The sequence below is a fragment of the Pelecanus crispus genome, chromosome 11 (assembly GCF_030463565.1).
Source record: "Pelecanus crispus isolate bPelCri1 chromosome 11, bPelCri1.pri, whole genome shotgun sequence".
Lineage (NCBI taxonomy): Eukaryota > Metazoa > Chordata > Aves > Pelecaniformes > Pelecanidae > Pelecanus > Pelecanus crispus.
Genome location: NC_134653.1, coordinates 26364161 through 26607953, shown reverse-complemented (window position 1 = coordinate 26607953; position 243793 = coordinate 26364161). Strand labels below are relative to the sequence as shown.

Here is a 243793-nt window from a genome sequence, read left to right as displayed (position 1 = left end):
TTCAATTGCATCCAGAAGAGCAAATGTTTTTATCTCCAGAGACAACGTGTTAAGCTTTGGGAGTCTCAGTTAAACTGAGGCTAAGGTGTACCAACCATTAAGAACTGGCCTGGATGCAGAGCTAGAAGGCATGGTGTGGTAATGCCATAGGGCGTAATGGGTTTAAATTATAGGCTGTCTCTCTCTTTACATTCCTCTTCCTGTATGGGAAAACAGGACTGCATCCTTCTTCCCAGTCACCCTTCTGTTCCCCGTTCACTTACTGTTTCTGCCATCAGGGTGAGGGTGAGATTGGAGCACAGGAGCAGCTCTGGAGTTCAGGTTAATGATTTTCTCTGCACTACCACCTAGTGGGAAACTCCTTCATGTCACACATACTGGTCAGTGCACATTTTAATTATTTTTATCGAGGGGAATCCCACAAGGATCTTACAAGCAGAATAGCCTACTGTAGCTCTGAGCTATACTGTCAAAACTGGATCTCGATTTTTTTTTTTTTTTGGGGGGGGTGTCTTCCCTTTCTGCTCATTTCCATGCTATTTGTTCCTCCCAGAACCAAGCAGGGTTGACAACTATACCTGTCGTGTCCTTTCCTGAAAGGGGAAGTGTCTACATGAAGCTACTCTGGTTCTCCTTCCACCTCCATTATAGCAGAATCAAGATGTGGTTAGCTAAATGTCATCTAGTGACATTTAAGCAATTCGGAGGTGAGGACTCTATGTAGCCAGTACTTTCATCTGATTTTTCTCCACCATGCTTTTTTTCTCCACCCTTCCAAACATAAAAAGAAAAAAAAACCCCACACCTAATTTTTGTTTGCTGCTAGTTTTGAAATACTTTGACAGCTTCAAGTAATGCATCGCTCTTTATCAAAGGTTCCAGACAGAACAGGTATTTTGGAAAGACTTTGTAATGTCAGAGTAAACTGTCACTGAAATTCAGAGTAAAGCTCTCTTGTAGGTCCAAAGAAAGACTGTACAAAAGATATGCTGAGAAAATTATCTGGGGAATGCAAACAGTGCTCCAGTTTGTAGTAAGAGCAGATGCTGGGTCTGCAAGGAGGAATAAATTTCTCCTGTGAATTCATCCCATCGCTATTCTGTAAAGATAGAGCAAGCTTGTGAAATCATTTAGTAGTCTAGTCACAAAGCCTGAGATGCTGAAAAAAATTATACTTTAATTGCTCATGAACTATAAATCATTTGAACGAAATTAATGTGCTGAAAATTTTGCAAGACTGATAAATTGGAAGCTATTTCAATAAGGACACAAAGCAGGGATATTGTTTCATAGATACCAATATCAGTTTTACATCCTATTCTGAGGGAATAAAAATGAAGAAAGGGTCTTTAGTACCAAGACAAGGCTGAAGCACTGATTTATCTTTCTCTGCATTGATTCAGAAGGATGGAGAGGTTCTTTTTTCCTCTTGCATTTACTCTATCATATTCAGTGAAAAGGGTAGCATAAACAGGCATCCAGAGACACTGGGGTTGCACTACGGCAGTGAGGATTCCAAATTATTTGTCTGCTTTCTAATTGTTACTGTACAATTTTCTGCTGTGCTGAGGGAGAATAAAGGCAGGGAACTTCTCCATTGTGTAAGTCCTACCCAGAGCCTGAGCATTTTTTTAACAGGGGATGTATGTATGTGGGAACACCAGAATTTCTACCAAAATTGATCAATTAGGCTGTGTACCCCACAGCTCAAGATATTGAGCATGACTCACTCCTCTCTCCTTGTATTATATCCACCAAAGCTTTCTGTACCTATTGAGATGGGCACAAGCACTGTGTATGGGTTCATGCAGTTATTCATACAGTTACCTGTAACTTGGAGGGCAAAGAGCTGTATGGTCAGATAGGGGAGAAGGTTTTACAAGGTAGCCCAGCCTGAGCTGGATGAGAGGAAATGTTAGCATTACTCACCATCTAATCCTTCCAGGGCACCTAGCTGCCATGACTGACCCCAGCAGGGATCCCAGTAAGCTAGTCAGTCACAGTGCTTTGCATATTTCCACCTCGTAGCTGATAAATCCAATTCTCAAGCAGTTTTTAGTAAGCGGGTAGAGTGCCGATTATGTCAGAAGCTTTAACGTCATTTCTGTCCACAAGGCCAAAGGGCTGTGAAAAGCACAGAGGATTTGGATGCTGAGGTGTGACAACAAGGCTGTGGACGTCATTTACCTGGACTTTAGCAAAGCCTTTGACACGGTCTTCCATAGCATTCTCCTTGGGAAGCTGGCAGCTCATGGCTTGGACTGGTGTACTCTTCGCTGGGTAAAAAACTGGTTGGGTGGCCGAGCCCAGAGAGTAGTGGTGAATGGAGTTAAGTCCAGTTGGCGGCCAGTCACGAGCCGTGTTCCCCAGGGCTCTGTTTTGGGGCCAGCCTTGTTTAATATCTTTATCAATGATCTGGATGAGGGGATTGAGTGTGCCCTCAGTAAGCTTGCAGATGACACCAAACTGGGTGGGAGTGTCGATCTGCTGGAGGGTAGGATGGCCCTGCAGAGGGACCTGGACAGGCTGGACTGATGGGCTGAGGCCAACTGTATGAGGTTGATTTGGATTACTATCAGGATTTTTACTTCAGTGAAGGTCCTGCACTTCGGTCACAACAACCCCATGCAACGCTACAGGCTTGGGGAAGAGTGGCTGGAAAGCTGCCTGGCTGAAAAGGACCTGGGGGTGCTGGTCGACAGCCAGCTGAACATGAGCCATCAGTGTGCCCAGGTGGCCAAGAAGGCCAACAGCATCCTGGCTTGTATCAGGAACAGTGTGGCCAGCAGGAGCAGGGAGGTGATTGTCCCCCTGTACTCAGCACTGGTGAGGCCGCACCTCAAATACTGTGTCCAGTTTTGGGCCCCTCAATACAAGAAGGACATTGAGGTGCTGGAGCATGTTCAGAGACGGGCAACAAGGCTGGTGAAGGGTCTGGAGCACAGGCCTTATGAGGAGCGGCTGAGGGAACTGGGGTTGTTTAGCCTGGAGAAGAGGAGGCTGAGGGGAGACCTCATCACTCTCTACAACTACCTGAAAGGAGGTTGTAGTGAGGTGGGTGTTGGTCTTCTCTCCCAAGTAGTTAGTGATAGAACAAGAGGAAATGGGCTCAAGCTGTGCCAGGGGAGGTTTAGATTGGATATTAGGAAAAATTTCTTCATGGAAAGGGTAGTCAAGCATTGGACCAGGCTGCCCAGAGAGGTGGTGGAGTCACCATCCCTGGAAGTGTTCAAGAAACGGGTAGATGTGGCACTTTGGGACATGGTTTAGTCTAGTCTACCCTTGATTGGTTTAGTGTGGACTTGGTAGTGTAGGTTAATGGTTGGACTGGATGATCTTAAAGGTCTTTTCCAACCTAAATGATTCTATGATTCTATGAACAACCCAAATCACCTGTTTTCAATGCATAAAGATATACGGGGAGAAGCCTTGAAAGTCCAGCACCATCTTACTAAAAGCACTGTTTAACTGAAGCACAAGAATCCCAGGCATTCCCTCCACCGAGACCAAGTAAGTCTGCGTTGCATATGCAACATCCTCCTTCTGCAGTGCCCCAAAACTTAAGGTGGCTGGAACATGTTGTAGTTTCCTCTTTATTGTTGAAGGAACTGAGCTAGCAGAGATGAAGTGAGCCAGCTGCCCAAGATTACACAGACAGCTGGTAACAGAACTGAGAAAAACAAGCCATTCCTTACTTATAATCCTGTGTCATGACTACACACCAGCCTAAGTTTTTTTTCCATTTAAGAGCATAAACAAGATGGACAAAATGGAAATCATTTATTCAATCCACTAACAGAAATAAACTGGAGTGGGCTCCAAATGCCATTTCAGAGGCATCTGACATCTCTGTAGATACAATGAGAATGTCCCAATGTCCCATTAATTTTTTGAAGATTTTAGCAAAATTATGTTAAGGCATAATTTTTTTTTTTTTCTTTTTTAAACACACACCTATTTTTACCAGACCTGGGCATTGTTCTTCTATTTATATTTAATGCAGTTACATCACCTCCAACTGTAAGTTAAAACTGGCTCTTCTCCCTCCCACACTAAAAGGAACAATGAATGAGACCGCACAGCTGGACTGGAACAATTACTCTGAACTCCACAAAGCCCCACTTGCACAAATTGCTGCAAGTGAGGTAACAGGAGGTAAAGATTACTCAAGCAGGCAAACCTAAGACAAGACGCTAGTTCTGCATTTGGCAGAAACATAATCAAGGACTGAAGATTTGGCAGCAGCACCAAAAAAAAACCAGGGAGGAGACAGACAAGACCGGGATCAACGGCTGCCAGTTCCTCCGCCTGGGACTTGCAGAGTTTTAATACAGGGCTGGTGATAGCATCAAGCATATGATTTTTATTTGGTCAAAGGATCTCGAATGTTATTTTTGTTCCTTAAAAAAAAATACTTTGAGCATTTGATCCTGTTTCACTTGCTTTGCTTAAAAGGTAACGAATTCAAAGAGATAGCAATCTCCAGAAACGCACTGTCAATTTAAATGAAACACTCGAATTTATGAATTATCTTACCTGAACTCTGCATTTACCACCTAACCCTCCTTCAGAGGCAAACCCCGCCACAACAGCCGTTCTGGGGAAGTCCCGCACCCCTGCCCTGCGAGGCGGCAGACGGCAGGGGCCGAGCCGGAGCCGCGGGCAGAGCAGCCGCTCCCCGGCCTAGCAGGGGCACCGGCGCCCAGCCCGCACCCACGCCGGAGCGACCCCCCGGCGCCGGAGCCCGCCCCGCTCGCCCCGCCGCGGCACCCCACGCGCCCGGGGCAGCCTGCGCTCGCAGCGCTCTGCCCCAGCTGCGCTGGCCCAGCGGGCGACCTGCAGGGCTGCTAAACAAAAGCCCGCGCCCCGGCCCCGGCCCCGCGGGCGGCAGCGGGCCAAGGCGCGGCCGTGCCCGCCGCGCTGCCGCCCCGCGGGGCGCTGCCGAGGCAGGCGGGACGCACCGCGGGGAGCTCGGCGCTGCCCCGGAGCGGGCGGGGTGTGGGGCGCGGCTTCCCCGGCCGCTCGCTGCGGGAAAGGAGCCGCGGGCTCGGGAGCCGCGCTTCCCCGCCTGCAGCTCGGAGGGGCCCCCAGCCTCCAAGGCCCCCCGCAGCTCGCGCTCGGCTTTTCTGGCGGAGCAAGCTCCGGCTCTGCCGACCGCTCCCTCCGCCGGGCGCCCCGGCCGCAGCCGCGGGAGGCCGCAGCGAGCCCGCGGGACCCAGCAGCGGCGGGAGGCGCGGCCGGGCCCGGCAACCGACACCCCGCCGCTGCCGCCCCCCTCGCCCGCAGCGCCTGCGCGCGGCCGGCGCCGGCGGCACGTGAGCGTGTTGTGGGCACGTGACCCCCGCGCGCCGCCCGGCCCCGCCCCCGGCCCGGCCCCGCCCCCGCCGTGCGCGAGCGCGGGGACGCGGCGCGGCCTGCCCTGGCCGCCCGGTGCCCGCCGCCTCCCCGCCCCCGCCCCGCCCCTCGCCGCCGCCGCCGCCGCCGCCTCGCCGGCCATGAGGCCCAGCCGCCGCCGGCGCCCCAGCGCGGCCCCGCGTCGCGGCTGCTGAGCCTCCGCCCTCCCCGCCACCACCATCGCCCTCTCCGCCATCCCCTCCCCGCCCGGGCGGGGACCCCCCCTTCGCTCCCCTCCCTCCTCACAGCCGCCGCCATGTTGGGCCGGGAGCCGCAGCGGGGCCGCCACTGAGCCCCAGAGCCTGCGAGGCGGAGGAGGAGGCGGAGGAGGAGGCGGAGGAGGAGCCCGGGGCCTGGCCGCCTCGCACAGCCCAGCCGGCCGGCCGCCCAGCCGCAGCCATGGCGGAGCAGACCTACTCCTGGTGAGCCGCGGGGCTGAGGCCGGGCGCCGGCGCTGCGGGCCGCGGGGGTGGGGGGGGAGCGGCCCCGGCGAGGGCCGGGCCGGGCCGGGTCGGCCGCAGGGGGTGTTCCGGCCCGGCCTCCTTCCGGCCGGCCCGGGGACGAGCGGGTCCCCGCCGCGGGGCTGGGGTGCCGAGCGGGGAGGGGGCCGCAGGTGGGGGGGGGTGCGGGGAGCCGGCGCCGCGCCCCTCGCCGCGGGACTGCCGGTTGCGGGCTGCGGTGGGGGCTGGGGCATAAAGGGAGCTGCCGGCCCAGGGGCTGTGGGGGCTGTGGCCGGAGGTTTAAGCGCGGCTGAGTAGGAGGGATTAGGGGGAAGGGAGGAGGGACGTCCTGCGGGCGAGGGGCTGGGGCGGCTGGGCTCTGAGGATCCCCCCCGCTGACAGCCGGGGAGTGGGAGAGGATCGCTGTGAGCCTTAGTGTGGCTGTCATCCTTCTCTGTCCCGGAGGTCTCCTTAGGTGAGCTGGATCTCTGCACGGCTGGAGCTGGTACACAGCGATCCTCCGGGCCTGGAGTAGGGACAGTACCTGCTCTCACGCTTGTGAGGCTGCAGGTAATCTCTCTGCCTAAAGGGAGATTTATGTCAGTATAGGCTGGCTGGTAAGTCAGTGGCATGTGTGTGTGTTTTCACCTAGTGACAATAGGCTTGTTCTGTATACAGGAAATAGAATGAGGAGGAAGAGACCAGTTCCTGTGGGAAGACATGAAGTGTAGCAAATGAAAGTAGAGGGCATTTTTTTCTGTGTCCTGATACTGTCTCGGGCCTAGCTGGCAGTGGATCAAAGAGACAGAGTTCGGTTTCTTCATATAATTCTGTTTTTTTTATATTGTCGTGGATCACAACCAAAGTATCTCAAATAATTTACCTGTGCATTAGCTCTATTGACCTGACCACTGCAGCAATGTAATTGTGATACTCTCACTGCATTTTAAATGCATTCCAGTGATATAATCCAGAGTTGTTTCTTAGATTTTTTTTTAAAAAAAGTTCTGATACCCTTATTAAAAAAGGAGTTAAATCTCAGCTTTTGACCTTGGTGTGTGCTGAATGTGGAGAAGGGATTGAATATGCAAGGACTATTGCTATTCTGAATGGTTCTGGAAATCTTTCCCATTACTTTTCCAAAACTTGGAACCCAGTAGGGATTTCTGTTCTGCCATATGTTGAGATGTTGTCAGCCCCTTCTCCCATCTTCTGTCACTTCTCTGTCAAGAACCAATATATGCATTGGTCTCTTGCTTTTTAGGTGTTCCTGTTTTGTTTCACGAGCTCAGGCAGTGGTCTGCTCTGCTTTAAAACAGCAAAAGACAACTTCTTTGACTTAAAGGATTAACTGTGTATTGTTACAGTAAGTGAATGTTGGTACAGATTTAGGCAGTTTAATGTAGTTCAATTAGATGTGCCTAGTGAACTATTGTCTTAATGTGTTTTAATTGCAGAATGAAATTACAAATTCCTAAGCTACTCTGGGATTTGTCAGCTTTCTTTAAAATACTAAATGAAACAAAATGTCAATTGTACATTATTTTGATCTTTAACTCCCTTGCTTTTTTGAATGAGTGCCTTTGCTGTAGTAGTATTCTAAAGGAAAGGTTTTTCACAGAGGCTGGGAGGAGGATTAGCTCTTCTTTAGGTTGCATATTTTAGGGGAGTGAAGTTGGGATTTAAGTTGCTCTTCACTGCTTGCTAGGTGGATCACAAGACCGGTAGTTCTTTCTTACAGTATTGAGGTTGTAACAGAACAAGGATATGAGGCTTATGTCTCAAAACACTGTAATTTTGTGTCTATATTCACTAATGTGTCCTCATGTTTTTGAGGTTTCTGTCACTTCGCACTTTGACCTATAAGCAGCATTGTCTGGGAGCTATGGAAAGAACAAAAATCCAGTTTCAGACTAAGGAGTCCTGTTCTGTAGCTTGTGCACTCTTCTCTGTGGATGCATGTTTAATTACTTACACTTCTAGCAACGATCTTGTGTTGTTTATTTTTAATTATGGTAATGTGGCTCAGCATAAAATTGGCTAGTGCTTTTAGGAAAAATGCACATGTCAACTGAGGAAACCCTTACTTCTGTAAAAGAATTGTACAGAATTGTGTCCAATAATTAGTGCTGTTGTACAGTTTTGAAGTTGGTAGATCGCATCCTGTCTGTTTGCTGGACTTGGTCCTTTTTCTGAGTTGCAAAGGCTTTCTCAGAACGTGTGCTTTCCATGTTCCTTGGTGTAGTGTCTAGCTGCTGTGCAGATACCTTATTTCACATCTGAAAATACATAATTTGACATTAAGAAAAGTCCTTTCACGAACCTATCTTTGTGTAGATGTAAATTGGTTCCTGGCCCTAGTAGTTCTTCCCTTTTGTCCAGGAGTGTAAGGCTTGATTATGCCTCTTTTTGTGCATAACTATTAACATGCATCATAGAATCACTGTAGCTTCATAAGATATGATAAAGGTTTATTTCAGGTTTGATTTTTTTTTTTTAATTGTCTCAAATGTGTTAGAAATACCTTGTAAAAAATGTACTTGCAAGCTATGATTACTGGACATTAGCTTTGTCAAACACGCAAAATAGGGCTTTTTTCAGTGATTGATGTCTCTTAATGATGTTATTTTGAAGAGATGAGAACTAATTCTTATTTTGCTCTATTTATTGTTTTGAAAATATAAATATAAACGTGGGTTTATAGTTTTCTTTTACCTACCAAAAGAAATTGTTTGTAATTACTTTCTTTTATTAAGATATTATAAGAAGGCAGTACTTGCGCTTTTTCCCCATCCCTTTCATAATTTTAAATACATAAGTTGTCTTTTTAAATACAGAAGTTGTCTTTTGCCACTATTCTTGTGAGTTATTTTTTGCCACAACCTCTTCTCCTTTTCTTCTTCAGTAATGCCCACACCTATAACCATCTGTACTTTTATTTAGCTCTTTTTTAATGTCTTAAATAGTCTTGCTGACCCAGTATTTTAGATATGTGTGTTATCCCTGAAAGGAGGATCTACTGAGAATTTTGCTGGTAAAACTGAATACTGTCATCCCGCAAAAAATAATTTTAATATGAAATGTGGGATAAGTGCCAGATGGAAATACTCTTTCAAAGGATATGCACTTTTTTTTTTTTTTAAAAAAAAAAGGGTGTTTGAATAAAATGCTTGTCAGTAGTGAGTAGAGAAACTTTCTTTGTCAAGTATCTGCAATAATAGAAGGAAGTTGTGAGCGCTATATATTACACTGCTGTTACTCAAATCTGCAAGCCACAGAGGATCGTGACTGCTGCATCGCAAGGTTGCTCGTGATTTTCTAGATTAAATGAGAGCTGAAATTAATTTTCTGCAAGTGGAATGGATTGGGAGAGGAAAGAGGTTGTGGAATACCCATTTTCCCTTTGCTTCCCATCTGTACTCCAGCAAGGAAATGGGACTGGGTAGTGACAAAAGTTCCTGCTACAACAGAGGAGGGCATAAATATGGGAAGAGCTGTTTGCCCATCACTAATGTATACGTGTGTGAGTAAGAGCTTAGTAAACGCCAAGGATTTTATCTTGAGGCACCAAGCTGTTGGAAGTATTACAACAGATGAATGTGGGAGTAGCAGGACCTAGATCATGACTTTGTGAAATACTTGGTCTTAATTTCTAGGACCTTGTGGTGAGATTTTTGCGCTGGATCCTATTTAGAGGGCATAGCAGCATGCATATGTTGTTTATCTTCAGTTAGTAGGTGTTTAGTGCTTTTCAAGGCCTGATGCAACACCCCCTCCCTTTTTACTATTGCCCAGTCTGGCAATAGAGATTGCTTTGTTCTTTTTTTGCCCTTTGAATGCACAAAAGATTTTCACAGCTTCCTTCATATGTGAAGAGAGAAGAAGGAGATTTCTACACCAAAACCAAATCTATTTTTAATTTCCCCTTTTCCAGGGTGTTGTATAAGAGTAATATGGATTGTAATGCGTGCATGTCCTGTCAGGGTGATGATTAGGAGGCAGACTGGGAGAGTAAGCTAAGTAAGCTGTATTGAGTCCCTAATCTTAAAAAGAACTGAACTCCCTCTTAAATGTTTTAATCGGTGGAATGATTGTTGTGTTAGCCATCAAATGTTTGATGAGTGAAATGGTGATATATTTAGAAACTTCTCTACGTAATGCAAAGGGTGTGGAAATTAAGTCTAATGATGTGTCAGAGTAATAAAGCTACTGGGTTCTGGAATAAGTGTAAATGTACAATGCCGTCTCTGCTCCTGGGAGAATTCAAATCAGTTGGTGTTAAAAGTCTTTCTAGATTCAGAGGTCTGAGAATTTGCTTTCGTTGCATTTAAGCATTTAACATGCTACTGCCATGAATTAAAATACAATCTCTTCCAGAAGACTGAGGTAGTACTTTTAAGTCTTAGTTGGCTGGATTACATGTATATGTGGGAGGACAGGGAGTAAGAGAAGCTACAGCTTGTTGACAGAACTTGTCAAGTACTAGTAAAATCATTTTTTGCATTCAAGAATTTTTACTTGGTTTGCTCAGTTTAGGTTGAGAGACCTTAACTGACTAATTAAGGTGTTTTGAGGATGGGAGGCAGTTTACAACAGAAACAAAACAAATCATTTGCCTGAATTTTTAAAGTATTGCACTTTTTAGGTGACAGATTGCAAAGCCTATAGATGAAACTGTTGTGTGTACTGTCTAAAATCTTTCGTGAAAGCTTGGCATACAAACATGGAGTTTGGCCTTTAATCTTACATTTTTCAGGAACTGAAATTACCAGCCACATTCCATTTTAACGATTGTTAGAAGCCTCCTGAGGACAAGGATTTCATTGTATGAATGTGCGTGAGTATCTGGCATTAGAAAAGTGACTTAAACCTCAGTAAATCTGAGAATATCGGGTTTATAGTTAATATGTTTGTCTTTCAGTACCAGTCTCACTTCACTTGTTTGTTACCCTCCCTCTAGCTTTTGCTATCTCAGACTGTATGTCATGTAAGCAGGGACTCTGCAGCACTGGACTGAAAGACAAATAAGGCAAAGAGCATGGGATTAGCTGAAGTTTACAGTTACTGGAATATACCTATATATAATGACTCTGATTAGTAAAAGGAAAAAAAATTTCCCACTTCAATGCGAAGGCTGTATTTACTAATACATTAATAATTCTTCAACAAAAATTTAAAAGTGAAGAATATAAATCAATGTTTTCTTGGTGCTGGTGTGCAGTACCTATTTTAATTAAGATTTATGCCAGTTCTGCCTTTAGCCTTTTCAGGACATTGTGGCAGTGGAAGTCAACGGTTCCTTGCTTTTTGCCCAGTGATTACAGAACTCGTCCAGGATATAGGAGATCAGTTCCATCCCCAAGGGTTTCTGGCCTTGCATCTCTCTCTCCTTCCAGGGGAGTGCTCTTATCACCAAACTATGTGTTATTCAGTGGTTGAGCTTCGTGTGTCCTTTTCAATCTCTTTCACTTCATATGAAACACTGTAAATATTTGCTGGGCCAGGAAGCAGGCATGTCTTTCTGTCTTAATGATCAAAATACTAATTTGGGATTGGTGGGGACCTGGGTTCCACTTCCTGCCTTGATAAAAATGTAGCTTGGGAGACTGAAAGGGCTGTAGGCTGTGGCGATAGTTCAGGATGCTTTTCTAGAGATGAAAGTTTGGATTCCCACAAAGAGAAGAAAACCTGAATGTGATTTCCTGTGTTATAGGTAAGTGAGCTGTTAGGTATGTGGATCTACCATTATCACTACCTTTTCTTGTGTTTTGTGTCAGGTTCGTTGAACCTGAGAGCATCTCTTTCTTTTATTGAAGGATGTGATCCAATAAAGTAATTGCTTATTTTGTGCACGTTGGGATTTTGGTATGTTAAGCAACCTGATGCTGCTGGAATTTGAGGAATTGTGTGGGGACAACCAGGCAGGCCAAATTAATTGAGGATATTAAGTTCTTCTGAGATGAGATGTCTTTTGATGAATACCACAGTTTTAAGTACTGGATTCAGGTGCTGAAACCTCTGTCATTAATCATTTGTCACTGAAACACAATGCCAAAAAATGCGTACTTAGAAACCTTCCTACAAGAAGTACTTTGAAATACGTGTTGTGCTTTTTAAAATGCAGTGATTTCGATTTCCTAAAATTTGGAAGAAGAGCAAAACAGATTCAGGTCTTTTTTAGTATCTCAACTATTTTATTTAATTATTTTGGTAATGTGATGTATCAACATCTCTGGCATAAGTGCCACCATCTTTATTGCCCTTTGACATTTTATGATGACTCTAAGCATTATAATATACTCTAAAAGCAAATAATTGACACAAGCCATTTAGTCAAACAGTCTAATTTAATTCTGGTGACATTTGAGTAAAGTTTCCAGGAAGAACCAAGGCTGAAATTGGTAGAAAAAAATCATTGTGCACATTTTCTTTTTGGTGCTACATTGCTTTAGTGTAACTGATTAAGATTAAAATTTGAAACGATTTAGCCAATTATGTGGGTTGATTGGAGTGAAACACAAGCTAGTGTGCTAGCTGAACTGGATCCAGGCAATCAAACTGACTTTGAAAGGTGATGATTTAATAAGATTAATGGAGCATATGTGTCATTGCAACACTTCCTGGTCCCCTTTCTCTTTCTTTAATTCTTCCAAGGATGCTAACGCTGATGATCTTTTCTCCTACATCTTTTACAAGTGGTGTCTGTGCTTGAAATACTCTGATCTGCCAGACCAGGGTTCTCCTCTCATGGGCCATCCCTACAGAAACTCAGCTCTCGTGATACATCAAGTGTCTCTCTCTCCACCAGAACCACCATGATGAGATTATCCTGGAACTGATTAATTGTGTAGCTGTTGTGCTGTCATCTTCATTATTAGACTCTGTTGAGCATTTCTTTTTAGGGCCAGATCTAAGCCCCAGGTCCCAAATTCCCTTGGATAGCCTTCATAGCTGTATGTCACATTAAGTGGCATGGTATAGACAGGGGGGTCGGAACAGGCAGGTCAGAAAGTAAGAATGTTCTGCTGACTTTTTGGAAAGGTAATCTGTAACTGATAACTAATCAATTGAACCAGAACATTTTTATATCCTAGAACAACAACTATTCAAAATAATAAATAAATATATTTAATGAGACTATACTTACACTTTGCTTGTGTGGTGACAGGGTTTAAGGATAGAGTGACTTTTTTTTTCAGGATGTCAGAACAGAGTTTCTTTAAAATCATCACAGCCAATGTCCTGAAGTAGAAGAGAACTCACTAAGAAAATTATTCTCTATTGCACAATCTTGTGCTTAAGATGCCTCCCTTATTACTGAAGTTGCCCACGTAGAAGTTGGAGAGTTATAATCATATCTTACGGTTTATATATGGTAGCATTTTCCCTAGCCAGTGGAATCTGAAAGGAAAATGATGGTGTTTGACTCTCATTTCTTCTCTCCTTCTGTCTGAAAACAGTATTTTCTTCTGCGTTTGTCAGGTTTGGATGTTCTTCCTTCCTGTAGCTAGTTCATAGGGGTTTGACCCAAGAAAGTATTTTCCCATGCAGCACAGGTATGTAGCTGAAGACTGTGAAATTATTTTCTTCCATTTTTACAGCTTAGCTGCATTTCTGCAGGCATCTCTACGACAGAGGTGGTTTGGGGGAAAGAGGAGGAGATCCAGGGGGTTCCACCCCTGTTCACACACACAGTTTTAACTTCAGGTGTGAGTTGGCAAGCTTACCTGCAGCAGTAGGCTTGAATCTAGATTATTCTTCAGTCCAGCTGCTAAAAGAAAAAAAAAATGTGCTGTGCAGTGTGAACTACTGGCTTTTAAAGCCAAGCTCCCTCCAGTCCTCTGGTGTTACCGATTAGTTCTACCCAGTCACTGCTTTTCTGCTTGCCACTTTTTGTCTCAAAAGCCCAAATTTAATCCTTCATTCCTGTGGATGCTGCTGGTTTTGGGCAGAAGTATCTTTAAAAAGTCCTTTTGTTCATCTGATAACTAGCCAGAGGATAACTTCTAGTAAATTTGGAACAATACATAATTTTAAATAGGTTTAAAAGTTTGGCAGAAGTTTACAGAGATCAATAGAAATGTTACGAGTTGATAGTGTTCCATTGAATCACAAGTTTGGGAACTCTGCTTGCACCATTTTCTTATGTCAGTAGTGCCACAAATAGCAACTTCATGCTAGAATAGCAAAAGCACTGTACAGATGGATTCATGGTGCAGCCTAGTTTCAGGTGGTACAAAAAATCAAGTGGTCTCAGCATGTAAATTTGGTGCACCTGTCTCTAGCAGTGATGCACAGATAGTTTTGCATGGGGGTTCTCCGCACAGGTTAAGCTAGTAGCAAGTGTATATCCTCAGGGTTTATTTTTGTTTCAGTAGTTACTTGGATTTAATAAGTTCAGTTTACTCCACTTGAGATAGTGTAGCTTGGGCAAGAGTGAGCATTACAAAATGTTTGAGCTCTGTGGTAGTGCGATTAGCAGGACAGAGGTGAACACAGCAGCTGAGTTATGCCTCTCTCTGCTGCCCGTCAGTTCTGGTGTCTGTGGCACTTAGCAATCTGCCATCCCTTCCTCTGTTGGATAGCTAGCTCCAATTTAAAACTTCATTTAAATTTATTTGGAAACTTTTGTAGTGGGTAGAAATTCAACAATGAATTCTAAATAAGCAGTATAATTAGGATCAACCAGCTGTTGGTACAGATATGTTGGATACGTGAGACCAAAGCTGAATGGTGTGTTGTTACACGAAAGACTGTTTTTACTAGTATAAATTTACCACTTTCAAGGCTACAGTTGTGATTTATCTCGCCATCATCTGTGTCAGAACCATTTGGCAAGATAAAATAGGTGTAGCATAACTTTGACTTAGTCAACGGGAAGTCCATTTTCCAGGTGACTGTTAGCTAAAGGTGAGGTTGGTGAAATAGTAGGAGGGAAACAGAGCTGGATTATATGGATTTCTGTAGCATGTATTGCAGGCTGGTAAGGTGAGGTACATCTGTGTCTTGCTTTCTAGGTTTGATGGCACAGGATCATTCTGGTCTTTTTTAGAAGTTCAGATTGATTGTTTGCTGGAGGAAGGATTGTCTGCTCTGTGAACTCTTTCTTGAGGTGGCTGATCCTATACCTTCACTTGAATAGTTGCTCTGAGAGTTATCGCAAAGGGTTAAAAGCTCTAGTGGGGAATACTATGATCTCTGTAGGGTTTTGAAGATGAAGAGTAGAATCTAATTAAGCTTTATGTTGAAAATAGTTTAAAGAGCTTTTTTTCCCCTCTTGAAAAAGGAAAGTTTAAAGCTAAGTAGTGAAGAGGTGGACTTTTTTTACATTTTCTGCTAACTTGACTGCTTCTAAAGCAGATGCAGCTGTAAGCAGTTACAGATGGTACAGAACAGAAAGAACCTCTTTATCATACTTAAGTGCCTTACAAGAACCCCAATGTTAGTTTTTCAGCTAGTTATCTTTCTCTTTATTTTTTTACTTTTTTGCAGATGGAACATAAAAAAGAGTTACCTTAAAGCTAAATCAAAAGATTAAAAAAGTCTGCCATAAACCAGAAATACTACTCTGCAGGGTGCTTTACTGGAAGAAGTTTCATAAGAATCCCAAAGCACCCTCTCTAAAGAATGTTCCTACTTTTTGTTGCTGTCACAAACAAAGGTTTTTAGATATTTGGGCTAGAATTTGTTGAAAGCAGCCTCCATCTGTTCTTCTGCTGCCTGTTTTTTGCACCTGGAACTGAAACTGCTACCTTAAGCCTGACACTCAAGTTATTAATGTACTGTGCTTCTCTTGCACTCAGGTTGTAAGGCAGAGATCAGGCACTGTCCAGTCTATCACAGGACAGCGTCTCTTGTGTATGCGCTGTGTTTATCTGTAAAGTGGCCACACTTACTACTGTCAAGACCTTCTGTTGTGTTTGCCTCTCTCTTAATTCAAGATGGCAAAACCAGGGTGCCTGTTTTGATGGGCTATATTTTGTACTTTCATGCCGGCTTGAATCATCTCCCTTCGCTTTGTGCAGTTGTGAATAGCGATGTTTGCTTCAGAATCTCACCAGCCATCGTCTGACAACGTTATTTTACCTTGATACAGACCTGGCATGATGAAAGCTGCTTAACTCTGGCGAGACAGGCTGGCTACTCTATAGCTTTGACTCATACAGGAATGTACATTCAACATTGTCACTGAAGAGTCATATTTTGGTGCTAAGGGTGTTAACTCATTCTTTTATGGAATTTTTATGAAAATAGTGTTTAATTCTACCCAGGCATGTCATGATAAAGTATGTATCATAATGCTATACTGTGCAGGTAAGTCAACTCATCAGTAGCACTCAGAACTGCTCTTTCTGTATGACAAGGTCATATTGATCATCTTGACTTTGGTTTTGGCTTGTGGATTGCAAGGCCTGGTTGTTAAATGCTTTGATTAAACTATTAATCGTTAGTTTTATTTTTTGATCTGACTTCTGAATACATTGCTAAAAAGAGTTTGTATTTCCAAGCATGTAATCAATAAAATACTGGCCTAAGTGTCAAAGGTATGAGATGGGGTTTTGTTTTGTTTTTTTAAGTCAGCAGTAGAGTCATTATAGATGAGATAACATCCTCTTTTCTGACTTTAGTGATAAAACCAACCTTTTTTCTGATTAGAGAGCCTGCTACATTTTGATATCTTAAAAAAATTAGAATCAAGGTATTCTGCATATTTGTAACTTAAGTACAGGAATCGCTGTGGAAGTTAAACCTAGAAATGAGAAAAAATATTTTTCATATCGGTATGGAAAGATGCATTTTGTCTGGGAAGCAATGCAGCATTCAGAACAATATCCTCCAAATCTGAGAGGTCTTCATAGTGTCTTCGTACATTAGGTCTTAGATGAGTGTTCTTCCATCAGTTTGTCCAGCTGCATTTTTTAATCTATGTAAACTACAAAGTGATGATACTTAGTTGTTGGAAAAGATGAGATCCTGGGGTCTCTTCTAGGGTATGTTCCTGGGACCTGTTCTAGGATTTAATTTAATTAATTCTTCCCAGTAATGCCTGCATATGTACATGTTAAGCTTTTCTGTAGCGCTTGTTACAAAACCACCTGTATCTCACAGATAAACCAGTTGTATGGCTCTAGTACAAGTATTCTTGCACTTTCTCGGTCTCTGAACCACTGTGAAGCTTCAATTGTTGCATTTCCTTTACGAGGAGGCAGTGACTTAACAAAGAGGTGGGATTTGCAGCGTGTTCTGCCATCAGAGTTCTGCTCTGCTTGGTTAGCTCTATCATTTACAGAAAGAAACTTTATGAATGTGAATAAACACCTCTTTTATTAGGCCTTGGGTCTAGTGAGTATTATACTCCAGATAGTTAAAACAAGGTTAGCAGTAGAGTATCTGTACTGCTGGATCTAGATATGTTGACAAAGTCCAGAACTGGGCACAGACTTTATTGTGGTCTAGGGCAGTTTTCTCTCCTGGAGTGAAGCTTTGATTACAACCTCAGGATGCCCGTGCAAGATGAGGAGCAGGGCTGGAGTGAGAGCCCGATGGTAAAGGATGGAGCTGATCACGAGGAAAATAAGTTAAACAAGTATATGCACAGAATGTTTTTAGGCAATAGTTTGAGAGCGAATTAGGCCACTCAAGATGGACTCTCCAATATAATGTATGTGTCTTGAGTGAAGCTGTACACATAGAAGAGGACCAACTTCATCTTCTGGTTTTGGCTTCTGGATGAGATCAGATACAGCATTGAGTAGTGGTATTCCCTTGTGTGCTTGTTAGGAAACCTGCTACTAGTTTTTGTGTGTGTGTGTGTGTTCTTCTCTGTATTGCTTCAGATGGAGATACTTCTCTTACTCTGGTCTGAACTTTTTTGTTTTAGTCAGTTACCTGACTCTGCATCCCATAAGAAGTCAGATTACAGATTTGTTAAGATTTAATTGTCTTAAATATTTAGGTATTCTTTTTGCTCATTGGGTTGTTTCCTGTCCAAGCAAAGCTGCCAGAATGATTACATATTTATCTTACTGTGCTTTACAATAAGATTTACAAGGTGAAGTCGGTTATTAGGTCTGCAGAGGCAAGACAGTTTGTCCTGTCTCTAGTGCTGGATTATTTGTACTTTTCAGCTGAGGGCTGCCTGGTTAGTTCTTGGTGTAGCAAACTGAGCAGTCACTTCACACAATTAAGACACCTTGGCATGCGTTTGACCACAGTGGCTGTGCAAAATCTGCACTTGCCTGAATGGGCTGAAGGACAGTCTCAGCACAGCAGTGTTGGTGTGGGGCTCTCTCCTTCGTGCTGAGATTTCTCTTGCAGAATATTGCAGGCTAACAGATGTACAGAAATTTTCCTGCATATCCTGAGAGTCCTCTCTTTCTGCCACATAATTAATCCGTTTTCTTTTGTCATTGCCCTTTTTTAGCTGCTTGCTGGCACCATGACAACCATAATATTCTGCATATGATTGAATGTTGATAAATATGGCCAGGATAATGTGCATTGGCTCAGTTGCACGCTAGAACTTAGCCCTGGATCTTCAGAGGATGTTGAATACTCAGGTGATATCGCTGTGAGAGGCGGAAGGTGAGGTTGAGCTGTTAGTTTTATAGACTATTTATCTTGAACAACCTTATTCGGAAGAATGCCGTAAGAATGCCATGTCTGGACTTGGATGACTGACAGTGTCTGGGATGAGGCTGAACTGCATTACTAGAGGACAGGCTGTGTTTTCTTATGTTAAAGACTCAGTTTTCTGGAACCTTGTTCAAATAACTTATTGCTTCAGTTCTGGAAAACTCGAATATAGTTACCTTTCATTATGATAAAATGTGAAAAATTGTTATCCCTTGTTACTAATAGCCTTGAATTTACTGTTTATAGTTTAACTATTGAAGTTTTTTGTAATGGAATTTTTCCATGGCATTAGGAAACTTGCTGTTGAATATCCTGTATCTTGGTACTGCATAGGAAATGGATAGCTTTGGATGAACAGGGTTCCAGAACCCCATGGCAATTTATTAATAGGAGCTATATGACTAATTTGGAAAGGCTGCAGTGCCATAGTCTTTCAAAATTTAGACCTGTTTGTTGAAGTAAGATAACAGAATCTCCTGACCCCTCCGGACACTGAATAATGCCCACAGTCATCTGAAGAGATCCAACTTATCGTCCATTTCTCTGGCTTATTAATTCTTTTGCTGGCAATTTGTGCAAGAGAGAGGAACAAAGGAAGTAATTTAAAAATAGTTGTAGGAATTATATGAATTCATGATTCTTAGGAAGTATGGTGCCTTATCAGGGGAGTGACGTCCCATATTTTTTCCATGCAAGCTCTCCAACATTGTAAAATTAAGCAAGTATTTAGATTATCTTAAGGTTCTGGACACCTGAGGACAGTGACTCCACAAAATGCGTGTCGTGATTTAGCCCCAGCCAGTGACTAAGCACCACGCAGCCGCTCACTCACTCCCCCTACCCCAATGGGGTGGGGGAGAGAATTGGAATAGTAAGAGTGAGAAAAGCTCCTGGGTTGAGATAAGAACAGTTTAATAATTGAAATAAAGTAAAATAGTAGTAGTAGTAATAATAACACTATAATAATAATAGTAATAATGATATACAAAGCAAGTGATGCACAATGCAATTGCTCACCACCCACCAACCAATACCCAGCCAGTGATCGCTGCTCCCCGGCCAACCCCCCCAGTTTCTATACTGAGCATGACATCATATGGTATGGAATAGCTCTTTGGTCAGCGTGGATCAACTAGTCTGGCTGTGCCCCCTCCCAGTTTCTTGTGCACCTGGCAGAGCATGGGAAGCTGAAAAGTCCTTGACTAGCATAAGCAGTACTTAGCAACAACAAAAACATCAGTGTGTTATCAACATTCTTCTCATCCTAAATCCAAAACACAGCACTGTGCCTGCTACTAGGAAGAAAATTAACTCTATCCCAGCCGAAACCAGGACAATGCCCAAGTAATAGGACTTCATAGTGCTCTTATTTTGGAAACAAAGTTTGCTTTGTCTAGTAGATGTTTTGTAACTAAAAGTGTCTTGGGTATATAATATGTTGAGATGTTTTTTAGAAGTCAATGCTAAGTGGACATTTTCTGGATGATGGAGTGGTTCTCAGTTAAATTTTCAGCATGTTTGTAACTGAGCTTTTTTCCCCCCTTTTTTTTCTTTTTTTTTTTTTTTTCTTTTTTCTTTTTTCTTTTTTTTTCTTTTTTCCCTTTTTTCCCTTTTTTTCCTTTTTTCCCCTCCCTTTCCCTCCCTTTCCCTCCCTTTCCCTCCCTTTCCCTCCCTTTCCCTCCCTTTCCCTCCCTTTCCCCTCCCTTTCCCTCTCCTCTCTCTCCTCCTCCTCTTTTTCCTCTTTTCCCTTTTTTCTTTTTTCCCTTTTTTCTTTTTTCCCCTTTTTTCTTTTTTCCCTTTTTTCTTTTTTTCCCTTTTTTCTTTTTTTCCCTTTTTTCTTTTTTTCCCTTTTTTTCTTTTTTTTCCCTTTTTGTTTCCCTTGTTTTCTTTTTTTTTATTTAAATTCTTGTGTTACTAAACTTAAAGATACCCCTCCCCCCATTTCTGATACATGGCAAGTGGGGAACATAAGGCCAAATGGTAATAAAAATCCTGCATAACACTGTAGTAACATTTTCAATTTTCGTAACAAAAGTAATTTTTTCAAATCTTTTTATTATGGTATAAATGTACCCGAGGTGTACCAGAACTTGCTTTTCATTTTGCAATTAGGAAAGTGACTTATCTTTGTCCAGTTGGGGCCCTCTCTCCCCAAGAAGAAAGATCACATGAAAGTGAAGGTGTGCTGGGTAAGGTTCAAGAAACGTGTTGTATTTCTGCTGCCATGTTCCTAATTCCTCTTAAGGTGTTGCTCTGGTTTAGATCAGCTACAAAACCCACTTGCTGCCTAGCCAAGCTATGCTTTCCCTGCTGGAAAGTTACAAAAACTCTCTTAAGTAGAAAAGGTGAAGAGAGCGGCTGAGAAACCCTTTATGTAACTGTGTTGGTCAGATTTAAGGTTTGTGTTGTTATTTTGTTTCTGACATTAAGAGAGAATTGGAAGTCCATGATCTCAGCAGAGTTTAATGGCAAGATAATCAGTTACCTGCTTTGTTTATTAACAGGCCATTGTGTTCTGTACCAAGTGTAATTTTCATGCTAAGACATATTCCATCCCTATAGCCAAAATGGGAGTTATGAGGTGCTACGTGCTCCTGAATTTAGGTCTTCTGTTCAATCTGGGATCTAGCCTTTAGTCTGGCATTTTGTCTAAATAGCAGCTTTGCACTGCGTATGCTGGAGTTGAAAATACTTCTGTTACATCACTTCTTGGACTCATTGTAGAGTGCTTGTCTCTTAGAAAGTACAAGCAGTGTTACAGATCGTTAGTATTAGCAAAAAAAAAATACAGTATTAACTGTTGAAGAACTCTCCTTAAAAAGAAATTCCATGTAACTAGTTATTAAACTTGTCTGTATGGACAGTTAGCTCTGGGCAATTCTGTGATGCTTTTTCTGGCTTATTGGTTTATTCTGACACTTCAGATTGTTTGGTTTATTTGCTAATTATAAAGAGAAATATTTCTGCTGTTCTAGGACATCCTCTGTTTTAAGATGCCAGAAACTTGAGCTGTCTTTTGTAGTGTCACTTGACTATTCCAAACTGTTCTGCAGAAAGAGTGATTGACTCTGGAAGCACTAAACTGAAGTTTATTTTAAATTAAATAACCTGTATACACAAACTGTAGGAAGAGCTTCTATACTTTGGGGCATTCACTTGGACTGGTTTTTTTTGTTTGTTGTAGGAATTCATAACTGTTTAACTTCTTGAAAGAAAATAATTTCTATTGAATGGCTTATCCTATGGCATCAGAAGTCTGTAATCAAATGCTATAGACACTACTGTTTTGCTACAACTTACCTGTGACAATTGTCTGAACATTAAGTTAGGTAACTGTCACAGATGTGCCTAGGACATTTCCAGGCTCACTTGCTTACATTTCTCATAGCTCACCATAAGGAGCATCATAGTATTCAGATAGCTGTATTGTGTTTTGTAAAGGAATTTTTCACTTGTGCAATAGTCTGGGCTTGGACGTCGTAGAGATACTTATATTTTTGTTTGTCTTTTGCTAATAATGTCTCAAGTGGTGTACCTCTAGCCAATGTCTTCCGTTTGAACTTTCAGGGAAATCATCATTCTGTGCTTTGATTATTTCCCTATTACCATGGCAAATAATTCATGCTGCTAGTTAAGACACTGTTATAATTGCACAGAAAGATGGGCAGGGAAAGAATACAGCCTACTTATGCTCACAGTTTATCTGTCTTATAAATTTATAGAAGAGTTATTGCAAAGGTAGCTCACAGTTAACAAATGAAAATATATAACCCTCTGATTCATGGTATCTATCTACTGAAGGTAGAAGGGAAGAGCCACATATTTCAAAGAGCGTTTTTTCTGGTGTGTGTGGAGGGATGTGGTTAGGAGAAACATTGTGCCCCGAACTAGATCTGTGTTCCACTAGAGAAAAACACATTCAGAGAGACCTGTCTGTTTAGTACTGAGGGCCTGAAACTGGGAAGGCCATGAGTTCCCTAAATAACTGATGACTGGCAGTTTCATGCTTAGCAGAGTTTCTCACGCACGTCTCAGAAACCAGAAGGCAACATCTTCGTAACTTTGAAATGAATGGGAAGCTATTGCAGAGTCTGGGAAGTAGGTAATAAATCCAGAAGGCTATTTTAGTGTTGGTTGGAGTTCAAAGAGAAATTAGGAGGCCTAATTAAGGTATGTGTTAAACATCTGGGAGATACCAACACTGAAGAGAACTGATGGTAGTGTCTTCGTTGTTCACATCTAATACTGGAGACTCCAAAACTAATGATAATTCTGTGGTACGTTGTGACTGCATATCGCAAGCCAGATATGCTGCTTCTGCCTCTTTTCTTTTCCTCCTGTTACAAGTAACATGAATTCAATTCTGTCTTGTCTGAATTGTGGTAGATAATTTGTATACTCTTTTCTGTCTTCAGAAAAAGTTATTAGTAATTCTTGTTTAATACAAAAAGATGAAAATCATCAGCATAACAGATGACATTAGAATGAAAGATGCGTCTCCATTGTGGTAGTTCATACTGCACTGTGTCTGTAACTGGGTAGTGCTGCCCTTGCACACCTACTGCAGGAGAAAACGAGGTCCCTAATGTTAAAAGAGAAAGTGCTTTTCTAGTCTTTTAAAAAAAGATACTGTTTTCCTTTGTCAAGGACCTGTGTGATTAGATACTTATCCTCCTTCATTCCCAGGAGAGCAGACATCGTGGTTCATACTTTCTGTTTTGTCATACAAGATTTCATATAGATGATTACATCTTTACATCTCTGGAATCTGTGTCATTCTCCCGTAAAAGGAATTGGTAAGCAAATTTGCTTTCTAAAACATGAAAGAAGCCTAGAGCAAACTCTTTGTCATCACATTCCTGATCAGATCCAGCATTTGCCTTCCACAGAGTTCCTAATATTTAGTAATGTCTGTGGTTTCTCATGGGGTTGCTTAGGTGAACACAGTAAGTGAGAGCTGTTGAAAGAGGAAAGAATGAAGACTGGCTTCATCATGAGCTAAATGGGGTGAAAACTATTTTGGATTGTATATGTGTTTTGTATGTTGTTTTCCAAAATCGTACTAGTGTCAATCCATATGTTTCTTACCTTCACAGTAAGTTATTCATCAGAGAAAGAAAATACCAACTGTTCAACAAAGTTTATGTAGATTATTGAATTCTTACTCATATCTGCTTCAGAAATTATGGGGTGATTATTTGCATCATCTTAATTTTAAACTCCAAATTTAGGACTGCATAAATACCTGAACTGAATGGAGAGACCAGAGGATAATTGCAAACCCTTGGTAGAAGCGTGCCTCTCTCCACTGGCTGCTTAGGACGCGTGGTGTTGTAAATGAAGTGCCTCAGATGCCCTAGGTAGGAGGACTTGAATAACCTCTGTATCCATTTGCTAAAACACCATTTGACTGAACACCTCAAACAAATTTATAGAGAGCACGACAGCTGAAAAAAAGGTGAGCATTCCCATTCATCTACTGAGGCGTGAGCAAGTCCTAATTGCTGTCTGAAAACCTCGCCCTGACTTGCACAAACGCAATCTTGTAAGCATCTCCTGCAGTATCACAAACAAATGTGAGCCCTTGCCATAAGATGTCTTCCGTGAGCGTGGCTCTGTATGTGTTTAGCATTTTTAGAACTAGTTTGGGGTTGAAAGTGTGCTTTCCAAGAGTTGTACTGTTATAGTAATTTCTGGAGAGATTAGAGGAAAACATTTGAACAAACCAATGTTAAGTCCTGAATAAAGAAAAGTTCTCTTCAGTTTTTCATCCAGAAATCACACCTGTCACTTTTTTGTCACTCTCTTACATTAAGATGTTGCCCAGCTTTATTCCTTTTACATAATTATTTGCTTTTTCTTGCATTTCAGATACCTTGGTTTAGAAATCCCTTAAAATAAAGGAAATGAAACAGGCAGGAAAAATGTCTTAAACTTTGTGCTGTTTTGATCTTAAACTGCTTAATCCTGTGCTTTGATTCCTGTGAAGTGTTAGAGCAGCTTATGCCGTGTCATCAGCCTCTGCTCATTTCCAAAGTGGTAGACAGAGAAGCCTAAAGGGAAAGTCTTTTGCCTATGTGTGTGCGTGCTTCTTTCCAGATGCAGCAACATGGGACTTTAGCTGTGGTTTGTGCCTGCACTTGGGGAAGTTTCTCTAGCCACAGTAGTCCATCCCTGGAACCGCATCGTTCTAGCCTTCATTTGCTGGGCTTGACAAAAATCTGGTCTGGATGATCTGGGATCTCTGATGTAAGTCTCAAGCAGTCACTTGGACCTTCACTGTTGGAATCTGGGGAAGAATAATATTTAATAGAGAGAAATTCCTGTTTCTCAACCAGAGACTTGATATTTTCACACACTAGCAGCTATGCAAAAGTGACAGTTAAATGGCTGTATAGTAGGTATTAGTACTTGTATGTAGACTGAAATCACACTTTTCAGAGTGTTGTGGGGGGTTTTTTTGGTAGCTTGGGATGAATTTGAGCAAAGCTGATTCCCCCCCTTAATAATTTAACACACTGAGCATGAGTTTGTTCCGGCTAGATGTTACTTATAAACTTCAAATATTAAAATTACTTTTTGAACGTGCAGAAGCAGCAGCACATTTCTTCTTCTGCATTCTGTGTCTTTGTTTCTGTAAACTTTTGGAATTGATGTCTTTGAATGAAATGTATTTAATTTACTTTTCTGTCTCCGATTGTAGTATTTGATTTGCAACTTTATGCATGGCTGATGAAAGTTAATCACTTACACATTGGTTAAGATAATTTTCTCTTTTTGTATTTCAAAAATAGAAGATGCAGTTGCTTATGCATAAAATTTTAACCTAAAAGTCCCCCAAACACCAAGCAGTAATGAAATAGTATTTTAAAAGCAGCTTAAAATTTATGGTAGCTGCATCCCCGCTGTGCTTTACTTGTTATGCAAAAGTAGTTTTCAAATAAAATATTAACAATGATTAAGCGATATTTTAAAATTATTTGGTTTACTTTTTTCATCACTCTGTAGATTCAAATCTGAATAATGCTGTGAAAGTGAAATAGTATTTTAATATTATTATGGACTCAAAATAGTGTATAGTTTTTAGTAACAGGAATCAAGGCAAAGTGACAAATGAATGTGAGTTATGTCTAAATTTAGTAGGTGGCTTATGTATAATACTTAAACTAACAATCAACAAAAAATGCTAATATGTTTGAGTCAGTTTTGTCATCTTGCTACTACGTTTTTCTGAGTTTAACTTTTGTTGGAGTTGTGTTTATCTTCTAGTTCTGATGTGAATGCTTTTGTCTGTAGGATGCTCTGGGATTAAAAGAGTGTTCCAAGGGTGAACTCGGTTATTTTTAGGAAGGTTAAACATCTGGATGTTCACTACAAAACATTTTCCAGGAAAGCATTTTGTTCCTGAGCAAGAAATATCAGCAGAAATATAAATGCAGTACAACAGCATGTAATCTCTGGCTTCCCAGACGAGACTGGTATTTTCAGACTGGTCTGTTGCTTAAAGTACCTCTGAGGATGGCTGAAGGATATTGGGAGGATTTACCTCTGTAGTATTTTTGTAGGTGGCTTTGAGACATGGGAATCCAGAACAAGGATGAAACTGAGCAGGGGTGCCAAATTAGAAAGGAAGAAATGGTGATGGGGGACATAAGAAATACATTTGTAATGTTTCTAAGACTCCGCGTGTTTGCATTCTGGGTGAAAAAAAAGCAGATTTTTGATTGATAGGTTGATTAGTAGAAAACTGTCCTCTGTCAGTGTTAAACAGTTTTCTGCATTCAAAAATACAAGAATGTTACAGGTACAATATGGGATTTGGGGAAGAAAACTTAGGTTGTACGTAATGGTTTTAAGGCATTCTCATATACATTGTATGCGTATGGGGAAAAAACTCCAGAAAGTTCTGAAAGTTAAATGAATTAAATGTGTTTAACTGAAATAACTTTGTAGAGAGCTAGACTCCTGTTTTATATGAGCTGTCTTAACATCCTTGAATATACAGAATACTGCTTTAAAAATGTATCCTGGCCGCCTAGCTTGAAATATAAATGGCTAGAACAAGAGTCTTATGCAAATATGCTAATGTGTTTTGAAATTCCAAATTTGAGCAATATTGATTGCTAAAAAATCGCATTTGCATCTAAGGGGTATTTTTTCCCGCCTTATCAGTTTCCAGGTGCTGCTTAGAGAACTGTGACATTCCCTTTTAATTTTCTTAATACATTCTGAGTATCTTTAGCTTTACACGTCTCTTTTCTCTCAAGTAGGAAAACTTAAGATTTTTAAATTTTAGTTAGCAACTATACCAATTTTCTAATATTGTTGATATGATGGTAAATATATTTGTGGTGGGAGGCAATTTTTTTAACTAACTGATATGTAGGTGGTTTACATACCCCTTGAGGATTTCAAAACCTCTCATGTTTATGTATTGAAAAGCTTATGTCTCTCCAGTTGTATATCAGCTGGTCTAATAAGAGATCACTCCTCTCCACAAGTACTGTTTGATTTTCATTGTATGCATTATGATAGCATGACACTGTTGCTGGGTTGAAAAGACTATTTTGTTTATTTGAAATGCTTAAATCTGGTCACTCACTTTAATTTTTACTTTGTTGTTTACTACATATATTACATGAAAATGTGAATCGCAGTAGATGCTGAAGGATCACCATTTAGGCTTCCAACATGTGAAATTTCCTGGAAAGCTGAGTCCTCTACTATAGCATCAGCAGCATGTCTTCAAACCACATAGTGTTTGCTTTATGGTAGCTCCTAGATGCCAGGCGTATATTAAGTAATTTTCAGCCTGCTGGTACATGGACATCCCTATCAAGCCCAATGGTTCTATATTTTTCCTAAAAATATCGAGCTATTAATTCCCTAATCCTTAGGGAAGTTATTTTAAGTTAATGTAAAAATTAGAGACTGTTGTTTCAGTGGGCTTCAGGATTCATACAAAAGTGTCAGTTTGCACTTTTCAAAGCAATTCTGTTAAAGATGGGGAAAATAGAAGTTAATCTGATTTGTATTTATGAGTTTTCCTTTCTACCCGTGTGGCTGAAAGTGTCATGATTTTTAATAACACCTGAAAAATCTGATGTGGCTACTCCTAGCAGTGCTGGATTGGACTTCTCTCTGGGTTAGAGTTCTGTTGTTGAAAATTTGACCTGACTCTGCTGTAACATTTAATGAATACCTAAGTAAAAACATTTTTTTAGAAGTGGATCACTGCTCTGATGTGTTCCAGTTTGTCTAGCATACAACACCCATTAAATGAGTACAACTTGAATTACTGAAATAAAATTGTTACACTAAGAGGGAGATGTGAACAGACATTATCATCTTGGGTCCTTTTGCTACGGAGTGTTGGTTGAATATTTAGGATGACCATTGCAAGTTAATGAATGACCTGTAAATAGGAGAGAACTTACTTTCTTGTGTAATGTTATCTTGATGCCTTTACATGGAAGTTTGCTTTTTAAAAGGCAAACATTTTGTCCAGTAAATATAATCTTTGTGGTTTCATTTGGGATTTCTAGTAGCTTTTCAGCCTAGTTACCCTTAGGCTTGCAGATATATCACAGACTCACCCTCTGTGTTGTCTGACACTGGATTTGGTGCGTACATTTTGATTCTGTGTTTGTAGAAGAAGGATGGTACATGAGGAAATGATAGTACCTCTCTGATAAAACTAGTTAAATTTTCAAGTGGGCATAATTTGACACTGGTCAAATACAAATTTCACTTGGTCCTGCACATGGAGCCTCACATACTTCCATTTGTCCGAAAGGTTTGTGTGGTGCAATATTGAAGACATGACAGCTGCTGTTATGACAGTTTGCTGTTAATAAACCTGGCAACATTTAGAGGCTCAGTGTGTGAGATGCCTCTAATAATCTGTCTGAACGTTATCGTTTCATTAAACCTCTGCTGTTTAGAATGAGGACAGAAGAGCAGTAGGACTTGTTCTCCTTTTTTTGTTTCTCAGGACTGAAAAGAACATACTGAATAATATGTTTGGAACAGATCCGTTCGTTTTTTGTGTTGGTTGGGTTTTGGTTTCCCCCCCCTGAAAGCACAATGCATGGAAGTGGAAGAACTGCCATCTCTTGTGTTGTCACTAGTGTTCATGTGACTATGGAGTTGTTAATCTGAAAATGAACTTGGATTTGAGGGGGAAAAAATTGTTCCACTGGATCAGTTTGCCATTTGGTGTTGGGAAAGAATGTGAATTCCTATAATGCTAGTAGCACAGTTTGAGGTTATTGTAATCTCGTAATTCCCCCATTTGGTGTTTCCTTTTGCCTGTGTGCCTGCTTTTCCCCTTGCTGTGTATTTTTCTAGGCTAAACAAACTCAAGTCTTATCTCTCCTGGTCATCTTCAGAACTCTTTTCTGCACTCATTCCAGTGACAGGCTGATAATTCTGCTCACATTAAAGCTAAATTCACACTTAAATACCAGTGCCTGGCTTTTCCCTTAGTAGTCCTCTCTCCTTCCTGTGCTGTATTTATTGTTTGCTCTTAGAAAGTAGGATTAAAAAGAATAGAAATTAAGAGGAGAGAACATCTCAGGAAAAAGTGTGACTATAGAAGTGTCTATCCAAAATACTAGTATTAGTAGGCTCAGTAGTATGGGAAAATCATAATGCTCATAATGTAAAACCTTAATTGACTTCTGTACTAAATCATATGCAGTTTTAACAAGTTAATTGCATTAGACTCTGTTTATATGCATTGAGTGCCATACTAACAATTTAAGCTGAAGTTCTCTTTCCTAGCTTCATGGTACCCTGAGCCTTTGGCACAGGTGTCTTGGAAACATGCTGCACTGATTGTCTGTATTTCTTTGTAGTGTATCATTTTGGTGCTTTATACTCAGAAATATTCTTCCTGTAATAAATACATCTAGGTTTCCAATTAACTTGTTTCTGTTTTCTTTCTGTACTAAGTAAAATAGCCGTTCTTTCCCTTTGATTAAGAGACTCTGTGGAGTGTGTCACGTGCTTGTGGGTGTGAGAATTTTAACTCGAGTTAATAGAACACCAATGACTTGCATCAGAGCAGGAGCAAAATCCCAGTTTTAAGCTCAATTTCCCCCCTCCACCGCCTCAGTTGTAACTGAACTAATCGTGGGAATTGCTGTGTGTTCAAATACGGCTTTGTGCATTCTCTCTGGGTGGGATCCATTCAGCAGCAAAAAGCTGCTGTTTGACATACTGGTGATGTAAATCCTAATGATATTTGATGCTTGAATTTTTTTGCCTGTTTAAAGGAGTTTATTCTTTGTAAAGAAGTTGCCTTGCATTTGCTTTTTAAAAGCAAAATATGTTACTGTTTGATTTTTTTTTTTTAAATTCTGGTTTTGTGAACAGCAGTGCATTATTCCTCTCCAAATGAAGTACTGGAACCATGATATATTATCATTACCATATTACAGAAAACCTGGTGTGAGATTTTACTTAAGGCTTTTCATTCTAGCTACATGTAAGGTTTGGGTTTTTGTTTGGGTTTTTTTATGTTTTAAACTCCTTTTCACTTATATTGGAAAGTAGAACGGGTGTTATTTTCAGTCAGTGCTTCTGCTTCAATGAAGAAATTAAACATACCTTAAATTTTTCTGGGTTCAACTGCTGGTAGTTCCTTGACCCACCTGAAGCTCATTTTTCCCCCACTAGCACTTTTTTCTTGTATTATCAGGAATAACGATGATACTTTGTGCTTATATCAGTATGCCTTTTGGTAATATTTGTATGTTTGGAGAGTAGATTGATTTATCTTAGGTGTTTGACTTCTGTCTGTGTATCTGCCAAAGTAATCAGATACTATTGTAGAGGTTTCAGTCTGCTACAGACCGGAGAAGCTTTTTGTTGTTTTGTTGTTCTTAGAATCATAGAACTGTTTAGGTTGGAAAAGACCTTTAAGATCATCCAGTCCAACCATTAACCTAACACTACCAAGTCCACCACTAAACCAGGTAAGGGTAGAGTAATAATTAATTTCATGTTTCCTGGCTCGGTGACTGGATTATTTTTTAATGAAAGTAAAACTAGAAATCATTAAGGTTGGAAAGGACCTCTAAGATCATCAGTCCAACCATGAACCCAACACCACCATGCCCACTAAACCATGTCCCAAAGTGCCATGTCTACGTATTTTTTGAACACTTCAAGGGATGGTGACTCCACCACCTCTCTGGGCAGCCTGGTCCAATGCTTGACTGCTCTTTCCATGAAGAAATTTTTCCTAATATCCAATCTAAACCTCCCCTGGCACAGCTTGAGCCCATTTCCTCTTGTTCTATCGCTAACTACCTGGGAGAGAAGACCAACACCCACCTCACTACAACCTCCTTTCAGGTAGTTGTAGAGAGCGATAAGGTCTCCCCTCAGCCTCCTCTTCTCCAGGCTAAACAACCCCAGTTCCCTCAGCCGCTCCTCATAAGGCCTGTGCTCCAGACCCTTCACCAGCTTCGTTGCCCTTCTCTGGACATGCTCCAGCACCTCAATGTCCTTCTTGTATTGAGGGGCCCAAAACTGGACACAGTATTTGAGGTGCGGCCTCACCAGCGCCGAGTACAGGGGGACAATCACTTCCCTGCTCTGCTGGCCACACTGTTCCTGATACAAGCCAGGATGCTGTTGGCCTTCTTGGCCACCTGGGCACACTGCTGGCTCATGTTCAGCTGGCTGTCAACCAACACCCCCAGGTCCTTTTCAGCCAGGCAGCTTTCCAGCCACTCTTCCCCAAGCCTGTAGCGTTGCATGGGGTTGTTGTGACCGAAGTGCAGGACCCGGCACTTGGCCTTGTTAAACCTCATACAGTTGGCCTCGGCCCATGGGTCCAGCCTGTCCAGGTCCCTCTGCAGGGCCATCCTACCCTCCAGCAGATCGACACTCCCACCCAGTTTGGTGTCATCTGCAAACTTACTGAGGGCACGCCCAATCCCCTCATCCAGATCGTTGATAAAGATATTAAACAAGACTAGCCCCAAAACTGAGCCCTGGGGCTCAGTTCATCTTGAGATGAACAAGTGTAGAGCTGAAGTCTTACTATCACCCGCTTTTCTAAATTTAGAAAACCTTAAAGTCGGAGTGGCACAGTTTTAAAGTACTTAAAGGTAAGGCTAGCCCAATGTGACCGATTATGTGAGCTTATTTTGGTGCTCTGGGAATATGTGGGAGAGAAGGTTGGGTTTGCAGGTTTGGGTTTGGTTTTTTTTCTTTTTTTCTTTTAGTCAAATCATAATGTGTGTGTGTGTGTAAGACACTTTTACGGGACATGTTATTGTCAGAGGTGGTGCATTAATTGTTTGGCAATAGCTTGCAGAGTAAATATGAATCTCTTAATTGTGAGACACAGATGAGATATTTGTTTACCAGTGTCTTCCTGGTGTAGATGGAGCAGCAGTGAAGATTGGGACAAATATTTAATTCCAAATAATGAAAACTCCCATGTTTTATCAGCTCAGACAACTTTTTGTTACAGCTTAGGGTCCTCTGAGATGCTGTTGGCTGAAAGTAATAACTTGTGCTGTAGTAGCTGTGTTAACAATTTTGAGTCATGATACAAATTGCTTGTCAGCATTTTCACTGCAGTGGCTTCTAACCCTGCTCGGAACAGGTCTTCCTGCTCCTGTAAGAGCAAAATACCCACACTGAGCCCACATCAAGTCTGTTCTGACTGTACTGTGGCTGGCAGCGGTAACTGTTAGGTTGTAGACATCTCATTAGATAGCTTGGACAGGGCTTTGTTATTGAAGGGGAGACTCTTGTGCAGAAGAGACGTGTACTTGTTTTGCAAGCAGTAAATATATTTCATTGTAAACTGGAAGTAGTGAACATCCTCGTGTTTTAGGTGATTATAGTCATTGTTAATGAGCTTTTCTGTTAAGTAGAAAAAGGCTTACAGAGATCAAAACGTAGCTAGGACCCTAAGGTGAAGACTTTGGGGAAGTTTTTATCTCTTCTGTAACTAGAGTAAGTGCCATAAAATGAAATCTAACACTGAGCAGTCTTCTGTCTAATGCAGAACTGTACTGCCAAGTGATTGAAAACCCTGGGTTGCATATATGACTGGGATATAAATGGATACCTTTATAACCCCAAAAGGTTTTAGCTGTCAAAATTGCAGAAAACTCTCCTGCGCCAGGGATAACCACTGACCTTTCCAAATGGCCCTTCCTGAAAGCACAATATTGTTTGGATCATGGTGAGGCTGTCTAGCGTAAAACTGTAGACAGCTTGCACAGTGGTACTCTGTAAACTTAAATTACAGTAACCGCTCCCTTGATTTGCCTTTTTTCTGATGTAAAAAGGGCTATTTTTGGAAAATTCATACATTTGAAAGTGGTAATTTAGATAGAAGAGCTGTTTCAGCAAAGCTTTGGGGTAGGCTAAATATTGGGCTGACCTTTGCAGAGTTCACTGGTCTGTTGGAATCTGAAAATTTACATAAAGAAATATGCTTGTGGCTCTGGCAAGAAAGGACTGTGCATTACAGATCTTGATTTGACCTCCTCTCTTCTCCCTCCTTCCAGTCCTCCTTTTGATTTGTGGAAGGTGGAAACAGTTTTCCACATGAGGAAAGTCTTCCTATGTGGTCAGTTTGTTCTTGCGGCTAAGCTACAACCGTCTTGCTTTGTCAGATGTCTCATACATATATTTATGTATATTTTCATAATTATATATTTACATCTTGTTCTGATACTTGCTGATCTTAATTGTTCCACAAAAGCATTCTATTCATATTTTTGTTTGGCAATTTATATGGTACTACAGCAAAACTTGAATCTGTCCTCTGCAATACACTGAAGTCTTCTATAAATTGATAAACTATGAAGACAATTACAGACAAGGTAATTGCTTTACTTAGTTCAGCAAATGAGTCTTATCTCTTTTTCTCATTCTCATGAAACGTGGTTTTTAACATGCTAATAGTTTGGCCCTTGCAAATGCAGTATGACTACTTCTTGTACCTCACTGAATACCCTTACAGGTTAATGATGCTGGGGTTTACTTGACAGACTCATTAATGGATGGCCAGTGCCTCAAGATGTTATACTGTGGTAGGACCATGCAGCTGTAGCAAAGGTATCTGGAGAGCTGGGGGTTATAAAAGTGTATGGGCGTTCAAAGGGCTTGTGGGAACAGATAACTTTATTATAGTTTTCAAGAGATGGATACTACTGCGTGCTGCAACTGTAGAGTTTACTACTGAAAACAAATCTGGAAGGACTGAAATAGCACCAAATATTATAAAATGTTGTCATAGATTGCAGCAACTACAGTACCTGTGGCCTGTTTTGAAAACTAACTTAATTAAACCAGTGCTAACTCCTGCATAGGTTAGTTAGAGGGAAGTAGGAAGGTTAGTTTTGTTTAATTTACATTAGCTCCAGTAAACTTGGATTACAGGTGTCTGTATTACAGACCTAACTGTAAGCTGCTCCTGGAAGGGTTTTGGTCCCACCTTCTCCCTGGCCACATGTTGACTGCTTTCATCTTTGCGTCATACCTAGTAATTGTGCAACTGCTGGCCTGAGTGAAAACTCACTTCACAAAAAATTTGCTAGGTGAGGTTGCTGGTTTGCTGCAATAATTTTTCCACCTCCTTCTTTTCCTGCCCATGAATAAAATAAGTTTTACTAGCAAAACCCAAGCTAATTGTAATGGCAAATGTTGGAAAAAGGAGGTTTTGTTGGCAGAGCTCTATTAATGTTGCTGAAGTCAGAGGTGAGCTAACTTAAGGTGGCTAAAATTTACAGTGTAGGGCTGGCCTGTTAGTCTCTTTTGCCTCAGACTTCTGGTTTTCAAACCAAAATGGGCAAATCCTATCTTAAGCTTGAGTCCTTTAGATTTAACTGTCAAGAAGGGGTGAAAATAATAATTGTTTTAAAAAGTAAAACCAGGGCTGTGCCTCAGCTCAGCAGTTTGCTGGGGCTGGTCTGTAGTAGGATGCCAGTGTTCTGAGACAAGTTAGCTGATCTGAAACAGCTCAATTAAAATAAACATGACACAATTAAAATACAAAATTGAGTAAAACAGGACTAACAGGCTCTGTGTTTTGATATCAGGTGTGTTTTTCCATATATTGTTGTTCAGTTTAACTCATTGAAATGATACCTACTAACTTTTCTTCCATGGGGATCATTATTGCAGACATCATTGTATGGATGTTTTGTTCACATTTTCAAAAAATGTTTTCAGTCATGTATACTTGTGGTACAGTTTCAAAATCTACTTCTGGAGAGGATTCTTTGACTGATGGTGACATATATTTGGCAGTAAAAGCATGCCCTGTTTTTCATGACATCTTGTTTTTTCTTTCTTTGAGAAAGAAAGAAAGGGAGGTTCCCAGGTCTTTTTTTGTTTGTCTGTTTTAGAGTAAAAACCCCAACCCAAAGTGAATCAGCCAACCAACCCTCCTCAGTAAAACAATGAACCTCAAAAAGGTAAATTTATTTTTCTGTGTAGGTAAGAGGTGAAAATTATGTGCCCAGGCTCCCATTCAGTCTACAAATGGATAGTATGAAATAAAAAAGCCTGTGTTTTCTGTTGCAGCAATGTCAAAGACATTCAACATGGTTTTGGATATTTATTTTGGTTCTGGCTACTTAATACTCAAAGAGATACGTGTGTCCAGTACAACTTACTTGAGGATGTAATTTTTTTCTGTTAACCACTGGTTGCAAATTTTGCTTCCAAGTATCCTTTTTAGTGTGGTTCCACCAGAGTGGTCAGGAGCTGAGGGTGCTTTTGAGGTGCAGGGACGCTGTTCTGAGTTGGTTGGAAATAATGCTCCTTTGAATGAGTAAGGTATTCTTACGCTTCCATGCAGGGACTGGAAGTTGTGCTCCCATTCCTGGGGGGAAGTGAGTGCTCCAAGCTGAATGTGAAATCTGGAAATCTTCCAGTTACTGTAATTCTTAAACACTGTGAAACATGTAATTCTTTGTTCTATTGGCAAACAGTCAGGTGAACTAAAAGGGTAGCTCAGATAATGTTTTTAACAGAAAATGTTTTTTTGCAAGATCGTCTCTCCTGATGCCTTACTGGCTGTATACTTCAGTTTCTTCTCAAAGTGAGCTCAGAGGAGTGTTTTCTCTTAGCAATTTAGTTGGGAGCTTGGTGTTTGGTTTTGGGGGGAGAGTTTTAGGAAAGAAGCTTTCTGGAAAGGCTTGAAGAGGCAATTGGGTTTTTTAGTTGGACGTGTAAAAATATATATACATTTGGTATTTAATGGTGTGAAAATGTTGAGCTGAGCCCTGTGTCTGATAAACAGCAGAATTATTCTCTGGTTACAACTTTGAAATGCCTGCCTGAGCCCTAACCAAGTCTGCATAGGAAAATCTGGTTTTAGTGGGACATCTCAAATTACTCTTTTTTTCACTTCAGACTTGCTTTAAGTTTTTTTCTGATATGATCCATGTTTCCATAAATCACTCAGACTTAGCAGACCTTATCTGCACGTAGCAATGAGTTGAAATTGTAAAGTTACTTTAGAAAAGAAGCTATTCCTTTAACATAAGTGAAGCCCTAGCACTTTGCTTGTTTTTCCTATGAATCACACTAAAGAATGGAATAGTGTTGAGATATGTTTACAGCTGCATGTGCCATGACTTCATGCTTAAAATTATACCTTTAACTGTTACACTCAGATTTAACTTTGGTTTGGCAGCAAGCCTAATGGAAGCTCTTAAATATGTATATATCTTGCACATATAAGGCAGTTGAAAGAGGCTTTTTAGTTATACCCTTGACCTGGAATCCAGTAAAGGAAAAAAGTAGTATTGGTGTTACTTACAGAGTGAGTCCACCCCCCAAACAAAATTAATATTTGCACAATTAACTGTAATTGATCTTCATGTACGTGATGGCACTCTTCTTTCATGTGCCCTAGGGCTGTGCTCTGCAGTCCTTGCATTTGACTTGCTCATCTTAGTAAGTGATGCTACAGTGATAGCTCACCAATACCTTGCACTGTAGCATCAACTATGAACCGGTCTTACCAATAAATTGTCCTGATCGCTGTATTCTCTCATACTTCTTTTAAGGAATAAAATAGTTAGTAGAATGTTTGGAAAATATCAGAAACAAGTAGATCCAAGAAAACATTCTCCTCATGAGTGGCGTACTCTTGCGTGATCAAAAGAAATAGATGTATAGGGTCATTGCAGCAGTGTGGAGCTGAACGTTGATTTCTGCCTACAGCTGGTAGCTCCAAAAACTAGGGGTGGGGCAGGGGAAGTGAGTTGCAAAATGTTCCTCAGCTTGTCTTGAATTTACCAACTAGTATTTCTTGACTTTCTGTTTTTCTAGTGCTATAGCAATCACTGATGTAATAAACACATTAAAAAGCTTTTGAAATATAAAGTGGGGTTTTTATAAGAAATTCCTAAGCAGTCAGATGGCAGAGACCCTGTAGGGCGAAGGTTCCCAGTCAAAGACAGGTGCGCTTGGACCTGTGGCCACAGGGGCAAAGAGAGCTTGACCTGCAGCTACTGATACAGAGGAAAGAGAGCTTGCAAGTGTCTCTCATATAACGCTATTACTGTTGTTGTTGCAGCTTTTATTAGCTGGTTACCATCTTCTCTAGCTGGGAGTGAAGCGGGTCTCTGTTCCCTTGGGAATACAGAAGTTATTCATTTTTTCCCAGAAGAAGGGAGAGTGCTGCTTGGAACGCCAGCTGTAACTGGTGTGGCGTTTTTTGCATGGTTACTGTTCGGGATGGGTGGAAGTGGTGGTGTGCCGCAATGGCTGGGCATCCCTGGAATTGTTCTGTAGGTAAAGGTCTATGGAGCAGTCTGTGCCAGGCTGGAGAGCTCGCTGCTTAGATTGTAGTCTGGACAATACTTTCACTGTATAGCTGTAGGGCTGACACACAGAATATGTTATAGAACAGTGCTTGCTGTGTCTCTGTCTTGGCATGCCTTAGCAGACTCTGTGTTGTAAGCACTTGTCCATGAAGCTGCCAGAAATAGATGCCTAATGGCAGAGAATTTGCTAAAATTGATCTCAGCCGTGGAAAGATGCAGGTTCAGAGTGAGATCTCGAGTTGTAGAGAAGGCATTTGGGAAGTTACCTCTCACTAGCTGGCTGAGAAAAGGAGCTTACAGAAAAGTAAGCCATCGGTGTGTTTGGTTTTATAAAGTACTTGGGTCTAATGTATGGGTCTAATATTATAGTCTAATACTATAGTCTAATAACTATAAATAGTTACTTGTTACTCAACTGAGTTAGCAAGTATCTGTCCGATAGCCTGATTAAATAACTTAACTTACTTCTAAAACAGTTTCCTTACATGGATGTTGAATTTCAGGTGCAGTAGTGTAAGAATCTTAAAAAATGTACTTCCCTGGGAAAACAAATGGGGTCTTTGTATTTTGAGCATATATACTAGAGTTTAGAAATGGGTTGGTAGTTGTTCTTGTAATGTGGCATGCAGGTGAACTGCACTAAAGTATCTCATTCAAAAGACAGCAGTCTGTAGCATGGCCTTATCCGGTATTAATTTTCAGAATGAGGATGAAGATCAACGATCTTTTCTTTGTGGATTGTCGTATAGTAAGTACTAAGAATTGCTTCTAAAATCAGTATTTAAGTCAAAGGACAGTCATGCACGGGCTTGTTACAGGTATTTGCTGTGCATAAGTTTCCCCTACTTGTTCTGAGAGTAAATACTTAATTTTACAAAAGTACCTTGTAGAAGGAAGATGGTTTCGTTTTTATATGTGCAGCAGAAGGCTGGTTAAATGTGACTGCACAAAGTCTGCTCCAACTTCTGAAAAATTTGGTAAGTGTGGGTTTTTGGTTTGGTTTTGGCTGATCCCATTTGAGAAGAACGTAGCACTGATGCTATGTTTGGCTGTGGGAGTATGCGAACTTGCATACTTGAAATATGCTTATAGGAGAATCCATTTATATGCATATGGACTCTGTTGGACTTGTAGAAGATCTTCTAAATTTCAGTTAAAAATACAAATGGGTTTGCAGATCACTGTCTGGCATTTTGAATAATATTCAAAACTTTGAAGTAATCTTACTTCTCGATTCTTTCATGTGATGCTGTCATTTGCTCATTATCTCCAGTCTAGATTAATGCGTTAGAAAGTGTTTATTTGGGATTAAGGGTGTTTAGTCTCTTAATGAACTGTCTAATGGTTAGGATTTTAGGAATCAGTTCTGCTTTCAGGTTTTGTGCAATACCTTATATAATGTAGGGAAATTAGATGTTAAAAAGATGCAGAGTTTTATTCCGATGAGATTCACTTCAGCATTATAAAACTATTCTTGAAGTTTGCTTGTGGGCTACTTGTGTTGGAAACTTTGGGTGGAATCTGGACATGCCCGAGCTGCTCGCCTGACTCCCACCGTGCAGTTACTCCTAGACTTGACATACTGTCTCTGTTTTGTGTTGCTCTTTGCCCAGCTGCCTCAGGAAGAAGGAAAGTGTGAATATAATATACCTCCCTGGCCCTGTTTGCTGGGGTATCAGTGAACATGAGTTTTCCCAGACTATAATCGTGGTACCAACATTGAGTTTTTAGGATGTCCTGCTGTAAGATCTCTGTGCAGAGAAGTCAGGAAACATCGCTGGTCTGCGATGAGTTTATAATTACACTATTGGACTTTCCTTGTGCAGGATGGAAGGACTTTAATTCTCATTTCTCCCTTGCGTAGAATCAGCAGATAGCTGTCCTAATCATCACTTGCAGCCAGTAGGGTTATGGTATATTAGTTCATTGAATACCTGCAAACCCATTCTAAACAGTTTCTTTCATTGTACCAAAGGGCCCTCAGTTTTTAATACAAAACTTAATAGATTATGCACAGGGCTGATACATGATCCGTGTATTATCCTTATTTTATCCGTTTTATAAATCTTTCTAACATTTACAGCCTTGTTTTGACTAATGCTTAGTAATTATGATGAAATGGCATTTTAATTATCATAGCTTCCAAAGTTGCCACCGAATGATAAATTATATAGAAAACATTGTTCATCTCAAAAGTATCTGCCAATTTATGAAGATGTAGTTTTATGAACATCAGTTAATAACGTTTAGTGCATAACCCTGGATGTGTTTAATCCCAGTTGAAATTCCATTCGATCATTTTGCTTTTCTTATAAATTTGGAGTTCCTGAAGATTCTTTTAATAGATGAATTCCACTATTTATTCTCAAATCAGGATACGAAGTTTCCCTTTCCCTTCACTCAAGGTTGGGTGAAGGAATGCTTCTCCCTGAAATTGAAGCTAGTAACAGGACATAAAACTAGGGTGCTCATCCTTAAGCCATTTCTTCTCAGTGTCTGCTTAGCTGTAATCATTGGCTAAAAATAATATGTAATGAACTATATTGTATGTAACCTGAACAACATTTATATATACACTGATTGGAAGTGCTTAGTTACATATTGCATGTATTTGCAATTCAGTATATTGATCTTCATGGATGCTTTTAAGACCTCTGTTCCACAGCCTGAAAACTAATGGTCAAACATGACTGAAATAAAAAAAAAAAAAAAAAAAGCTCAGGATTGTCTTTATGTGTTGGCCAACTTTATGAGCAAATAAGACATCTGTTTTTCACTCTTAGTGTGGGGTAATTTTGACATTATTTATGGTAATTAACAAAAGTAGTGTCTAATCTCTTAAAAGCTTATTCGACAAGTATCTAATTTCATCTAAAAGAGGCAGTCTGTTTTTCAGTGATGTTTAATATTGAATTTCTATAGTAGAAGGTTCACATTTGTGTTTATATGTTAAAAAAGTATTTTAAAGTGTGCGTCTAGTGGTTTGGTAATTTTCTCTAAATTGCTTTTAAATTGGGAATGGGATGAGTGATTCTTTAACTGTCTTGTAGCTTTAGTTTTTATTTGTTTAGCGATATTTAATGTGGAACTATCATGTAGTTCAATTATCTTTGTTCCATATCCATAGTCTTGCTGGAATTAGGCTTTTCGCTTGGTTTTCAGAAATGTTTAGTTATCTTTTTTGTAGGATAAGACTAATGCAATTAACATTGGGCATTAATCTTTTCCTTTTCCATTACTTTGGCACAAGTTGTTGAAAAACTGTTGGGAGTTGTAGTGCAGCTCCTGGAGCCTCTCCTGGTATGTTGTATCCCCGCCAACATGATGGCCCTCTGCTCGGCTTAGGCCAGTGTGCCAGTGTTTTTCTCTTTTGGGGCCCCCAAAACTGTAGGCAATACTCAAGATACAGCTTCACGAGTGCTAAGTTGAGAGAGAGATCATTTCGCTTGACTTGCGTGCTGTCGTCTTCTTGTTGGTCCACTCCTCAAGGTCCCTCCTAAAGGATTTTCTGTCCTCTAGTGTATCAACCCCACTCTCCCCAGCTGGCTGTCAGCTGGGAACTTGCTGAGGCTGCCTCTGTCGCAATGTCCAGATCAAAAGAAGTTTCAGTGTAACCTGCAGAGTAGGGTTTGGTCTGTCAAGGATAGCAAAAAAAAAATCAGTGAATATTAATACTTATATTTCTGTCCTTTAAACACAAAGGAATCAGGAAATCTATCTAAATAACGCTGAGTTTTAAGTCTCTGAAATTTCTATGGGGAATTCCATATCAAGTGATCTGCAAGATGTAATAGGGAGGTAACTGTGTGAGGTTTAATAAATGCATGTTGCATTTATTAATACCCCTTGCTGTGGGGTTTGGGTTTTGGTTTTGTTTTTCCTGGACTAAGTGAACCTTGACTGCTATATTGCAATTTAACTATTATCAGTTAAGACATAAGAAGGCTTACAGAAAACAGGCTAGTGTTATTTACCTGCAAGTTTGCATTAGTTGCAGTTGAAGCGATTTTAATGTGTTTGAGAAAAAGAATCTGAGTGTGGTGAGTTCAGAACAAATTACCACAAGGACTTTGAATTGTCCTCTGGTGGTTGTACAGATTTTGCATGCTGCAGTGTTGACTATAAAAAGTTAATTTACAAGCTACAGGTTTTATATTCCTAGATGATATGAGAACTTTATAAAGAGCTGCCATAAAGATTTGTCATCCAATTCTCCATTTGTATGATAAAAAGAAAAAGAATTAGCAAATGGTGGTGGAGAAATGGACACTCGTGATGACACACCTGCCTTCTTTTTCCCAATTCCAGGGCATATTCCCTTGTGGATTCCAGTCAAGTTTCTACTTTCCTGATTTCTATTCTCCTCATAGTCTACGGCAGTTTCAGGTAAGATTTTTCTTTAAGGTTCTGCAGAATTTTTCTTTTTCAAATAAAAATATGGCAAGTACTGAATACAGTTTATGTTTATGCCTTTTGTTTCATTGTGTCTTTGTAAGACTGATGGCTAATATAAATGAAATATTTCTTGCTTCTGAAAAGGAAATGGAAAAGAAAGAAAAAGTAGCCAGTTGGGGTTTGTGAAAGACATAATTGTATGTCAAGTTACAAGCACATATAAGATAACTTAGAAGTTAGTCCTTGAAGACAACTCTGTAAAATTGTATTTTGGAGGGTATAAAAGGATTGTCGAGAGAGATAGGAATGTAATGTTATCGATAGTAGAATTTTATATATAATGTTTCAATGTTGGTTGATTCAGCATGTCCTTGTTATGATTGCAAACAAGTCTTGTAAAACAGAGATTCCCGAGTCCCAGTGCTATTTACTTGAGTGTGAGTAACAGCTTAATAGAGAAGTGGAAAGCACCGTCAGTGTTGAATTCCAGCAAAGTGTCTGAGAACTGTGGCAGGATAAATTTGAATCTTCAAAAATCAAATTTGTCCCACTCTAGGAGACTTGAGTACAGTCCCTTTAGACTTGCAGCTTGTATTATACAGTTTGTTTTAATGTAGTGGCACCTAAGGAATGAGGTTCATACTGACATATTAAAAAAAAAATAATCAGAGCATGGAATTACTCTTTTTTCATGTACAGCATGTTTTTCTTCCTGTTTCTTGAAGAACATTGCTTCATTTAACAAGTCTATGGTAAAAGACCATACATTCACTCTGAAGTCTCTGAACTGCTATGAGTATTCCTGAAATAGATGATAGCTGTGGTCATACATACGATATAAGTTGCAGCTGTTAGGATAAGAGGTTTTAAGTTGCCTTCATAATAAGTTAGTAAAATCATATAATGAAAGAGCCAGTTTTTGTAAGAGCTGTTGTTGCTAGCGAGTATTAGGTAACACCACTGTTGATGGAATTAAAATAGAAGGCATTAGGAAGACAAAATCTAGAGATGATGAAAATAAATTAAAAAAAAGAAATAAAAGGTTGTCTTTGTTTAGTTTTTTCTTCAGGTTTTGAGTCAGTCTAGCATATAGTTGAGGGACTAATTCAATTTTTAACTATTTGAATTTATGCAGTTATGTAAAAAAGAACTATGCATCTGGCTGCAAGAAGCCATAGCATTTATTAAAATTCAATTGTGAAAACATGATGCAATATAAAACAGCAGGAGTGCTTGAACTTAAATTGCCTGCCCTTCTCAGAGCTCCTTGCTCTTAAAAATTTTCCCCTGCTGTTTGCCATCCTATTCCTATACACACATGCTCTTTTACTATCTTGTCCTATGATTTACATTTAAAACTGCTCACATAACAAGGACTGCAAACTTCAGAACAATCTAACTTATTGGAGGAAGTAGTGGAATGGTGATGGATACAAATCAATTGAGGAAGTGCCCTGTTCTAGTCCACTTTCTTTGCATGTATCCTGAAGACCCCAAGATGCAAGCTATTACAGACCAAGATTGGGTCCAATAGTTTTAGAATTAATTTCCTAATTAATTTCCTATATGTAGTTTCTTTAGCAGATGTCTGAGCTGAAACCCGCAGTTACGAAGTTGACTTGGACAAATTCCCATTCTGTTTGGTCAGCAAGTAGGTCAAAAGCAGTTTTTTATAGAAAATTGTACAGTGGTGTTAACAAAGATTTTTGTTAACACCTAAGATACAGTTAAGTTATTTAAGACACAGTCTTAAGATACAGTTAAGTATCTAAGTCTAAGATACAGTTAAGTTATTTAAGAAATTCAAGTGTGGTAGTAAGTTGCGAAATTGTATTCATCTGGAAATTCCTGAAGTAGTTAAATAAAAACTTCTGGTAAAGTGTGTGGATTTTCTTAAAAAGTGACTTGCCAGAAAGACAAAGGTTATGGCTCAGGGTGCTCATCTGCAAATGACAACAATGTTGTTTTCATCTAGATTTGAGTGCTTCGTCTCAAATGGAGCTGTCGTAAGACAAAAAGCAAATAGCACTCCTTAGTTAACCTTGGTGTTGCAGGAAGTGGGTTTGGTTTCTGATTTTCAGTCTGAAAAGAAACAAATAGAGTTATTGTGGTATTGCTGGCAGGTGACTTAAACAGAAGTGCAGTAATAGGATCAGAAAGAATTGGGTGGGTGAGTCATTAGGATAAAATCCATGTGTGTGGTGGATCTAATCTGATGCAAGAGGTTTCAGGGGAACAAAGGAAAGTCTTGGTCCACTGTCCTGTCCTTATTCGTACAAGCAGCGTTTGTCCAAAAACCAGCCAACCAACCAAACACAAAACCAAAACCTCCCAAGATATTCAGAAGAATGTCTAATAGATCATGGGTAAAGTCTGCATCCAGAGCAAAGTCAGTTTATAGAGTTGAGTTCCTGCTTCTCCTACTGTGGATGAACAAGCATTTCCTTCCTATGTGTGTGCCGGCTCAGGAGTTTTAGCTTCAAGCCCTTCTGAACATCTCTCCCATATACGTTCTGACTGTCTCTCAGTCCTTGAACTTGATATACTTTATTATTGACAGCCAAAGGGGCAAGTGTAATCTTTTGAACTGTTACAAGCTGTAAACTGGAGCATGCAAGTGTATGTGTTAGTTATGTTTTTTTAAAGAGGTGAGCTTAGCTTGAAACAGATCGTTTCCTATGGGTTCTTGCAAGACAGCCACCTGTTCTTGTTCAAGTGCTTCTCTGCGATTTAAATGTTGAAGTTACTTTCCAGGCAGGTAACAGCTAAATCTTTTTCTATCCTATCACATACCCAATCATGGTCTCTCAGCTTATGTAAAGCCTGATTTAACCCAGAATCTACCTGTTCAAGTTTCTGCTTTTAAACCAAACTAAGCAGCATGGGATGAAACTGATGTCTTCTGTCTCTATGCTTTGGGTACCTAAAATATATGTGTAAATAGAAAATAGTTCAAGCAGTGTCCTTATGGTTGGCTTTATGACTTGACATTTACAGAAATCAGGATATATATTTCACAATAAAACTTAAAGGGAAAGGCTGTGGAGTTCATAAGCATCTACAGCCACAGCACTGGCAGGGTGGAATTGGGGATTTGGACGGACCTTCTCACCAGCTGCTACAAAAGTTGTCTGCACATGTGCACGCACAAGTGGGTGCACATAAAATAGCTGCTGAAGGTGGGATGTTGTTATCAGAGATGTGGGACTCGGGCATTCTTACCCCATCTAGGCAGTGAAAACATTTTTACATGCATTTTCTGCTGTTGTTTCCCCTATTCTTATTCCCACTCCAGATCTTGCATTGGAACTTGTCCTTTCATCTTACAGCAATGTTTTATCAGCGACTGTAGCAATGTTAGAGCACACAACATATTTTAGGCTCTATAATATACATTGAGATTTGATTGAATTAAACTGTCTCAGGTCAATGACTGATTCTGATAGTAATTTTTATTTAGATCGATTGAAATCTGACAACTCTGTGGCAACCCGCAATTCTCATAGTCCCAGAGCTGTTAAGATGGGCGACTGTCCTCACTAAGTAGAGCAAGAATATATTACATCTGCAAGCAACTCTATACATACATACTTGCTTTCATATTTCCTCCATTGTTTCATAAGAATATTCTCCTGCAGGGTTTCCCTGAAGCATTACTGCAGCGGAAGTGATCCATAGTTGAAGCTGAACTTTCGTGATAATAATGTGCCAGCAGCTTACTCATTCCTTTGGCCTTAGTGTAACCCTGCTGAGTGGTTCCCTGTGGGAGGCTGAGCCGTGCTTGCTTTGAAACACTGTGCTAGAAATCCTACCAACTTGAACTGTGAGGACCCACAGAAGAACCAACTGTGTAGTTTATTGCCCGATGGGAGGTGCTGGCTGAATGTTGCCTTTGGAAGCCCAGCAGAAACTTGAACAAAAAAGCAAATGTGTCTCAGCTTGCAATTTCTTTACAGTCCAGTAGTTTTCAGTATATCTTGTTTTACAATATAATTTTTAACTTTCTTGAAGGATGTTTTAGTGATCATTTCTCAATTTTTTTTTATTATGTTAGTGATAATTTGTGGCAGAGGGAACAGCCAAATCATAAAATGGTTGGAGATTATTCAGAAGTTGTCTTGGATCTTGGAGCAGCTGTGTTGCTAAGTGAAAGTAATTTCCTAATTTATGCTTACTTTTGAGGTAGGGATGTTTATAGGTAATAATGTAATAATTGCTGACACTATTGCAATGAAAGAAAAAGGGCTGAAGTTGTTTATGAGCAGCAGATCTAATAGTTTCTTTCCAGTTTTCCTTGCTGATAGCAATCCCTGAAATTACGAGTTGCCCGATGCCACTGGGAGAATGGTGGTGTGAAGTTCTTGCTAAACTGTGCTAATTCAGAGGGGAATGAAACGCTGCTCTGAGAAAAGAATTATCTTGTTTGGCTGAATCTTGGATCGAGTCCTGGAGGGTTGTCAGCCTCCTCCTGGATTTTGGTAGCTTGAGAGGAAAATTATGAGGCTACAATGCATTAATGGGGAAAAAGGAAGCGTGAATGAAGGATAAAGGCACTGTAAACAAGATGCAAAGCAGAGGGATCTTTAGAAGACCAAGCTAAGAAGAACAGGTTAATTTGTTAGAATTTTAGTGTTCTCCATTGCCTCTTCATATTTTTGATGTTGATGTTCCACAATCTGTGTACAAGTACTGTATGTCTGAGGTTGAAGCTTCCTCATACTTTGCCTGAGCCCAAAAGCTGCTTTAATTTCAGACCACTGTTTGGGAGCACTTGCATAATAGAAACAGAAGAAACAAACCCGGTTTAGACTGGAAGAGCCTTTTTTTTTGTTTTTGTTTTATACAGTGAAACTGCTCAACCTCTCTCTGTTTAGCACACCATGCCTATCTTGATACTATAGACCTATATGCGCTTGATTTCAGGTTGTGTGGCTGCAGCACAAAATTGCTCACCTGTGCGTTGCAGCAGGTAACCGATACACTAAAATGAAATAATTTTGATGCCTACAGAATTGTATAGGAGATTGTGGTGTATTTTTTACTTGTCTGACAAATTAATGAAATTTGTTTACTTTGCGTAATGTGGTTACTTACAGCTCAACTTGAAAAGGAGTTTAATGCCTGTCAACCTGGAAGTTTTATTGAAATACTTGGTATTTGATGCTGTTGCAGACATAAGACAGGAGCCGTACAGTGCTTCTCAACAGCTTATTTGAATAAATAAATCTGCAGCTTAAGTCATGGATAACATGCATGTATCAGAATGATAAACTATCATGGTAAACTTGATTGCTGGTATTTTTGTATAAAACAACATAGAATTTAAAGATAGAAATTACTGCTGGCCAAAACAGACCTTAAATGAAATGCCCCCATTTCAGAAAGTTATGCCAAAATTTGTAGAATATAATTTAGAAGTTGCATCAAAATCAAAGACTGTGGCAAAAGGGGTAGAATACTGTGTTATTTTTTAATTTTTCTAAAGTGTGTATATCGAAATGAAAAGATAAATCCATTAGAGCTGAGCTGGGGACATAGGGGAATGTTGTCAGCTCCTATGGATGAATTAAGTTGTATCAATTTGTACTATTTATTAAGAGGTTCCTCTAGTCATCTGTACTGCTTGTATCTAAAATATGTATCTGGTTACTTTCTAGGCTTTGCTGAAATTTTTCAGTTAAGACCTTACATTCAACAGACAAGAACTTATAAGCTAGTTTTGGTCATCATTCATAAGAAGGAAATAATATTGTGTTAAAAATTAAACCCGATAGTTAATTTGAATGAAAAGTATCTAAATGAGAACTTGGAAAGAGTTCATATACATCAGAGCATTGAAACATTTGTTGCATTTCCATCATGTTCGACACTTGCCAGTAACGCAGATAAATATCTTTGTTGCGGTTTGTTGTTAACACTTACCAAGTCAGGCACTATGGAGACTAGTCTCACTATTACAACCTGTGTGATTTGGTGCCACATCTGTAACTATAAGCTTTTTTTTTTGCTTTTTTTTTTTTTTTTTAATTTTCCAGTGTGTATGGTGTTTTTTCTAACAACCAGCATTAAAGGGCTTTTTCAGGGAGAGGGTGCTGTGGTAGAACTGTAACGAGACATAGCTGATGAGCTTAAATAGAAGTTTGAAACTTGCCTGTTAAGTTTGCTTTGTTTCCTGCAGGTCTCTTAACATGGACTTTGAGAATCAAGACAAAGAGAAAGACAATAGCAGCGCAGCTGGGTCTTTTAATGGCAACAGCACCAATAACAGTAAGGGTTAGCTTTACTCCTAATCTTTCTTTCATCACTTCAGCCTGTTGCATCTTCTTTTGCTTCATCTGTGTGTTTCAGCTATGTGGGTTGTAGATTCACCTGATCTAAGGGAACTGTTTTGTCTCAGCACTTACCGTCTTGCTATGCACTAATACTGCTATCTAGTTCATGCCCATGGAAGCTAAATTTAAAACATCAATGTAACATTTCAATAATTGCGTGCTGCGCTATTCGTCAGGTTTTACTGGAAATGGAAACTGCTTCACTTTTTTAAAAAAAAACCACTACACAGTTATGAGAAGGGAATGTAATTTCTTTTTGCCTGGAGTTTATCACTATGATGTATTAGCCAGTCTGTAAGCAATGAGAGATCTCATGGTGTGCTAACAAGTCCATAAGGATGATTCAGCTTTATCAATAGAGAAATTGAAGTACAGAGTTCACATGGCTTTGGGCAACTCATTTATAATGGACGACAAAGTATGTGTCTATACACAGTATATTCGGAGTGGGGATTAACGTGTCAGCTCCTACGTGGTGATTTTCCCCTCTGTAATCTATAAATAGATTCCAGGCAGCTTGGCCATTTGAGATGCACTGTTTTGCAGGTAAAAATATGTATGTGAACAGTTAGAGTGGAATGCGTTGTACACAATGTGCTGTAAATTCACACCTGAGTTTAATTTACAGCTGTTTATATGGGTGTATTCTGAGAACAGACTCTAAAATGAATAGTTTCAGCAAGTTTAGAAGACAGGAGTGAGATATGTGAGCAGCCCTGTGCACAAAACCCTGAATGCTAAGGTTGCTTTGTTTGAAGTAAGAAATATAGCTTAAAAATTATAAAATTAATAACATATATTGTGTTGTATGTGTCTCTTGCTTTTCTTGGAGCTTTTTTTTTTAATATAGACTCTTGGAATTTACATGGTTGTCAGAGCACTTCTGACACAGAGCAAAGAGGTTGCTGTGCTTGGTGATTCAGCAATGAACAGTTGAGGCTTTTGGCATCTGGGAAGTAAGAGAAGACAGTCTGGGGCTGGGGAATAAGCACATTAAGGGGATTAGCTGTCAAAATGATCAGAAATGAAATTAAGAACTTTAACATTTAACACTGTAGGCACTAATTTCCATATGCCAAGGTGGTTTGTAGTATGTCATTTCTGGGTTTTGTTTTGTTTGTTTCTTCCCTTGGGAAGTTGAAGGGCATGTGAATAAATGCTCAAAGCAGAAAGCACTAGATCTAAGTCACAGATTAGAACGCAGGAACTTCTGTGTCTTCGCACTGTCGTAACTGGGCTGTCTACATTGTACCAGACTTCAGTAACATAGAAATCCCAAGTGACTGATTTCTTCTGCTTTTTGTTTTTAAAATTTATTGTGCTACATATGTTTAAGAATAATAGATCCATGACCAGAACTAATAAATGACCATACAGTACAAGTGCCATGGCTTCCATGCTCATTGTTTAGCTTTTCTTGGTTAAATGGTTAAATGCTTATGACAGATACTAAGTTGTAGTGAGTGTATTTCACGTGTGTTTGAGGTTTTTTGACATACTCAGATACACTGGGAACTATGAGTTGTGTAGGTAACCCATTATTTAGACAACTTGCTACTTTTCTACAGAAAAAAATAAAATAGACACACTCTCACATACACGCACAAACAATGTGTGTGTATATATACTTGTATATCTGTGTATACTTGTATATATATACTTTCCTGTGTTCCTGTGTTTCCTGTGTGTCTCCATACAAGATATACTATGTGTATCTTGTATGTCTGTGTATACGTGCATACATACATATGCTGAGATACTCTGCTTGATAACCTAAAAGCTTATCCTTAAAATCCTGGGACTGGTAAAACCCTGCTTCATATATCAGCATCTAAGTATTTTGGGATAACACTGTGATGTTAATCTGGTTTTAGATCTCATCTCAGTCCAAGTCTTGTAGTAATTTTTCATTAGAGACATTTTGGATGCTTCTTATCAAGTGACTACTTCAGATGTTACCTGTTATTTTAATGCTCTACAAGTATAACTATGTCTTGTACTTTTAATTGGGTTACTACTTATGGCTTCTTCCCCCCCTCCTCATGACCAAATGTAAATACAGGTACAGAGACTGGTTAAGTATTAGAATTTGCGGGGATAGGTGGGCTTTTAAAAGCCTGATCTTCTCAATTTTATTAGTAATTCTAAAAACTCATGGTAAAATGTAGTAAAAAATGTCCTGTCCCATTATTAATATCCCTAGTAGTCACACTGCATGGTTGAGGTGGGGGAAATAATCAGAAGAAAATGCTTCAGTACCTCTCCACTGTTTCAAATTGCTTCCAGCTATAAATGCGAGCATGAATTTTTGTTGGTTTTTAGCATAAAAGGCAATTATAGTGCACACCGAACTGGGTTGGTAGTTTCATAAACAGGTAAATTACTTGGGTGGTTTTTGAAAACTGCCCTTTGTTGTTAGGCTTGATATTATCTGGTGATTGCAATCAGTGATACCTTTCAAGTGCATGGTGGCCTTCACCCAAGAGGAATTTGAAGCTGTGGCACCCTTTGCATGAGCTTGGTCAGCCTAACACTGTGTGCAGCTCTGCTGTTAGTCAGGCTCTACCTCGTGCTGAGAGGTTGCATAAAACTTTTATAGGCTCTGTTCAACATGTTTATGTTTCTCAGTGTAAAATGAAGCAAATATATAATTGCTATATGATTCCTAATCCCTAAATAATGTTAATTTTTGTAACTTGTCATTCATTCTATCTATGGCACAAGAAAAAAAATCATACATTTTCTTTCAACTTTCAGTTCTTGGATTCTGCAAAGCAGGACTGTTGCTGTACACACCCAGCCACTGCAATCGTGCAGTTTAGCTGGAGTGTTTTTGCACTGACTGCTGTGCTTGGTTATGATAGTGCACAAGGATCTCAGAGTAAACATCTGTTGCACCAGCATTGAAATGGAATATATTGTCAGAGTCCTCAATTGTGTTGGTGAGGACAGGCTGTCAATATGTGTGTGGTAAGAAATAGCCCAAGTTAAATGTCACGTTCTTTCTTTCTGCAGGTATTCAAACCATTGATTCTACCCAGGCGTTGTTCCTGCCAATTGGAGCGTCTGTCTCTCTCCTAGTTATGTTCTTCTTCTTTGATTCAGTTCAAGTTGTCTTTACAATATGCACAGCAGGTGACTAAGTTTTCATCTCTTTATAGGAATTGGAATAGAACAGAAAACATTGATATCATTAAATATTGTTGATAAGAATTGTAATACATGTCATAGTACATTTAAAAAAAACCTCATCATGTTTCACAGTTGTATTTTCATGTCTCTGTAGCTATTAATAAAGTGACAGGTATTATTTGAGAAGTGTTTTCCACTTACAGATTTGCAGCACCTACTGAACTATAAATTGCCAGAGTTTTGAAAGATGCTGGATGTATTATTTTACGTAAAGTTCACTTGTTTATATATCGGTGGTCAGAGCTCTAAATGGTATTTCATAATTCAGGTACTTTATAGGAACATAGCATAACTCTGGAGATCCTATCCAGAGACTTCTTTTCCTAGTTTAATTTTAGTTTTTGCTGTTACGAAGTTTTTCTTTGTTTCAAGGGTACTTCTGATGTCACTAGCATTTAGAGTATTATTCTTTTGTACTGCTTGAATTTAGAACAAAAATGTCATTGTGTCATTTAAGTAAATACCAGGGTTTTGATTTTTGGAAAATTTTGGCCTTTTGATCTTTTTGCAGTTCTTCAAGAGACCAGCTGTGGTTCAGGGTAGCAAGATTCTTCCTAGTGCTCCAAATTTGCGACAGCTTTTAAAAATTGTACTCTTCAGTCCATGTACTGAGTCTGTGAAGATTTTTAAACCCCTAAATACCTCTCATCCTCTCCTATTTCATGTATATGCAATGCAGGCTTTTCCCTCATGATTTAACTCCTGAGCCACGCGTCCTCTCCAGCCTCTTAAACAAGGCTGATGTTGATGGGTAAAATCTAAATCTCTGCTCTTGACACAAGTCTTGAGACTCCTATCTCTAATTCTGTAGGCACAGTCCTGTAGAGTTCTGTTAAATACTTCTTTTATAACTTTGACCTATGTCACGTATATTCTTTCCTATTAAAAGTAAATTATTACTTCATATAAATTCTACTATATGCTAGATATTAGGGGAGTATATATATACACATACACATATATATATAATATGTTGTAAGGGAGAATTTATGACAAAAGACAAATTTTAATTTGTCAAGCTTATTGGTCCATTTATTTCCAGAATGACCTTGACATTTGTAACTTTATTTGTAACATTTGTGGTGTGTAATTAGACGATATTGTCGGTTGGGGCTTGCTGCAGGTTTAAGAGGATTGATTCTGGATTAGTGCACTTGGGTATCTTTATTCTTGAACCTGGTTTTATGATACTTTTGTGCTTTTCCTTGGTGTTGCATGCGGAGGTGACATTAAGCACAGGGGACTTTGGCCTCAGAACCTGTAAAGTGCAAAGCTTCCTTAGAGGCTGTATGGCAGGATGCGGACCCTGCTGGACTTGGAAACTGTGGGACTTGGTCCCTCTGTCCCCTGAAGCTCAAGCAGTGCTATTTTACATCCTCATTTTTTAGATTTTAGAGGCTAATGTGGGGGGACTTCTAAATTATAGCTGATGTCTGATTTCTGAAACCCCTCTTAAATCTTCCTCCCACAAAGATCTGCCTTTCAGGGAAGAGTCAGGAGCAAGGGTAGGTACAGCAAGCAGCCCAAGGCCAGGACCAGCTGCTAAGCAGAGGGCAGGACGGAAGAGTTGGTGTGTTCCCTGCAGACCGGAGTTAAGCCAAGGGATTGCCAATTGCATAATAGATACTGAGGCTAGAGGGAAGAGAAAACTTATGACTGGAAGCCTGGACAGTCAAGAACGAGATTGAGAGTGGGTACTTGCGGGCCCTGTGTATTAGTGTGATTACATTTTCATTCTTACACTCTCTATGAGCCCAGCTTTGGGGTAGCAGCAGTCAGGGATACCAGGACAGGAGGCACACGGTTCCCTGCTGAGAAGAGCTGGAGGGAGGAAGGGGAAGGAGAGATCCGAAGGTCTGGGTGAGGAAGGGTCGGTCCCACTGTCGTGGAGGCGGACTAGGGAGCCAGGCAGTCAGGCAATGAGGCCTGCAGGACTTGGGGCAACAGGGGCACGGGTTTTGCTGTGTAGCGTTCTTTGCCAAGCACCTCTGAAAAGGTTCCGAGTTCAACATGTGCAGTTACCACACTCTTCATTCATTCCCTACCCATCCTGCTTTTTTTCCTCCTCTCTGAAATATTGATAGAACCATGAGTTTCCATGGTGCTGTTTGCACACAGACAGGCAGAATTGAGGGGCGGAAAGATGTGGTTTGACAAAACCAGTTTCTTTTCTCCAGTTGCCTTAAGCTGTGTACTAAAGAGAGTATTTGTTTCTTTCCCATCATCTTCATTTGAGAAGAGGAAAAAAAAAATCCCTTTTAAAAAGGGAAAACAGCAGCAACCACCCCTATTTTTAAAGGAATGAGTAGAGGACAGCACAAAGATTTGATTTGCAGCATGCAGAAAATGGCAAGCGACTCTTCTATTTTCATTTCAGTCTGTTCTTGGCACAGCAGTTTTGGATGCATGCTGCTGACATGTCTGTGTCTCCACACTGTCACTCTTCAGCCTTTTAAACAGTCCTTAGTACAAATTCAGTGCTATTTGCTTTTTAAAAAAAGGAGGGAAAAGTGATTATAATTACCAGCAGTTACTAAATGTTTTTAAAAATGCGTGGGTGGGATAAGTATGCTTCTTAAAAAAGAAAATGTTTATGGAAATAGTCTATTTGATGATTTATGTATTTTTATCATCCTGTTTTCAAAAACTTAAACCACTTCATATTTTAAAAAATTTAAGTTGCCAGCTACTAGATATAACTTATTTTAAGTTGTACTGTGTTTCAGTAATGAATAAAGGGTTTTGAGTGAGTCACTATCTTAGTTAACTAAGTGGAAAAAAACTCTTTATTATGCTGACTTAGTCTGTGTCATATGTTGAAGATTTTAAAAGAATCTCAACCACTTTCTAGTAAGTTCTTTCAGTTTTTTTGACTCAATATTTGAAAACTGGTTTTCTTGCTGACATGATCATGAATAGCTTTAAGACTTTTTTCTTTTTTTAAGGTTTGGGAATGGGGTGTTGCATTCCTTTGAGAGCTTTTATTTTGACTGAAGTTTGAAAGCATACTAACAACAGAAGTTCTGCAGAAAACCTTGGAGCCTTTAGCTGCTCTTGCTTTAATAATACTGCAGCATAGGATAGTAGGACATTGTTGCAAGAGCTTTTTCAAATTGGAGAAGCTTGTTTGTGTGCTGTAGGAATTAGGTCTGAATGTACTAATATTACCTTTTCTTCTTTTTCTAGTCCTTGCAACAATAGCTTTCGCTTTCCTTCTGCTCCCGATGTGCCAGTACTTAACACGGCCTTGTTCACCTCAAAACAAGTAAGGACTTGAGAAATCTTTTGCTGCTCTTCTTGTATGTTGGTCTTTTACTGAGAATTCTTTAACAGAGTCTTTGGTTATGAGCATTAACCTCAGGGCTGATGTTTGTGCATATTTTTTGTGCCAACACCACGTTTCCACTTGGAAACTAGGAAGCACAATTTCTGCAAGTCACGCACGCTTGCCAGCCTGGGAAATGCAGTACTATTGCAGGGGACTTGATTTCCCAACAGTGTTTTTTAAAAAGTTTGGCTTATTTTGGCTGAGATTTCAGAATTTGGGATTTGGTATTGGATTTTAATGTTTGTTAACGTTGGACTATGGATTTTAATGCTGGCTCTGTCAGAGACTGTAGTTACACTGGTGAAAATTACAGTTGTTAGTGTCATGTTTTGAAACTAATTTTTTTTCTTTTACCTTGTGACTGGAGTTCATGTTGCAAAAAGAAATATGTTAGATGGTACTAGGAAATAGCATTCATGGTAACAATGTCAAGAGAGGTGCCAGGATTTACAAGGGTTTTTCCATCTCTGTAGTTCAGGCTTTGCACACGTTATTTGAATGTGAAGACAGCTTTTATTTTGTTGCTGTTTTGGTACCTATTTGTGGTAAAGGAACTTCCCTTCAGTTTTTCTTGGCATCTTTCATCAGCAGTTGAGCCTTGTTCCAACAGCATCCATTTTCTGTTCTTTAAATGGAAACATGAAGTCTTCTAGATAATGTTTATATGTTGTTCCTAGGATTTCCTTTGGCTGCTGCGGGCGTTTCACTGCTGCTGAGTTGCTCTCATTTTCTCTGTCTGTGATGCTTGTCCTTATCTGGGTCCTAACTGGCCACTGGCTCCTTATGGACGGTGAGTATGTGAATTAAGGGATTTTACTACTGGTTTGTGCCTGTTCTGACACATCCAGTCACGTGGTGATGATTGGTGAAATTTGCTAATATTAATGGTTTGCTGAGTTGTAATATTGCAAGGTAGACTCCTGAAAACAACTGCTCTCAGGAACATGCCAGGGTAATGTTTGGGACACCTGTTTTTCTGGTTTGTAAAAGCTTCCAAGGAAGTGCCAGAACACTCATGAAAGATATTCTGCACCTGTGTGGTGTAGGGTGGATTGCCAGTTTTAGTTAAAGATGTGTGGAGACAGTGGTTGTTTATGAATCATAACTTGATCTTAACAATCTGGTTAATTTTTGCTGTGCATCTTGTTTTTTGGTTCAGATGATCAAATAATTTTTTGTGAGACAGTTCACAGTAGCTGGCTCTCTTTGATCTCTTTGATGTTTGCCAGTTAGGATGGTGAGATGGGTGAAGCTGGCAGGCATCCAGCTGGCTTGAAGGTGTGATTTTCTCTCCCCCCACTCCCCCATGCTGGTTGAACTGAATTCACAGCTTACTGTTCCAAAAAGGAGCTTTCCTCTTCCCCTCCTGCCTTCCAAATCTCTTATGCTAGCTCTGGCACTTATTTAATCACATGGTAAACTGATTCAGCTCACTAGAATGGCAGCGTACTCTTTTTTTGCCAGGCTATTTTGCTGCTGCTGCAGTGAGATGAATTGGATTATTGTGCAGTCAGGTATGTGCTAAATTTGGCAAAAGGTAAGTGGCGGCATGATGGGATCTGAGAGGATGGAGTGGATATGATAGCAAAGGGATGAAGAGGTAGCCTGGAGCAGGACCTCTGATTCTCAGCAGTGTCAGGCAGCTGAATTGGCTTAGGACATCTCGTGAAATGGCACCCTGAGGTGGTGATTGCTTGAGGAAAAATAGCAGGGACAACATTAGACTCATAGAATCATAGAATGCTTTGGGTTGGAAGGGACCTTTAGAGATCATCCAGCCCAACTCCCCTGCAGCGAGCAGGGACAGCTTTAACTAGATCAGGTTGCTCAGAGCCCCGTCCAACCTGACTTTGAATGTTTCCAGGGATGGGGCCTCCACTACCTCTCTGGGCAACCTGTTCCAGTGCTTCACCACCCTCATTGTAAAAAATTTCTTCCTTATGTCCAGTCTAAATCTACCCTCCTTTAGTTTAAAACCATTACTCCTTGTCCTGTCACAACAGGCCTTGCTAAAAAGATTGCCCCCATCCTTCCTATAGGCCCCCTTTAAGGACTGAAAGGCCACAATAAGGTCTCCCCGCAGCCTTCTCTTCTCCAGGCTGAACAACCCCAACTCTCTCAGCCTGTCCTCGTAGGAGAGGTGCTCCAGCCCTCAGATCATTTTGGTGGCCCTCTTCTGGACCTGCTCCAACAGGTCCATGTCCTTCCTGTGCTGAGGGCTCCAGAGCTGGACACAGTGCTCCAGGTGGGGTCTCACCAGAGCAGAGCAGAGGGGCAGAATCCCCTCCCTCGACCTGCTGGCCATGCTTCTTTGGATGCAGCCCAGGATACGTTTGGCCTTCTGGGCTGCAAGCGCACATTGTTGGCTCATGTCCAGCTTTTCATCCACCAGCACCCCCAAGTCCTTCTCCACAGGGCTGCTCTCAATCCCTTCATCTCCCAGCCTGTATTAATATCGGGGGTTGCCCCGTCCCAGGTGCAGGACATTGCATTTGGCCTTGTTGAACCCCATGAGGTTCACACAGGCCCACCTCTCCAGTTGTCCAGGTCCCTTTGGATGACATCTCGTCCTTCTGGCATGTCAACTGCACCACTCAGCTTGGTGTCGTCTGCAAACTTGCTGAGGGTGCATTCAAACCTGCCCCTGAGATTGTTTGTTGCAATAGAAAACATACATCCCATCAGCTTTCCAGCTCCTCCTAAATGAGACAGCAGCAGCAGAAAGTCCTTAGCACTAGAACCTCTCGTGGCACCTTGATTATTTCTTTTGTATGTAGGCATTAAGTTTCATTCATGCTTTTTGCTGCTTTAGGAGTTCCACCTGTTGTATGTTAGGGAATGCCTTTTAAAGTACACAGATACTAAATGAAAAAAATGCAGAACATTTTTGTTTTATGTTAAGCAGAGTAGCCCACCATGAAATCAAGGGTGATTTTTGATCTGCAGTAGCTACAAAGCTAAATCGAGTGTCAAGTGTGGATTTTGGCAAAATCTGAAGAGGCTTGTCCACACTGAGCTATCAACAGATGCATTTGCTTAAAAATAGCTATTTCTGTGAGCACTTCCATCTGAAATAGTGGGCTTTGAGGTAATTAATCTGCAGAGTACTGAACTACTGGTGCAGAGTGGTTTCTGGGTTTTACTTCTCTTGGTGGTTGTTTATGATTTACCGAACTGTGTTGACACTGTCTAGCTTTGAAGTATTTTACGTAGTTTATATTAAGAGAGCTTGTACTATATAGGTAAGCCTCCTGCCCTTTGTTCAAATCCAATTAAATCAACATTTGTCAGTGACATTGAACAGGGAACAGCATTTATTGGCTTTTGTCAGGGAAACAGACTCTGCAGTTTTATTCCTCATACTATACTGCTGCAAGTGGAATCACATTGTCTCTGCCTTTACCCTTTGCTGTAACTGAATACTTGAGACCCCACTTAATCTTATTTGGAGGGAAATATGGGCAATAAGTACTGCTTGGTAATATATGCAAGATGAGCACTTGCTCGTCCTCAAGCCAGTGCCTGCCAGCTGCTGGGCGTGCTGTGATCTAACTCCTCCTCCCCGCTTGCATGGGAATGATCTTCTGTTTCACTGCAGGCAGAAAATGTAACAGATGTCGTGAATGTGCTTCACATCGCCTGGGCCGGCGGCTGGAGGGAGAAGTGGGGCAGGCATTTCTTCTTAACAGTACACCTCGATTTTTGTGTGTATGGTTTGTTGTTGTGCAGTTGATTCTCTCTTTACAAGAGTTTTTCTACTTTAGAGCTGAGGAAAAAGGAGGGGAAATACAAAATTAAGGTACAGCAGTTCCTGCCAGAACAGTCTTCATTGCTCAAATACTACAATTCCCCCGTCTGCACAGTAGTTGGTTGAATTGTTTCTAAAGCCAGGGACATTTTACAGGATAGAATGAGCAGATACTGTCTCCAGGGGGTTGTTCTGGCATGTGATGATGTACATTTATAGGTCTTGAAATGCTTATTTCTCAGAGCAGATTGTTTAATGACAGAATCATCAAGGATGGTCACTGTCCCCTGGTAAAGCCTGGTTAAAAGCTTTCCTGAATAGTGGACGTAGCTGGAGATGTACAATGGGAATGCTATAGATGTATGCAGTGTCTGTCTATAGCAACAGAGTGAACTGAATGGTCATGGATACCCCGGGAGCTGCTGCAGACCTTAACTGCTGCGGCAGTCAGGCAGAGGCTACTTCGTGTGTTCTTATTCCCACTCTTTAAAATACACTTTGAGAGTTTTATAGGAATATGATTAGATCAGAACTTCAGTACCTGTTTCTTTCAAAGGTGAACTGGTGGCCTGTGGGGGAAGTTTAAGCCTTGCCAGCTTGCATGCTGCTTTGTAAACCAGACACCACACCACCAGCATCTTGGTGGTTTCATCTGTCTGGTAGTACTACTGCAGTAGTGCAGTAAAGCTGAAAAATAGGCTGTATCCGGAGAGTCTAATCACATATGCAAGAGTATTCTTAATCCTCAGAATATCCTTATTCCGTAAGGAGTGTGCTTGCAGGGACTGTGAAGTTAATCAGCTCTGTTAATTGAAGGTTACTTCTTTCAGTTAGTTCTTTCTTAATCAGCTCCATAAACCCGCTGCCCAGCACTTCCAACCCAGAGCTATTGTTTGTGTGGCTATTTTACCTTTTTTTCTTTCTTTCTCTCTCTCTTATCTTTTTTTTTTTTTTTTTTTTTAAATGATTTGGAGTATATTTCAATGGAGATCTGCTGTACATAGTTTGTGACCACCATCCAGGAGCCTGAATATGGATGAGTTTGTTTCTCATATGATTTCTGGACTTTTTCACTGGAAAAGGAAGCTGGCTTCCATTTAGAGAAGCCTGTTGGTGGTTTGACTGCACTTGAGCCTATATTACTCATACTTGCTCTCGGGCATTCTCACTTCCCTTCTGGTTTTTAAATTTACCAATATTTTTTAAAACAGTTGCAAAACTGCATAATTATTAGTATGTGTATTTCACTGTCATCTAAAGGACTTTTTTCCATCTCCTCTCCTACCCGGTATTTGCTTAGTTTGATGAAAGTGTCTTGCGCATGTGCCTGCATTTCATTTCAGCGATAAGAGAAATAGAGTGTGTGAACAGTAGATAAAACTTCATGCTGGTTAAAATATTTCCACTTCTAGTTAATTATAACCTGGAAATCCTCTCCTAAATATAGGCTTGCTTGAGCTATTATTAACATTGGCTTTAGAGAAACCTCTCTAAGACACTGTGCCCTTGTATTTGCTCTTCTGCCAGAGGAAGTCTATAACTGACGGCTATATTGAATTACTGAATGCAGTTCTTTTTCTCGCTGCTTTGCTGTGTCAAATTCTTTAAACCTCAATAATTTGCTTACATTTTATAGCTAGTTACAGTTATGCAGCACGATTTAGGGTACATTTTTATGTGAGTAATCCCATTACTTCGTTAAAACTGGCAGCCATGACACTTAGTGTTGTGCTAAGCTTGTCAATTCTCAAAAGATAAGGTGGGTTTGGCAAAGTCATTGCCGGGATGCAACCCCTGGGCACTGCAAGCAGCCACACTGGCAGGTGTTCGATGACCCTTTTTTCCCTTGAATCTGTATGGAAATGTTTCCATAGTCTTCTGATGGAAGAACTCCACATCTTTCAGGTGAAATGCAAGCATAAGGTAGTTTTACAGTTGCATAATTATAGTGTGAGAATCCGAAGGTTAACTTGTAAATTTTGGCTTAGTCAAGTTGTCACGCTGGTGGGCATATATGTAATGAATAAATTTGCCCTGCAGTTTCAGTTGGTCAAAATAGGATTACAGCTTTTTACAAATCTTGTGTCATGTTAGACAAATACATTTTGTTTACAAATGTCTGCATACTTATGTAATCTGGTCCCAACAGGGCTCCGTTATTCCTTGTAAATATACTGATATCATAGATGAAAGTTGACTTACTTTTTAAAAATTTTTAGTTTAAGTATCTCTTTAGGGATTTGCTTGTAACGAGTTGAAATATATTTGATTGTCAGTTGGCTATATTTGGTAGCTAAGGCTAGGCTTAAAGAAGCAGGAAATCACACAAATGTGAAGACTGGGATTTTTTTTTTAGTGTAACACCTTAGTTTTCTACCCTGACAAAATTCCCCTCGGAACAGAACTAACATCTGAGCTGCGGCATGTCATTCAGCTTGTTGATCTGGCTGAAAACTCACCTTTGGGAGAGAGGTTAGGAAAAGACTTGCCCATATTTTTTTTCCCCATTGGTAAGTATGCTTTCACATAGATTTTTGTTACTGGGGAAATCCCTGTACATCTAAACAATAATATTTCATAGTTCAAGCAGTCTTAAACAGTCTTGCCCAAGCAGAAGATTGGTTTGAGTGGGTTTTTGTCATATCATGTTCTAACATGTCACGTAACCATGCTATTTCTGAATGAAGAGTTTATTTATTTTATGCATTTACTAGAAAACCTCCTAATAGTGTAAAAGTAGAGGTTTCTGTTTGGGGCACAAAGAGCTCCAAGTTGTTTTGTTGCTTCTGTTTTTACCTCAGTAGTTGGTGTTTTATAGGGGACATAGAGTCTCTAGGACACAAGACATGAAAACTTTTTTTTGTGGTGGGTAGTGGAAGTTGAGTGGAATGGGCAGTTGTGCCTGCAGAGGGATTTCTGCTTCCACAGGAGCATGTTCACAGTTGGCCACTGAATGTATTTTGACTTTTCTTAACTCTGGTAAGAAGAATTTCACTATCTGGAAGTAGTACACAGTCATCTAGTGGCATGCAGTGCTGCACAGGTGCAAACAGAGGCTTCTTTGGGGTGTTTTTTGTGGGGGAGGTATGGGCTTGGGTTTTTTTTTCTTTTCGTTTTGCTATTTTTAATGAACTAATTATTTGCTTGCATCTTGTAGCTCTGGCTATGGGCCTCTGTGTTGCAATGATAGCCTTTGTTCGGCTGCCGAGCCTGAAGGTTTCCTGCTTGCTGCTCTCTGGGTTACTAATTTATGATGTCTTTTGGGTAAGTGTTTTGTTTGGTTTTGCTAAAACTTGTTTTTATCCTTTGGATTTGTAATTGGCCTTGGGCCATTTTTACATGAATTGTACTAGTATGAAGTTGATGAAATCTGGCAAAGCCAGAAGACCAGCTTCCTTGCTTCGTTCTGAGACGTTAAAGTCTGCAGCAGTATACAGAATTATTTCCTCGCTAATTAGTTGACAAAAGCAGAAACATGACTGGAATATTTCAACTTTGGCATAGTATTTAAAAAAAGAAATTGGACCTCAAATTTTGAAAGCCTGGCTGAAGATCAGAACAAGCATTTCCAAGTAAACACAAAGCCTTATCCACGCTTGCACAGTACGCACATGCCAACTTCTGATTAGCAGTGAAATCCGCAAAACAGGAATGTAAACTGATTTATAGCCAGTAAGGTTGGCATAAAATCTTACCGCACTTTTACAAGAAACCTGACAGAATCTATTTCGTAATACTGAAAGGATTTTCTTTTACCTTCACATAACATGGAGCACTGATCCGAGGAAGCACTTGTTGACAGCTCTGGCAGCCAGTCAGTTTCCCAGCGTGATGAGCTGTAGCGTAAGACTGTGTTTGAAACAAGTGTTGCATCATTCCGTTTATGAGTGAGCACCGCACTTACCTCTTTGCTGCTTTCAAGCTTTCTCGTATTTTCAGTATCCTGTTACCTGCCTTTGTAGTCCTGGACTACCTACTTTGCCAAAGGATCTCAAGATAGTGATCAATATCTTGATGTCAGAAAGTATATTCCAGTTATTCTTGAGGATTAATAGTGTAAAAAACTTTATCTGAATTTTTGAAATACATTTTGCCTTTTATCATCATATATACAACGTATGTGTAGGGAAATTTGGACAATATCCTTTCTTTTTTTGAATAAGCAAAGCAAAAACACACACAGCTTTGAGGTGCTATATAATTGCAGATTGTAATTTCTGATGATTTCCTTGCTCTGTAGGTGTTTTTTTCTGCCTACATCTTTAACAGCAATGTTATGGTGAAGGTGGCCACACAACCAGCTGATAACCCCCTTGATGTTTTATCCCGGAAACTTCACCTGGGACCAAATGTGGGTAGAGATGTTCCCCGTCTGTCGCTGCCTGGTAAACTTGTATTTCCAAGGTAAAATCAGCAGTTCTTTTACTGTATTATAGAAGAAAAATTTTCCCTCCCTGTACTTTTTAGTAGCACTGATTGTATTGGAAAATATCATCTTAGTGTTCCCTGTTTAGTCACTCTTCATGATAAAAAGGTATACAATGAGTAGTGAGGATCGGACACTTTGCATTTGCTGACTCATAGCATGCAGAAATGATCCTAATTAGGTTAAAAGCTGGCCTGTTCAGAACAGGATATGCTTTTCAACATACGTGTGAGTTCTACAGTTTAATGACTGCTATTGTAGGATTTGTGACCTAATGCTTAAAAGCAAAAGACCTGAGGCTTATTAAAACATCAGAATAGTCTTGATTACTGCATAATTGCAAGTGATTGGGAAGGGAGTTAGAAACTGATCTAAGCAAGGGTGGCTTACCGGGTAAGTGCTGTGTTGGAGGGAGATTATTCCACATCCCTCTGCTGCAGGGGTTCCTTGATGCCTCAGGTTTTGAACCAAATATCCGTAGGCCTCATTGGGCAGTAAGCTCCAATGCGCCAGCAGTTATGCAGTAGGTTATGTTGGCATATTTATTCTATTCTTGTTTCTTTAGATGTTGGGATGCTGAAATTACAGAGATTAGGAGTTGGTTGTCTGCAATGATAAAAACAAAATTGTTCATTTTGTCACTTTGTAATAACTTAATTTGGCTTCGTTTTCATGAAAAAGATCTTGGATTTAAGATAATGGGCAACTTTCATTCTTAATCTACTTAGCAATTTGATCTTTTCTGGGAGTCTGGTGAGACTGTAGTTTTCTACATGTTTTGTCTGAATGAGGCCAAAGATCTGAAAAGTCCATAAATTGACATACTGCCTTGTATTAGAGGTGATCTATGCATACGGGAATGAAGGTGCAGTGCCTATCAATGTTAATCAAACCGTTTGATAAAAGGGTCAGCCGGTACCTCCCATCAATGCTTAGAAGAACGACGATTGAAATACTGAGTTGATGGATCCGTTTCACTGAGTGACTTAAGACCAAAAGCAGCTTAAACACTACTGGTAGAAATAAAATGGTTTGGAGCAACATGTCATTACTGTCAAAATCGGTATGTTTAAAACTGAGCTGGTGAAATCGCTGAGGAAAAAATCTTCATTAGCCAGCATTTAGCTTCTACTACATAAAAGTTTGCTGGTAGAAAGAAGGGATGTGCAAAACGAAGCTCAAAACCGAAGTGGAGGAGTCAGGAGCTTGTCACCCTTTGTCTTGGGCACGAACCCAATTTCAGTTGCTCTCTAGTTCCACAGGCAGCCACTTCTCTATGCTGGGGATCGGAGATATTGTGATGCCGGGTCTTCTGCTCTGCTTTGTCTTGCGTTACGATAACTACAAAAAGCAAGCCAACAGTGATTCCTGTGGTGCCCCAGGACCAGGGAACATCTCTGGACGTATGCAGAAGGTCTCTTACTTTCACTGCACACTTATTGGATATTTTGTAGGTGAGTAATTAGTTTAATATGGATAGCTGCTTAGTGAGCAGAAGTGGGATTATTGTAGTAGGTTCAAAAGATGATGAAACCAAGTGTAAAGAGGCTTGGAGAGAACGCTTGGTTATGTTCTTTTTTTAATCCACCCTTTGGGTTTCATTGGCATGGTCTAGGGAGAAAAACCCTTCTACAGTCTTCTTTTTAAGATTTTGTTGTATTTTATTTAGAGGATCACAGGTTCAATCCCTGCTTACTGCGGGGGGGTTGGGCTCAATGATCTCTCAAGGTCCCTTCCAACCCAAAAGCATTCTATGATTCTATGATTTTATGATGGAAAAGATTATCAGTGTATTATTGTTAGCAACTTTTCATACTTTGCTTAACTAGCATAGAAAATGTCGTAGCTCATACCTGCATTATGGGGAAGAATACGGGAGTTTCTACGTGGATTATACTGTGCAAGAGTACGTCTCAGTAATTCATCTAGATAGTTCCTGCATTTTTGTATTCTACTGTTAATGCTTATGATCCTGTGACATTTTAGTACATATGGAAAATCGTAAGTAGTCACACCTGGAATGCTGCTTATGATATGATGTAGCCATCCCTCACTCCCTAACACAAAATAGAATTTTCCCCAAGGTCAGGACGTGTGTGTGCATATCCTGATGTCGTGCAGTCCTTCTGAGGATGAAAAGGAAAGATCATTTCCTACCAGTAGCCTTCCTCCTCCCCCTTCCCGTCTTTCCCCCTACATTCCCTTTTGGCAAGTATCCGGAAAACGATTCCAGGTGTGTACAATCCTTCCTCTCAGCCCCCGTTTCTCAGGCTAGGGCCCTCAGACAGACAGTCTCAAGCAGTACCAGCACTGGAGTAGCACTTCAGTGTGGTGCATTCAACTTCCTCCCCTTCGCCTTTTGTTGTGTTTTGTTTGCAGTATGCTTACCTTAGTCTTTGAGATTCAAAACGGGAGCATGTGGCTCAACACAGCCTAGTATTAATATAGAGTAATTTTTCACCTTTTTGTTTGTTTTAAATCTGTTCAGGGAAAGCGAAGCACAGGTAAGTAACTTTTCCACAGCCTGTCTCTTAAAACGGTGGGGAAGGGAGCCACGTGTGGATGAAATGATGAGAACATCCATATGCAACCTAAAGATATAGTAACTTTTTTCTTTTACAGGTCTATTAACTGCAACAGTAGCTTCTCGTATTCACCGGGCAGCCCAGCCAGCCCTACTCTATTTGGTACCATTTACTTTATTGCCGCTCCTCACCATGGCCTATTTAAAGGTAAGAAAGGATTATGTATTCTCAGCAGGAAGCTCTGGGGGTCAGCTGGAGGCGGGTTCAGTGTTCTTGCACTGGGCAGCAGTTCTCGTGAGGGTGACGCGTGTCCTTAACAGCCCTGGCCCAGAACTAAGGTACCGCTGCTGTTGGGGTGAATCTTCATTTTGGAGGACTGAGTAACTGAGAGATGAGTTCCTGAAATAGAAGATAATTTATGTACATAAAGTACCAGTAATAATAAACTAACCAAATTCTGAAGTATTAAATGCTGTTTTAATTAAATAAGTGAATTTGTCCTCACCCAGCTGGTCATGAAAGAATGTGTGCACAGAGGTCGAACAGAGATTGGAGAGGCAGATCCTTGTTTATCTCTTTCCAGCCACATGTTCTGAACTGAAATTTTAAAATGTAACCTTTCCTGTTACAGGGCTGTTGTTGAAACACATATCTAGCACTCTGCAGAGTGGAGCATAAGAAAGGGCAGGATTTTCCACCTGCATAAATATTTCCTTTCCATCAGAAACCCATTTTAGGTAGATCTGCTGCCAAAATAAGATGTTCTGGCCTGACAGGGAAAGGATTTATTTTTTACTGTCTTTATTGTAATTTGCAAAACAGGTGAAGAATAGATTGGCTTTAAGACATGCTTGCAATTATATATGCATTTTAAAATCTGAATTCTAAGTGGACTTTAAAGTTTCTGAGCGCAGAGTCCTTCTGCTGTTTTCCTGCCTAGGGCGATCTACGTCGCATGTGGTCTGAGCCTTTCCACTCCAAGTCCAGCAGCTCCCGTTTCCTGGAAGTATGATGGAACAGATAGAAAGTGAACTGAACTTCTGCCTTGGTCCTTTTCACTTTAACTTGTGGCTTTGTCATCTCCTAAAGCTGGACTGGCTGGTACTTGGGAAGGTACCAATTACGGGACTTGTATGAAAGGACTTTGTATTAAAAGGAGGAAAAGGAAAAAAAGCTAAGATCCTGGAGCTCCGTGTGACTCCGTGTCTCCCTGCAGATGTGGAATTGGGGACCCTTTGTGCAACTGCAGCCACTTTCCTCTTTTCCTCACTCGGATGGATTAGTACCGGGCTATTACCTTTGTGAGAGAGGAAGAGACAGACTTGAAACTGAAAACGGCTTGGAGTCGTTCAAAAACTTGTGAACACTAAACATTTAAGCAAACTGAAGCTTCTTCAGAGAACCCCTCGTGGACACTGGGACCAGTTTCCTGCTGGACTTCGGTTTTGAAAAGAACTGAGACAGAAGGTCTTCTGTCACAATATTGGGTTTTTTTGATTTATTAAATATTTCCTGTGGTGTGAGGTTACTTATTAAATCCACAGACATTGAGTGACTTCTTGCAGTATACATATAAAAATTTGTTGTAACAAGTTACATTTCCACCCAGATGTCATGTTGCAGTGAAAAAGGGCACGATTTTTATACATATATATATATATACACACATATAGATATATATATGAATAAATAAAAAGGAAAACCTGCTAAGATCATGCTATGTAGCAGACAGGGGCTTGCTGTAATTTTTAGCATGTAGAGCGGTTTACTATGGCTTTCTTGTATATGGATCTACAATGAGCTGCTGTTTTTTTCCCCCCCCTCCTACAACTGAACCTGCAGTTTAAAAACAAGCATAGTATTTGTACTGATTGTACTCATGGACTTTAGGGGGATATTCGACTTTGATCAATGTAGCAAACTAGGGAAGAAAAAAGTTCAAACCCAACCCTGTTCGTTTGAGGGGGGAGGGGGTGGGGGAGTGTCTTTTTTCTTTTTTTTTCTTTTTTTTTTTTTAAATTTTGTTTTTTTACAAACAGCTCCCTTGCAGGTCTTTAGTAGTTCCTTCTTGACCCAGTTGCATGTATGATAGCGGCAATTGTCTTTGTGCTTTCTGATCATAGTAATGTATCACTTGTAAATACATTTTTTTCTATTTTCTATTTTTTTGTATTTTTTGCATTTTGTTTCATTAGTGTGCTGTATTTTTTCCATGCCCCTGCCCCTTAAAGGAAAAAAAAAAAAAAAAGGAAAAAAGAAAAAAGAAAACTGTCCTTTACTGTTGTGACTGGTTGGAGTTTGTGTGTTGACTGCTTTGTACCTGTAGCCTGTTAAAATGTGGATTTTCTTTTTTTTTTTTTAAACCAGCAGTTCCTGTTATGTTGTTTTATTGACTGAAAGGCTTCACTGAGGTAACTAGAACTTCTGTCCTTTAAAATACTCTGCCAAATTGGGTTTGGGGAACTCTCCTGAAAGGTCATAGCTCTTGTTAGTTGGATAGATGCTGGTAACTGTGAGTTGACTGGAGAAAAACAGGAATGTTTAAGAATGAACCTGACTGAACAGTAACATTACTTTGGGGTACAGTTTCGTTGCAACAGGTAAGGAAGCTTCAGTGAAACATCTGATCCTTTCTGCTCTGTCAGATGTTACCAGAAGAGCATATTTAGCGCAGTAGAAAATGTTGTCTAGCCACGTGTGTGTACTGTCGTTAATTAACATCTTTCTCTGTTCTTAGGCAGGTCTGCCACTGCTCGCAGGCAGAGGGGCTGACGGGGCTGACGGCCTCTGAGCTGGCTGTAACAGATCTCTGAGACAGGTAAAACATCTGAAGAAACAGTAAGCAGCAGCACAGGGGGCTCTAAGATTTAGCAAGTGTGGGTGGGCGAGTGTGGCAAGGGGGATGTGACTTCATTAATCCACCTGCCCCCAAGTTCGTATCTTTCACTTAGTTGAAGGCATTTCCTCTAACATGTGCCTGCAGTGCTCATCATCAGGCAACTGTCACATTTTAATGAAGTAAATAGTTTTTAATTAAAAATCTGCTTTTACTGTTCGTAGCAGGTGTTAGGTCCCAGACTTGCAGTCAGCTTGGGATAACAGAAAGGCATCAGTTTTCAACTACACACCTCAAACTTAAGGTGAATAAAATATTGGCAAGCATTTTTGGAGAGAGAAAAAAGAATTTTGGGGTTTTTTTTGTGCCCAGAGGTTCCAAGCAGTGGAGTAATGTCTTTAGATCCAGTTTGCTACTACTTTATCTCCCCAGCCCTTCCACCCACCTGACAGCAATGCACATCTCAGGTGCTTTCAGCTTCTTGGCAGTTCCCTCCTGTCTTTGGAATAAAATAAAAGGCCTTTCTCTGTTTTGCAGTGGCATTTTTTAGTCCCCGCCAGGAAAGCGTGACTATGAATGATCTTCTGCACTTAAAAAGGATTCTGGAAAAAGTTCCAGGAGTGATAATTGACAAATGCTTAATAAGAATTAATTTAGCTTTCTAGAAAAAATTTGGCCTTCCTTTTTAAGCTGTATTGCCCTCCTGCACACTGTGCCACCTTCTGATTTGCACTGAGGTAAGAGACAGAGCTGTAATTGCAACACTTTGTTTCTGAACCCACAGGTAGTGCCTGCTGCACTGAGCTGACTGCCCCGCTTCCCCGGCGGAAGCTTGCACCTGCCAGGTGAGCAAAACTGGACTGAAAAGTGTTTGCTGCCCCTTCAGGGTGGAACAGCAGCTGCCACTGGCAGGGAAAGGATTTTGGTGCTTTGCAGAGGTTAACTGAAGCATAACTGTTCTAAATACGAAGCTATTACACTTGCAGAAGGAAAAGCATTCTCCTAAGTTTTTTAAGTTAAAGCTGTGAAGCTTTGTCCCACAGCTCTCCTGTCTAGAGCAACCTCAGCATTTGGGGGGCTTAGAAATAGATTCCTACCTCAGTACTCAGCTGCTGGGCCCTCTCTGCACAGACGCACCTTTTGTCCTTGTTTCTTCAGCCTGGCCGACTACGCATCTTCTCAGCTTGAGGATGAAACTGTACAAGCTGCTTTGGGTCCTTTGGACTTCCAGAGGCCATCGAGGGCCTAGGGTTCCCTGGCCCCGCGGGGTCTGGCACGGTTGTTTATGCCGCCTCAGTTTAACATTTTGCTGAACTCCTTCATAAACTACTTCACACAAAGTTCTGCAGTGAGATTGCCAAGCCCTTTCTTCTGAAAAGGTGTAAAAAAAAAATTTTTAATAATTATTTGACTAACATAAGCCCTCTTGTAGGAAGGTAAAAGGCTACTGGCAAAAAAGTGGTAACTAGAGCATGTTTATAGCAAAGTTGTCAGGACACGGACCAGAATTCTAATGTACAAACCTGTTAACAGTTCTGGAGTCGGTTTTCTGCTGTGTCTTTGGGAGTAGTCAGCCTAGAAAATTTACTGTTTGTATTTTGAAATTTCCCCAAGGTCACACTTAATCTTGCAAACATTATGAATTCAGAAATGACCTGGTGTTGTCTAGCCAGGCAGTATGGGTAAAGTGTATCGAAAATGCAAGCTGGTCGTTCTGTGTCTGTATTGGCCTGTTGGGAGCAACCCAGGAAGTCGTCAAATCCGTGCCCAGCCCAGCTGTGCGGCCGTACTGCGCTGCCTGCAGAGGCTCTGGAGCACACCGGTGTGGCCAGCGCTGCAGTTTCAGTCGTGTGACATTCAGAAGCCTTTTGCCGAGATGAACGTTTCCCGTCTTGAGTGTGGAAGCACAGTATGTTCTGTGAGAGAAGGGGAAGAAGTCATTGAGGCAATTAGGAAACATACGTTGATGGTTGGGTGGCTTCCCCAGCTCAGTAGTGACCTCCTTGGAGGGGGAAGTGGAAGGAAGGCTCCCAAGTATTTTTCTTTTTATACAAGCAGTGAGTGGAATTTGCAATTAATTTTTAGCTAAACAGTAGTAAACTGCATTTTTCATTCAAGTTACAACACTGTCATTTTTCTTATCTCTATTCCTTTTCTTCTTCCTGTTATTCTTATGGGTACTTTGCTTTTTTACTTCAGGATGCCTTTAAAATTTGGTATTTCTCACGCTTTCCAAGATCTCCAACATAACCCGAATGTGTGGCTGTTGCCAGGTCTGTGTGTATAATGCGGGCTCTCAACTTAGGTAAAACAGAATTTTAATTTAAAAATATTTCATTTGTCCCATTTTTCTCATAGATAACATTATCAGAAAAGACTAGTAGAGGAGACTATTCTGATGTGAAAGCAATACTACAGCAATTTCAGCTGAGTCCTGTAGAACATATGTAGAACACGTAGTCCTGTATAACACTGCTTAAACTTGGAAGGCTGAGATAGCGCTTCAGTTTTTTTCGAAATTGTATGAAATTGAGAGGTGAGCCCTGTCCCGCTGTGCTCCGAGGAAGGTCGATGCTTCGGAAGGGGATCCAGACTCCGGGCAGCTCCTCATTTGTGGTGGGGGATGGGCCGAGAAGGATGTGGCTCCTGTCTGTGCTCTCCAGGGAGAGTTAAATATTTCTCACCTGCGTGTATTTTATTGTGACAGCCCAGAACAGCTCGTCTCTTCTCATCTGTTGGGAACTCCCATGAAGAGACTGTGAGCTTTATATATGATACAAAATATATCAAATCTAAGGCAGGGGGGGTGGGAAGTAACTCCTCATTTCTTTACGTAACTGCGTTTCCTAAGAAAGGATTCCAGTTAGGGCTCCCCTGCTTCATTCCCAGTAGTCTGCCTCATAACCAGGTTCACAAATGCTTAAGAGCAGTGTGGGGCAAAAAACATGATGTCCTTGAAAAGTGTCCCTGTGGCTTATCTCCTTCCCCACCTCTTTCTAATTTATGTATGATCTGAGTTTCCCATCTCAGTGCCCCAACTTTGCAACGTTGGCTGAGTTTGTAAACTGATAAAAACTTTTGGCTTCACCTGTAAATAGATCCTTTTCTCAGAGGAAAGCCTGGCCCTGCCCACGCCTTGCCAGGTTAGTGCTGTCTGAGGGCGGCTCTCAGTAAGAGCTCCCTATTTAATGCTGCAAAACTTGTTTGTGTTCTGCACTTTCAGCAGTTCTCTTCTGTGCCAGCCCTGAGGAGCAGCCGCACGTGCATTACAGCCAAAATTCTCTCAGCCAGCAGCGGCGAGGCGTAAGCTCTCAGTATCTTGCTCTGAGAAAAGCCAGCTCTTTGCTCTCGGAGCTCTGGGGCAGGCTTTGTGGATCAGCGTGCCATCTACCCCAAAGCGCTGCTTTGAACACAGATCCCTCTCTGGACCTGTGGCAGCAAGGAAGGTATTGGAAAGCTTTTGTTGAGAGACTTTGCACCCTTAAAGCATGGTTTGGTGGGTTTTTTGTGGGGTGTTTTTTTTTTTTTTTTTTTAGGTAATAGCAAAAGGGAACTCTAATAGAATATCTTAAGATGTTGCTAGGCTCAGGAACCTGAGTGGTGTGCTCTACTTAGACCAGTGATTTTTGACCAGCTCCGCCCTTTCTGTAATTTGATGATGTGCCGTGTAATTTGGTACAGACGATGGCAGAGGTGCAGCGCTCAGCAAGTTAGCATCAAGTTTGCAGTTGTAAGGCAGGTCAGCTGTTGCACTGATGTCAGAGCTAGCAAGAAGCTTGTTAATGAGGCACGCAGTGCATGATCCAGGCATTCCCAAAAGGAGGCTCTGGTCACAGGCACAGCAGCCGGCCTCCCCCAAGAACAGGCAATTACTTGATGCTGCCCCCCCCCACCTTCTGTCAGCTGAGGTGTTCATCGCTATATTCTCCCCTTTAGCTCAGCCATGGTGCATGTACAGGGGAAATTTCACTCTGCTCTGGAGAAGAGAAGCTACAGTCATTTGGAGTTGGTAAATGAAGGAGGTGTAATGTTGAAGAGGAGCAGTCTGAACGTGCTGATGGTACAGTAGAGCAGATCTAAGAAGCAGCTAGATGAGAGCGGTAAACGGTGCAGCAGGTATGGCCTAAGTGTGATTGACTGCTCTGGGTCACTGGGGGTTCAGCTGGACCTCAGCAGACAAGGTCCATGAAGATGAGCACAGAGCAGTAACTCTGCATTCCTGAAGTCCTCACTTTCTTGCAGGGAGCAGCCCTGCAGCTCCTGTTCTAGGTCAGTGGCTGCAAGGAGAAGTAAGTGTAAAATAGTATCACTTTCTCCTAACACAATCATAGATGTGAGCCTTCAGCAATCATCAAAGCAATGATAAGGGCTGAAATCAAGCTAGAAAAGTGTCTGTCACTCCTAGAAGCCCTCCATAATTTACAAAACATTCACAGTCATTACAGTGATTTTCCAGTAGAAATACACCTGTTGAATTCACTGCCTGGCTCCATTTGTGTTAAGCCTTAGGTTTGTGAGAGCAGCAAGGAGAAATTCAAGACTTTGCCCTCCGGCGCCCTGCAAGGGGTTATCTGTGTTGCGGGGACAGCTGCACTAGCGAGCACCCGCTGCACCGCAGGGCGGTGGCTGAACTGGTGCGTGCAGGCCCTGGTGGTTTATGCTCCTGTGTCTTGTGACTGGAAGAAAATATGCTAAATGAATGCACGTTTGCATTAAAAAAAAAAGAAAGTGGGGACTAGTGGTCCTTTAAAAATCAGGTTTTATTTGTCTCCTCGTGCTTTCTTATGTGTAATAGAATCCTCCTATTTGTCTCTCCACACAATTCTAAATAAATGGCACCACAAGAAAATAACCATTTACCTCTAGTGTACTCATCGTTTGGACAAGGGATGGACCATACAGACTTTAGCTGTAATCCTCTCCATCTTTTCCTGAGTTTAGAGCTTTTCTTTTGGCTGTTGAATCTTCTAAAAGTTCACTTCTTGCCAAAGATAACTGATTGAGGATATGTGCTACTGCTAAAGCTTCCTGGTAAGATCTTCTATGTCATGTGTTCATTTCCTTGTTGCTGCCCAAAAAATGTGTAGAGATTAAAGGCTGTTACTGCCACTTCATGCGCTTTCTTTCCTGTTGGGTAGCTGTTGGTATAGTAAAAGCAGCTTTTGGAGCAGAGGGTTTTTTTGGTGGGTTGTTTTTTAGAAAAATCAATCCCAGGCATTGCAGCTTTTCTGTCCTTTGCTTTTACACCTACAGGTGTAAGTGGCTGAAGTGAGCGTGCTGCTGGGCTCTGCTGGGTAAGATTGGGAGGGGGGTGGGGTCTGACCTTTGTTTTTACATCTTCATAGGTAGCCCCGGTGCCCTCCGATCTGGCTCCTCTCCTGCTGAAAGTAGGGAAAAGTGCACTGCTGCAAGGATTCCCTCGGCACAGCCTGTATCCAGTTAGGAGCTCACACGTAGCTGTGTGCCATACCTGAAATTCATCAGTCTGATCAGAAGAGGCCATGTAACCCGCAGCCTGGGACGGGGCACAGGGGTCATGTCTCTCCGTGCCTCTAACTCTGGCACTGGTTATCGAGTACCACATAGTGACAAATCCTTGTAAAACAGGCAGCGGCTGGGAAGCGCACAAGAAGAGCTGCTGACTTTACTGAACAGCAAAGTCATTTTGCTGCTACCAAACCAAAACAATGCTCTGGTTTAGGAAAAGGACAGGTTGCCTCCTCCCTCCTGCACTCATAGCCATCACTTAGAAACCTAGATGCCGCCTTCCATCCACCATGCTTTGTCCAAAGAAGAATCAGCACATTTTAACAAGAGGATCAGTTATTCATTGGTGAGGAAAACTTCTATCATTAGCCCTGGTCAAGAGGACCAAGACTCGATCACTGTTGCACACCATTACGAGGCACTTTGGGGTGGTGTCTTGCTCTAGTCGGCTTCTTCAGCTACGGTAGGCCTTCAGCAATTGACCTGCTATCACCAGTCTTTGGATCTCACTGGTTCCCTCATAGATTTCGGTGATACGAGCATCGCGGTAATGGCGTTCTGCTGGCATCTCTGTCACGTAGCCCATCCCACCCAAGATCTGGATGGCCTGAAACAAAGATGGCAGGTTAGAAAGGAAGCAGGGGCAAGGAATTTTTTTTTTTCTACAGAACACAACCACCTTAAAAGCAGCTAAGCCTACTGCAAGCATAGCTGGGGAGGGAGGGAGGACGGACACACATGGGGATGACTGCAGCCCATTTACAATCAGAGGAATACAGAGATTTGAGCCAGGTAGGAGTAATACTGATGTCCCAGAGAGAGAATGAAGAGCTTCAGAGGTATCTGTTAGTGATCCATACTCAGCTAAGACACTTTTATTAAGGACAGAGGAAAATAAATGCAGACACCAGAGGTCCTGCTCCATTTGCTCACTATGTTGCAAACTTACTGCTAGTCCTGACTGGTGCACCCAGTGCGTCCTCCCACATCGCTGATGCCGCTCAAAACTTTAACACTGCCCTGGGCAGCAGCAGGCACAAGACGACTTTAATAATACAGCTCCACAGGCCAGCATAAATCCCTGCACACCCCTCTCCCCCCGCAAAATCTAGCAAGATGGCTGTGCTAACCAGCTTCAGCCATGCAGGTGGGTTGGTTTGGTTTTTTAAAAAAAAAAAAAAAAAAATTAGTACATTCCAGCCCACCATCCCCAAGCACCTGTACAACAATGCAATCTCCCTTTCAGCATGCTGTGTATCAGCGACGACAATTGAAGTGATTACCTGATGCGCGATGGCTGTTGCAGCTTCTGATGCAGCCAGCTTGGCCATCGCTGCTTCCTTTAGGGAAGGAAAACATCACTGAGGGTGCAGCTATCACAAAAAGGAACACCTCACTCGCACCAGGAGCTGGAGCACTCACAGACCAGCTGTGCAGAGAGACAGGACTGTGCTAGCTGACAGTGGCCACCCCTCTCCCCTTGGCTAAAACCAGGAGTCGGCTCAGCAGGCTGCCTGAGGTTAGACAGCAGAGTCCAGTACCTGCTGGTGGGTTAAGCACCAACAGTGCTGGCTGGGCAGGAGCTGAACGCAGCGATGCTGTGCGTAGCACAGTTTTCTTGCCTTGAGCCTGTGCCCAGCACTGTCACCACTAGACAAATGCAGGGGTGGCAATACCTTTGTGAAGGGCTTCCCATTGTCTTTCAGCATAGCTGCTCTCCAGGTCAGCAAGCGCGCACCCTCCAAGGCCACAGCCATATCTGCCAGCTTAAACTGCAACGACAAACACTGCCTTTGTTGCAGGTGGCAGCCTCTGCCCGCACAAGAACAGACAGCTGGCGTCTCCCACGGCTGAGGCCAGTACTGCTAGAAAAGGAGTGCCTCCATCCCAACAATCAGTTTTAACGGTGTTTGAAAACAGAGATTATTACCTTGTTTATCCCAGACACTGCAAAGCTTGCCTGAAGCCACGCCTGAGAGCCCACGTGAACCTTGCACCAGCAATGTCTGGAACTGCCCCATCCGCCTAGCTCGTACCTGCACTGCCTGTAGCTTTGTGATGGGCGACCCGAAGGCCATTCTCTTTTCAGCATAATCCACAGCACAGTCCAGAGCTGCCTGTGCTATTCCAAGAGCCTGCGAGGCGATACCAATCCTTCCTGCATCCAGAGTTTGCTGTGAAAGACACAAAATATATGTGTTAAGTCGTCCTTGATCAAAAACAGTACACTCACATTTTTTCTCTTGCTGGGAAGCTGCTGTAGCCTTAGTATCCTCTGGTCAGACCTCCTTGATTCAGAATATTCCCGGTTATGCAGGAATAAAGAGCTATAAAATCCACTGGGCACTGCAGAGAGAAGCCAGGGGTACAAGAAGGAAAGCAGAAAGGAGAGCTATTGCTTCTTATTAGCTGGAGGGAAAAAAAGAGGGGGTGCAAAATAAGGGAAATGGCACGAGGAGCATCTGCTCTGGAAGGGGCTGAAAAGAACCCCCCAGCTAGACCCCTGGCTCACTGTGCGACTGATTTTACTTTAACTAAAAAAAAGAAAAAAAAAGGAAATCTGGTCAGTTTTCCTCTTTACCCTTGTCATTAGTACACACCCTGAAGCAAACATTTTTCAAAATGACTAGTGAATTGAGTCAATAACCTGACTTACCTCAAACACCTGCCCATTAGGCTTTTAACTGCTTCCCTGCCTCACTGTGCACAGGAAGGATTCACAGCACAGTGAGAAAAGGTTTCATCTTCTCAGTCCTAGGCTGAGTGCCTTAAAAAAGTGGTTGGTGACCGATGCATTCTTTTAGTTGTGGACATAATGGAAGGGGCTGGTCTCCAGGGAGCTCAGCCCTTTTCAAAAAGTCAGGCCAACAAATGGTGTTTTGCCCCTACAGGGAGAGCAATGAACACTTCCAAGGGGGAGCGCGTCACTGCAGGGAACGCGCTGTTCCACGGCTGCCTGGCTCCTCCTCAGAAGTCACACACGTGCCATAACTCAGGTTTCATCCACCTTTAGACACTATCCAGAGGTTGGGCTATGCCTCCAGGACAGCTTTTCTCTGCCAAAGTATTGAGGGAAAATGCCATGTTTTCCCTTCCTCTATGGATACAAACTGGAAGAAGAGAGGGTTGGGAGAGGAGAAAAATTAAAATACACCAACCCTGCTCACACAGCGCCTCAGCAACATTGGCATTCCTTCATCTGAGAACTGCCACACTGAGTCTATAATAAAAATGCTGTCAAGGATCTACGGTAATTAATGATTCATCAAGCTCTATGAATGATTTCTCCCATGTTGGCAAGAAGGGTCAAGAGCTTAATGTTACACAGAACAGCAGCTTATGCTAGCAGGTCTCACCAAAGCGATCCCAAGTCTGAAAATGGTTTTGAAAATGGTAACCTTGGGAACTACGGCTTTACACAACCACAGCTGCACCTCAATCCATCTCTTACCATGGCGATTTTGAAGCCCATTCCCAGCTGCCCCAGTAGGTTGGCCTTGGGTATCCGACAGTCCTCAAATATCAGGTTGGCAGTGGAAGAGGCTCGGATTCCCAGCTTGTCTTCTTTCTTCCCCAGTGACAGCCCAGGAGTTGGCATGGGAACCAGGAACGCGCTAATGCCCTACAACAAGACCCAAACTCTTAGGAACGGCGCCAACTTCCCATTTTCCTGGGTGTCAAAAGGCTTCCTCCAAACATTTTTCACAGGAGCTACATGTCCAGGTAACCAGAAGGGAGGGGAGAGCCGAGACAGAACAAAGCCAGCGCACATCAGCCCCTCCTCTGCTCAATGCCTGCATGGCTCTAAAAACAGAGTCCCCAGAGCCTTTTCAAAGTGCTTCTCCTGCACAGCTCCTTTACTCCTGGCCCTTCTTCCTGACTGACCCACTGAACGCACCTTGTGCTTCAGGGATTTATCCGTAGTAGCAAACACCACGGTGGCTGAGGCGTCCCAGGCATTGGTGATCCAGGCCTTGGTGCCATTCAGAACCCACTCGTCACCATCCAGGCGTGCCATCGTGGATGCCGCGCCTGCGTCGCTGCCGTTTCCTGAGCAAGGCACCAGCAAACAAAACTCAGGCAATCAGTGGCAGCCTGGGGCGCAGCCCACGCCCTGCCCACACCCCCACCGTCAGCTTACGGCACCTCTTGTAACTGCGGTAGTGCCAGCACCGTCCCTCCCAGAGGACCCAAACAGGAAGGGGAAAGGCCCATGTGTCTAAGATGTGTCCATCTCCAGAGCTCTGCTCACACAGAGGGGATGAAAATTTTCAGCGTGGACTACGGGGACGGCAGTTAATACCTTGGGCACTGAGACTTCATTTACACAGAATTGCTATAAACCACCTTTCTAGAAACTTAAAATTTCACAGACCTAAAGTCCATCCCAAACCCAACTAAGAGAAGAAGCTACCCTATGTTCTTTGCAACAGGAACAGTAACAGTCACATCACCTGGTTCACTAAGGGCAAAACATCCGATTTTCTCTCCGCTGGTGAAGGGAGCAATCCACTTGTGCTTCTGTTCTTCAGAGCCAAACTTGAGTATTGGCCCTAAATACAGAGACTTTAAGAATTGAGAGCTGAGTTAGTGCCTCTCAAAGGTCCAAGCCGTCCAGTAACTCCCTAATGTCTAAGTGCTCTCCAACACACCAGAACCCACCACAGGAACAGATCCCATTTCTCCCATACACTCCCCTCCAGTAACCCCCTCGGTTCCACGCCTGTCCCTCACACACAACCTGAGACACTTACATTATTGACACTGACAATGACGCCCGTGGATGCGCAGCCCCTGCTGATCTCCTCCACGGCAATGGAATAGGCCAGGTAGTCGAGGCCTGCTCCTTTGTACTCCTCTGGCACATCCATAGCCAGCAGCCCTAAGCCACCCATCTTCTTCACCTGCGTGTAGGGAACAGAGAAGTAAGATCCTCTGCACCACCAGTGTCCCAGCACATAGACGCAGGTACACAGAGATAAAGACAGGTCATAGCAGGGCTACACATGGAAGAAAAGATGTGCACAACTCCTGGTGAAATGGGAATCTGACTGTACAAAGTGATAAGTGTCCCCAGGTCCCGATGACTTCAACAAGAGCTGTACACAGTCACTGATGCCTAAGACAAGGCTCTTGATTATTTAAAGAGCTCTCTTCAGTACCAGGAAGGAAGAAGCCTTCTGAAGGTGAAACAGGGAGATACAACCCCACCAGCATTTCCTCAGCCTCCCGCCAAAGCTCTTCCCCCTTGTGCGTCTCCTGTCACTAGGAAGCTCCCAATGGGAAATCTAGCTGATAAAAATCATTAGAACTTTACCTTTGCATCTGCTGAGCTTCAGCCTAGGACTGCACAAGGAAAGAATTTTACAGAATGAATGACCCACAGAACAGTTTGCAAGAAGGTGATTTTTTCATTCCCATTAAAGCCAGGCCTTGCTTCCCAGAGAATTTAATTGTTGGTTACATTCAAAATTATTCTACCCCAAGTTCCTCAGCTGGACCCCTGGCTTCTTAACCATAAGCTCTTCAGAGCACCAACTCTAGGTCTCACTCTAGGTCTCCTGTTAACATTTGGCAACATACAAGAGAAAAACCAAGCTTTCGTCCGTTTTTATATTTAAGATGTCAAGCTTTTAGCGTTTCAGAAATAAGCGTATTACCAGCCTCTGCTTGCTTTAATAGGACTGAGAAGGAATTCTTAAACAAATATCTTCCCTCTTGTATGGGCACCCAAAACACTAGTCCTTCACATCAAATCCAGAGGATGAACAAAAAACACTAACTAGTTCTGTGTATGTTGCTTATATTAATAAACACTGTTTGCATTTTGAATTTTCCCCTACATATTCAAGTGAAAAGACTCAAAATCAAATGTAAAATTCTCAGGTAAGAACAGTGAAGTAGAGGGGAAAGTATTTTCTTCCTTAGAGCATGACTTTCCTGGTTATCTTCCTTATTCCTTAATAGAAAGAGTATGACAAAACTGGCATGCCTCTGACTGTGCTTGCTTGGAGCCTTTTGGCTAACATAACAGTACATGTTTTTCCCGGAGCTTAGTATTTCATTGCAGTGAAACAGGTGTTGTTTCTCTAACAGGTGAGTTAGTCTGCTCAACGCAGCACAGAATGCACTGCTGTGTCTGTACTGCTTTCCACAAGAGAAGTCACAGGTTTGACTGGAATCTCAATTTCTTCACAGCCCTAGAGGATGACCAACATGAATCTCCTATCTCCTGATCACTTCTTTTCACCATCTGAAATGCACTCAGGCTATCTATGCTTCCTCGCTACAAACCATTTTTACGTTTATGTGCAGTCTATAAAAGTATTTCATTGATTTTTTAAGTCAGTTGCATTATAGCCCACAGTAAAGTCAGTAAGAGAACTGAAAATGCAATGGTAGATCGCCAGATACAGAGAAACACAAGCCAAGGTAAAGAGCTCAAAATGTCCTGTAAGCATTAGAACCTCCACACTTGAAGAACTCTCCCTAAGTTGGTCTAAACTTCAATTTTCTGCTAAACCAGAGCTTAATGTACATTTTGCTTCAGGCCCCAGCGGTCCTGCTGCAGCAGCAGAGGGAAGTCAGGAGATCAGGGCACCTACATTTCCTTCTTTGTTTCCCTGTTAGGATATCACGCTTTGCGTAAGCATAAGCAATGCATTTTCCCTCCCCGGAGGAAAGGGTAAGGTTTAAGTAATTAGGCTTGCACTTAAAGCAAGGTTTATGGTTTACAGTTGGACTTGATGATCTTAAGGGTGTTTTCCAACCTCAATGATTCCACGGTTCTAAGTCAGGCTCTGAACGAGCCAGCCCGCCTCTCCCGTGCCCACCTCCCGGCGGGGGCAGCACGCACCTGCTCGGCGGGGAAGCGGTGCTCCTTATCCAGCTGAGCTGCGAGAGGCATCAGCTCCTTTTCCGCGAAGTCCCGGCACGTCTGACGCAGCATCTGGTGGGTTTCTGGCAGCTCCGCGGTCTGGTACACCGTGTGCAGTCGGCGGAGGCACCCAAAGGCCAGTGCTGAAAGGCGGGAAAGGAACGGAGCGCCGTTGTTTCCCTCACGCCCGGGGGAAAGGGGTCGAAACCGGCCCAGAAAGACCCGGCCGGAGGCGGGACTCATGCAGCGCGGCTTGGGGCCTCCCTGGAGGGACACTTTTCCCCCAGCCCCGGTGCCGCGGGATCCGGGACCGCAGCCGGGGCACAGCGGGCCAGAGTCTCAGCGGGAGGGCGGCACCGCGCCCGCCGCGGCTGAGGGAACCCGCCTCAGGCCCTGAAGGGCATCGGGGCGCCGCCCTCCGCGCGGGCCGCGGCCCCCGCCCACCCCCTGGCGCGCCCCGCAGCCCCCCCGAGCAGCCGCGGCGAAGCGGGGCCGAGCCCGGCGCCCTCACCCCTGGACGCCCCGCCGCCGCGGGCCCGCAGCGCCGCCGCCGCCGCCGCCATGGCCGCCTGCCGCCGCCTCAGGGAGCGCGAGGAGCGGGGACGCCGCGCACGCGCGAGCCGCGAGGGAAGCGCCCCGGACGGCACGGCCACGGCCCCGCCCCCCTCCGGCCCCGCCCCCAAGCCTGGGCAGCGCCTGTGCGAAAACGGGAGGTTTCTTTATTACTGTTGCTGGTGACAAAATAACGTTTATACAAATACATCGTCACCCGGGCACCGCGCGGCGGAGGGCAGGGAGGCTGCCGGCACCGTGCTGGCACCCAGAGCAGGAGCCGGCGACCCCGGCACCCCGGGACTGCAGGGGCACGGCCAGCACGGCTGCTCCCGGGAAGGACCACGGGAGGAGCGCATGGAGGCGGGGGACGCGCCAGCAGCCCAAAGGCCACACTGTGAGAGATACAAATACGTGTCCTGTAACAGCACTGGGATCCAGGCAGAGAGAGATGGCATTTGCTGGTGTTCGTTTTTTCCTTTGCTGCAGAGGAAGAGGTGATGACTCCGGCAGGCAGCCGTCCCTCAGCCTTGTCCTCATCATAAAGCTACAGGGAGACAGCAGCCGTTGAGTCCCAGGACTACACCCGATGCTGGGCCACGCTCTGGCGTAGCACAAGGCTTGGTAGCTCGATGTGACAGGACAGCAGGGCAGAAGGCAAACACTGGGAAACAGCTGAAGAGGATGTAATGAAACACAGAGCTGAGAAGTGGAGTTACCACGTTTGGACCTTACTGCTTCACCATCACCACCTTCCTCATTCATTTCTACCTTCTAAACACTTATTATATCCTTCCTGAACCCTCAGACAAGCGGAATAAACATCCTCAAGCACCAGACAGGAGGCTGCTGCTGCTTCTCCGCAGAAAGAGACATTGAAAATCCTAAGGAAAGCACACAAAGGAAGACACTTCCTAGCAAAAACTGAGGACGGGGGCAGTGGTACCCAGCCCATACGACAAGAGATGACCTTCGTTCACAAGGTGCAATATGTATTCCTCAGTCAATCATGAAAACAGCTGTCCAGGAAGCTTGCTTGCATGGATCCAAAGCACTCGCCTCAAAAATATGAAAAAGAAGTCCTGGTCCTAAGAGGACAAATACTGGAAAGATTTAACATGAGTTTGTGGGTTTGGTCCCTTTTTTTGTTATAGCAGAACACAGTATGATCCCAACTCTTTTCTCTTTCCAACTCAGCACACAACCTGAGAGAAGCTGTCTGCACAGATACCTCTTCCCTTGCTCAAACTTTAAGCGACACTGAAAGCATCTCCCTTGCATTCAGCACCTGGCTAGGATGGACCATGCACCTGACAAGGATGAGATCCCACTGGAATATCTTCCTAGCTCACTGGCATGAGTAGCTTTGACCCATCATTAAAAGCATCAGAGCACACAATCCAGAAGGAAGATGCTCTGTTAAACCATGTTTATCAAAGACATCATCCCTGCCACAGAAAGAAGACACTTTATAGAAGGCATCTAAGAGAAAAGGAACCTTAGGGAAGTGGCCAAAGTGGGGACAGGAGTTTAGAAATCCCTGACTTTCTGGATTACAATCAACTTTTTCAGTGCTGGGTTGCCCTCTTGTAGGGACCTTTTTTTCTGCAGCATACTTTTTAGGCAAAGACCTTCTAATCTGGCAAAGCAAACAAATTCAGCTAGAAACTGAGGGGTGCTAGTGCTACCTGCAAGTCTTCCGATTTTCCTCCAGTTTTCCTTTTTTTATTGCTGAAGAGCTGACACATTCACCAGTGGGAAAGCAACTGCTTCAATGCTTTTTTCTCATCGCTACTGGCAGAGGTAATGACTAAAGACAGGAATCTACTTTCCTATAAGCATCAAATGCCTCATTTACATTTGGCAGAGCGCTCTCCTGCTCTCAGTCACATTCTGCAAAGCAGCGGCTAGATGGCACCCACACCCCTACAAATACCCCGACCGTGCAGAGCTGCACACTGACCGCTACAAACAGCTCTCAGTCATTTCTGCTGCTCAGTCTGGCAACAGTCTGTCTTCCTTTTAAGAACCTTTACGCAGTGACACAGAAAACAGATGGGAATCGTCAGACTCGTAAGAAAGGCAAGAGGTTGCTTCATATAGAAAATGAGATAAAAGTAACATTTAAAGGCACCTGAATTTATACTACATACAAATTCAGCTCAATATGCTAAAATTTCCCAGGGAGTAACTAGAAGGCTCTTCAGACACTATCCTGAGCACCTCAGAACACTTCAGGGTGACAAAACCCATGCTTCCAGGCAGTTCTGCCTTGTCGCGAGTAACTACCTGTTCTTCCATCAACACAAATGTTTCCCACCTCACCAGCACGGCACGAGGCCTTCTGAAGACAACCACTCAAGAGGCATCTCAAACTCCAACTTACAATCAGCTTTAACTAAATTCTGAAATAACTAAACAAGATTGCCTAAGTGCCTTTGGAGATGCTGGAGGGGATCACCAGTTGCAGAACTGTTCTTCATCTTTCAACCATGCAGACCCTGCCCCTCCGCATTCCCAAGACATTTGTTGTGGTTGCTCATGATTAATGCTCCACCCAGAACAGGTCATTTGTTGTGGTTAATCATAATTAAGTATCTTCCCAAGAGCTGGAGATTCTTTCATGGCTGCCACCCCACATACTCTCACTGCTTTCCCTGATGCCAGCTGATCTTCTACACCAAAGTTAACATCATTAATCTGCGAGGCAAAGGCAGTGGTTTCCTGTTGCTGTCTACACACTAACAGGCTCTGGGCTGTGATGCCCACCCCACTTAATCCTGCTAAAACATAAACTACGCTGAATCTTACTTAACACAACAGGTAACCAACTGTATCCACCAAGGAGTTAGATTTCAACTGTCTCAAGGAACAAGTAGAACTAATACTACCAAATGCCTCTCATCTAGATGCAACCTAACTCCCATGTACAAGAGACACGACTGACCAGGCCAGCCGGGGGCAGGAAAAATGCCGGTCTTGAGAGCCAGCAAAATAGGCAGAAAAGCGTTTTGTTAGCTGAGATTTTGCATGGTCAAGAGCTGGGCTCCAGCATGGCTGCTGAGAAGACATGGGTCTCCTCTTCCCACTGCATGATGCTATTTCCTATCGCCAGATCCCAAACGCAGCTGTGAAAGACACCCTCTGGTCTGGCAGTTACTAACTCAGCAGAACTTCCTAAACCATAAATAAATAAGCAGCTAAGTAGGCAAAGCAGTAATGGTGACTCAATCAATTAAAAAGAGAATCATATAAATTCTCACTTCGTAAGAATCCCACTCTGTAACACTGAGTGATCTGACCCGAAAAGCTTTAGCTACTAATACCTCAACTGAAACAAAGCAAATGACCTGGTAACACCACTGTCTCTCCTTCCAGCACCTCTGACAGATCGTTCAGGTTTAAAAGTATAGAGAGATTGAAGCCTAGGAAGCTCTGCTTCCTACACATTTTTCAAGTGATTTTCCACATTCTCCCTTTTTCCTCTGAGCCCCATGAGGTTGACACATCCCCTTCACCCCAGCTAGACTGACAATGTGCTGCCAATCTAAAAAGCAATACATTCTGTAGCAAGAGCCAAAATTCCTAGACAAAGGGAAGCAGGAGAAATGGTAAATATAGTGAGATTAACTTCAGCTCTAAGGTTGACCCCCGAGCTCCAAAATTCAACAATTTGCTCACAAGAGCGCAAACAGAAATGCCATCAGACTAACTCAATGACTGACTCAACCTGGATAAAGCCCCTTTTTCCCTATCTTGTGTCTCTAGTGAAATCTCTGGCAAGATACAGATTAAGCTGTTCTCAGGGGCAGCTCAGGCCCCTGGAGGCAGAGGGAAGATTCCTACACTGCTTAGAAACTGAATTAGTCTCTTACTTTATTTTTCTCACTGGAGAATATTAGGATGCACCCTAAAAAGCAATCTCAGCCACTACAAACTAAACCACTGTGCATTAAAGACACGATCTATCCAACTGAAGAAGAGATCTGCTCTTTAGGCATCACTGACTACTTGAAGGGGGAAAATTTTCCTGCTAAGAAATAGCTTACCCAAACAATCTGACCTCTTGAAAGAGGGTAGTCACCCAACAGGTGAAACATCAGAAGCACTAAAAGTGCAACCTAACTATAAAGACTGTAACAGCAATCATTTTCTAATGGTGCCTCCGATCCATGACCTAGCCAAGGTACCAGAAGGTAACCAGAAATAGAGAATAAGAGGCAGGATATCGAGTGTCGGATAGAGAAGTGTTGCAGGGAGATTTCCTTTACTTTCATGAGCTGTCGTCTTTGCTTCATGCTTTGAGCCTCATGCAAGGAGAAAAGGTTTGGCAAGAAGCCTTGTTGCACAAGACATCAACTCCAGTCCATTCCTGGACATCTGGAACAGTTAACGGCAGCACAGCATCCAGTGGACATAGAATGATTACTGTCCTCCGTTGTAAGCATAGTCAGCCTTGTTGTGCATAATCAACTTGTTGTCCACAAAGTAAAAGCTGTCTGAGCGGGTCTCATATGGATTTTCAACCATCAGACGGACTGTGAAAGAGAAAGCTCAGTTACATTCAAAAGCCTGCCACACTCCACTGGACAGCACAAAGTCAGAGTAAAAAGGACTCGGCCACTCTGCTGGATTTACCAGGCTGATGCTCTGCCCCACCCAAGTAAGAGAAGCAAACTGCTCTGCTGAACATGCCCCAAAAGCTCTAGCCTGCCCCTTCCTATTCTTCCTATTCACAGGACAATTGCTGTCAAAAGCAAACAAAGGGGGATGGAGCAATCTCACACAAGACGACCTTAGAAACTGTCAGAGCCACCACTAGAGCAGAGCAGCAATCACATCTGTAAGCAGAGGTTGCAATCCGCAAATGAAAAAGCGGTGGCACTCCCCACATGTACACAGGCGGGTTACAAACTCTGTGCCTCCTCCTGCACCTAGGCAGCCACAGAAGGGCCCACGTGCTCCTACTCTATCCACCCCCTGAGGTCAAACATACCCTGTACAATGTATATTTGCAGAGATCTTGATAGGCTCAAAAACACACCTCTCGGAGAAGAGCCAGTTCTGTTCCTAAGCAGAAGGCTCAAGCCCTAACAAGCAAGTGCCGAAAACAGATGCGTGGCTACCAAAAGAACCCTTTTTCAGGGTTTTGTTATCTTCTGGGCTATGCTGTTAGGCATCAGGCATGCCAGCCCTGTGACTCTGATCAGTTCTTGCAGCCTGTGACTTGACAACGCAGGTTGTCTCAGGCTTTCATTTTCAGAGGAGGAGAATTTGCAGAACAAATCTGTAATTCAGTCAAGATTACATGCAGCTTAAACCAGGAACCTGTATCTATTTATTCCGGCCCACCACCCATCCCAGTCACAACTTCTTTCACAAGTAGAGAGAGGAAGAAAATGAGCATATGCACACACACAAACAAAACACAACTCAGTCTGGGAAAGGAGATACTTACTAAGGTCTTCTGAGAGCTGAGGGAATTCATAAATGTGTTCACATGTGTTCCTGCTACTGGGGATGCAGAAGCCAAAATCAAAGTCAAAGTTCTTCAGCAAGCGATCTCGGAAGTAATGCCTCTCAATCATTCTAAAGTTTGACACTGGCTTTTCTCCCACTGTGAATTCCACTCTGTATGCAAGAAGTAGGAAAAAACAGCTAAGACGACATACCTCTCTTCCTACTGGGAAGGACAGAGCCTCGCACCCAAGGCTACACAAAAATCCAACAAATCATTCCAGAAGGAGAGACTTTGATATTTGTAGTGCAAGACAGTTGTCTCCAGTCTTTGACCCAGTTTTGTTATAAACTGTCAAGCGACACTTTGTAAACATCTGATTCTCCCTTCTTTCTATGAACTCATACTCACGTTGCACCAACAGTCCGAAGGCGGAGAAATGCTGGGGTGAACTGATAACGAACAAAGCGGCCTGCGCTAGCGTCCAGTTCACTGTTGTCATCTTCATCCTCTTCATCTTGCTCTAGAAAACGCAGCAGCTCAAGAGTTATTCTGCTAATAGCATACTCATAAAGTAACACTGGCTAGTGGGTGTATCAGGACAAGCTGGCTATTACTTAGGCACTGAACGTAAGGGTTTTTAATAATTGGTCTGAGACTCATACTGGCACTAAGTAATAAAGAAAAGATCTGCTATGACAGTTGGCACAGCCTTGGTGGCTCCAGAGCTGAAACCGCCCTCAGTCTCACAGGATATCCCCCCTCGCAGTTGCCAAAGCACACAAAAGAAACTCTGTACCATAACCAGCCAACAAGGGCAGATTTGCAGCTGATAGTACTCCCCCATCTCACAACAATCACCTCACATTTTTATGACAACAAGTTTCTCAGAAGAGGTAAACTCTATCCTGTGCTTAAAGGAGAGGAATTTAGTCACTAGGACATATCGAAGGACCTTTCTGCTTGGTTTGCGTGGGTCCTGCATTGCAATTGCTCAGCTCTCCGAGACTCTCTAGCCTCCCTGCAATGTTAGCACGACATACCTGAAGCAGATGGCTTTGCAATTTCAAACAGCACTGTTCCGGTTTCAAGGTCCCGGATCTTAAACCTGGTGAAGTCAATGTTGTAAATGTTGTCCTCAGGTTTGCATAAATAATCTAGAAGAGAAAGAAAACATATAGGAGCATTTCAAAATATCTCTGAGCAATTACCAAAGGAGTTTCTTTTTTTGTTAGCCCCAGTCCGTTCATATGCATACTGCAAGTCGTTTTGCAGAAGCTTCACAAAAGCAGGACAAAAGTGAGGCTAGAAGAAACAAAGGCATGCTAGGTGCCAGGTAGCAGAGCAAGAAAGGGAAGGGAGCGGGACAGAAAAATAGAGATCAGCAGCCCAGAGGAAAAACAAACAAGCCAAAAAAAAAAAAAAAAAAAAAAACCCAAACCCCCAAACTTTCTGGAAGTTGTAACAAAGCTGAAGGCAGGAGCCGGCCAGGGCGCGCACTCCTCAGCCGCTCCCGGCGGCAGCGCCGAGCCGGGTCGCGCAAGCTCCGCCGCTCCCGCCGCCCTCTCCCCCGCCCCAGGGGCGCGGAGCAGCCCGGCTCCGCGACCCCGGCCGCGCAGCCCCCTCCGCCGCGGCTGAAGGGGGACTGAGGGAGCAGCGCGGAGGGGTGTCCGCCCGGGACCGCGGGGCCAGCCGGACCCCTGCCGAGCGCTGCCGGCCCGAGACGCCCCCTCCCCGGCCCGCACTCACTCTCCGTCACCCGGCACAGCCCCAGGACGTGCTCGGGCCGGACGGTCTCCAGCGCCAGCAGCTCGGACTCGGTCCACGGCGGCCGCGGCGCCGCGTCGGCCGAGCCGCGCCGCCCCCGCAGGCGGCTGAGCGCCCCCCCGGTCCCCGGCGGCGGCTTCTTCTCCGGCCCCGGTCCTGGCCCCGCCGCCGCCGCCGCCCTCGCCTTCGAGCCGCTCATCGCCCCGCCGCCGCCAAGATGGCCGCCGCCTCCCTCGGTAGCTATGGGAGCGAGGGGCGGGGCCGCGGCGGGTCAGAGGGCGCGGGCGCTGCCTAGCAACGCGGGGGGGGGGGGGGGGGGGCCGAAGCTAAGCAGGGCCCGCCGCGTGCGCGGCCGGAGCGGGGACCCGGCATCCGCGTCGCGCCCCGCCGCTCGCGGAGCCCCGGCACCGCGCACCCACCTCGCGGGCGCCCTCGGCCCTCCCGGGGCTGCGCACAGCAGGCGGATGGCGGCGGGCAGGCCGGGTAGGAAAGCTGGGAGATACCTGAGCGAGAGAAACACAAAAACCGAACAAGCCGCACGCCCCCACCCGCGCAGCACCCCTCCCGCGGCCGGCAGCGCCCTGAGCCGCCAGCCCGGGCCCCGCTCCCGCTGCAGCTCCCAGAAGCCGGGAGATTCACGGTGGCGGCACCCGGGTCTCCCGTTAATTAAATCACGGTGTGAATCCCAGCGCGCAGCCGGTAATTCATAGAATCGTTTAGGTTGGAACCATCCAACCATTAACCTACGCTACCAAGTCTACTCTAAGCCAGTCAAGGGTAGACTGGACTAAACCATGTCCCCAAGTGCCACATCTACCCATTTTTTGAACACAAAAATTGCGGAGAGCGGGTGTCCCCCCGAGAGCCGTGGTGTTTTTAGGGAGCGGTGGCAAGCACTTGGGAGGAAGCAGCTGCCAGCTGGCACGGTGTCGGCTCGGGGGTGCCCCGGAGCGCCCACCCCACTGCTGCCCTGGCCTGGGGACACCCCAGCTGCTGTCCCTGGGGAGCTGGCACCCGGATCCGGGCAAGGACGGTGACGGCACCGTGTGCCCCAAGGAGGGTCGCCCAGGGAGCACCTGTACCCCCGCCACGCTCTTCCTGGGCCAGCCAGCCTCCCAGCCATGCCACTGTCACCCCCACCCCGGGCCCCTGTGAGCACACGTTGGAGGGGCAGCGGCAGACATCTGACGAGCCTGGCCGGAGGGGCTGGGGAGGACCCACGGGAACATCACACCCAGGATGTGCTGCTTCCCAAAAGAGGGGCTGCCCGCCAGCCTGCAGTAGGCACTTAAGAGCTACTAAGAGTCACCTCCAGCCCTTCACGGAACTGGGGCAAGGACAAGAAACATCTGCATCCTCTTTTCAGACTCCAGCCGACACTCAACACACTCAAGATGACCGGAAACAGATTCAGAGCAGTGGTTAGTGACGTTGGCTGCTGCCACAGGCGCCTGCTACTGCCAACCAAATGCAATTTCAAACAAGCCTGCCCATGCCAGCGCTCCCAAATCCTCCTCGCTGCATCGGGTTTGGTCCCTCCATCCTGTGCCCCAGGAAGAACAGACCAAAGGCCCAGGCTGTCCAGAAGAGTGGCTGCTCTGCACGGGGCCAAGGTCCCTTGCCCCCCAAGAGCAGGCCCCTAGACGAGGAAGGTGCCACTTTCTCTCTGCTCCAGCTACAGCCCCTTCTGACCGCCTGTGATGCGGTTTGAAGCTGAAATCAGGGCAGCTTGCAAAACCCCAGGAGGTAGATTACATCTCTAGTGTTCCTGATCTGAGCAGGAAGCAACAAGGTCCACATCAGCACTTTAAGAGGATGTTGTACTGTTCAACTTGCACTTAATTGCCCAAAACAACTGGCAAGAGAATACTGGAGGCAGACAGCGTCGGGGAGAGGCTCTGGGCTGCAGCAGTGGTGGGATGTTAAACTGCATCTCGGCAGCAGCCTGCAGTCCCTTCTGCAGTGCAGTCAGTCTCAGCCTCCCACACCATGAGCCGTAAAGTAGAAGGGGTTCCCCCATCCCCACCGCTAGAAAAGAGGGACCACCTCATCCAAGTGACAATATAATTTTGTTTATTTTCCTTTAACACACTGCTGGTTAAAACTGCCAGACAGTAGATTTCAGAACATTCCCTCAACCAAACATCCTGGGGAAATTAAAAAATAAAACCACTACCATGTACCAAAAATAAAATAACCCACCCCCACACCCGTCTTTTTCCCCAAACTAGTCCTTGCAAAGCCAATGCAATCAGAAATAGACATCTGTGCTTTTCACCCAGGGCCCAAGCTTGCTGCAAAACAAACTAAAATGTCACTGCAAGTTGTTATAACACAAAGCAATGGACAGTAAAATAAAAAAATCCTCCTTAAAAACCCTTTGTACTGGTGACAAGTACAGATGGAGATCTCTCCCCACACTGTTTAGCCTTTACAGACAACTTAGACCTGCAGCTTCAAGTAGTGTGTGACATGTCCTTAATGGCAACAGCACGGGTCGCTTCCACATGTCCCAGCGTACGCAGCCAGGCGCTATGGAGCAGTGCCAATGCTAAAAGCTGCTACACCAGTGGGACCCAGGCATCACTGTCACCTGCCTGGCATCTCGCAGTCTTGAGTGGGAAAGCCCTGAACACACGAAGGCCCTGTAGAAACCATGAAAAATTCAAGCCCCTACTTGCCAGCAAGTTTCCAGACACTGCTTCACCCCAGCGCCCTAGCTCAGGAGCTGTTACAGCGTGACAGAACAGCCATGGTAGCACAGGCAAGCACATCCCCACTACACGTCACTGGGAACAACTCCAGGGCAGAGATCCTGCGTTTCCTAGATTCACATTCTCCCCGGTTAAACTGGTTCAAGCTGTACTTTGCCCCTTGCCTTGAAATCTCCATCACACAAACTCTTTAGCAGAGACCTCTGATGTTTGCAAAAGATTATTCACATTTTCTAATCAGCCAGCACTGTTGTTAGGAGGGAGGAAAGCACTTCTGTTTTGTTGATTATTTTTTCCTTTTTTTTTTTTCTTTTTTAAATAAAGCACTTTTGGGGGAAAAAAAAAATCAAAACCTATCAATAACCTGCAGCAGTGTCCCACTGATCAGCCTGGGGACAGCGCTGCCACATCCCTCCCCCTCCCACATCTTCCCCCCAATCTCCAAAAATATTATTTAATATACAGCAATAAACTCTGAGCAAGCCAGAGTCCTGGAAGACATGGACCTGCTTTCACCTTTCCTGTCCAGCCCAGCACCATTTCAAAGCAGTTGCTACTATACTCCTGGGACAAAACTGTTTGGATCCAAGGTGAAACGCACGTGCCCCAGCCCCGCTGGGCAGCGCACGAAGCAGGGGTGCAGCGCAGGAGGCCTATTCATGTAATCACGTCTCAGCCTTCACAGCTCCAGCCTGGTGGTGTGTTTGTGCCATTGAAATACTTGCCTGAGCCTATTTGGGACTAGCCAGTGAAGACAGACTGGTGGAACCAGGCTCACGTTAAAAAAAAAGCATCCTTGAATTGTATTAGACTTTGGCATTTGTTGTGGAGATGCAGAAGCGCCAGTAGGTAAATTAGCTCAGCACTGGCCCAACTCCCATTTCCCTTGGGTTCTCAGCAAGGATATTTCCCTCCCTGCCACATAAGTGCAAGAAGCAGACGGATCTCTCCCACATTTGAGCACCAAGCAGAGCCTGAAACACTTGGTACTTCGCAGCTGCTCAGAATCTGTCTCATATCAAGGGCTGAAGCTGCTCTGCTGGTCCTCTCCCTCCTCCTGCTGTTTTCCATCAGACAGGCCTGTTCAGCCCAGACTTCCCATATCAAGACTTTTCCCTGGCTGTTGCAATCCTATTTCAACTTAAAAGAAGGCCAAGGGACAAAGCACGGGTCTCTGCTCCCTGTTCAGACCCAAACAGTGCAGGGTAAGCCCTTGGCAAGTGAGTTTGGGGGGCAGGACCCCCCCAAGCCACACTCTGCACCCAGAAGCTGTAAGCACCATACAACTACCAGGACCCAGCTGTGACTCACTCGGCTCCAAACTGCACAGACACGCAGGCACCAGACTGTCTGGAAGTTCTTCATCCCGCCTTCGGGAGATTTCTGGGGGAGACCAGACCTGAAGGAGCTCTTCCAGTTCTTCTGTCCCTTGCTAGGCTTTTTTTCCATTGACCTCAAGGGCTGGAACCAAAGATACTCACTCACTCGCAGTTCTGCTTCAGCTGCGACCTCCGGAGCTGGCATCCAGGGACAGTGAGACAGTCCCTAGCTGATCACAAGGGCAGGGAATGCCTGTCCCTTGGGAAATAGAAAAACCACTCAGAAGCTCCTTAAAAAAAAGAAGCTTCATCAAATAGACTTTTATTCAAGGCCTGAGACAAAGGCACCAAAAAGAGACAGGAATTAATTTGGTTTTCTGCTCACTTCCACCTGGGACACCCAAAAGGATCAGAGCCGTTATTTTAGTCACACACACAGAAGGGGAAAATGACCTGACTTAAAGGTACGAAAGTAGGGGCTGATGAGGGGGTAACTAAAATAAGCTTTGGAACCACTACCCTGAGGCTGGATCCAGGCCCAAAACACGATCGACGGTGTTGTCTCCCCTTTAAGTGGAAGCTTTATTAAAATTGCCTTATCTGCCCCTCTCTACACAACTGCTCCACAAATCAAGCCAGGGTCTGTTCTGACCCAGCTCCCCACACTGCTGCACAGGGACACGCACCTCATCTGCCTGCTGCTGGCTGGAGGCAACACAGCACAAACAGGCTTGTCTCTAACCGGTCTCAGTTAAACAATGTCTTGGATATTCCCTGAAACACGTCTGCTGGAAAGCTACAGCCAACCCAAACTTTTTCTTTCCCTGGGTAGGACCAGATGCCTCATTGTACCCATCTGGCTGGCTTGCAGGTGCCAGGGATGACAAGGGGAACCAGCCTGAGTATGGCATTCACAGCAAGGTGCTGGCTGGTTATCCCCTACCATCCTCCTGTGTTCCCACACACTTTGTTTGAAGGCTCCTTCTGAGGCAGCCCTGTCAGGAAGGGATGGACCAACAAGGAAAATTGCTCATAGCACCATAATGGGGTCAGAAACCCTCCAATCAGTCAGACACCAGCTTCATAGTGACAAACATGGATAAAAACAGAGCCAAAACAACTAAATTGAAGCCATGAAGGATGAACCATTCCTCCTCCCTATTCTTATTCAAGTAAGACAAATTCATTTGAACTGAGCAACTGGAACACAACAGATCACACCCTGCACAGCCTTACCTTAGGGTGGCTGATGGCCAAATGCACTGGCTGCCAGGAGAGGCAGGGATAAACCATCCTAGAAGACTTGTCTCTGACTTTCGCAGACCTAAATGCACACCCCTTTTCTCATGCTTGGCAAGGTGCAGAGATTACTGGGTGAGCCACAAGAAGCTGAATGATTCCTTGCTTCAAGGATGCTCAAATAAAATACAAGCTAAAAGGCCTGGAGGAGAACAGCTCCTTACAGAGCAGCTTGCTTTCAAGCCCAGGTTCTTTGCTTAACAAATCAGCACAGTTCATGCTTCTCAGAACTGATAAAGATCTAAATGTCTCTGTGCTCCAGTTAGAGCAATCCCAAAAATGCTGGAGAATCTCTGCAGACACCGTCACCAAACAAAACAGAACTCATATTTTATAAGAGTTTTATAAGTACTAGGATTTTAGCAGCAGCTAGAAGACAAAGCAAACAACTTCAAGTTTACCACCTTTTTATCCTAAGGTTTGTTCTTAAGATCTGCTCTCTCTAAAGCCTGTCTTCTCCTTCCAGTGTAGCAGAGACCCTCCTGCTTCTCCCAAACTGTTACCACTTGTGCCATTGGAGAGAAGGTAATTAAGGTCCTACTGCTTGCTTTTTAGCTCAGACACAGAATTAGGGTCAGACCTATAGCAGTGATGTATGCAATCAGAAAAGCAAGGTTCAGTGCCACTGCTGTGCAGAGCAGCGCTTTGACACCTCCTCCACCTCCCGTTGTGGAGCCCGTGAGCTGACAGCTCATATCACAGCTTGAGGGTTAGGACGAAGAGAAGGCTTCAGCTCCTTGGGCCCAGCAGAGCAGAAAGGTTTCCTTTCCAGAAACTAGGGAATTCTGCTGACCCTTCTCAGCTCAAAGAAAGGCTGAGCCACCGCAGGGGATCAGACCCAAGAACAACTGCTAGGAAAACTCAGGCCCAGGAAGGAGCAGCAGCAAGAAGGACACCGCTCAGCACAGCTGCTCTGGATAAAGAGAGAGGACTTCTGAGAACAGAGGTAGCATGAGGTAAAGTGTTCTGTGAGCCCAGAGCTCACCAGGATTGATGAAGCTGACCCACAAGGACCCAGCCACGCCTGGGCCAGATCCTGCTCCGGCACACAGAACATCTCCCTCCCGCCAGCCAGAAGTGCTCAACATGTCAGAGGCCAAGACCATGGGAAGGCAGGTCCTCAGGGCCTCCAGTAGACACAGCGAGGGCTTTTGCTCTGCTCGGCCTCTGTCAGGCAGGCACAGGCTCTGCATGTGGAAACAGAAGCCTCTTGCAGAAATATCCCCAGGGAAAGCGGGTGACCTTGTCTCCAGTGTTCTGCTCACTTCCAGATCGCTGGAGGGCAACAAACCACCTTGCTCTGTGGTACTGAAATGTTGGACATCTGCCCCTTCACCCCAGTGCCTCGAAATGCAAAAGGCCAAGCTAACTGAAGACACTAACCAACTCCACTGCACTTCTCACTGCTTGTAGGGGCAGGCCTGGCCCCTGCGACAGGGAATGAGAGCTCACAGGGAACAACTGTGAGGTTGCTCCACTCTGTCCTGCGGCACAGGTTGTTCACAGTCACGGGGCAGGGAGGGGAGCTAACGGTTAAGGCCAAGGAACAAGTCCAGAACCTCCTCTCTAGGTCATCTGATTCTCAGCTTCTTCCAAAGGAGAGGTCACTTGCTAGGAAGGGCAAAACAAGGAGCCAGGCTTAAAATTAAACCTTTGAAAAGAAAAGGATATTAAAGGAAACAAAAGCCATAATCAATACAGAAAATAAGTGCATCTGATCAGATGCTAACAATGTCAGCCTCTCACAGGCTACAGCAGATTCCCTCTGCAATGGATCTAACATTACAATTGTCAAGCTAGGAAAGTCTCTCCCAACTGGTGCAGCAAATCAGGCCAGATAAATCCCTCTGCTCCTGGCACAGCTTGCACTCCTAGGAGGGGAACGTCTCCAGAGAGGCTGAGAGGCTAGCTGGAGTCTTGGTATCTTTATGCAGGTGAGTACCATACATCGTGTTGCACACATTCAGGGAGATGCTGAGCCAGGCTCCATCCTCCATAGTCGTTAGTCACCCAACGGCACCACAACACTTCCACGCTCCCAGACAAAACGTATACCCAGGCCTGGTTTTAGGAGCTGCTTCCCTGCTTAAGGAACCATATTGCACCCAGCAAAGGCAGAGATCTTGCAGCACATGGCTTTCTCTCAGTGTGGGACATGGCCCAGGACCTCTAGCATCAGCTTCCAACAGCCCAATACACAGACAGCCAGGACTCGGTTTACTCTTGGATGCCCCAGGGAGGATCAGAGGCTGCACATGGTGCGAAGGGGAAGGCAAGGGCCTCGCTGCTTGCTGGCAGGGGGAAGGTAAGCTCCCTCTTACCTGGACCTGCTATTCATTCCAAATGAATCATCTTTTTTTTTTTTTTCTTTTTTTGTTTTCCTTAAATTATGAACAATATGGAGAAATTGAAAGCAACCATGTTTGGTCCAACTCCTTCCCTCCCAGCCCCTTGGCTGATGCTCTGTGGGGCTTGCTCTCACAATCGGCAGAGGCAGAAGAGGGTAGGAATGAAGACACCAAAGGCCACCAATATAGGAAACATGAGGCTGCTGTTGTCCGAGGCATAAGGGTTTGGTGTGCGTGGGCCTGATTGAACCCGGTTCTTATTTGCCTGTTTTTTAACACTGGAGCCATCATCATATTCATCTTCATCATCATCTTCCTCTTTTTTCTCCAGACCTGGGTGCGGCTGCAGCTTTGGAACATCTGTTGGATGAGACAAAAGTTTGCAAGGAGGCAGGATGTAACCTGGGAAAGCACCCAAGTCACTCCATTCCTCTCTCCCCCATCCAGCATACACACCAGCAACAGGGCACCTGACACCATATCAACACCATGGCCAGAGCACCCCAGGAAATAGGAGCACCCTCCCTCACAGAGGCTCACACCACGATGTCTTTCCTCCATGATGCAAGAGCATCGAAAGACCCAGTCTGCAAAGAAAATTACAACCACCCACCCCATCTACCTGTCACGCAGGAGAAGTTACAGCACAAAAGCACACTTAGAGCCTACACAGTCAGATACCGCAGCTGCTCGGTGTGATGTAGTCAAGAACAAGCACCTGCTGCCTGCAGGACCAGCAGATACAGGTGCAAACAGGAACGGGAACAACCCTTTCCACAAATGATCCTACCTCACATCAGTGCACCCCTCAACGCCAGACCTAACAGAGCAGCATGGCCCAACCCCTCTCAAATCCAGTCTTCTGAGCCTGGAGCCTGAATTGCAAGTCACCACACAGCAAGGTGCCACCCAGCCACAAGGTTATGCACCAAACCTTCAGCAACACTTGACAATCCCTGACCAATAGTAAAGCAAACTGATGCTTTGGTCAGAGAAGGTTCCTAAACCTCCCTTGTTCAGGAGCTAAGGGGGCTCCAACTCCAGCACAGACTTACAAGAGGGTGATGAAAGAGCAAAGACTTTACTAGCACTCCCCACTGCTATCCAGACGAACTGGTACCTGGGAAAAAACACAGCCTTGTCCTTGAGCTGAGAAGGCAAAACAAAGCTCCAGGTAAGAATCACTTAACTACTAGCTAAAAGATCTCTGTAAATTACTTGTCTGCAAGGCTGCTGCTGACATCCAAGACCAGAGGGAGTTTATCTACAGCTTATAGCTGTATCTATAAGCTAAGACTGACCAGACATGTTCCCTTCTCCTCTACACCATATGCAGGAAGTCCTGAAGCAAACGGGTTTTTTTATTCCAAAAACGATGCAGCTTTGTGCACTTGGAGGAGTAGGAGGACACTACACACCTATTTCATTCTGCAACTACACTCTGTGGGAACTTGCTGAGAGAGAAGCAGTTTTGGCAGAGGTGGGTCAGCAAGAGCTATGATCTCATGGTCTGAGAAGCAACAGGCTGCTCTCCAACCGGGAAGAGCCTTCTGGCTCAAAAACTGTACTCTGCTTACCTTCCACTGTTCCTTGCAGGATGTATAGGGCACAGATTTTCGGATTGTCATAATAGCCCTAGAGAAAGTAAAGAAGGAAGTCAGTGCTGCAGCTTTGAGGCAAGAAATATTCCCCCCACCTACCATCGCATCTCCTCCCCCAGCACACAGCTCCATCACATGGGGAAGAAGAGGAAAAGGAAGATCAGGGCTCTGCTCAGCAAAGCTTATTACCTTTACAAACTCAATGTGGAGCTTCCCCGTGAATGTGGAAACCTCCCCCTGAACACTCAGTTTCCCCTTTTTGATACTCATGGGAATGATCTCATCATGAGCTGTGCTGTGTCCAACTCTGTCAAAAATGTCCAAGTCCTTCACCACCACATGGCCATTCAAGCGAACATCAAATACCTTCAGGGCAGAAGAAATGACAGAGTGTCAGAACAGATTCAGGCACGTGACAGTTGAAAGGGGAACAAAACAAGAAAGGTCTCTGCTTGTTATGCACCCAGGACCAGAAAGCATTGCAGCATGCACTGTCCCACCATGCATGCTCCACTCCCTTGAGAAGGATTCAGAGCCCAAAAGCAGCCAGGTAAAGACACTGGAACATTAACATTGCTTTCAAATACCTGGCAATCTGCCATCAACTTTTAAAATAACCCCTATCTCTGCTGTTCAGAACTGAGGACAGCACAATTTTATTCTGGTTTATTCATACCTTTACAACTTTCTTCCACCTACCGGCTGAGGGCCTGCTCCTACCACCCCAGGGTGGCTGCGGCACACCACACCCTAGGGTGTTAAGCCATTTCTAACTAACAGCCTGCAGCAGAGCAGAGAAGAGGAAACAAGCTGGTGAAGTACACAGGGTTTGAAGGAGGTAAAATGTTGGACTGCTAACCACATCTGTGGATTCAGAGTGAAAGTCCTCCTCAGAGCCATAATGACTCAAACTTTGCTCAGCACCTGGGGAATCCCAGCAGAACCACATGAAGGAAGAGGAACCAAAGATGCCTCAGCCCTTCGGTTTAATCTGAGGCTGCTTTTTGCATCCATTCTGTAAGCCAGCCCCACCAGTTCTGTTCCCTGAAATACTTCTCTGGCAGGAAGGCAGCACAGTGCTTAAGAAGCAGGGCTCTAAAGAAGCTGATGGAGTCAGGGGAAAGCCAGACTAAAACGCACACCACTTCTCTCCCAATTTATCACAGGGCTTTGAGTTCTTTGTGCTTCTGCTTCCACGTTTGTACATGAGGGATTTCAAAAGTGGGCAAGGATTATTCTTCTCTAAAGAGCAATAAAGAGGGTTGAATTTAACTCTGTGCTTTCGGGATCAGTTTGAACCAGTATCAAGTCTTATCACATCCATAAAAATTTTTTTTTTGAGTAGGTCATTTAACCCAGATCACTTCCTTGATTCAATCTGTGCAATACTTCCTTTGGCACAAGCATGCCGTCAGGTCCAGAACCAGTGTTCAGGAAAAAGGCAAAACCACTTCTCAAAGCCAGCACAGCCTAAACAGATCATAAAACTCTAGTGCTAGTTAAGTTTAGTTGCACATGTTTGTTTGAATACTTGGTAATGTAATTTTCCAGGCCAACCGTGTATCTGGAATGTGGAAGAGAGCCTGAAGTTTCAGAGCCCATGAGAGCTCTAGGAATGAAGTTAACCGTTAGAGCCTTACTTCACTCCTTTCTCCAGCACGCAAAGCAGCAGAGGCAACCTGGACACACACAGTCTTAGCCAGGAACTTGCAAAGAGACAAGCAAGCATCTGTTGCTTACCTTCTGTTGAGACTGTGCAAAATAGACCTCTGCAAACTTCAACACCAGCACATAGTCACCCTCCTCTTTGATGGGAACTTCATAGCCAAAGGTTTCCTCATTGTAACGCTCAGTCTGGTACAGAATCTGATCTTCCGCATTGGACCGCAAGATTGGCAGCTTCATACCGTAGTCAGAAGCTGGGTTTCAAGCACAAAACAGTGAGAGGAAGGGTTAATTTCTGGGGCACATGGAAGAGACACTTTATATAGTCTTGAAGTGCCTAACTCCCTAAGCAGCGTTAGCACTTATACCCTCGTCAGACCTGTCTCCCCTCCTTGCTCTGACCAGGAGGAGGCACTACTGGAGCAGAAGCAGAGGCAGCCAAAGCCCCAGAACCTGGGTCCTGTGGCAAAACAGGTCTGGACCTGCTGCGGTCTAAGACACAGTAAACTCACTCACACCGTTTCAGAAAGAAGAGTCTGTTTCACAAATAGGGCACAGAGCCAAAGGACTTGGCCATTGACTCCTGCTTCAATGAGGAAAAACACCTAGAATATTTTTACAACATTTTCAAATTACAAACTCTGAGTACAAAAACAAAACAGTCATAGTAGGACTGACTCGACTCATTCAACAGATTTGAAGTTAGCAGTCGATGGTATCAGGTTTTAGAGACTTACCCTCCTCAAGTGAAAACCTGGGGAACGGCAGATGGGTGAAAAACATTAGACCATCTTACAAAACCCTTTCTTTTCACCACAGCCACGCAATACCTGCCAACTTGAAGACAGGAAGAAGGAGGCAAGAACGATACTCAAGGGTTTCAAGAGCACCAGCAGCTCCATCAGCTGCTGTTCTCACAGCCACCCAGCTGAAATGGGTGCTGTCTGCAGGCATCTGAACAGCCCCCTGAGAAGGGCCCAAACAACCCAAATGGGTTTCCTACTTCCCCTGAAACTGCTCTGGCTGTGTGAATTTTGCCAGTTTCTGATAATTGGTGCACTAAAGCTTAGTTGACTCACAAATATATTGAAAAGTTAGATGTGCTGAGCTGCTCCCGCTGTCAGTTACAGGTGAGTGGTGGAGCGCAGAGAAGATGAAGTACTTTTAAGCCTAACCTTCACTGTTTCCTGGTAGGATGGTGAGGATTGTCCTGTGCTATACAGCTAGGATTGCCATTGCTCATCCTGCATGAGTGCCATCCCAAATGGCAAGCCATTTGGGCACAATGGATACAGGGGAGGTTATTTTCCCAAATGGGAAAATAACTGTGAAAATAACAGAAATCATAAAACCTGCCTCTTCTCAGTCATTATTTCACCACCTCTAGAGCAGCCCTCAAAAGACCTCAACCCAACTTGACATTTTATTGTGTCAGGGTTACTATATAAATGCAAACTGATGCATGCCTCAAGAGCTCCAAACCAAATAATTCCCCAGCGAAGCAAGGGCAGGAGGGAAGACTGTGGACAACATCTGCCCACTGGCACTTCGGCAGAAGTTGATCCAGACAAAGTTCTCTGCTGACACTTGCCACTTCCACCCACATTTCCATGGGAACAGACACTGCATTGGCCAAGACAAAGCAAGAACTACTAACCCGGCACGCGCTGCCAAAGATGGAGCCAATGCAAACGAGCGAGAGGAAATTAATGCCAGTCCTTAGCCTCCTGTTTCACACAGGGCTACTCATGCAATCTTCTGTTTCTCTTTACCACTTGAATCCAGGCACAAAGGCTGAAGACTCTAATCACCAGAAATACAGAGGGTGAAAAGTTTAACCTGCCCTCCCACATAGATATTTCTGGCCAGCTACAGATTACAGTGACAGTGAATCAAGGACTCCACAGAAGTCAGCTCCTATTAGAGGAAAGTCTGCAGAGGAAGAAAGTCCTTTAATATCCAAGAAGGTAACTGGAGAGGAAGACCTGTCATCTGCGTATCAGAGGTCTGTTGGCATAGCTGTGGAAGCGAGCTTGATTTCACAGCACATTGGGTGTGCTGAGAGGTAGCTCACCGCGGGACAAGCAGTATGCATTAAGCTGCGACTCACCTATGTTTGGCACCTGGCTATTCTGTAATTGCCATCAGCACATTTTGTCCTTTAGGGCACAGCATCTGAACTGAGGCTTAGAAAAAAAGGTTTTAATTCGCCCAGAGGCAGTACGGCCCAGAAACACAGTTGCCTCCCAGGCAGCCACATATTTCTGCTGTAGCCATTACATGCCTATCAACACAGAGAGGAGCCCAGAGTAAACCGAACAATGGTGCAATAAAAAGCCATTGAGGGAAAAGCAGCTGAGAGCTCAAAGGGGTAAATTTTCTTCCACTGTGCCTGGCACCGCTGGCTGAAGCGGGATTACTGGAACAGCCTGCTGTTCAGAGGAGACACCACAGGTTTTTCCCAAAGGAAGAGCATGTCACAGTCTGCTTGAAAAAGACCCTTTTTTCTCCTCAACTCAAAAATAAATTGTTCAAGTCCACAAGGACGCTCTCCTTCAAGTCACACATGTGAGAGGTCTGTGAAGGGAAGCTGACCTACAGCGATCAGGGCACCTTGTGTGACTAGGGCACTAGCTTCCACAGGGGTGAAAAAGAAAAACTCCTAACAAACCGTATTAGTATTTAAATGTCACCTCCCCTGTATCCATTGTGCCCAAATGGCTTGCCATTTGGGATGGCACTCATGCAGGATGAGCAATGGCAGTCCTAGCTGTATAGCACAGGACAATCCTCACCATCCTACCAGGAAACAGTGAAGGTTAGGCTTAAAAGTAGTTCATCTTCTCTGCGCTCCACCACTCACCTGTAACTGACAGCGGGAGCAGCTCAGCACATCTAACTTTTCAATATATTTGTGAGTCAACCAAGCTTTAATGCACCAATTATCAGAAACAGGCAAAATTCACACAGCCAGAGCAGTTTCAGGGGAAGTAGGAAAAGGTAACCCAAGTGCAATATTAGTTCTCCATCCTGTCCTTACAGGCAGATAGAAGATTTTACTGATTCAGTACTTAGAGCAGCTGATCATATCCCATCCGCCTCTACTCCCGCTTCTGTCCCTGCCCTGCTCTTGAACACCCTGCCAGGGCTGGAGCTCGGCTCCTCAGCGGAGCAGACCAGCCTGCTGCACCTTCCTCTGCCCGGCCCCAGCACCGGGGCTCCCAGCAAGCGCTCCCCCGTGTCAGGACCGGGCTGCCGGTGGCAGGCATCACCCTGCACCGTAAGCGGTTCAGCTGCGCAGAGCGGCAAAGCACGTTCTCACTTTACTGACAGCACCGCAGGCTGGGCTTCAAACTGGCAGATCTTGCTGTGGAAACTGAGGTCTTTCATCGGAAAATGGGAAAAAAAAAAAAAAAAAGGGAACCAGGCGGCTGCATGCGGCCGCTTTGGCAGTTTGACTGCTCCTGTCACCTTTCCAGCCGAAATTCCTACGCTAGCCCACGAGGAGCGACTTCCCCTCCGGCATTACACAACCCCGCAGCCCGAGGCCGGGAAAACCCGCCCGAAGCCCGCAGGGCTCATCCCGCCGACACGGCGGCCCGGGGCCCGCTCCGCCGCGGGATGGGGGGTGCAGCCCCCAGCCGGGCCCGGCGGGAGGACGGCGGTGGCCGCGGTCCCGGTGGGTGACGAGTGTGGCGCGGGGGCCGGGCCGGCGCTCCCCGCGGACCCTCGCTGTCCCCCGGCCGCCCCCTCCCGCGACGCCGGGCCCGGGCGGCGGAGGGAGAGGAGCCCCCGGCTGCGGGCCTGCCCGGGCCACCGCAGCCCTGCGGGGAGACCCACCGACCCTCCGCGGCGGGGCCGGGGGAGGCGGGACGGCGCCGGGGGGCGGGGGGGGGGGGGGGGGGCGCGAGTCCCGGACCCCCGCCGACACAGGCGGGCCTCGCCGCCCCCGGCGGAGCGGAGCGGGCCCCGAGGGCAGCCCCACCGACACCCCCCCGCGCGGCACCGGCGTACCCCCGCCCTCACCTCGGCCCACGCGGCCCTCGAGCGGGTCCTTGCGGAAGTGGATGCCGTTCACGTCCACATGGGCATCGCCGCCCGCATTGACGGCCCAGACGACGCTGTCGGCGAGGCCGCCCGCCGCGCCCCGCAGCAGCGGCAGCAGCAGCAGCAAGGGCGGCAGCAGCAGCAGCAGTAGCGGCGGCGGCGCCCCGCGCGCCCCGGCGCCCACCATCTCGGGCTCCCGGCGCCGCGCCCGCCCCTTCCTGCCACCGCCAGGGGGCAGCCTACCCGGCTGCCGGGGCGGAGCGCGCGCCGGCCAGTCCACGCGCCGCAACGCGAATATTAATTTTCCGCCCGTCTGCCATTGGGCGGCCGCGCGCCGCCATCTGCATATTCATAAGGCGCCGGGCCAATGGACGGCGGGAGCGGGCGAGCAGGTTTCGTTGAGAGGCGAGGGGACGGCGGCGCGCTGCGGCGGGAGGCGTGTCCAGCGGGAGCGGAGCGGGGAGTCGGTCCCTGCGAGCCGGGAGGGCCCGGGGCCGGTACCGCCCGCCCGCTCGGGGAGGGGAGCGACGGTAGAACCGGCTCCCGCAGGAAGGAGCGGCGGGGAGGGACGAGGTTTCCCAGCGGCGTCTCCGGAGCGGGGACGCAGCCCGAAGAGCTCCCCTCCACGCCGGACGCCGGAGGGAAGAGCCCCGCCCCCTCCGCCCCCCAATCAGGGAGCTCCAGCGCGGCCGGAACGCAAAGCACTGTGGGACGGTGGCGGGAAGCGGGGCGGCCGGCGGGTTGCCGAGGCAACGGGCGGCGCCGCGGCGGGCCGGGCCGGAGCGGCCCCGGGAGCGGCCTGGGCCCCGCGGGAGGCAGCGGCGCGGTGCGGGCCGGCCCTGGCACGGCCGCGGTGCTGGGGGAAGCGGCTGGGAGCGGAGCTGGGGGGAGTGGGAGCTCCGCTGCCGTCCGGGGCGGCTCCTCATTACATGCCAATAGTTTCGTGCCCGCTGCGCTCTGAACAGCAGCTCCCAATACCGATTCTCTGCCTCAGCAAAACACGCTGGGTCCCCCTCTCGCCCCTGCCATGGAGCACGGGAAAGGGCAGCTACCGGCCCGCCCGGTAAGGAGTCAGACAGCTGGGTGGCGTGCAGCCACTTTGGACCACGATAATCTGCTTGAAAAGTCAAACAGCCAATGAAAGAGGAAGGTGGGGGAGCTAACCGTTACATTGCCAGCGATTTTTCTCCCTGTGTTGCATTTTACAGGAGAACGTAAGATCCTGGGGGTTTTTTTTGTGGAGGTCCTTGGCGAGGTCTTGGGAGGGCTGGAGTGAGACATCACAGATGGAGACTGGATGAAACTCACTCAGTATACGGTGCGGGGGGAGCAAATAACTTAATGTTTGCCTCCGTATTTGCCCTTCTGTCTGATCTTAGTGTTCCTCAAAGCTTCAGAAGACAGCCAAGCCTCGCGTCCGCACTGCGGTCACCAGCTGCATTAGCAGCAGCTGCTCCTAAGTCCCAATGACATTTTATTAATTTGGGTCTTCCACAATGCATTTGCCTTGAGAAATAAAGACTGAGAGCTGCAGATTGTGAATTAAATGCACTTGTTGCTTTTGTAATGTACCTTGGAGGCCTCTTAACAGGACACAGCCTTGGAGAAGGGAAGTCAGTTTGGTGAGAGGAGAGTAACCACCCGCCCCCTGCTCCCTAACCTGTTCTCCCCAGGTCGGAGTGGGCCCCGGAGCACATCCTTGCTGCTGTCACATTGGCTCTTGGGATCATGGTATAACTGGGCTGGGGCAGACATGGCACTGCTGTGTTCCCACACAGGCACTGCTGCCAGGAAGGGGTTCCTGAAACTGCAAGGTGGCTTAGGAAACCGCATCCAGAACAGTAATGTAAAACGCACACACTTAGCACCTCTCCAGATTAAGCCACCTCACACTGGTTCCTGGCAAATCATCTCAGCATACAGACCCCAGCCCTGGCAGCATCTGATCAAATCCAGACTAATCTCCTGTATCCCTGCTGTGTTTGTGACCTGTTAGGTGTTCCCAAGTTCTGTTAGCAAAGCAGCTGTGGACAGAAGAATGCTGTCCAGTTGGCGAGGCCGAGGGAGGCCTCGTTAGAGCTCATTTGTACTGATTACAGACGATCCTCCCTAATCTCTCGAGATTTCTCAGCTTAAACTGTGATGCGCTTGGGTCAGGAGCACAACTTCAAAGCACGTAAGCACTTCGTGTGTCACCAGGTCACCGTCACGAGCTGCAAAAGTGAAGTGACAAGAGGGACGGTGTGAATCATAGCAGGCCAAGGGGACAGCAGGGTTGAGGTTACAAACAGCACTGTCCATGGGTGCGAATCCTTGTATTTCCAGTCCTGAGACCCAGCAGGGCAGCAAAGGTGCCGCCGAGGGCCACACAGAGCTCCTTGCATGACCCAAGGGGGCTGAGGCAACTGGGCCCGTTGGGCCCTGGGTCAGCAGGGCCCTCGCAAGGTCTCACATATGCACACAAAATGGCAGCAGGGGCCCAAGGATTGGCTGCACAGAGCCTGGCTGAAACCCTGTTGTGCCTCTCAGTGAGCCGTGGAGTGCAAGGCTCGTGGCAGGATCTTCACTGCTTCAGTGGGCGCAGGGGCCATGCAGCCAGTGACTGGGGCTTCGTTACAAACTGAGCATCAAACTGCTCAGCCCAGACCAAATGTGCCCATGAGCAGGAATTCAGACATGAAAGGATTTACTAGCTAACATTTAGGTATGATCAAGACAGGTCCCTCAGCTGAAGGGGCCTCTTTGGCCCCAGACATGTACAAGGGCAGCTGGGAGGTAACCCAGCTCATCCCCTGCCTTGGGAGTGTCACCGGGGGCTTTCATGGCTGTGCCAAGACTGGGGTCCCTGTCGAGGGCTCCTGGGGCTCCTGCACATCTCACAGCAAAATATCAGCAACTCTTCCTTGAAAAAAGAAGAGTTTCCTTCAAAAGGAAGAGTTCCCCTCCTTGAACAGAAGGAAAACCCCCTCTCTTTCCCCTCCATCTGCAGACTCAGCCTTTTTAGAGGGCAAGGCACTGAGCATTGCAATACCTCTTCTGCCTCCCAGTCAGAGCATCTTCTAATAACTAGCCTGGATGATTATTTCCCAAGACTCAGCAGCCCTTCATGAAGCAAGAGGGATTAACTGAGCAGCAGCGAGTGAGTAGGGATAGTGGCTGTGCTCATCTGGGTGCAGGAGGAGCACTCGCCCCGGCTCATGGTCTGGCCATGGCCGCTGGCACAGAATGGCAGACGTGCTGCGACAGCCTGCGTCTGCGATGTCCTACACTGCTGCCCCTGCATCATTACTTGCGGTCACCAACAACTTGATGCCAGCTTGTGCCCCAGATGTTAAACGCTCTATATCGTGTTACTAATCCACTGAGCCACCAGTCCCTTGGTGCAGGCTGGATTTACACCAGTAACCTACAAGTGAAAGGCTCAGGGTTGTCTTCTCAATCCCTTGATCTCTCCTTGTCCCCTGGCAGCTGTGCCAAAATGACTCTTAGTCTTGAATCAATCCTGCCTGGTCTACAGCCCTGATCATTCACAAACAGTGTGGGGCTTGTGTTTTGGGCATTAGCCATTTCCTGCAGGAAAAAGGGATCAGGACTTGGGATGTCCAAAAAGAGCAACAGAGATGTCTGGGTCAGAAGCAGACCTCATGGCTAAAGAGCAACAGAGATGTGTGGGTCAGAAGCAGACCTCATGGCTAAGGAGACATCTAAGAAGTCAATGTGAGCGAGCCCCACTGCCTGGGCCAGCTCCTGAACCACAGAGGGCTATGGGGCTCAGGTGCCCAGAGGGGACCGGCTCTGCTCTGCCATGTGGAGCTATTTCGAAGCCTCCCTGGTACCAGATTGGAGATGAGAGCAAAAGGATCATCTCTGGAATTAGATTATTTAGATTGGAGCTTTAATCTCTGACCCTGTCTGCACAAGAAAATAATAAAACTCCCTGTGATTATTTGGGGTTTGTTGTGCAAGTAAAACCAGGCTTGCAGCAAGAGCAAGGAAGGAAAAAAAAATAATGCTTTAGAGACCTGCCCTGTCTGACCTGTTCACTGTATCATGGTGAGACCTGGCAAAAAAGAGCTGCAGATCATTTGGCAGAGACCCAGCTTTCCTTGGAAGTAGCTGTGGCTCCAGGACTGCCTCTGCAATGACACAAAGGTGTCCTGCAGCCATCCTTCCCCTGTGTCCCTGCATTCCTTGGGAAGACAAACACAGCTCTGCCATGGTACAAACGCAGGGACCTGCCTAAGTGAAAATGGCCATAGTTCACAGAGAACATCCCCAGCCACCATGATGCTGCACTACGGATCAGTGCAGCCTCTAGAAATGGGTTTACAATTTTAAATAAATTAAGACCATGTCCTGCCATCTGCCGCTGTGGGCAAAAGGTGCGGCTGCTCGGTGCAGGACCCAGGAAGGAGCAGGCAGAGGCAGCCACCGTGCCTATTGCCACTGACTGTCCTCGGGCTTGTAAATGCTGGTTATGGCACAAGACATGTGCCCTGAGTTGTCACCAGTCCCTGTGAGCAGGCACAGTCACTCTGCTGCATGCAGGCAAGCAGTGCAGCTGTCCTCTTGCTCTGCATACTCATGCATGCTGCTTCTTCAACCAGCTCCACATAACTGAAGCATGTTTATGTACAAACACTCCCTATGGCATACACAAGCCTGCACAGGTCTCTCCCTCCCCAATATTATCCTAAGTACATATATAACTTACCAGGACTCTGGACTCTGTTCAGCTTATCACCCTCATCTCCTAAGCACAATACAGCTGCTGTACCCGTAAATATGGAGATCTGTAAATATCCATTTTCCAATTTCTTGGCTCACACCCACATTTCTAAGACTGCACTAGCTCCATAGATACACACACATAGTTTGCATACACCCACTTGCAAACAAACTCTTCTACTGCTGCACTCTCAGGTACCTATCGGCACTCCCTGCTTTTACATGTGCACACACAAACCTTTCCCAGTGCACACACTTGTGCAAACACGAGTACACACACACACAAATATAAGAGGAAACATAGTTTTTCCATTGCTGGGATATCAGCCATTGCTGCAGCTATGTTGGTTGGCACAGCAACAGGAAAGCAGAAGAGAAAATCCTCCTTTGGGACATGGATTTGTGGACCCTGAGAATCTGAAAGGGAACCTGGGAAGTGAAAGATTTGAGATGGAGAAAGCAGGAGGATATTGGTCCCTAATCTCCCAGTTGGAGTAAGGGGGCAACTGAAAGGAAAACAGCTCCCAGTCACACTGAGAAACACACAGCAATAACGATGCCCTTTGAAGCTAAGCAGAAATTAGTCCTGGCAACTTGTGACTGAGCCTCTGCATAGAAAAAGGGGGCAACTGTAGGTCTGGCAGAGTAAGGGAGGGGAGCAGGAGGTTGGGAGAATCTTAGGGAAAGGAAGGAGGATGAGCATCTGATGTGTCTGGAAGCAGCTGGTAGGGCCTGGAGGCTGCTGCTGTCACCGCTGCAGACACGTGCAGCATTTTTGACTGTGAACAAGCTGGAGAGCAGGGCACTGCCACACAAGGAGGCTCCCGGCCAATCCCCGGCACCAATGGCGTTACAGCTCAGCTCCCACAGCACAGCTCCCACTGTGCATATGCTCACAGTTGCGTTTGAAATGGTCTGAAAAGGCGAGGGTTGGCTATTGCTGCCTATCCCACTCCCACCCGGCTTCCCTCTGTGTCCTTTCTCCCATTCTCCTTGCCACAATGCCACAGGGGCTCTCACCGGCCCCCTTGGAAGCCAGGGGGATGCAGAGGTGGGAACCCCTCCACACTGCCCTCACCGAGAGGCACCTCCAGGCCCCTTCACCATGCAGACAGCAGGAGGGAGGGCAAAGCCCTGCCACAGGCTTAGCGGCCAGCAGTGGCTCCCCTTTCTGCAGCAAGGACTTGCCTCTGGGCCCCGGTGCAGACACCACAGTGTGCATCTGCAGTGTGCAGCCCTTCTCCCCAAGCCCAGCCACCACCTCTCACAGGGACGTCCAGGCTCCACATCATTTCAGCGTGCATATTTATCACTTTCCCCCCGCAAGACATGTATTTGAATTTACTCTTGGTAAACATAACCACAGGAGATGCGAATATGTGCCGGGGAAGCATAAATAACTCCACACAGATAGACACACACAGAGACAGCAAACACAGACACGGTTCACCAAGGGAAACCAAGAAGTGCAGAGCACGCCCTGAGGCTGCCACCAGTCCCAATGGCTTTGCTCTCATCCACCAAGCCAAGAGGATTTCTCCTGCTCTTGCTTTGCAGCAGCTGGTGGGAGAATAAAGCTTGGGAGGAGGAGTCTAAAGTTGCAAATATCCCATGAAAGCATCATGGCAAGTCCTGGCTCTGCAGTTCCCTGCAATCATCTCCAAGGAATGGTTCCAGTTGTAGGAATTTGCAAGTCTTTCACAGTGTGAAAGGGTGGAGGGGCATGGGGACCACCATGAGGGAGGAGCAGCAGGTCATCTTGCAATGTCCCAATTGCAGCCAGCCGATAACCTTCATGTGGGAACATCGGGGCTAGATGCTCCATCTAGGTCCTCTTCTGCCCTCTCTAAGGTGCTGATTCTTCTTTAGGTGAGAATAATCTTCAACGGGACATCATGCGAACAAACTCTGCAACCAACAAGAAAAGACAGCCCTGAAGCAGAAGGCATCCATGGTCCCCAGCCCAGCTCTCATTCCCTGGAGATAGCATGCAGCCAGGGTGAAACCGAGAGTCCACACACTGCCAGCAGGTCTGTGCCGCTCCATGACTGGCCCTGGAGAGCTCACACAAAATGGGCTTTAATCTTGCATTAGGTATGGTGATACAATCCCACTAGCAGGTCCATTCATTGCCTCGGACTCCTTCCCAGCCAGTGTACAGTCTTGTTTGCACAAGCAACTCCTTATGAGACACTACGGCAAGTGTTGTCTCCCTTCACTGTAACTTCAGGGAACCTTGATTTATAGTCTTTGGAACACAGTATGGTTTGTTAGTAAGCTTGCCACTTCACAGAGACACCAGTGTGGGAAAGCACGAGTGTTTTGGGTAGGTACCAGCATTTTTGTAGAGAAAAGTTTACTTTGATGGACTACTTGTTTTTAAAGATACAGGTTAACTGTAAGGATACCCTGGATCTATTTCTTCACCACCCTGCAGCTTGTGAAGTCAATTACAATTGTTCAAATTGAGTGTAAATGTCATCAAATATAAATGTGTTTTCATTCTGCACTTGAACTGCTGAGGAACTAATAACTCTGCAAAGAGGAGGGCAGTGGAAATTACCCCCTTGACTTCTCCTTTTCCATTGATGGAGCTGTCCTTTGACAACTAAAGCAGTAACTCACAGAGAAAATGATACTGGGATAGTATTTCATGTATTTTAGCTGTCTAACATAATTTAGCTGTGGGAAACAACGAGAGCTACTGTCATGTAATCAGCCAGTGCATTAGAACAACTGCAGCTACCAGATACTTTCTAGGGAGACACTTCTAGTTTTTTAACATTTTCAAAGCCCTCAGAAGCTTCAGCAATCCTGAGGACTGAGACTCCTTGTTATGTAGAAGACCCAGGAGTGCCTCTGAGCCAAAAAATTACGTCAATTTTACTTTAATTCTGTAGTCCCTGTGCTTCGCCCTTATTGCAAAGGGATGTCTGGATTTGCACTAGGAAAACAAGCAGCCTGCCATGCTCTCACACCTTCCAGCTCTTCTGCTTAGCTGTCTGATTTCAACTGCTTGCCTTGCCAGAAACCCTGAGCTCTATTAATATTGCTCCTGCCATGGCTAATGGCTAGGATAGTAGCCTAACCACTCTTATTTTTCCAAGTCTTTCTGGCATGAAAAGTGAGAGAAGAAATGAATTATCTCTAGGATTTAACATGACACCTCTAGGTCAGATATCTGCAGTCCTAGTGAGCACATCTGGCACGTGACTATCTTCTGGCATAAAGGCACAGAAACAAATTCTCTGTAAACCCAGATAACAAGGTGAGCCAGAGGAAATGGAATTTGCAATGCATTCTCCAAACCAACCCAGCCTCCTCCCAGCTCTTGCAATAGATTTAACAGAAAGGAAAATGCCCCATAGAAAGAAGGCTGGCACAGCGTGTATGCACCAGAATCTGCTTCTCTGTGACAGGACATATCTCTTACCATGCTAGAGTTATGGAGACCCAATTGAAACTGAGATGCAGCAAGAGATGATACACAAATGAACACTCCAGCTGAGGAATTGCCTGTGTGGGCCAATGTTCTCCATTTTCCTCAGCTGACTAGGAAAAAAAATCTTGTTTGATTTTTTCTCCATACTTCAGATACCTGGGCCCTGAGCATGCAAACCTGCCCTTCCGCTTCCGCCTCTGAGCTCAAACTCTGACTCACACCAGAGCAGATGGACAGGGAGCGTTCATCCCTTCTCACCTTCAAAATCAACACGCCCATCTCCATTCAGATCTACGTCCCGGATGATCTCTTCAATGTCCCGATGGCCCACCTGCTGCCCTAGAAGCTTCTTCATGGCTTCTCGCAGCTCACTGGTGCTGATCTCCCCATCACCATTGGTGTCAAACTGCAAGTATGTGAAAAATACCCGCAGGGGAAATACAGTTAATGGAAATGGACTGCTCTGGGTTAGAGTTTGTATTGTCCTGCTCCTGAGTGCCCTATTTTTCCTACATTCCTTTCGTGTCCCTCCTTTTCCTCCTTTGGGTGCCTTTTGGATCCAGTCTGCCTTTTCTCCTCAGAAACCCCTCACAACTGCTGTGTCTGCACCAGCTTTCCCCTTCCTTGCCTCAAAGGTTCCCTTATCTTAGTGACTTTCTCTGGTCCTCCCTTGTTTCATGCCTGGCTTGGCTCTTTCTCTGTTTTCCACTGTTCTGCTCTCTCCTCCTCCTCCTCTTCTCTTCCCCAGTGGGTCTTCTCTCATTCCTGTCTTCTGCTGCTCACCTCTCTGGGGGGCATGTGGTAGGAAGCACTCACCTCTCTGAAGGCATCGCGGAGCTCTTTTACACCAATCATGTCTGCAGTTTCTGCTAGCAGCTTTGGTCCCATCAGCTCAACAAAATCTTCAAAATCCACATGGCCACCCACTTGGGACAAGATGAAAGATTGTGTGTAAGAAATCCACATATTAGCCAAGCCCAGCACTCACTTTGCACTTTGTGTGCCCCAGAGAGGGCTTGGTTCTCCAGGAAGTAAAGCACAGAAGGTACAGGACAGTGGAAGGAAAAGCAGAGGTAGTTTTACACTGTCTTTGTATTTTCTGGATTGTGGGCTAGGCGGAATGAGCCCAAGCTATTCCATCCTAGGCTGCCATGGACTGTCACATCCATATGGCATCATGTACTAGGTATTAGAGGCTTGATCATTCTAGTGCTTATAGCAACCCTCTGCTGCGCCTGTGCCAAAGGATACGGCAAGGGCACAGCATGGTGTTCCTGCATGGCCTGGGCAGCGCCCTGCAGCATAGTGGAGTCTTGCTCCATTAGCAGTGGCTAATGTACATCCAACTGTTTATTCATCATATTAGTTCTTTTTCTTGTTTGTTCCCCATCTGAAAGCTGGCAGTAGCCCTCTCAAATTCCTAAGCACTTGTGTGCCAGGGTTATCAGCTGCTTTTGTGTGTGACTGGTTACATATGTCACAACTGTTTTCCTTCCCTTGACCAAGTAACTTGTCCTTTTTACATCATCATGTGTCAGAAATAACATGCACTAAATATCCTTTTTCCAGCCTGGCTGAGGGTAATACCTTGTACTGCCACAGACAAGAGGCGACAAAAAAAGATGGTGAAAGACAAGGGGCGCAAACACAGTTACAGTGAATCGGACGCGTTTGTCACATTTTTCCATGACTCCAGCAGATGCCCTCATCTGACAATGCTAGCACAGCTTGCTCACAGCCCATCCCCAGGCACACAGCAGATCCACAAACAACCACCACAGAGTGAACAGCCCATCCATCATCCATCTGACCAAAGCATCTCCATCTTCCCAGGCTCCTTCTTCAGTCTGACACCATGTGACAACAGCTTTAATATGACAACACCCACAACCTGTGCACTGATGTCTAACTGCCCACATCAAGGGCAGTTTTACACCTGACAGCATAAGCACAAAGGACAACCCTTCCACTCACTGTTCTCATACAGCACAGTCCACACGGTCCCTTTGATAAACAAGAAACAAAGGCATCAACTTCTAGGGACCACAAACAAACAGGAAAGATGATAGGGAATGAAAATGAGAACCAGAAGAAGAGAGAGGGAAAATCCAAAGGAAAAGAGACAGCAGGAGACTGAGAGAGGCCGAGGCGATGATGCAGGGCACAGCAGCAACAGGGAGGTACAGCTAGGTGGATGTTACTCACAGTTCATGTTGATCTGCTGGGAGAGCTCTATTAGCTCCATCTCAGTAGGCATGTAGCCCATGGTTCGCATGCAGTTCCCCAGGTCTCTGCAGTTAATAAACCCATCCTTGTCTTTATCAAACTCCTTAAAGGCTTCTCTTAATTCTGTGGGAGTGGATCCAAAAAGAACAATATTGTCAGTGACAGCTTGAAATACCTTTTCCAAGAAACCTCCCCACAATCAGCAGCATTTTGTGAGGCCAGACTCCCTCAGATACTCCGTATTTTCCCAGCAGATCTCCCTGCAAAGAGGCAATGCCTGGAGCAATGTTAAGCTCTTCTATCAGCAGTGCTGCTGACCCATTCCTTACAGGAAAGCTTGCTTGGACTGTAAGTGTCCCAAACTGATCATTGCTAAACTGCACTCCCTAAAGAAACTGAAACTAATAAGTTTTCCCAACTTCTACCCCTGCACTATATTATATAGCCCTCACTGTAGGGATTAGCAGGTAAAACAGCTTCCCTGGAGCCATACTATTGTATCATGCTCTGCGACACTTTCTGTGGGAGCTGGGGTGGATAGCAGTACCCTGACAGCCATATCCCATTACTTTACTTATCCTCCCACACTGAAGAAGCTGGAATGGGTGCAAATTCCTTCACAGTCAGCACTCTTGCAGTTTTACGTATTTCTTTGGTTGGGGTTTCCAGGAATTATTCCAGTAATCATCTCCCTTGATTTGCCCCAAATTATTTTACCCTATGGGGGCCAACCTGGAAGGACCAGCCAGTAGGTTTTCACTGGACAGGGAGAAAGGTGACACAGAAGAAGTGACAAATTTTACCTTCAATTTCTTCTGGACGCAGTTCTCTGTCCTGCAAAAAGAGAACATACTATGTTAAAGCCGTTTGCTTGCCACAAACATAGTTTCAGAATAGCACTTGTTGGTGCAAACTGTTCTGGGACAAGCCAGAAAGTGAGAGAAGAAACAAGAAGGTGATGACATGTTTAATACCATCTACCTAGCAAGGCTTCCCAGCTCTCCTCCCCAATGGGAGGAGTGTTAGCCTGCACACTTTTCTGTGGAAGCCCCTCTCCCTCTCATCTGCTGGACAGAGGCATGATGGGTGCTCCCCCAAAATAGAAGAGACCTGGGCCAGCACAGCAATACATGTGGCCTCCCCACCTGATGGTACTACAAGCACCTTCGTGAAGCTCCTACATCATTCCCCAGCACCAAGTCCTGGAGCAGAGACTGTGCCTGCAGCAGTTATGAACTCCTCTAGAGCTCTAATTGTATCTCCTACCGCAGCTCCCACTGACGCAGCCAGATCAGAACAGCTGGAAGCAGTCCCTGTAACCAGCAGGTCTATACCATCATCTGCTTGGATCACTGCTTGATCCCTGTCCTTCTGGCAGGACAGCGACAGCCACAAGCTCTCTTACAGCTAACGTGCCAGTGCCATCTCCTACAGTCAGCCCCCACTCCATATACAAGCATTTTGAAACCAAGCATGAAGGCAGACACACAACATATACATCATCAAGGTCATCTACAAACAAAACAGGACAAGGATTCACCATGTTCAGGAAACACTGCAACTTCAAACATCCAATTTGAATTTCTTGGAAGAAGGGGGAGGATATAAGAGTATAGGAAAATCCCAACACTGCACCAGGAAGAAGAGATGAGCATGGAAATGCACTGCTTTCTGGTTTAAATGCCCTTTCTAATTCCTCTCATGGCTCCCAGGCAAATCCAAAACATCTGAGAATTTGGAAGCACAGAAACGTGATCTCTTTTGTCGTCTCACTCTCGGCTTTTCCCCTCAACCGTGGGGAGTTTCTCCTTGCCTTCCAGGTGGCCTCCAGCCTCACCACACATCCCTGGAGACAGTGTCCTTGATCAGTTTGAGAAGGATGATCCTTTGCTATTTAACCACAGGCTCCTCTGGAAGCTCTAATGGCAGCTGCTCAGAGTGCATAGCAAACTAGGACACACACTGGTTTACGTCTGTGCAAAAGTGGGCTGTGCCAGAGAAATGACCAGCTTGCCACTCATAACCTTCCCAGAGGCATCTCTGTGCTGGATGGAACTGTCGGAGCGCGCTGGCTCTGCCGTTTCATCCTTCACAGACCTGGTATTTTCAAACATGTCATCCCATTTGTTCTGCTTTCATCAACACCAAGTAATAAAACAATTCAAACTCCTTAGACCAGATGCAGGAGGCATTATTGCCTTCCTGCCTTAGATAAAATAGCAGATGAAAACGACCCATGATCAGTACCAACACCTTGTGCACCTCATTGCAGAGTTCGCAAACATTAATCCCTGGAGATACTGCTGTGTGTCAACAGCCAGCTCGGCGCGGCAGCAGATGCAGGGGTATGATTACCGCCGCCACGGTGCAAAGGGTGCCGTGACTCACCCGTGGTAACTGCTGTCTTGTGAGAGCGGCTGGGTAGGACCCAGGCCTTCCTCCAGTGCAGTCATCACAAGACCATCCTCCTTGCTCACTGAAGATCATGTTGCAACCGACATGACTGACACATGTCAGCAATGGGGGCTTCAGCACTGGCTTTAATTTTCCATACCAAGGCATTTGCGTTTGCAGGGCTCTGAGCATATCTTTGCACATGCAGATTCTACTATCAGAGAGCCACAGACTGCAAATGCAAAAGGAGGGGGAGGGTTTACGTCCCTCCAAAAATCTGACTCAAGTGATAACTAACGTCATGAAGAGGTTTTCTGTTTTAAATTTGAAAGAAGATCCCCTAAAATGATAAAGGAGGAAAATTGCTTGGGAAGAAATGGGCTGAATCACTCTAAAGCTTTTGGAAAGAGGAATAAAACTGTTCAGAGAGTTTAGATCCTAGATATGCGCAGAGGTGACCCTCAGAAGTCCATTATACGTAATGGCCTTACCCTCATTTATTTCAGTTCTATGCACAATAAATCCTGTTGGTCTAGAGAGTCAGTAAAAGTAAAGCTGTTTATCAGATGCACTTATTCTACATCAGGGTAGTTAGAGGCATAACTAATCCTATTTTGGAAACTTTCTATGGTACTGTGAGTTTCCAGGGCCTAAACAGGATAGATACCTGTCCAACTGTGAGCCTTCCACTAGGGAGCTGGACCTATCTCCTATGTTGGGTAGCTCTGTACATGTGTGATTGTGTGAGAATATTACGTTTTGTGTTTTAGTGAACTGGCCCAAGGACTACGTGATCACTTAGTGGCTGAAGGTTAGGAAGAACAAAAGCTATTTGGTCAATGATGACAAATAATGACTCTTTTTTGGGTTGTTGGTTGAAGAAGAGGTTTCAGAGATGAAGATCTAGGTGTCTCTTACAGCTGTAGATAACCATACTAATGCATGAGTAAGACAGAGGTTTCTTACAGAGGCAAGAAAGCTCTGACTCTCAGGTAATCAGGGTGAGCTTTGTTTTGCCAGAAGAACATGAAATGCACTGGGTGAATATCTGACAATGCACATATTCACTTATGTGTATCCATAAAAAGCGTGTTAATAATATGTTTGCATATGTCCTTAAATTCATGTTATTTTAGGAATCAAATGTTTATGTCTTACTTCTTGTAAAGATACAATACTGGGGTATGTATTTCTGTATATTTAGCATGTCCAGGTGTATACATTTGAGTTTACATACAAACACATATTTTTATTTTTTGTATATAAATGCATACATTAGATGCATATGAACACACAGTTACAAATAGGTGTGACTGGGGATGTATGCATGTAGTTTTGCTATTTATCTGTGTGTGTATGAGTAATAGCATTTGGTAGTCTGGCACTATTTGCAAATATGAGGACAGACTGATGTTCTTCGGTTTATTTGGCTGGGATTGCTGCAGTGTCGGGCTGTGTATGATAGTGTATAAGAGACTGCATTTGAGTATCTGTGAGGAGGCAGATGCATGCTTATTTCTGCTGGTACTAGTGTGCTCGCTGTGAGCTGATAGGAACAGTATCAAATATGGGCATCTCTGTGGGACAGCTTGTTCCCAATATGGATGCCCTGATTTGCATTTGAGTGGCTATTTAGACCTTAAATGCTAATCTGAGCCTCTGGGAATGAGCTGTGGATGTCTTGCTGGAATAACAGCTTCAAACACTGGACTCCTCCTGAGTCCATATGATTATGTAAGTCCTGAAGTCCTAAGTCCTTCTCCTGAGTCCATATGATTATGCTTACTTGAGTGTAGCCTTGGATCTATCTTCCATAGCTGCATTTTTAGAATCCTCCTTTCTTGGTGTTTATGCATGGGGATATCTCTGCACATCCTTCAGGTTAGACATTTGCCTGTGATTGTATTTGCACTTGGAGCTGGAGCCGGGATGTTCGAGACCCAGGGCTGGGGGTTACAGAGCTCCACGCAGACGGAGCACGCGGGCAGCTCCGCATCCCTGTCTCGCATCCACATGGCTTTGTGCGTGTCTCGCCCGGCTGGGTGTAACTTACGTACAGGCTGCCTGTTTTCTGCGAAGCCCTTCCTCAGGAAGATGCATGCTGGCCCCAGCAGGTTGTGCATGACGGCGCAGTTCTGGGCCAGCACCATGAGCGGACCCTGGTACTCGCAAGCCGACGGCCCCTCTTCGCTCGTCTGGACAGCTTTATAGCACGTCTTCTCCTCATGGCGGATCTTCCCAGCCAACCAGCAGCAAGCAAACAACACAACAGAGGATGTTACCTCCCTGTCTTGCCCAGCCGTTCCTCTGAAGTTTTACTGAACCACCTCACAGAGACATTATTGCTAAATTTCCTTCATCTGGTCCACGCTGTGTCCCCCCCAATGGTCTATTAGGATTTGTACAGAAGCAGTAAGTCCAGGAGTTCACTTTCAAAAGCTGATAGAAGTACAACCAACCAGGAGAATTTTGCTTTGAAGTGACATCAAACTCTCAGCACTGTTCACATCTACCCAGACACAGCCCAAAGGGCCATGCTCCCACTACCAGCCCCAGAGTTAACGATCCCTTGAATGAGCTGCAAAGGACGAGCACGCCCCAAACGAACAGTACGTGTGCCAGCCTGTGCCCAGGGTGAAGCTGCTGGCAGAGCTGCTTCGGCCAGGGCATCCCCAGGAGACCAGGCAGAGCCTGCACAAAGACCCTGCGTTAGGCTCCGCATTACATTTCAGCAACACAGCATCACATGCTTTATAATATTATTAGAAGGCCGTTTACAGCATGAGGTGGCTCTGCCAACTGCAGACTCACACTCCCCTTGCCACTTCTAATCAGTTACATCCTCAGGGTCTCAGGCAGTTACTGCACTGGCCTTTTCTAATCACTGACAGTCCCAAAGTGGAGATCAGGCACGGGCATAACATTTTTGTCTGTTTGCCTTTGCACATTTTCTTAAGTGCACACATACTGCTAAGCTAGGGCTCCAGAACAGAATCCAGCACTGGATTTTATAAGGAGGCACTGCTTTCCTTTTATAGAAATGCATTTCCCTGGCTCTGCAAGAAAACTCTTATCCTGATATTCCCATGCAGCTATAAAAAGCCAGCACAACCCACAGGACCCTTGGTTTTATAGAATAAACATTAATCATACATCAGATTCCTCTTCAGGAATTATTCTACTTTTACAGCCAATGTTCCCAAGGGTGATCAGAGAAGCTCTGTCAATTGTCGTCTCTATTAACCCTTTCCTTAAAGCCTGAGGTGCTTTTTCAGGCTAAAAGACCAGATACACACACATGCCCCATTCACACTTGTCTGAGTCTATTGTATCTGCTTGCTGTGTCTGCCATGTGCTATTATATTGCACACATGGTTTGTAGTTCGCATTTTTGTACACAGTCTTACACCAATCTGCTCATGTATAATGTCATGTGAATATCAAGCATCAAAACAAAAACAACTCAAAAAGCAAGCCATGGAGAAAGAAAATGATGAAGCAGAAAAGCATTTTCGTTGCAGTCATGGATGAGGAAGAAATCTGTCTCTGATTAAATCTGACACATAGGACACTTGTCCTTAAAAACCTGGAAGATGAGCATCCGTCCACAAATGGCATATTACTAGCTTAGCTAAATGTCAAGGCATCTGTGTTGAACTGCACAGCTTCGTGATATCAGTGCAATGTATTTTCAAAATTATCAGCTTTATTTTCTAGCACATTTTTCAGTTTAATATACCAAATAATATGAATCACTTAAAATAGCCCACATGGGTTTCGTGTTTAATTCTAGTGAAGCCATGTGAAAGACTGAAGGCCCCACAGCCCCTAATCCTTGTTTGCTGACCCGTCTAGTCAATACAGTTTATTACCAAGCCACAGAGCAGTACCACAGAACGGTCATCCCATTATTTTCCTGTGTGGATAGAGATTGCCAGTTTGATGAAACAGTTGCCAAGGATCCTGACCAGACAACCCAACGCAGTGCCAGAACGATGAGGTGCATGTCTTAGCAAGACCCCGACAGGGGATGCCTGCCCTGCTCTGCTGCTGCAGGCAGGATTTATGGCACTCAGTGTTCCCTATGCCAGCAGCTGCCCAGGCTTCCTCTGCAAGTATCCCCACAAGTTCCCTCCACCATGTTCCTCCTACATCCTGGCAGAGCCAGAAAGGGAGCTGTGGTATGGGTATGGGGCAAAGCAACGTCAGCCACCTGTTACAGGGGAAACAGCAGCGTACACGACAAGGAAAATGCAAGGACAGGACTGGGGAGCTCAGGCTTTCCGTGTCCCTTCCCCGAGCAAAGGACCACTACCCTTCCTGGCTGAGTTCAGCCCCTGGCTGTGTCAGACCAGCAGATTGTGGAGAGGGACAAGACCAGGCTGATTTAGAGATGGCTGTAGTGATGGTGAAGGGTGGCAAAGCAAGAGACCTGGATGCCAAAGCCTTCCCTTTCTGCACAGCAGAAGCACAACAGGATTCACCTCATTTTCCTGCTTGTGTGTCAGAGAGACTTTGCGGAGCAGCAAGCCCGGAGAGGCCTCTCCATCCTCACTACAGTGCCTCTCAGAGGGAAGGGCAGCCAGGCCAGCTGCTGGGATCACCGGGGGGACACTGTGACAGTGGGAAAGTGAAGCTGCCAACAACAGACTGAGGAGACAAAGCCTGAGCATTGCCACCTATCAGGCAAGGTACCCCCGTGTCCACCAGTCCCAGACCAAGCCAGCCAGTGCCAGGGAGTGACTCCCAAATTTTGGGTTGAAATCATGTATTCCACAGATCAGTCTGTCACCCAAGAGCAGCTTTCAGACACATCTAGAGTCCCTCCTCTTTACCACTTCAGCAAAATGAGTTTGCCCCAAGTAAAATCTGAGAAAAAAGACCGGGATCATAAAACAGCCAAGTGAAGTTGTGCAACGTTGACTGATCTGCAAAGTTTCCCCTATAATATGTGTGTCATGATCAAAATAACGGCAGAGCCCCAGGACCTGTCAGGATGAGCGCCTGAGGCCTTATTTCATGGCTAGCTGGAGCGACAGCTGAGCAATTCTCTAATTCAGCTTTGCAACTTTCTCTCTTTAGTCCTGCCATCCCAGGCCTTCTAACTAGGCACAAAGTGCATTATTCGAAGCAGCTTTTAGGAATGAAAGCATAAATGACCTAAAAGACTGACGACACAGAGCTTTTAAGTTCTTGAATCCATTTTGATTCAAGCAGCCTGGCCACATGTCAGACTTTAATTGCAATCGCTTTGATCATGTTGAGCACAGCTGCAGCCAACTCCTTTTATTGCAAGTTGGAGGCAACCTACAAGCAACCAAGTTGGTTTTTTATATGTGCAACATTTGGGTAAACCTCAACTACTTTTGCCTCTCCCTGAAGGTCACCCTGACCTAAGGACTGGTCTCAGCACTGCCTAACTGCCTGGTGATGAATTCCCTCCCCGTGTATCCCAGCTCCCCCGCAGCAGCCCTGTGCCATTGCTGGCTTTGTTTACAGCAGCTGAGATAACAAGCAGACCATGTTTCTACACAGAAGAGTCAAACCTCCAGCCAGAAGAAACTCCCTGCTAGGGAGGTCCTCTCCCCAGCAGCTCCCTCCCAGAGGAGCATTCCTGGGTGGCAAGGTCTCCTGTGTGGAGCATCCTGAGGGCAGTGGCATTTCACTGTCAGCAAGGTCTCCACAGAGGTAGATCCTCATTGCGATACTTGGGATGCTTAGCATAACTTTTTCATTTATGAGGAGTGAATTGCATAGCTTTTTGCTGAGTTACTAGATTTGCAGCAACGCTAAGTGAGAACCGTTCAGCTGACAGGTACACAGTACTGCAAGACCTTCCTCAGTCAAACAAGAAATATTTCTGGGGCACATCATTCCCATTTCAGTCTAGTCCCTAACAGCAGAATCATCCCTGAATCTAAGTCACCCTGGGATCACTGTAAAACCTCAGCACAGAGCAGACCACGGGTTGAAGCCTAACAGATACACACGGTGGCTCACAGATGAAGTCCAGCTGGGCCCAAGCATGTAGACACATGGGCCGTGCTGATGTGCGACATGATGCATGAACACACAGCCAGGGCCCAGTGTCCCCACTCACAAACAGAGGCATGGACAAACAGATCACAGAGAAAAACGTGCTTCTGTACCCAAACACATACCAACAAAACCATATGTGTGCATACACAAGGATGGATATACATAAAAACACATGCATGTCTACGTACAGACTTCTGTGAGGACATCCACTAGCAGGTATACACACACAGAGCGCCATACAAGCAGGGATACGTGTGTGATGCACACAAATTCCTGCCCTATACACTCACAACAAACATCGCACGCATGCTCACGCACCTCAGGATGCGTACATAGGGACATAAAGAGCTAAGGACACACACAGGCTTCAGATGGGCTCATTAGGTGTGCGTATTCTTACACACTAACAGGAATACATACAGATACACCCCCATTCACATGTACGTGAATATATGTCCCTGCAGAAATGACACACATGACTAGACTCATGCAGACACCTCTCAACTGAAGTACATGCACATACACACACACACACACACACACACACAAACTCACATGTATGCACATACATTAAGATGCCTATACAGAAGATGTGTGCCAGCATACTGTGCACATCGACAAGCACAGCCTTGCACGTACCCAGAGGACAGCTATAGACACACACGGAGCAGGACACAAGCCTACTCATGTGCATGCACACACACACGTTTATTTACACACATGCTGTGGCACCCAGCATTCCGGGCTCTAACGGCTGCACTTGCGTGAGCAGCTCTTACAAAAAAAGACTGGTGAAGAGAGCTGAACCCTTCGTACACATCTCTGCATTTCTCCCACCTCCCGCTCCCATCTGCCCACGACGTCACCCATCCCAAGAAGCAGGGCTGGAAACGCACAATGCACTTTGATTCAGGGAACATACCTTTTTTGAGAGGTTTCTCAGTGGAGACTTCACACAGTTGCCCATAATATGTTGAGTCTGCCTTTCCGGTGGACTTGGTTATAAAGGAACTGAAGCAATTGATCCCATTAAAGGTATTCCTTGGGAGCAAAGCAAGAAAGGCAGCGCCAGGCAAATCCAAACAGCTACTGGCTGCTGGGGCTTCCCTCTTCAGGGAGCTTTTTCTCTCTCTGCCTCTCTCTCTCCGTGTTTTTACTTTATGTTCACTTTCTTGAAGAGATGAAGCAGGAAGGAGAGGGAGGGGAGAGAAACAGACAGAAAGAGAGGGAGAGAGAGGGAGAGAGAGAGTGTGAGAAGGGGAGAGAGAGGGAGGCGGATGTATAATCTACATCAGATTAATGTTCAAATCCCTCCCACCCCCCTCAATCTGCAGGCAAGATTGTTTCACTCATGGGAGAGGGCTGATTCAGAAAGAATTAAAACAGAGAGGCACCGCAAGAAGTGATTTCAGTGATGAGTTCAGTGAATCCAGCTAGTTTGGGTCCACACAGCCTCTGAACATTGCATCTCTATCCTCCCCCCCTTCTAACTCCTCTCAGCTTTTCAATCACTAGAGAGCTAGGCTGGCCAGAAGGCAATCCACTTAGGGGCTTGAAGCAGAGTCCAGAGCTTGTTTTGGAGCAGAAATGGACCATTTATCTGGGTGGGACCTGTTTCAGCTTGTAAATACCAGCAGACCTAGAAGTCCCTCATTCTTTTCCTGCCACGGTAGAAGCAAGCCTGGCTGGAGGCAGCGGTCCAGGGACCTTACAACACTCTCAGCCCCAGGATAGTAATTTTTAACCACAAGGGAGAGACCTTGAGCCAGTCTTGTGGTAAAGTTTTTCCAGCTTTCTGTAAGTAGAAATCAACTGGCGGTTTACCTGCACAAGTCTGCCAAAGATGGGTTCACACCTCAGTCCTAAATCTGAACAGCCCCAGACTAGATAATGTGAAGAAAAGAATTTGGATGTCAGATTTATCCATTCCATTTCCAAACACCCAAGTCCTGGAATAAATAAGAGGCTCCTAAACCTAAAGCCAGCTCTGAACTCTGGACTTTAGGCCTGTTATGGTAACAGAATAATCTCTGAAAGAAAAGGGATGAGTCCCCAGTACATTTTCCTCTGATCTCAAGCTGAGCATAAGAGCATTCAGTCTGAAAAGATATTTAAATTGCATAAAAAGCTCACCATCATACACAGGCAACAGGATCTGAACAGGTTAGTGAATGCACCCTTAGCTATGAAGCCACCACAGCTGCAGCTCCACAGTGATAAGAAATCATGGCATGAAGAGCTGCCTCCTTCAAGAACTGTGAAGACCAAGATGACACTGATCCCACACCCTGTCTATGCAGCAGGCTGGTTGGACACTCAGGTGTTCAGCTGAAAGATTTCACAACTTTCTTTGCGAGTTTGGTTCCAAACAAAAGGCTCTACAAAGACCTAACCCATGGCTGAGAGCTTGCACCACGTGATTTTTTGTGCAGGAACCAAAGACTCACTCTCCTGGCAGCTCTAGGGCTGTAAGACACAGCAAGCTGAACTATCAATGTCACAACAAAGCAGGGATTTCTCTGCTTCCACCCTGATGGTGCTGTGGCAAATTAAGTATGATTGTGAGGTGAATCAACAGTTGCTTTAGAGCTTAGAGGCTTCTTCCACCTGAGGAGATGAGTTTAGGAGTCCAACCATGACAAGAGTCAACAGCTTCTCCAGTTCCAGTCACAGCCAGAAGTGCATGGCCACATGGGATGGCGTTTCTTGCTCTTCCTTGTACCAACCACCTCCCAAGAGTGAAGGCAGTGGAACAGCCTCCTCTCAGATACCCTCAATGCCTTCTTCACTGCGTGGCCTGGGAAGAAGCTGTGCAAAGGTCCACAGGCCCTCCAAAGCACAAACTGCAGTAGCAGATACTCGAAGACACCCCTTGAACCCAGGGCAGACCAAGAGAGGGACAGAGGGGATGGGGAAGCTCTGGTCTGGAAGACCTCCATAGCAGAGCCCACCTATAGTGGGCTGGGAATCAAAACTGTTCCTGAGCTGGGCCTGTCTCCTGCTGTCACAGTTTGAAGACCCCTGACACTGGGGAAATATACAGTCACTCCCTGGGGGCTGTGCCAGCCCTGGGCCTCACAGCAGAGGACTTTGCAGGAGGATGGCAAAACTCCCAGCTCCTCTCAAGGATGCAATCTTTAGGTCTATTTCCCCTCTTAAGGTAGCTAATGGGAGGCTGATCTACTCTCGGACAAAGTGCCGGTCATTAATAATGTCCTCTGTCAGCTGGAGCCATTCCCCAGGCTCCTTGTTTATTGACGAAGTGCTTGTCTCCCTTGAGCAGAAGCTGCCACAGCGCAACCCAGGCGCCTGGGTTCTTTCCTGAGACAAACGACTCCAATTCCAGAGCAGAGAGGAGAGCAAATCGCCTCCCTGCTGCTAATGAATCTCCCCTTGACAGGCAGTGCAGGGGCCAGGAACACCTTGCAATTGAGAAGTGCCTGTCTCCTGCATCCTCCCGCAGGGAGGGAGCGGAGCAAGGGAGTCAGACATCTCCTGCCAGAAGAATCCATCACACCCCCAGACTGCTATGGGACAGCTTTGGAAGACAGCCCAACAGCTGTGAGAGTGTGTCTTAGAGAGCTCTAAAAGCCTTTCAACAGAAGTTGAGATGGTCACCCTCTAAATATTAGCTTGTACCAGAGCATTCAGAGCCAGCCACCACGGCACACTGCCGTGTTTGCCTGCTCCCCTGCTTTTCTTCCCTGCGCTTGCAGGCAGCTGTAGGAAACATGCAGGGCAGAGTGAGAGGGCTGAGACCTGCTGCCAGGCTTGACAGGGAGTTCACAATCCAGGAAGGGAAGAGGTGATGGGAACCCACTTGCACCAGGTTTGCAGCACAGTCACAATCCTTTGACTCTGCAAGAACTCTGGCAGAGCTGCAAGGGGCCCAAGAGACACGATTGTAAACAATTTTCTTATCTCCTTATTTACCCTGAATCTCTCACGAGCAATTGGGAGCACATCACAATCTAGCAGACAGACCCTGCTGACCTCTGAGGAGGAAAATCACTCTCTACATTGGGATCTTGTTCCCATCACCACCACAGGCAGCTTAGAGATAGGCAGGAAAGTGGAGTTGGCAGAAAGGTCATTAGAAGATTAGGTTAGAAGGAACATATTTTCTCCCTTCCTCCAACTGAGGCTGCTGTAAGAGAACAGGATGCTGAGAATAAGTGTGTCAAAAACATTTGTGTGTAGGTGCTGATCTGTGGGTATGCCTATATCTGGGGTAGTCAGTATGCGAGTGGGAGGGCTGCACATGCATGTATACTGGTTTTCCCACACTGTTCTTTGTGGCAATCACACTGTTCTTTTAAGGTCTGGGGCTCTGTTATAAACTTTCTAAAAATCAGTAGGAACTTTGTGAAACGCGAGTCTTGCCTGTGTGCCCGCATGCCTTCCTCTCCCCTGAGGTCCAAGGTGGAGAGCAGAGACCTCAGAGGATGTGGTGTGGCACAGAGCGAGGTCCCAGTTCTCAGGAAAGAAGCATGTGGCACACTGACTGACCTCAGCACAGAGCAGGGAGGAGGCTGGGCGACTTGGCATTGAACAGGGAGTGATTTAGGTGGCTTAATACGTCTGGATTGTTTAAAAAGCAGCAGTGCTGTGCTTTGGGCTGGCACCTTTGGCAGAAATGCTCATTCCATAGGAAAATGTTGGATCCCATCATAGCTAATCACTTGGTAGCTGCCAGAAACTTTATCCAGTGGCAGCAAATATCCAACAGCCACAACAGAAAGAACAAAAGTCAATCCAAAACTTGGGATTGCTTATCAGACTGTAGCTTTGCTTGGCAAAAAATTCCAGTGGAAGTATGGATTTGTACAGGGAGACTGTTCAGATGCCAGGCCCATTGCAGTGCATGGTCTTTCACTTGCTGGAACTTTATATCAGATGGTTGTTCTCAACACAAACACTGCAACAGGGCAATGTCAGTAGGTAGTGGGGTTAATCTCTCAGGAAAGTATATAGTAAAGCAGGGAAAACTCATTTCTAGCATCTTTTCACTGAAGTCCGCAGTTTTACCTAAGAGCCCATTGCATGCTTTGAAGATTTAGTAATTTAAAAGATGCCACCTTATTTAATTTATCCTAACAGGGCAAGAATTTTTGGTCTATTTTTTTCTATCACAGAGCGGAGAATGCACATATTGATTAGTAGCTTTCAAATCTGCTCCCAGCCACCCTTTAGCTGGTGGCTATAGTTCTGTATTTTACAAGAAACAACCCAGTCTTGTTTACTGGATGACGTCAGATGAGCCTACGCACTTAGAATTGTTATCCTCCTGTTGCCAGTGCTGTCGAGGGCCTCATTTCAAAGCTCCTGACCGCTGAAACATGCACTGGCACTCCAAACTTCTGGGACTGGCTTCCCTCTCTTCTTCTGCACCAGGCTCCCGAGTGCTTTTGCTGCACATCAAGTTGTGTCTTCTAACCTTGAATAAACCTTGGATGGTTCCATATTCCAGTCAGAGAAGTACAGTACCTCTCAAGGGGAGGTACCAGCAGGTATTGGTGGGTGCAGTCCAGATCCTCCTCAGGGGGGGAGGAATATTTCTGCAGAGAGTTTGGGAACTTTCTTTGCTGTCAGCTGTTCCAGGAAGAAAGTGTTGCTGACTCATGCTGTGCATAATATTCTCCTCCATTAGAGCAATTGGATCATATTCAATCACAAACAACAAAAAGGTTATTAAAAAGACCAAGGATATTTTCCATCCCTCTCAAGGTAACAAAGCCTGGACTGTCAACTTTTGTTTAGAACAGCTTTGTCTGTAATTAGATAGCTTTATTCTGTGTTAGATGAAAAGAGGTGGGAATGTGCCATCTCCTGACACCTTCCATGCAGATTTGGTCCATGTATTTTGCACTAGCCCAACTTCCAAGTCCCTGCACAGGAGATACATTGGCCAGAGCACAATGTGTTGTGGATATTTTCTGCTTTCAAGATCATCAATGGGCTACAAAAAGACAAGTACAAGCTTGACAGCCCAGAACCTGCTGTGACAACTTGCCATATATGCGCAGTACAAAGATTGTTTAAAACAAACCTTACGCTGTCCCTTCCCTTTGCTCAGGAATATGAGAGTTGTGAATCACTCTCTGTCCGTCTGCGACTACTGCAAAATCGGGACAGGGGGGGGTCAGTATTTGGCTGGCACACCGAGGTGCTACAGAGAGCACGGCTGATTTTTAGGTGAGCAGAGGCCCGGGAACCAATGCTAACCAAATACTCCAAACCAACCCTGTAGCATTACATGAGATACGCCACCATAAAACTGAGGGTTGCTTCACTTCTATTTTGAGTAAGGATCTGACAGCACCTTCAGAAGGATCAAAGTGCATATCCCAGTATGAGATCTCTGGCTATATCTCAACACAGCTGGTCACAAACTACCTAAACCCTTTTCGCATTATTTCAGCAGAACACAGGGGACTTGCTGGTGGTTTTCTACTTTCTGCCTTCAACCATCATGACATGATGCCTCACAATGTTACACAGTTGCCTGTTTCCTTCCCAGAGCAGAGAATGTATTTCATCTGTGTGGGATGAAGCAATGCTATATATTCTTTCCAAAGATGGCTGCAAGGTGCAAAGTACTCTAGGGCAGGAACGGGTGGAAGAAATATTAGAACATTGCTAATGAGTTCGTTCATAGATAGTATTGAGTTCATGGTCTTATGCTCATGCAGAAAGCTACTAAAAAGCTAAATATGACCTTACAAGCTATGACAGCTGTTTGTCTTTATTTCCAAGCGGGGCATTTGACTGAAATTGGAGGATTACTCAAGTTCATGGGCACTGCTGTTGCTCTCTAAGGTCACAGGAATGTGAGAGGATTATTGAAAGGGAGCCCAAAGTTAGCTAGGCGTCTTTTACTGGATGCACACCATATAGCTGCTTGTTATTGGAAATCAATACCACTCATGGACTCATCAGGGAAAAACGGTTACTGAAGCTGCGATGCTACAAAGAACCACAGCTAATTCAGCTGACAAACCTGCAGCCCAGCCACTACATCTAAAGCTAAACTCTTCCCTCACACTTTGTTCAAACCCAATGTTGCATGAAACAAAAATCAAGGTGGTATAGGTTGATGGAATGCACAGTGGACTAATTTAAATGATGATTAATTTATTATTGAAAGAATTTCTTCTCTCAAAGGATAAGCTGAATCTAACCAGAAGGTTTGTGTATTTCAGTGCATTAGATCATGCTGCTGTATATTTCATGAACGGAATATTTAATGAATGTTCTTTTAGCTTGGTTTTATTTTGATGTCTTTCCATATCCTTTTAAAACAGATTTGTTTAAAAAGTAAATCACTGACAAAGATTAACGTTTGCTGGCAGACCCACTGCAGGCAAGAAGCTTATCCATTGCCCCTCAGTGATTCTGTATGTCTGGCTCCCATCACGCAAGCTCTTTACAAGCAATAAATGTGATAAATTTTTCTCCAAGCTGAGCAAGGGGGGAGCTGAGTGGATGTGCTCAAGTGGAACAATGTTTTTCTGTGTCTGTGTCCGTCACATATAGAAAACACGATACGTACCTTGGAAGGCACGGCGGGTGTCGGCAGGCAGGGTCGCACGCGTGCGCCAGTGGGTTTTAAGCACAGGAATGCGTATGCATGTACAGAGATGGTTGCGTAGCCACAGAGAAGACTTAGCAGAGGTTGCACACGTACGGGCCGTGTGTACACAGACAAGACATGTACGCGAAGGCTTCTTATGTCAGTCTACGTGCATGGACATGGGCTGTGCCAACACACGCAAGGATGGAAGCACGGAGGCCGTACGAGCCCCACGCAGGTACCCGGAGCCCTGTGAATACGTGCCCGGCGATCAGCGGGACGCCGGGACCGGCTCTCGCCTACATTACCGGAACCAGGGGGCTCTCCCCGGGTCTGACACACTCACCGGGCGGCCCCGGGACCGGGCAGAGGCCGAGCCCCGGCGGCCACGGGCAGGCCGTGCTGAGCCGGGCCCGCCGGACCGGGAAGGGGCCCCAGGCGAGGAGCCGGCCGGGCCGCGCAGCGCCGCCCGCAGCAGGGGGCGCCCTGGGGCCGCCGAGCGCGGCGGGACGGGACGGGACGGGACGGGACGGGACGGGACGGGACGGGACGGGACGGGAGGCCCAGCCGCTGCTGCCCCGCTCGCCCGGGGGAGCCCCGCGGGAGGGTCCCCCGCGCCCCGCGGCGGAGAGAAGGGCTGTGAACTGCCGGCCGCAGCGGCGCTTCCCGGGGAGTCCCGCCGGGCCTGGCCGCCTCAGCACCCGGCCGGGCCCGGCCGCAGCTCGGGGCGTCCCGCCGGCTGCAGGAGCGGCCCCTGCGGCCCCGGGGGCACCCTTCCCTCTCCGCGCCCTTCGAGGACCCTTTTGGGGCCGGAACAAGCCTTCAGAGGCGCTGTAAAAAGAGGAGAAAAACTCGGGGGAGGATACGGTGTTTCTTCTGGTTTTTCCCCTCCCAACGTGTGCACCCACGCGCCGTACCAGCGAGCTAAGACTGCGTAATGGGATCGGCATCGCTACGGCAGTTGGTCATTTTGAGCCAGAAGAAGTCTGTTCACGCCAAACTACTGTGCCGATTTAACGCGGTAAATGAGTAGCTGTTCGAGGCTGTCCTCGGTTTGCCCCGAGCCCTGACACGCTGCTGCTTCACCTGCCGTACCGCACGGTACAACAGCACCTGAGCACCTGCAAACCCAGACCCTTCACCTTCACCTTTGCCATCCCACAGCACGACACCCGAAAGCTTCCGTTGCTGGCGTCACCGCTCCAGCACAGCCCAAGGCCCTGCAGCCTCCCTCGCTAAAACACGGGGCAACTGAAAACTTCCATTACTGAGCCATTAACCACCCTCCCTCAGCTGGGCTGGCCGGGGCTCCCTGGCTCTCCACTGCAGAGCTCCAAGCGTGGTCCTGATGCAGCAACTGCTCTTGGGCAAAACTCACGTTAGAATCAGCTGAAGCTATTGGAAGGAACAAGGTCATCCTGCAGATGAGGAAGCCAGAAGTGTGAGAGGCTGGACAAGGCACTTTTTCCCTACCCGCTCCCGGTGGGTTTAGAGGAGAATGTTCTTGATGCCTGCTTCCCGCACAGGCAGCCCAGGGACACATCCTGCCCCAAAACGTGGGCCGCTTCTGCCATCCCAGTTTGCTGTACGGTCCATTAAGACCTGTTAAGAAGACCTAAAGCCCATGAGTAAAGGAATATGGAGCAGGACAAGAAAAGGAAAATTATACAGGAAATGCAGAAAAATTCCTTCCCTGTTTTAATGGTAATGTGGATGCTGACATTAAAGCAGGAACGGGAGCTGGTGCAGATAGGAGAGGCTTTTAACTCCCTGTACAAATAGAAATACAAAGGCCCCTTTGGCCACAGTGCTAACAGCAGAAGCCTGTAAATATTTAATGATTCCCTTTGGCATTGTTTGACCCCTCTGATCCCCAAGCTACCAGAGGCAATTGACAGAAAACTGTTGGGGAATCACTTCACTGAAAAATTTAACAGTCAGGCAGGGTGTGAAAGCTAAACGGCTCTGAAAACGGTCAGGTCTCACATGGCAGGATCGCTTGCAAATTAATACTGCATAGCAAAGGCCCAGAAAAAGCTCTTCTTAAAGGTGCCAGCTGTGGCACAGGAGGAATGAAGCAAGGAGAACTGGCGGGTGTCTGTGCTGCAGTACCTGTACGGTGCTGTGCCGCAAGCCCGGTGCCAAGCTGCCGCATCCCCGCTGCCCCAGGAGTCCTGCTGCCACAAAACTGTTGCATCGCGGTCCCTGCTGCCCCCACACTGCTGCCCCAGTCTCTGTGCTGCTGTTGCTACTGTTGTCACATTAATAAACTCTGTCCTGCTGCCAGGCTGCCACCTCACCGCCATCCCGGCTGCCAAGGGAATCATTGCTCCTCTGCTGTTATGGATGCGCAACTGCTCGATACTGCACTGTTGCTCAACTGTGTCCTGTAGTCGCACTATAGGCGCTATAAGACCATCATGCTATACTGCTCTGCAGGGGTGACAGCATGCTCCTTTTTGCTCCACAACACTCTTTTACCACTTGGGCACTCCAACACTATCCTGCTACCAGGCCAAAATTTTATGAAACGCCCTCCCCACACTCCCTTTCCTTGCCACTTTCCCACTTTGCTGCATTATCACACGTGCATCTCTTGCCAACTACACCCGTGAGTCACTGCACTGCTCTCAAACTGCACTAAGCTACCGCTGCTGCAGGGCAACTTTAAAACACTGCTGCCCCACTATCACATGCATAGTACAACCAGCCCATACTCACACTGCAATTATGTCACCATGTCAATCTGTGTCGTTGGCCTCGTGCTAACTCACAGCCATGCTTCCAAAACTGCGGCACAGTGGTAACATCTCACTCGCTGCCTTCTGGTACAGCGGGATGGTGCTGTCAGATCAGCACAGCCCTTTGCTAATACCACACCAGAAGTAATCACTGCTGTACAGAATAGCTCCCGTCTGGAATATTGTATTACTACATCATTAGACTGCTAAACTCTTCTGGCAGGCTACAACACTACATAATTATCACACCCGTGCACTGCCAAACTCCTACCTCATGGCACCAGTGTCACATCTCTGTTCTGCCACAGGATTGCGTTACCACACCACCGCGTTGTCAGTGCTGTGTTCTCCAGGCACTCAGTGCTGTGCGGCACTGCAAGCTAACCCGGTGTAAACTCCACAGCAGAGCGCTTTTCTGCAGCTGCCTTGCCGATCCAGTGTGCAAACATGTCATTAGGCTAAGATGACATCCTGGCTTATACATCATTACACTACCCTACATTTGTTAATTCATGTACCACTCAATTACAAAATGGTAAAATGCCCTAAAAGAGTATTATTGCTTTATTATATTAGAACATCACTGCACCAATATAGCATGAGCCTAATTAATAAAATATCACTGCATCCTGTATCCTGGCAGTATCTTAGCATTCTCCTGGAGTACACACCCACAGTGCACTATATTGCTGTGCTGGTTATATAAACACGGCACTTCTGCCTTCACTCTGTCTTTTTTTCTGCACAGCTACAAATCTGTCTCCCTTAGACACAACCCTGTAGTCCTGGGCTGCTCCTTTTTGCTGTTACTGCAATAATGACATCCTCCGTGGAGTCATCCCTGCATTCTTTTCTGCGTATCTGATTGTACCACTGTAGTGTCTGCATCTGCGACCACATCACTGCACCACTGTGCAACAACAGGGTGATGTTCCACATCTGTGGAGCTGGGACAAGATATCCTTGTGCCGCTGGACCACAGTGCTCTGCTGCTGCAGATATGTATCGCTGTGCTCCTCTCCTCCTATGTACTGCAAAATTACTGTTTTAACTGTTTCACAGTGGGCTGGAGAGAAGTTCTTATATTAAATAAATCGTCTGCTGAGCTGTTGCTCTCTTCTAATTACAATGTGGAGCGGGCTGGTGTTACAGCACCTGCAGCCTTATACTGCAATTATGGCCACTTCTGTACCTGTGACCCTGCCTCAGGCCAGGCTGCAACTTGGGGTCCTGCAGGTTTAAGTCCTTGTCTGTCTCAAAACATTACTCACATTTTTACACAACACTTAGCATTTGTTTCTTCACTTGCAGAAAGAAAATTTCCATCATTCAGTTCCATGACAGAATTTCCATGACAGTTCTTATCCTTGGGCCTTTATTCATCCCAGCACTTTGATATCGCTACAAAAAAAATTCTCACATCTCTCTTCCTGTAACCAGCTCTTTGTGTATCCCACATTATAGTTCCCCTTCTCATATCCACAAATCCCCTGTACAGCCCACTCCTAAAAGCCAGTCCTAAAATCTCCACTAGATGGTTGTTCTCTTAGTTACTTCCAACAAAGCAAGTGAGAGATGAATACAGAGAGAAATGGGAATAAATAATGTTATGCTCTAAAAGAAAGATGTTGGTGTTTTTTTATAAGCACTGGTGCAATGTACCCAGTGAAAGGATGAAAACTAGAATTGCATCTGTCTCTCTTCTGTAAGGGGCATTGTTCAACACTGTAATTAAATTTTGCTAAGTTTACGGCTTTCAGAAGTGTCTTATGACTCTGGAATGCAAGCAGCAAAGCAGGTAAAATAAAGATGCCGTTCAGGTAAGGATTGAGTTCAAAACAGAGAGCTTTCTGTGAGTGGGAGCCCTGGCACGGATTTGTTTGTATTTCTGACACTTTTGGGACATACAGCTCCATAAACTTAAAATCTGTGCTCACATACATCTTCACTTTCCTCAAAACTACAGGGACAGCACAAAGTCAGAGCTGAGCCCACAGATTTCAAATCCTGGTGGTGGAATATTGCTTTTTGTAACCTGGTTGAGCACCAAGCCGCTCACCAGGCCCTTCCTTATTGCTACTACAAAATTTTAATCTAGACTTCTGGTACTCTGTTGGCACAGGGAGGGTAATACTCGTTCTGAGTTAAACACAACCATAACATTCACAAATAACAGACTGTCAGCGAGGATGCAGAATTGTTGAGGAGAACAGATGCGGTTTGATTTTTCTCTGGAGAAGTCAAGATGAACAGAAGTAGACAACGCTTCCTGACACCAGATTAAACAGATACGGGCGTATCACCTCCTTCCACCCAATTACAAAAATTCTTCTCATTTTCTCCCTACAAAAATTCTTCTCATTTTCTCCCAAAATTCTTCTCATTTCTCCCTAATCTTAATTTGAATGGGTACCCTGCAAAGCCTCCCAAACCCGCTTTAAAAAAAAAAAAAAAAAAAAAAGGAAAAAAGAAAAAAAAGGACTCAACGACAACAAACCCCATAAATCATAATTCTGGTTTAATCGATCACTTCCAGGGCTGGAACTTAGCTGCCCAGGCTACTGGCTTGTTACCTATAATCGTGCTTCTGGGAGATTGCAGTTACATTAATCTTCCCGGAGATTACACCTCCCAGTAACATCCCTAAATGGCTCTAAAAGAAAATTTTGAGCCAGTCTCCCTCAGCCTTTTCATTTTCAGAGGGTAGCCCTGTTGGGTAATTTCACTACCAGAAGCAGCTAAAAGCAACAGCTTTGTACCGAAAGAGCTTGCAAACACCAAAAGCATCTGTTCCATCCTAACATAGTGACTGGGAAGGCTTCGGAATTGGGTCAGGATTTTTTTTCGTCGTCCTCCCCACTACCTTCTTCTGACAGCTTCTGCCATCAGAAATGATTCATACGCTGATTGTACAGAAATGTACCATAAGGAGATGTAAACAAATACAGCAAAGCAAGGCAGGGAGCCAGAGAGATGGAATCTAATAAGTAAATACGTTTTAAAAATCCGCTTCTCTGACTCTCACCCTCAGCAGCCAGAGCCACAACTTCCCCCGGCGGCAGGGAAAGCACCGGCCCTTCCCCCGCCGGCACCGGCACCGGCGGGAGCCCCCTCCGCAGCGCCCGGCGGGGCGGGCGGCTCCGACCCGCGCCCCCTCCCCGGCGCGGAGCCCTCCTCGGTGCCGGCCCCGCAGCGCCCCGGCGGTGCCGCAGACCGGCAGAAGTTCGGCAGGGGCGGCCAGGAAGCAGTGCATTTACAGCTGCGGGCTGCGCCCGGGGGCGCGGGGGGCTCCGGGACGGGGAGCCGAAGGTCCGCGGGCGGGCGGGAGGAGGGGGCGCGGAGGGCGGGCAGGCAGGGAGGGAGGGGGCGAGAGGCGCCTTGCCCCTTACCTGGCCGAAGACCGAGCTGAGCATGGGGTGCAGCTGGTGGAAAAGGGGGTCCGCTTCCACCGACCGATCGCTGCCGCTGGACTTGGTGGAGTACTTGCTGCTGGATTTGGACAGAGGTGAAGCGCCCTCCGGGAGCTTTAGGGACTCTCTGCTGGACCTCTGCCTGTGACTGAAGAAAAAGTCCTCCTCTGCCTCCTCCCCATCCCTGTCTGAGAGCTGATGCTGGTCCGGGGGGTGACCGTGGCTGGCGTGCGGCGGGAGGTGGTGGCGGTGCCTGGATGTCCGCACCGGTTCCTTGCCGCCGCCTCTCCTTGGACCTCCTTCCGCCGGCTCCGGCTGGCTCTCCCCCCGTCCATGTGACAGCTTCCCCGCGCCCCTCGCTCCGTCCTCCCGGGCGCCCGGGTGGCAGAGCGGCCTGCGGGCGCTGGGCTCCCCGGGGAGCGGCTCCCGGCTCGGCTCCCTCCCCGCCTGCCCGCCTTGTCCTCTGCCGTCCCGGGCGCGGCTGCCGCGGGGCTGGGCGCCCGCCGCCCTCCGGCTCCCCGCCGCCTTCAGCAGCGAAGTGCGGGACTCGCTCTTCGCCATGGAGGAGCCGCTCATCGCGGGGCCGCTAGAGCCGCATCCCCGGCCGGGCGGAGCGCTGCCGCTGCGGGCAGGGCTGCGGCGCGCCGCTCACGGCATGTCCTGCGGAGACCCGCTTAAATCCCGCACCGCGGCCCATGTGACAGCGCAGACAAAGGCCGCGGAAGGGGCGCTCCGGCGGGGGGCTGGCGGGCACCGTGCCCCCGCCGGGGCTCCCCCCGCGCCGCCGCCTCTCCAGGTGAGCCGGGGCCTCCCCCCGCCGGGGACCGGCTCAGGCCGGGGCGCGCCGGCAGGCGAAGCGGCGCCGCTGAGGGGGTGCGGGCGGCGGCGGGCGGCGCTCCCGCAGCGCGGCGGGGCGGGCAGGGCCCGGCGGCCCCGGGCACGGCGGGGAGGGGGACCGCAGGGCCGCAGCCCTCCGGCGCGGCGGCGGGCCGGAGCCGCGGGAGCATCGCCCCCGGCGGCGGCGGCGGCGCGGACGGGGAGGGCGGGGGCGGCGGGGAGGCCTGACCCCCGAGGCTGCCGCGTCTCCCCGGGAAGGAGCTTGGTGCCTCCGAGGGCAGAGCCGGGGAGGCGAGCACCCCTGCCCCGCGGGGTGAACCGCCTGCCCCCAGGCGTGCCCCCCGGAGGGCCCCTCCGCCCCGGCACCGGGAGCCTGCACGCTGCGGGGCCGGGGCCCACCGGAGCGCTCCGCCTGGGTGCTCAGCCTACCGAAACGGGACCGCGGTGGATACCGGCTCTATAGGGCAGCACCTATAGGTCTTATCGTTATAACGGAGAGGATTCAAAACCTTGATGCAAATCCCAGATTTCCCAAAGTTCGCGAGAGGAGGCTGGGCGCTCAGCCTCCGCCTGTCTGACAGAGCCCACGGGGGAAGTTTTGATCCGGCCTTTGAAATGGACACAGAGGCTTTGTTAGGGCACGTCATAAAAGGATATAAAAATGAAGGAGTTTGTGCCTAAAAAGCCAATTACTTAGCGTCTTTGTAATCAAACACAGGTAATTAAGTGGCAACAGGTGGTTCAATAATGATGTTCTGTTTAAAAACAGTAAAAGATAATGGTGTCAAATCAGACATATGTTCCCAATGAGGAAAGGACCCGGTTCCTTCTTGCTCATCTTCAGACAGTGATTGTGCCTCACTGCCAGACTTGGATACCTCAGCAGTTTATGTACCCAGAAAGATGAAGGTGTGATTATCGCATAATAAGCTTACTCATGCTAGCTCTGCTCTTGCTGGCACATGCACAGCAGTTACTATGTGATGACACAGTCTTCTCTGCAACGACCCAAGTGCAACTTCTCCCTGCAGCCTGGGGTCCCGTTGCAGCCTGTGCTGCTGTGCCCCCACCGCTACAGTCACGTGTGCTGGTCAGGGCAAAGCTGCCACGGCAAGAGAATTACGCTGCGGCCCTGGCTCGGTGTGCTCTGTCCCCTCAACTGCACTATCAGCACCAGATGCAGAGCAGCTGCCTGCAACTCCTGCACAAGGTGCCCTCTGTCCATCCTCAGGATGTCAGAGAGGAGAGGCTGGTCCCTCTGCCTCTTTCCTGCTTTGGACGCTTAGCAGCAGCTGTCACAGTGGCTAAATGGGCTGTTGAAGGGGTTTGCGGTGGGGACGTTTGTTGAGCAACAATTTCCCATTCATACCTGCAGTGTCATTTCAGCTCCTCGTTACAGCCGAAGTACCTTTTTGGTTTGTTTTGGGGTTTTGTTGTTTGGGTTTTGGGTTTTTTTTCAGAACTCCTGTTTGATATCAGCAGTGCAGAACCACTACTCATGGCTGGATGAACACAAGCCTTGGCTTTCTCTACTGCAGCTGCATTGCTGGAGCCATAGCTGCTGAGGGGTCCTTCTGCCAGGAAGCTCAGAGGTAGCAGGAGGCTGAAATAAACATTTCTCAATACCTCTCTGTCCTGGGGAAGTTAATTCCCTCAGGATGTAACATTGCTTCTAGAGAAGCTGCCATTTCTGGAGTTGCAGCTGGTGCTGACGAGGCATTGCTGTGAGGATGTTCACACAGATAAGATTCCTGTCTAGCATGACTAACACTGTCCTCACCCTCCTTGGGGTCTTTTGTGCTATTCCTGAGGACTGTAGTGACACTGCTGTCTACAGGTGGATTGTAGCTCCTTGCCTCAATCAACTGAGCACTGCAGAATTTGGAGCAGATGCCTCATTAGTGAGAAGGTACTCACTAGTGCAGGTGTGATTCATCACTTTGGAGAGGACTTCAGGGATCAGGGCAAGAAATGGCTTGACTAACAGAGGTAATAACAATGCAGGCAGGGGCCATGTTACAGAACCAAGCAACAAAACAGCAGCAGCAGCAGCAGCTGAAAAAACTATGAAATGGGACAGAGTGAGAGCACAAACCAGAAACCTGGCTGTCCATGACACCTGTGTTTGCATTTCAGTTGGGAACAAACCCCGGCTGTTCAGAGAAGCTGGAGTGCATCCTCCTCACAAATTCATTTTGGAGGTTCTTCATGTATATCCTTTTCTAGACAAATTAATCTTGGGATCACAGTGGCTGCGTAGCATTCACTGCATATTAAAAAGCTAGCTATTCTGGAGCCAAATGCCAGGGAGCAACAGTGCCCGGCTGCAGAGGGAAGCACATAATTCCAGCACGGCTGAGCGGCGAGATGCGCAGGGACATCTCTCTGGAGAGAGTGTGGCTCCTCTTCCATCTGGCAGCACAAAAGAGGACAGGCCTGAATCCTCAAGACACAAAGACTGTATTATGTAATGTGCATGCTCGCTGCTTCTGGAGACAGAGCTAAGTCAAAACTACCCGTGTGATTCAGTCAGAGGCCAAGCCAGAGGGGAGCTGGGCTTTCCTCCCCAAACCCTGGGGAGATTCTGAAGCAAGTGAGGAGCCTGGGGCCAGCAAGGGAAGGTGGATCCAATTTCAGCTTGCAATGACAAATACAGCACTGCCTGCAAGTGTAAAATCCTGTCTTTCCTTAAAAGCACTATCAAAAAGCATGCACGTGAGCAAATGCACAAGCGTTTTGGGGGGAAGGGTTTGTTTGATTCTTTTTTGTCTTCACTTGTGTAGAGAAAATTTTTTGAAAAAATGGAGAAAACTCCTCAAACAAACAGGGGCTGCATTGCCTGCCCTGACCTTGGAAGAATGTATTTCATTTTCAGTTAAAGACAACAGCCCAGAAAAGGACTTTGAGAGTGAAACAAGAAAGAAGTGCTCATGAAAAAGAGTCTCCAGCAAGCTGTTGATAGGAAGGCACAAAGAGTCTGTGATGTTTTGGAGCAGTTTTACTGGTGCTAGTTTCTTAGTCTTTATTATTTCTCTCACCTGTATTTGCAAGAACATCATCATCTAGGGTAAGTATGATACCATATGAACAATCTGCCAAAGCACAGTAAAATCTAAGCTGGACTGGGCTGAGAATCAGGCTACTAATCAGGAATCTATCCCATAACAGCAGATGAGCAGTCTAGCCCTCATTTATGGCCTTATCTTTCCCTTCACTATCTTTCATCGCTTTTAAAGGCTTTCAGAAACATGGCATGTTTCAATAGTCACAAAGATGCCAAGTACTGGTCTTCCGGCATATTGTATTTGGACAGGCATGCGTCTGCCTCCAGAGGAAGCAAAAGCACTAACAGCTGGAGATTCTGTTTGCTTGAAGACTTGGTATTGCTCTTCAGGTTTTACTCCACGGGAGAGGAATAATCCCAACAGCATTACAAAGGCATTATTGTTCTGGCCGTAATCCCCGTGCTCAAATCCACCCTGGTTACTTGCATCCTGATTGCAAACAGAGAACTTCCCTTTGTATTTGTCAGGACAAGACTGGCAGATGGATTGGAAGTCACTGTTTTCTACAGTCAAATAGCATCAAAGCGGGGAAAGGCCACAGTGTGATCCTGTAATAAGCCTACAGGAATGGGAAAGGAGGGTGAAGAGCAATGAAACAAAAATAACAGTCCACAAGAGGAACAGATGAACTACAGGAAAAACACAGCCAGAGGAAAGCAAGAGAGGGAAGGGGAGAAGAAAATGTGTAGGGACAAAGGTGAAGCCCTCTATACATTATAATGTAAATACACAGGGCTTGCCAGAGGGCCAGGCTGTGCTCACAGAGCTGGCAGTGGGAAAAACAGGTAAGAGCAATCATCAGTGTGGAAGAGGGGATGGTTTCCAAAGGGAAGTAACAAACCTTTTCACAATGATGCTCTATGAGGGCACAGACCTCAGCTTGACCCTACAGCTCCATGTTGTTGGCACGTGAGAGGCCGGTCAGAGGCAGGAGACCACACTTCACACAGAGATGATGCCCCAACCCTTTCTTTGCTTGTTAAACCAAATAACATGAAAGAAGATGCAACAGAAACTCTGTTGTTCAATGGGACAGATATGGCTGAGCTCTCTGAGCTAGCACATGTGGCCTAACTTTAGCCAGACTCCAGAGAAGAGACCCAACCGTCCCTACTCCAGGTGTGTAAAAAACCAAATAATTTTCCTGGAATTACTCCTCACCCTACCTCCTTCTCACACACCCTTTTTGAGACTCATAGTCTTCCAGTTCACACAGCTAGGAATGCAATTAATTAAGCTGATATAGCTGGCTCAGCTTTGCAGTTTTAGAGCCCATGGCTGGCAAATGTCACCTCTTTTGTAACAGACATCTCTGTTGCCAAACTACAATCAACTTCACAGTCACATCTATGTAGAAGGCACTGCTGTGCAAGTGGAGGTGAACCACAAGGCAGGCGGGAAGCACATTAAAGTGGAGCTCTGAGTACAGGTTTTAGGAAAAAAAGTACTTCGAAAATCACTGAAGCAAGACTGACATGGTTTAACAGTGACAGTGGTGCCTCTCTCCATTTGACACAGTCTCAAGGCACAAAATGGTAGCGTGCCAAAGAGTAAATAACAAAGGAATGCTCAATTGGTTGGCTCGTCTTTGGCTTACCTTGAGAGCAGCAGTTAATACAGGAAGGCAAAAATTAAATCACTTCATAATTTTACACTTTCAGATGACCTCTCCTAGATAAGAGTAAAGCTTTTCATGAGCCTATGCAGATGTTTTACAGTCACAATAAATTACGTATGTGATGGAGTGATCTCTTTCTGAAATACGATCTGGACCACAGGATTATGGCTGCTTTTCAGAGAGACAGGTGGACTCTTCAGCTGCATTAAAAAAGATCCCTGATTATCAGGTAAAAAGCATGCATATTTTTTCCAAATAGGAACATTTAATCTTTGCCAGTTTAAAAAAAAAAAAAATTATTTATCCACTGCCTAAAGAATTAGTTCAGGGAATGGGAGGGAAAGAGAGCAGCACTGTGAAGGCCAGATACTAGAGGTCTGGGTTGGAAGCAGTTTGGGGACAAGGCTGAATAAATTGCTATTGTTTGCTCATTGCCTGGCAGCCTGATCTCTGGCTAGTCTCCTGGCAAAGAAAACCTCTTGTGTTTATTGTGGAGAGGGTTACTTTCCAATGGGAAGGGTATTATGGTGTATCGAGATTATGATAGATCAGTCCTCATATTTTATTCTGCCACTACTGATGCACCTGGGAAATCAGAATAAAAGTTGCTGCTTTTCATCCTTTGACCCTTTCACTACTGCCAACTAAAATATGAACTACTATCATGAGACAACTCAGTTATATAACATAAACTGGGTTATACAACAAACAGGGAAGAGTATGAAATAACTACAGTGAGTTCAAATTCATTTGGGATCGGTTGGAGAGAATCCCTCATTATCTCCAGGGCAGCTGTTCTCTCTCCATAGAGCTGCTCTCTCTCAAATATTTTATTTAATGAATACAGATACTGGTACATAACCAGCACCGTTCTGGTAGAAGATAGCTCCAGGGAGAGACAGGGTTTGGCACATCTGGCTTCTAAGCAGAAAGGAAGCTATATGAGTTGCAGAATATGGTCAGGTTAGTCCCTTTCAGATGAAAAATTATACCCCTAGTACTGACACAAGGGAGTCAGGAATATGTGGCCAGTGGAGGAAGGACACCTTGCCTCAGTAGCAGAGCTGCTCAAAACTCCTGTGCAAGCATCCCCACCTGCCTGCTGAGTCAGCAGGCTAGCAGAGGGAGAGGGGGCAAGATGCTGCTACCAGTGTCATTGGCACAAGAAACTAAACAAAGGCACTGAGGATTCATAATCTTGGAGGTCTAAAATTTCCCCCCCCCCCCCCCCAAGAATTTAATAAAAGACCTGATGTCCTGAACAAATTACAGCTTAGGTAGTTACATTCTGCCTAAATTACCCCTCAATTTCAGATAAAGTCATTTGTCACTTTTACAAATAAGTTAGTTGGAAAATGCTTTTTATGCCTCATTTCAGAGGGGTGCTACGTTTTGGTAGTTGATCTAACAACATCTCATTAGTACAATTATCAAGTTATATTGAATAATGTAGGTTTTTAGTAATTTCCAACAAATCCTGTTAAACATCTAGAGAAGCATTTCTATTTCATAGTTATTAAAGGAACAAATGAACTCATACAGAATGAGTAGTTTTATCTTGTGCAGTAGCAAAAATCAGCTTTGCAGTTTTCAGGCAGGCAGCATACACTAGTGTATAAGCAGGGAGCTGGTTGTCAAAATGAGAGCTAATGACCACTCTGCCTGCCTGTGATTTTGTTTGAATTGCTGAATGCTAAATTCTGACATCTTCCCCCACAGTGAAGAGTACCTACAGGGATTTGAGCTTTTTGCACTATGCCTTAGTTTCTTTCCATGTGAAGCGCAGACAGTAATGCCGTAACACCTGCTTTCCAAAGGTGTTCTCAGCTCTTTGGATTTAAGAATTTCTGTTCAGTATACAAAGTAGAAAGTGTTGTGGGCTTCTAAAAATCATTTAACGCAGCATGTACAGAAGCTGGAGAAAACAGAAATCTTCTGCTTCTGGATGTGACTTCTAAAAGCAAACTGCAGACACGTTCTGGTATGTTTGTTATCTTTTGAAGTGGGATTTAAGGAGAGGTTCATATTTGCTGTCTGAAGCTCAAGTTCACATCTCTCCTTTATCTGCTTATTAATAACATCAAAGTCTATTAAAACTGTTTGTTTCCTGCATTAGTTTACCAGGAAGGCACTCTGTTTATTCTTTGGGCCTTGTTCAGTCTGAATAATAGGTGCCTGAGCTGAATCAATCTCCTGAAGAAAATATCTATAAAACAAGTAAACATGAAGTTTCATATACTAAACATGCCAGTTTGTTAGTTTTAAGGCTCACTCCTAGTCTTTACTTAAAATGTATAAACATTGGGAAAAGCTGGCAATTGCCTGAAATAGCTGAAGCACTGTAAGAGGAAAAGGAATGATAGTCTGCAGTGAATTAAAATCTTAAGAACCATACTTCATAAAGGCTTGTTATTGATTAGCAAAAACACCTCTCATTCCTTTTCAGTGACTTTCTGGGACACCCACAGTGAGGAAACAAGTAGTTCCCAGTTTCCAAGTGCTCTCATCTATTTACTCACCTCAAAAAAAGCTAATGCGTAGTAGGATCTTATCAGCACTGGCACTTCATGAAATATCTTAGTTTTCTCCATTTCCTACAGCTTCTTTCACTTTCCAGATGATTTAGAGCTGCAAACAAGGCTCCTAGAAGACTTTATAGAGACTTTGCTAACTGCATCACTTAAATCTGTACATGACAGCAAGTCATACTCTTTCTAATAATATCAAATATTTAAAAATATACATTGACTGAGCTTAGGCATTTGAAACACATTGTTAATTTCTAATGGGTTTGTGCATTAAAGGCATGAGGACTAATGACAGACTAGGCAGATCAAACAGAGGTTTTTCCTGACACTCCAGCTCTGAAGGACTCAAGTGTGGATAAGGCTGTTATGTAAGACAGGCTTTTGGATATCACTGAAGTGCTTTACAATTAAGATGGAATATTAATAAAAGACTTAAACTGAAAACCTCCAGCTATTAGAAGGATTAGGACTTTGCAGTGGGCTAGGGGAATACATACAATGTCAAAGCCATCTTCTTGGCTGTGATCAAAGGCAGAAAAGGCTCTAGCAGAAACAGCATCTTGGAGGGAGGGGAACAGATCTGCAGCATCACATAATAATAATAATAATAATAAAAAATTATAATCATCACCATAGTAATAGCCACACCAACAACTCGTGCAGCAATTGCAATCCATAGCAGCAAAAGACAACAAACTAGGGGTGCAGCCTAGAGCTTCTTTTGCTCAGCCATGTGCCCTCCGACAGCAGGTGTCCCCACAAATGGGGAAAAGCATCTGCTCATTTATACGCATGCAGCTGTACTGGCTTTCCTGGGAAGAGCATGTGAGAACAGAATTCGCACTCGGTGCGTTTGTCATTCAGCAGTGATGTCAGCTCCTTACACCTGTGCACTGGCCAAGAGGAATTAGTACCAAAGCTCACAGGGCTCAATGCTACGTAAACAAACTGGGGTTTCTTAGATTTATTTTCTGGAGATTGATTCTTTTTTTTCAAAAACAATCTCTTCAAGAAAGTGTCCTAAAGAAGGGTATCTCCTTTAAGAGCCCAGGCCATTTCCCTGTGATTCTCGTGAGAATAATTACTTTGATAGTTTCATTCTATCCTTCTACAGAAATATCGTTTTGTAACATACTATCATCAGGCAAATAGCATTGACTGCATTCTGAATAATTCTTACGAGGTATCCTCCTTTTGGATGACCCACTCTGCAAATATACCATTCCCACACTGTACCTTCTACTGCAGGGACTGTGCCGGGAGCACATTCCCTCCCAAGCCATAGCCCTGGCAACTCTAAGTGGTTTAGTTGCCTGGACTCGGGAACAGGGACATGGCAAAAGCTTTCATTCTAAGTAGAGACAGCTGGAAATGTGTCATTAATAAGGAATAACTTTTAAAGCAGTTTGGGTCCAGAGGGATTAAGGAATGCCATACAGCATCAGGAGTAAAAAGACGCCAAAGAGTGTAACTTGAATGGAAAAGAAGAAGCTACCAAGATGCCCAGAAGAGCTGAAAGTCTGGAAATACAGAAGGCAATTGGGAAAATACTAAATTGCATGTGTATGTGCTAGAAATCCTTGTTTGTCTAAAATCCATATATGTCAGTAAAAAGCAAGAAATCAAAAGCTTTATTTTTCTTAGTACTCTATTTTGATGCACTTGAAATGTTTAAGAGGTTCCAGTCAATTCTGGCAGTGAAAATCCCTCAGAAATCCGTATACATTATGAGATATTGCACTTCATGTAAAAATGAAGTGTAAAAGATGTTTTTTTAGGCAAATATAAAACAGGAAAGTGAAACTGAAGGGGTGCCTGCGCCTGGCTGATTCTTACCTTTTCAAAGACTCCTAAGGGGTGTCTCTCCTGAGATTTTTGCTGAAAATTCAAATTATGGTTCTGGCCTCTTATTAGGGAATTGGTTTTCCCTCAAAAGCTTCAAGACTGATAGAAGGTCAAAAAACAAATCTATGGCAACCATCCAGTCCAGAAGTAAGTGCAAGTCAGATTTAAACACAATGAAAACACAAAATACACCAAGCAAGAGATCTGAGAGAGAAAAGCATATTAAGCTCAAAGATAAAATCATGTAGAATCACATACACTTTACGACAACCAGGATGGATCAAGAAAATATTTGGCATATGGCAGAAGATGCAAGCAATGTCGTGGATCAGACAGCTTCGCAAATTTTGCAAGCAGCAGCAGAGCATTGCTACCTCAGGTAAACTGTTCATAAGAGGAAAGTTCAGTGTTGCGGTGATAAATGAATATGCTATCAGCTTGAAAGGAAATGAAACATTTATTAAATTGGACAATGGCACACAAGTATGATGCTAAAAGCAGTCTTGCGTCCAATTAAAAAAAAAAAACCAAACACCAGAGCAAGCAAGGGATATCCAGGTAAAATTCAGAGATTACACTGATAAGCCTGTCACCATTAAAGGATTATAGAGCCTACACAGATGAGTAAATAGGAGACTGAAAAACATTTAAGGGTAGCGGCTAAGAGTATTCTTTACTATGCCAAATGCACAGCAAGCCCTAGGCTTGAGCAACTGGCAGCATACATGGGACAGTTAGTACAACATGGAATGTGAAGAAAAGCTTGATAATCATTTTCCACCTGAAAGACACCAGCCATATCTCTAAGCCTTTCCAATGCAGGAAAGGCTTATTAGTCTCAGAGTTGCCAACTAAGTAAAAGAGATACTAAGTGAAACAAAAAACCCGACACAATGCTTTCCCCAGTGGTACTGATGCTGCATTCTGTCACTATAGATAACTTCTAGTCTCCATTATCCTCACTCTAACAATGTGGTGGAAACGACTATTAAAATAAGTTATCAGTTATTGGCAAATGCTGTTGAAAAAACTAGTGCAGTCAGATGCTAATATGTATTTAATATTAGGTAATTTGATCTGCAGCAAGTAAATCCAACGGGTATCCAGCTGGATGCAAAACTCATGCCTTTGGCAAAAGGAACACTGGTGACCTAGGAAAATGTTCAACCAAAGTATTAATAAACATTATTAATAGCACACAAGCAATACAGAACACTGGCTGAAACAAGAGACTATTTAAAAAACACATTTTCCAAATATTTCTACTTCTTTTCTGTGGTGACAAAGCACAAGTTTAATGAATCAGTTATTTCTGATCTCCACATTTTCCAGCAGAAGGACAAGACAGAAATTTAAGAACTCCCTTTTTACTCACATTTAATTCAATTTCTTATTGATCCTTCAGAAAAATGTCAATTATATATAATTTTTTACAATTTGACGGTATGTGAAGAGACTTGCCTATGCTGTTGCTATAATAAGTAGCTGAAGCTTTCAGGCTAGACAGTATCTACTGGCTTACAAATTAGTGTCCTCTTCTACCTAACAGACTTAGCATGATCTTATTAATGAAGTTCCAAAGTTCATTAACGCTTCAATTTACTGTGTCTGGCTCAAAAGCCTGTGGATTATTGACAATGTTGAAAGAGACATACAAGTACAAGCACGAATATATTACCTAGATAAAGTAAATAATTCCTGAAATGCTATTACTCTATTTACAACTAAAACTTAAACATATGCCTTATGTATAATTCTGAGTATTTATAATGCAAGCTAACGGTCTCTGATGCAACATATTAGAAAACCACATTAATACAATAGGGCTTCTCACCTGTAGACTATGCATTTAACAAAACAAAAAGTGAGAATTAGAATACTTACACTGAAAAAAGCTGAAGTTAAGAGGAACTGAGATTTTGCAATAATATAGAGAGATAAAACGGGACAACCTCGCAAGCTACACCTTGTAGTCCTCGGATCCACCAGCTTTATAAGCATGATGCAGTACACATTTAGGATGAAAATCAATGGCTCTAAACAAGTATTCACAGGAGACTGTGGGCATAGGAGGTTGTCCTAGAAGACAGGCATATGCTGAAGAGGAACACACAATACATTTCCAACTCCAGGAACAAGATTTTTTTATTGCCTGAGCAAGTGACAGCTTAGTAGCAGTTATAATAAATTGAAACAACTTAATCTAGATATGGTATCATCAAGTGGGCTTACCACACCCGAACAACAGTAGTTTTAGACATTGAGAGACATCGCCAACTTCATGCAACACTCTAAGTCCTTCAGAGAATAATGAGGATCTTTAACATGCTGGGTTTAAGTATTCATTAGAGCCACGTATCATTGAACGATTGCTTTGTTAATTTGTATTATGATGAAGGTTTGGCTTGGATACAAGGGTGAGATATCGAGCATTTAAATAGTTTAGCCTCCCAGACACAGGAACTCTGTGGAAGAAGCCCAGCAGAAACACATGGTGGCTGAGCAGTGGAAATTCTGACTGATTACTGAATATTATGCAAGCAGAGCCCTTGCACAGTTCCCTACAGTGATTTCTGCTGGCATAAGAGGCTAGAAATTGTAATAAAAAGCAATACTTGTCCATTACAATAGCTGTATGGTGAATTGCACACATGTTCAAATAAGATGTCTATGGTAAAGATTGCTGATTACCCAGACAACACTTCAGTCACCAACCCCATCTTTCAGCCTGTGGTGTTGTCTCACTCCCAGCTAGAGCTGGGGAATATGAAAGTTTTCCCACAGTTATTCACCCCAACCCAGTGCTATTCCTGGAAGCACAGTCTGGTCCTATGATTTGAATCCCCACTTTAAGCAGAAACATTGATCTGGAATATTGCATCCTGTACCCCTCGGAACAGCAAATCTTTCATGGGTCCTCCTGTGACCCAAGAGCCAGCAGCAAGAAAGCCCTAAATGAAGAAATGAAATACATTTCCCTTGGAGAGGAGGCTTACTGGAGCGTAACGAAAACAAGCCCCATCCCTCCTCCCCTGCGCGCGTGCACACACACACCCTAGAGGCTTTTGCAAAGCCACAGGAACGGAAATAATTTCGTTTGAATCCATCAAGCATTAAAATCCGTTCGCTGAGAGATTGAAGTGAAAAATGAGCCGGAGACAGGAATTAGAAGCTCACCGCCTGGGCTGTCAAAAGGGATTTTCCCCAGATAGAAAACAAGCAATTGGAAATGCAGGGAGGTAAATCCTTTCAGTCTCTGACATGTATGCACACTCTTGGTTTCCCCTCCTAGCCCTCTCGGTTCCAGGTTCGTGGAGCCAAACCTGGACACACCTCCTTGTGCGCTCTCTGGCCATAGTGCCCATCTTTGGCATCCCCTTCCAGGGATCTGCTCAAGAATGTTGCAAGCCTCTGGCAAAGGGGAAGTGGTGAGACATGCAGGGGATCTGGCTGCACTATGTACAGTGTACTCATGGGTGCCTAAGGTGCCAAAGGGAAGACAAGGCAGCTGCTGGAAGGATAAACCAACAGCTCTAAGAACCATTTTATCTACTGTGTAAAATTTGCTGAAGAAAGACAAAGGAACGAAGCTGACATAATTATAACCACTGCACATCTTAGTTTACCACTCAAAAAAAAAAAAAAACCCACAACACTCCATGCCCCTGAAATATGGTCTTTTTCTCTCAAGGCCAATACAAATATCTCTGCACCAGCTACATATCGTTGATGTTTCAGGGGCTTATTTGCAACCCTAAGAGCCAGAGGTCTACTTTTTCCAAAACAAAACTGAGATTCAGGAAAATAATGTGGCAGCTTGGGAGACTTGGGGCTACTGTGCAGAGACCACCTCCAGTCCAGATTATGAGCTGAAGCATATAAGATACATCTCACATTCACAAATCTCTACAGTCTTGTAACTGGGCTTTGAGAAAACAATGTTCATCACAGGACTGTTTGGTTTATGCAGGGTAGAATTCCCCTTTAGTTGGTTGCCAAAACTGAAGGCAAGAATTATTTATAGTACAGTTTCTGTATGAAAATAATAAACGCTGTAAAAAAGGCCAGTATACCTCTGGGTCCATAGCACAGTGACGCAGGACAGCCAAAAGAGAGAACACCAAAAAAACCTATGGATCTACCAAATGGCCTTAACAATGCGCTGAGACTTCATACTTATCTAACCGTACGCTGGTTGTATATTGCAGAGCCAGTTGTCTATTTACTGAAGAAGAGACAGGAAGAGAGAAGTAGAGGGAAGAAAAAGAGATGATGAATGGCCAAATATGAAGCATTTAAGCTATGGGAAGAAGCCTATGGAATGACAGGAGCCAAAGAGCCATCTAACCACAGCCCAGTTCCAGACGTGCAAATTGGTTTAAGAACAGGGCAGAGGTAGAACAAGAACAAGGTAAGTATTCACGCAACGGGATCCCTGGTGCCGTGTGGCTTTGAATTCAAAAGCCAGTTAAGAGAACAGACAACTTTAAGAAGTTTAGTTTAACATAAAATTAAATAATTTTAATGTATGCTAATATGCTTCAAGATAAAGGCCACAGTTACCTAGATACAAAGACGTATGTGTTCATAGTAAATATTTTCTTTAACACATGCTGTCCTCTACTGTTGCGTAATATGCTTTCCTATTGTTCTGTGACTCCCTCTGGTAATAATACTACCACTTAGGTGGTGTTTCACAGCTATAGATCACACTGTGCTTAACTCAGGGGGGTATCATTATCTCTGTTTCACATATGGAGTCATGGAAGCACCTAAAGATGAAATGAGTCCACAGCAAGATTGGAAAAACAACTACAGTTTTATAAATTATAATGTTAGCTTGTATATAGGAGAAACTTCAGGAGGTTTAAATGGCATTTGCTGGCACCATAAAGACTGTTTGAAAACACCCATGAAAAGAGCTCATCCTAATGGCAAGCCAGGGATAAACACGGACAAAGAAAAGATAAAGGTGATAATGCTACAGCCATGGGTCAGAAAGAATCGGCAAGAGTCAGCTTAGCAGCTACAGTAGAAAGAGTTTGGTTTTTTCACACTGATGATATTCACAGTTGTCTCCCTGCTCTTTGAGGAGCTGATGAGTTATCAGCAGAATCTTATACCAGGACCAGAGCACCCAGACAGCTGAGCAAAAAGCTGGGGAAAAAGGGCTGGCTGAAGTCAGCTGGCAGCTACAATATTGGGGTGGGGGTTGATCTGTATCTGAAAAGTCTTATGTGCCATCCCCATTCTGTCCCCCTCCTCCTGCTGAAGATGCTGCTGCACTGAACCTGAAAGGTCTGGTTATAAATAGCTTCTCCCTGCAGCTCCTCAATGAGCCACTGAGGCGGAATGAGTCATCTCTGCCGGCTCCGTGGCCCCCCCAAACCGACTGCGTCAGGTTGGGAGCGTGGCTGCCAAACGCAGTGGTACACACTGTTCTCTCAAAGGGCAGTGGCCTTGGGGGACAGGGACACTAAACTCTACTCATTACTCATAAGCACCCGAAAGCCACATCACTTTGTGAATAAGAATAATGTAAAATCCATCAAGAGCGCTTAGAAACCGACACTGGCACTTCAACCTCCTCTGTCCACACCATTATCCATGCCACCCTGGTTTCCAACTGGAGCTTCTAACCCATTAATTGGTTTGTTATGGAAATGATCGAGCACGTCTCTGAAAGTGAACCTCTCATTCTGCGTACTTCTCCTTACCAAGACTTGGTGACATTTTTCAGTGAATGGACACAGCAACAACTAGGTGAGCTGACAAAGCCTCACCTCTAGATGAGGTGTGATACTAGGCACACCTCTGTATTTCCTGTGGGGAAAGAAAATGAGAATTTTAACAAGAACAGTCAGACTTAGATTTGCTTATTCCATTGTGAGAGAAATTCACCCAGGACCCACATCCTCTTCTAAACAAGACAATGCACGGAGCTGATAGACCGCTGTATGTCTTCTAGTCCTGTTGCAGGAAAGCAGAGTGTTCCCCCATGGGATTTCCTGAACTTGCATAGGATGTCAGGTGCCCAGAATAAAGGAATTTTAGCAATTATTTGCTTTGTTCATGTGGGCTTTATTCAGAGGCAAATGGAGCTCTCCTGAAACATGTCCTTCTTCAAGACTAAGCCAATATAGATGTTTCATGAGCTTTAGGATAAACACCTATGTAAGTAATTAAAGCACAAGTCCTAGCCAAGATAAACATACCAAATTTGCTGCAATTAGCAGAGATTGAGGGTGTTGGGAGTAAGTACTTATGGTTGGGGAAATAATTTAAACCAATACTGGGTTAAAAGTAAGGAAAAGAATACCAGGTAGGGAGGATAATACAAAGTGGATGCTGAAGAAGAACACAAGCAGAGTCTGGAAGCCAGTATTACTGTTATAAAAAAAGAAAGATTTGGAGATAGGAAGTGAGGAAATCTCCTACTGCTACATTTCTTTCAAATGGAGAGTTTAAGATAATGTGATCAAAGTGATTCTGGTATTTTTTACATAACTAAGTTTAATGGCTGTGACCAGTGGCTCACTCAAGTATTGTGTGAGAAAGCAAGCTCAAGGACAACACTGAGCGAGGACAACAGGACAGGCATTCAAGAATATCTTACGGTTCAGCTGAAGCCAAACCTTTGCAAGGAAAATCTTGAAAAATAAGATTCACACATAGCTATCATTGGAACTGAAAACTGGTAAGGTTGATGAAGATCCACACAAACAGATTAAACAGAGCAATATATTTCAGTTCCCTCGGTTTGTCAGCATTCAGTAGTGCTGACAAGAGAAATTTTCCTCAGCTATATGGCCACTGTAGTTCTGCAAGTGATCCCCGGCACTGTACTGTGTGACAGCAGAAAGTATGTTTGCTTTTGGGTCATGCTGTGATGCAAAACGATGACAAAGCCTGGCAGATTTTTTTGCCACCAATAAAGGTGATAGTGTTGTCTCAATGGAGGCAGAGGATGATGCAGCTTTATATGAGCTGCCTTTTCATTTTCCCTCCAGTTTTTAATTCATATTCAAATCAACAAAGTACATTCTGTTAAAAGTTAATGACTTTGTTCCGAAAGAGTTTTAACCTACTTCAGAATTTTATAAGTTCATCATGTGCAGCCTCATCATTTCTATATTCATGTTGTCTGGGCATATTTTATCTTTGATGATTTTTTTTTTTCTAAACAGAAGGTACTTACTCCACAGAAGAACCTAAACCTTGAAAAGACCACTGTCCTGCTTTCTACCTTCTATCTCAGCACTTAGAAAGTTATTTACTAGTACCTGGAACCCACAAAAGGACAACTCTCCTTTCTGCTATCACCTCTAACCTCTCCTCCCCTTCCTCATTAGTACCTCTTCTCTGTCTCCTAAAAAGGATACAAAGAAGAGTATCTGTTTTCTCTTGCAATGTTCCCATATCAGTGAGTACCAACAGAAGATCCTCACCTTCTTACTTTTCATTGTGCAGAAGAGACAGGCTCACCACCTCTTCTCTCATCTCTAAATTTTGCAATTAGAAAAGATCTAGCCACATTGCTATTGATCGCTATATTCCTTAGCCTCTCTGTGGAATCCAAGCTTTACAAAGGTTGTACAACTGCAGGCTAATTGTGTCTTAAGGAGGTATCTGGGCTGTACCTGAGTGCTGTCCCCAGCTCCTGTGTTGTATGATGGCTAAGAAAAATGCAAAGATCAATCCCTTGGTAACAATGTCAAAACCCTATCTTCCCTTAATGATGGGGAAAGGATAGAATAGGTGAACTCCTGGAATTTCATTAATTTCTTAGTACTCTAGGATTTTTTAGTCTCACTAATAAATGTATTTATCAATTCAGAAACTTAACACTTCGGTCCTTTGTTGTATTTGAATCTCATGTGAATCTCATTTGAATCAATGCAGGTTATTTTAACCATGCTGTAGTCCTGTTACTCACCACTGGGATGCAGACATACTAGCCAGTACAAGATACAGGACATAGACACATATCTCAATACAAAAGAGAGCAAATTCTTTGCTCATTTGCAAATATACAATTCCAGTTACTTCAAGAGATATGGCCAGTGTACCCAAGAGGGAGCATCTGTCCTAACAATGGGAGGGAATGCCAGTGGCAAAGGCTACAGTGACTACTCCACAACAGAGAGGATGGTCGTTCCCATACTTAAGAAGTACAACATATATTTTTGTTAATAAGCAAGAAAATAGCTAGTAAAAAGAAAATGAGGTATATGGGAGGCAAGAGCCTTAGTGAGGGTTGAGGTTATGATGGAACCAGGGGAAATACTGATGAAATACAATTTCTTGCTTTAAATATTTGTAAAGGCCAACACATCCCAAAACAGCCTTTCAGGACATGAAAAAAACCCAACAAAATAATTCCACCAACAGGTGTCCTAATTGTCCCTAGACTGTAAGGCATCCTCTTGTTATCACACACAGTGAACTTGGAAATTAAAGATACTGAAACGAATGCAAATGAAACAGCTACTGGTAGGAAAGGATGAGAACTTTGACAGAGCAGCTGAAGCTATATAACTGCTACTACCTAGAAAGGCCTGCCATTTGCAGTCATCAAAGAAGAAATGAGAGAGAAAGTATCTCAGTAGTTCCTCCTGCTGAACTGGTATTTGCAGGATCCTATCTGTATCCTTTCTCACCTGAGACCAGGTACCTCTCCAACATCCAGGTCTGTTTTTTCCTCATCTATGTCATTCTTTGGATACTCCAAGCACAGGGAATGCCAGTTCCTACAGACAAAAAGTGAAAAAGCAATTAGCCCAAATACATCCATGGTATCAACTACAATTGCAGGTAGGTTCTCTGTCTTTTAGACTAGGATTATTCAAAGTATTATACTCATTCCCTAGAATAGCAGTCCTTTTTAAGGCCCTAGAGGCTGCCTGTCAAGCTCTCCAGAAATTTATACAGACTCTCCTTACACATCCCAAGGGAGGAATTTTTTGGAGGGGCTTACACTTATCTCTCAGGTTGTGTACATTCCCAGGTCATCCCATGAAGAGCATAGTATACAGAAGTGAACTGAGATAATCAGATGTTTTTCATAAGAACATCCTCTTGCAATAGACAAAAATTCATGCTAGTCAAGTTCCAAATTGGACACCGCACTTGAAAATAGACAAAGAAAATATTTTAACCAAAAACTTCAAGGAATAGGGAAACAGCTCAAAAAAAGGCAAATCAACCCAAAGCAGGTTCAGGTAAGAATAATGCAGGACTCATAATTCAACTCTATTTTCTTTCCTGCATCCTTCCACTATCACATTTTTTCTCCTTTCTGATCCACTGGATCCACTTCACTTTCCCTTCTGCCTATTCTACTGCATTCAGCAGAGATGTAGTGATTATGCAATAAGATTTTTCTTAAATTGCCAAATAGCATGATTAAACTGTGTGTATGACTAGAATAAAAACTCTCCTGATGGAACTAAAAAGTCAAGCACAGGTAGTCAGCTGCTGATGCCCAACAGCACGTCCAGTTGCTTAGCCATGCTGTACCGGAAAAGCCACAGTTGAGGTGTGCTGTCATTCTACCCAGCTACAAGCAGGATTTTAGTTAATGACAGGGACACAAGCATTCATATCTGCTGTCACCGTTGCTTAGCAGAAAAAATTTATTCCTTTCAGGCTGTCCAGACATTTCAGTTTCTCTTAGGACCCAGCTTAAGAAAAAAGTGAAAGAAACTGATTATTCCACCATGGATAGAAATATGGAGGATGTCACCATATGCGTAGGATAAATATCCTCCTGTTGCAAACTTGTATCAGTCAGTCACCATCATCTGGTCTGTGGGATAAAAATGTCTCAGATACTGTGCACTCAAACATCAGAATTGCCCATTTCATTTACAGTGTTTACTGCTGTTTAGCAGGATCAGCTGTGAAGTCTTGTTCAGCCAGTTGTCCATCCCTTCCCCCCTTTTTTTTTCTTTTTTTTTTTTTGGTATTGAACCTTCACCTCCTCCCTTTCCTCAATGTTAAAGGTAAAAAAATCTGAAAAGACAACGACACAGACATGAGATTCACAAAAGAACTGACTGTGCTCATGTTAGGAAATTCGATTGCTGTGCAGAACTTTCAGCAGATCCTCTCCAATACCGCTTTTATTCCTGTCTTTCACTGGTTTTGTTATACAGTATCAAAAAGACACTGTAGACCCACAACTGAATCTAGTGCCAATGCACTGAACAAAAAGTCGCTCTGTCCCAAGGGAGAGGAGAAGGAGTGGGTAAAGAAGAGCAATGACAGAAAGGGAGAGGAGCACAGGGAAGAAAAGAAAGGCCAAGCAACGCCTGAAAAGAAAAAATCCTTTCTTTTTGCTCTGCATACCTTCTCTTGTTTCTTTCTCACACTCAAGTTCCCCCCTGTCCCCTCCCCTGGGTAGTGGGATAAAGTGGTCTGCACTATTGTGCATAACTGTGGCTTTAAACTAAAATTGAGTCCAAACCTCACTTTTCAATTTCTAGAGCTCTGGAAGGGAACGGGCAGGAGGTAAGAGCATCCCTGAGGAAGCAAGGCTTCTCCGGCAGAGCTGCTGCAGCAGCAAAGCTATTAATAAATGTTTGCAATCTTTTAATCGTTCTGCTAAATTGCCATCATGTTCTTACAAACCCCATAGTGTGTCAGTGCAGCTGCCTCCTCCCGCCTGCCTCCCCGTGTTCGTGCATGTGAGTGAGGGGGAACATCAGGAACATGCTCAGATCTGAGGGCTGCTGCAGCGTTAGAGGGAAAATGATTTTGACAAGTGACTTTTTAAATCTTCCCTATTCCAAAGTAAGTGGCCCTATTAATTATATCTATAAACCATACTTTCACCTGGGTTTCCTTCTCCAGCAAATCCTGCCTGCTCGATCTAGACACTAAACCTTTCTTCAGGAAAATATCGCATCTGATCTGCCATGGCTTGGGACCTGCTACCCGAGAGGCCACCTCTCTTGCGATGTGCTAGCACTGTAGTTGCAATCAGCTAGCAGTCACTCCGGCTTAAACAAAGATATTCTTAGCAACAGAACATTTTTGTCCACTTTATCTGACCCACTATGGAGTTGATAGTCATCAGGATACAACACAAACACATATTGCTTTTCAGGCTTTTTCTGCAGGGTCAGTTAGTCAGAATATAAGTGGACTGGAAAGTCGCGATCCTATTTACGGCAAGAGATAAAATTTCAGGATGAAAAGGATTAATACTTTTAAATAAATTGCCTATTTGCCTCTTCATGTGCCGAAAGCGTATCCATTACTGTCCAAACTAGCATATAATAGGCAAAGCCACCTTCTAACATCACGGTGGAGATCAGCTTAATCCTTTGTCTGTTCCCTCCCCCAGCTCAAACTCTCATCTTCATCCTAATTATAATAGCATTTGAAATTATCATGGTTTAAAAAAAGGTGCCAGCTTATATAATATTCTTATTGCTTATTAATGATTTCAGAAGGGAGAGCAAGTTGCTTTGCATTCTGGGAATTATGCAAACTCAGGCTGAGCCATACCTTGCTGGGCTCCACCAGTTTCTCATTTGGAAGCCTGATGCGTGAGGATTACCGTGTAATAACAGATGTTAAGGCTTTTAGTGAATGACAGGCCTGCCGCACATCCTTGAACAAGAAGACATGACAGGCGTCACATTTCACAGTGATTAGCCTTGGGCACTGTTGAGAGGCAGAAGACCTGAGGCGAAGTGACTTCAACTGCCCTGCAAGTGTGATAATCCCCAAGATGGCACAGCCTGAAGAGTTTGATTGCTGTTCAGCATGGGAGCTTATGAATTATAATAAAGAAAACATCAGACTGGATATTGGTGACACTGTTACATGGCACTGACAGCCAGAAAGACAGTCTGCTTGGATATGGAATCCTTAAGTCCATTACTTAGTCTAAAGTTACTTATACCCTGTCCTCTCAACATCACCTCCTCTATAAAGCTAGAATGTGTGAAAGACACTAAAGAACTGAACTTGAGATTTAGTATGCGTCCTTCAATTTTCTGTGTTTGTCACTGTGGTATCTCTCTGTTGGAGAGGGTAGAACAGGAGGCAACATGAATGGGAGCAGGGGCTCTGTATCCGTGTTACAAACTGCCGCATTTTTATTGAAAAATGAGCTTTAATATAAGGTGACACCGTCAGTCTCTGATACTAAGAGACTATTAAAAGACTAATGAAGCTGCTTGCCCCCATGCTTACAGAGAAACACCTGCACCCTGCAAGGCCCCAAAATAAAAGAGGTTAGTAAGTATAACTTAAGTAAATTAATTAAATAAAAGTATTTTTAAATTATTTTGTTAGTGTCTGTGATCTGACTCACAGATGTTGATCTTACAATACTGGGTAATGTTATAATATAGAGAAATAATAGAAGGTATATATGCTTTTTCAAACAATAGATTTATCTATGTAGCAATATACATAAAAATGTTGAGAGCTGAAGTTGAATGTATGTTTTAGGGGAATCTAATAAACACTCAAAAACATCATCCTATGCTTTTTAAAAATCCTACATCTTACAAAAAAGAACTTCCTAATTATTACTTAAATGGCTGTCCCTCTGCGTGCCACAAACAAAGCTGAGGGAGTTTTGTTTTGGCCAAGTGGTTGGGGTGGGGACAGGGAAGGAGAAGAGATGGAACAAGTTAAAAGAATCAATCCATCTCCTGGAGACAAACCATCACATGTAGAAAACTTCCCATGTCAGCATATTTAGAAATAAATGGGGATGTCATGCAGACAGTGCTGAACGTTAAGTTACAATGCTGGGAGTACCGTGTCCTCTGCCAGCCCTGCTGTTTCATCAGCAGTGCCCCAAGCTGCTATTTACCCTGGGAGGTCCCTTAGGTGCCCGTTATGGTATCAACAAAGAGGAGCCATGCTGTGCAAAAACAAGGGCTCCTGTGACACTACAGGATGAAAATCTTGCTACCTCTACACATCCTACACAGAGGAAAAAAAAACAAACCCACACTTAACTGGCTCCAGCTTAGTTTCTTGACCCATAAGCAGGTACTAGTTTTAAGCCACGCACAGTCCACAACACCAATTCTTGATGCACCTCACATTCTGTCTCTACACCATCTTGTACCTTGCTGGCTGGAAAAGTGGTACTTGGCTTGGCACAGAGACACAGGCAGCCCGGGGTGCTGACACGCAACAGGCATATGCTGAAATGGGGGGAAAAGTGAGCTCCCTTAGGAAAGATGGAAAATGAAACCAGATGCCACCAGTACTGAGAGAGAAGAAACCAGATCTGATCCTTTAAATGACTTGATGGAAGCTGCTCATGTTCAGAGGCAGTAGGACCAAATTCAGCACTAATTAAGTCACTAATGTTACAGCAGGATAAACATGATCTTTTAAGCATCACAGGTATGAAACAGGGACAGAGAAGGTCACATAGCAACAACTGCTTGAGTTCCAGCATGAGCACTATGGAATTTTACTGGGGTGGCCTGAGGGACATGCCCTGGGTCAATTGCCCCCAAACCATCTCACTGTGGCAGATGCCATCAAGCACTGCAAGAAGGTTGCTATGTACATCACCAGGAGCTTTAGCTTGAGACCAACCAGCAGCAGGCAGAAGTCACCTCAAGTGCCAGCTCAAACCCCTACGCCCTCAGGGCAGCTGGTGGAATCAGCCTAGCAAACGCAGCAAGGTATTTTTTAGTTTGCTTATGTTTTCATGGTGCTGATAGTTAGGAAAAGTGACAAATATTTACACTCTCTTTGATTCTGGTGCAAGCACATATCTAGGGAAAAAAAATTTTGAACAAAATAAAAGCAAAAAGCCCCAGCAAGCTTCCCAAAATAGGTCAGATGCTTCCAGCGCTTTTTGTCTTCTTCAATCTATAACAACCACTGCCTCTGGACATCTGCACTTACTGGTCTTTGTGAGCACCCCCAGTCAGCACAGCAGAAATAGAAAGAGTCACTGTTGATTCTCCCCACCCAAATCTACACCCATACACTGCACCCTGCTCTGCTTTTGAGGGGCTTTCACTTACTATGCTGGCCAGTGGAATGCTGCAGCTAAAATTGGATCTAGGCAAGAACAGGTGGGTGGGGAGGTCTCTGTCAGAGTGGGTCAGGCAAAGAGCTGGGACCCGTGTGCCCCAACTAGGCAGTGACTGACATGCCCTTTGCGCCAAGCTGGCACCAGTACAAGCCGAGACCCTGCAGCTGCCAAGGGGAGCCCCGGCCGTACCCCACTGAGCAGCTCCACCGCAGTCCCCCTCCTCCCCTGCACATGTTGCTGCTGCCATGCCGGAGCCAGGCAGCGAGCACGGATTATGTAAGGTTGCCCCAGGATGCCTGTCCTCTCGCCTCAGTGCCACAGCTGCTGAGTGACGGATACACTGGAAAATGTTTTTCATTTCCTCCCTCATTAGGGAGACAAGTGCTCTGCAGAAGACATCTCCAATCCTATGCTGCTCTAGGCTGCAGGGGTTAAACATAAAGCCACGCAGAGAAAGGATTGTTCAGTATATGGCAACATAAGCAGACACATCTTACTGTAAAACAGGACCCCGGCTTAATCTGCACATGGAATTCAGGGGAAAGAAAAAGCAAAGATTTGCAAGACAAGCAACGCTAGACACATCATTTTTGTTTCAGAGTAGCCTCTACACCAATTCATACATGAAGAAGGTGGCTCAGGGTAGTCTATGTTTATGCCATAAGAGCTTCTATTATCTCAATTGTTATGTTAAAGTGCATAATAACTCAATAATTTATTTGTAGCACTCCTCAAAGTAGAAAAATGTTATTATCCTCATTTTGCCAATGTGAAACTGAGACCTAGAGAGCTTAAGGGCCAGACTTTTATGCCTATGAAGGTACCTAGCTCTCACTGAAATCAAAGGAAGTTATGCACCTAAATATTTTGAGGATTTTTTAATTAACAACAGAAATTGGCGCGCAGTTAGGAATTTCAGGTCTCGGGCTAACCAATCTACTAATCTTATCTAATTGAAAGTGCTCTGCCCTTGTAAAAATCATAAATTGTTTTTCTTTTTCACCTTAATTCAAATATCTCAACATAATCTCCATTCTTTGTCAGACACCTCTACTGTCTGTGCTTACTCACAAGTGATGTGCTGGTTACTAGAGAGTCATGGGTTGCTTTTTCTTTTTTTCAAAAGCTTCCTTCCCAGATAGGCAAGCTCGAGGTTTTGCTTTGTGGTTGTTGTCATTGTTATTGTTGTTTGTTTGTTTCTAATACTTTCCCTTTGATTTACCTGTGGTTGTTCCACAGGTTTCTGGAAATTTACTGAGGAAAAGTCTTGCAGCACTGTCAATGACAAACAGCCTTACAAATTGCATCTTCTGTTTAAGTGCCATTCAGCACAGAACAAAACACTGAATCCTGTCTCCCTAGCATGCTCGCTCTGAGATCTCTTACCTCTAAAAACACTGGTCTCAAGTGTGGGCTGGAAAGTGAGTAAGACTTTCTGAGGCCATTCTTAAGTTTATGGCAGTCTTTTCCATAACGTTATGGAATGTTGTACGCAAGAAGTCAAAATCCCACTAATGCTATTGGATCCTTTGTGAAGGAGCAATTTTTCAATTACACTTCATTAATATTAATTACCCTTTATCTTCAGAGACCAGAACAAAGAATAATTTATCCATCTTAACATCCCCGTTACGGAGGTATTAAATATGGGTTTTTTACACAGCTGATTACATAGTAACTTATGCGGCCTACTGTTCATTCTGTGTTCCCTGATGCAGAAAGGAAAGAGAAAAGAGAATCCTGAACTATCTGAACTAATATTCTAGTTTTTGCCTTAATTTATTTAACTAGTTTGGAAACAGCTGTTTGCTTCTTGCAGCAGCTTGCTGCAAATGAGAAGTGTGCTGCCTACAGATTTCTCATATATAGAAGCAGTTTTACTATATTTGATAATTAACAACATTCGAGTGGACATTTTACTAATTTCTAACATGTATCTATGAGCAAAGTATTTGCAATTATTCCCATTGCAGAGCTGGAGAAAATGAAGCTCGGAAGTTTAGGACTAGCTTCTCACTTGGCACAAAGCCTTTTTGCACTGCTCTTTTCTCACACTGTTTTTTGCAGGACAGCAAAGAGAAGACCCTTGATTCTCTGTTCATTCTAGACAGCATGTGCCAAAGTCATAGACACTTACGCCCTTTATCAGATCTTAAACTATGGCTTCAAGCTTCCAAAGTGGCTTCCAATTTTCAGTATCTCAATGGAAACTCACAACAGTTGGGATGTCTCTCAGAGCATGCAGTCACTATTAATCTGAACTGAAATTTCCTGTTCTTGACTGTTAAAAAATCAAAGAAACATGAATTTTCTATTTAGATCTTAAGTGAGCAGTCCAAGATCACACTACAAGCCACTGAAAGAGGCAGGAACAGAATTTGCTTCAAACACATGGTTTTGCAAGACAAATATTCCATGTGGCAGGATGACAGCAAAGATGAGGGCAGCGCTGTAGGCAGCATGCGTGGCAGCTCTGGCAGACAGACCAGCAGTCTCTGGCCCGTGACAGCCTGGGTGCCTAGAAAGCTTATGATTACATGCTAAGGTGATAAAAACGGATAGCTTCTATTCCTACATGTATTGATCTGAGTGATCCTGAGCTCAAAAGGGGGGATACAGAAAATGGGGGATTAAAAAGGAAAGGACCGATGGGAGAAGGAGAATGTCCCAAATGTTAAATGAAAGCATCTGCATGAAAGGCTCCAGGCCAACACGCTCAGAGAATGCACTCTTCTGTCTCAGTGACCTTGTGAAGATAAACTGAACAAAAAGCTTCAGGCACCATCAGACAGAGGATTTAAGAAGCAGTTTTAATTTTAGCCTGATTGTTTTGTATTTTCAACTGCGGGGTTATCTGGGGATGCAGTGTGCATACAGTGGAACAAAATGTAGTTGTCACCCCCAACTCTGATAGCGCACCTGATGGCAAATTCAGTTCCGTGCTTCCGGAGGAAGCAAAAATCATGGGTTTGGCTATGCAGGGAAGATCAAATAGTGGTATCATGAGGATGGAGTATCAGTGCATCCTAATTTTACTCCAGAATGTAATTACTTGGCTACCTTATGCAAGAGCAATATACAAGACCTATACTCCAACACAATATGCATGAATATGCTGGTTCCCTCTACTCACATTATGTCCTTACTCTGTGCCTCCAGACTGACAGCTATTTACTATGAACAAATCGTTTAATCCCCCTGTACCTCAGTTTCCTCATCTATAAAATGGAAACATCCTACCTAAAAAGAGTGCAAGGATTCACTACTGATAGATGTTTTTTCAGTGAACACATTTGCTGGTAATTTTAATTATCGCAAATACATACAAACTCTAAGAGCTGGCTGCATACAATACAACATATGCATTAATCACGATGTCTATTGCAGCTTATTAGCACAATTAATTATATACAATATAAATGCAATCTAACCCACAATCTGGAGATTTTGAATGCCATATAAATCCAAAATTAGGGTCTAGATCTTCAAGCCTGTAGTAAAATGTCAAATCATGAACTAAAATGGTAATAAAACCAACCGGGATTGATTGGGAATAACCCCTCCACATGTACACTACCACATGTAACAAACACAAGCTGGGAAAACGAGACCTGAATATTCCTCCTGCACCTCCTTAGCATCACTTTATTGGACAATCATTGATGAACACTTACGTTGATGAAGAATCTTCTATCCAAAGTTCTCAAACTGCTTTACAAATTGTCTCTAATGTGTATAGACAGTGCATGTTTTTTCCCCGCTGTCCTCGTTATACTCTGTCCTCCATAATTTCTATTTGATAAGCTATCCTGAGGCCATGTTGTCTCTCCAAGTCTGCAGGAGAGACATCCATCCTCTCTCCTGGCAGGTCTCTTGACCCACTCTTCAATTTAAATAGCATTTTCTGATTTTTTTCTCTCTCAGATCTTTTCTTAGGAGACAGTTCTTTCCCACCTTGACTGTATAACTCACCATCACTTGCGACAGTTTCTTGAATCACTGACGCTGGAATCAATACAGCAAAGCTGGCAGAGGATGGGAGTGAGGAGGTGGGAAAACAAATGTGAAGATGTTGTAACCTTTTAGTCCTGTGCTGTCAGCTCAGCACACCATGACACCTGACCAGACTCACACGGCTTGTACTAACACAGGCAGTGACTGTACAGGGAGCTGTGGTGACTCAGGGCTGCTCTGTGCATCCTCCAAACCAACAACAGGGGAAAAAAAGGCAATATCCTACGTGAAATGAAGCAGGACAGGGCTCTCTCACAACACTGCTCTCTCTTTGCACCATGTCTCTCCTAATCAGCCTTCTGGACTGAAAACAGAGGCCTTCGTTATACATAAGGCCCAGCCTGTAGCATGCACAGTGCACATGTCCTATTGGATTACAGGGCAGAGTGCACCCACACGGTCTGCTTGTCAGAGACCCAGCCATGCCTCTGCAAAGAGAAGGAAATGAGGAAGGGCATGAATGAAAGCAACCCAAGCAGCCCAGGACAAGCCGAACCCAGTCAGAAGGCAGGACCGGGGATGCCACCAGAAAGAGAGGGGCAGCAGGCAAATATACCTTGGTAGGCATGCCGGAAGGCTAAGCTGCGACCTCACTCCATGAAGAAAATATGTGGGAATCTCATGAAACGTTCAAAAATGTGAGAATATCTTATCCACCTAGGAGCTCATTGTATTGACAAGTGGAACAGATGACAGCTAGATCCCAGTTTGGATACTAAAACACAAAGCAATATGGCAAAGATCAATGCAATGCAGTCTCTCTCTCAGAGAAAATGCTTCTATCTGCATCAGCTTCAGAAACTCACAAACCTCCCCCAGTCCCTTTGGTCATGGCACAAAAGAAAAGGTCTCTTGGCAAGTCCGTAGTGGACTTTTTTCTCCTCAGGCAACTCATATTCTGCAGTTCTCAGAAAAACATGACTCAAAACTGTGATCACAGGTGAAGGAGAGAAAATGAATAGAGAAAGGGAGAGAGCATCAGAACAGTCATCTGTTTCAGAGGGCAGGAGTTTATCACCCAGGACAGGATTTCCACTGGGTTTATCATTGTGTTCTTTGTCTAGAATTAAGGTCATTAAAGACGACGTTTCCACTCTGAATTAGCAATGAGTTCCCACTTAATTTACAGCACCTCAGCGCTCCTGTGTGATTTGGCTCCAGGGACCTTGGTCCAAGTGCTTCTCCTGTGAATTATGTGCCACCCTAACTGGCTCTTTCTCCCACCTCACATTCAGATGCCCACCTCCTATCTTTTCGCTTACCCCCCACCTTCCCCTCTCCCCAGTTTCCTCCGGTACTAGATCTTTGCAAAGAGCACTGCCTGCTTCCTCAGATCATGTCAGAGATCACAGCTTTGAAAACCACTACAGAAATAATTAAAGTAGATCTGTTCTGCAATTTTCTCAGCTGTTTTCATTTGCTAGACAGCTAGTACATATCCCAAAACACCCCATACCGTGAGCCTGAGGAGCTATAAATACTGGCGTACGGTTTTGTGAGGCAGCGAAGGCAGAGAGCCCTTCCAGGAGCACAGGGGTGGCACCGGCCACTGCTAAAGCCCTCAGCCCCGGAGGGCAGATGGCGGCCCCACCGCCTGCCACAGACAGAGAGGGCGACTGCAGCGCCGGGCCTGTCCTCACCTCCTCCCCGGGACCCTCCCGCGGCTCCGCTCAGGCGGAGCGGGGGCGGGAGCGCGGGACGCCCCGTCTCCACCATTTAGACTTTTTGGCACCAGACAAAGCGGGCTGAGCCAAGGCGGACTGAAGCGAAAAGGGCCAAAGCCCAGCGCGCGAGCCCTCGGCAAACCCCGCGCAGCCGCGGCCCCGCCGCCCCCACAGCCCGGCCTGCGCAGCCGCGAGCCGCGCGCGCCCCCGCGCGGAGGGTGCGGGCAGGCGGCGGGGTCGCCGCGCGAGCCGCCCCGAGAGACCCGCCGGCGGCTCGCGGCAGGGAATGGAGGCAGCGCGCATGCGCACGCTCCGCAGCCGGCTGATGCGGGAGGGGCCGGGAAGTCCTTCCGCTGTCCCCGCCCCTGCACGACGACGATTGGCTTGCAGTGCGCGGAGGCGCCTCGCCCATTGGCTAGGCGCAACGTCCGTCCGGGTCGGGCGCCGGCGCCGCCATGGTGCGCTTCAAGAACAGGTGAGGCAGGAGGTGCCGCCGCCGGGCCGGGCGCGGCCCGCGGCGCTGACGCCGCGCTCTCCCGCAGGTACGTGCTGTGCGAGGTGGTGTCGGAGGACCCGCGGTGTCGGCAATGCATCGAGGACCGCGCGGTGGGGGTCGCCGTCAGGGACGCCATCGGGCGGGTGCACGGGGACTACGGCCTGGCCTGCTGCTCCGTCTCCTTCGCAGGTGCCGGCGGGACGCGCTGCCCCCGCCTCCCCGGGCCCCTCGGGGGAGTGAGGGGGGGGCTCCTCTGGGAGGGGCCGGGGCCCTGAGTCCGGCCTCACCGGTGCCTGTGTGCCCCCGCAGTGAAGTACCTGAACGCCTACACGGGGACGGTGCTGCTGCGGTGCCGCAAGGACTCCTACAGGCTGCTCTGCTCCGCGCTCCCCTTCGTGAGGCAGCTGGAGAGCCGGCACCAGCGCTACCCCTGCTTCCTCAACACCTTGCACGTCGGAGGTCAGCCGCTGCCTAAGCTGCCCCGGTGCTGGGGGGGGGGGGGAGCCTCCCCCGGTGGCTGGGGGAGGCCGTGGAGCTTAATCGCACCATGCAGGCCTGCTAGAATGGAAGAACCCCATCTTACTGCTGTGGGTGCGATAGGCCCATCTTATGTGTCACTAACTTAGCAGCTTCTAGCAGCTCTGAGTAAGAAACAGGCACCAGCAGTTCTTTGTTGAGACCCTCATTAATTCTGCTTGAATCTTCATTACATTTAACACAAAACCAGAGCAGCAAATACTACATTATTTTCTTTTTAAAATACAGTATTTTATAGTATAGTATCATCCCTGTCCTGAAAATTAACCACCTGGGGCAAAGAACAGGCACTACATGTTAGAAATTATTATTCCACCACTTAAGAGTGGGGAAATGAAGTCTACAGCCCCTTCTTAGCACTTGGCATTAATAAAGCTGTTGCCAAGTCATCACTTGATACAATGATCTTCAGAAAATAGACTAGCAGCTCTGAAACACTTGGTTTTGTAGATTGTTACATATTGTTCTTGTGACTCTTACAGGTACCATAAGAACATGTCAGAAATTTCTAATTCATTATAACAGAAGACAGCTGCTGATGTTGTTGCAAAACTGCACAAATGAAGGTGAGTTCCTCCAGCCGCTTTCCTAAAATGTGGCCTCAATTCCTGGGGCTTTTGTAGGATATGCTGGGCTACTTCTGAATTCTTGAACTGAGAAATGTTCCTTTCTTTAGAAGTTGAGGATATTCCAGCGTATGTGAAGAGATCAAGTAATGACCCTCTGTTCTCTCTATTGCAGAGGAAAGACTGTGTATACAGAAGTCGTTGCTGAGCTGTTCCCTTGCAGAAGAGCAGTCTCAAAGTGGAGATGAGGAAGATGATGATGGCACAGAGACAGACTGAACGTTACTAGTTACTGTTCACCTGTCTTGTCTAATCAAGATGTTACTGGTTAACTTCAGTGTTAAGCAAAGGAAGGGAACAGAAGAAACATCTGTTCATATTTAGACTTCATTTCCCCCATTCTGAGTGTTCTTAAATAAATTTTTTTAGAAAAAAAAAAATACATGGTTTTACTTAAGTAGGTTACTTGCCTATTTCACTCCAGGAGTCAAAACCACGTGCACTCCTTACTAAGGAGTGTAGCAGCTCAATATGATCTTCATGCTGAGGTAGAAGTAAGCTTTAGGCAGTTGGCATGGGCAAGGAATGTCATTACTCTCCTTCAGTACAGAAAAAGCATGAACATCTTACTGGTTTTTACCTTATCTTCAAGTGCACCTGTTATCCATAGGGCTATCCATTGTTTTGAGTCACAAAAGCACCAGTTGTGTACACAGGAGCAGGGATTACAGGGAATGCAGGGTAGAGCTGTAAGGCTCAACTCCATCCAACTCATTATAAAACTCATAGGTACAAGTACTGCTTAGATATTTATTAAGTTTACACCAATCAGTTAGAGGAAAGTAGCATTGCTGGTATTATGTCTTGAATCCATAAGAAAACAAGATACAATCTGAAGATGCTGTCCTGTGGAGACTGCCCCTGCAGAAGGGACAGTCTTCCTTGCCCGCATCACTTCCCTTACCCTTACTTGTTCTAGCTTGTGAGATGTGGAGGTGAGTTACACCAGCTCCAGTTATTCTGTCTCTCTTCCCAATGCAAAGAAAAGTTGACTATAAATGTGTAGAGATAACACAACAGATACTGGTTAGACATTAAGTAGTTACTCCTGTTCCCATGGCTTAAAATGACTATTACAAATAGGCAACAATAGTACTGTGAACACAGTTAACTGCATACTTGAATCTTTCTTAGTTGCTTTCTCTACTCTCACCAGTAATTTTCCAATGTGCAAGTAAAGCATCAACAGCAAAATGTGTTACCACTTTCAGGCATCTTGTCTTAGTTTCTTTGCACTCTCTTGACAAGCGGTACTGTCTTTCCATCAAGTGTAGTTAATTGTGACCAAGCGTGAAGCCAAGCTGCTTTCAGAGAATGTTTTGCAAGTGTTTCCTCTATCTGCCTGCAGCAGCTGAAGTATTCTTTACGTCCCCCTTTTCCCCCTTCTTTCTGGTTTACAGCCGCATACAGAGTTTTGTGAAGTATACTCTTTGGTACTAGCTTCCCACGCGCACATGCTTAAGTGCCTTGAGGAAGCACTTGTATAATATGTAGCCTCTTGCTTTGAAATGAAGCATCCATGTATTGACATAAACTTTTTAAGTAGGGACACAACCGACAACTTTATCAGTGACAGAATACCTGACTCCAGGAGTCTCAAACACACGCTTCCTTGCTCAGATCAGTCACAGCATCAGAGGGAGAGAGCACATCAACATTTAAAGCCTGTGCAAATGCAGGCTGACCACTGGTGCGACTGGGGCTGAAGATAACAGAAGACACCTGTCAGTCTTGCACTGTAAGTTAGGTGGTACTTTACACCAGCTCCCTGGCATGAAATCTGGCAGTAGGAAGGTAAGATTTGAATCTGTGCAACTAAGTGGTATTGTGCTCAGGAAGTGTGCAGTACTGTAAGTGTGTGTGTGCATATGATTTATTGCAACTGTTGGCCTTGACTGGTACATTATACCTATAGTTCATTTTATTCAACAAAATCCACACCACTTAACTCATTAGCTCAAATCAAACCACAAGCAGTGCAGAATGCAACCACCCAAAGAAAGAGCAGGGAGGGGTCCAGAAGAGGCATGTTTATAGCCTGAGGTGCTTAGTGCAGATCAACTTACATCTCAGATCCAAGTAGGTACAGGCCCTTATGCCAGTACAAGAGACCCCAGTTTCTTGCTGGGGCATAAACGTTTTCTACAGAGTCCAGCTAGCAGTTGTTCTTCCAATTCAAGAGCAGCCAGTGTCAAAACATCATTCAGCTAGTTACCAAGAGCCCTAGGGTGGAGTGTTTATTCTAGATGATCAGGTTACAATATGTATGTGTAAGCCCATAGATGGCAAAAAAAAAAAAAAAAAAAAAAAAAAAAAAAATTTAGCAGCCTCACTCACCCACATTAAAAACATAGTTGAACAACTGAGAGAAGCCAGGAGGTTCCTCCTACCACTAGTGCCAGTATGCATTTTGAAATACACAAATTCATCAAGAGTCACTTCAAAACCAAGTAGCCAAGTTCTGCTTTACACTCACCTCAGCTTTAAATCTTTCCAAGCCAGGAGAACAGGAGGAATTCTTGCTCTTTAGAAAAAGAACAGATATAGCAGCTAACACTCTAAAGCCAGGAAGCTCTTTTGCCCATTTCCAGTGCAGGGGAAGCCAGTTTCTCAAGAGAGCAGTCTGACAGCTTTACTGAAACAGCACTACTGTCACAGTCAGATGGACTTCTGCCCATGAATACTTCTAGGGACATAAAGGCTCTCTGCCTCTTCACTTAGGCAATATTGCAGTATTCTGGCAGTGCCACACAGCTGTAAAGACTTTCATACTGCTTCTCAGGCCAAAAGAACTGACTTGGCACAGACTAGAAGCCTTGGCTGATTTGTCGCTGAGTTGTTTCTTTCAAAACTTTGTTTCAGTATAAACTGATTAAACAGTTGGAATCAAAAGATCTTACTTCAACGTATACTGTCATGGTTTCCTCCTGAACCCCCTAGAAGCCCTGGAAACACAAGTTTAGTCTGTTCAAATTTAAATACTTAAACTATAGCAGCAAAACAAAGCAAAATGAAAAGAAAACGAGGAGAGGAAACTTCTCTTGAATAGCAGAATCACTTTGTGTGAACAACAGAGGTGCTGAACAATAGCTTCTGCTTCTGTTTCTTTCTTTTCTTGCCTCCCTTTTCCTCTGTGAAGAATTAAAATGACACTGTCATTCTTCTCATGGAACAGGAACATCACACAGAAATGATAAATGGTCTTCTCTAGCCTAAATGACTTCTACAGGTCCATGACGCTTCCTATCAACTCACTGAGCACCAGGTACTTTAATTTTAACAAAAAAATTACCGCAGACAAACTAAGGGAGACTCCATCACACCTAAAACACACCTATAAATATGCCTAACTGATTCTAAAGTTGCTGTTGCAACAGCCGATCCTAGGACTGCAAGCATGCAGCAGTTTGCCCTTCAAGACAAGTTATCACTTTCATCCATGTCCAAAACCCACTACAACTGGAGCCGATACTCCATTTCACTGACACTCCCAGGCCCTCCTGTCCAACTCTCTCCATCATTCAGTGCAGTCACAAACAGAAGCCAAAGCTAAACATCAGAACTGAGCATTACAAATGAGTTTTATCAGCCAGCATCAGGCTTGGACATTTCAGTTCATTTCAATTTGTTTCAGACTCCCCAGTCTGAAATTTCAGCTAGCAGTTACCTTGACATTTTGGTCAAACTGAAGTGGTAGTTCAGCAGCTTTGTTATTTTTAGTTTAAAAGGGCATAAACTGAACTCCTTGAGATAAAGCTTAATTTAAGTTCCAGTAGAGACATGGCAAACATGATTGTCAAAAGCCATCTTTGTCCTAACAGGATTCTTTGCTAGTTGGAGATCATCTCAGCTCCCACTAAGAGAGCTGCTTTAAGCTAACAGAAGCCCTAGTCAAGTTGTTCAGAAACCACAACCTGACAATTTTCAAAACTGTTCTGTGGCCAGTTTTTGGTCCCCAAAATCACTGCTCTTGCTTCTCCCAGAGGAAGAACGGGAAATACTAAATTTTAATTTCAGAAATTTTTCATGCCTTCTTCCCCCCCGTCTTTTACCTGATAAATGATCAGCTGTGGACGGTTTGTCCAGTTTCAGGAGGGCTGCCTCTATAGCTTGGCTGAAGGAATTCTGGAAGCTGGGCACAGGTATGCGGTCAGAGCTGTCACTTTCTCCATCACTATCCACTGGCACAGGGAGTGCCAAAGTGTTCTCATCTGAAAGAAGGAAAGGGCCTTGAGAAGCAGAAGACTGCATAAAAAGTTTTGCAGTGCAAACACCCCTCCACACTCCAGATGTTTCCTGTGAAGTTCCAAAATTTCTTAGATTTAGATGCATGGTAAAGAACCTGAAGTAGTAACATCAAATTTTCTTACCTCTTGTCTTTGGAGCAGGTTTGGGCCATGTTTCTGGTTTTGCCTTTCCAACTCTCAACATCTATCAAAAAAGTTGTAAGATATGTTTAAATCCTATGCACTAGAACAATTCTGCGTATCCCCTAAGTGGCAAGAAAATCTAGGAACCCCTTCAAGCACTCAAACCCTATGCTGTCTCCATAAGATTTATCCCACATCGTTTTTGTGGGGGAAGCAATTGTGTTCTCAGACTAATCCCCAACTAAGACACAAGTAATTCTGACCAGATTTACTCTGCTACATGGCTTACCTGGGCAAAGGAAGGGAAGGGAGACTCTTCTTCTAAACTCCCACAGAGCAACGGGCTGACCTGGCTGGCAGCAGGTAACAGTGGAGTTGGAACAGACTCTACAGAGAAAACAGAAGATAATTAAAGCCAGTTGCATTTGGCAAAGGCACTCTTTACGCTGCTTATCAGGATGAAACAGAAATAAAGTTTTATCATCTTACGTAATTAACCACTTTTATCTCATCAGTTCCATCCATTAGTCACACAGTGGGACCTCTCAAATTTCCTCAATCTTTTTATTTAAGGGAGATTTAAGTTTGGTGTTTTTTTTGGTGGGTTTTTTGTTGTTGTTGTTTGGGGGTTTTTGTTTGCTTATTTTGGGGTGTTGTGTGTGGGTTTTTGTTTTGTTTTGGGGGGATTTTATTTTGTTTGGGTGCTGGGGTTTTGTTTTTTTTCTTTTGAGAAAAACATTTAAGAATAGTTTCTATTTAATATTTTTTATGAACTGCAAGATAAAACATTTGGTAAAGTATCACTGCACAACAACCTGAGTGCTCATCAACTACGTTTTATTTTAGTATAATGAGGTGGGGAAGATGGAGAGGGTAGAAAGAAAAAAATGCTGGCAGTGTTTTCCTGGCATACACACTTGTCTTCCCTTTTTGGGGAATTTTTTTTCCTTTCTTTTCTTCTGTCTCAAAGATTTAAAAGACAGGGTAACTACAGTGCAGATCTCATACTGTCACAGAAGTAGAGGTAGTAAAAAGCAGACAAAGGACCAGAATGTTTCTTAGCTGTGTCAGCCTTTTGTGTATGATCTCATAGGCAATCTAGGAAAGAAGCAGTCTTTGGTCAGTATTAAGAAAGTTGAGTGTGACGACCTGAGCAGTAGATCCCAAAAGAATGATCACGAGCTAGATGTGATGTGTTTTTCCAGATGCTCACCTGTCTGAAACACAGGGCTTCTGCCAAGAGGAGACAGACAGAAGCTCTGATGATCAATGCTGGTAGTTTCTCCAGGGCAAGAGGTAAAAGCAGGGAACTGCTGCAGATTCTCTAAAGCAATATGGACCTCTGGATCTAGAAAGAGGTTTTAAATTAAAGCACTACACAATGTGGGGGAGGACTGTCAATATGCAAGTTGTTTCAGGAGTCTAGGAGGTGCCAACTCAATTTTCTTTCCACCCTCTATTTTAGAGACCAGTACAAGCCCTGCTGCTGGATGGAAGCAGTTCCTAGGCATTTTTTTTTCCTTCTTCACTTTTTACTCTATATCACGATTACTATAAAAACCTAAATTGAGAATCCTGAGCGCTATATACACCATGGAGATAGCTGTGCCCTCAAATGCCCTCTGTCTCTCCCATAATGTGCAAGTATGCAGCAATTGCATAACATCATTTAACATCCTGACTAAAACAGCTTATATTTTTCACTCTACATTGTTTCTAATGCCTTGTAATCTTGTTCTAAGTACATACTACAAACTAAAGGCCTTAGAGTTCACCCTATAGCTCAAGAAATCATCTCAGCAACTAAAGATGACTGGAAATCCACCAGTTATGCTCAATCATGACTTACATTTGCCCTGTTTCTTGTTTTCTTCTATCTCAATTCTGCGTTCACGTCGTCGTTCATCACGAGCTTTCTTCTGCCGTAGACGCTTCCTCTTTTCAAGGTCATCTAGGAGCAATGCACAGCATTTGATATCAAAAAACCCACACCAATACTTTGGCAATGTTTTCTCCAGCATTGAGAACAACATATTCAGTTATAACACATTAGTAACAAAATATGCTTATAAACAACGTATGCTCTTCCAAACAGTCAGGCTTTTTTATTCTTTGTATAATTGTTGTCTATAAAACAGTGAATTGGGATTGTTCTGTCTAGTTGTCATCAGACAGTTGGTGCAAGAGGAGTAAAGCTGCTACATATGTTCTTTTTTCTGCCATTAAGGGATAAGAACGACTTCCCCTTCACCCCACAGATACATGACAGAGCCTACTAGAAAGGTAGTACCAACCTGAAAACAACTCTAAAGTCTCCTTAGAGATGATGGGTGGCTTCAGAGCCAGTTCACAAATGCTGAACTCACAGGTGAGGGGCAAGTGACAGAGGTAGCGATGACGCTGTCTTATATCCTGATAAAAAAGAGTAGATACATCATCTCAACAAAGTCTAGAGGCTGCCATAGTGATGAATAGCTTATGGAGATAGAACACCCTCCATTCATCAAATCAAATGGAAAAAAATAGCAGCAGTGACACAATAATCTCTTTATAAACTACAAATACGTGAAAGATGCCCTGGGTCAGAACCAAATGCTCCAAGATCTCCACCAACCACATCATAATTGGATTTGGATGCAGTTACTCCAGCTCACTGAACTTCTTGTTATTACTCCCTTCTCACTCACACCACTAGAATAAAATTCTACAATACCAGTCTTCCGACGCAATTATTTTTGCAGTGGACCAAATTTGCGTTTTACAATTAAATTATTTGGACCAATGACCACCACTTTGCTAGACTGAAACAAGCAGAGTTTTGTATTTTTCCTCATAGAGCTGAAAATCTTGAAGACAATTCCCTACTACCTCTGCATCCATTCTTACTTGAGCATGTCCTTTCTTTAAAGATGAATTAAGAATTACATATAGTTGTTACTGCACATGCCAATTCTTACAGTTGTCTTTATCTGAGGTAAAGGAATTCAAGACCCATCCCCTCTTCCAGAACTTCAGTGCCTGAAGCACTTTCACTCCCTCTATCTCAGACACTGAAGCTTCTTTCCATCCTCTTTATTTTTGTAACATCCCACCTCTACCCTTGATCCTCACAAACAACTGTTTGTTCAAGACAGGGGCAGAACACTTCTTCAGGCCAAGAAAGATGGTAATCTGTCTAGTTCAAGCTACTGTCTTATATGAGAAAAGAATTCACTTTTTTTGAGACAGCTTTAACAACAAACCAGTCTTAAGCTTGCAATTCTCTTACTCCTAGAACTTCCTACCTTCTAGGGAAAAAAAAAAAAAGCTGGACTGCAGCCTACTTATCAAAAGCAACATAAGGCACTGCACCTCACACAGATGCGCTTCACAGATTAGTATGCCTACCCATTCATAAGTTATTATTTCTTATTACTGAAGAGAAACAAGTCTCATCAGCTACAATGATCGATCTGCTAAAACAAGGGCCCTTAATTAATAAGAAGATAAAATAACTACCTCTGTCATTGAGTAGCCAGTTATCTCCACTACAGCTGCAGTTATCTTCTCTGGACTCTTCTCCAAGCTGCCATATTCGCGAACAAGACATCGAACATTCACAGGGTGAAGATACATACACTGTCCGTCCTCCGCTATAAGACAAGATATTATCACTTGTTCTTTGCCTGTTAATTTTCAATACCCTTCTCCCCATCTCAGTACGCTCTCCAGTAATAAAATCAAAGCTCCTTTCTGAGTTTCTGTGGGACTTCTGTTTCACAGAGGTTAGCTGCATCTAATGAAGTGACAAACATCTTCCTCAAGAAGGATCCCGAAAGAGGCATCTCTACCCCCATGACTCCAAGATTTCATTGCACTGACCTTGATAGAAATAGTAAAAAGGAGAGTTGCTAAGATGTCCACTGCTAATTGTATCTTTAGACTCTTGGTGGCTTGTTTCAGCTGGATTTGGTTCTTCTGTAGTGTTCATATCAGGTTCCCCTATGGTGTCCACCTCAGGTACTTTCTCTTCATCCAGCACTGCCTCTTCCGCTTCCACAGGAGGTGAAAAGGAACCTGCCAGATCACAGCAAGGCTCCACAAGCTCCTCATCAAATGCAGAGAGATATTCCACACCACACTATCACAGCAGAGAGCATATAGTTAGTACCACATCATCTCCTTCAAAAGATTATCATCTCTGCAAAAATCTTTGGCACCAGTTCACCATACACTGCAGTGTAAAGTGGCAGAATTAAACATTAACAAGATCTGCCAGAGTGGAGTTGTCACCCACCTTTTTCTCTTGGGAAACTGCAGGCTCCACAGACTTGGAGCTTTCTAGGACCAATTCTTCCACAGCTGCACCGATTCCAGCAATGCCATTGTTTTTATCCTGGTCAGCAGAGAGTGCTGTTTCTCGCTCCTACAGGTCATCCAAAGAGAACAAGTTTCAATTTCCTATTTAAGTCAAGAAACTATCACCATAGTTATTTTTAGCCTTGTCCTATACTTCAGGTTTTCATAGCTCTATCATTCATCTGTGACAAAGAGTGACCCTTGAAGACAAGTCCTCTTCTTCTTGTTACTGGAAAGCACACCCATTGTAGGACGCCTAAAGGCTTTGAAAGGAATATTCTACAGGTTCACTCATGTCTGCCTGATAGAAGTTATCCCAGAAATTGCTGGACCTGAAAGGGAAACACATCTTCCTTTGAAAGCAGAACTCCTTCACATTTATGGAAGGAATACCGTTCAGTAAAAAGCATTCTGTTCTATCATCTTGAACATCATGCCAAATACCTGGGGTCCAATAGTCTCCCCCAAGATTTATAACGCTATTCTAGCAGCAAACATTACCACCTTGCTAGTACGTACATCGTGGAGACCAAAATAATCACACACAGCTACTTATGCAGCGGAACATAGATGCTCAGCACTCAGCATACACTTAAAAATGAAGTTATTAAAAGCCTCCAAAGAGGTTCTCACCTTCAGTTCCTGGATAGCTGCCTCAATAAAGCAAGCCTCTGGGGTGTGTTTTTCTTCCTCATACTGTTTTAGTAATGCCGCTTTCTCCTCCAGAATCACCAGCTGCAAGACCTGCTCCCTGGATGCCAGAAGCAGCTTTGAATACTGACTGTGCTGGTCATCTGAACAGAAGGAGCACCAAATCATTAATATTTGCATGTAGAGGCACCAGTTTGGACTGCTGTTTCTTCTGAAGTTTTGTTACTGCTCAATTTTGTGAGTTAATCTACCCCAGGGTGGGCAATACTTAGCAAGAGTTTGATACAGACTCCGCATATTACCATTATATCATTGATGACACAAGCTGGTGCCACATACCTGTTCTGCTACACGTCTCCCTCACACAGCAGTTTATCTGCCACTTTACCACTGGAAAGTTCTGAAAAAGTGACCTCTGTTTTGGCTCAAACTAGTTCATAAGCCCATACATATTAAAAATCCATACAAAACATTATTTTGAGGTTTTTACAAGAGGCACAGCAGAAATAGTAAGCTAAAGAATGGCAAGTTTAGCAAAAGGTAGTCATCTTTGTTACTAGAGAGTTTATCTTAACTATAAACTTCACAGCAACCATAGCATCATATAGTAGTACAGTCCCTATATTCACTGCTCCCCAAGGGTCCAACCTTGTCTACAGAACACCAAGTTAATGCTGAATTTCCTGGGTTTAGAATGATCTCAAATCCCATATTTGTTCTTTTGTTTGTTTTATGAAAGGATCTAAAGTCCTCTACTTTCCAAATACTGAGAAGCACACACCCTGCATGCTGGATACCCATCATGCATTAGGAGACTTGACTTTTTACAGAGCGCTTAAATGCATGCAGCCCTTCATAAATGTGACTGCAAAATGAAGTGAGCCAAGACAGCCCACAAAACAGCAATGTTAAGTAAAATTATTTCTTTAGTCACAAAATTTTTGTGATACTAACAGATAAGATGATGATGTGTTAGTCACACTACTTGACTGGAAAAAACTGAAGTCAGGCAACAGATGTTTGGAATAGGTTTGCAATAATTTTGATTATTTTCCCATATCATTCACAGATTTTAGTTGATAAGTGAAGATGATGAAAATTGTGTTGAAGATTACATCCTTGGAATAGTTTAGACACAGACACAGTTATTTTCGCTAAGATGTATAATGAGGAGCCAGGAGGAAAAAGGTTGAGGACACTGAAGAGCCAACAAAAGCAGCAAGTTACACCAATGACTGTACAATACAAAACACACATCAAACAAATACCAATGACTGAGAAGGCAGGAGCCTGCAGTGCAGTAACTTGAAGGGGAACAGCACACAAATTAAAGCCTTATAAAAAACAAAGTGTGGGTAGAAAGCTTATTAACAGTATGTGGCCATTAAAGTTTTCAGCTGCTAAAACCCATGTTTTGTAGTCTGGTTTGTTTTAAGGTGACATTGGCATTACCATGGTAAGTCCTCTCTACACAAGTCCTAGTCACAGTTAGGAGCAGGATGCCAACCACCAGTACTCAGATACACTCACCTCCGATGTAAACAGGCTGCACCACATTCATCCACTGAGATTTGGGCAGTGCTATCAGAACACCTTTCTCTCGTCTCATAAGTTGCATCGTAATGGTATCACCAATTGCATATTGACGTGTTTCCATAGCAACAACGCTGCAATGTAAGGAGAAGGTTAGTAGGGTAAAAATAACATTTAAAAAAGATACATCATTTAATAAACATTGTCTCACCTCTTGAGATCCTTCTTGTGAACAGAGCCATAACAAATAGGACATTTACTCCAGGTCTTTTCACTCAAGGAGAGATAGTGAAGGATACATGCCCAACAAAAGATATGCCCACAGCGGGTGATCTTTGCTGCAGTTGGTGGGTACAGACATATTGGGCAAGAGGGCACTTCATGGCTACAAATTCGCTGAAATGGCACATGAGAAGAATAGTACAAGTTTTAGACTTGGAAATCAGTTCCTGTGCCACAGAATAAGCCACCTGTGAGATCTACTCTAACACATTAATCTTCCAGCTCTTTAGGCTCTGCTTATTTACCAAGAAATTAAGTACACTGTGAATTAAGTAACACCTTCAGACTGCACATGGAATAACCGTCAAAGCCACCTATCTGGTATTTCTACTCTAATGACATTAAAAAAGTAACTCTTCTCATGCTTCCCCTCATGTACTCATCATCTCTAAGAGTTAGCAGCATCTTCGTCATCCAAATTCAGACACTGAGAAGACAGCAAATGAGCTCTGTCGCCTCACTTACACAAGCAGACTTGTGTAGCCCTGTTTAACTGCAAGACTGAACTTACCTATTTCCATGAATGTGCTAGTTTAGTCAGACACTTTGTTAGCATCTGTATGTTGCAGAGACGTAACTGCCAAGCAAGCACCTAGATTTTTCAGCTCTCTTGTAACGTCAGGCAACATTAAGGCTACCTCCTCTCCAGCTACAAGACTACACGAAGACTAGTCTTGGCAAATAATAAGTTTCGCTTGAGGCAACCCAAAGTTCTGACCACAATTCTCAAGAGATTTTCCATTTTGTTGCTAGGCAAGATGCACCACCTATGCACAGAATAATTCTTCAAAATTCTATACTCTAGTCCTCTTCCATGGACTCATGCCCAAGTCTTCTGTTAATATCTCGATCACAAGGACTCTGTCTACAGAATGTCAGATACTATTTTTGATGAGCTCCCATCTGCGAAAGCAAGAAGAAGCTGCTAATTTTCTTAATAGATTTTAGCACTTCTCTTTTTCTGTCATGAAAGTATTTCATAATATATTCCATGACAGATCTTTCCCAGTATTGTGGGAGTGACAGAAGAGGCCTCAACTCAAAACCAGCTGAGTTTTATGTAACATCACAGAGATAAAGAGGCAGTTAAAGACAGGTTGAGCTTCTTAATAATAATTAAAAAAAAAAAAAAAAAAATCTAGCCCATCACAACTGACCACTTGCTCCACAAAGTCCCAGTTGACCAAGGTATCTGGATCAGCAAAGTGGACTGTGTAGTCCTGTTCTTCAGAGACAACAAATTGGCAGCTGGGGAAAGGCAAAGAGACAGATGATCCACTCAGTTGTTTCTAAAAATTCTTTGAGAACTATCCTAGAGGATACTCTGAGCTGCTGCTTTGTCCAGCAGAAAACTGCTGGATGCAGTCAGTAACTTTTACCAACAAAACCCAAAATAGTTCAATTCACAACCAGATTCGCAGAATACAGGTGTGTTTAATTTCAGTTAGACACAACATCACATACTAACTACAGAATGAGCCAGGCAGAGTGGTTTTCCAGAAACATGTAAGAAACAGCCAGCTCCATCAGGGATCTATTAAAAAACAGGGAATCCACAAGTGGAAAAATATGCTCACAAAAACTAGGACTACTGCAGTTCCTGCAAATAGACTTCATTACAATAAGCCACAAAACAATAGGGAAAAATCGGAAGTATCAATGCTGAAAATAGTTTTTAATTACTTTAAAGTGATCAGACACAGGAATTCCTGAACACACTTCAAATTCTGTTGAAAGTGACCATTATTTCCAGTCAAAAGCCATTCTGCTGCTGGATTACTATACTGATCATCGTTTGAGTTATACTGCATACCTAGGGGCCTGTGAAATAATCAGCAGTTTAAGAACTCAGATCCATGAGTAATTTCTTCTGGGACTTATAAATTCAGATTAGCTTTCATTCAGCAACTGCTACCCCTATCATCTCAACACACTATTTTTTTGAAAAAACAACTGTCTTCTGTAAGGGAGCTACACAGGTCTTCCCAAACTGAATGTCATATTCCACAAGTGGTGCTAGAAAATTAGAGCAGAAGACTAACTGGTTTGTATCTAAAGGACTCAATCCATCAGACACATTGTGAAGACAACAACTTGATATATTTTTACCCCTCTCAAGTATAGTCGTTACCACTGAAAACACTACAGAGAGGTAACTTCACCCTGGAAACGTCAATACAAGTAGTCAAGGTCAAACACAATTCCCTGGCTGATCATCCCTTACAGCTCTGTCTCTCTGCAGAAGTCTAAGAGCCCTGCTGGTCTTCCACTCACTTGGCCTGTAGGAAGAGTTCCTTGTTGAAAGGCTTATGTCCCCACTTGTTCCTTTTCCCCCAGTTGCCATGTCCATTCCCATCAAAATGGCCTGCTTGGCCACGGGGTTCAAAAGTGAAGTTCAGTAAGTGGTTCAGATTAATCTTCTTGGGACCAGAGAACTGGGCAGGGCTGAACTCTGCCCGCTGAGCCTCTGCTACCTAAGAGACAACAGCATTTGTTAGAATTCTCCAGAATTTACTGCAAAAGCATCAGTACAAGCTGATACCCAGGCCCCATAAGTGATTATGTACAGAATACGCAGCATCCACTCACTCACCTTCTCCCATTCCAGTTCTGCAAATCAAGTAGTGCAGCGTTAGAAGTACATGAGAACCTGAAAGTTAGAACTGAGTGGTCTTACCCGACACTGATCAGAAGGAGGAGAGCATAAAAACAACCCACATAAGGACAAGTAAAAGCTGGCAAAACCTAGCAGTCAAGGTTAATAACAGAAGAAAGTTGTTCAAATCCTGACAATATTTTTTTAGACAGCCAGTAATACAAGTCTGATTAGTATTTGCACGGGTTGTACTTGTTTTGGTTAGTTTTCATATAATGAAGCAAAGAATGAGAATTCAACAGAGACAGCAGGTGAGTTTTGACAGAGCAATTTAGGTGAGCAATGTTGCTCATCCACTAAAACTGAAAAATGAGAGTATCAATGCAAACCCACAAATAGTCTACAGTATTTAAACCCACATCAGCATAAAAGCCTCAGTCTGGTTTTACTCCATCTTGATGTCACCAAGGCTAATACCATTACTTTCACAATGCCACTACCACATGCAAATTCGTACACTGAAGTGGTTAGACACAATCACCTCAGACTTGAAAGCTAGAAATTGTATCACTAGATATTTTCACGAAGGACCTCTGTTTCACGAGATATGTACATGGCCTGTCTATGTACCCATTCCTCAGATGGTATTTTTTATTGCAAGTCTCTCAGAGCAGAGAGCACTCCTCTTCTGTTGTTGCCAAGTTGTTCTGCTCACACTCACTCTGGCATCTCAACGATGTTAGCACCTCTTATTGCTCTTTCCCTTCCCAGCCCAGGAGCTGAACACAGAAGACCTATCTAGGCAGGTCAGAGTGATCCTCTCGTCCCAAGAAAGAAGGCCTTGGAGGCATGGCATTACAATTCTCACCTCATCTCGTCTTCCACCATTACAAGAGCTAAAAAGTTTGCCACTCCCGCCGCTACCTCCCCTTTGAGGGGGCATCTTGTTAAAAGCTTTGCTTTTCTGTGAATTGGAGCGACGGGACTGACTGGAAAAGTTCTCATTTCTTGAATATGAAGTTTCTCTTTTACGATTATAACGCTGTTTGGATCCACTCGCATTCTTTCCATCTGAAAGAAAAAAAAAAACAAGAATCAGATCGGCAGCCTCAGAGCTGTCCACATATACACTATACCTCAGCTAGCTTCACCTCAGAGACATGCTCATGTCAGCCACTGCCTTGAGCCCTGGTTAAAAGGCTGGTGTTTATCAGGATATCAAATCCCCACAGCAACCCAAACTGTTTCATTCCTATCACTGCCCAAAGAACTGGTCAAAGAGTAGAAAAGAAGGATGTATTTGCTGTGCTTTATCTTTTATTAGATAGGCTGAACGCCTATTAGATGGCTGAACTTTCTTTATCCAGATTTGGAATTGCTGTCACCAGACATTAGCGTGTTGCCTTGTACATTAACTGATAAACACCACCACCACATTTTCATGCCCCATTACAAAAATTGACAATAGCTAGTTCATTTTTTCATTCCATTTTCTGAAAACACACAATTTATCATATATTGTTCCCTGATATAAATATACTGCTGCCTGCATTTGTCTTGAAGTCTCCCACTTTGTAAGACCCCCATTGCCTGTTTTCACTCAGTTCTGCCCCCCTATGCTTAAAATACCCCAACAGATCTAATTCTGTTTTAAAAATACCCTTTTCTTTCACAAGGCCAACAAATGCTAATCAATATTGAAGCATGAACTCAATGCTTTGGCCTTGCAGGGCACATACCTAATATCCAAGTACTAAGTCCACCAACCTATGCAACAAGAATTGTTTGCCCAAAAGCATGCTGAGAGCACCACTGACCCTAACACAGGACACAGTGGTGAAGCACAAAGCAAAATACTGCAGTAATAAAGCTCACAAGAGCAGAAAAATCAGTCAGGCTCTGGAGAGGGGTTTCCTGTGTCTAAACAGCTGCTTCATTAGACTGCTAGAACAGAACATTAATACTATGAAGGTATTTCTAATAGTCTTAGCATAAGATCAGAGTTACCACAAGGACACAACAGACTGCTGACCTGTCACTTAACCTAGCATCTCCACCAACCGCCCTTAGTTTTATTTGTAGAAGAGGTTTGTTGATAAGCTTGGAAGCAAAACTTCACAGACCCAGCAAGACATCTATCTACACCAGCCAGCCCCAAAGTCACTCTGGATACTCAGTAAGAGTTACACAAACAGTAACGCCTCATACAATATCTAGATCCATTTTATAAAAGCCTACTAGTTTCCCCTTTCCCACTTCATAGTCCTCTCCACCCCTCATTATAAATCTTACATGGTAGGCAAACACATCACTGTGATTCAGGATTGCGTTTCTCATATGGGTAGTTTTCATTACCAGTGCCTCCAGTTTTTCCCTTCCCCAGCACCACTTCCAATCTACCCGAGCATTTAAAACAGCTGGAATGGGATCATTCACACAAACACTTTTTTGTTATTTTTAGTGTTCTCTCCCACCTGCACCCCGAAAAAGAGGGGGGCAGTGGACTGAAAGGTTTGTGTGTTATTGTACATTACTGAGGATCCAACTTCTTAAGAATAAGTTAAGTAATAAAAGTGGCTTGACTGGGTTTTTCGGTGGTCTGCCGTTTCTTGCACATGGCAGACTTGTCTTTGCCTGCAACTAGTAGTTAGCAATAGGAAAAGAGGAAACGGCCTCAAGCTGCATCAGGGGAGGTTTAGATTGGATATTAGGAAAAATTTCTTCACAGAAAGAATGGTCAAGCATTGGAACAGGCTGCCCAGAGAGGTGGTGGAGTCACCATCCCTGGAAGTGTTCAAAAACCAGGTAAATGTGGCACTTTGTGACATGGTTTAGTGGGCATGGTGGTGTTGGGTTGATGGTTGGACTGGATGATCTTAAAGGTCTTTTCCAACCTAAACGATTCTATGATTCTAACTACAGCTATAGAAGTAAAAGGACACTATCTCTACTTTCACATGATGTGACAGAGCCATTTTGCAGACAAACTTCATCACCAGAACTGGTCATTTACTCTGCTATTCAAAAGGCTGATCCTTTAATTCAGAATTAAACCAACTCTGTCAGAACCACATATGGTAACTCAAACACCTGCTTGCATAGCCTGCAGTGCTATAATGCACATCAGGCTAAAAAGACATGGGCTGAGCATTATCAGGGAAAAAAACACACCAGAAGCTGCCATGCTGAGGGTGTGACCAGGTCTGGCTGAATGATTATTTAGATAGACCTTTTTTGAGAGTGTTTGTAGGAAGAGGCTATAATCAACACCACTGAGTCTCTAGTAAAAAATTAAGTCATTTTGAAGAGGTTTGGATTACCGCTTCAGTTATTCAGGAGCAGAGCTTGTCAGTTTAGAGCTCAACCACCCTCTTAAACCTGCAATTTCAGTGAACACGCTAGAGGGGCACATGCCTATTCTGTCTATAGCAACTTTGCTGTTTCTCTGCAATCATCAACTGGGGAAAAGAAACAACTCGAGGAGAAGCTCAGTCTAAAGTGGGTCTTTACAAGGCCCAGGAACAAGGAAGAGCTTGCACCTGCAGCTGACAGAATAATTCCTACCACTTATAGTTTTAATCAAGTTAGTCACCATCAAATTTGTAAGCCAGGAATCTGGCTTACACAGATTCCTGTCATACTACAGGTCCTTTCAGACCAACTCCTAGAGCCTTTGGGAGTCACTATAATGACTCTCACATTCTATAGTAAAGTCCTCTCCACCTGTGCCTTTTTCAGGAAGGACTTTACATGACAGTCTAACAATGCTTCAAACCTGATTTTACTGATTGCAAGTTTCCCCTCCCAGAATAATTACCCTCGTGAGGATTCTGGTCCATCAGAGTAGTAATGAAATCAGTCAACAGTCAACCAAGAGTTTGGAGTATGCATTTGTAAACTGGAACACTTCTCCCCACACCCTGAATCTAAGCAGTGCTGTTCCAACCTTTCCAGCATGCCGCATGTCACAGAGCTCTCTGCTTTCTATCACCCCTCCTCGCATTCCCATAAAGAGCGGGGCAGGACAGGGCTATCTGCACTCATGCAGGGAGATTAGTGGAAGATTCTCACTGCCATCCTCTCTTGTTAGAACCCAGTTTTAAGTAGTGTAGGTTTGGATTTGGGAGTTTCTTTTTTCCTTCTTTTCGTGGCAAATTAGGAATGAGCAACAGCAGTGGCGGTGAGGTACTTACTCAGGTCCTCAGTTAGTCCTGTTGCTGTTCTCACAAGATCTAAGCTATAATAGATATATCTACCTATCCACACTCCAAGAGAACACAGACTTGTAAAAAATACTGTCTATATCGTTTTACAGAACTAGCAACAAAGCTGTTCTTGTCTTTTGGAGCTAGCCCTGACATCTGTGGTTTCTCCTGCCAGATGCCATGTTCTGTTAGAGGACCTCTATCTCCAAAGATCCAGAGAGACAAGTTCACAGGACTAAAAGCAGCTCTAGGTGACCACTTCGGTCCTGGAGCTGCAGCACTGGTTTGCTATTGGGGTGAGGACTGCAGTTTCCTTCTATCTTTCTTTGCCCCTTTTTTTCAGCTGAGCTGTGTTGAGGCCAACCGTATTGCATAAGGGGTTTGGGTGGTGGATCACGCTAAGCCCCAGGGTGATTTCATGAAAACACACTGAAGCTATTGCTGCTGCTAAGGCAAACATGCCAGTGAGCAAGAGGTGACTGAGCAATCACACACCCCAGCCAAGCATGCTCACACCATAATAAGGCAGCCCAGGACCATTTATGAGAACTGATGTTGTCCACCAGGTCTCAAGGACTGCAGAGAAACCCAAGCAGCCTTTTTTCCTTTAGCTACTTTATTCCATCCTAATGGGATGTGACTCTTGTTGGTGCACCCAAAGAAATTTTACTGTTGGAAACTTCCGAGTTCAATTTAGTTTCTAAGGCCAAGTTTGAAAGACAGCTGGAATCCAGCTTCCAAAAGAGCAAGAGCTTGCAGTATCCTATTTAGCCCATTTCAAGCTGTGCTGCAAGAGAAACAGAAGGAGAAGCTACCGCAAGGTTTCACAAACGTCCACTTCTTCATTTCTTCTGCTGGACTTGATCACAGCAGGTAACTCTGAAAAGTATCTAAATGGCAAGAGCTTGAATAGACTCAAATCCAGTGACCATCAGTGCAAAAGTCACTTATGCAACAAAAGGTCAGCATTTCAGGGAGGATCTGTGGTCCATCAAGAATACTTTCCATTTCAAAGGAGACACAAGATTTTCAGAATACCTCCTATACATTCCTGAAATAGGAGAGAAATTGGGTGGACCACATCAACTACATGTTGAGTCATAAGGAACTCAAGAAAAAAAAATCCCATATGGTGACATGTCAGTGTCTTGCACGCAACAGCTACCAAAAAAAACATAGCCACAATTCAACACAGCTGCATCCTTTGTGTTCATTCTGTAGCTGTTTGCCCTAATCTGACCAAGAGAATCTTCTCATTTTAGTTTTCAGGACCCTCCAGTTAAGATATTCCCAAATACACATCTACTCCTACTAAAAGAGATTCTAATTTTGCCAGGCCTCTTCGATGCACCATAAAGCAAGCAACTCATTGTTCCATATCCCTTTGCCCTCCACCGTAGTTAAGAAGCAAGCATCTTGGAAGTGGAATTATGTCAAGCCAAAATTTTCTTCTGTTTTATTAAAAAAGGGGTCTTCAAAACAGTTGTGTTTTGGTTTTTTTTTAACTAAAAGTTAGTCTATTGTATTGGAGTAGAAGAGTATGGTACATCAGGATTTCTCACTGCTCCCCTGCTACTAGTGACATTTTTTCAAGCCTGTAAAAGGTTGCATTCCACAAAAACCACTTAATGCTTTTATTTTGGACTGGAATGATAGGCCTTTTACTTCCTTCCTCACTACAGATACTGTTTCTTCTACATGAAGGCATACCAGCCACAGGACAGGCCATCTTAACTCCTTACTGAAGGATGTGTATATTCTATGAACAGTCCTCCATACAGCATCACACATGATTAAAAAAGAAGCTGTAGTGATGAGGCATCTCTTGGCAAGACAGGGACAGAAACCAGTTCTCCACAACATGAAAACCTCACATCTGCTAGCCTTTCACGCTGCTTCTCACAATACATACAAAGAAGTTTATATAATTTGTTATTCCATCAGAAGCCAAATAGCCAGTTCTAAAACTCCTGTTGCACACCTGGCATGTGATATCCCCTGCTTCCATTGGTCTGCCCATTAGAGGGAAAAAAAATGAAATAAGAGACTAAAAAATAACAACAGTAGCTAAGGATAATAAGACCGTCGCATCAAATCCTGTTGCTGATGCAAATCAGTTAGAAGTTCTTCCAGAAATGGCTGCCTAAAAAGTTCTTCCTAAAAAGACTTTCATGTGTTTGAATTTGAAGTTAAAACTTAACTACAATCGCACAGTTACACTGCAACCTGGGGAGCTCTGGGTGAGCCAAATTCCATGTCACTCACTTCAGTCTATCCTGTGGAAGATGTTAATACAGGTGAAAGAAAAGCTGGTAATACTTGGTTACCCAGATTCCGAGTGAATTCAGAAGGTCCAAAAAGGCGTCTACACCTTCAATATACTCATTCTGTTAACCCTCTGGAATACATTGCAGCTTTCTCAGAGACCTGAAGTAATACAGTTGAAACAAACCACTGAGGAGGAAGGAAATTAGTACAGCAATGGTGTTGTAGCAACCTGTAGACACTCTCACACGTACTTCCGGCACTAAAAACGCTAATTTTAATCACTACTGCCCCATTTCTAGGTGTTCGAAAAAAAATGCAAGGTTGCCAGAAACACTCTGCTCCCAAACAGCTTTACAGAACTGAAGGTGGCTCAGGTCCTACCTTGACAAGATACATGTCAAGAACCATAATGGCTCCTCATGAACTGCTATGTCAGCAAAACTAGCTGTTTGCAGTGACAGATGTTAACACTTTGGTTTAAATGCCAGATGAGCAAACAATACATAACTAACTCTGAACTCCTCCAAAATAGGTTACTGAAATAGAGCTGGTATGGGGAATGCTGTGTATCGATACAAGACCTCCTTAAGCAAGATGTAAAAGCACACTCAACTTGGGTACAGAGTAAGATTAAGGTTTCTCTTAATAAGCACTAGCAAACGTATATTCTTACTATAAAACCAAAGCTTTGGCTTTCAAGCTGATTACTCTAATGGAGTTTATCTTTAATCCTTAATTTTTTCCATTAATCCTTAAAAGAAGGAGAGAGTAGGAACTGCAGCTCACCAAACAGTGAACAAAGCCGGAAGAGGAAGCAAAAAGAAAGCAAAAACAAGTAGTGAGCTGAAACGAAGCCTATTAAAACCCAGCTGAGAGACAAACAACCCGTCAAGAAGTTCAGCTTCACCACAAACCCAACCCCGGCAGAAGGCCGCCGGCCCCGCAGTCTCACGCTGCTCACTCGCTCACGGTTACCCCGTCCCTCCCTCCCCAGCTACCACCGCTTCAGACCGGCCAGCCCGACCCAGAGGCCGCCCAGGGGCCATCGCTAACGGCCTGGAACCCCTGGGACCCCCGGCCAGACACCCCCCGCGCCTGAGCCTCCAGCCGCTCCTCCGGCCCCGCCGGCCCGGCTCTTACCGCCTTTGGGCTTAGACTCCCCCGCGGCGGGCCCGGCCGAGGCGGATCGCGGCTGCTGCCCTTTGCTGCCGGCCGAGGAGCCGGGTGCACCGGAGCCGCAGGGGCTGCTCTTGTCCATGGCGGAGGCTGAGGCGGGGGTCGCGCCGGGCGGGCTCTGCAGCATCAACAGGCGCCCCGGCGGGCGAGCGGCGGCCCTGAGCGGGGGGGCACGACGGGCGCTGGCGGAGCCGGCGGGGGCCCAGGCTCATGGCCCGCGGGGGCGACCGGCGGGGGCGGCGCAGCGCGGACTCGGCCTCCTTCATGGCGACATCTTCTCGCTGCTCCGCTCGAACGGGGGAGGGCCGCGGGAGGCCGGGCCGGGCCTGCGGGGCTCCGGGCGACGAGGGAGTGAGCTGCTCACGGAGCCCCGCCGGGCCCGGCGCTGCCTGCCGCCCGAGTGGTCGGCACCACCCAGGCACCCACCGGCTCCTCGGCGCCGCCCCGGCCCCGGCTCGGCCGCCGCTGCCCCGTAATGGCGACGAGTCGCCCACAGCAGTGGCCGGGACCCGGATGGAGCCGTTCCCGGGCGGACCCGCGGGCACGCCGGGACTCGTAGGCCTCGGCCGCCGCGGAGCACGCCGGGAGCTGTAGTCCCCCGGCACGCCGCGGGCACCCGCACGGCCCTCGGCCACCGCCCCGAGCGCCGGCCCGCCCCCGGCCGCCTTCTCCTCGCTCCCGGCCGAGCGGGGGCCGGGCTCCCCCGCCACCCAGCCCCGACCTCCCGCCCCGCTGCCGCCTCCTCTCCAGCCGCCGGGCAGCAGGAAGGGCTCCGGCCGCCCGCCCGCCGAACCCCCCCGCCCCGGCAGGCAGCCCCGCCCGGGCCGAGTCACCCACCGCCACCGCCACCGCCACCGCCCGGACGGCACAAAGCCGCCACAAACAACGACCGGGCAGCTAGGGTACATCTTGTCCTTTATTTTCCAAAGCGGCTCCCCAACAGGCATCAGCAGAAAAAGAAACAGCTCAGGCTTTGGGGCCGTACATCCAGCAAAACAAGAGGGGAAAAACTGTCAGGAAAAAAAAACCGAACCAGAAGAGTAAGACAGGTTTGGAACACAAGAACTAAACACGGTCTGTACTTAAGCAGGAATGAGTTGACAGTACTAGGGGTTAAGCTAGTGAACATAGAGGCCTGAGAGGAGATAAAGAATCAAGTATTTCCACTGAATTACAGCAAACAACTGTGAAAGTAAAAAATAACTCTATAATGTCTAACTTAAGTGATATTTTTTAACTTCTCCTTCAAAGCAAAAGAAAAAGGGAAAAAGCCACAAAGCAACAGAGATTCTAAAGGCATTTTAATTAACCTTTAAAATAACATTCAAAGATCTTGAGCATATCTGCTGATCCCTTTCCTGTTATTTCAGGGATCAGGTTCAAGTTCACTGGGAGAACAGTTCCCGTGTTTCTTACAAGAAAAGTAGGGGTGGAGTGTGAAAGGGCAGAGCTAATAAATAATATTTTAGGAGAAGCCTCATAAAAGGCCTTCTTTCAACTCCTATTTTTTGTTTGTTCCCTATTTAAGTCTATTATTCTCAGAATTATTGACCAAGTTATAAGGGTCATTACCACAGTGTTTAGATGTTTTGGATTTGAGAAAAGAAACTTCCTAACAAAGTTAGTCATCCACATTCACAGGGAAAGAAAAAATAGCACAAGCAATACTAGAAAAAGACGGTACCTACTTTCAAAAGCTGAAACAACCTTTTTATTTGCAAAGACGCTGGCTGTGGAAAGAAAGTAAATACAGGGATGTCTGGTTTTGGGGTTTGCTTTATTTTTTTTTTTTTTGCTATTTTCCCCCTAACTACAATAAAAACATGCTAGCAAAATCCCTGCCATTGCCCTTGAAGGCCAAGGTCTGCTTCCTCAGGAAGGCTGAAGGCACCAGGCTTCGTGCCATTAGCACACAATTGAGTAACAAGATGAGAGTTTGAGGAACAGTCCATGGCACCCTTGCGGAGAAGAACAGTAACAGGACCCAGGCAGATGCGGATGAAGTGACTTGTCTTGTGAGTCACAAAATTCCTTCCCACAGCACACTGCCAGGTAGGATTATACTTCCCGTCAAACTCCTGCAGAACAGACTACTAGGAACTCAGTGTTACTGTTCAAGTGCCATCTTTGGAGAGTGGAGGAAAGGACTTAAATAGAAGGAATTGTGAAAGAGAAGGGGAAGAACCAGAAAAGTGCATATAAGGGTTACAAAAAGAAACATAAGAACACCAGTCTGCAGAGAAAGTCTGACTGGGTCATCTAATGTCCACAGAACTTGCTTATCTAGAACTACTTACCCACCAACATTTTTGCTTGATTTTTGAAGAGCATATAGCATTCAGTAGGAAGACATTACGAGCAAATACTTATCCTCTTTATATGAGCTGCAATGTCACACTCAACACTGCATTCCTCCAGAGACTGAATGGCATGCTCCACAGCATCTTGCTGCATCTCTCCAGACATGTCTGTATCCTTTATCTCAGCTGTCTGATCACCCACCATTACCTGTAATAAACAAAGAAAAGCAGTCAAAGCTGCTGGAGTATCTATCTGCCGGGATCACCTGTCAAGCAGTCATAGACATCATTCACATCATCACTGACAACGGCTTTTCATTCTGCCTAGCCCACGCTGTGCCCACAGCCGTGGCTGTGCAGAGTTTTTGCCGGGTGCGTCAGAGGCACAGGCACAGCCCGTGCTCAGAGCCACAGGAACGGCGGCTCAAAAGCCCGGCCACGTTAAGCACCTGCTCTCCAGCCGCTCCAGCCCCCAGAGACACAAGCGCCGCCCGAGCGGCTTCAGACCCCGCCGGCCACCCAGCCCTCCCCAGCCCCTCTCCAGCCCGCCATGGTCCGACACAGGCCGGGAGCCCCGGGAGAGGGCGCAGCCGCTCCCGCGCCCGGCCCCGACGGCCTTTCCCCACCGAGGCGAGGCGAACGAGGCCCGGCACCCCCCGCCGAGGGCTACAGGGAAGGCTCCCGCCTGCAGCTCCCAGGGATGCGGGAAGGGTGGAGGCGGCCGCTGGGGAAGGGCCCTGGCACGGGGGAGCCGCCGGGGTGGCCGGGCACCGGCTGCCCGGCCTCAGCCTTCCCAGTGCCTGGGTGAGACCCGGCCCCTCTCGGGAGCTGCACTGTCCCAAGGCCACCTCGCGGGGCCCCGCCCGGTCCTCACAGAGCTCCCCTCACGCACCGCCGGGGACGCTCCCTTTCCCTTTCCCTTTCCCTTTCCCTTTCCCTTTCCCTTTCCCTTTCCCTTTCCCTTCCCCTTCCCCTTCCCCTTCCCCTTCCCCTTCCCCTTCCCCTTCCCCCGTTTCGCGGTTCGCCGCGGGACCGGGCCTGCGTGAAGCGGAGCGAAAGGACCGGGACCGGGGGCACACGCAGCTCGTTCCGCCGTATCGGTTTAACCGACCCGCGCACGCCGCTGCCGCTCCCGAGCGCTCCCAGCCCCGCCCCCTGCGCACCGGCCGCCAGCCATTGGTCACCGCCACCACCCGCTCCGGGCGCTCATTGGTCAGGAGCGGGCCCCTCTTGGGAGCGCGTTCCCTTTCAGACCAGCATGCCGCGCGCGCCCGCTCCCGTTCCCATGGCGACGAGCACGCGCGGTGGCTGAGCCGCCCCTGCCGCCCCGCGGCAAGCAGGGACAGCGAGGGAGGCGGCCGCAGCCCGGGCGCTTCCCAAAGCTGTAGCAGTGCTGGGGACGCTGCAGGCGAATAGGAAGGAGACTCAGCTAAAAGCCCCCCCCCCGGTGCTCTCCAGCAGGTGGATTTACTGTAAAACCAGTGCCCGGCTGAGTGCTGTCCGGTACCTCCAACTGGGTGAAAAGCTTTGAGTGTACCCAGGGAAGCAGCTCCTCAGCTTCTTCTCGATCAGGAAGCTGCTGTCAGCAGGGACTTTGGTTACTGAAAACACACGCAGGACACTGAACGTATCTTCAAGGTTCCACACGCTCACCAGCACAGTCCTTAACCACATCAAGTCACTGGGAGTTCGCCACGGGACAGACGGACTGCCTTCGACCCAGGCCGAGGGCTTGCTCTATCTCCTACTTGTCCCTGACAGAGCATGGTCCTGTCTGGCTCCTCTGCGCAGCTTTGGGTTACTGACCTGCCGGTGCATTTAACTCAGCATTCAGATGTTCTGGATTTGAGATTTCTTTGAAACGTGGTTGTTCACAGGGAAACGAGGAGGACCACAAGCAATGTTAGGGAAAAAGAGAAAACAGCTGTAAAACTCTTAAAGATGGAATACACATAACATTTTTATTAGCAAAGAAGCTGACTTTGGAAAGAAAATAAATACAAGGCATTCCCCCCCCCCAACCCCCCTAAACACAACAAAACCACCAACCACTCCAGAAAAATCCCCGACGTTACCCCTGAAGACCAAGGTCTGCTTCCTCGGGAAAGCTGAAGGCACTAAGCTGCTGCCTCAGTTAGTGTGCAGTCCTGCAAGCACATGCAACTGAACAACGATCCATAGCTCTAACCAGCTTTAAACAGAAGAATATTTACTCCACACACGAGGAAGAACATGAAGTGCTTGGTCTCATGAGACACAGAGCTACCAAATTTCCTACAACGCAGTGCTGAGTGGGACTGTATTCCTTCTCCAACTCCTGCAGAAGAGATCACTAGGAACTCAGTATTAGCACAGTTCTCACCCAAAAGTTGGCTACAGATTTTCTGTCATTAATATGCCTCTTCTTAACAAGTATAACTTTTTGAAAAGACAATTAAGAAGCAGCGTTTGCTTTTAAGTATAAGGATTGTGTTACTTACCTCATATACTGCTTAGACAAAAAAAAAGCCACAGCGCTTCGTAGCTGAGCAGGAATAAGGTCAGGGACTGCAATTCCCCCCTGCCAAGTCATACCATGTTCTCAAACTATACCATTGAAGTATCAGGCCATGCAATCATGTACTCAGAAACCTACCACACATTTCAAAAACCAAGATATACACCTCTACTACATGCAGAACATTCCAGTTGGTGATTATACACTGTCATATCCAAAAGCTCGCAAATGAGGAAACTTTCTGTGAGAGCATACAAGCATTTCTGATCAGTTATTACAACACTGGAAAAATTATCTCCTCACCACAATTTCTCAGGTTCCAACTAGGAGCCTCAAGGAAAATCTGACGAGCTTGAACCCCTGCTCTCCACTAACACAGAATGTCGTTCTTACAAGTGGAACACATAAACCTGCTTAAACCTCTGTTAGGGTGACAGGAAAGGAAGACCTCCCCAACAGAAGCAATTGTACCGTTTAGTTGAATGACTTTTCAAAGAGGTCTTCCACTTAGATTTGTGTAATATTTGACCTCCACTGGCACTCTTAGATTTCTTTATTCTCCTGAGATGGCAAAGCAGAAAGTGTATCAGAAGTAGATCTTTTGTGCATCCATTATTCTTCTTCATACATATATAAAAACAAGTATTCTGTGGACATCTGATAAACAGTGCTCCAAGACATGGGATTTTAGCATGGTTCACCACATAAAAAGGGGATGCAAATACAGAAGATGGGCAGAAAATTACTTCTCCCTACAAATTTTGAACCAGCTAGCCAATCTTGCACAACTATTACAGAACTATACACAGAAACTTAAGCCTAATTTGAACACAATTTAAGTCAAGGACTAGGTAAAAAAGGCATTCCCTCAGAGGTTACAGCGGACTTCAAATGGCTGTATTTTCTACCAGCTAATGAGTCACACTGAGAAAGGACAGCAGACACTCTGCTATTCTGCTAGACAATGAGATAATGAAAAAAACAATTAAAAATAGAAGGTATTGCAAAACAAAAACTAGGAAAGGTACATTTAAGGGCTGGGAAAAGGAACACAGGAATACCAGCCCACAGGAAAAGTCCAATGTATCTTGTGTCCACATAACTTGCTTTTCCAAAAAAGTGTAGCAACACCCACCCTGCTTGACTTCTGGTCGGGATAGCGTTCAACAAAAGGATATTACAAGCAAACATTTACCCTCTTTATGAGGGCTGCAATTTCTCTTTCAACATTGTATTTCTCTATGGCCAAAATGGCACACTCCACACCACAGTTGCTGCATCTCTTCTAACATGTCCAAACCTTTTATCGCAGCTGTCTGATCACCCACGGATGTCTGTATCGAACAATGAAAAGAATTCAAAGTTGCAGGAGCCCCTACCTGCCAAGTAGTCACACAGGTGCCATCATTCACAGGCAGTTTTGGGGGTCCACGCTGTGCCCACAGCCGTGGCTGTGCAGAGTTTTTGCCGGGTGCGTCAGAGGCACAGGCACAGGCACAGCCCGTGCTCAGAGCCACAGGAACGGCGGCTCAAAAGCCCGGCCACGTTAAGCACCTGCTCTCCAGCCGCTCCAGCCCCCAGAGACACAAGCGCCGCCCGAGCGGCTTCAGACCCCGCCGGCCACCCAGCCCTCCCCAGCCCCTCTCCAGCCCGCCATGGTCCGACACAGGCCGGGAGCCCCGGGAGAGGGCGCAGCCGCTCCCGCGCCCGGCCCCGACGGCCTTTCCCCACCGAGGCGAGGCGAACGAGGCCCGGCCTCAGCCTTCCCGCTTCCCCCCGCCAGCCCCGGCCCCGCTCGGAAGCCGCCCGACGCGCCCCTCGCAGCTGGGCGGGCGCCGCGGGACCGGCCCCGTGCGGGGCGGAGCAGAGCGGAGCACGCGCGCGCTCCCCCTCGGCGGCGGTTTAACCGACCCGCACGCGCCGCGGCCACCTCGGAGCGCCCCAGCCCCGACCACCGGGCGGGCCGACGGGAGAGCCTGCCCGCCCCGCCTGCAGCGCCGGCCGCTCCCCTCCCGGCCCTTACCGCCTTCGGGCCCGGCCGAGGCGGATCACGGCTGCTGCCCTTCGCTGCGCGGCGCATTGGAGCCGCAGGGGCGGCTCTTGTCCATGACAGAGGTGACACAGACCGAGCGCTGCAGCACCAACGACGGCGCTGGCGTGAGACCGCTGCCCCGTAATGGCGACGAGTCGCCCACAGCAGTGGCCGGGACCCGGATGGAGCCGTTCCCGGGCGGACCCGCGGGCACGCCGGGACTCGTAGGCCTCGGCCGCCGCGGAGCACGCCGGGAGCTGTAGTCCCCCGGCACGCCGCGGGCACCCGCACGGCCCTCGGCCACCGCCCCGAGCGCCGGCCCGCCCCCGGCCGCCTTCTCCTCGCTCCCGGCCGAGCGGGGGCCGGGCTCCCCCGCCACCCAGCCCCGACCTCCCGCCCCGCTGCCGCCTCCTCTCCAGCCGCCGGGCAGCAGGAAGGGCTCCGGCCGCCCGCCCGCCGAACCCCCCCGCCCCGGCAGGCAGCCCCGCCCGGGCCGAGTCACCCACCGCCACCGCCACCGCCACCGCCCGGACGGCACAAAGCCGCCACAAACAACGACCGGGCAGCTAGGGTACATCTTGTCCTTTATTTTCCAAAGCGGCTCCCCAACAGGCATCAGCAGAAAAAGAAACAGCTCAGGCTTTGGGGCCGTACATCCAGCAAAACAAGAGGGGAAAAACTGTCAGGAAAAAAAAAACGAACCAGAAGAGTAAGACAGGTTTGGAACACAAAGAACTAAACACGGTCTGTACTTACATAGCACAAGCAGTAATTGGGCAATACTGTAGATGGCTATAAAACTCTGAAAGGCAAAACTGCTCCAGTAGCTCTACTAGCAAAGAAGCAGCCTTCTGAAAAAAAATAAATACAAGGAAGACTTTTTTGGTATTTTTCCTTTTTATATCCACAATGTAACATCATCTGCTATAGCATAATCCCTGCCATTGCCCTTGAAGATCAAGGTCTGCGTCCTCAGGAAGGCTGCAGTAACTAGTCAGACGAGTCAGCACACGGTCCTGTAACCGGATGCAAGTTTCAGTAACAGTCCGTGGTTCTAACCAGACTTGAAAAGAAGAATAGCAACTTGGCCGAGGTAGAAGTAGATGAAGTGCTTGGTCTCATGAGTCACGTAGCTGCCAAAGTTCCTTCCCACGATGCAGTGCCAAGTGGGATTGTATTTCTTGTCAAACTCCTGCAAAACAGATCACTATAAATTAAGAACTCTTCTAAACAGGTATTCACTTTCTGAGCAAGGCAATTAGAGGAAGAGCAGATACTCTTAAGTACTAGGAATATCTTATTGTTCACCTGCTGCTTAGTCAGACAAAAATTAAAAAAAAGAATCAGCCACAGTGCTTCCCATCTGAGCAGTAGTAAGTTTAAAACACTACTTTCATTCAGGGAAAGTAGTCTTTCTCCCCCTATAATTCATACCATGATCTGAAACTACAGCCCTTGAGCAAAAGCTTCACCACTAGTTTTATACCCATGGAGATTAAGCCATAATTTAGACTTCATTGTTCATCTGCAACATGGGTGCTGAAGGGACTCGGTGGAAAATTCTCTGCCACATGCTCTGTAATACCAGTACTATCAACAACTCTAAGAATTTGTGTTTTACACATTTCAAACAAGTCCTCTACAAATTCTCAGTAGTTACTACAAAGAATACCTGAAAAACATGAGACTAAACTCTCTCTTTTGCACTGTCATAGATACTTCCTGCATCTGGAGAAAAAATATGCCTTTCTGTATTGTGGGCATAGCAAACCAGTATTTCTCTAGTGGAAGCAATCATTCTGCCTAGCTGAATTACTTTTTAAACAGCTCTTCCCCTCAGATCAGTTTAACTTCCATTGATGCTCTTTCATTTCTCCATTCTCTGGAGTTGATGAAGCAGGAAATATAATCAGAACTAGGCCGTTCCCATGTTCATGGGAACATGGGAATACATGTTTCCCATATATTGTTAATCCTGCATAAAGAACACCACAGACATTGCAAACAACAGATAATCAGTGCCACCAGGATTTTTTTGTGGGTTTTTTTTTTCCTTACATCACTACATAAGGAGAGGTATGATTACAGTAGACTTGCAGAAAACTACTTTCCCTGCAACTTTTGACCCAGCTGGACAGAACTGTGAACAGATCCTTAATCTTAAGTTCAATAAAACTGAAACCAAGGACCATGTAAAGCAGGCTTTCTCCCAGAAGAAAACCATGGAAGAGCTCAATATAGGCCCTGTGTTTTGTACCCGTTCATCAGTCACAGGGACAGTCAGCTGCCACTCTCTGTTCACCTGGACAACGGGAAACTGGCAGGAAAGGCTTAAGTAGAAGGTACGGCAAGAGAAAAGCAGAAGGACCTGGAAAAGTCCACGTAAAGGGTGGGGAAAGGAACCTAAGGACACCAGCCCACAGAGAAAGTCCAACTTGATTATCTAGTGTCTCAGAACTTGTTTCTCTAGAGCTACTTGCCTAGCAGCATTCTCCCCGCTTGATTTCTCATGTGCACAGAGATTTCATGTGGACAGTGCAAGCAAACATTTACCTTCTTTATGTGAGCAGCAATGTCCTTCTCGATGTTGTACTTCTCTAAGGCCTGAGTAGCACACTCCACAGCATCTTGCTGCATCTCTTCTGACATGTCCGCATTCTTGATGACTGCCTTTCGATCACTCATGGTTGTCTGTATTGAGCAAAGAAGAGAATTCAAAGTTGCAGGAGCTGCTACCTGCCAGGATCGCCTGCCAAGTAGTCACACAGGTGCCATCATTCACAGGCAGTTTTTAGGGCCCACACTGTGCCCACAGCCGTGGCTGTGAAGAGTTTTTGCCGGGTGTCAGAGGAACAGCGGCTCAAAAGCCCGGCCACGTTAAGCACCTGCTCTCCAGCCGCTCCAGCCTCCAGAGACACAAGCGCCGCCCGAGCGGCTTCAGACCCCGCCGGCCACCCAGCCCTCCCCAGCCCCTCTCCAGCCCGCCACAGGCCGGGAGCCCCGGGAGAGGGCGCAGCCGCTCCCGCGCCCGGCCCCGACGGCCTTTCCCCACCGAGGCGAGGCGAACGAGGCCCGGCACCCCCCGCCGAGGGCGAGGGGCCCCCCGCCGAGGGCTACAGGGAAGGCTCTCGCCCGCTTGCAGCTCCCAGGGATGCGGGAAGGGTGGAGGCGGCCGCTGGAGAAGGGCCCTGGCACGAGGGAGCCGCCGGGGGTGGCCGGGCACCGGCTGCCCGGCCTCAGCCTTCCCAGTGCCTGGGTGAGACCCGGCCCCTCTCGGGAGCCGCCCCACCCCAGCGTTCGAGGCTCTCACGCCGCTCCCCTCACCGTTCGGCAGGTGCCGCGGGACCGGCCCTGTGTAGAACGGAGCGGGCGGGGCACAGAGGAAAGCGAAGGGGCACTCGCAGCTCGCTCCGCCGCCGCGTCGGTTTAACCGACCCGCCGCGCCGCCGTCGCCTCCAAGCGTCCCCAGCCCCACCCCCTCCGTACTGACCGACAGCCATTGGTCGCCGCCACCGCCCCCCCGAGCGCTCATTGGCCAAAAACCGGCGCTCTCATAGCATTTTACTGCAGCAGTTTCTTTCAGACCGGCATGCCTCGCGCCTGCTCCCGTTCCCATAGCGACGGGCGGCGCTGGCGATGCAGGCCGAGCTCAGGGCTCGGCGGGAGCGTAGGCCGGCGGGGCGGCCCGGGGTCCCTCAGAGCCTCCGCCAGGGGCAGCCCGGGGTATGGGCAGGCCGCAGCACCCTGCTTGCGGGTATGCCTGGGCTGGTTGCTCTCAGGCGGTGTGCAGCTTCTGTTCGACCTTCTGCTTTCTTTCCTCACGGCTGAGCTGACTGAATTGTGGCTAGTTGCTGGCATCTGTACAGCAGCCTGTGGCTACAGCGTGAGACTCTCCCGGTCACTTCTCTGGTAGGCAAAGATCATGTTCCTATAGCTGAGGCAAACAGAAAACCAAACCAAAACAAAACAAAAAAAAGGTGCTTTGCAAGGCATTGTGCCACAAAGAACACAAAACAAAAATCAAAATTGTAGGTTTTGCCTAATTCTATAGATAAGATATGAGATAATCATGGCAGGGGCTGAGGGTGGTGCTAATAAGTCTCAACATGGAAGGAAGATCTTGGCAAGAGACAACTTGTGCTTGGGGAATGCTGTCTCTGGTCTGGGTGTGATGGAATCTCTCCTGAGAAAGGGTTAAGTCACTTCTTTGTATCTACAAAGCTGACAGAATTTCTGGATTATTCAAGCCATGTGATAAGTAGGGCAGCTTTTGCAAAAAAAAAAAAAAAAATAGCAGAAAAGGTCCCGAATTTATACTAATGTACCTGGAGAATGCTGTCTCTGGTCTGGGTGTGATGGAATCTCTCCTGAGAAAGGGTTAAGTCACTTCTTTGTATCTACAAAGCTGACAGAATTTCTGGATTATTCAAGCCATGTGATAAGTAGGGCAGCTTTTGCAAAAAAAAAAAAAAATAGCAGAAAAGGTCCCGAATTTATACTAATGTACCTAACAGGAATCGGAGGCAACCTTTCACTCCTCCCCTCAGTTCATCAGAACCCACAGAGCAATCCTCCCTCCTACTCCCCATGAGGTTTTACTTTAGCCAGGAAACTGCGAAATTAAAGATCTAAAGAAGTCAGAGAAAATCATTTGCAAAATTTCTGAAATATGCTGTGTGAGGTGTGTTCGGTTTGGGTTTTTTTGGGTTAGGTGTCGTCCCGTCCCGCCCCCCCCCCGGTCATGTATATTCTACCAGGACGGCTTCAGCTGGGCACATAAGCAGCCGGTAGCACGGGGGTGTTCGGCACTGCTTGGGGCCGGTACAGCCGCCCGTAAGCACCCCTAGAGGATTCAAGGGCACGGGCGCCGCGCCGCTCGGGGCCGGGGCTGCGCACGGAGCCCGCTCACAGCCCGCCCCGCCCCGGCGGGGAGGGTGTGGAGGTCGTGCCCTGGCAAGATGGCGGCGGCGGGGCTCTGCCCGTGCCGGGCGCTGCTCGGCCGCCGCGGCGGGGCTCTGCGGGCGCTCTGCGGCTCCGTGCGGGGCCTCGCCGCGGGGCAGGAGACGCACTTCGGCTTCCAGACCGTGACGGAGGCGGAGAGGAGGGAGAAAAGTGAGGGCGGCGGCGGGGTCCGCTGTGGAGCCGTGCGGCGCCCCGGGGGAGGGCGGGCTGGAAGCCAGCGGGGCGCCCGGCGCGCATCGGCTGTGGGGCTGAAGGGGCGCTGGAGGCGTGTTTGGAGCCGGGCCGTCGGTCTGAGACGTTACCGGGAGTCTCGGTAAATAGTACCGGTGTTACGCCCGCTCGATTTTCCCCCTCAGCTCCGGAAGGGTTACGGGAAGAGGCAGTGTTTCTCCAAAGAGGCGTTTGTCAGGCAACAAGCTCGGTAGGATTCGATCATATTTTTCGTAAGGAGTTTTCAGGTGGTCTTTTTCGGTTCTGCATGGTGGCAGACCTCCACGAGGCAATAAAGGACACATTTTACTTCCACGGGAGCATTTTAAAGTAAATTGCATCTCGTTCTCGTGTCCTTTCTTTGCAGTTTACCAGGTCTTTGAAAATGTGGCCACGAAATACGATGTAATGAACGATTCAATGACTCTAGGGATCCATCGAGTATGGAAGGATATCCTCATGCATAAAATGAACCCTTCCCCAGGAACACTTCTTCTTGATGTTGCTGGAGGAACAGGTAAATAATTTTGGTGAGTTCCACATGACAACGCCATGCTGATTTTGAACTGTTTGAGTCTGCTCAGGATTAAGTTGCCTAGCTTTTTTTTTTTTTTTTCTTTTTCCTCAGTTCCCTGCCTTTAAAACTAGTGAAACATCTGCTTGATTTTCACAGAGAAGGGTTAAGAGCTAACTTCTTTGTGTTTTGCAGTATCTTGCTCTGAGGCTCTGAAAGTGTTACAGTACTGCCATGATATGTCATGGGAAAGTGTTTCCAGTTCTAGAGTCATGGACTCTTTGCTTTTAGTATGTTCCCTTTATATATTTATATACACACACATACACTCCCTTTGTCCCTCTATACTCTGTGTGTAGGGGGTTATTTTTATTCATATATATATATATATAAAAAAATTAACTCACTTTGATGTTCAAAGCCTTATATTTCCAATTTGCTGGAGTCAGAAAACATTCCAAAACATGTATCTTTCTTTTAAAATAAATGCAGGTGACATCGCCTTTCGATTTATTAATTATGTTCGCTCTGTACGAGAACGCCAGCTCCAGCAGAAGCTTAAGCACCATCAGAATTTATCGTGGCAGGAAATTTCTGAGAGTTACCAGGAAGACAAATTTAAGTCGTTAGGGGATTCCCAGGTGGTGGTCTGTGACATTAACAAAGAAATGTTAAAAGTTGGGAAGCAGAAAGCACAGCATCTTGGCTACTCCGAAGGTAAGTCACGCATTGTACCATTTCAGTAGCATGCGTGATAGCAAGAATTTGACACATGATAGCCATCAGGTAATCACCACTTCAGGATTATCTTATCCATTATATAGCCATAGTGTATGCTATAGCTGTGCTTGCATATTTGCCAATGTTGAGTTACTTTTTCAGCGAGCATGTATGTAGTACATTGTTCAAGTGTACAGTGGTCCTCCTGAATAATACTTGAACTTTCAGAAATACATATATGGAAATGTCCATGAGGTCTGATACCCAGCTATCCTTTAAAATTGGCTAAATAATCTAAACCTGCTGTTTATATCTGTGCTAAAAAATCTGGTTTTACTAAGACAGATAATGCGAAACAGCCCAGCCCTAGAATGATTACACTAAAGATCCTAGAATGGGTATTTTAAGAATCAAGGCAGCAAATAAAAAATGGAAGAACTAAAGGATATTGTGAACATGTAATACTTTCCATAGTTAGAGCATATGCTAATAATACTCGGAGAAACTGAATTATATTAAATGTTAGTTTGCAGGTCAATGGATTAATTCACTGATATCTAGAATTTGTTGGGGACCACGCCAATCCTGATTGAAAAACCTGATTTTAAGAAGTAAGACATAGATAAAGAAGTCCTGCTTGTGGCTCAGCGTTTGTATGATAGTTGTTTATCCTCTCTTCATTTATGGATACTTGGCAAATATTTTAGCAATGTAAAGTATACCAGGAGGTTCCCAAACTTTGTTTGCCTGGGTACCACCATTAGGTATGCCCTGGGTAGCCTCTGCGTGTGTGTTACAAGATCTCCTGCATGTCCTTTTCACTGTGCCTGGCTCCCACACCCCCACTGGGGCTTCAGCCTACAAACTGTGTAGGCTGAAGGACATACAGAACAGCTCACTAGCACAAAGGGGCTGAAAGATAAGCTGCTGGCATAGGTTCTCTCAGCTGCTCTTGCTCTCTGCTGGTGGGTTACCCCAGGCCATTGCCTGCCTGCCTCTCCCCTTTCTCTAAAAAATGAATTGTGAAGGCATTGGTTCTTCCAGCTCTGGCAGACTGCATGCATCACACTTACCTGAGCGGCTTGCAAGCCTGTCCAGAGCTCTTTTTATGCATCATAGTTTGGGAAACCCTGAACTGTACCAACATTGTAAGTACAAAAACTTTATGACTGTAGCTTAGGACCCGAAATAGGACTTGATGCTGCCTCCCAGCTACTATAAAATAAAGCATTTGGTTTAATTTGCTGCATTTTTTAGGTATTTGTGTGACTTACCAAATTCTCAAAATGAGTATTTACAGTTTTTAATTTTCTTCCTCTGTACGTCATAGCTGTAGAAGCCTAACTGTCTTCTTGTTGCCTTATGCCCCACTGTGCCACAATTCTGACTTCTTACTGTGTTTTCCACTCCCTTGTTTAGCTCATATCCATTTAATATGTCCTACCTTCTGGTTTTCATGCGATTCCTCCCTGTTTTAGTAATCTCATTTCTGAGCTTGCTTATCTGTTGATTGTCTGAGGTCTAAAATTTGGTTTTCATAAAATTGTAAGGGGCAGAGTTTTCTTTCACTATTTAGCTATGTTCACCATCAGTGGGGGCTATGCATGGCAAAAAGAAAACACGTGTTGCACAATCACTGACTGTGCGTTTTGGCCAGCAGGAGCGGTAGGCTGCACTGCATGTGCCCCAGTTCCCCTTGTTGGACACTGACAGCCCCTTTTATGTATCCATTTAAAAACTCCTGGCCTGTGATTTTACCACAGTGTATTCTGAGGGACAGTTTTCCTGTTGCTCAAAACCTTTTCTTGATGCTCACTTCTTAGGTGTCTTTCCAAACTGTCTACTTTTAAAAAACGCTAATAATTGCTGCTTTAATAATGTTGCTTGCTGCTTTGCATACAGAACTTTCTACAACTATAAATATATATATTTTGTAAAAATGAAATTTGAATGTCTCCTGGCAACAACTGTTGTCTACTGTGTTTTGCTCTCCCCCATGTTGCTTTCTAGCATACTGCCCTTTGAAACTGCTGATCTCTGTTGCAGGAGACTCCTGGTTTTTAATGTTAGTTTTTTTGTTTTGCATTTGAGTCACCAGAACCAGTAACTTTAAGAACTATTAATTCTAAATTGAGCAGTCTTATGTTGGGTACCAATACCCTGGACATCCATGCTCCACAGGTAGTCATGGCCTTGATCCATTGGGGTTTGGGAAACAACACAGCTGCAACAGGATCACATACTGATAGTGCTTATGGAGGGAGTGTGGCTTGTCATGTTCATCAGTCTATGGAAACTTTCTAGCAAAATGTTTTAAGTGTTTTGGCATTGTTGCACGCAAGACATTAATCATTGTTTATAGTTACTCTTTGAGCAGAGATTCTCTTTTTGCAACTTTGCTACAAACAAATGGCAGTCAGTTTCTGGAAAGCCAGTTGCTTTCCACTACGATGCAAGATTTGAGTGAAATCTTCTTGGCAGACTAAGGCACTGTGAGCACAACATGCATGTGTACACAGAAGAATGTTTTGGCTGATCTGCAAAATTAACTACTTTGCTTAAAAGACAGCTGTACAGTACAGGGCCTTGAAAGGTTTGTGAGTATAGACCAAGGGATCTTTCTGCCAACACAAATGAAAATTTGAAGTATTAAATATCACTTTATTAATAATCATTTCCTTCTGGAATAGGTAAGTTCTAGTCTTTCTTGGAGCAGTCTGAGTTCAATTCTGTGTCCTTGACTTTTACTACAGGTTTGTCTTGGGTACTTGGGGATGCTGAAGAGTTGCCCTTTGATGATGATAAGTTTGATGTTTACACAATTGCCTTTGGAATCCGAAATGTAACTCGTATTGATTTGGTAAGATGCTGTAGTGTATCCTGACATGGGGTCCTGAGGTTTTTTACTCTAGCAGAGGAAGCAAAGGAGGAACTCTTTTGGGTAAAGGAACATCACTGTCTACTCCTGAAACATTTAAAATAAGTGGCATGTAGTCTGCAACTTGTTTGAATGAAGAATGCAATTAAATGCCCCACCTTTGCCATAAAAAGTTAGATTTATACTAGTTGCGCCCGATCCTTCCAGCTTGGCAAGCCACACAATCTGTTCCTAAGGCAAAGAGGGCTGAATGCTACGGTCGTTCCCCACCTTCTCCTGATCTATGTATGATATGACTGGATCTACACATGCACAGTGCAGTCAGTCTGCATGTCTCAAATCTTCCTGAAGCACCTGATCCATATTCCACCCGCAGTGGGTCCAACGCTTCCTGCCCCGTTCTGTTTCCTGGCCTGAGCCAGCAGAGCTCCCAGAGCAGAGAGTGGGCAGCAGCAGGCTGCTGCCACCACTGCACTTGAACTTACCCATTCAGCCCACTGCTGCTCAGTGTCTTTACACTGGCTGCTAGTAGAGTTTCTATGAAGAATGAGTATGATTTTAATTAGAGTAAATAGTATCCTTTGTTCTAAACAATATCTGTCCTTTGAGAATGACTAGCAGTCTTGGGGGTGAAGATAGGTTAGAGCACCTGTCTAGCTGCACTAGTTGCCTGTGTTTTGGAGGAGTGTGTTACAACCTTGGCAGTGCTCCTTCTGTGGAAGGTGTAGCATTTGGATCCAAACCACCTTGAACTGTATGCCTTTGAACTTCTCTTAATGTGGATGGCTTTTCACGATGCTTCGTCTGCACCCTTGCAAAGCGCAGGTTCTTTGCCTTCATAGATACAGCAGCCTGGTAGCATAGGTCCCTGGAGACCTGATACAAAACACATCCAAGCCTCCAATTGTTTTGCAGAGCTCCCGTCACCTATGTGTACCGTTTATATTTTATCCCTTAGGGACATGACAGTTGAAGCCAAGCAGATACACAACCTACAGAGGTTCTTGAATACAATTCTGCTGTGCTCTTGTATGAAAAAACATACAGTTGTAAACAGAATTTTGTCTTGGTTCTTCTTAGGTGTTTTATTTTGCATATAGGACAGAATTTTCAAAGTAGCCAAAGGTTTTCTTCTTCCCTCTCCTTCCTCCCTTGTTCTCACACATTGCTATTCCAAAACCCAGTATCATTTCTCCTTTGATCCTTTGGGTGTGCCTCACAGTTGAGTAAAATCTTTTCTTTTGATTTAAAAAAAAAAAAACCTACCATGCCTTCTTTTCATTTTCAGCTTCTTGTAGCTGAGTCACCTCCCTTTTGGGTTTGGTCTGTAATTACAAGAGCTCTGCTGGCAAACATTCATCAACTAAGAGTAGGGAAAAAGAAGAAAAATTGCAAACCTGACATAGTTTCAACACAAAGCCTGGTATAAATCTATTTATGTAACGGCAAGAGTTTTTCTGGTTTGGTTTTATTTGGTTTTTTGTACTTGTCTTGGGATGCTTCTCCACAAGTAAATATTGAAGGCTGCTGATCAGGATTCTCTTTACTCCTCTCAGCTCATCACTGAGTTGCCTTCACATGACATGGTAATAGGCAGGTGCTGTTTTACAGAAACAAACTTACCGCATCTGCTTTGTCTTAGGCACTTCAGGAGGCCTATCGTGTGCTGAAACCAGGAGGAAGATTTCTCTGCCTTGAATTTAGTCACGTCAGCAACCCTCTTCTTTCCTGGTAGGAAGATGGTGACACTTTATGCCATGTCACAAGGCTCTCTTATTTGTACTCAGCCAGAATAAGAGATGGAGACACTTTGAGGCCACCTCATTGTGCCCTGTAAAACCAAATACAGACTCCATAGCGTAGATAAACTTGTGTTGGAGAGGGTTGGTTTTAAACTTGCATTAATCTGCATTTGCTGTCTGTCTGTGCAGGCTCTATGATCTATACAGTTTCCAGGTTATCCCTGTTCTGGGTGAGGTTATCGCTGGTGACTGGAAGTCTTACCAGTATCTCGTGGAAAGCATCCGACGTTTCCCCCCTCAAGTAAGACAGTATTTCTCTGAATTCACTAACACACAAAACGTGGTCCCAGCGTAATCTTGCAGACAGCTGGCTTATAGGCCTTCAGGTTGTTATAATTATGGAACTATTTATTTTCAGGAGGAGCTGAAGGCAATGATAGAAGATGCAGGGTTTTTAAAAGTGGATTATCAGAATTTAAACTCTGGCATCGTTGCCATTCACTCAGGTTTCAAACTGTGAGTTTGCTATGTAGCAAAACTCAGAAAGTGTAATTTTCCTGAGGAATATGAAAGCTGTGGAATTTTAATGCTATCAAGATTGAAGAGGAGTTTTAAGAACTTGTGCAACAGATAGTTGCTCACCAGTCAGACCCGGAAGAATATCAGCTACCTTTTTCCCCCAAGAAACTTGCAGATGAAGCGATTCCTGTGGCATTTCTTACACTTGCATTTCCCTTCAACTGCAACGTAAAGGACATGGCCAGAGCTGAGCAATGCTACCAAATGAAGCAACTTCAGTTACCAGTGGTGTGGATACAGAAAGAGACTGACTAGTCTTTGCATAAGATGCCTCCTTTTTTTTTTTTTAACTAAGCTTCAAGGAAGATATCGTACCAGTGAGAAGTAACTTGGATTTATTAGATTTTTATTAAGCTGTTGTTATCTTTACCATGTGGACTCTAAGGGATTTTTACCATGATTCTTCTACTTCTTTCAAAGGCAAATGAAAGACTTGTGAAATAAATCAGCTCTGCATCAACTTTTTTCATCTAAGTCAATATTTTAACCTTTCTAAGGTTTCCTTTCTAATAAAGGTATTTTTTTCTGAAGGAGAATGACTGCATAACTATATTCTGGAATTAGATGACATGTTTTCACCTCCATATGAAATCTTTTTTTTTTTTTGTCAGTGCTAGATGCATAATCTGTATGTAAAAATACTGTGCGTTTCCTTCTGTTCTTTAAACTGAACTGTTGAAGAACAGATGCTTCTGTCGCACCCCTGTAGGATACAGGGATAGAGTTTAAAAAAAAAATCTAGAGAATGTATAAATTTACATTCTGAAGTGATAGTGTGTAATGAACCAGTATGAAAGTTACTCTCTCCTGGAAATTGGAAGATGAAAGGACTATTGCTTTTAGCTCACCAGTTCATTTGAGATCAGAAGAGCAACACTATGTATCTAAACTCCAGAATTTGCACTGGAGGTTGTGCATGATAAAAATATGCTTATCAAGAATCAAAAAGCACTCTCTTTTCTCTCAGGGAAAATACCTCCTGTTGTTCTCAGTTACTGACTGATGACGTATTCACAGATTAGCTCAGGATTCAGATGGTGGGGAAGCAGAGGCGGAGATGTTCCTCCTTCATTCACAGTAGAATAAAGAGGGCAATGCAAGCACTAAGAGGGCAGAAGGGCAGAGAAAACTCTTAAAGGATGAACTTGTTCTGACAGTTTTATTAGCAAAGAAGCTGTCTTTTGAAAGAAAATAAATACAAGGAAGACATTTTTGCCTTTTTTATAGCCACAATGAAAATGCCAGCTGCTACAGCAAAATCCCTGACCATTAACAATACAACAAAAGACCTGAAGATCAAGGTCTGTTTCCTCAGGAAGGCTGAAGGTAGGAGGCTGTTTGGAGTTAGTGTGCAGTCCTGTAACCAGGTGCGAGTTTTGCTAACAGTCCATGGTTCTAACCAGACTTGAAAAGAAGAATAGCGACTTGGCCGAGGTAGAAGTAGATGAAGTGCTTGGTCTCATGAGTCACATAGCTGCCAAAGTTCCTTCCCACGATGCAGTGCCAAGTGGGATTGTATTTCTTGTCAAACTCCTGCAGAACAGAGAACTAGGAATTAGCATCTTCATGAGACTTGTACTAATATTGTCTAACAGGGTGTTTTTTGGGTTTGGTTTCTTTTTTTTGCAATGATATGTCACTTGTTAGCAAGTATCACTTTTGGAAGAAGGCAATTAAGGAGCAGCATATGCTCTTAAGTGTAAGGATCATCTGTCATTTTGTAACTCATCTGCTGCTTAGTCAGACCAAAAAAACCAACCAAAAAAAAAAAGTGCTTCCAAGCTGAGCAGGAATAAGCTTAAAACATACATTTGGGGAAGTAACTTTTCCCCAAAAGTCATACCATGACCTCAAACCATAACTTATGTCACTGCTTTTTCTGAATCTATACAGATTAAGCCATTACTTTGACTTCATTAGTTGTTTTCAAGAAGGATGCTGAAAGGACTCTAGATGGAAAATTCTCTGCCACATCCTTGATGCCAGAACATGAGACCATGTTCTTCCTACACCCTGCAGTCAGGAGCCTGCTATGACTTTCAAATACACTCGTGTACAAGTCTGCTACAAGTAAAACATTGCAATCAGTGGTATATACTGTAGTATATAACAGCTATCAGTCTGCGAGAGCATGCAAGAGTTTGTGTTCTGCTCAACCAAAACAACTTGCAGCTCAATCAGGCTCCCAGTAGGAGTCAGAGAGAAAATCTGACAAGCTAGAAGCTATGAACCATCTGTTCTGCATTAGTGTGAACAGTTTGTCTTACTGGGGGAGGGCAGGGGGAACAACACCAAAAAAACCCTGCTTCTTATTACAAGGTCAGCAAAGCACCACTTCTCAAATAGGCTCCACAGAGCCCCTGTGTTTTGTACCCATTCATCAGTCACAGGGACAGTCAGCTGCCACTCTCTGTTCACCTGGACAATGGGAAACTGGCAGGAAAGGCTCAAGTAGAAGGTACAGCAAGAGAAAAGCAGAAGGACCTGGAAAAGTCCACGTAAAGGGTGGGGAAAGGAACCTAAGGACACCAGCCTACAGAGAAAGTCCAACTTGATTATCTAGTGTCTCAGAACTTGTTTCTCTAGAGCTACTTGCCTAGCAGCATTCTCCCCGCTTGATTTCTCATGTGCACAGAGATTTCATGTGGACAGTGCAAGCAAACATTTACCTTCTTTATGTGAGCAGCAATGTCCTTCTCGATGTTGTACTTCTCTAAGGCCTGAGTAGCACACTCCACAGAGTCTTGCTGCATCTCTTCTGACATGTCCGCATTCTTGATGACTGCCTTTCGATCACTCATGGTTGTCTGTATTGAGCAAAGAAGAGAATTCAAAGTTGCAGGAGCTGCTACCTGCCAGGATCACCTGCCAAGTAGTCACACAGGTGCCATCATTCACAGGCAGTTTTTAGGGCCCACACTGTGCCCACAGCCGTGGCTGTGCAGAGTTTTTGCCGGGTGCGTCAGAGGCACAGGCACAGCCCGTGCTCAGAGCCACAGGAACGGCGGCTCAAAAGCCCGGCCACGTTAAGCACCTGCTCTCCAGCCGCTCCAGCCCCCAGAGACACAAGCGCCGCCCGAGCGGCTTCAGACCCCGCCGGCCACCCAGCCCTCCCCAGCCCCTCTCCAGCCCGCCATGGTCCGACACAGGCCGGGAGCCCCGGGAGAGGGCGCAGCCGCTCCCGCGCCCGGCCCCGACGGCCTTTCCCCACCGAGGCGAGGCGAACGAGGCCCGGCACCCCCCGCCGAGGGCGAGGGGCCCCCCGCCGAGGGCTACAGGGAAGGCTCCCGCTTGCAGCTCCCAGGGATGCGGGAAGGGTGGAGGCGGCCGCTGGAGAAGGGCCCTGGCACGGGGGAGCCGCCGGACACGCACCGCTCTCGGCAGCGCCGGCTGCCGGTATGCCCGGGCACCGGGAAGACTGAGGCACAGCAGCCGATGCCCGGGCCGGTCCCGGTCTCCCTCGGGAGCCGCCCTACTCCGCACACCCTGCCCCTCACGCCGCTCCCCTCACCGTTCGGCGGGCGCTGCGGGACCGGCCCTAGAGCGGAGCGGCGCGGCGCTGCGAACTGCTTAGTGCGCGCCGCGGCCGGCTCCGAGCGCCCCCAGCCCCGCCCCCTCTGCACCGGCCGCCAGCCATTGGTCACCGCCACCGCCCCCCCGAGCGCTCATTGGCCAGGGCCCCGTGCTCTCGTAGGCTTTTACTCCTGCGTTTTCTTTCAGACCGGCATGCCTCGCGCGTGCGTCCGTTCCCATAGCGACGGGCGGCCGCGGCGGCGTGGGCGCAGCCCCGGGCTCGGCGGGAGCGGGGCCTGCGGGGGGCCCGGATCCCCGCCGCAGGGCGCAGGTGAGGTACCGGAGAGCACGCCCCGCACGTCCGACAGAGCGCATGCTGTTGGCGATGTTAATGTGGGTTTCAGCTGTGTGTGGAAAACCTCCGTTCCTGGCTCCCGTGCCGCTCGTCCTGGGCCAAAACACCTGCTCCTTAAAGTGTGCTCAGTCTCCAGCGCATTTTAATGTGCCCACCGGTTTCTGTAAAACACCTTTCCATAGTTGATATTTGGGCCCCAAAGGCCGTTCTATAGCCTGCCCCAACCCAGATCACAGACACCAAATTTAACCCAGTAATCTCTGCAACAGGCCCTTGTTTCTCTTTGGGCTGGGATAGCTCTTTCAGTAAGACACCCTTTACCGAGAGGAAAGCCCACCCATGTCAGAGGAAGGAGTTCCATAGCTTATAAATGGCACTTGATCATCTTTCCTATTCATGTATCTGCTTTCAATTTGTCTTCGTCTTTCAGACTAAGTGACCTCAGACAGAAATCTTTTATCCATGTTTACCAAGTATGATCAAGTCTGCTCTAAACCTTCGTTCCTTCAGTGAACTTCTTACATCTTATTTAAGGCATCTTTTGCAGACCTTGCCACTTCTGAAACTCTTGCCTTTTTTAAATTTTCTTTCTTTCTTTTTTTTTCTTTTTTTTTTTTAAATGAAGCAAGATGTTTTGGGAGATCCCCAGTGCTCTCTTTTGCGAGTTTCGCTCTCCCTGGGGCACTTTCTGCTTATACTCTTGTCAGCAGATAGAAAATTGCTGTTGAGTCTTCCATAGCCGGTGATCTGTTAATAACAGGACTCTGAACCACGTCTATAGCAAACAGCACAGGGTGGCTTAAAAAAGGTTTTCAGATACTGGTTGGTGGGACTGCTATTTCCTTGTAGAAATAAAAAACTCAAGAGCAGTCATCCACCTCACTTGAAATGCAAATATTTTTCATGTTAGTACAGTATAGTTACCTGCTCAGCATCACTCGTAGCAAAAGCAGCATGACTACAAGCAACCTTTTGCTTTTGCAAGCTCTGAGGCAACCTCAGAAGAATATACTGTCCCCAAAATATTAAAACTGGATAATGTAGTACTTTTGTCACTCTAGAGTATCTCAGAAATAACTTCTGACTTCAGCTGTCAGGTTTTAGCATGCCAATTAGAAGAGATGCATTTCACAGCTTTGCTTTCTGTCTTGCCATCAGGAGTATGTGTTAGGGACAACTCTGAAAGTTATGAAATTAAAGGAACTCACCTGGTTTAATGCAGCAGATGAAAGGGCATAAGAGACCTTGTGTGCTAGCAACTTGAAGAAGCTTTGAATAGTCTTGGGGCCACAGTAAGCAATTAATTTACAGAACTGTGTGTAGTATCTGCAGCACTAGCAATGGTTGAGTACTAGACAGTTTTGTGCTGACAGAACTGAACCATTTTACAATCTTCCCAGTGCTTACAATGAACTTCAGAAACACCCATGAATTTCTGAGGAGGCGGTTGTGTTTGGTAGCTGCAGGCAAATTTCTATGCATTTATTAAGAAATGGTTCGCTGAAGGAGCAGACGTGATGACGACTGCAGGAAATGTCAGTGTGGGTGAGATACATGTCGTTAACGAGAAACATTAAGCCTGAGATACACAGCTTTAAAGAGAAACATTAGAGTCTTACTTGTTAATCTAGAATATAAAAGTATAACTTCCCTCAGGACAGAGCTGCAGGGGAAGGCAGAACAAATACACATAAGAGATGATAGCTGGAGTAGAGGAGGTGCCAAAGAAAATTGGGTAATGGATAAGGCATATCATGAGATTTCTCTTGCAGATGGAGGTTAGATTGTAAGCACTTTTCAGTTGAGGCTTTTTTTTTTTTTTTTCTCTGTGTTGAATATGTTGAATACTGTATCACTGCATCTAAGAGATTTTTCTTGGGGCTCCTAGTTACTATCAAAACATAAAATAATCATCATTAGCAATAAAACAACTTCCATTTTCTTTTTTTCCGTGAAACTGAAGAAATCTCCACCTTGAAATTTTCTTTGTAAACCTGGAATCTGTATGCTAGGTTTTATAATCCAATTTTATACGTTACTGATCTACATATTAGTGGAAAAACCTTAGCAGGTGTAAGTCAAGTTATCTCCATGGTCTCCAGGGAAACTAGATACATTTACATAATCTCGGCATCTGCCTTCCTTTTGGGTGTTTTTTTTTTTTACCAAACAGATTTTTTTTTTCTTTTTGCTGTATCTATTAGCCACTGAGAAAAGATTAGTTATTTCACAAATATACATTATGTTTGCCACACTGCAGTTACAAGGAATTTACAGGTAGTGATTTTATTAAAAGTCCTTAACTATATCTATTCACTTTTATAAATTTTATGTGTTTATAAATTGCGTTCTGTCAGAACACTGTAGAGACCTGACCCAGATCTGGACCCGCTGGTGCGTCAAGGCCCTGCGGTGAAAGCAGGTGAGCCAACACCATGAAGGGCATCTTGTCCCCACCTCAGGGTGCAGCTGGGGCCCAGAGGGGCTTTGCACCATCCCATGAGGCACAGCACCCACCACATTAGACACACTGAGGGCAGGCTGAGGCACTAATGTATTCTGCCCCATAGGCAGCTCATCTGGCCTTTGCTAGGGTTTCTGTTTTGGGGGTTGCAGGTGTCTGAGTCAGGGCTGTAATTCCCTTATTAGTGGTGAAGTTGCAACAGACCCCTTCATTAAGGAAATGTGTGTTTTCCACTTTAAATGCACTTTGGGCTGCAGGGAACAAGCATCAGGCAGTCTGTTCTCTCGCTGGAGTGTGTGGGTAAGGGACCAGAGGTGAACTGGCAGTTTTAAGCTTAGCCTATGCTGCATTGGGAACGTGGGATCACCTTTGTCCAAATTGTTGGTTTGGTGGTTGCTTTTAAATAGTTACTTGATGATATATTGGGTTGGAAGCTCCTGTGGCCATGAAGTTCAGTCTCAAATTCCTCTTACGTTTTCCATGTAAATAATGTTGTTCCCATTCTCTCTGATGGTCAAAGGAAGTGGCCAAAATGGATAGAACAAGTGGGGATTTCTCAAACTGGGAATTCTCTGCTAACAAGCTGCTTGTATGGTGTGACTCGAGGTCTTTCCTTGTTGTGATTTATATATGCATCATAAATTACTTTTAGGCTGAGCTTGTATATTTGTAAAATATACCCTTGCATTTGCAGGGTCTGAATCCTGAAAAGCCTGAGACTAAAGCACTCATACAGTGTTACAGCTTTGCAGAAAATTGGATTAGTGGGGTTAAATAGAGACTTTAATTCAACACCCTTGAAAGAATTCAAGTACAGTAATAATTCCATGTTTTATGCATAGGCATATATGTATAGGTATGTGTGTATATTATGGAAGCTTAAACAAATAATGAAACAACTGCACAAATAAGAGTGGGACAAGTGTTTGCTCTTACTTCCTGCCAGAGAAATAAGAAAAAAAAAAATCAGTTCCAGAAAACACCCGGTTCAAAGCTTACCAAACATGCAGCCTTTGAGGGTAGCAAGTGAAAGCGGATCCTACCCAGTGGCTGTGATTTCTTACACCAGCAAAGCCAGCCGTAGTCCTTTTCACTCAGCCTAGGTTTTCCATTAAGTACATGGCGCATAATGAATGGCCGGAGAGGGAGCTTCTCAAAGCAGTTTGTACAACAGTATTAAGAGCAAGCCACTAATGGCTGAACCTAGTACCAGTACTATTCAAACCCTCTAGCATTTTTTTCGGTTTTTCAAATTATGATACTTCTAATATGCTTGGTGGACTTTTGAGATGTTAAGAAACAATGCATGTGTATCATTAATCTCTAATTTATATTACCTATTGTTTGCAGGAATCTGGAAGATGCAGTTCATAGAAGAAATAGTTATTATGGCCATGCTCAGGACTTCCTCTATCAGACAGCTGGCAGGACCTGAAGGGACACATGCACCAAGCTGGTGGCATTTATTATGCTGATGTACAGAAAGATGGAATGGGAGTAACAGCTTTTCTCTGCAAAAAGATACAGAACATGCACTGTGTAAGCTGGATGACATCAAGTTATGGTCTCATGAGGCAAGTTTCTGCCCTCAGGGGAGGCATGTGCCTGCACAGTCATAGAGGAGCCTACTTTCCTTCTGTCTGTCTCTCAAGAACCGTAAAAGCAGACTCAGAACTGGTGATTAGTAGTATCCTATTACAATAACTTCAGGGGTCTTTTCTAGCACTTCTGAAGAAAGTTCCAGTGTGGCTCAGGATGTAACTCTATGCACTAGAAAAGATCATGGAAATTGCAATAATTAATTCTGGATTCTTAAATCTATATGTGGATGGGGCTTCATCCAGGAAGAAAAATTACTGCTGCTTCTAATAAAGCTGTTGCTAGCTCCCTGCTAGCAATATCTGTCTGCAACAGTAAAGGGTACTGGGGTACTTGTATTTCTAAAACCTGTTCCAACAAAAATGTAACAGTTATAGGGTGTATTTAGTTCACTGTGCCAACAGAACAAAGATGCCAAGTTCACACATAATTACATTCTTTATTTACAACAAGCTTAGCCACACAGGGTATTTTAAATAACACAAAGAACTGCAATGCTTCATTTGAAACAGAAAAATGGTTTAATCCAGGAAATATCGCTAGTATCGCTAGAGATACACGTCTGGTGTACAGAAATATTTATGGCAAAGACTTTTTAATTTTAGAGCAGCTATTTCTGTGTATGAAAAGTTCTTTCTCAAATTATGTACAACTAGAATCTATTTGTGAGAATTAAAATACAAAGTGGGAAATAGAAGGTAACCCACACAATACTCAACAGAAGCAAAATATTTGAGTGAATCATCTTCTCAAAGCGCCTTTTCTTCCGTAATGAAAATCTGAGTTCTGTCCGTATGTCAAAGAGATACTCAGCAATGTTACAGACTCCTCCATACCACAATTTGTTACTTCTGACAGGGTGAAAGCCAGAGTTCAGCTAAAGGTGAGAAATAGGCAAATACAATCTTCCAACCTCTCCTGTTTTCCTGACAAACTTGTTGAGGAAAAATACAGTGTTTTGGGTTTTTTAATCATCACCCATTCTCCTTAAAGCCTTTAAGTGATACAGTGTCTTAAAGAGTAATATCAAATTCACTTTGCTAAATAAAAGCACAAAGGTCATCTGTCATGCTGCCTTCCAGCTTCATAAACACTGAACATTTCAGTAGCACTACTAAACTTTTTATACCTTACTCCTTCTCTAAATTGTTTTGCAAGTGCTCTTCTTTTTGTCAAAATGCATGCCAGGGTTTCTCAGCTGTGACTGCACAAACCTTAGTTTTCCCAAATAAAATACCAAAACAGTGTTTGGGTTCTGGGCTTTCACTAAGAGGCCTGCAGAAAAGTGTCTCGTTCTTCTAGCTTTGGTAAAGGGATGTTACCTGATAGAAAACAAGAAGAAAGTTGTGTGAGAGCAGCTGTAAGTTACCGTCTGGGTAGTAGAGCTTAGCAGAGCAGCAGAGAATAAACTGCTTCTCCAGTTTATTCTACATACTTACAGGCAGCTTAGATTTCCTGCACAAGTAAGGAAAGTAAGTCCTGTCTGACTTGTGTAAATAATCGCTCAACATGTGCAGTAACTTTAGAGTAAGGTTAGCTTCTGTACTGCTTTTGGACTAGTAGATTGCAATTTGGTTTTTTTCAGATGGTTTCTGTTATTTATTTTAGTACTTCCTTATTACTAGCTAATATTTCTGAAAGTAAATGCAGTTATGGCAGGTTACATTCCAATTCAAGCAAAATGGAGAGGTTTTTATAAGCAAGACAATACCTGGTGGGGCTACAAAATATTCCTCTACTTTCTCTCTGGCATTTTTCAGCAGCTCATTCGTGCAGTTGCCTTCTGTAACATCATCTTCTCTGAGATACAGACACCTGAAGAACAAAGATTACTAGCCTGTCTTTAAGCTATTCTATGAATATGAAATGTCAAGCGTGGCTTATCTCTAAACCTCGTTTTGATCTTAAGTACTGGAACATGATGACTCCACTAAGAATGTCACGGACAGGTATCTGGGGAGCAGTGTGCGCAGATCATTCATGAGAAGTAAGATACGCGATGGAATTGGAGTTCCTCTTTGCTGTGCTTACGCATAAAGGTCATGGGTGCCAATGATATCTTCCTTCCACACAAAACCGCGGTAAGACTTTTCTGTAAGCCAAACACATAACCAGGGTGATCCCCAGGGAAAGGCTGCTGTGATTCCATTACCTGTCCTCCAGCACTGAATCCATCGGTTCTACTCCGTCGGTGTTTACTTCATGAAGCTGATCAGCAAACTGGATTGCTTTCTGCAGCCGCTCTACACCCTCTGCATCACGGAAATCAACCAAGGCCAGGCGTTCCAAGTGATCCAGCACTTCCACCGTCACTTTTTGCTGTACAGAGAGACAAATATGGGCGAAGAAGGCAAAGGTGAGCAAGTTTAAAAGTGCTACTTTTCGGTTTTGAACTAAAAACTTGTTACATGGCAAACCCCCGAGTTTACATCTGCAGGGACACGTTGATTTATTGCACCTTCTCGAAAATTAACTTTAATCGAACTCAGTTTTTCCTTCTTCCAATCTCCTGCCCAGCGAAGGGCAAAGCGGAGCTGGCGCTCGTTCCGGTAACTCGGCCCGGGGCAGAGGGGGGCCGGCAGGAGGAACCCCCGGAGCCGCGTTTCGGGGCCGCACTCGTCCCTCCCGTTCTCCTGCGGGCGCAGCTCGGCCCGAGCTGCCCTACCTGCGGGGGCGGCCGCTGCCGGCCGTGCCACCACGCCGGGCGCGGGGGGACCTGCGCGGGGGAGGCGACGGGCGCCGTCGGCGCGGCCCAGGCTGGGAGGACCCGCAGCGGCAGCCGCCCCTCCCCAGCCCCCCGGGCCCGGGCCGCGCCGGGCGCCGTGCGGAGGAACAGCGCCCGCATGGCGCGCTAAGGGCGGTGCCCCGGCGCGTCACCTCTCGGCGCCGGAAGCGCGTCAGAGCGGGGGCGCGGCCGGCCCGGCGCTGTTGACAGGGCGCGGGCGGGCGCTCGGCCGCCGCGATGAACAGCGTGGGCGAGGCGTGCACCGAGCTGAAGCGCGAGTACGACCAGTGCTTCAACCGCTGGTTCGCCGAGAAGTTCCTCAAGGGCGAGAGCGCCGAGGACCCCTGCGGGCAGCTCTTCAAGCGCTACCAGCTCTGCGTGCAGGTGCGTGCGGCGCTGCCGCCCGCCCTGCCCGGGTCGTTGCCGCCGGTTTGGCGCACGGGTGCCCTCCCGCCGCCCCAAGCGTTTTTCCGCCGCACTTACTCTCCTTGCCGCTCTCCCGGTAGCCGCGGGAGGAGGCTCCGCCCGCAGCTGCGCGCCTCACCGCGCTGCTCCGGATTTTCTCTTCTCTCCTGTTTCTGCCGGTCACGACGTGTAATACTGTCCAGGTGCCTCTTACCGTCCTTTTCCCGCTAATGGGACTTCTTAAGCCTGCTGGTTTAGAGGCTGCAGTACGTTTCTGTGATAGGATCTGGACTGTAGTTCAGCACGAGTTCTCAGTGTATGCTTGAGCATCTCTAATATTGAAGCTTTATCCAAATTAGAGTACTTTTTCTAGATTGTGTTTTGTGCCAAAGAGTATGTTGCTTCGCACTGTAAAGACATGTCAAGTTTAATTTTTTGGTTTTGTTTTTCTTCTTTTCAGAAAGCGATCAAGGAAAAGGACATACCTATTGAAGGCCTGGAGTTCATGGGCCCAAGCAAAGGAAAAACTGAAAACTCCTCTTGACCTCAGCCGTATGGATGGAGTCACTAATACGAGCCTTTGGACTAAGCAACATCGCCAGGCACCCAGACAAGACCTTTGTTAAACTGCTTTCTAGGAAACCAGGAATCTTCTCTGCTTGTGAAAATGAACAGCCACAAAAAAAAAAAAAAAAAAAAGAAAAAAGACTGGATCATGTGGTAACTAATGCCTCCTTCTCAATGAATTCTGGTGGTGGTTCAGCATCTAACAGCATGAAAAGCCGTTTGGACTAACTTCCTATTGAATGTACTCTATGATGGGAGAATACTTATTAGAGTGGGCTGAGACAGTATTTGCTTTGTGATCAGTTTCTCTTGCTTATTTATATAACACTTTAAAGTGTTTAAAAAGAGCATGAAGGAGGTTGATTTACTTTGTCTCATCTCTATGCTGCTGAATTTTGGTGGAAGAACTTTGTTTTATATGATCCTGAATGCTGAGGGGCTAAAGTGTTGTTTTGTATCAGCAACAGTGATGGTATAAAAGCACTCTATTGGATCTGCAATAACTTAGATAAAATAAATATAACCAGGTTATATTTTGTGAAGTAGATAACTGTCCAATAGAATCTGATTGTGACCTCTAGGAGGGACGGAGGTGGCCTGCAACAGAAGCTGAAGAGACACTTTTAATGCAGAGGCTAATTCTTCAGCCCTTTCTGAGGTACTGAAACCATCCTGAACTTGAATTCTCTCCTTTAGCATTACGCGTGCCTGCAGTAAAACTGCAACGCAGCCCTGGCTGTCCTTTTCCACACTACCACAAAGCACCAGCCTGGCCACGATCACTGACTTTGGCTTGTGGTAGTTAAAGCCTGTGTTGAATGAGGGAAACATCAGGTTGAAGCTTGACAGCTGATAATGTTAAAAGCCCTGGCTGCCGCTTGGGGATCTCACCTGCTCACGAAGCTGCTCCTGAACTGTGTGTACTTTACACCTAGGAAAGCAAACCAACGTTATTTGTACGGGCCTGTAAACTGCTGAAATGCTTGCAGCAGCTAGAAAAAGGGTGTTTGGAAGAGAAGCATGGGATCAGGATCCATCCTGTCCAGTGGCCCTGTAAGCACTGTGGCAGGGGAGATTTCCCTTGATCCTCATACAGGGATGGGCAAAAGCTGTCCTGTCTCATTACACCAACACAGGTGAAAGAGTAAAAAATATTGTGGTCTGGGGACGAAAGAAAAGTCAACTTCCTAATTCTCCTAGTTACAGTGAGGAAAAAAGTGAGCTTCACTCTCTTAGCTTTTAAGCACTACCAGAAAGATCATTCAGAGGTTTTACTTTTTTAAAAAATTAAAAAACCCCATTGTTCTCAAACGTAATAGCTGGCTTGTTTGCACCACAGCCCCTGAGTAATGACCCCAGACACCAAGATTAGTGTGGGACTTGTGCAGAAGATCGGAACTGCAGCAGGCTGGGGCTCATTCCCCGTGCCTTCAGTGGTGGCCTGAAGATGTTAGCTGGAGCGCAGTCAGGTAGCCTGGGTTAGCCACACTCCTGTTCTCAGGTGCATGAGGCAGCTAGTGCAATGTCAGTATGAGGATTTAATGTAGCACTAAAAAAACAAGCTGTTGATGCTTAAACTGCTGGGTCATTCAGGTATAAAAATAGTTAAGGGAAAGGTCTTTCTCAGAGCACCATAAATAGCATTCTGGGCACTGCCACAACACGTAGCTTTTTTTTTTTTTTTTTCCCTAAGGAGTAACACATACAACCAGTTTGCTTTTCTATGATCTTCATGTAGGAATAAATGTAGCGCAATTTTGTCAGTTAGCTTTAAAACAACTATGTCCACTAGTGCCTTGTTCTGTGCTTTTAATACAGAAAAGCTTGTCTTAGCAGTCATTTTACTAGTAAGTGGATGAAATAAATTGCATTGAAACCTGCAGAAGGGTGTCCTGCAGTGCCCACTTTGAGATTCTCACTTGCTATCCATCACTCCTTTCAGCAGCCAGATGCCAAGCCTGCTGCTGCATTCTTCCTTTTGGGAAAAACAGTATTAACGACAGCTAAGACATAGTGCTCTCTTTCATACCATGCAAAAAAATACAGAAGTTGCAGAAGGACATGGAAAATGGTTGAGTTGCAGAGAGGAAAAACTTCAAAATAACATTGTACTGGAACAGACTCTGGGCTTTAGAATTGGCTGTTAACTATGGAAGATAATTAAGCTCTTCTAGCTTAAGAAGCTTCTGAGTGACACAGTATACATTATACAGATGTATGCAGTGGAGCAAAATTTGTGTTTTCATTTGTAACAGTGTATGAGACTTTGTACAACCAGACTGCAGCTTTATGAAAAGCAGAGTTGTGAGCAATGTACGTGCTGATATACTAGAAAGTTTGATAGCTGAAGATTAACATTGTGAAGGCACACAGAGCTTAATTAAACATCTTTGCTGCCACTCCCTGTCCCAGAAAGGGCTAAGAGAAAATTGCCTTCATGACTCTTAATAAATATTGCAATAGCTGACTACAGAGAATATGCTTCAGTAAATACTGAATTTTAATCTACAGTATTAGCCTGATACCTGTTCATCTGGCTGTGAGCCGAGGGTTTAGAATGAGCAGTTAAATCAGATATGAAGAACGCAAAATTGAGTAATGTCCTATGCTGAATGCGTTCCTGTTGTTAGCATTATCAGATACAGGAGCAGATATTAACATTCAGGCAGTCAAATCCCTTTGCTCCTGCACCGTATCCTGTGGGAAGCCTCAATGTTGTAAGCAAACACTGAACTAAAGAACTTCTAAGGATTCCGATTAACAAAAAAGTCAGATCCTAAATTCAAGTTCAGAGTTGTTTATTTAAAGGACCTCTACACAAGTACAGACGGAGGCCATAACGCCATTCAGCTTCATCGTAGAAGGAATGTGGAGTTTCTTAAATGATGGTTCCCTAAACAATGGTTCCCACACAACATTCTGGTCCAAGACAGGAAGAGCCGAAGTTCTGGCTGTGGTCAGGATCTTAGTTTTCATCTTCATAACCGGTTGGGAGAGCATTAACATGGGGGTTGTGGAATAGAGTTTTGTTCCCATCACCCCAGGGGAAAGGCTGTTGAAAGAAGAAAGAAAATAAGCCACTGGCAGCTAACCAGACAATCTCTGCAGCACAGGAAATCAACAGCAACGTGGACTCAAAACATCACACAGCTTGACAGGCTGATGAATTAAGCAAGTTGGCATCTGCTCCTGGGCTGTAGGAAGCAAGAGTTGGAAAACAGTCTCCCTTAGCTGGGAGCCACCGTCTCTAGACAAGATGATCTTTGCTCTTAAACATCAACTCTGCTATACTGTGAGGACCCCAGTTTTGAGAATTTGGGATCTCCTCTGTTAGCTTTTAGATCTGTATTAGTTTAAGGCAAGTACAGCAGCTCTAGGGCTGAAACGTTTTTCAGCAAGACCTTAGCAGGATTACTTGGGGGTGGGAAGGCCTGTGAATACCACGGGTACTTCATCTGAGCTGCGAGAAACTCTTTTGCTGCCTCAGAAATGAAGCCATGAGTTAAGATCGTGGCTACGTATGCAGCACCTCACGTAGCGGACAAGAAAGCAAGAGACGCTGTAGTCATCTCAGATGAAGCTCTCAATCACGGGAAATAAGAGGGCTTTTAAACAGCAGGCGAACGTACCTTGGTCCTGATCCGGAGGTGAGCGTAAGGAACAAACTCGGGTCGCTCGTGCTCGTGCTGTGCTTTCAAGTAGCAGTTCAGCATGCAAACGCCAACCCCGGGCAGGGCCACGACAAAGGTCAAGAGCTTCCACAGGCGGGCTAGTAGGAAGCGTTACACGGATTAGAACACTAGTCACCATTTCCAATAGCGTTAGCGCCCTGAGAGCATGTTAAATGCAATTAGTACATTAACGAGGAATTACACTCCGCGTCCCCCTCCCTGTTTTTAGCAGGGAGAAGAGCGCGCTCCCCTCTCTGGCGGGGATCCTGGCCTCACGATTCAAGCCACAGCTCTCCCGCAGAGGCGGCCGCCCCGCTCGCCGCAAAGGGCAGCGGCCGTCAAGGGCAGCGGCGCGCCGCCCGCGGGCCGCGGCTACGCCCTCGCCCCGAAGAGCCCCGTTACCTCCGCCGCCCTCGTGGACCGCGGCCGACATGCTCCGCCCCGGCAGGCAGCGCGGGGCGGCGGCGCCGAGCAGCAGCCGGGAGACCCTTCCGAGCGCCGCCATCCCCCAGCCTCCGCGGCGCCCACCGGAACCGGAACGGACGGCGGCCGCCAGGGGACACAGCCGCTGCGCGCGCCGCCGCCCGCCGGGCCCGAGCATGCGCGCTGCGCGCCCACCTCCAGCCCGACCTTGAGCGGCAGCGGGCGGAGGTCGCCTTGCTGCGCATGCGCTGTCGTGGGGGGGGGGCGTGACCGTTAGCGACGTAGGCGTCGTGGCGCGTCGTTAAGGGGGGGAGGACAGGCGCCATTTTGGTGCTGAGGGGTGAGGGTCGGTGGGGGTTAAGGCGTGGAGAGGCCGTGCTGTGAGCAGCCCCGGGGCTGTGGGGATGTCGCAGGCGCGAGGGGCCCGAGCTCATCGAGCGGGGCAGCCCCGAAGGGAGCGGAGGAGCCTGGTGCCCTGGGGGTGGGGGGCTGCAGAGGGGCGCAGGAGCCGTCAGGCTGGGGCACAGAGAAGGGCCTCTGCGGTGGGGTGGCGGTGGCAGCTGGCGGTGATTTGTGCTGGCTTCTGCTGGGTGTTGAAAGGCAATGCTGGGTGGGACCTGCGACCACAGAGCTCCACAGAGCAGAAGGAAACTGGAGCACAGGCCTTATGAGGAGTGGCTGAGGGAACTGGGGTTGTTTAGCCTGGAGAAGAGGAGGCTGAGGGGAGACCTTATTGCTCTCTACAACTACCTGAAAGGAGGTTGTATTGAGGTGGGTGTTGGTCTCTTCTCCCAAGTAGTTAGCAATAGGATGAGAGGAAATGCGCTTAAGCTGCGCCAGGGGAGGTTTAGGTTGGAAATTAGGAAAAATTTCTTTACGGAAAGGGTGGTCAAGCATTGGACCAGGCTGCCCAGAGAGGTGGTGGAGTCACCATCCCTGGAGGTGTTCAAAAGACAGGTAGATGTGGCACTTCAGGACATGGTTTAGTCTAGTCTACCCTTGATTGGCTTAGAGTAGACTTGGTAGTGTAGGTTAATGGTTGGACTGGATGATCTTAAGAGGTCTCTTCCAACCTAAACGATTCTGTGATTCTATGGTTCTATGAAACGTACCGATCTATGGCCTTGTGAACAGAGAAAACTGGGGGGACACGACACGTGTCTCCCAGTGTGGATGCCCATGAGTGAGTTTCAGAGACTGTATGTTCAGTGTATGTGGCCCAGGAGGCAGCCCTGGCATCCTATGTAGAATTTCCTGGCAGTGAAGTGATTGCACAGCTATATTTGAGTTTCTTTCATGCAACAGCAGAGAAGGGCTGTTAGATTTGTTAATGTGACTTTTTCACACTGTGGACCAATGCCATCAAATGGGATATAAAAACTGTTTCAATCATAACAGTAAAAAGATGCTTGTCATTAATGAAATGCATTTTTGTAACCACTGATGTGTTTTTAATTATGTGGATTCCTGGGGTGATTCTACTGAAATAATAACATCACTTGAATAAACACAAGATCTCCAGGAAAAAAGAAAAAATCATTGTAATTAAGTTGCAAATACCTAGATCATATTTTATTATAAATCTTTATTGGAGCCTGATGGTTGGCTGTTTGACCTTTGGTAGAAGCCATTTAGCTGAAGAGTACATTTTCAAACACTTAAAACCCTGCAGTAAAGTGAGACAACTCCAGCAGTAGATGTAGAGACTGAAAGGGACAGAGTGGGAAAACAGAGAAATGGGGCTTTCAGGAAGGGACGGCGGTAAGGTCTGGTCTGCGAGTGAATGATGATGAAGGAATTGTATTTTCCTCCTAACAAGGTATGTTTGTTTGTGGAAGGAGAAGGAGGAGGTTTGTCTGTCATATGAAGTGGGCATCTGTGAAAGATGAAGAGGAGCTGTAGGAAAGTGCAAGGGCTCCGTACGGGTTTGGGGTTATGTTATTACACAGTGCTGCTCTGGCCAGAGTCACGTTTCACCTTGGTCCCACGAAACTGATCACTTTTCTGTTGGCCAGAGCACATAGCATAGCTGAGTTGCTGTTAGAGACTGGTTGTTAGATGGTAGGGAGCCGTGTTTGCTGTTGGGGAGTGTGATTTCCTTTCACTTTTTCACTTAGAGCAGGGCTTGTGTCCATATATACTGTGTAGCATATACAAATGGCAAGATAGCCAGGATCTCAGAAGGCTGTTATGAAACATACCTTGGCATAAAAATATTGCTCAGTTGTTTATGTTCACTGTATCTTTGCAGTGTAAACTGTTAATAAGTACTTTGGTTTGTTTGTTATTCTCTTTATTTTTTTAAATCACAATTATTTCTTCCAGTAATTTGCTTTCATCTTATTTCATTTAATAAATCATTTTAAGAACAGTCTTGCTTCCGTAGGGAAAGGAGAAGTTATTCGCTGGTGGCATTGTGTGTACCTACAAAAGTGTTCTTCTGTCTTCATCGACGTGATGCATTTTGTACGGTACAGACCTGGAACCACTGCAGCTCACTGTGTGCGTCACCGTGTGCACACACACCTGCTTTGCTGAATGAGGTTGGGAATGTTATGTCATGAAGTTCTTGTCCACATTGGAGGTAGATTTTGCCTTTCTCCACCTGCACCCTTTGGATTCAGGCTTATGAGATATGTAATATCAGACTTTTAAAAATTAATTTGCATATGACTTCTCTTGGGAACAGAAGATAGAACAATTATTTTGTATAGTATTTAAGTGATGAAACTAAGATTAAGTTCTGTATGCTAAAGCAAATTACAGTGTTGTTTTTATAGCAGGAGCTATGTAAACAAAACTACTCTTGTTTGTAGCAAAAAGAACTCTAAGCAACAGACACTAGTTTTAACAAAGGAGAGAAAACAAAAAAGGGTCAGCAAAACAAGAAGCAAACTTTGTCTAGGATGAGGAAAGAAGCATAAAGTGATACTCTCTGAAATAAAAAGAATGAGTGCAGCCTCAAAAGACAACGTATAAGCATTCAGCAGGAGGTGAGAGCAGCCAAGGTGTGCTTTTCCCTAGTTTTCCCTGACACTTTCACTCCTCTGACAGTCTTGAAAATGCTTGCACAGAGCAGTACATAGTAGTGGCAACTCTAAGCATAGCTGCCCCAGGATAAAAGAAGATCCTTGTGAGCACTTCTTCCACCCGTGGAGCTCCAAGGGGCTCGTGGAGAGCAACTGAAAATGGGGTTGAGGTCTTTCTTGAACCTGAGTATAGTGGCAGGTTCATTACAGTCTGAGTTACACTGATTTTAAAATGGGACTTTCTTAGGCTTTATCATCCCAACAGCTGCACTTAATCTCTGTATTAGGTGTGTCAGGAGTCTAATAGATCTGATTCACCTCTTTAAATGTGCTGTAAATTGGGAGTGACTGCTAGAAGACAAAAGATTCTTTCACAAAAGATGTGAAAAATTTATTATTGAGAAGACAGGTATTTGAAGAAACCTAGATATTTTAAAAAGTATTGTGAAGAATGTTTTGATACAGTTGTATGAAATATGGTTAACTGTGTCATATGTAATGGTTATTGTCACTGTGGTGGTTGCACTCATCCTGACAGTGTGTGTTTTTACAAAGGTGTGAGGAAAAGATCAGTGAATGAACAGTCAGCTCTGCCACTGGCTCAGCAGCTCTGTCTGGATTATTGACCTGTGGCGTGGGAACCCCCTCTTGTATTCACTGGTGTGCATTACTGCCTTGCAGAAAGGACTTAATGTGAGTTTTTCAAAGCTGACCTATTTGAGGGCCTGTAGCTTGATTTAGAAACTAGCTTATCGCCTTTAAAAATCCATTCCTAAATTCAACATTTTGAGGACGTTTCAACAGGTGCATTTTTCCAAAAGATCCATCATCCTGGGAGCCTTCTGAGTGCAGAAATGCTACAAAGTTAGCTCTGAAAAAGGGGAAAGAAAAAAAAAAATTGCTGGTAGCCAGTCACTTTGAGAAAGCTGTTTTCAGTGTGGTGGCACGGGTGGAGGTCAGGCTAGAACTTCTATAATCTGACTTGGCTACCCAGTAAATGTCTCCTGTTGGATATGCAGCAGTGATGTGCAGCATCTGAGTTGAACCCTTTGGATCATATCACTGTTCAGTTTAGCAAAATTTGAATGATTGCTGTGAGCTGGTGTTCAGTAGAGGTGGAGTTGACTTGCTAAGCTGGAAACGAATGTTTGTAGCACAAAAGAAAGCCTGGGTTTATGCGTACTAAGCACAGAAATGCTTGTGGAGGCAGGAAGCTTTAGCCTTCAGGTAATGGTCCTAAAAATTAGTGAGTTTTGAGATAGAGAGTTCCATTGTAATTCAGAATTAAAGGCCGCTTTCCAAAGACTTGTCTTTTGCCCTTCTTTTTCTTGTTTTTCCTAGCTGCAGTGGTGAATAGCGGAGAGAAGAGGACATGGATAACGGCATGAATCACTGATGAGATGCAATTTATAAAAGCATTCGATACCGTCAGCTGGGGCCGAAGGCGCTCAGAGCAATGCCGGACTGGCCCGCCTGGTGGCAAACTGCTTTCACTGGAAGCGCCTCTCCATTTAGGAGGTTTGGGAACAACAAATGTGCTCACTGGGATGTCAGACTGTAATCTCATCTCTGTGCATTTTCAAGTTTTCAGGGACCTGCTCATCCCTCTCGAATAGCAATGTTTCTTCCATCAGATACTGTCTTAACAAATGTGGAGTTCGTGCTGCAGAGATAGTGCCTGTGTCTCAAACTTCACAGAGTTTCTGGGGGGTTCTTCATCTTCTCCCTGTAGTCCTGGAACTGCAGAAATCAATATTCTGCCATCTGTAAATCCTTTGTTCCCCTTTTCACCAGGGTTTTATCAGCTTTGTAAGTGAAGGAGGGAGGGGGGAAGAGGGCGTTGAGAGAGCCATTGTCCCTTCTCTCGGGAATGATCTGGAAGTACTATGCAAATCTTCATTTGAAGACCCTGGGAACTGGGGGAGGGCTTTAGCTGCGAGCTCAGTAGGAGGGGAGCTCTGCATCCCTGCCCGCGCACTCCTGCCTAGTGCAAGGAGCTGGGACGAGTTTTTTTTGAACTGGCAGAAGAGACATTTTGTGCTTTGTACACTTCTGTGAGGCGTTGCGCTCCTTATGGCTCCTGCTTTGTGCCTTTCTCTGCCTGCTTCTTTTAAATGTTTGCATAAGAATTGGGTAGGGGAGAGATCCAAGAGCCGTGATTAGCAGTGATGAAGTCAGAAGGGTGCAGGGTGCAGCACCCCTCCCGCCTTGCACCCTGACGTCTTCCACCCAGCAGTGGCGCAGCTCCAGTGGTGCTGGCACGCCTGGAGCCTGACTGCTGGCGTTAGCGTGGGGTACGGTTGCAGCTTCAGTAAGCGAATGATTCAGGTCGTCAGGAGTAGTGGAGTAAAATAGTTTATATTTCTCAAATTATCACATTGTAGCCAGGTCTTAAAACCCCTCCTCTTATGGGGGCAAAGAGTCACAGACTGGTACCTGCTTTATGAAACCCTGCAGCCTGCCCTGGCTTGGCTCAGAGCTCTGTGTCACCTGTTTTGTATTAGGGCAGGGTCACCCTAACTGCCAGTTTCCTGGAAACTGCTGGGTCCTTCTTAGACCTCGTGGAAGGGGAAATATCCTGACTGTGTAGACACATGGGTGAACAGGACAGCGGGGGAGGGAGAGTACAGATTCATATGCAGGCATTTTTGTGTTTATAAGCTCCTGTAAAAGCAGTTATAGTAATTTTGATTTTCTGACCTTTGTTTTCATGGCATCAGTCCCATTGTTTATTTTTCGAACTTTGAGGGGTTTTGTGTTCCAACAAACTGTAAAAATTACTTTTGAACAATGACAGCCCTGGGAAATGCAGCACTGTTCTCTCTGTCCCAGGCTGCTGAGAAGATGCAGCCTTTTAAAAAATCGCATCTTCTGTCAAAGCCACAGGAACATATGCCACAAGACCTGATTCTCTGTTGCCTCCCACATTATATCCAGAGCAATGTAAAGCATTAGTGGCTTGTTCTGCAAGTACTCTACTGCTTTGTAGAGGGAAAGTGCATCACAAGCATACTCTCATATGCACAATTTGTTCTAAATCTGTGGTTGTTTTTTTTGTGTGTAACCCTAGAGTGACTCAGCTGACTTGGGTGAACATCCCCTGGAACCGTGCTAGCTGGAAATCAGCCCGGACATGCCCTCTCGCTCCTGTAAGTGCTCCGAACTACCTGTGCACACTCACGCATCCATGTGGATGCTGTTCCGAGTACACTTGTTTGCATGCAGGCTGGTGTATGAATGCAGATTCTTCTCACCCGCTCTCACATATGCATGCAAACACACGCATTCTCAAGTGCACACATCTATTCCCTTTCTCTCGTATACATTTGCGCACATACACAGACCTTTTTGAAAGCTCCTGTTTTCAGAAAGGTTTTATTTATAGGTCCTGCCTAGTTGTGAATGTGAAAGGGAGAAAGCCCCTCAGAGGGTTCCTTTCATGTGTAAATCAGCCTAGGCTGAGAGCATTGGGGTCACAGAGAGGAGGATTTCACTCTTAATTACTCAGAGAGAAAGCAGGCAGGGGACTTTCTCAAACTAATAGGGTTGTTCTCTGCTGGGGAAAGCAGCTTGAGATGCCCAAGTTTCTCTTGCATCAGACTTCGGGCTCTGATTCACAGACCTCTGCCAGTAGCAAGAGCTGGTGTGTATGTGGCACCTGGAACAAACAGTTCAGCTTCCAAACTGGCTTACTTATTAAAGATGGTTATGTTCATTCTGCTAATTGGGTGTTCTTTGGAGACAATGGAAGAACTGACCTAGTTTGCTTTATTTTTATGCCACTTTTATTGAAAAATTATGTTAGTGCGTGCTGCATATATCTGTGACTCTGAGGACCTAAGTATTCTTCCAGACATACCTGAAAGCTCCAATCTTTCTGCCAAGTAGAAAAATGTTATTGTCTAGAGATTAGTCCAGTGACTAGGGCTCTGAACTTGGCCTTAAAACCAGCACTGAATTCCCAGTTCAGCCACCGAGTGCCTTTGTGACCTTTGACAAGAGACTCACTACCCTGTGCCTAGCTGTGAAATGGCATCATCTTCTCTCTAGAATGGGGCTGTTAAGAACAAAAGTCAATGTGGACTGTGATACTCTTGGTAATAAGGCTGTGAATGCCAAGGTAAATGTGGGTGATGAGCATGTCTGAAGAGATGTATCTTTTTCCTGGAATGCAACACAAGCACGTGGATTCCCCTGCTTAAGTATCATGGTCACCTTTCATCCATCGACACAAAACTGAATCTGCAAATCTGCTGCAGAGACGGGAACACCCCAGTCACAAGCTACTCGGTTCTCTACAGGAACCGCAGGACTTGCTTATACAAGCACACACTGATACAAAGTGTAGCTGCAAAGTGCAGCTGTCAGTGGTTGCAGGGAAGAGATCTGTGTTGTCAAGTCCACACGCGCACACAGGCAAGTATATTTTTTAACTTCAGTTGATTCAGTTAAAATTACATCCTCTCATCTGCACCTCCTTTTCATATGGCCTCTGCTTTCCTGGGTAGGAAATAAATGCTTTGACAGCTGAACGTTCCCAACCTGTGCACAAACAGCCCCTCCAGGAGCCCTGATACAGGATTCTTGAAGCTGCATTAGTTCAGCTTGCCTGGGAAGGCAGAGGTTTTAGTCCTAGAGCACCTGTTTGAGGAAGCTCTCAGTAGTGGCGGGGGCCATTGGCAGATGAGGTCAGCAGTCTGAAGTGTCTGTAGAGGTCAGAGAGAAATGAATGGGTCATTTCTTTTGCAAATGAAGAGCTGCAGCCTGGAGCAGCCTTAGCAGAGCCCAGCATGTGGGTCCAGGCTGTTCTTTTATGAGCTGATGGAAATGGGGCCCAAAAGGACTTCCCTGATGGAGTTCTGTCACAGCCTTTGTTATCTTTGCCTCCCGCAGCATGCACTGGGCATAGAATATGGATTGGGGGTTATCCTGGCTACCAGCACGGTCAAGAGGATGAAGGCTTTATGGCTGCATAGAAAACCTGAGGCTGCAGGGCATCCTTATTGCCATTCCACAAGGAAAATCTTGTTTTAAGATGTAGAACACATGTTTCTTTCTGCTTTAGTGCTCCTTTTTACCCAACCTACGCTAAAATGAGTAAATCCAAGGGCTGCTTTAAAATAATGCACATAACTGAGTAACAGGGATTAAAAAGCCTGGATTCTATTCTTCATTCTGGTGGTAAATTGTCAGTTACTTTGAAAAAGTCCTGTGAATGCCTTATGCCTCACTTTTTCTGTAAAACACTGAAGAATAGTAGTGTATTCCTTTTTCTAAAACATTTTGAGGATTTGGGGTACAGAGTGCTTTATATATACAAAATGTTGCTGTTAGTAGCACCATCTGTCAATGAAATAACTATTGTTGTCTAATTTTTACACAATGTTACTTTCTCTGAATTGTTGACTTAGAATTAATTTTGTGTTATATAAACTATGTCAGTTCTGTCTGGCCATTTGTTCTTTTGCTGCTTTGCAGACCACCATGGAACTTCTTTTGCTGTGACATTGTAATGGGAGGTGGAGACACCTCGAGGAGAAGGTTGAAACAGACAACAGCAATTACAGTCAGTAACATCTATGACTTGAGAAAATCTTGCCTCAGTTACAGGTTTGTGTGTGATCTGTGCACGCCATCTTTCCTATGTACAGGTATTTAAAATAAACCAGGACATGGAAATAACTGTTTCCCTTGTAGGAGCTCTAGGAACAGCTTCCTATTATTACTGTCTTTTCACAGCCTCAGATAGAGTAGGGCAGGGTGGGGGTTTTAAGGGGAAAGCAGCAAAGGAGTAACTGTGCTCGGGGTTTTTCCTCACTGCTGTGATGTTACAGCCATGACAAGCAGCTAGAAGTTACAACAGTCCTGGGACTTCCAGAACTTGCACTAAAGAGGAAAATGAACTTAGGTTTAGATCTTGTTTTTCAGCGTCTGCTATGTGTGAAGGATTGTTTTTTATGGCTTTTATCTCCATTTTCCTTTAGAAAACTCAGGAGGACTGTCCACCCTTTAAATGTGTTCTGATGTGTTTTAAATGCATGATAAGGAGCACAGCCACTCAGTAGGTTGCAGAAAGAGGACGTAAAATCATCATATGTCTTCAGAGGGGTAAGCATGTTCGTTATTTCCTAAAAGCATCAGCCAGGTTTACACTGCTTTATAAGAAGAGCTGCAAGAGAAGATTAATATTTCTGAGGGCTCAGGGACAGTTTCATGTTTGGGGTAAGGCTGAGGTTAGCCATGGAGCCTGTGTCCAGGCAGTAATTTGACAGCAGACATGGGCACACAGTAATGCAGTCTCTGAAAATCACAGAAGCCTGCTGAGTTATTGTGAGCTGGAGGAGCTTTTCTGTTTGTGGGCACATGGGTTTGCCTGCCTCACATTGTGCAGACATAACTGAGACATAAAGGAGGCTGGCAAATTGCAGAACACTGATGGAAGGGGGGACAGGGGGCAGAAGAAGGAAAGTTAAGAGTTTGTAGACAAAGGGCTCAAGCCTAGTTGTGAATTCCTAGCAGGTAGTTGGTCTTTAAATGAAAGCATTTGTCAAGCAACGTACTGATTTATTGTGGGAATCGGATAGATATCTGCAAAGGTTTTTGCACCCTATTTGCAGTGTGATTACAGGAGATGTTCACAGAGAAAGTGGTTTTCCTTTCTACCAAGGTCTGTATTTGTTCATGTACCTAAACTATGTAAGGCAGGCATGATAAATGATGTCATAGGAAGTGAGACATGGATGACACTGTGGCGTATGGGCATATAATGTCCCCACAGATTGTGACTGATTGCAAATAAGGCATATAACTTGCTTTCCTTCTCTTAGTACCCTACCATACTGTGAGCACCGTTGTTGGATTACCCAGGGCCTTGCATCAGCAGTGCTTTGCTATACCTGGCTGATGGTCTGTATCCCCTGTCCCACAGACCCACTCCTGTTCCACCTGGGCAGTGCACCCTACTCATTTCCATTACGAGTAGTAGCTTTCTTGGACCCTACATTATCTCCTTTCACTGCACTGGGACCTAAGTGCCACGATGTAGTTGCTTGCTTGTACTCAACAGTGGCTGTGATCAGACTGCACGTCCACGCTGTGCCCATTGCTGAACTGACAGAACAGATGCATTCCACAGAGCACAGCCAGCAGCTCCTCTCTGGTCAGTGTGTATGCCCTTTTGGTGCCTGTCAGGACTCAGCTAGGGAATAGAACAGGCTCTGCGTGGCAGGTTGGTAGGCAGTCCGCCTATGCTTCCCCCAGGATCCTACCACAGCTCTAGCTGATGCACAGGGTCATAGTATTTTGAGATTGGTGCCTCATTTCAGATTTTTTTTTTTTCGACTTTCAAAAGCCTGTTCTTGAGCCTTGAGCTATTCCTATGCTGGAGCCTTGTAAATTAATTGCCAAGGACTCACAAGTTGCTGATAGATGCATGCAGAAACTAGCTACATGGTTGGCCATTCCTGTAAATTATTGGACTCTTCATAAATTTCATTCTGGGCTTTTCCTTAAAAGCCCTCTCCCAAACTGGACACAAGACAATGGACACCAGCAGGCACAGCTCCCAGTGACGAGGATATTGTCACATATCCAAAAGCCTGGTGGGAGGAGCAGACATTAGGTCTGAATTCATCCTGGCAGGGAGATACAGCTGAGAGAGGAGGAAAAGAAGGTCAGAGGCAGCTCCAAGGAAACGGCTTTAGTCTAAAATGTTTCATTAGAGTTTTCACACTGGAAATATAAAGTATGGGAATACAATTGCTTGGCAGAGGAACCACATTTAGTAACAGTCCCGTATACATTCAGTACTCTATACAGAAGGAGACAAAATATATCTCTGGCCATCTCAGCAAAATTACGGGTCCCTCTTGTAAATGTGACTTTTTCCAAGATATCTTAAATAACCTGGAAATGTTTGCTTATCAATACTGATAAAAGATGTTCTTTTTCCAGTAGACCATTGTTCTCTGCTGTAGCCACTCAGCCTTTGCAGGGCAGACTAGATTTATCTAAGCAGTGTATTAGTGTAAGTCCAGCTGGGAACACTGTTGGGATGCTCACCTCACATCATTTCCCTTTCCCTCTGTGTCCGTCTTTGATTTTTTCCTGTTGTACCTCAGTAAGATAACCACGGTCACCCTTTTCCAAAGGGTTAGTCTTTCTCCTGTTGATCTGACAAGCTCCTTTTTTGAAGATAGTTCTCACCTGCCACTTGAGCTTTGTTGCCTCAGGATGTTTTACCTCCTCATGCAGGCAGGGTTGGGAGTTTGGACTGGCACGCATACCTGCGAGATCTAGCCGATGCAGGGTTATGGCAAATGTCACCAGTGAGGAAGTAGGAAATGGGATGCCAGTATGTCTCATCTGCTTTCTTCTTTTGGGACATAGCTTGACCAAAGAACTGAGCAGTTGAAACGTCACAGGGGAGTATGTGGTGTGGATGGATTTTTTTTTTTTTATGGGAAGCCAAGATTAGTTTATGTTTGGGTTTTTTTCTGTTTTGAGTTATAGGTGAAAAACTTGGAGGGGTTTTGTCATTACATCCCAGCGGCAGTTTTAAATTTACTCTGGCTTAGAAAGAAATGTTTCCTAACAGACTGGCAAAACAAAAGTACACATACAGTGCCCTGCAAAGGTCATTCCTGACCAGACCCTGAAACAGCTGAAGTACAGATTGTCAATCTTTCACACTGCCAACCCCTGTGGCATGTTTGTACCCAGGTTCTTTTGTCAGCACTTCAAATAATTCTTATGTTCTTCACTGACTGTGCTGGGCAGCACGCTGTCAGGGCCCTGGGTGCACCAGCTGACTCTGCAACCTCTTCCCCCTGTCCTACAGGTTTGGCTGCCTGTGTTCAAGGTCTGCCCTGATATGGTGGAGTGTAAGCTGGGATGAGAGTGCCGTGAAAAGAGCTGTGTGCCAAGGAGCCGAGAGAAGCCTGCTGGGGCCTCCCTGCTTCCCTTGGGAGCCAAGGCACAGAGCTGCCCTTGTCCTCAGTCCTTGTCTGGGGTAGGCTGTAGGGGTGTCTGTGCCTGGCTGTGGACCTTGCTGATCCTGACTTGCTGACTTGACTTTCTGGCTTGGCTTCAGACCTGGCTCATTGCTGTGGGCTTGTCTGACAGGCATTGGGCTCCTGGCTAAATGTGGTTACTGTCACCGGACCTGCTCCACTCTTCTTGCTTGGTCACTGTGGCACCATGCTCCTTCACACTGAGGTCCTATCCCTGCCTGCCTCGCTGTCAGCCCAGCTCGCCTTTGCTCCTCTGCAGCTGCTGCACTGCTGTGCTCCCGGCATTGGCCACAGCCTCCTAGACACAGCATCTCCATCTGTGTGAGAAATTGGAGGGTAAATGGGCAGCGATACGAGAGACACTGTGGGATCATGCTGGTTTATTGCTACGACAAATAAGAAAGATGTGGCGTTAGCTTTGCCTCCCTTCATTTCTGAAAAGACAAACCAAAAATCGGGTCTGTTGGCAAAAAAACTCGGACCGCTAAGGAAACAGCCGGCAGGAGGAGCTCTCTAGACATTTCGCTGGACCATTTTCGGGCAGTCATAGCTGCATGTTTCAAGGGCATCACTTCAGATCTACTTTCTTGGGACTTCCTTGCAGACAAACCAGCAGCAGCAGACGACAGAGGCAATTTTGTGGCATTGCAACTGAGCAGCTCCAGTGATTTTTTTTTTTCTTTTTCCAAGACTTCTCATGTTCCTTCTCCCACCATGATGTCTTCCTCTATCATTGTTTCAGAAACTTAAAGTGTTTCTGAAGATGTTAGGCATGCTTTTTGGTCCCTGGAAAGGGCCAAGTGTTCTATCTTCCAAGAAAGCTAGTCTAAGATTTTATGGACAGCATTGTAACCACAAAGTAAAGAATTCCAAAGCAGTGCTTGTCTTTGCATGGAAAGATATCCTCCTGGATTTCTCATGACCTCCAAGGAGACCTGTAAGCAAAGAAGCTCTGAAATGTATCAGTACCACTCTGAATATTGGCTTGACAAAGTTATTCAAATAGTTCTGCCTCCTTGTATACAGTTCATCTTTTTCTTCTGTAAGAAGCAGGTATGGAGGACGGTAGTCACTCTTTTGCACAGCATTGTGTTCTCATGAGTTAGGTGCAAATTATCACCCTACTTCTTAAGGCCAGTCCTGTAGCCCTAAATTGCCTGGGCCCCATGGCCGTGCTTCTGCACTGCCTTTAAAAAAGAATTGAGATTATTTTTTTTATGTGTTGAATTTTCTACTTTTGTAAGTCTGGCCCTCATTTAGTTATCTAAATGGGAACTAGGTGCCTTCTGGTCTTGAATGTTGCTGTAATAAATATTTTGATTCTGAATGTGCCAGAAACTATTCTAATGCATATCAGTGTAAATTAAGTCAATAGAGATTCTTCAAATTTATCCTGGTGTTCAAGAGAATGGAATTCATGCACTTCAATTTACAGCTTATTAAGTGATCAGAATTAATGAACGTGCAAAACCCTTTTCTGTTCTTGTTTACACATTTTCTTTCTATTCACTCATAATGTACATGATTTAGAAAAAGCAGAGAGTTGAAAAGGCAGTGTGTGGGTCAGATATGTCCCATGGAGCACAGCATTGTGCTTCAGGCTTTAATCATATTTGCAAAGCCGCTATGTAGAAATGGCACCTTCTGACTCAGCTGATGCACAGAAACCCAGCTCGATTTTCAGAACCCTCTCTACATTCTGAAAGCTAGAAAAATATTTGTACTGAGGAACAGGGAAAGTGTTCTTCAGAGTCACTGGAGTTTAATAGATGCAGAACAATTCCTCCAAAAAGGAGGGGGGGGAGTAATTTTTCAGTGTAGTACCATATTTCAGTCTGGAGGTTGGGAATAAAGCAGACCATCGAATCCACCTTTCCTTTTATTCTGAGGTTTGGAAGTCACTTGGGATGTCACCAAGAAAACCTCACATAAACCCTCTTTTTCCCAAGACCAACTAAAGGTTATCCCACTGTGGTTCATTCAATTGAAGGTTGGACTGACAAAAGGTTCCCTTTGATTTTCATAATGTTTAAGGCTAAACTTGTGAAGCTGCATGCTCATCTGGATGTCATGTCTCTCTGACTTCATGGAACAGGACAACTTCCAAATGCTCCATCTGATCAACTGCAAAAATTTCAGATACTTTGTATTATTACTGGGAGAGAGAACGCCACTAATTTGTGAAAATACTAGGAAATCAAAAAGGCAAAAATAGGGGAGCAGCAGTAATTTAGATACAACTGCGATTGTAGATGGAGCAACTGGGTGATAGCACTCGCATACCAATACCTTTATTTAATCTCTGTCTGTCACTCTAGAAAAGTTATCATGTGAACACACTGAAAGATCTGTCACCAGATAAATACAGGGCTTGTATGCAACCTCTGCAGAACTGGAGGAGAATGAAGATCCAAAGTTAGGAGGAAAAAGGGTGGGGAACACACAGCAACCCCAATATGGGTGAGTTGAGGGTACCCTACTACAGCAGTAGTGTAGGTGTGCACAGAAACCCTGATAGTGACATTTAGAGGACCCATTTACTCAGGGAAAGGAAGTAGATGGGGCATTAAAATGCTATTGTAGGAGAGAATGAGGGATTCCTGAAGAGAAAAATGTTGGAATCACAGCAACCCATACACAGCCTGCCTGGGGGCATGCACATGCCCCAGGCATTGGAGGGGGAGCTGAGAGGTTTGGAAAGGTGGCATATGAGGCATTTGTGTGTGTGGGGAGTGCGGCTTATGGAGTAAATCCTGGTATGAGAGAGCAAAATCTTCAAAGGAACGGCTGTAGATAGTGAACTGCCCTCAAGAAATGAGAACTAGAGGGCAGGCCAGCCATCTCACACTGAGTAGCTATGCTGACAGAGCTGCTGAGAGCGAGGGGGGCCAAGGCGGCAAACGGGAAAGGTTGTTTGGAACCATGTGGGCTGGTTCTGACTGATGTATAACTTGCTGAAAACCAGAGAAACTGATTAGTAACTCAGGCAGGCTAGAGTGGAGCCCAGGGCTGGACAGAGCTCTGAGTAGAGCCGCACAAGCAGCTAACTGTGAACTTGGGCCCTGCAGAGCAGCTGAAACTGCCTGCCTGGCTGCTCCCCTCCATGCTGGTGTGGAGGTGGTGCATCTCGGGGGCTACTGAGCAGTCCCTGTACGTGGAAGTACTGTGCAGAGGCAGGTGGTCTCTGGAAGTTGATGTACAGCAAGTTCCTAGCTCTTTTTACCTCTTTTTGCTTATGTACTTGCATATCAGTGTTAAAAGATGAGAAAGACCCTCAGAGGAAAGAGTAGTGCAGTGATACTAGACTCACTCTGAGGATTTGTTTGCATTTGAGGAAGGCAGATGTGCTGGTTTTGGCTGGGATAGAGTTAATTTTCTTTATAGTAGCTAGTATGGGGCTATGGTTTGGATTTGTGCTGGAAACAGTGTTGATAATACAGAGATGTTCTTGTTATTGCTGAGCAGTGCTTACACAGAGCCAAAGCCTTTTCTGCTTCTCACCCCACCCCACCAGCGAGCAGGCTGGGAGTGCACAAGAAGTTGGGAGAGGACACAGGTGGGACAGCTGACCCCAGCTGACCAAAGGGATATTCCACACCATATGACATCATTCCTAGCATATAAAGCTGGGGGAAGAAGAAGGAAGGGGGGATGTTCGGAGTGATGGTGTTTGTCTTCCCAAGTAACCATTACACGTGACAGAGCCCTGCTTTCCTGGAGATGGCTGAACACCTGCCTGCTGATGGGAAGTAGTGAACGAATTCCTGGTTTTGCTTTGCTTGTGTGCAAAGCTTTTGCTTTACCTGTTAAACTTTCTCTCAGCCCATGAGTTTTCTCACTTTTACTCTTCCAATTCTGTCCCCTATCCTATTATGGGGGGAATGAGCGAGTGGCTGTGTGGTGCTTAGTTGCCAGCTGGGGTTAAACCACAACAGCAGAGCACACTGGATTCACAGGACTCGGCTTTAACTACAGTTGACTTAAAATTCTGATTGAAAAACAAATATGCCTTAATATAAGTTTCAAGTACTGCTCTATTTTATGAAGTTGTTACCTTTTTTCCTCTTTTCTTCTTAGTGGTGAGTGTCCAAGCCCACAAGGCAGTAACTTAACAACACTGCTAGTATTTCCAAGTTCTGTTTCTTTAAGAAGTTCATAAAACCTGTCACAATACCCCAGTAAAGCTCTTTCTGCTGTGCTATCTAATCCAAAGTAGTTTATATCAGATTTATGTTCTGGCAGCTCTGTGATAAACTTGGGCTCTACCACATTACAAACACAAAAGATTACTTAAACTTGTTGTTACTGAATTTGAAGGACTCTTTTGTTTCATGCAGTCCTGTACCCTCATACCAGGGTTGTGGTCTCCATGGCTCTGCACATCATCTGTTTACAAACTTAGGCAGCCTGGGATGAAGACATTCCCACTAGTGACAATTTAATATTTTGGTAGATTTAACCTCTTCTTTGAGTTAAAATTGTGGATGTCTAAAACACAGTAGAAGACATAAGGCATTGGAGAATTCAGTGAGATCTGGTATTTTGACCAAAGGGTCCTTGAGATGTAAATACTAGGTTTCTCCTCTCTCATGTAAGTCCCCTTAAACCTGATGTCTCAATTCATAAGGCTTCCTTGAAATGCTGGATCAACCTTGTGAAATTCCTAGAAAAAGACAATTATGCAGAAAATTATCAGACTCTTGATTCCCCCCTGGTGTGAGGCCTTGCAAACTTGAGCCTGAAAACATAAAAGACTGAAACTATGATGTCAGTCACACCCTCAAAACAAAGATTATAGGTGTAACCAGAGGAGGAATTCATCACAAAATCTCGCTGATCTGAAATCAAGCAGAACTCTGGAAACAGCTGCCAAATACCCAAGGCCAGAGACCTCTCATCCTCAGGCCAGTTCTCGTGTTATCCAGTGCTCTAAAACCTGTTCTACCCCCAATTTATGGAAAGAGGAAAGATTACTGACTTCTATTGTAGAAACTGGATTTTTTTTTGGGGGGGGGGGGTGGCTAAAATGAATGTATATTTGGCTGAAGGAATAGTAGGTTTTCTTACTATGACTCTAGGAGAAAAACATATTTACTATCTCCACACGTCCAAGTGAGAAGTTCACCTTATACCATCAGGTGTACCCTTGGGGTTGCAACTCACAGTGACTACCACCATTAGTAGTACAATGGTCTGTACTGTCTAACTGGCCCTGGGGTGAAAGATCAGTTTAATCATTAATGAATTCATCTTTAAATTACTTGTCTTGAAAAGGTTATATATAACTTGTGTGGGACCATGCAATCTGGTCTCTATTGTTTCTGTACTCCTGTCTGTCACCATCTATTTTGCATGTTCATTGTCTGATTCCGCTGACATCCATAAAACATTCACTGAATTTTGGGGTTTTCTTCTAATGTTATATCCCAAACACACAACTCTCTAGTTCAGTGGGACTTTGGTGGAGGGTCACTCTGCATTGCTCCAAGACCTGTCGGAAGTCCAGGCATACAGAGGCAGCACCTGAACAGGGACAGGCAGAGGATACAGTGAACTTCTTGGCTGAGTTCTTGTTTCCAGCCCCATGCTCTCTGCTGTTGTGTTCTGCTGTGAGAATCCTTCAATTCTTCTTCCCTTTGGGTCTTTAATGCTAGCAGATGGAAATCCAGCTCAACTTTCAAAAACTCTGAATAATTTATTAAGAACAAAATTGTTGGGTCTGAGAGCTGGTTCCTTCTCTCTCTCTCTCTCTCCTTTTCTCTTTGCAAACTGCCTTTCAGAGGCAAAGTTTCTAATTACAGGTCAGGGAGGCAGGTTTAATCACACAGCAGAGCCCTTGATGCAGCATTAGAGAGTGTTATTTATACACCTGAATTAATAGGGATGCAGCATTTCAGTTGAGAAGAATAGGGTGGTTTTCAATTTCACTCTCTTTATATGAAACAAACCACATCAGATTCACCGGGCTTTTTGACCTAAATTATTAGGATTCTGAGTAACTAACAAATAACTGCTGTGCAGAGCTAGAGCAAAAAGAAGCAAGAGTAGACAGAGAGCTGCTCACATAGCAGGGGAACAGCAGAACCAGGATGTATCAGAAAGAGCCAGGAGGGGGTAGAATGAGGAAGCCACTGGGAAAACTGAACAGGGTAAAAATACACATATGCAACTGTCTGTCCCAAGGAAGACTTTTGGAGAGTGGTAGCATCCACAGAAACTGAAGGACAGTCTGTAGTGTGTTGGCATGTGCCCAGACACCTCAAAATATTGTTGGTCTTTTAAGGCCAAGAATAGGAGAGGTGGAGATGAAACCTGAAGCATGTGAGGAGTCCCTTGTACTCCATGCTGCAGGGAATGGGATCCCTACACTGTCAGCACTTAGAGTCACTGTCAGCTTTTACTGCAGGTATTGGTTCTGTAGCACTGAAAAGAAGTGGGGAGTCCTGGATGGGATTGTTCCTACAGTGTTGTGAGCTTCAATGTGACTTATTTACAGCAGTGCAGAGATGAATTTTCTCTGCTATTTTGGGTATGAAACTCACAATCCCTGTGGAGTTTCATCCGGTTTTATCTCTGCCTCTAACTTGTGTAGTTTGGCTTCATGTTTGGTTTTTGCTTGGCTGCTTGGAAAGTCTGTGAAAATTTCTAGAAGCTTTCTGGACTGTTTTCAGGGTTAAAGAATGGGACACCTGTGCCTATGCATCTGATTCTCTAAGTTATGGAATGCACTGAGTTGACTGAGATCCTGATGCCTGGAGTCATTGTTCGGGCTCTGCAATAGGTTTGTGTATCTCTTACCAGGTAGATGTGTTGGGCTGCGTGATGGGAAAGGGCCCACAACACTAGGCTATTCCTTCTAGCAGCAGTTCTCCTGGGACACCTCTCCCACAGGGTGCCCAGCTACCTGACAAAGCTATGAAACTCACCATGACCTGCCAAACCAATGTATCTGCCACGTGAAAACCCCAAAGCGACAGCGAGAGAGGGATGCTATGCTTCAAAATAGCTAAAATGCAGTTTCTGTGGGTATGAAGCAAAGCATAGCAGCCAGACTACTGGGTCTTATGCTCAGTATGTGAGACTTGGCATGGCCTTGAGCTCCTAGAAGCTGTATTTTGCTGTACGTGGTAGATTTCTAGAAGCTGTACTCAGCAGTCTCTAAGCTAAGCTAAGAGACAGATGAATGCAATGCAGTCAGTACCTATATGATATATTACTTAAGTAAAAAAAGGTTATCTACTTTTGTAAATTTACTTTCAATCCCAAGATAATTTTTTTGTTTAGATTACCTACACTGTGAACTTTGTTCTCATGTATGTCTGCAAATCATTACCACATTGCTGGAGCAGTATGTGCAGGCAACAGAAACTGATTCACCAGGTACAGAGTGTCACAGTGCTCCGGCCATTGGATCTATCAGGCTGGGTGTCCAGCAGTGCATCAGGATCCAAAACCAGGTTGTGAGCTGGATGGCAACTCAGTTGCAGAAAAGAGGTCACAAGCCTGAGAGAGCAAGCAGAAGAGAAGTCTTCAGCAGAGAAAGATGGAAAATACTGCTCCTCAGGACGCAGCCCAGCTATGCTTCCTAGGCTTTGCGTTGCCAACAGGAGGTTTTCTACCAGGCTGCAAGGGAGGAGGATGCGAGGTCTGTGTGCGCTCTCCCTGTGATATTCCTGTTATTACTGTCACATGCAGATGGCTGACACCCGTTGTGACAGAGGCAACCGAGGGTTTGGTGTTGTGCTGTACTAGATAACTTGTTGGGTATGTGATAGTCAGGCTGCCCTTCCTGTGGGAGGAGATTTAGAGAGCACTGTTGCTTTTGGTATGTATGTGGTATTCTCCTCCAAAAATAGCTATCTGTCGAAGTGGGAGGATTTCAAGAGATGGGAGAGGATTAGCGGTGATGACATGGATGGTCATATTTCAGGGCAAACACCTGTAAATCAGTCTAAGCCTGTAAGTAGCAACCTATTAAACTGAGTTCACCTCAGCAGCACTCACCCTGTGTCTGTTCAGGAAGGCTGGAGCCAGCTACCCAGCCCTCAGCGTACAGCTGGTGCTACAAGCTCAGCCTTTTCCCATCTTCTGTACCAGTGCAAATGGAGCAACTATGGATGTTTACAGCTGACAAGACAAAACACATTAAAGAGGTGATGACATCTTTTTAATACATCTTCTGCATTTCTACTTCTATCTTATCCCACTTCCAACCCTTCTTGGAGCTCTGAAATGGTTTTCCTCCTTGTTTTGTTTTTAGGGGCTTTTTAGTAGAGAAATTATTTTTAACACGATAGATCAGATCAAGTCTTCCAGTGCTGCCCCTTCCATTCAGCAGAAGAGCTGCTGGCAGGGATGTGTTGCCTGATTTTCTAGAGGTGAAGCGTACAGCTGTTCTAGCATCCTCTGCCCTTTCCAACCTGCAGGCATGCAGTGAGAAATCCGGGTATTAACTTGAATCCTCTGTTATTGCCACTGGCTTTTCCCCTTTCAAAAAGGACTCTGCCATGCGGAATTTCTGAATGAACTGCTGCAAACTCCCATTTAACGAACTTTGCATAACAAAGTGTTTGGAAAACATTTCCTATAGATACATGGCTTAACTACAAAGTATTAACGATTGTTAAGTTACTTTGTGAACAAACACTCCATACCTGTGACTTGGCGGTGAAAATATTATAGGGTCATGGAGCTCAGTCCAGTTCTCCCATCAACTTCCAGAGTGATCTCTGACATTACAGTATATTTGTGCCTGGGTTCCACTGTTCCATTATCCAGGGTTTCTAGAAAAATAATACCAACCTCACCAAGGCTCTGAAGACGTATGAGATCTTTGGCTAGGTCGTGGATGCAACTGAGATTGCATAAGGAAAGCATCCTTATATTTTCTGATACTTAATTTTTCTGTTAGCCGCTCTCCCTTTTATGTAACTTACGTGTGTGTATATATATACTTAGTCTTATATAACTTAACTTATAATTTACAATGAATGTTGCTGTGAAAGAATTTCCAGTCATTTCAAATATTAGGTTTTAATAGCAGTTTGTAAGTTTTCTTCCTTTTTAAAGGAAGCCAGCAAAGTTTCATCATTCTTATTAGCTTGTCACCACTAGATTGGAGTGTAGGTTTATATAACGTTTTCTTTGTTACGAGAAAGT

General features: G+C 45.0%; 13 protein-coding genes and 1 pseudogene across 26 annotated transcripts; 4 read left to right on the top strand and 10 right to left on the bottom strand.

Annotated features, from left to right (window-relative positions):
* Nucleotides 1-6429: 6429 nt before the first annotated feature.
* Nucleotides 6430-73050, top strand: SPPL3 (signal peptide peptidase like 3). 6 transcript variants are annotated; one of them, XR_012831467.1, is made up of 15 exons: nt 24691-24719; nt 41600-41677; nt 47865-47953; nt 51034-51153; nt 54397-54475; nt 55216-55328; nt 61444-61550; nt 62527-62690; nt 63967-64166; nt 65335-65444; nt 66178-66704; nt 67608-67648; nt 67975-68055; nt 68858-68918; nt 73015-73050. XR_012831467.1 is itself a non-coding variant. In XM_075718180.1 (11 exons), coding segments are annotated over exons 1-11 (1134 nt in total). In that variant the 5' UTR covers nt 24691-24717; the 3' UTR covers nt 66250-67233. The 6 variants fall into 6 exon arrangements, 1 of the variants encoding a protein (XP_075574295.1); XR_012831466.1 differs by having other exon boundaries at nt 67605-67648; XR_012831469.1 differs by lacking the exon at nt 73015-73050 and adding an exon at nt 70273-70306 and having other exon boundaries at nt 67605-67648.
* A 950-nt stretch (nt 73051-74000) lies between these two features.
* ACADS (acyl-CoA dehydrogenase short chain) lies at nt 74001-81000 on the bottom strand. The gene is made up of 10 exons (XM_075718179.1): nt 80949-81000; nt 80417-80580; nt 78315-78464; nt 78015-78126; nt 77459-77610; nt 77012-77182; nt 75597-75734; nt 75237-75332; nt 74844-74900; nt 74001-74167 (listed from the first exon to the last, which is right to left on the bottom strand). Exons 1-10 carry the CDS (start codon nt 80998-81000, stop codon nt 74015-74017), a joined length of 1245 nt encoding a protein of 414 aa, XP_075574294.1. The 3' UTR covers nt 74001-74014.
* Nucleotides 81001-81316: 316 nt separating this feature from the next.
* On the bottom strand, nt 81317-88413 carry UNC119B (unc-119 lipid binding chaperone B). Of its 2 annotated transcripts, XR_012831505.1 has the most exons (6): nt 88197-88413; nt 87491-87604; nt 86859-86970; nt 86448-86620; nt 85261-85527; nt 81317-81664 (listed from the first exon to the last, which is right to left on the bottom strand). XR_012831505.1 is itself a non-coding variant. In XM_075718852.1 (5 exons), the coding sequence occupies exons 1-5, from the start codon at nt 88411-88413 to the stop codon at nt 85415-85417; spliced, it is 729 nt and encodes a 242-aa protein (XP_075574967.1). In that variant the 3' UTR covers nt 81317-85414. The 2 variants fall into 2 exon arrangements, 1 of the variants encoding a protein (XP_075574967.1); XM_075718852.1 differs by having other exon boundaries at nt 81317-85527.
* Nucleotides 88414-95978: 7565 nt separating this feature from the next.
* MLEC (malectin) lies at nt 95979-103394 on the bottom strand. Its single transcript, XM_075718308.1, has 5 exons — nt 103187-103394; nt 99236-99414; nt 97685-97861; nt 97472-97529; nt 95979-96254 (listed from the first exon to the last, which is right to left on the bottom strand). The coding sequence occupies exons 1-5, from the start codon at nt 103392-103394 to the stop codon at nt 96025-96027; spliced, it is 852 nt and encodes a 283-aa protein (XP_075574423.1). The 3' UTR covers nt 95979-96024.
* A 5855-nt stretch (nt 103395-109249) lies between these two features.
* CABP1 (calcium binding protein 1) lies at nt 109250-136336 on the bottom strand. 4 transcript variants are annotated; one of them, XM_009486799.2, is made up of 7 exons: nt 122959-123003; nt 118055-118231; nt 114407-114437; nt 113583-113726; nt 112194-112303; nt 111636-111783; nt 109250-109843 (listed from the first exon to the last, which is right to left on the bottom strand). In XM_009486799.2, exons 1-7 carry the CDS (start codon nt 123001-123003, stop codon nt 109818-109820), a joined length of 681 nt encoding a protein of 226 aa, XP_009485074.1. In that variant the 3' UTR covers nt 109250-109817. The 4 variants fall into 4 exon arrangements, with proteins under 4 accessions (XP_009485074.1, XP_075574790.1, XP_009485083.1 ...); XM_075718675.1 differs by lacking the exons at nt 118055-118231; nt 122959-123003 and adding an exon at nt 135740-136336; XM_009486808.2 differs by lacking the exon at nt 118055-118231.
* Nucleotides 136337-165815: 29479 nt separating this feature from the next.
* Nucleotides 165816-168223, top strand: POP5 (POP5 ribonuclease P/MRP subunit). Its single transcript, XM_075718958.1, has 5 exons — nt 165816-165835; nt 165903-166045; nt 166166-166315; nt 166876-166959; nt 167135-168223. Exons 1-5 carry the CDS (start codon nt 165816-165818, stop codon nt 167236-167238), a joined length of 501 nt encoding a protein of 166 aa, XP_075575073.1. The 3' UTR covers nt 167239-168223.
* A 1012-nt stretch (nt 168224-169235) lies between these two features.
* Nucleotides 169236-190962, bottom strand: RNF10 (ring finger protein 10). Of its 3 annotated transcripts, none has more exons than XM_075718955.1 (17): nt 190736-190962; nt 181658-181860; nt 180468-180667; nt 179351-179441; nt 178123-178307; nt 177909-178045; nt 176361-176521; nt 175666-175794; nt 175251-175509; nt 174888-175021; nt 173684-173801; nt 173239-173340; nt 172603-172737; nt 171679-171776; nt 171390-171450; nt 171072-171230; nt 169236-170150 (listed from the first exon to the last, which is right to left on the bottom strand). In XM_075718955.1, the coding sequence occupies exons 1-17, from the start codon at nt 190767-190769 to the stop codon at nt 170074-170076; spliced, it is 2283 nt and encodes a 760-aa protein (XP_075575070.1). In that variant the 5' UTR covers nt 190770-190962; the 3' UTR covers nt 169236-170073. The 3 variants fall into 3 exon arrangements, with proteins under 3 accessions (XP_075575070.1, XP_075575069.1, XP_075575071.1); XM_075718954.1 differs by lacking the exon at nt 190736-190962 and adding an exon at nt 188403-188565; XM_075718956.1 differs by lacking the exons at nt 169236-170150; nt 171072-171230; nt 171390-171450; nt 171679-171776; nt 190736-190962 and adding exons at nt 172002-172487; nt 188403-188565.
* A 1859-nt stretch (nt 190963-192821) lies between these two features.
* Nucleotides 192822-194688, bottom strand: LOC142594573 (dynein light chain 1, cytoplasmic-like; annotated as a pseudogene).
* Nucleotides 194689-195850: 1162 nt separating this feature from the next.
* On the bottom strand, nt 195851-198674 carry LOC104024856 (dynein light chain 1, cytoplasmic). Of its 2 annotated transcripts, none has more exons than XM_075718628.1 (3): nt 198592-198674; nt 197821-197958; nt 195851-196459 (listed from the first exon to the last, which is right to left on the bottom strand). In XM_075718628.1, exons 2-3 carry the CDS (start codon nt 197950-197952, stop codon nt 196322-196324), a joined length of 270 nt encoding a protein of 89 aa, XP_075574743.1. In that variant the 5' UTR covers nt 197953-197958; nt 198592-198674; the 3' UTR covers nt 195851-196321. The 2 variants fall into 2 exon arrangements, with proteins under 2 accessions (XP_075574743.1, XP_075574744.1); XM_075718629.1 differs by lacking the exon at nt 198592-198674 and adding an exon at nt 198153-198178.
* A 1551-nt stretch (nt 198675-200225) lies between these two features.
* Nucleotides 200226-206917, top strand: COQ5 (coenzyme Q5, methyltransferase). The gene is made up of 7 exons (XM_075718934.1): nt 200226-200379; nt 200807-200956; nt 201446-201670; nt 204427-204533; nt 206194-206282; nt 206483-206594; nt 206712-206917. Exons 1-7 carry the CDS (start codon nt 200226-200228, stop codon nt 206811-206813), a joined length of 939 nt encoding a protein of 312 aa, XP_075575049.1. The 3' UTR covers nt 206814-206917.
* A 1162-nt stretch (nt 206918-208079) lies between these two features.
* LOC104026943 (dynein light chain 1, cytoplasmic) lies at nt 208080-210420 on the bottom strand. Of its 2 annotated transcripts, none has more exons than XM_075718658.1 (3): nt 210384-210420; nt 209542-209679; nt 208080-208405 (listed from the first exon to the last, which is right to left on the bottom strand). In XM_075718658.1, the coding sequence occupies exons 2-3, from the start codon at nt 209671-209673 to the stop codon at nt 208268-208270; spliced, it is 270 nt and encodes an 89-aa protein (XP_075574773.1). In that variant the 5' UTR covers nt 209674-209679; nt 210384-210420; the 3' UTR covers nt 208080-208267. The 2 variants fall into 2 exon arrangements, with proteins under 2 accessions (XP_075574773.1, XP_075574774.1); XM_075718659.1 differs by lacking the exon at nt 210384-210420 and adding an exon at nt 210245-210266.
* A 4802-nt stretch (nt 210421-215222) lies between these two features.
* On the bottom strand, nt 215223-217648 carry GATC (glutamyl-tRNA amidotransferase subunit C). The gene is made up of 4 exons (XM_075718816.1): nt 217469-217648; nt 216956-217122; nt 216515-216618; nt 215223-216125 (listed from the first exon to the last, which is right to left on the bottom strand). Exons 1-4 carry the CDS (start codon nt 217646-217648, stop codon nt 216070-216072), a joined length of 507 nt encoding a protein of 168 aa, XP_075574931.1. The 3' UTR covers nt 215223-216069.
* Nucleotides 217649-217753: 105 nt separating this feature from the next.
* TRIAP1 (TP53 regulated inhibitor of apoptosis 1) lies at nt 217754-220180 on the top strand. Its single transcript, XM_075718796.1, has 2 exons — nt 217754-217912; nt 218394-220180. Exons 1-2 carry the CDS (start codon nt 217766-217768, stop codon nt 218475-218477), a joined length of 231 nt encoding a protein of 76 aa, XP_075574911.1. The 5' UTR covers nt 217754-217765; the 3' UTR covers nt 218478-220180.
* A 1107-nt stretch (nt 220181-221287) lies between these two features.
* On the bottom strand, nt 221288-222676 carry COX6A1 (cytochrome c oxidase subunit 6A1). The gene is made up of 3 exons (XM_075718808.1): nt 222574-222676; nt 222130-222269; nt 221288-221552 (listed from the first exon to the last, which is right to left on the bottom strand). The coding sequence occupies exons 1-3, from the start codon at nt 222674-222676 to the stop codon at nt 221466-221468; spliced, it is 330 nt and encodes a 109-aa protein (XP_075574923.1). The 3' UTR covers nt 221288-221465.
* Between the last annotated feature and the right edge of the window lie 21117 nt (nt 222677-243793).

Excerpts from the sequence above, each read along its gene's own strand:
- SPPL3 (XM_075718180.1), top strand. Across the intron at positions 54,476-55,215 it reads CCTTGTTCACCTCAAAACAA|GATTTCCTTTGGCTGCTGCG; the intron begins GTAAGGACTTGA and ends TGTTGTTCCTAG. Across the intron at positions 65,445-66,177 it reads TCACCATGGCCTATTTAAAG|GGCGATCTACGTCGCATGTG; the intron begins GTAAGAAAGGAT and ends TTTCCTGCCTAG.
- ACADS (XM_075718179.1), bottom strand. The coding sequence starts at position 81,000 with ATGGCGGCGGCGGCGGCGGCGCTGCGGGCCCGCGGCGGCGGGGCGTCC. Across the intron at positions 78,465-80,416 it reads ACCGCTTCCCCGCCGAGCAG|GTGAAGAAGATGGGTGGCTT; the intron begins GTGCGTGCTGCC and ends CCCTACACGCAG. Across the intron at positions 78,127-78,314 it reads TCATTGTCAGTGTCAATAAT|TCTCTGTATTTAGGGCCAAT; the intron begins GTAAGTGTCTCA and ends CAATTCTTAAAG.
- UNC119B (XM_075718852.1), bottom strand. The coding sequence starts at position 88,413 with ATGAGCGGCTCGAAGGCGAGGGCGGCGGCGGCGGCGGGGCCAGGACCG. Across the intron at positions 86,621-86,858 it reads CTTCGGACTGTTGGTGCAAC|AGTGGAATTCACAGTGGGAG; the intron begins GTGAGTATGAGT and ends TCTTGCATACAG. Across the intron at positions 85,528-86,447 it reads TCAGCTCTCAGAAGACCTTA|TCCGTCTGATGGTTGAAAAT; the intron begins GTAAGTATCTCC and ends TCTCTTTCACAG.
- MLEC (XM_075718308.1), bottom strand. The coding sequence starts at position 103,394 with ATGGTGGGCGCCGGGGCGCGCGGGGCGCCGCCGCCGCTACTGCTGCTG. Across the intron at positions 99,415-103,186 it reads CGAGGGCCGCGTGGGCCGAG|CTTCTGACTACGGTATGAAG; the intron begins GTGAGGGCGGGG and ends CTTGAAACCCAG. Across the intron at positions 97,862-99,235 it reads TTGCACAGTCTCAACAGAAG|GTATTTGATGTTCGCTTGAA; the intron begins GTAAGCAACAGA and ends TCTGCCCTGAAG.
- CABP1 (XM_075718675.1), bottom strand. The coding sequence starts at position 136,336 with ATGAGCGGCTCCTCCATGGCGAAGAGCGAGTCCCGCACTTCGCTGCTG. Across the intron at positions 112,304-113,582 it reads CCAGCAGATCAACATGAACT|TGGGTGGCCATGTGGATTTT; the intron begins GTGAGTAACATC and ends TCTTGTCCCAAG. Across the intron at positions 109,844-111,635 it reads TGGGCGTGTTGATTTTGAAG|AGTTTGTTCGCATGATGTCC; the intron begins GTGAGAAGGGAT and ends TGTTGGTTGCAG.
- POP5 (XM_075718958.1), top strand. The coding sequence starts at position 165,816 with ATGGTGCGCTTCAAGAACAG. Across the intron at positions 166,046-166,165 it reads CTGCTCCGTCTCCTTCGCAG|TGAAGTACCTGAACGCCTAC; the intron begins GTGCCGGCGGGA and ends GTGCCCCCGCAG. Across the intron at positions 166,316-166,875 it reads CAACACCTTGCACGTCGGAG|GTACCATAAGAACATGTCAG; the intron begins GTCAGCCGCTGC and ends TGACTCTTACAG.
- RNF10 (XM_075718954.1), bottom strand. The coding sequence starts at position 188,565 with ATGCTGCAGAGCCCGCCCGGCGCGACCCCCGCCTCAGCCTCCGCCATG. Across the intron at positions 175,795-176,360 it reads CAGCTATCCAGGAACTGAAG|GAGCGAGAAACAGCACTCTC; the intron begins GTGAGAACCTCT and ends GATGACCTGTAG. Across the intron at positions 175,022-175,250 it reads TTTTTACTATTTCTATCAAG|CGGAGGACGGACAGTGTATG; the intron begins GTCAGTGCAATG and ends CTTGTCTTATAG.
- LOC104024856 (XM_075718628.1), bottom strand. The coding sequence starts at position 197,952 with ATGAGTGATCGAAAGGCAGTCATCAAGAATGCGGACATGTCAGAAGAG. Across the intron at positions 196,460-197,820 it reads TTGCTGCTCACATAAAGAAG|GAGTTTGACAAGAAATACAA; the intron begins GTAAATGTTTGC and ends TCTGTTTTGCAG.
- COQ5 (XM_075718934.1), top strand. The coding sequence starts at position 200,226 with ATGGCGGCGGCGGGGCTCTGCCCGTGCCGGGCGCTGCTCGGCCGCCGC. Across the intron at positions 200,957-201,445 it reads TGATGTTGCTGGAGGAACAG|GTGACATCGCCTTTCGATTT; the intron begins GTAAATAATTTT and ends AAATAAATGCAG. Across the intron at positions 206,595-206,711 it reads TCCGACGTTTCCCCCCTCAA|GAGGAGCTGAAGGCAATGAT; the intron begins GTAAGACAGTAT and ends ATTTATTTTCAG.
- LOC104026943 (XM_075718658.1), bottom strand. The coding sequence starts at position 209,673 with ATGAGTGATCGAAAGGCAGTCATCAAGAATGCGGACATGTCAGAAGAG. Across the intron at positions 208,406-209,541 it reads TTGCTGCTCACATAAAGAAG|GAGTTTGACAAGAAATACAA; the intron begins GTAAATGTTTGC and ends TCTGTTCTGCAG.
- GATC (XM_075718816.1), bottom strand. The coding sequence starts at position 217,648 with ATGCGGGCGCTGTTCCTCCGCACGGCGCCCGGCGCGGCCCGGGCCCGG. Across the intron at positions 216,619-216,955 it reads GATTCAGTGCTGGAGGACAG|GTGTCTGTATCTCAGAGAAG; the intron begins GTAATGGAATCA and ends TTTGTTCTTCAG. Across the intron at positions 216,126-216,514 it reads ATATTTTGTAGCCCCACCAG|GTAACATCCCTTTACCAAAG; the intron begins GTATTGTCTTGC and ends GTTTTCTATCAG.
- TRIAP1 (XM_075718796.1), top strand. The coding sequence starts at position 217,766 with ATGAACAGCGTGGGCGAGGCGTGCACCGAGCTGAAGCGCGAGTACGAC. Across the intron at positions 217,913-218,393 it reads GCTACCAGCTCTGCGTGCAG|AAAGCGATCAAGGAAAAGGA; the intron begins GTGCGTGCGGCG and ends TCTTCTTTTCAG.
- COX6A1 (XM_075718808.1), bottom strand. The coding sequence starts at position 222,676 with ATGGCGGCGCTCGGAAGGGTCTCCCGGCTGCTGCTCGGCGCCGCCGCC. Across the intron at positions 222,270-222,573 it reads GGTCCACGAGGGCGGCGGAG|CCCGCCTGTGGAAGCTCTTG; the intron begins GTAACGGGGCTC and ends GCTTCCTACTAG. Across the intron at positions 221,553-222,129 it reads ACCTCCGGATCAGGACCAAG|CCTTTCCCCTGGGGTGATGG; the intron begins GTACGTTCGCCT and ends TTCTTTCAACAG.